At 42.7% G+C, this 275,243-nt stretch overlaps 2 protein-coding genes across 19 annotated transcripts in view; both read right to left on the bottom strand.

Moving 5' to 3' along the window:
• The window catches only part of ppip5k2 (diphosphoinositol pentakisphosphate kinase 2), an 87,217-nt gene extending 56,520 nt beyond the window's left edge, over positions 1–30,697 (bottom strand). For 10 of the 15 annotated variants that reach the window (XM_082956774.1, XM_082956783.1, XM_082956786.1 and 7 more), the window contains exons 1-9: positions 30,319–30,697; positions 26,691–27,282; positions 25,124–25,319; positions 20,913–21,003; positions 12,703–12,788; positions 8,062–8,216; positions 3,357–3,458; positions 2,466–2,627; positions 1,686–1,807 (exon numbers count right to left, since the gene is read on the bottom strand). In XM_082956774.1, coding sequence (XP_082812900.1) covers positions 1,686–1,807; positions 2,466–2,627; positions 3,357–3,458; positions 8,062–8,216; positions 12,703–12,788; positions 20,913–21,003; positions 25,124–25,319; positions 26,691–26,864 — 1,088 coding nt within the window. In that variant the 5' untranslated portion in view covers positions 26,865–27,282; positions 30,319–30,697. The remainder of the gene's footprint in view (positions 1–1,685; positions 1,808–2,465; positions 2,628–3,356; positions 3,459–8,061; positions 8,217–12,702; positions 12,789–20,912; positions 21,004–25,123; positions 25,320–26,690; positions 27,283–30,318) is intronic. The other 5 variants (XM_082956795.1, XM_082956796.1, XM_082956798.1 and 2 more) reach the window with 2 other exon arrangements.
• Positions 30,698–38,066: 7,369 nt separating this feature from the next.
• pam (peptidylglycine alpha-amidating monooxygenase) lies at positions 38,067–219,923 on the bottom strand. 4 transcript variants are annotated; one of them, XM_082956764.1, is made up of 27 exons: positions 219,808–219,923; positions 215,198–215,246; positions 188,665–189,372; positions 187,769–187,892; positions 183,290–183,347; positions 143,421–143,508; positions 134,908–134,999; positions 133,647–133,730; positions 130,571–130,619; positions 122,115–122,182; positions 120,122–120,202; positions 119,808–119,884; positions 107,642–107,745; positions 106,293–106,498; positions 105,520–105,582; positions 87,253–87,561; positions 84,362–84,491; positions 72,165–72,281; positions 71,893–71,965; positions 69,150–69,360; positions 67,028–67,231; positions 64,198–64,319; positions 61,338–61,434; positions 54,674–54,727; positions 53,211–53,495; positions 52,740–52,799; positions 38,067–39,832 (listed from the first exon to the last, which is right to left on the bottom strand). In XM_082956764.1, exons 3-27 carry the CDS (start codon positions 188,757–188,759, stop codon positions 39,645–39,647), a joined length of 3,039 nt encoding a protein of 1,012 aa, XP_082812890.1. In that variant the 5' UTR covers positions 188,760–189,372; positions 215,198–215,246; positions 219,808–219,923; the 3' UTR covers positions 38,067–39,644. The 4 variants fall into 4 exon arrangements, with proteins under 4 accessions (XP_082812890.1, XP_082812888.1, XP_014001104.2 ...); XM_082956762.1 differs by having other exon boundaries at positions 215,110–215,246; positions 219,808–219,888; XM_014145629.3 differs by lacking the exon at positions 219,808–219,923 and adding an exon at positions 219,544–219,567.
• Between the last annotated feature and the right edge of the window lie 55,320 nt (positions 219,924–275,243).

The raw sequence follows: 275,243 nt of genomic DNA, 5'->3' as shown, positions 1-275,243 counted from the left end.
TCCGGCTCTCACAGACCTGTTAGTTTTTCTTTAAGAAGCCCTCCTGTTCTCCACTCATTAACTGCACCTGTTTGAACTCGTTACCTGTCTAAAAGACACCTGTCCACACTCTCAATCAAACAGACTCCAACCTCTCCACAATGGCCAAGACCAGAGAGCTGTGTAAGGACATCAGGGATAAAATTGCAGAAGGCTGGGATGGGCTACAGGACAATAGGCAAGCAGCTTGGTGAGAAGGCAACAACTGTTGGCGCAATTATTAGAAAATGAAAGAAGTTCAAGATGACAGTCAATCACCCTCGGTCTGGGGCTCCATGCAAGATCTCACCTCGTGTGGCATCAATGATCATGAGGAAGGTGAGGGATCAGGCCAGAACTACACGCCAGGACCTGGTCAATGACCTGAAGAGAGCTGGGACCACAGTCTCAAAGAAAACCATTAGTAACACACTATGCCTTCATGGATTAAAATCCTGCAGCGCACGCAAGGTCCCCCTGCTCAAGCCAGCACATGTCCAGGCCCGTCTGAAGTTTGCCAATGACCATCTGGATGATCCAGAGGAGGAATGGGAAAAGGTCATGTGGTCTGATGAGACAAAAATAGAGCTTTTTGGTCTAAACTCCACTCACCATGTTTGGAGGAAGAAGAAGGATGAGTACAACCCCAAGAACACCATCCCAACCGTGAAGCATGGAGGTGGAAACATCATTATTTGGGGATGCTTTTCTGCAAAGGGGACAGGACGACTGCACCGTATTGAGGGGAGGATGGATGGGGCCATGTATCGCGAGATCTTGGCCAACAACCTCCTTCCCTCAGTAAGAGCATTGAAGATGGGTCGTGGCTGGGTCTTCCAGCATGACAACGACCCGAAACACACAGCCAGGGCAACTAAGGAGTGGCTCCGTAAGAAGCATCTCAAGATCCTGGAGTGGCCTAGCCAGTCTCCAGACCTGAACCCAATAGAAAATCTTTGGAGGGAGCTGAAAGTCCGTATTGCCCAGCGACAGCCCCGAAGCCTGAAGGATCTGGAGAAGGTCTGTATGGAGGAGTGGGCCAAAATCCCTGCTGCAGTGTGTGCAAACCTGGTCAAGAACTACAGGAAACGTATGATCTCTAATTGCAAACAAAGGTGTCTGTACCAAATAGTAAGTTCTGCTTTTCTGATGTATCAAATACTTTTGTCATGCAATAAAATGCAAATTAATTACTTAATAATCATACAATGTGATTTTCGTTTTAGATTCCGTCTCTCACAGTTGACGTGTATCTATGATAAAAATTACAGACCTCTACATGCTTTGTAAGTAGGAAAACCTGCAAAATCGGCAGTGTATCAAATACTTGTTCTCCCCACTGTATGTATGTATGCATGTATGTATGTGTGTATGTATATATACACACATACACACATACATACATACATACATACATACATACATACATACATATACACACACACTAATAAAAATGAACCAAAAAAAACCTTCAGTGTTTTTATAAGACAACAGACATCATATGAAGCGTCTTCCATCTAAAGTACTACATAACCTATTTCATTCATTTAGGAATACCCATAACTAATTATTTACCACATTCCAAAAAGATAATTTGCAAACTGTAAAATGATCAATTTTAGCAACAATAATTAGTCATTTTTTCTCTCCAAATTGTGGATTCTGACCCCAGTATTTTTGCACAGTCGTCATAATACTTCATGGAGTTCTTCACGAAGCTGAAGCCGTTGACGTCGCACACGTACGACTGGCCGTTGGCACGTAGCAAGTCGAAACCACAGACAGTTTGCTGTCAAGAAAAAGGAGAAGTGAAAATGAGAATCTGAGCATCCGAGATCTGACATTTAAACCTCACTATCTAAAGTTGCAAGCATGCCTTTACGGTTCACTGGTAAGGCAGATACGGGAATTGAAACCTATCGTCATTGAAAGCAGTTTATTGTACACAGTATCAAAAAATATTAAAATACATTATTTGATTAATCAGATGGAATGCACATTATTGGGCCATAATTGAAAACAGACGTAATGTCTTGATATACTTTGATATTTCTGATAATGTGTTACAATTTGGGCACTACGTTCTATTTAGTCTCTAGGGAACTTGGATACTTAGGGCACTTCTACTTTGTGTTTCCTAGCATTTAGGCCACTTGTCTCTCTTTAGACAACCCCCATCACCTTTGCTTGGTCGATTCCACAGGGCTGTCCAACTTAATCAAGTCAGACTAGGGATAATGAGTCAAGCCCCCTGGTTTTGTCCTAAATGGTACCTTATTCCTTACACAGTACACTACTTTGGATCAGAGGGTCAGGGCTCTGGTACAAAGTAGTGCACTATGTAGGGAATAGGGTGCCATTTGGGACATAGACGCAGTCTTGGCCGAGCTTAAGGTCATGGTTGCTAGCGTGTTGTTACCGGTTGCTAGCGTGTTGTCCCTGGTTACCTTGAACGCCAGACAGACCTTCCAGGCGATGAGCTTCTCGCGTGCGTTGAGGATGACAGGGTAGCGCACCTCCTTGCCCTCACTGTCCCGCTCCACCTTGCCGTCCAGGGCCGGGGACTTCCTGGCCTCCGCGTGGGCGTAGTCCGGCCCCACTGTGTACACCTAAGGACCAAACCCACCCCCCCACACACAGACACCGCCCCCCACACACACCCACAAAAGTATGGTTACCTATCCAGCGTTTAAAAAATGTATTTTTCTATTCCACTTCCATTGTTCTCTGAGAGTAGGGGCCCCGGTCAAAAGTAGTGCACTGAATAGGGTGCAGTTCGGGACACAGACTGACTGTGGTGCTCAAAGCAAAGACCATGGACATACACACTGAATCTAGTGGCCTCACTGTCCTCGCCTTTTTTCAGCTGTGTAACTAAAAGCTGGTGTCTGATCCTGCAAAGTAAATATAATGAGCATTTTTAGCTGCCCTATTTCAGCTGGTCCGAGATAGTAAATATAGCTTGTCCCAAGTGGTACCCTATGGGCCCTACGCCATTTGGAACATAGACATAATATGCAGTTTTAGCTAGATCCCTTTTCAGCTGAGCCCATGAGATAAGCAGGATGATATATATACTGCTGGGTTGGAGCTCTCCTATTTCGGCGGACTCCGCAGTCTAGATGTGCACAGTCATTCTCCTCTCATCATTTTTGAAACCGAGACAGTCTTCCGCGAGGCATAACACATAATCCTATTATGTTGTTATTTAAGGCAAATATTGACTCTAAATTCACCCCTGAGGATGCCATACTTTTTAGACAGTAGAATGGAAAACACTGAAGTAAACACGTTTAACACTTGTTTAACACAAATGGCTGTTGGCTAATGGGATGTACCTTCACATCAGTCCCATCCGTTGGCATGAACTCTTCATAAATGTAGGATCCAGTTTTTCGCACATTGCTCTCGGGCGAATAAACACTACTTCTGCTTCCAATCTAGAGGGAAGATCAGGTGGAGAGAAATAACATGGACAGCCATGAATGCTGTACCGTGGCTTGTACAGTCTTTAGCTAGCCTTTCATGGTGTTAGAGGCTCTAGCTAGCCTTTCATGGTGTTAGAGGCTCTAGCTAGCCTTGAAGGGTATTAGAGGCTCTAGCTAGCCTTGCAGGGTATTAGAGGCTCTAGCTAGCCTTGCAGGGTATTAGAGGCTCTAGCTAGCCTTGCAGGGTATTAGAGGCTCTAGCTAGCCTTGCAGGGTATTAGAGGCTCTAGCTAGCCTTGCAGGGTATTAGAGGCTCTAGCTAGCCTTGCAGGGTATTAGAGGCTCTAGAAGGCTCTAGCAAGCCTTTCATGGTATTAGAGGCTCTAGCTAGCCTTGCATGGTATTAGAGGCTCTAGCTAGTCTTGCATGGTATTAGAGGCTCTAGCTAGCCTTTCATGGTGTTAGGGGCTCTAGCTAGCCTTTCATGGTGTTAGGGGCTCTAGCTAGCCCTGCAGGGTATTAGGGGCTCTAGCTAGCCCTGCAGGGTATTAGGGGCTCTAGCTAGCCCTGCAGGGTATTAGGGGCTCTAGCTAGCCCTGCAGGGTATTAGAGGCTCTAGCTAGCCTTGCAGGGTATTAGAGGCTCTAGAAGGCTCTAGCAAGCCTTTCATGGTATTAGAGGCTCTAGCTAGCCTTGCATGGTATTAGAGGCTCTAGCTAGTCTTGCATGGTATTAGAGGCTCTAGCTAGCCTTTCATGGTGTTAGGGGCTCTAGCTAGCCTTTCATGGTGTTAGGGGCTCTAGCTAGCCCTGCAGGGTATTAGGGGCTCTAGCTAGCCCTGCAGGGTATTAGGGGCTCTAGCTAGCCCTGCAGGGTATTAGGGGCTCTAGCTAGCCCTGCAGGGTATTAGGGGCTCTAGCTAGCCCTGCAGGGTATTAGGGGCTCTAGCTAGCCCTGCAGGGTATTAGGGGCTCTAGCTAGCCCTGCAGGGTATTAGGGGCTCTAGCTAGCCCTGCAGGGTATTAGGGGCTCTAGCTAGCCCTGCAGGGTATTAGGGGCTCTAGCTAGCCCTGCAGGGTATTAGGGGCTCTAGCTAGCCTTGCATGGAATTAGGGGCTCTAGCTAGCCTTGCATGGAATTAGAGGCTCTAGCTAGCCTTGCATGGAATTAGAGGCTCTAGCTAGCCTTGCATGGAATTAGAGGCTCTAGCTAGCCTTGCATGGAATTAGAGGCTCTAGCTAGCCTTGCATGGAATTAGAGGCTCTAGCTAGCCTTGCATGGAATTAGAGGCTCTAGCTAGCCTTGCATGGAATTAGAGGCTCTAGCTAGCCTTGCATGGAATTAGAGGCTCTAGAATAATCTAGCTAGGCTTGCATGGAATTAGAGGCTCTAGAAGGCTCTAGCTAGCCTTGCAGGGTATCAGAGCCTCAAGCTAGCCTTGCATGGTATTAGAGGCTCTAGCTAGCCTTGCAGGGTATTATAGGCTCTAGAAGGCTCTAGCTAGCCTTGCAGGGTATTAGAGGCTATAGCTAGCCTTGCAGGGTATTAGGGGCTCTAGCTAGCCTTGCAGGGTATTAGGGGCTCTAGCTAGCCTTGCAGGGTATTAGAGGCTATAGCTAGCCTTGCAGGGTATTAGAGGCTATAGCTAGTCTTGCAGGGTATTAGAGGCTATAGCTATCCTTGCATGGTATTAGAGGCTATAGCTAGCCTTGCATGGAATTAGAGGCTCTAGAAGTCTCTAGCTAGCCTTGCATGGTATTAGAGGCTATAGCTATCCTTGCATGGTATTAGAGGCTATAGCTATCCTTGCATGGTATTAGAGGCTATAGCTAGCCTTGCATGGAATTAGAGGCTCTAGAAGGCTCTAGCTAGCCTTGCATGGTATTAGAGGCTATAGCTAGCCTTGCATGGTGTTAGAGGCTCTAGCTAGCCTTGCATGGTATTAGAGGCTATAGCTAGCCTTGCATGGTGTTAGAGGCTCTAGCTAGCCTTGCATGGTATTAGAGGCTATAGCTAGCCTTGCATGGTGTTAGAGGCTCTAGCTAGCCTTGCATGGTGTTAGAGGCTCTAGCTAGCCTTGCATGGTATTAGAGGCTCTAGCTAGCCTTGCATGGTATTAGAGGCTCTAGCTAGCCTTGCATGGTATTAGAGGCTCTAGCTAGCCTTGCATGGTATTAGAGGCTATAGCTAGCCTTGCATGGTATTAGAGGCTATAGCTAGTCTTGCATGGTATTAGAGGCTATAGCTAGCCTTGCATGGTATTAGAGGCTCTAGCTAGCCTTGCATGGTATTAGAGGCTCTAGCTAGCCTTGCATGGTATTAGAGGCTCTAGCTAGCCTTGCATGGTATTAGAGGCTCTAGCTAGCCTTGCATGGTATTAGAGGCTATAGCTAGCCTTGAAGGGTATTAGGGGCTCTAGCTAGCCTTGCAGGGTATTAGAGGCTATAGCTAGCCTTGCAGGGTATTAGAGGCTATAGCTATCCTTGCATGGTATTAGAGGCTATAGCTAGCCTTGCATGGAATTAGAGGCTCTAGAAGGCTCTAGCTAGCCTTGCATGGTATTAGAGGCTATAGCTAGCCTTGCATGGTATTAGAGGCTATAGCTATCCTTGCATGGTATTAGAGGCTATAGCTAGCCTTGCATGGAATTAGAGGCTCTAGAAGGCTCTAGCTAGCCTTGCATGGTGTTAGAGGCTCTAGCTAGCTTGCATGGTGTTAGAGGCTCTAGCTAGCCTTGCATGGTATTAGAGGCTATAGCTAGCCTTGCATGGTATTAGAGGCTCTAGCTAGCCTTGCATGGTATTAGAGGCTCTAGAAGGCTCTAGCTAGCCTTGCATGGTATTAGAGGCTATAGCTAGCCTTGCATGGTATTAGAGGCTATAGCTAGCCTTGCATGGTATTAGAGGCTCTAGCTAGCCTTGCATGGTATTAGAGGCTATAGCTAGCCTTGCATGGTATTAGAGGCTATAGCTAGCCTTGCATGGTATTAGAGGCTCTAGCTAGCCTTGCATGGTATTAGAGGCTCTAGCTAGCCTTGCATGGTATTAGAGGCTATAGCTAGCCTTGCATGGTATTAGAGGCTATAGCTAGCCTTGCATGGTATTAGAGGCTCTAGCTAGCCTTGCATGGTATTAGAGGCTATAGCTAGCCTTGCATGGTATTAGAGGCTCTAGCTAGCCTTGCATGGTATTAGAGGCTCTAGCTAGCCTTGCATGGTGTTAGAGGCTATAGCTAGCCTTGCATGGTATTAGAGGCTCTAGCTAGCCTTGCATGGTATTAGTAGCTTGTACAGGCTCTAACAGGTTCTAGCAGGCTCTAGTTAGTATTACATGCCATTAGGGGCTTGTTAACACTGCAGAGATGTTGCTAGAGCACTGAGTTATGGCTTTAGTTATGAATGTTGACAGCAAAGTGTGTGTATGTGTACTACATGACCAAAAGTATGTGGACACCTGCTCGTCGAACATCTCATTCCAAAATCATGGGCATTAATATGGAGTTGGTCCCCCTTTTGCTGCTATAATAGCCGCCACTCTTCTGGGAAGTCTTTCCACTAGATGTTGGAACATTGCTGTAGGGACTTGCTGTGGGAACTTGCTTCCATTCAGCCACAAGAGCATTAGTGAGGTTGAGCACTGATGTTGGGCAATTAAGCCTGGCTCGCAGTCAGCGTTCCAATTCATCTCGAAAGTGTTTGATAGGGTTAAGTTCTTCCACACTGATCTTGACAAACCATTTCTGTATGGACCTCGCCTTGGGCCTTCCTCAAACTGTTGCCACAAAGCTGGAAGCACAGAATCATCTAGAATGTCATTGTATGCTGTAGCATTAAGATTTCCCTTCACAGGAACTAAGGGCCTTAGCCCGAAAAACAGCCCCAGACCAAACTTTCCAGTTGGCTTTATGCATTGGGGCAGGTAGCGTTCTCCTGTTATCCGCCAAACGCAGATTCGTCCGTCAGACTGCCAGATGGTGAAGCGTGATTCATCACTCCAGAGAACGAGTTTTCACTGCTCCAGAGTACAATAGCAGTGAGGTTTACACCATTCCGCTTGGCATAGCGCATGGTGATCTTAGGCTTGTGTGCGTGCGGCTGCTTGGCCTTGGAAACCCATTTCATGAAGCTCCCGACGAACAGTTATTGTGCTGAAGTTGCTTCCAGAAGCAGTTTGGAACTCAGTAATGAGTGATGCAACAGAGGACAGACGATTTTACATTTATTTTTATTTTTCAGCACTCGGTCCTGTTCTGTAAGCTTGTGTGGCCCATCACTTTGCGACTGAGCCATTGTTGCTCCTTGACGTTTTCACTTCACAATAATAGCACTTACAGTTAACTGGGGCAGCTCTAGCAGGGCAGAAATTTGACAAACTGACTTGTTGGAAAGGTGGCATCTATGACTGTGCCACATTGAAAGTCACTGAGCTCTTCAGTAAGGCCATTTTTCTGCCAATGTTTGTCTATGGAGATTGCATGGCTGTGTGATCGATTTTATACACCTGTCAGCAACGGGTGTGGCTGAAATAGCTGAATCCACTAATTTGAAGAGGTGTCCACATACTTAGGGCCTATTAGTGTATGGATGGATGTCATGACCATTTGTGTGCATCCTAACCTTGCGGAAGAGCCTCTGACTGCCTCCTCCAGCCGAGGTGGGGTAATAGATGTAGACATTGTGGTCCTCGGCGCTCACAGGCTTCTCAACAAAGGGCTTCTGGAACACTTCACCGTTCACCTCCACGTGGTCCTCCCCCTCCACCAGGTTACACTCTGGACAGAGACGGCACATACAACTGGTTATCTATAGGATTAGCAGGCCTTGATCTTCATTCAGACCCCTTAGCAGCAACTCTTTACGTACAACAGTGGTCACTAACCCTGGTCAAAGAGATATATCCTGTGCAGCCATTTAATAGTCCAGCACCAAACCAACCAATTCTGTAGCCTGGTCCCAGATCTGTTTGTGCTGGTGTTAGTACAGTGTTTCTATGGTGTCTGCGTCACAGAAGAGTTGTTACCATAGCCTCTTTTACTGCTGCTCTTTAATTATTTGTTACTTTGATTTCTTATTCTTCTTTAGGTATTTTTATTTTTTAACGGCATTGTTGGTTTGAGGGCGCTTGTAAGTAAGCCTTTCACTGTAAGGTCAACACCTGTTGTATTCGGCGCATTTGTGACAAATAATATTTGATTAGATTTTTATCACCTGCCATTCAAATAACAATTGCATCATTGTCATCCACTCTCCGTTCAACTCACTTGATAAAATCCGTCTAAAAAAATGGAATTACAATAAAGAGTTGGCAAGAGAGTAGAAAGAGACTGCAATTCTGCACATCCGGTAAATATCTAAAACAATGGTTGATAACTCGACAAAGAGTATTTTAGACGGATTCTTTCACCCGATTTGAACGGAGAGTGGATGAATGATGCAATTGTTATTTGAATGGCAGGTGGTAAAACGGGCTATGGTAACGACTATTCTGTGATGCAGACACCGTAGTAACGGAGATAAGAAAGAAAGATGCAAAAGAGATAGAAAATGGACAAAAACAGAAGTGTTCTTGGATATCCTGACAGTTCAAAGGCCTCTTGCGGTGCGGCAGAATGAGAATTTCATACATTGATGCTTTTCTCCCTTTATAATCTGGCTTTATCCAACAGAAAGGGAAACTGTAATCTTCTTATGCCAAAGGCAGTGTTTCCTTTAGGATTTTAGTTTAGCAGCGGAGGCAAAGTAAGCGAGTGTATTTGGGGGGGGGGGGGCACCCCTGCGATATTTTTTGTGTAGAACTGAGGAGGTCACTTAAAAATGACATTCTGCTTTAAAATGAATGAAAATTCAATTATGTTGTCAACCATCTGAAATATAACGCTCCCTTTAAAAGCATTATAACCTGTTGCCTAACTGATGCAGCATAGCGGCTTTAAATAAATTGGCTAAAGCATAGGGTTGCCCATCTGCATGTACCTCACTGAAACCCCCCCCCAAAAAACAGCACAGTCACTAATCTAAACTGCTAAATTAAAATGGGGCCAGATGGTTTCTCACCCATTAACCTAATATCTAATTAACGCCTCCATGGCAGTGACTATGTATGAGTAAAGTACCGGTGACCCCACTGGCTAGGACACAACCTGACTTTAGGAGGGAAGTTCTCTCCGTTTGCACAGAGGCTTATCTGTTCGATTCCACAGCAGCCGTCACTCACAGCCACTTTACTGCTGCGTGTCTGAAAAGACCTGCTCCAACGGGAAAAACTAAGTGGACGTGGCAGACTGATATTACATTTACGAATTGGTTGAGATTATGCTAAGGGTTCATTTTAGGCTAATAGACCTATTAACAGGATGCTGGTCTGAAAAGTCCCCTTAGTGTTCTGACACGATGGGCGGGGTGTTTAAGTTCACTTGACTAATGCCCATTGGCCGTTCTAAATAGGCCTTCTCAACATCCTCTGGTAAATAAATGTAATTCTACACAGTTTATTTCAATAAATATGAACGTAGAGATGAAACAACATGGAATTCTAGTAGAGATTCCATTTCAGAAAAAGAAACACCATAGTGTATCCCATTTATCACAATGGAGCCAGAGGTCAAAGCAGACAGCTGTCATGTCAACAGATGGCCTCCTTAAATTGGCCACCCATACTAGAGAACCAGTAGAGAAAAACAGGGAAAGAGAGGAGAGTGAGAAAGACAGAAGACAGAGGAGACAGAAGGACTAGTCTACAGTACATAATCCTGGAAAAGGGAGAGCAAGAGCGAGTGCGAGAGAGCGTGTGCGAGAGAGCGAGAGAGCGAGAGAGAGGGAACGTGGCAGAGAGAGATAGAAACACCAGTGTGAGTGGGTGTATAATCACTAAGCAGTGCAGAGCTGAGACAGGACTGAGACAGGAAGCAGGTCTCCCAGGCCTAGTGGTGCTCCAGTTTTACTCCTCAGAGCTGGGGGTGGACGGGAACGAGACAGCTGCTAACACACACACACACACACACACACACGGTTCACTGCCGCTACATTACACAGCTGTGCCTATAGGCCTATCTGAACGTTTTCATTTTAATGAACACAACCCTGTGTACCAGGACTGGATTAGACCTGGTGCCCATTCAAACATTGTGTGGTAGCCACTCAAACAACAATGAGGCATCCAATCTAGACAATGAGGCATCCTGAATGATCAATGGTCTGATCTAAATTCATCTCAGAGAAGTGTTGATGACGTACACTTGGGAAAGGCTAGCAGATAATATGTTAAGAGACGCGATTAGGGCACTTTGCCAAAAGATAAAGCCCTACCATCAAGGGAATGAGCAAAATGTATGCAGTAGCTGAATGGCCTTTATTTGCCAACAGCAACAGATGTGGTGTGAGCAGGTCTATCCAGCCGTAGCTCATATTCCTATTGGATTTGAACATGATGGCAGGGGTTCATTTCAGATGCCAAATGGCCGCATTGTCCTTTATGACAGGATTGTTTCCGCTAAAACAGTATTGTTTCCCCATCTGTTTCACAGTCATGGCTAGCTGCCATTTTAATAAGACTGAAATGTAAAACAGTTTTATCTCTGTAACCTTTCTACATGCCAGTAATCTTGATGTTTGTAACAATCTAAAGGACGAGAGGAATTTTAGCAGTCCTGATTGATTCCATTCCAGATACGACAGATTTGAAAATGTAAAAAATTTGTTTGTACATTGAGCTCTGTCAAAATCATGCCAGTAGACATGGAGAAAAAAAAGGGGGACATATTAGACTAGACAAATAACATCACTGGCTAGGTTTTCATGCAAATATTCTAAAATCTACATAAAGACAATATGCGCATTTCCCCACCAGAGGTGTTTCCACCAAACTGACTCGTTGAGGATAGAAATGAGTGCGTGATGAAAGTAGTGCAGAGAAAATGTACCTTTTCGCTTAAGTTTTCACGTACCGAATAAAAATCTAAAGGTCAATGTGTTTCCATCACATTTTCAACTGTACTGATAGTTTTGTCACAAAAAAAACTGTTGCGTTGAATAGCAAAGGTGCCTCCTCTGGTCTTGGCACTCCAGCCAACAGCTTGCCGATATAGTGCGGTGGGATGTGTTGGGTAGGCTAGTCTACATGAGATTATTATGGATAAGTGGTTATTTCATCAATATTTGCACATAAAAGGCATTTCCGCCACCATTTCTCACATAATTCAATTTACAGACACAAAAAGATCCAACCATGTTGAACAAACAATTTATCTGTTGTCATTAATACAATTGTACCGAAACATCCTGTTTCTATCACAGCTGTCATCATTTCCTTTCCACACGGTTGAACTTTACTTGCATAACAACTGTGGATGGAAACGTGGTTCGTGAGTAAATCTTTGAACACAATTTGTGGTTTGGATTATCATAAGAATAAACTACAACAACAAAAAACGATGGCACAGACCAAAGCAGCGCAACAGGAACCACGATGTGTTTACAGTCTAACACGAGGTGCTGGGCAGAAATCAAATGGAGAATAACAACGGCCTAAACACTGATCTGACACTGATTCATAATGTTATATTCCTATACTGAAACACTTTTTTGTGTCACCATCATTAAGGTATACAGAGGTGCATTTGAGAACATGCCCCATATTCTATGAATAAACTTAAAGGGACATTTACACTTCAAAGCATGCCTGATGTTTACAAACGTCAAACCTGTTCTTCTGTTGAGGTAAGTCCACATCCCAGGCCATCCCTTTTGTAGATCCAGCTATATGCCACAATACCAAGATGAATGGAAAAGAGAAGCACCATTTGATTTAAAGATTGGCTGTGCTCATCTTTTCCATTCATCTTGGGGTTGAAATGTTTACAAATTAGATAACATTAATTAATTTATTTGTATTTATTTAATTTAATTGAACCTTTATTTAACTATGAGCTGAAATGAAAGCAACTTCCGAAAATGAACATTCGGATTATGGTGATATTATGTCTGAACTGGCAAACAATGTAAAGTTTAGAGGTGTAATCTAACATGATAAGTACTCATCTTGACATTAGATTACTTTTGAAGTCTGAAAGCACATTATAGATTTTTTTCCCTAGCATTCAAAAAACTTAATTCAACCAATCAACTCATCATCAAGCCTCTGATTATTGGAATCAGTTGTGTTAGTGCTAGGGACAAACAAAGAAAAATGTGCACAACTTTGGGTTGCCAGGACCAGGATTGAGAAACACTGCTTTGACCTTTAAGGTACTGAGTACTAACCCTCTGGTCTTGCAGGGTCTCTGTTGAGAACGGCGTAACGTGGGAGCAGGATGCCCTGGTTCTTCAGGATCCGGTACACCTCCCTCCTGGAGGAAGAGAAATGCTAGATCAGCTGACTGAGCATCAACAACACAGGGATCGAACCACTCTTTTCATTAGCTGTGTGGAGTCAGTTAGCCTGCAGCAAGGCTTCACCTTTAAACAGCTGTGTGCCGTTTCAAGTCTTTTTGAATGTGACCACTTTCTTAAAGGGATATTTCAGGATTTTAGCCCTTTATCCACTTCCCCGGAGTTACATGAACTCATGGATTCCAATGTTCTGTCTCTGCATGTAGTTTTATAGAAGTTGCTAACTAGTGCTAGAGCAATCGCTAGCTAGCGTTAGCGCAATGACGAAGTCTATGGGTATCTGACTTCCAGTTATTGTGCTAACCCTAGTTAGCATTGGCTCGCAAAACTACCTCTAACTTCTTTGATACTGGACACAGACATAAAAATAGTATCCATGAGTTCATTTACTTTTTGGAAGTAGATTGGCAAAATCCCGAAGTATCCCTTTTCACCTTGCTTCTTGATTGAACTGGCCTTTCACTAGCCTGTACAATGGCATCTATTGACTTAGCATTTACACTATATCAAGTGGTGGGTGTCAAGTTTTGTTTCTTCATATCGGAAATATAAGATAGGTCCATTGTACAGCCAATCAGCAATAGGGTGCTTCCAAATCAGCACAGTATTACCTATATAGTGCACTACTTTTTACCATCGACACTCAGAAATGGGAGTCAACATCGGGAGTTGACGTGCAAAGAGTCGAGGAATCAATACATTTGGAGTCGATTCTCCACCACAACGCCGCCGTCGTTAACAGTTGGAACAATCCGAGAAAGGCAAGGGACAGAAGTGAATCCCTGTATGGCAATAATTTTAGAAGTTAAATGAGAAGGAAACTTTGCAGGGTGGAATTGAGGCTCAGTAATGGTGGTCCAGGTCACTAGTGCTAGTCCAGGTCACTAGTGCTAGTCCAGGTCACTAGTGCTAATACAGGTCACTAGTGCTAGTCCAGGTCACTAGTGCTAGTCCAGGTCACTAGTGCTAATACAGGTCACTAGTGCTAGTCCAGGTCACTAGTGCTAGTCCAGGTCAGTCGTGCTAGTCCAGGTCAGTCGTGCTAGTCCAGGTCAGTCGTGCTAGTCCAGGTCAGTCGTGCTAGTCCAGGTCACTAGTGCTAGTCCAGGTCACTAGTGCTAGTCCAGGTCAGTCGTGCTAGTCCAGGTCAGTCGTGCTAGTCCAGGTCAGTCGTGCTAGTCCAGGTCAGTCGTGCTAGTCCAGGTCAGTCGTGCTAGTCCAGGTCAGTCGTGCTAGTCCAGGTCACTCGTGCTAGTCCAGGTCACTAGTGCTAGTCCAGGTCAGTCGTGCTAGTCCAGGTCAGTCGTGCTAGTCCAGGTCAGTCGTGCTAGTCCAGGTCAGTCGTGCTAGTCCAGGTCAGTCGTGCTAGTCCAGGTCAGTCGTGCTAGTCCAGGTGCAATGCTTAACGTTCTGAAACCATTGTTGCTGCATTGTGAACCATATGGAATTTTATACTTTTTTTTAACGGAAAACTGATAAATTGCAGTTTAAAACGTTCAGAAAATGTTTCCATTTGTCACATCCCTAGTGCACAGCAGCCTAATGTTTCGATAAAACAAAACATTTCAAACAATAGCCTACATTTTTAGCTGGGTATGCGCTAATATGCATCTACTTGTATAGTGTGTTCGTCTCAATGCCTCAACATTTTTCTTTCTGAAACTCTTTAGGGACTATTGTGATTGTGAGTCCAAAGAGTACATTTGGAGTGAATCTGACTTAGTCCATGAGAAGGTTTATTTATGATTATTTTAAGCATTTCAGACAAAAAAGTTAATAGTTAATAATTTCCTTATTTTTTACAATATTAATGCCAAACTTAATATGGTTCATCATGTTAATGTCTTTGATGACTCTACTAGGGCTGCGGTGGACATTGAACTTTGTCAGCCGGTCATGCAGAAGACTGCCAGTCTCACGGTAATCGACCGTTAATTACGCCGCTACTGATGCATGTCTTTGGAACATCTACATCTAAAAATAAAAGCCTAATAAATCATTTTAATAAACCCCATTACAATAAACCTATTTTTTATTTTAGGCAGGTCTAAAGAAACATTATGATATGAAGAAAATGTATTTCAGAAGAGCAGAATATGAGTTGGCCTACTGCATGTTCATTTAGCAGACTAGATACTGTACGTTATCTGGCTATGCTCCATGCCATGGGCTGAAGAGGTATCATTTCATATTTTTAAATGTAAGGTTGTCTAACTATACAAATACATTTTGAGATCAACTGACACTAACCAAAGAGTTTATCAAATTGAACAACTCCTGTTTAATTAACGTTATCTGGCTATGCTCCATGCCATGGGCTGAAGAGGTATCATTTCATATTTTTAAATGTAAGGTTGTCTAACTATACAAATACATTTTGAGATCAACTGACACTAACCAAAGAGTTTATCAAATTGAACAACTCCTGTTTAATTAACGTTATCTGGCTATGCTCCATGCCATGGGCTGAAGAGGTATCATTTCATATTTTTAAATGTAAGGTTGTCTAACTATACAAATACATTTTGAGATCAACTGACACTAACCAAAGAGTTTATCAAATTGAACAACTCCTGTTTAATTTTTTTCCTGTTTAATTTGTTTAGCTGACAAAATAGGCTTATAAGGCTTATAAGTCTTATAAGTCCCAAAATAGGTTTATAAGTCCCATGCCCTTATTTTATATTAAGAATAATATTATTAAACTTACCTGAATAAAATGGAAAGGATATTTCTCCCATTCCAGAGCAAGTGCGCAAGCATATGAAGTGTTGATGTTGAGTGTAAAAGTGATCATTCGAAACAGGTCCTATATGCTAGATTTAGATTTATTTGGCAACTTTAGTTGTGAATGATACAAACCTTAAAATGTCTTAGAAATCAAACCATATATGGGCTGCATGATGCGACTATAGGCTATTGATGATTTGAGAAAAATCACAACAAAAAAATAATACTTGATCTCTGTTCCTTGCCTCAGGCTGCACAAACTGTTCTCTCATCAAGTGATCATATTTTCACCCATCACACTATTCTCAATTGAATCTCATCTTTACTAATATGTAAAATGAGTTTTGACTGAGAGTGGACCATTAGGAAATGGGCAGGAACAGGGGCAGGGGATAAAGACATGTCATCCATTGCAATACAATAGCAGATGGAGGCTACTTTTCAGCAGGTTCTTTTTTAGGGTGACCACATTTAAAAACACTCAAATGCGGGACAACAGGATGGTTTTGTGGGCCAGCGTAGCCTACATGCGGACCGGAATATGCATGTAGATCTTATTGCAACTGTTTTGTAAGAAAATTAGAGCAGATGGTGTTTACTATATAAATCAAATCAAATTTTCGAATCAAATTTTATTTCTCACATGCGCCGAATACAACAGGTGTAGGTCTTACAGTGAAATGCTTACATATAACCTTCCTGTATTTTGTTTCAATCAAAGCCCATTCTGCCTAGTAACCGACATTCGCACGCTGTTCCAATCAAAGCCCATTCTGCCTAGTAACCGACATTCGCACGCTGTTCCAATCAAAGCCCATTCTGCCTAGTAACCGACATTCGCACGCTGTTCCAATCAAAGCCCATTCTGCCTAGTAACCGACATTCGCATGCTGTTCCAATCAAAGCCCATTCTGCCTAGTAACCGACATTCGCATGCTGTTCCAATCAAAGCCCATTCTGCCTAGTAACCGACATTCGCACGCTGTTCCAATCAAAGCCCATTCTGCCTAGTAACCGACATTCGCACGCTGTTCCAATCAAAGCCCATTCTGCCTAGTAACCGACATTCGCATGCTGTTCCAATCAAAGCCCATTCTGCCTAGTAACCTGCATTCACACGCTGTTTCAATCAAAAGCTAATTCTGCCTAGTAACCTGCATTCACATGCTGTTTCAATCAAAAGCTCATTCTGCCTAGTAACTGACATTCGTGCGTGGAAATGAGGTGGTGTGTTTGGTGTATCAGTAACAATAAGGCACCTCGGGGGTTTGTGGTATATGGCCAATATACCACGGCTAAGAGCAGTTCTTACGTAAGACGCAACGCGGAGTGCCTGGATACAGCCCTTAGCCGTGGTATATTGGCCATATATCACAAACCCCCGAGGTGCCTTATTGCTATTATAAACTGGTTACAAACGTAATTAGAGCAGTAAAAATAAAATGTTGTCATACCTGTGGTATACAGTCTGATATACCATGGCTTTAGGCCAATCAGCATTCAGGGCTCGAACCACCCAGTTTATAATATATATATATATATATAAGAGCACTAATCATTGTAGTGCTCTAATTACGTTGGTAACCTGTTTTTAATAGCAATAAGGCACCTCGGGGGTTTGTGGTATATGGCCAATATATATATCTGTTATGAATTATTATCTTCCAAGACATTCATTCAATATTCCCAACAGTCTGGGACAGTTGTGGGATGCAATAGATCCCAAATGAATACAACCACTAACATCAAAAAAACTTTTTTAAACAGATCAGAACATTTAGCTTGAAATGTTAGAAACTATTAGGCTATTTCTTCACATTATAAGCACAGCAATGCACACGTGGTAGTAGGCTATAAGTGCTAATGTTCCATTAAGAGAAAAAAAAACATTATCAAAAGTGACCGCAAATGCAATTATGCATGTAATGCTTTTATTATAAAGGTGCATTTTTATGGTGAAAATGATCTTCCCCAAACTTGAAACTCCGCACTGCTTATATATGCCAGTTAGGCTCTACACCCCTTGTAAAACAGATTAATGCGCTTAATTTTATTTGGCAACTTTAGTTGTGATACAAACCTTATTAAAACATATAGGCCTATGGGCTAGGCTACATGAGGTGTGATACTAACCTTATTAAAACATATAGGCCTATGGGCTACTAACCTTATTAAAACATATAGGCCTATGGGCTAGGCTACATGAGGTGTGATACTAACCTTATTAAAACATATAGGCCTATGGGCTACTAACCTTATTAAAACATATAGGCCTATGGGCTACTAACCTTATTAAAACATATAGGCCTATGGGCTAGGTTACATGAGGTGTGATACTAACCTTATTAAAACATATAGGCCTATGGGCTAGGCTACATGAGGTGTGATACAAACCTTATTAAAACATATAGGCCTATGGGCTAGACTACATGAGGTGTGATACAAACCTTATTAAAACATATAGGACTATGGGCTAGGCTACATGAGGTGTGATACAAACCTTATTAAAACATATAGGACTATGGGCTACTAACCTTATTAAAACATATAGGCCTATGGGCTAGGCTACCTGAGGTGTGATACAAACCTTATTAAAACATATAGGACTATGGGCTAGGCTACCTGAGGTGTGATACAAACCTTATTAAAACATATAGGACTATGGGCTAGGCTACATGAGGTGTGATACTAACCTTATTAAAACATATAGGCCTATGGGCTAGGCTACATGAGGTGTGATACTAACCTTATTAAAACATATAGGACTATGGGCTAGACTACATGAGGTGTGATACAAACCTTATTAAAACATATAGGACTATGGGCTAGACTACATGAGGTGTGCAACTATGACTCAAACAAGTCGCAAAAAAAAAGGCATTGTTTCTTATGTTGGGCATCATTCACAAGATATAATTCACAAGTAATCAGACTATTCTTGATTTAAACTTGTATTTACATATACTAAACAATATATGTGTGACATTTGCTTAGATTTAGAATGGACAATTATCATGCACCTGTATCGAAACAGGGGCAGCAGGAACAAATATGTAATCTATGCATAAGTCACTGCATCCCAGCGCAAGAGATGTCACTGCAGTACCTGGTTCGAATCCAGGCTGCATCACATCCGGCCGTGATTGGGAGTCCCATAGGGCAGCGCACAATTGGCCCAGCGTTGTCCGGGTTTGGCCGGGGGTAGGCCGTCATTGTAAATACGAATTTGTTCTTAACTGACTTGCCTAGTTAAATAAAGGTTCAATTAAAAAAATAGCGAATGGACGACGCTTTTCCCCGTGGTTTATTTTCATGCCAGCCAGGTAGACTATACTCCTGTTGTAAATATAAGCAATGTGCTTAATATTAGGAAAGTTGAGAAATATAGTAGACCTAGTCTATAGAAAGCTGATGAGATCCTCTTTTTATTAGCGGCCATCACTCTTGTTTTCTCCTGCAATTTCATAGCCTAAAGAAATGTTGCGCAACATGAGCTCATGAAGTGTTTGATTCGATTTCCGATTACATTTGCATTGATGTCAGGGTGATTAGAGGGACAAGAGAGTGCTGAGTACCAGGCAGTTAGTAAGTTTGGTAGGCTACTAATGACCAGCATCAGCATCAGAGCTTGGAGAAGCCTAATTACCGTGACTAAACGGTCATGTGGAATTTCACTGCCTCCAATGACCCGTGACCGTCGGTGTGGCGGCAATACTAATCTTGGGCTCCCGAGTGGCGCAACGGTGTAAGGCCTGTTGATATGAATTACACGATATAGCTGATAGGTATGAATTAAACAATCTAGCCGATAGGTATGAATTACACAAAAAAATATACATTTATAGATTTTTGTTTTAATGCATTGTTTAATCTTTATTCAACCCGCCCGCCACTTACCCATCGTTCACACACACAAAATGTCATGACCCTAAACCCGCCCACCCCACGGATATAACCGTGGGTTCTGAGTCAACCTGCGCATCACTAGCATGTATGTATGCATCCCAAATGGCACCCTATTCCCTTAATAATAAACAACTTTTGACCAGAGCCCTATAGTAGTGCACTATATAGGGAATAGGGTGCCATTTGGAACAAACTCCATGAATGATAAAACTGTACCCACCCACAGAGACATTATGAATACAACTGTTTCACAACTCTTATCAGAGGGCAGCAGTGTACGCTAGTTTGCATGCTTCCTCAAATTAAAACTTGGGTTTGGTGATTGATCAAGCATGAGAAAATGAAAACACTAAACATACTCACTATAGACCACCCTCAAAAAGGGATTCATGTCCTTCACTCGTTTCTAAACATTAGCATTAGCAGTGAATGAAAGCAACCTCTAATGTTTCAACCATAATGTGAAGAATGAAAGCAACCTCCAATGTTTCCACCATAATGTGAAGAATGAAAGCAACCTCCAATGTTTCAACCATAATGTGAAGAATGAAAGCAACCTCTAATGTTTCCATTGCTGCAGTAAAAACACAGGCAGCAGCATGTCGGGAGATACTGTCCAACACGTGGCTTTCGACCAGAGTCCATAAAGGCTGTGGTCAAAAGTAATAAACCACCAGTGCTTTTATTGTATTATTTTTTTTATTTAACCTTTATTTAACTAGGCAAGTTAATTAAGAACAAATTCTTATTTTACAATGACGGACTACCCCGGCCAAACCCTCCCCTAAACCGGACGACGCTGGGCCAAATGTGTGCCCGCCCTATGAGACTCCTGATCACAGCCGGTTGTGATACAGCCCGGGATCGAACCAGGGTCTATAGTGACACCTATAACACTGAGATGCAGTGCTTTAGACCGCTGTGCCACTCGGGAACCCTTTTAAAAGCAAACATAATGTGAAGAATGGGCAACAGCATGTCAGGGTCTATTGTCTAGTGGATTATTGAACGATGCAAAAGTTTAGAAAAGAGTGAAGGACATTTTTGTGGATGGTCTATAGTGAGTATTTCTAGTGTTTCATTCAACATGATTGATTAATTAATGATCAATCACCCAACCCAAGTTTCATTTGAGGAAGCATACACTGCTACCCTCTGACAAGAGTTGTACACCTTTGCCTTTAGTGAAACAGTGGTATTCGTTTCATGACAAATGAAAACGCTAGATTCTCTTGATTGGGACATAGACCAAGACATCAAACATCGGCAGAAGGGAACATCATTCCCCCTTTGATTATAAACTTCAGCATTGCTCAGTTATCCACCAATGACTATTAGCAACCATAATGTGAAGAATGGGCAACAGCATGTCAGGACCTATTGTCCAACACATTCTTTTGACCAGATATGGTCATGATTCCCATAGCAACTGTCAATCACCTTACCTGTCTTGGATGTAGTACTGGAGATCCAGATCGTTGATTACAAACGGGTTTCTGAGTTTCTCATAGGCCACTGCTTTGTCCAATGGAAAACCTGAAAAAAAAGACCAATAAAAACAACATGTGTTTGTAGGAGAACAGAGGTGAAGTCAAGCTCATTCAAAAGACCTCTGTGCCAGGAGGACGGAGGAAAGCACATTTGCTAACGGCTAATTTCCTAAAACATTTGAAACCTTTTCACTTCATACAAAGGCATTTTCTTGTAAAGCCCTTGCTTTAAAGGCCTTACTAGCAGAGATTGCGTGAACTGAACAGGCATGTGTTGCTCTCTCTCTCTCTCTACAATGCATTGAGAGATAACATGTTTGCTTTACTGTTTAGCTCATATGACAAAATGACTAATGAGCGTCTAATATGGCATCATATTCCCTACACAGTGCACTACCAGGGCTCTGGTCTAAAGTAGTGCACTATGTAGAGAATAGGGTGCCATAGAGCTCTGGTCTAAAATAGTGCACTTTGTAGGGAATAGGGTGCATTTTGGGACAAAGCCTAAACCTCTTAGGTTACCAGCTAGAGTTATCCACCAATGACTAGGGGGACGAGTCTAAACAACAAGCTGAAATAAACCACCAGCCGTAAACAAACTTAACTACAGGCCGCTTGGCAGCTGACCAAATCACATCACAGCTTCTTGGGTGACATAGGTGTGGTGCGCCAGACAGACGACGTCTATGTAGTAAATAAATCGCTTGTCTGGAGAGAGGTCTGTTTACATACGGGCCCTGGTCCAAAGCATTGCAGGCTGGAAAGGGGGTTGGGGGGGGGGGGGTTTGATTGTTATTTATCAGGATGCTAATTTTGACGATATATTATATTGTTGACAATATCGCAATATAATTTTTGCGCTACTTTGCTGTACCTGCACCAACATCTCTGTATTTTTTTCTCGTTCATCTTCTTTTAAATAGGTAGCCAAGGTGTTTTCAGCACTTTTATTTCCAAGACTGATCAAAACTCGTTTTCTCATGGCACTCTTGTCCCCCAGCACCAGCAATATGTTTGGAACATCAAATCGCAATAATATCACAGTACCGAATCGCAATACAAAGATAGGCAATATATATTGTATCGCACACAAGTATCGTGATAATATCGTATCATGAGGTCCCTGGCAATTCCCAGCCCTAATTTGGGACGGAGCAATGGTTGGAGAAAAGCAGGGTGACACCCCCCCCCATTTAACTTTGGACGTGCAGACACAGGAAACAATGAGTACACATTGCATGTCAATTACAACACAAAGTCAGAAGCACCGGTGCTGTAACTCCTTAAAAGGGATAGTTCACCCAAATAAAATAAAAATATGTGTAGTTTCCATTACCCTGTTGTTATACCTTGTAAGCTGTCTAGTCTTTTGTTTACCTGGCCACTGTTTCCAAATGCAAACTTCTCAGCATTTGTGGCACATATCCAATGCAAGTCAATGTTATCAATATGAGTATTTTGCACTTCATGTCCAAATCATCTATAAGTAACTTTGAGCTACACAATCAGTGTAAGATACTTTAGGATGATTTGCACATGAAGCGTGAAAAAGGATAAGGAAAACAATATGTAATTGAGTAATTTGGGTAAAGTATCCCATAAAGGAAATAGTGTATGAGCTGAAGCACATGCCTCTTAAAAACACCCCCATGCCTCCTTCCAGTAACGGTTACTGTTGTTGCAAACTTCAAAACACTGGACCGTCTTGTGATGAATGAACAGCAGTGTCAACCTAAACAATGAGGGCTGTGTATGCGAGGGCGTGGGTAAGTGAGTATGTATGAGTTTGTTTATATGTGTGTGTGCGTGTGTTTAAATATGTGTTTATGTATGTGCATGTGTTCGGAGTGTGAAAGTTTCAACAAAGTTGGGATCGATAATGTTGAAAAAATCCCTGATAACTAGCCTTCCAATCTATTAGCCTAGATATCTCCTGATTACTAGCCTTCCAATCTATTAGCCTAGATATCTCCTGATAACTAGCCTTCCAATCTATTAGCCTAGATATCTCCTGATTACTAGCCTTCCAATCTATTAGCCTAGATATCTCCTGATAACTAGCCTTCCAATCTATTAACCTAGATATCTCCTGATTACTAGCCTTCCAATCTATTAGCCTAGATATCTCCTGATAACTAGCCTTCCAATCTATTAGCCTAGACATCTCCTGATAACTAGCCTTCCAATCTATTAGCCTAGATATCTCCTGATTACTAGCCTTCCAATCTATTAGCCTAGATATCTCCTGATTACTAGCCTTCCAATCTATTAGCCTAGATATCTCCTGATAACTAGCCTTCCAATCTATTAGCCTAGATATCTCCTGATTACTAGCCTTCCAATCTATTAACCTAGATATCTCCTGATAACTAGCCTTCCAATCTATTAGCCTAGATATCTCCTGATTACTAGCCTTCCAATCTATTAACCTAGATATCTCCTGATAACTAGCCTTCCAATCTATTAGCCTAGATATCTCCTGATAACTAGCCTTCCAATCTATTAGCCTAGATATCTCCTGATAACTAGCCTTCCAATCTATTAACCTAGATATCTCCTGATAACTAGCCTTCCAATCTATTAGCCTAGATATCTCCTGATAACTAGCCTTCCAATCTATTAGCCTAGATATCTCCTGATTACTAGCCTTCCAATCTATTAGCCTAGATATCTCCTGATTACTAGCCTTCCAATCTATTAGCCTAGATATCTTCTGATTACTAGCCTTCCAATCTATTAGCCTAGATATCTCCTGATTACTAGCCTTCCAATCTATTAGCCTAGATATCTCCTGATAACTAGCCTTCCAATCTATTAGCCTAGATATCTCCTGATAACTAGCCTTCCAATCTATTAGCCTAGATATCTCCTGATTACTAGCCTTCCAATCTATTAACCTAGATATCTCCTGATAACTAGCCTTCCAATCTATTAACCTAGATATCTCCTGATTACTAGCCTTCCAATCTATTAGCCTAGATATCTCCTGATAACTAGCCTTCCAATCTATTAGCCTAGACATCTCCTGATTACTAGCCTTCCAATCTATTAACCTAGATATCTCCTGATAACTAGCCTTCCAATCTATTAACCTAGATATCTCCTGATAACTAGCCTTCCAATCTATTAGCCTAGATATCTCCTGATTACTAGCCTTCCAATCTATTAACCTAGATATCTCCTGATAACTAGCCTTCCAATCTATTAACCTAGATATCTCCTGATTACTAGCCTTCCAATCTATTAGCCTAGATATCTCCTGATAACTAGCCTTCCAATCTATTAGCCTAGATATCTCCTGATTACTAGCCTTCCAATCTATTAACCTAGATATCTCCTGATTACTAGCCTTCCAATCTATTAGCCTAGATATCTCCTGATAACTAGCCTTCCAATCTATTAGCCTAGATATCTCCTGATTACTAGCCTTCCAATCTATTAGCCTAGATATCTCCTGATAACTAGCCTTCCAATCTATTAACCTAGATATCTCCTGATAACTAGCCTTCCAATCTATTAGCCTAGATATCTCCTGATAACTAGCCTTCCAATCTATTAGCCTAGATATCTCCTGATAACTAGCCTTCCAATCTATTAGCCTAGATATCTCCTGATAACTAGCCTTCCAATCTATTAGCCTAGATATCTCCTGATTACTAGCCTTCCAATCTATTAGCCTAGATATCTCCTGATAACTAGCCTTCCAATCTATTAGCCTAGATATCTCCTGATAACTAGCCTTCCAATCTATTAGCCTAGATATCTCCTGATTACTAGCCGGTTTGATGCCTTGTGATTGGACGACAATAACCTACACACGCCACTCTCGTGAAAAGCAAGAGCAGCATAAATTATAAAATGTTCTCTCTCTCCATGGGCAGCACGATGTAGACCATCTGCATTGTGAATTCACATGGAATTTTACTTACTGTTTTAATGGAAAACAGATTTTAAAAAATGGTCATTTAAACATTGTACACTTGCCACATCCCTACTGTGTTTGTTTGTTTATAAATTGTTTGTGTGTCCACACATGTCCATGGTAACCCAGCGTGTCCATGGTAACCCAGGGTGTACGTGTGTGTTTATTCATGTGTACGTGTGTTTATGCGCTTGTGTGTTTGTTGATACGCTCATGCGCACGTGCATGGTAACCCAGCGCTCACCTTTGGAGTGAAATGAGATGAGGCAGTCACAGAGTGGCCAGTTGTCCACAGGCTCGTTGAGGATGACCTCCTCCTCGATGGTCACCACCGTGATGTACTTGAACAGACAGAGGCGCTCCAGGATCTCCTTCATGGGCTTGGACTTGGACTTCTTGGACATGGCACAGATGCCCACAACGATCTGCCTCTCAGGAGGCTAGGGGAGAAAAGATGGGAGGAATAGGGGTTAAGGAGATGAGGACAGGATGCTATAGAGTATTGGAACACAGCCTATAACCTTGGTGCAATGCAATAGTCTCTCGTGTGCCTCCCTCGCTAAGGAGAGGAGATGGAGGAACAGGCACCAATGGGTGCATCTCAATAGTCTCTCGTGTGCCTCCCTCGCTAGGGAGAGGAGATGGAGGAACAGGCACCAATGGGTGCATCTCAATAGTCTCTCGTGTGCCTCCCTCGCTAGGGAGAGGAGATGGAGGAACAGGCACCAATGGGTGCATCTCAATAGTCTCTCGTGTGCCTCCCTCGCTAGGGAGAGGAGATGGAGGAACAGGCACCAATGGGTGCATCTCAATAGTCTCAAGTGCTTTCCTCGCCTTGTCTTCTTTTAGTAAGTTTCACTCGTGGGCAAAAACTGGACAGGTGAAAGCCAATTCCCAGGAGACAACCATTTGGTTTGAGATCATTACAGATTAGGGAGGGGAGAGGAACTTGATGCTATGAGACTCTCCCTAGACAGCTATCAGTCTGTCTACTTTAGGTCAGGTGGTAGACTTCCTAATGAGCCTCTTTCTAGACAACTGACTTTCCACTCTGGGTCATTTTCTAAAAACGATGTCATCATACCAGTATTTTACCGTGCATGACAATGGTACAACACACTTGTTATGTAAACCAACCATTGTATTTAGGATTGTTCAAGGTACATTACAGAAGAACATTTTTTGGGGGGAAATGTAAGCCGATCAATTCTTCATACAGTAGATGTAACGGCATCGACAGTTATATAACAACTGACAATATTCAGCAAAGCTGATTCAGAATAGAATGTTCAACCATCACAAGCGTTAGAATGGAAGGCAATTCATTTGGGTGTCTCTCGAGTTACATACCCAATTCATTACAAATGATATGCATGTTCAGAAAGATGCCTAATGCAAATATATGAGATCAACTCCAAATTTCCACTGCAACATCTCAGCCAAATCCTGATCAAATCCTATAACATGTACTGTGACATAAATCTCTCATTTCCATGATGTTGTACTATTAGATGCTCCAAAAACACAATGAAACAGTCTGTGTGAAGATTTGAACAGACTGAGGATTCCCTTTGTTGTGTGTGAACCCTTTGCTCAATTCAGAACCTGGAAAGTAACTTTATACGTGAGCATATTACACCTAAAAATGGACTTCGATCAAAAGCCATAGATTTACATTTAGTGCAGAATGAAGTGCCTCCACTGCAGTTGTGCCTATTAGGCTTTGTGTTATGACTTGGATGATCTTCTCTTTATAAAGATGGACACTTTATCTTCAGTCACTGACAATCTCTATGGGCAAATCAACTCACCGAATCATACATCTCGTCGTCCTCGTCCTCCTCCTCTTCTTCCACATTCTCGTAGAGGCAGTCGTAGCCCATGACCCGCCCGGGGTCCAGCAGTTCCTCGCCCTCATTGTCGTCGCAGCCTACGAAGAAGCGAGGGTGTTCCCCGCCGTCTGGAGCATCACCTCCTTTAGACATGGCTGGGCCGTGTTGTGGCTGGGGACCCTGGAGCTGAAGCCTGTCCCTCAGACCTGTCTGTGGCTGGCCCTGTGCCTCCTGCTGCACTCCCTCCCCCAAATGCCACACCTCTCACTCACCTCACCTCCCAGCCCCCAAAGAACTAGGCTTTATCCCTCACCCTCTCTTCCCTACCTCAGGGCCTGCCTGTCTGGCACCCAAACCGGTCCACTAGACCCCCTGAGAAAGAGGTGGGGGTAGTTTAAAGAACTTGATGGGGAAGGAAATGTGTTTATCCCTGGTGCATGTCTACTTGTACTATCTGGGTGCTGGGTTACCGTACTCCGTTAGAGGGTCACAGCCAGTGAGCTGGTGCTATGCTCCCTCCGTCCTGTTCCTTACAGCCCAGCATGTTGTTTTTGTCCTCTAACTATCTTGCCTGAAACACACAAACATGTATGTGCTTTATTTGTCCACCACAAAATAAATGATCAAAGGCCCCAAATGTTTGGAGGCCAATAAGGATATTTGAACTTGTCCATCCTCCACATGAGTCATATTGTGAGCATTAATACAGCACACACACACACACACACACACACACACACACACACACACACAGTGGAAGACGGCAATGAAACATGACGCACACGGCTGTCCTCCCGGTTCCCGCTGATTAAGAAGCAGAGCGGACTATCAAACAGGGTCACGTCATTGCAGACAGTGAACGTGAAACACAGATTACAGGGAAGGTCAGATCGTTACGTGTGCTGTCCTAAGAACCTCCCTTTAACGGTGCAGGATGAGAGACACTTTGGAAGTTTTTCACTGGGTACTTATCGGCTATAGCCGGGTAATCCTCATGTCTGAGCGAGCAGAGAGGAAGGGAGGAATGCCACTGAAGTAAAAATAAAATGGAGGGCATTGTCTGACAGAATGGCACAAATGAATAGACCTAATTCAGTGAAGAGACATTGAGAGGGAGATGAGGGGGCAAGGGAAAAGGAGCTTGAATTAAATGACACTAGAGCTAGATCCATGTTAGATCCATGTTAGATCCATGTTAGATCCATGCTAGATCCATGCTAGATCCATGCTAGATCCATGCTAGATCCATGCTAGATCCAGGTTAGCAGCAGAATTGTCTGTATAATACATTATCATCCTAACTATTCCTGCCATAGGCCTTTTTTTTTTTTTTTTTTTATATTCCTCATGAAAAAAACTAATGGATTTCTGGAGTGAAATACACCTGGGGTCGTTGTAGCTCAACAAATGCCCACAAGAACTGAGCCAATTCACCCACCATAAATATTCCAGGCTGTTGACAGCTCTGGGAAAACGATGCCCTTTCAAGATCTGCTCTTTTGAAGAACTAAAGGGTAGCTAACTATGAACGGGTGCAACAGACACTGTGTGCGCGCTCATTTTACCCTGAATAATGTTTCCAATCTGTTTTACTCATTTCATATTTATACACTGTACTCTACTGTATTTTATTCAATGCCACTCAGACATTGCTCGTCCTAATATCCTTAATTCCATTTTTTTTTTTTTAGATGTGTGTATTGTTATGAATTGTTAGATATTACTGTACTGTTGGAGCTAGGACCACAAGCATTTCGCTACACACGCAATAACATCTACTAAATATATGTATGTGACCAATAACAATTGAATTGATTTGAATACAGCCCAATGCAGAGAAAAACAACATAGTGAATTGCATAGGTCTACAGCTGAACTGGGACACAAGTGAACCAGGATTAATGCGGCAGTGGCTAGCCACTCACCTGAAGTGAAAGGTTCCATGATGGATTTATAACAGGAGAGTATGGACACACTTTCCAAAGGTTGAACACTAGCCAAAAATAGCCTTGTTAAATAACAGTAATGTGTATTATGTTGTTCTAGCACTGTAACCATCAACCAATTATATATCTGTTTTTCTTTCGAATGTTTCCACATCGATATTAGGCCTAGCTGACATCCTGTTCACCTGACTAGGAAGTAGCCTACTCTCAGCTGTCATCTAGAAAGGACCTACATTTTATCAGTGACTTTCAACACAAATGAACACAGGCTAGAAAGCTCAAATAGAGCATTTTGCTGAAAATGTGCATTCAGCAGCATTCTCCTTCTTTTGCTTGACAGAGATAAGACCACACCGTTTCGCTGACATCAAATCAAAGTGTATTTGTCACATGCGCGGAACAGAACAGGTGTAGACCTTACAGTGAAATGCTTACTTACAAGCCCTTAACCAACAATGCAAGTTAAGGAAAAATAAGTGTTAAAGTATTTACTAAAATATTTGGGGAAAAGAGAAAAAAAAAGAGCAACAATAAAATAACAGTATCCCACTCAAATGCCAGTGACTACTTGACGTTGTTGTCGCTCCACCCACACCTCCCGCTAGTCTGTTCAATAAACAGACAAACCGGTCTGGACGACACTGGCTGTGTCCCAAATGGCACCGTATTCCCTATACAGTGCAATCGGGCTTTGGTCAGAAGTAGTGTATAGGGAGGGCTATTCGTGACACACTGTTATCTGCCTGGGCACACACACACACACCACCATGCAACCTTCCATCACCCTCAGACTGGACATCTGTCATGGGAACAAACTGTCAGTCACAGCACGACCAGGATGCTACAATCAGCCCAGGATAGTTAGATGATGCCCAATCCAAAACACGTGCAACCTTGAAATGCAAGGGAAGGTCTCCAGGTTGTAATGTAGCTACTGATTTATGTTTTTTTCCTTTCTGTGTGGACCACACACACACACACACATACATACATACATACATACATACATACATACATACATACATACATACATACATACATACATACATACATACATACATACATAGCCTTCTGATAGTGAACCAGTTCTCTGACTGTGTCCTAGAAACGCATTCTGATCAGGATTATTAGTCTGTGAATAATATGAGTAACATTGGGTCTGATACTTTCCATTAGTAAACTAGCTTCTACAACATGTAATGATGACAAGCTGACACAGACAGTGTAATAATATTAACGACGTTAAAAAAAAAATCAACATTCACTCGGGCAACGGGAAAGGACGTGTACAGTTCTAAATCACATCGGCGTTGGATGATATGCTTCTCCAAACCTTCTTATGGTTAGCTAACTAGCATTTTTTTCTTCTTCAGTTGAATGGGGAATTCAAAAAGCTTTTCATCAGATAAAATTATTGAATGACTCATCGGCCTTCCTCCATCCAGACAGGTGCAACATCACCTCGCTAACGTTAGCCTAGTCCATGGCTAACGGCGTTAGCTACCTAGCACAGTTAGCTTGTACTTCCTGACAAATGTCTAGCTTCGACTTGTTAACACTGGCCAGGCACGCGTGCCTCCCCTTCTTATGTTAGGCTTAGTGAACTTAATGTCAAATGTGTTGTTTTTTTTACTTAATGTAAAAAAAAAAATGTCTCTTACCTTATCTAATATGAAACGCCCTTAGTCGAGTCTGTATGCCTTCAAAGTAAGTTAGTCCTGCTTGGCTTCTGACAACACGGACAGCTTAGCTAGCTAGCCTGCCAACTACACAGTAGTACACCTTACTGAATGTGTGTGCATTGAAAAAAAGGTTGTTGCTAGTTTGTAGCCAACATTGTTCCGACACTGTTACTAGCAGGGATGCTGATTTAGCTACCTTATTCCAAGTGTGTTTTGCAGTTTTACTCTACCAATTATGCATGGTGATGTTCATTTTGCGCTATCACAGCTATCATTAAAAATCTCAACATACCAGGGGCGTATTCATTACTAGCGGACTAAACTCCACTCCATGGTGGCTAATTCATTACGGAAACCGTTTACCGTTTAAGAACCAAAAGTAAGCAAACAGAGCAAAACGAGAGTTTCTATTGGACTAATTCAGGTAGGTCCCGCCCCAAATTCGCTCAGTGTGCTTCCGGTTAAGAAACGTTTTGCAACAAAATTGTCGTAATGAATACACCCCAATAACCAAAAAACGTAATTTGTATGTCGTCACTAAGGGGCGGGAAAAGAGACATAATTCCTCCAAAGCCTCAAAAACACAAGTATGGGTAGAAGCAAACTTGAAAAACAAGAAGCAGAGTATACAGGATCTTCTTTGGTGAAAGTATTGATTCCACTGTCTAGGAAATGAAGATGCCATATACTGTCTAACGCTCAAATTTTTCACAATAGCCGGGCCATTGTGCCCTTGCCGTTGTGCCCTTGAGCAAGGCACCCCTAACTGTTCTACATGGCTGCGTTAGGCAGGCAGCCTAATTCTGATATTGTTTTTCACTAATTGGTATTTTGGCTAATCAGATCTGGTGTAGGTTGCCTGTCTAAACGCACCCTATGCCGGGAAGCCACACTGCTGCTGACCCTGAGCTTCCAAACCCCTCAGTGGTGTGTGTGTGTGTGTGTGTGTGTGTGTGTGTGTGTGTGTGTGTGTGTGTGTGTGTGTGTGTGTGTGTGTGTGTGTGTGTGTGTGTGTGTGTGTGTGTGTGTGTGTGTGTTTTGGGGGGGTTGGGTCAAAAAGGAAAATAATATTTCCACTTTCTGACAGATCATGGACAATAAAGGTTTCTTCTTCTTCTAACCCAAGGTTGGGCTCGATTCAGAATGGAATTGAGAATGCCTCAAAAATTCCAATTCAAGTCTTGCATTTGAATTTAATTTGAATTGAAATCGTGAAAAGGATACAGAATTGCAATTCGAATTTTAATTAAATTCAATGCCTTTTTCTATTCCACATTAGGTGTGGTCTATACAAATATACATCCTGTACATAAAACATCAAACATGTCATTATATATATGCATATAAAATATTGTTGAAATTGATTTAGAGGACAAACTCTTAAAATAAATGATCAAAGAAAACAAAACCTGTATGTGAATATTCTAAGTTATTATATTTAGTTAATATAAAAATAAAAATGTTGTTCAATATGGGGAAAATACTACATTTCCCAGAATGCAAAACCTGCTGTTGTGTACTTTAGCAGCGCTTCCCTTCCTCTTTTTTTTGCAGCCCTAGAGTCCTTTAAAATGTCTATCTGGTTTCTGAAAATGTCCTATCTGGTCTCTGATCATGTCCTACGGTTTCTGGTAATGTTTCTCTAGCAACAGTGACATTCATCAATGTTCAGGTAATTACCAGTACCCATTGAATTAGCGGGTAAAGAGTTTCAATTACTGTGGCTATGTTGATTTCCAACTTTGTCTGCGTTTACAACTGCAGCCCAATTCAGATGTTTTATTGTTGCACAAATTGGTCTTTTGACCAATCACATCAGATTTTGTTTAACATCAAACCTTTTTCAGAGATGTTCTGATTGGTCAAAAGACCAATTAGTGAAGAAAAAAATATCAGAATTCTTCTGCCTGTGTAAACACAGCCATTGTGCACTAGTTTGACTAGAGACCTATGGGTCCTAGACAGAAGCAGATCACCATAGGGAATAGGGTGCCAGACTGTCTTCTTGACCTTGTGCTTAGCTCTAGCTTAGCTCTAAGAGGGTCACATAACAGAGCGTAAGAGAGAAAAATATATACAGTTTGCCCTTGCTTTGGGATGGTCAATCATTAAACATAATGAATTCACAACTCGTTTTACAACACACTGTATAATCACAGATCATCGTAGTTTAGGAGAATAGCAAAAAAAGATCGAACTACAAATTCTATAATTTCTCCAGAACATATGACTGAGGTCAATGGTTGCATCTCAATGGTGACTTCCTCTACTCACCTCATTTTCTTCATATGTGCTGATCTGAATGCCTATCAGGTGATCAGAAAATACTTTCCTGCCTATCAGGTGATCAGAAAATACTTTCCTGCCTATCAGGAATATCCAATAACTTTCTGAAAATTCCCAGGTTTTCCTAAAACCCTGGTTGGCTCCAAGAATTGTCCAAATGACATTTCTGAAAAACAACCCTAAACTTTCACCTCTTCTGTTCACACTGAGTATACAAAACATTAAGAACACCTTCTCTTTCCATGACAGACTGACCAGGTGAATCCAGGTGAAAGCGATGATACCTTGATGTCACTTGTTAAATCCACTTCGATCAGCGTAGATGAAGGGAAGGAGACAGGTTAAAAAGTATTTTTAAGCCTTGAAACATGGATTGTGTATGTGTGCCATTCAGAGGGAAGTTAGAAACCAATATACACAGGCAGTTAGAAAAGCTAAGGCTAGCTTTTTCAAGCAGAAATTTGCTTCCTGCAACACAAATTCAAAAAAGTTCTGGGACATTGTAAAGTCCATGGAGAATAAGAACACTTCCTCCCAACTGCCCACTGCACTGAGGATAGGAAACTCTGTCACCACCGATAAACCCACTATAATTGAGAATTTCAATAAGCATTTTTCTACGGCTGGCCATGCTTTCCACCTGGCTACCCCTACTGCAGTCAACAGCACTGCACCCCCCACAGCTACTCGCCCAAGCCTTCCCCATTTCTCCTTCTCCCAAATCCATTCAGCTGATGTTCTGAAAGAGCTGCAAAATCTGGACCCCTACAAATCAGCCGGGCTAGACAATCTGGACCCTTTCTTTTTAAATTATCTGCCAAAATTGTTGCAACCCCTATTACTAGCCTGTTCAACCTCTCTTTCGTGTCGTCTGAGATTCCCATAGATTGGAAAGCAGCTGCTGTCATCCCCCTCTTCAAAGGAGGGGACACTCTTGACCCAAATTGCTATAGACCTATATCCATCCTACCCTGCCTTTCTAAGGTCTTCGAAAGCCAAGTCAACAAACAGATTACCGACCATTTCGAATCCCACCGCACCTTCTCCGCTATGCAATCTGGTTTCAGAGCTGGTCATGGGTGCACCTCAGCCACGCTCCAGGTCCTAAACGATATCGTAACCGCCATCGATAAGAAACAATACTGTGCTGCCGTTTTCATTGACCTGGCCAAAGCTTTCGACTCTGTCAATCACCACATCCTCATCAGCAGACTCAATAGCCTTGGTTTCTCTAATGATTGCATCGCCTGGTTCACCAACTACTTCTCTGATAGAGTTCAGTGTGTCAAATCGGAGGGCCTGTTGTCCGGAACTCTGGCAGTCTCTATGGGGGTGCCACAGGGTTCAATTCTTGGGCCAACTCTTTTCTCTGTATACATCAATGATGTCGCTCTTGCTGCTGGTGAGTCTCTGATCCACCTCCACGCAGACGACACCATTCTGTATACTTCTGGCCCTTCTTTGGACACTGTGTTAACTACCCTCAGACGAGCTTCAATGCCACACAACTCTCCTTCTGTGGCCTCTAACTGCTCCTAAATACAAGTAAAACTAAATGCATGCTCTTCAACCGATCGTTGCCTGCACCTGCCCGTCTGTCCTGCATCACTACTCTGGACGGTTCTGACTTAGAATATGTGGACAACTACAAATACCTAGGTGTCTGGTTAGACTGTAAACTCTCCTTCCAGACTCACATCAAACATCTCCAATCCAAAGTTAAATCAAGAATTGGCTTCCTATTTCGCAACAAAGCATCCTTCACTCATGCTGCCAAATATACCCTAGTAAAACTGATCATCCTACCGATCCTCGACTTCGGCGATGTCATTTACAAAATAGCCTCCAATACCCTACTCAACAAACTGGATGCAGTCTATCACAGTGCCATCCGTTTTGTCACCAAAGCCCCATATACTATCCACCACTGTGACCTGTACGCTCACGTTGGCTGGCCTTCGCTTCATAATCGTCGCCAAACCTACTGGCTCCAGGTCATCTACAAGTCTCTGCTAGGTAAAGTTCCCCCTTATCTCCGCTCACTGGTCACCATAGCAGCACCCACCTGTAGCACGTGCTCCAGCAGGTATATCTCTCTGGTCACCCCCAAAACCAATTCCTCCTTTGGCCGTCTCTCTTTCCAGTTCTCTGCTGCCAATGACTGGAACGAACTACAAAAATCTCTGAAAGTGGAAACACTTATCTCCCTCACTAGCTTTAAGCACCAGCTGTCAGAGCAGCTCACAGATCACTGCACCTGTACATAGCCCATCTATAATTTAGCCCAAACAACTACCTCTTCCCCTACTGTATTTATTTATTTATTTTATTTTGCTCCTTTGCACCCCATTATCTCTATTTCTACTTTGCACTTTCTTCTACTACAAATCTACCATTCCAGTGTTTTACTTGCTATATTGTATTTACTTTGCCACCATGGACTTTTTTGCCTTTACCTCCCTTATCTCACCTCATTTGCTCACATCGTACATAGACTTATTTTTCTACTGTATTATTGACTGTATATTTGTTTTACTCCATGTGTAACTCTGTGTTGTTGTATGTTGTCGAACTGCTTTGCTTTATCTTGGCCAGGTCATAATTGTAAATGAGAACTTGTTCTCAACTTGCCTACCTGGTTAAATAAAGATGAAATAAATAAAATAAATAAAAGAGGGTGAATAATACCATAGGTGTCCCTCCAACCAACCATATATTCTACAGCTCACCACTAGGTGTCCCTCCAACCAAACATATATTCTACAACTCACCACTAGGTGTCCCTCCAATCAAATATATATTCTATAGCTCACCAATAGGTGTCCCTCCAATCAAACATATATTCTACAGCTCACCACTAGGTGTCCCTCCAATCAAATATATATTCTATAGCTCACCAATAGGTGTCCCTCCAATCAAACATATATTCTACAACTCACCACTAGGTGTCCCTCCAATCAAATATATATTCTACAGCTCACCAATAGGTGTCCCTCCAACCAAACATATATTCTGCAGCTCACCACTAGGTGTCCCTCCAATCAAACATATATTCTACAGCTCACCACTAGGTGTCCTTTCAACCAAACATATATTCTACAACTCACCACTAGGTGTCCCTCCAACCAAATATATATTCTACAGCTCACCACTAGGTGTCCCTCCAACCAAACATATATTCTACAACTCACCACTAGGTGTCCCTCCAATCAAACATATATTCTACAGCTCACCACTAGGTGTCCTTTCAACCAAACATATATTCTACAACTCACCACTAGGTGTCCCTCCAACCAAATATATATTCTACAGCTCACCACTAGGTGTCCCTCCAACCAAACATATATTCTACAGCTCACCACTAGGTGTCCCTCCAATCAAACATATATTCTACAGCTCACCACTAGGTGTCCCTCCAATCAAACATATATTCTACAGCTCACCACTAGGTGTCCCTCCAATCAAACATATATTCTACAGCTCACCACTAGGTGTCCCTCCAATCAAACATATATTCTACAGCTCACCACTAGGTGTCCCTCCAACCAAACATATATTCTACAACTCACCACTAGGTGTCCCTCCAATCAAATATATATTCTATAGCTCACCAATAGGTGTCCCTCCAATCAAACATACATTCTATAGCTCACCACTAGGTGTCCCTCCAATCAAATATATATTCTATAGCTCACCAATAGGTGTCCCTCCAATCAAATATATATTCTATAGCTCACCAATAGGTGTCCCTCCAATCAAACATATATTCTACAACTCACCACTAGGTGTCCCTCCAATCAAATATATATTCTACAGCTCACCAATAGGTGTCCCTCCAACCAAACATATATTCTGCAGCTCACCACTAGGTGTCCCTCCAATCAAACATATATTCTACAGCTCACCACTAGGTGTCCTTTCAACCAAACATATATTCTACAACTCACCACTAGGTGTCCCTCCAACCAAATATATATTCTACAGCTCACCACTAGGTGTCCTTTCAACCAAACATATATTCTACAACTCACCACTAGGTGTCCCTCCAACCAAACATATATTCTATAGCTCACCACTAGGTGTCCCTCCAATCAAATATATATTCTATAGCTCACCAATAGGTGTCCCTCCAATCAAACATACATTCTATAGCTCACCACTAGGTGTCCCTCCAATCAAATATATATTCTATAGCTCACCAATAGGTGTCCCTCCAATCAAATATATATTCTATAGCTCACCAATAGGTGTCCCTCCAATCAAACATATATTCTACAACTCACCACTAGGTGTCCCTCCAATCACATATATATTCTACAGCTCACCAATAGGTGTCCCTCCAACCAAACATATATTCTGCAGCTCACCACTAGGTGTCCCTCCAATCAAACATATATTCTACAGCTCACCACTAGGTGTCCTTTCAACCAAACATATATTCTACAACTCACCACTAGGTGTCTCTCCAACCAAATATATATTCTACAGCTCACCACTAGCTGTCCCTCCAACCAAACATATATTCTACAGCTCACCACTAGGTGTCCCTCCAACCAAACATATATTCTACAGCTCACCACTAGGTGTCCCTCCAATCAAACATATATTCTACAGCTCACCACTAGGTGTCCTTTCAACCAAACATATATTCTACAACTCACCACTAGGTGTCCCTCCAACCAAACATATATTCTATAGCTCACCACTAGGTGTCCCTCCAACCAAACATATATTCTACAGCTCACCAATAGGTGTCCCTCCAACCAAACATATATTCTGCAGCTCACCACTAGGTGTCCCTCCAATCAAACATATATTCTACAGCTCACCACTAGGTGTCCTTTCAACCAAACATATATTCTACAGCTCACCACTAGGTGTCCCTCCAATCAAACATATATTCTACAGCTCACCAATAGGTGTCCCTCCAACCAAACATATATTCTACAGCTCACCACTAGGTGTCCTTTCAACCAACACACCGTAAAAGCCCAAACAATTACAACTCCAATCAATGTCAACCCAGTCTCAATTAATAAGTTTGATTATTGACATTATGATCAGAAATATTTAACCAAAAGGATAAGTTAAACTCAGCAAGCAATGCTTGTTTTCATAAAATATTAATGTCCAATAAGCTACTGTACAAGCAGTGGTGACATAGAAAACAACTTTGATGCAATTTTGTGCAATTACCTTTTTCTCTAGATCTACATACAATATGTTTCAAGAGAATCCAATACCTGTGCTATGAGCACCACGTGAGAATCTGATCACTTCTCTTTTACAGGGTACGTCGGGTTGCAAAATTCCAGTAACTTCACCAAAGTTCCCAGGTTGTCTAGAATCAGGAAGGAATAAGCAGGAAATCTGGAAAACTTCGGAAGTTACCGGAATGTTGGAACCCTTAATGTTGTTGCTCAGTGAATGACGTGAGAAGGTTATGCTTTGCAGACACTTTATTACACAAATAACATTGTTACTGAAAATAGTATTCTTGCAATAAAACCTCAGTATGTCACAATAAATATCAGACACAGCTTACATCTGATTGGAAAATTTCCTAAATACAGCTTTAGATACATGATAATAATAATATTTTTTATCCTTTCTCTTGAATGCGATACAATGAAACCTAAATACAGTTGACAGTAGCAGCAGCTCTTTCCATTATGTGGCACATTTGTAATAATATACACTACCGTTCAAAAGTTTGGGTTCATTTAGACATTTCCTTGAAAAGCACATTTTTTTGTCCATTAAAATAACATCAAACTGATCAGAAATACAGTGTAGACATTGTTAATGTTGTAAGTGACTATTGTAGCTGGAAACGGCTGATTTTCTATGGAATATCTACATAAGGCGTACAGAGGCCCATTATTAGCAACCATCACTCCTGTGTTCCAATGGCACGTTGTGTTAGCTAATCCAAGTTTATCATTTTAAAAGGCTAATTGATCATTAGAACAACCTTTTGCAATTGTTATCCTTTTGCAATTGTTAGCCAATTGGACAGTTTGCGCTGTTCTATGAAGGGAGTAGTACACAGCGTTGTAGGATATCTTCAGTTTCTTAGCAATTTCTCGCATGGAATAGCCTTCAATTCTCAGAACAAGAATAGACTGACTAGTTTCAGAAAAAAGGTCTTTGTTTCTGGCCATTTTAAGCCTGTAAACAAACCCACACATGCTGATGCTCCAGATACTCAACTAGTCTAAAAGGCCAGTTTTATTGCTTCTTTAATCAGGACAACAGTTTTCAGCTGTGCTAACATAATTGCAAAAGGGTTTTCTCATGATCAATTAGCCTTTTAAAATTATAAACTTGGATTAGCTAACACAACGTGCCATTGGAACACAGGAGTGATGGTTGCTGATAATGGGCCTCTGTAGATATTCCATTAATAATCATCCGTTTCCAGCTACAATAGTCATTTACAACATTAACAATGTCTACACTGTATTTCTGATCAATTTGATGTGATTTTAATGGACACATTTTTTTCTCTTTTCTTTCAAAAACAAGGACCTTTCTAAGTGACCCCAAACTTTTGAACGGTAGTGTAGGTGCTGCAGAAAGGCAAAATACATAATTAAAAAGGCACAAATGTACAGATAAAAGTAATCAACCAAAGTTTCTGGACCAAAAAACCTGAAAACATAACATTAAAGCATCTGGTTGATTAAGTACTGTAAGTGGAAGAGATTTATGTAGATAATTAATTATAAAAATAAAACTACCCCTCGTTTTCCTCCTTCCCGTTAAAATGATATTCTAAAAAGCATCACTCCTCGACCTACCAGTGTTCTCTTACTTAAAATCTCTGGTCCCATTAACTCACAAAGCAAGAAAGTGGCACATCGTATCAAGAATGTTTTTTTTGCACAAATAAATAGGAACGATTGGCAGCCAACACAAACATAGATACACATACGATTATAGTACATCCTGACCACGGGAGCCAAGGGTCGGTTGGCATTTGGTGGGACGGCTTCGAGGTGGGGTGGTGGGGGGTCCTAAGAGGAGGAGGAGGGGCCGACAGGGGGAGGCGGGGCCGAGTACTCCTCGTTCTCCGAGTCAGTGTCGTTCTCGTCGTCTTTCTCCTGGTCACTACCCTCGGTGCTGAGACGGTCAAAGCCTTGCCGGGTGTAGCCCTTGTGAGTGGCAAAGAAGTTGCCCAGGTTCAGACCGCCCGCAGCTTTACCTGTGGGAGAAGGAAAACATCAAAGAGGGGAAAAGATTACAAAGATGTCCCATTTCAGAGAGTCTATTCCCATTTCAGTGAGTCTTTTCCCATTTCAGAGAGTCTTTTCCCATTTCAGAGAGTCTATTCCCATTTCAGAGAGTCTATTCCCATTTCAGTGAGTCTTTTCCCATTTCAGAGTCTATTCCCATTTCAGAGAGTCTATTCCCATTTCAGAGAGTCTATTCCCATTTCAGAGAGTCTTTTCCCATTTCAGTGAGTCTTTTCCCATTTCAGAGTCTATTCCCATTTCAGTGAGTCTTTCCCCATTTCAGAGAGATTCATCGTGTTTTAGGGGACGCTGCACTGCATAGACCCAGATTGAACCTACTTCTGGACCGAAAACCTGTGCTTTGGAGAAACTGAAAGCGTTTTTCTGACCTAAGACAAACCCACGTTGAACCTACTGGACTTAAAACTAGACTTAAAGGGGTGAGCTTGTTTAACTCCATTGTTTGTAAACAATGTAATTTGAAACCAACACTGTATAGCCTCACAACATGGTTAAAACTAAAATGTTGATAAAAATGAATGGTCAGTCCTTGCATCCATTGCTCTGTCTATGTATTTGACAGTGGTTACATTTTCTACAGACCCATTTGTTTCAACCAGTGACTAATTTGTTATTGTTTGAACTGAAAATTGCCCCTTTAAAAAAAGCATGTGCAATGGAGAATCGTCCACTGAAAGTGCTTTTTAGTCCAGGAATATGCTTGATCGAGATCTGAGCAGCTGCCTGTTAGAGATATCATAGATGTCTCCCATGTGCTATCTATTCTCTTTGTGGGACGGCACAGGGTACTGTTTCGCTTGACAAATTCCACATCAGATATAATCACAAAGGCTCAGCAGCATTCAAGAACCAACGTTGAAACAGAATCAGCATTATCACTGCTTAATAAGGGAGTTTGTATTTCATTCATCAACGTCACAGTAAAGTACCAAACAGAGATGTGTTGCATAATACCACCAGCTTGTCTGATCTAACAACATATCTTCCGTCGTCACAATAAGACCGGTATCAACACCTCAACAGCCCCTATTCATGACACCATCTGCCTGGGAGCAGCGGCTCCACCACGGTGACTTCTATCAAACCCCATCTTGAGTCTAGACACCTCTACATCATCATTTCTCCCCTTGCACTGTACTGTAGTCGGTGAATCATCTGTTTATCATTGGCTGAGTCACAAGTGGCACCCTATTCACAGCTCATAGGGCTCTGGTCAAAAGTGGTGTACTATATAGGGAACAGGCTGCCATTTGAGATGCACCCCATTATGTGAGGTGATTGGATGAAAGTCGTCCAGAGTCCATTGACGTCAATCTGAGAGAGTGACAGGTCATAAAGTATTATAAATTACATTTATTGGTCATATCTGTACCGTCTCGTCATGCCCTCTGGAGATTCCCTGATCAGGATCGTGTTGTATGCGCTGCATTTTTTATATCGGACGGCTGCCCGTTTGCACTTAGACAAAGAGACCTTAACCTTGACTATCTCTGTGCATAGCAGTTTTTCCATTCGGCTGGGTGTGTGTAATTCCAATTCACAAAAGGGCAGAGAATTTTCTGAAAGGACTGTTTGTGTGTCCACTGCTTAGGGGTAAGACCAAGGTTAAGGGTGGTGATGGGCTCTGCGAGAGGGAAGTTTTCGCCACCCTGGGACACACACGTAACCGCAGAGCAGCACCCCTGGAGCGGTTTAGTGGTTGTCAACCAATCCAAATCGATCTCACTTCTTGAACCGACCTGATGGATTTGATCCCAACTCTGCTCATTGGCCAACAGATGGTGTCAATCATTTCTACAGCACGTGACAAAGTCCTCCGACCAGCCATGCTGTGAGCTTGAAGCATCAAAGAAGACCAAGAGATGGCTCATTTCTCAACTAAGGGGAGGTGGCACTGCACAGACCTACATTGAACATCCTCCTGGACTAAAAACATGTTCAATGGCCTCCTGAGTGGCGCAGTGGTCTAAGGCACTGCATTGCAGAGACACCACTACAGCTGTAGTCCCAGGGTGTGTCACAGCCGGCCATGACTGGGACCCCCAAAGGGTGTTGCATGATTGGCCCAGCAAGGGGAGGGTTTGGCCTGGCGGGGCTTTCCTCATCGCGCTCTAGCAACTCCTTGTGGCGGGCCGAGCGCCTGCAAGCTGACTTCGGTTGTCCGTCAGACGGCGTTTCCTACGACACATTGGTTAGCAACACGCATGCCCCACCCACCTGTCTTTTTCAGACATCTATTTACTGTGCTTCAGCAAAATCACCTTGAATCTCACTAGATTGATTTCTTTCCTTTACTCCTGCGACTGTTTCATGCTCTTGTTTGTGCCTTTCCCATTAACGTTATGACTGCAGAAATGTTTCATGGTATCCAATTGGCTGTTACAGTCTTGTCCCATTGCTGCAACTCCCGTACAGACTCGGGAGCGGAAGGTTGAGAGCCGTGCGTCCTCCGAAACACAACCCAGCCAAGCCACACTGCTTCTTGACACAATGCCTGCTTAACCTGGAAGCCAGCCACACCAATGTGTGGGAGGAAACACCGTGCACCTGGTGACCGTGTCAGCGTGCACTGCGCCCCGGCCCGCCACAGGAATCGCTAGTGCGCGATGGGACAAGAACATCCCTGCCGGCCAAACTCTCCCCTAACCCGGATAACGCTGGGCCAATTGTGCGCCGCCCCATGGGTCTCCCAGTCGTGGCTGGCTGTGACAGAGCCTGGACTCAAACCAGAATCTCTAGTGGCACAGCCTTAGACCACTGCGCCACTCGGGAGGCCCAGGATACATTGTCTTATTTGTCTTATCGTTGAATCTGTAAGAACGCTAAAGCTTCATAAGGGATTTAACACACTGTCTCAACACATATACCACAAGAAACAAGAAACAGAAAGACTGGGATTAGCCAGGCATTTGATTTTTCAGAGAGAGCAGGTGAGTACAGGTAGGGTAGAGAGAGCAGGTAGGGTAGAGACAGCAGGTGAGTACAGGTAGGGTAGAGAGCAGGTGAGTACAGGTAGGGTGGAGAGCAGGTGAGTGCAGGTAGGGTAGAGAGAGCAGGTAGGGTAGAGAGAGCAGGTAGGGTAGAGAGAGCAGGTAGGGTGGAGAGAGCAGGTAGGGTAGAGAGAGCAGGTAGGGTAGAGAGAGCAGGTAGGGTGGAGAGAGCAGGTAGGGTAGAGAGAGCAGGTAGGGTAGAGAGAGCAGGTGAGTACAGGTAGGGTGGAGAGCAGGTGAGTGCAGGTAGGGTGGAGAGAGCAGGTAGGGTAGAGAGAGCAGGTAGGGTAGAGAGAGCAGGTAGGGTGGAGAGAGCAGGTAGGGTCGAGAGCAGGTAGGGTAGAGAGCAGGTAGGGTAGAGAGCAGGTGAGAGCAGGTAGGGTAGAGAGCAGGTAGGGTAGAGAGAGCAGGTAGGGTAGAGAGAGCAGGTAGGGTGGAGAGAGCAGGTAGGGTAGAGAGAGCAGGTAGGGTAGAGAGAGCAGGTGAGTACAGGTAGGGTGGAGAGCAGGTGAGTGCAGGTAGGGTGGAGAGAGCAGGTAGGGTAGAGAGAGCAGGTAGGGTAGAGAGAGCAGGTAGGGTGGAGAGAGCAGGTAGGGTCGAGAGCAGGTAGGGTAGAGAGCAGGTAGGGTAGAGAGCAGGTGAGAGCAGGTAGGGTAGAGAGCAGGTAGGGTGGAGAGAGCAGGTGAGAGCAGGTAGGGTAGAGAGAGCATAGAGAGAGCAGGTAGGGTAGAGAGAGCAGGTAGGGTGGAGAGAGCAGGTAGGGTGGAGAGAGCAGGTAGCATAGAGAGAGCAGGTAGGGTAGAGAGCAGGTGAGGGCAGGTAGGGTAGAGAGAGCAGGTAGGGTGGAGAGAGCAGGTAAGATAGAGAGCAGGTAGGGTAGAGAGAGCAGGTAGAATAGAGAGAGCAGGTAGGGTGGAGAGAGCAGGTGAGAGCAGGTAGGGTAGAGAGAGCAGGTAGGGTAGAGAGAGCAGGTAGGGTAGAGAGAGCAGGTAGGGTGGAGAGAGCAGGTAGGGTAGAGAGAGCAGGTAGGGTAGAGAGCAGGTAGCATAGAGAAAGCAGGTAGGGTGGAGTGAACAGGTGAGAGCAGGTAGGGTGGAGAAAGCAAGTAGGGTTGAGAGCAGGTGACAGCAGGTAGAGTAGAGAGAGCAGGTAGGGTAGAGAGAGCAGGTGAGAGCAGGTAGGGTGGAGAGAGCAGGTAGGGTTGAGAGAGCAGGTAGGGTAGAGAGAGAGAGCAGGTAGGATAGAGAGAGAGCATGTAGGGTGGAGAGAGCAGGTAGGGTAGAGAGAGCAGGTAGGGTAGAGAGAGTAGGTAGGGTAGAGAGCAGGTAGGGTACTAGAGCAGGTAGAGTGAGAGCAGGTAGGGTGGAGAGAGCAGGTAGGGTTGAGAGAGCAGGTAGGGTTGAGAGAGCAGGTAGGGTGGAGAGAGAGCAGGTAGCATAGAGAGTGCAGGTAGGGTTGAGAGAGCAGGTGAGAGCAGGTAGGGTGGAGAAAGCAAGTAGGGTGGAGAGAGTAGGTGAGAGCAGGTAGGGTGGAGAAAGCAGGTAGGGTTGAGAGAGCAGGTAGGGCAGAGAGAGAGCAGGTAGCATAGAGAGTGCAGGTAGGGTTGAGAGAGCAGGTGAGAGCAGGTAGGGTGGAGAAAGCAAGTAGGGTGGAGAGAGTAGGTGAGAGCAGGTAGGGTGGAGAAAGCAGGTAGGGTAGAGAGCAGGTAGGGTTGAGAGAGCAGGTAGGGTGGAGAGAGAGCAGGTGAGAGCAGGTAGGGTGGAGAGAGCAGGTAGGGTAGAGAGCAGGTAGGGTAGAGAGAGCAGGTGAGAGCAGGTAGGGTGGAGAGAGCAGGTAGGGTAGAGAGCAGGTAGGGTAGAGAGAGCAGGTGTTGTGGTTGCAGCCCTGTTTCACCCCTTTATGTTCATGTATTCATATATGCAAATACAGATGGCATATTTATGCAAATGAGGCACATATCATTTCTGAAATATATTTTTAAATACCTGATACAATCATAAAAAGTTCAATGTTGCAATAAACTGACTACCTGAATTCCCACTAATCCCTGAACTCCATTATTTGTCAATGTCAGAAAAATATGTTATGTTCTATAATTAAGCCAATATCTGATAGATAATAGAAATTTAAAAAATGTGGAGTTCAGGGATTAGTGGGATTGTCCAACTGTTGCATTTATTGGAATTGTTTTGAAAACATTTGAATAATTTTGATGACCGTTGCTACATTGGTACAGTTTACTTCCGGGTTAAGCGAGTAGCGTATTAAGAAACAGTATGGCTTGGCGGGTCATGTTTCAGAGAACGCATGTCTCGACCTTCGCCTCTCCCGAACCTGTTTAGGAGTTGCAGCGATGAAACAAGGTTTTAACTACCTATTGGATATCACAAAATTGGGGAGAAAATGGGATAAACATTAACTGCACTATTTGACGTACGTAAGGCCATGAGAAAATGACCTTAGGAAGGAATGCAGCAGGGCAGAGTATCTCTGTATGTCTGTCCATCTATTTAGTCCATCTTTTATGAGAGGAGTTTGACTCTTAACCCATATCAACGTGACCTCAGGACTACTATAATAGGAGTTGCTACCTTGACATGTAAAAGGGGCAATTGTGGGTTGAGACAGAAGGACACCAAGGTATGTAATTACCAAATCTGTTATCAGACTGAGTGTCTGACTAGATTTCATTTAGACACTGAACGGATCAACGCTAGTTCCTTGCTAATCCTGACACAGTAAAGGGCTTGACTGATGTTTTACTTGTCCGAAAGATCAAATCAATTGCTCAAAAATACAAAATGGTTGGTAACACCATGGGCCAAAAAGGTGTGTTTTAGGGACCACACGCTGGTTGGCGTCTGACTGATGACATTTTTGGTTTGCAAATTACTGCCGGAAGTCTGTTCAGAGGTGCTAAGTACTCTCTGCCCGCAAACGCTACCGGTGTGTCTGTGCCATAAGACATAAAAAAAGTGATTTACCCAACTGGCTTCAGTTGCATTACTCAGGGTTCTTATACATTTTGACAGATGGAATGTCATGACTTCTCCGTGACTAGTTAACCAAATCCCATGTTTCTACGTTCAGGTTTCAGGGAAGATCTATTGACAGCATGGGAGCTATTTATCAATTAGGCTACTCGAAGATGATTTTCTTTACGTTGTCAGAATTACATGGACAATATTGAATTGAGGGGAATCCCAGCATTCTAATCGTGTCAAATGTATATCTCAACTCCAAATATTGAGCACTTGAGAGACTGTTTTACAACCGAAATAAGTAGCATTGGTTTATTAACGCACCCGTTCATCAACTGCGTGTCGGCCATTTGCGGTTATTCACAAGTGCCGGTGGTAAGTTTTTTTAGGACATAGGACATGACAATTACATTAATACATGCTAGCTAAATAGTTAACTAGCGAGGTAACTAGCCAGACTACACTATATGTTTTGAATATCTAGTTGGTCTGTTGTCTATGATTATTTTATAGGCTACCAGTTGCTGCAATGTCTCTCTCTCTCTCTCTCTCTCTCTCTCTCCTCGGGCAACTGCCCGCTTGCTCTGGCACACACGCAGGTGATGCACTCAGCATGACTTTTAATTAATGACTGTACAAATCCTGTTTGCTGACCAAAATGTAGCTATAACTGGGCAAATAACTCACTAACTCACTAATGAATATCAAGACGTGCAGAGGTGGATACACGCTGCCCTGCACCTTGATCTCAAAAGCGCATCTCGCAACCGCAGGTGATTGAAAGACAGCTCGTGCCTGTCAATGCAATACAATAATTCTACTCCGATGCCCTCTGCAGAGATTGGGAGAACAGTGTGCAACACATCACATCCGGAGGACACTTTGATCCAATTCTGATCTGAGTAATTGATCCAATTCTGATCTGACTAATTGATCCAATTCTGATCTGACTAATTGTTTGATAGTGTTTTTTTTTCTCCATTCGGACAACTTAAATCTAACAAAAAACGAAGTTTTAAATGATAAGTAGGCATTGGTCTGAAGTTGAGGTCGACCGATTAATCGACATGGCTGATTAATTAGGGCAGATTTCAAGTTTTCATAACAATCGGTAATCGGCATTTTTGGACGCCGATTATGGCCGATTACATTGCATTCCACAAGGAAACTGTGTGGCAGGCTGACCACCTGTTACACGAGTGCAGCAAAGAGCCAAGGAACGTTGCTAGCTTGCATTAAACTTATCTTATAAAAAACAATCAATCTTAACATAATCACTAGTTAACTACACATGGTTGATGATATTACTAGGTTAACTAGCTTGTCCTGTGTTGCATATAATCAATGCGGTGCCTGTTAATTTATCATCGAATCACAGCCTACTTCGCCAAACGGGTGATGATTTAACAAAGGCGCATTCACGAAAAAAGCACAATCGTTGCACGAATATACCTAACCATAAACATCTTTTGCCTTTCTTAAGCAGAGTCAGGGTATATGCAACAGTTTGTGCCGCCTGGCTCGCTGTGAACAAATTTGCCAGAATTCTACATAATTATTCCATAACATTGAAGGTTGTGCAATTTAACAGCAATATTTAGACTTAGGGTTGCCACCCGTTCGATAAAATATGGAACAGTTCTGTATTTCACTGAAAGAATAAACATTTTGTTTTCGAAATGATAGGTCATGAATATGGTCAAATCCGGAAACTAAGGCTCGTATTTCTATGTGTTTATTATATTATAATTAAATCTATGATTTGATATTTGATAGAGCAGTCTGACTGAGCAGTGGTAGGCAGCAGCAGGCTCGTAAGCATTCATTCAAACTTTACTGCGTTTGCCAGCAGCTCTTAGCAATGCTTGATTCACAGCGTTGTTTATGACTTCACACCTATCAACTCCTGAGATTAGGTCTGGCAATATTAAAGTGCCTATTAGAACATCCAATAGTCAAGGATATATGAAATACAAATGGTATAGAGAGAAATAGTCGACGCGTCATTATTCCTATAATAACTGCAACCTAATATTTCTTTACTGGGAATATTGAACCATCATCTTTCATATGTTCTGAGCAAGGAACTTAAACGTTAGCTTTTTTACATGGCACATACTGCACTTTCACTTTCTTCTCCAACACTGTGTTTTTGCATTATTTAAACCTAATTGAGCATGTCTCATTATTTATTTGAGACCAAATAGATTTTATTTATGTATTATATTAAGTTAAAATAAAAGTGTTCATTGTTCATTCAGTATTGTTGTAATTGTCATTATTTCATATATATCATCCGATTAATCGTATCGGCCTTTTTTGGTCCTCCAATAATCGTTATCGAAAAATCATAATCGGTCGACCTCTAGTCTGAAGCTTTAAAAGAAAGGAAATTCACATGAGCACCACAATGCCTACTCCACAGTAGCTATGTTGGTCTATTGTACTTCAAACAATGTGTAGGCAGGTTGCTTAGGATTCAAACCTTCTCACACAGCCTCATTCATACTCTTAGAGGTTGTTCTCCCACAATGTGATTTATACCACATACAAGTTAACGTATTATATTCTTCACACACCACACTAATCCCATTGAACTAGCCTTTAAAGCTTTCATGTTATTATATGAAAACAAGCTTTGCTTTTATATAAATAAATATATTTCATGAAATCTTTTTTTTGGCAAGTAGGTGCCCGACATAACACCAGGTAGGTGGTGGTGTGTTATAGAGCTTTATAGAGCCTGTGTGCATTCCTGACTTCTGGAACTGTTAGCTTGTGTAATATTGACATAAGCTCTGAAACACTTGTTTTGAAAACATGGTCCTATTTTCTAAATCGCTGTGCTGATCAATGGGCAGTTCATTACCTCTGTCCAATGAATATGTAGCTTAAAGTGTGTGTATTTGTATTTATTTTAGCAATAAAGATGGTGCCGTTACAACAATACACATTTACAATAGGCCTATATCTAAAAATACATACAGCCTTTTGACATATACAATACCAGTGAAATGTTTTAACACACCTACTCATTCAAAGGTTTTTCCTTATTTTTCCTATTTTCTACATTGTAGAATAATAGTGAAGACATCAAAACTATGAAATAACACATATGGAATCATGTAGTAACCAAAAAAGTGTTAAATCAAAATATATTTTAGATTTTTCAAATAGCCAGCCTTTGCCTTGATGGAAGCTTTTCACACTCTTGGCATTCTCTCAACCAGCTTCACCTGGAATGCTTTCCCAACAGTCTTGAAGGAGTTCCCACATATGCTGAGCGCTTGTTGGCTGCTTTTCCTTCACTCTGCGGTCGGACTCATCTCAAACCATCTCAATTTGGTTGAGGTCAGGGGATTGTGGAGGCCAGGTCATCTGATGCAGCACTCCATCACTCTCCTTCTTGGTCAAATAGCCCTTACACAGTCTGGAGGTGTGTTGGGTCAATGTCATGTTGAAAAACAAATGGTAGTCCCACTAAGCCCAAACCAGATGGGATGGCGTATCGCTGCAGAATGTTGTGGTAGCCATGCTCGTTAAGTGTGCCTGGAATTCAAAATAAATCACAGACAGTGTCACCAGCAACACACCCCCACCTCATCCTCCATGCTTTACGGTGGGAAATACACATGCAGAGATCATCCGTTCACCCACACCGCGTCTCACAAAGACACGACTCCAGACCAAAGGATAGATTTTCACCGGTCTAACGTCCATTGCTCGTGTTTCTTGGCCCAAGCAAGTCTCTTCTTCTTATTGGTGTCCTTCAGTAGTGGTTTCTTTGCAGGAATCCGACCATGAAGGCTTGATTCACACAGTCTCCTCTGAACAGTTTATGTTGAGATGTGTCTGTTACTTGAACTCTGTGAAGCATTTATTTGGGCTGCAATTTCTGAGGCTGGTAACTCTAATGAACTTATCCTCTGCAGCAGAGGTAACTCAGGGTCTTCCTTTCCTGTGGCGGTCCTCATGAGAGCCAGTTTCTACACCTTCTACACCTGCATTGCTTGCAGTTTGGGGTTTTAGGCTGGGTTTCTGTACAGCACTTTGTGACATCAGCTGATGTAAGAAGGGAAACTTTAAAAGTTCTTGAAATGTTCCGTATTGACTGACCTTCATGTCTTAAAGTAATGATGGACTGTCATTTCTCTTTGCTTATTTGAGTTGTTCTTGCCATAATACGGACGTGGTCTTTTACCAAATTGGGCCATCTTCTGTATATACCCCCCCCCCCCCCACCTTGTCACAACACAACTGATTGGCTCAAACGCATTAAGGAAAGAAATTCCACAAATGAACATTTAATAAGGCACACCTGTTAATTGAAATGCATTCCAGTTGACTACCTTATGAAGCTGGTTGAGAGAATGCCAAGTGTGCAAAGCTGTCATCAAGGCAAAGGGTGGCTATTTGAAGAATGTCAAATATAAAATATATTTTGATTTGTTTAACACTTTTTTGGTTACTACATGATTCCATGTGTGTTATTTCATAGTTTTGATGTCTTCACTACTATTCTTCAAAGTAGAAAACAGTAAAAAATAAAGAAAAACCTTTGAATGTTCTAAAACTTTTGACCGGTAGTGTATATATTTTTTAAATTCCGGTAATGAAAATCATACTGTCGGTATGTCTAAATACCGCAGTATACAGTATATACGGTATACCGCCCAAGCCTAGCACTGGACAGATATTCTCCTTTATTCCTTTCATTTCATACAGCTTGCACCTATTAAATCACACTACCAACTGATAGCCTAATAGAGATCCCCTCACATAGGTAGCATCCCAATTCATAACTCCATAACCGTAGTCGAAGTCAAACCAATTCATAACTCCATAACCGTAGTCAAACCAATTCATAACTCCATAACCGTAGTCGAAGTCAAACCAATTCATAACTCCATAACCGTAGTCGAAGTCAAACCAAACAAAAGCACAAGTGGAACATCCTACGAGGAATGACATGTCAAGTCATTAGCTACTACCGCATGGTGGGAGACCACTGCCGCATGGTGGCTACCGCATGGTGGGAGACTACTACCGCATGGTGGGAGACCACTACCGCATGGTGGGAGACCACTACCGCATGGTGGCTACCGCATGGTGGGAGACCACTACCGCATGGTGGGAGACCACTACCGCATGGTGGCTACCGCATGGTGGGAGACCACTACCGCATGGTGGGAGACCACTACCGCATGGTGGGAGACCTCTACTGCATGGTGGGAGACCTCTACCGCATGGTGGGAGACCACTACCGCATGGTGGCTACCCAATGGTGGGAGACGACTACCGCATGGTGGGAGACCACTACCGCATGGTGGGAGACCTCTACCGCATGGTGGGAGACCTCTACTGCATGGTGGGAGACCACTACCGCATGGTGGGAGACCTCTACTGCATGGTGGGAGACCACTACTGCATGGTGGCTACCGCATGGTGGAAGACCACTACCGCATGGTGGGAGACCACTACCGCATGGTGGCTACCCAATGGTGGGAGACGACTACCGCATGGTGGGAGACCACTACCGCATGGTGGGAGACCTCTACCGCATGGTGGGAGACCTCTACCGCATGGTGGGAGACCTCTACCGCATGGTGGGAGACCACTACCGCATGGTGGGAGACCTCTACCGCATGGTGGGAGACCTCTACTGCATGGTGGGAGACCTCTACTGCATGGTGGCTACCGCATGATGGGAGACCACTACCGCATGGTGGCTACCGCATGGTGGGAGACCACTACCGCATGGTGGCTACCGCATGGTGGGAGACCACTACCGCATGGTGGGAGACCACTACCGCATGGTGGGAGACCACTACTGCATGGTGGGAGACCACTACCGCATGGTGGGAGACCACTACTGCATGGTGGGAGACCACTACTGCATGGTGGGAGACCTCTACTGCATGGTGGAAGACCACTACTGCATGGTGGAAGACCACTACTGCATGGTGGGAGACCACTACTGCATGGTGGAAGACCACTACTGCATGGTGGGAGACCACTACTGCATGGTGGCTACCGCATGGTGGAAGACCACTACCGCATGGTGGGAGACCACTACCGCATGGTGGGAGACCACTACCGCATGGTGGGAGACCACTACCGCATGGTGGGAGACTACTATCGCATGGTGGCTACCGCATGGTGGGAGGCCACTACTGCATGGTGGGAGGCCACTACCGCATGGTGGGAGACCACTACCGCATGGTGGGAGACCACTACCGCATGGTGGGAGACCACTACCGCATGGTGGGAGACCACTACCGCATGGTGGCTACCGCATGGTGGGAGACTACTACCGCATGGTGGCTACCGCATGGTGGGAGGCCACTACTGCATGGTGGGAGGCCACTACCGCATGGTGGGAGACCACTACCGCATGGTGGGAGGCCACTACCGCATGGTGGCTACCGCATGGTGGGAGGCCACTACTGCATGGTGGGAGACCACTACCGCATGGTGGGAGGCCACTACCGCATGGTGGGAGACTACTACCGCATGGTGGCTACCGCATGGTGGGAGGCCACTACTGCATGGTGGGAGGCCACTACCGCATGGTGGGAGACCACTACCGCATGGTGGGAGACCACTACCGCATGGTGGGAGACCACTACCGCATGGTGGGAGGCCACTACCGCATGGTGGGAGACTACTATCGCATGGTGGGAGACCACTACCGCATGGTGGGAGGCCACTACCGCATGGTGGGAGACCACTACCGCATGGTGGCTACCGCATGGTGGGAGGCCACTACTGCATGGTGGGAGGCCACTACCGCATGGTGGGAGACCACTACCGCATGGCGGGAGACCTTGAGTTTTTAATTTCACCACAGGATACACCAATAAGAGTATCTCACAGACACATACCTCTGAGTTTTCCCAAGATTCCTCCGGACGAGGTCTGTTCCAGTTTTACCTCGCACCCATCTGAAACAACAGTGAAAGATACACTGAACATCATCAATACAAGATGGTGGGTTGAGGCATTCATAAATTGTACACACAGTTTTCGCCTGTTTTTGTATCCAATTAGAGCATTTCACAGGATTTGAAATTCTCAGTTTTTGTTGTGTCTGTTCTGTTTGTTACTGTTCAATGTTGTGTGCGAAAAAAATCAATAAAAATGTTCATCATAAAAAAAAACATTTAGAAATTATGTTTCATCCCACTGGCAACACTGCAGCCATAGATATAGAATCCATAGAATGGGCCTCCCCATTCAAATCAATGACGGCATAACGAGTTTACCAGTCAAATTGCCAGGCTTAGAGATTCCAAGCCCTTACTATACATTCCATTTGCAAAGCTGCAGCCATATTGCTTCAAATCCCCTCCTACCTCCATACATCCTGTTCTTCCTGTAGCGGATCAAGACCCCTATGGAGATGACCAGCACTAAGGGTATGAGCAGCAGGGTGGTGATAACCGCCGGAGAAACGCCCTGAGCACTCTGTTTGGCTAGAGTCTTCTCCTTATCGTCCTCTTGTTGTTGCGGTTTTTGGGGCTGTTCCTGGACAGGCTCTGCAGTCTTCTGTTGAGTCGCTACAGGAATCTGCACCTTGGCCACCGCTACCTCTACCCTGTGCTGGGGCTTCAGGCGGGTTTGGATTATCGTCTCTGTTTCTAAGAGAGAAGGGGGTTTGAATGGAAGTGGTGAGTGAGTGTGTCCATTCACAGGTGAACAAAAAGGTAGTTACAGAAAATTACAAAGATGACTTTCTATAGACTATTTTAATAAAACCACAATCCTTCTGTAAAAGCAAACAGTAAATCGCTAACAAAAGCGTAAACACAAAACATGTTCACATGCATATTGCTCCTGGTTTGTATTACATACCTGTAGTGCTCATGGAATGACATTAGGATAAGTTATATTTGTAAATCAAGAGATGTATTTCATTCATTGTAATTACTGGAAATTGTACAGAGTGTGGCTTTAAAGGGGCAATTTGCTTATCAAACAATAACAAAGCGGTCACCCAGCCACAGAAATTCAACCATTCTGAAATGTATAGACAGAGCTATGGATGTAATGACTTAACATCCATGAAAAATGATAGTTTTAAACAACTTTAGAGACTATACAGTGTTTGTTTACATTTACATTGTTTAAAAAACAATGAAGTAAAGAAAAGTGTATATTTGGGGTTCTGATGAGGAACGACGGTTGAACTAATCTCATGAGGCAGTCATGTTATTCTTCAAGAATCAATGGGTGCATGTTATTAATAAGTCAAACACATTTTAAATTACTGCCTTCTGAGTGGGAGAAATGCAGATTTTGTATATCTTTCCGTTCGACAACTTCAATATAATAGATTTTTGACACATACTCCTAACGCCAAGCACTTACTGCGCTCATTTTAACCACAGAACCTCAAAATGATGGGAAATACATTCCCGAAATGCTCAAGCTTCTGAAAGAGAGGTTTATAGCCTGTATATCAAGTTTCAAACATACAATAGGTCTACACGCTGCTTCATTTCCTCAAACAAAATTAGGCATTGCAATCTTTCAGTAGAAAAGAGCAGAAGTCTCAGGAGAATATCAGCCTTTAGCTCTGCAATCAATCTGTAATAGGTAATCAGACTAGAGCGGCTGTTCATAAAATGTACAGTAAAGACAATTTGACTTCAAGCCACGCAAATCACTATTGTGAACCAAATATCCACTCATTTACACTGTAAAACATTTAAAGTCAATCAAAAATCCCTACAGTTTAAGTAAAGCGAATGTGGACCTCAAACAAACAAGTAAAACTTTCAGCTCGCAATAAGATTGAAGAGAAAGAGTAGCCTACCTTCGATTTCTTGTACTTCAATTCCACCTTTCTTAACAGAGCGATGTTCAGCTTCTAGAGAGGGTGAGAGAGACAGTGGTGTCAAGGACTGATGTGACTGAGTGATTCATTCACTGGAATCATGACTCAGTTGCTATTAAATAATGAATAAATCCAGACGGATTGTACAGTTGTGCTCACTCATGTTCTCTATGGTGTATTTAGCGGTTTCATAACAATGATTGAATGTCCATCTCATAAAGGCTCACATTGCACCAATGATGTCGATTACATACGATTATGAACACTCTGCCTCTATACAGTCCAATGTGCTGACCTTTTCAACAAACTCAATTTTTTGCTGATGCAAAATCAACTGCTTCTCATTAGCAATGTGTGAAGTGCAATGCTTTCAATTTGATTGCAATTGCTTTCACTTGGGTTCTTATCATTTGCATTTAAATGTACAAAACTCTAATTGTTCTATGCATTCTGTGTTGTTAACAGATAACTGAATCAGTGAGTCACCTACACTTGAACGGGGATTAAACCATTCAAGGGGATTAACTGTGCATTCGCTCGGTTTGAATTGGCGTGCCAAAGGCATTTTTTGAAGGACATCAGGAAATTCATAGTCCCTTTACATCAGAAACATTACATAAGGCGGCGGTGCAGTGGCCTAGAGCGTAAGTCAATAATTTTGCAGTTCGCCACTGATTCGCCACATGCTGTAGAATGTCCTTTCAAGAACATACAAAAACATGGCTCTGTGAGGTTACAGCCAACATTACAGAATTCATACATTTTTTATAAAAAAATGTTCTCTGGAGCAATGTGTGAAAGAGGGATCCATTTTGACATGATGTTCATTTTACCTTTATTTAAGCAGGGAGACCACAGTCTCTTTTGCAGATGAGGCCTGCATACAGTACACGTCAAATAACAATGCCATTATACATACAGTATCTATATACACATCAATTACACCATACATATCGATATACACATCAATTACACTATACACATCTATATAGACATCAATTACACATCTATATAGACATCAATTACACATCTATATAGACATCAATTACACTATTCATATCTATATACACATCAACAACACTATACACATCTATATGGACATCAATTACACATCTATATAGACATCAATTACACTATACATATATCAATTACACTATACATATATCAATTACACTATACACATCTATATGGACATCAATTACACTATACATATATCAATTACACTATACACATCTATATGGACATCAATTACACATCTATATAGACATCAATTACACTATTCATATCTATATACACATCAATTACACTATACATATATCAATTGCACTATACATATCTATATCCACATCAATTACACTATACATATATCAATTACACTATACATATATCAATTACACTATACATATCTATATCCACATCAATTACACTATACATATATCAATTGCACTATACATATCTATATCCACATCAATTACACTATACATATATCAATTACACTATACATATCTCAATTACACTATACATATCTATATCCACATCAATTACACTATACATATATCAATTACACTATACATATCTATATCCACATCAATTACACTATACATATATCAATTACACTATACATATCTTTATCCAAATCAATTACACTATAAATATATCAATTACACTATACATATCTATATCCACATCAATTACACTATACATATATCAATTACACTATACATATCTTTATCCAAATCAATTACACTATAAATATATCAATTACACTATACATATCAATTACACTATACATATCTTTATCCAAATCAATTACACTATACATATCTACAGTTAAAGTCAGAAGATTACATACACCTTAGCCAAATACATTTAAACTCAGTTTTTCACAATTCCTGACATTTAATCCTAGTAAAAATTCCCTGTCTTAGTTCAGTTAGGATCACCACTTTATTTCAAGAATGTGAAATGTCAGAATAATAGTTGAGAGAATGATTTATTTCAGGTTTTATTTCTTTCATCACATTCCCAGTGGGTCAGAAGTTTACATACACTCAATTAGTATTTGGTAGCATTGCCTTTACATTTTTTTACTTGGGTCAAACATTTCGGGTAGCCTTCCACAAGCTTCCCACAATACGTTTGGTGAATTTTGGCCCATTCCTCCTGACAGAGCTGATGTAAATGAGTCAGGTTTGTAGGCCTCCTTGCTCGCACACACTTTTTCAGTTCTGCCCACAAATTTTCTATGGGATTGAGGTCAGGGCTTTGTGATGGCCACTCCAATACCTTGACTTTGTGGTCCTTAAGCCATTATGCCACAACTTTGGAAGTATGCTTGGGGTCATTGTCCATTTGGAAGACCCATTTGCGACCAAGCTTTAACTTCCTGACTGATGTCTTGAGATGTCGCTTCAATATATCCACGTAATTTTCCTACCTCATGATGCCATCTATTTTGTGAAGTGCACCAGTCCCTCCTGCAGCAAAGCACCCCCACAACATGATGCTGCCACCCCTATGCTTCACGGTTGGGATGGTGTTCTTCGGCTTGCAAGCCTCCCCCCTTTTCCTCCAAACATAACGATGGTCATTATGACCAAACAGTTCTATTTTTGTTTCATCAGACCAGAGGACATTTCTCCAAAAAGTACGATCTTTGTCCCCATGTGCAGTTGCAAACCGTAGTCCGGCTTTTTTATGGCGGTTTTGGAGCAGTGGCCTCTTCCTTGCTGAGCGGCCTTTCAGGTTATGTCGATATAGGACTCGTTTTACTGTGGATTTAGATACTTTTGTACCTGTTTCCTCCAGCATCTTCACAAGGTCCTATGCTGTTGTTCTGGGATTGATTTGCACTTTTTGCAACAAAGTACGTTCATCTCTAGGAGACAGAACGTGTCTCCTTCCTGAGCGGTATGACGGCTGCGTGGTGCCATGGTGTTTATACTTGCGTACTATTGTTTGTAAAGATGAACGTGGTACCTTCAGGCGTTTGGAAATTGCTCCCAAGGATGAACCAGACTTATGGAGGTCTACAATTCTTTTCTGAGGTCTTGGCTGATTTCTTATGATTTTCCCAAGACGTCAAGCAAAGAGGCACTGAGTTTGAAGGTAGGCCTTTTAATACATCCACAGGTACACCTCCAATTGACTCAAATGATGTCAATTAGCCTATCAGAAGCTTCTAAAGCCATGACATAATTTTCTGGAATTTTCCAAGCTGTTTAAAGACAGTCAACTTAGTGTATATAAACTTCTGACCCACTGGAATTGTGATACAGTGAACTATAAGTGAAATAATCTGTCTGTAAACAATTGTTGGAAAAATTACTTGTGTCATACACAAAGTAGATGTCCTAAACGACTTGCCAAAACTATAGTTTGTTAACAAGAAATTTGTGGAATGGTTGAAAAATGAGTTTTAATGACTCCAACCTAAGTGTATGTAAACTTCCGACTTCAACTGTATATACACATCAATTACACTATACATAGTATATCTAAACTCAGCAAAAAAACACTGTTAACTGTGTTTATTTTCAGCAAACTTAACATGTGTAAATATTTGTATGAACATAACAAGATTCAACAACTGAGACATAAACTGAACAAGTTCCACAGACATGTGACTAACAGAAATTGAATAATGTGTCCCTGAACAAAGGGGGGTCAAAATCAAAAGTAACAGTCAGTATCTGGTGTGGCCACCAGCTGCATTAAGTACTGCAGTGCATCTCCTCCTCATGGACTGCACCAGATTTGCCAGTTCTTGCTGTGAGATGTTACGCCGCTCTTCCACCAAGGCACCTGCAAGTTCCTGGACATTTCTGGGGGGAATAGACATCACCCTCCAATCCAACAGGTCCCAGACGTGCTCAATGGGATTGAGATCCGGGCTCTTCGCTGGCCATGGCAGAAAACAGACATTCCTGTCTTACAGGAAATCACGCACAGAACGAGGAGCATGGCTGGTGGCATTGTCAAATGCTGGAGGGTCATGTCAGGATGAGCCTGCAGGAAGGGTAACACATGAGGGAGGAGGATGTCTTCCCTGTAACATGTTGAGATTGCCTGCAATGACAACAAGCTCAGTCCGATGATGCTGTGACATACCGCCCAAGACCATGACGGACCCTCCACCTCCAAATCGATCCCACTCCAGAGTACAGGCTTCGGTGTAACGCTCATTCCTTCGACGATAAACGCAAATTCGACCATCACCCCTGGTGAGACAAAACCACGACTCGTCAGTGAAGAGCACTTTTTGCCAGTCCTGTCTTGTCCAGCGACGGTGGGTTTGTGCCCATAAGCGACGTTGTTGCCGGTGATGTCTGGTGAGGACCTGCCTTACACCAGGCCTACAAGCCCTCAGTCCAGCCTCTCTCAGCCTATTGCAGACAGTCGCAGCACTGATGGAGGGATTGTGCATTCCTGGTGTAACTCGGGCAGTTGTTGTTGCCATCCTCTACCTGTCCCGCAGGTGTGATGTTCGGGTGTACCGATCCTATGCAGGTGTTGTAACACGTGGTCTGCCACTGTGAGGACAATCAGCTGTCCGTCCTGTCTCCCTGTAGCGCTGTCTTAGGCATCTCACAGTACGGACATTGCAATTTATTGCCCTGGCCACATCTGCAGTCCTCATGCCTCCTTGCAGCATGCCTAAGGCACGTTCACACAGATGAGCAGGGACCCTGGGCGTCTTTCTTTTGGTGTTTCAGAGTCAGTAGAAAGACCTCTTTAGTGTCCTAAGTTTTCATAACTGTGACCTTAATTGCCTACCGTCTGTAAGCTGTTAGTGTCTTAACGACCGTTCCACAGGTGCATGTTCATTAATTGTTTATGGTTCATTGAACAAGCATGGGAAACAGTGTTTAAACCATTTACAATGAAGATCTGTGAAGTTGTTTGGATTTTTACGAATGATCTTTGAAAGACAGGGTCCTGAAAAAGAGTTTATATCCACAGTATACATAGCATATCAATATCCACATCAATTACACTACACATATCTATATACACATCAATTCACTATACATAGCATATCTATATCCACATCAATTCACTATACATATCTATATCCACATCAATTACAGTATACATATCCATATACACATCAATTACACTGTACATAATATCAATATCAATATCCACATCAATTACACTATACATATCTATAAACACATCAATTACACTGTACATAGCAAATTTATGTCCACATCAATTACACCATGAAATTACACCAAACACAAAACGCAATCAAACAAATTACAACTATTTCTGAACTGTATTGATACAAAGGAATAATATAAAAAATATTTCAAATTTTGTCAATAGAAATTGTATGGTTTATCAATTGATGTGGTAACACTACACTGGGTATACAAAATATTAAGAACACCTGCTCTTTCCATGACACACTGACCAGATGGAAGCCATGATTCCTCATTGATGTCACTTGTTAGTGCTGAGCAATTAACCGACATTAATTGACTGAAGTCGGTTCAATTATTCAAATTCCATTTCCTTCTTTTTTTCCCTGTGAACTCGATGCTCAGTTTCTGTAGAGATCAATCATATCAAACCTGAACTGTGTGATGTAGTAGGGAGTTGTAGTTTCCAACAGGCTAATATTCTACATAGTTTCGCAAGACAACCTAGTAATATCATCAACTATGTGTAGTTAACTAGTGATTATGTGAAGATTGATTGTTTTTTATAAGATAAGTTTAATGCTAGCTAGCAACTTACCTTGGCTCCTTGCTGCACTCGCATAACAGGTAGTCAGCCTGCCACGCAGTCTCCTTGTGGAATGCAATGTAATCGGCATCCAAAAATGCAGATTACCGATTGTTAAGAAAACTTGAAATCGGACCTAATTAATTGGCCATAACAATTAATCGGTCGACCTCTGGTACAAATATTATGAAAATATGAAAAATCTGGTATTTATTTTCCCAATTCAACAAAAGTGGGGCAATAGGGCTTAAAATGACTGAAATGTTTTCTAAATATAGTAACAATGAAATTATAAACAACTTGCTATAAGATTTCACATTTCTTTTAACTGCTAAATAAATACGATCATACTTAGTGACTACAATATTGGCACATAAAATCATTTTATCCTAAACGTTCCATTGAGCGGCGAAGAGACACCATTCAAGTGTTTGTTTAAATTCTAGGAAATTATTTAGCATTTCTTGATGTTGAGACCTCTAAAACCTGGCTGAGAATATCACAGTGAGATGAAACCACAGTGCCTGGACTTGTTAGACTGTCACCGTTCAAATGCCGTCACCCAGGCTTGGCTGGATTGGCCAGAAAATGTGACACGTCATTCCCTATGCAAATGTGGGGTCTGAAACCTGACACTTCAAGTCAGCTCCGCTGGGAGAGTGGAAACAGAGAACAGACAGATGGGGCTTTCTGGCATTATAAGGCACGGACCCTACGGCATTCACACATTTTTGCTTTGGACACCAAAATGTCATTCGGAACCGGTCCAGAACCATATGGGGGACTTAACATCTAAGAGGTTTAATTTCATAGTCGAAAGGTTAATCTAATTGAACTTTGTTAATGAGACATCCTGGATAATCTGGAATAGAAGTATCAAATGAAAATACTTTGGTTAAAGTTGGCTTACTGTCAGAGGAGAACTTTAGCACAGAGTCTGTGGCTGCATCTCCTACAAACACACGCCCATCTTTGGTTACAACAATGTCATGGGGCATTCCGAACTCCTGAAACAGAGGGAAGACAAACTGTACTTAGTATAGCCATTCAAAAACAACCATCTTCAAATTATTCCCTACTTCACATTAATACAGTCAGATTATGCAAGACTTAATACTCATTATGTCTTCAGTCTATGAGATGAAACTTAAAGTAATCAAAATGTAAACATATTGTTTTTTATTTATTTATTTAACAAGACAAGTCAGTTAAGAACAAATTCTTATTTACAATGACGGCCTACTCCGGCTAAACCCTAACCTGGACGACGCTGGGCCAATTGTGCGCCGCCCTCTGGGACTCCCAATCACAGCCGGTTGTGATACAGCCTGGTATCGAACCAGGGTCTGTAGTGACGCCTCTAACACTGAGATGTAGCGCCTTAGACCGCTGCGCCACTCGGGAGCCCTTCAAGTCGTATGCATAGATTCACTGATAAAGTAACAGTCAGATCTAAATCGAGATAAATCAACGTTTCCAATTAATAAACCAATAGGTCTACCTGTCCTCGTAGTTTACAATCCAAGATAGACGACAAAGACAAACCCCACTCAACTTGGCACACAGAAACCAACCCCAAGCGATACGGCAGGCAGATCTTTATTTTATTGAACTACTCAACTTGGCACACAGAAACCAACCCCAAGCGATACGGCAGGCAGATCTTTATTTTATTGAACTACTCAACTTGGCACACAGAAACCAACCCCAAGCGATACGGCAGGCAGATCTTTATTTTATTGAACTACTCAACTTGGCACACAGAAACCAACCCCAAGCGATACGGCAGGCAGATCTTTATTTTATTGAACTACTCAACTTGGCACACAGAAACCAACCCCAAGCGATACGGCAGGCAGATCTTTATTTTATTGAACTACTCAACTTGGCACACAGAAACCAACCCCAAGCGATACGGCAGGCAGATCTTTATATTATTGAACTACTCAACTTGGCACACAGAAACCAACCCCAAGCGATACGGCAGGCAGATCTTTATTTTATTGAACTACTCAACTTGGCACACAGAAACCAACCCCAAGCGATACGGCAGGCAGATCTTTATTTTATTGAACTACTCAACTTGGCACACAGAAACCAACCCCAAGCGATACGGCAGGCAGATCTTTATTTTATTGCCGTTTTAATGAAATTCCCTGCTGGCATCTGATTAGCTCAGAGGCACTAAATCAGGTAGTCATGCATCAGGGCTGGCCAGACAGGGATAGGAAGAATGATTAACTCTCCTGGAAGAAGATGACACTATCACTTTAAGTGGCTCAAGTAGTCAGAGACGAGGGTGTAGATCTATCTCACAATCAGTGGAGCCATTGTCAGACCATAGCTTTTAAAAGGAAAGTTCACCCGATTCACACATTTACATTGGTTTACTTACCCTGTAAGCAGTTAATGGACAAAACCAAAGCACGGATTGCTGTCTAACCATATCCATACACTGCTTACAGGAAACCAATATGTCATGTTGCAATTTGGATGGACAATGCCTTTAAGTCTGATCCCAACTATCACGTGTAAACATTCTGCCAGTGACTCTAATGTTTGTTGGCAGAATCTCATTTGAGTTCCAGCAACAACAAAAAACTGCTGTTGATACCTAGTCAGTTGTACAACTGAATGCCTTCAACTGAAATGTGTCTTCTGCATTTAACCCAACCCCTCTGAATCAGAGGTGCAGGGGGCTGCCATAATCGACATCCACGTCTTCGGCACCCGGGGATCAGTGGGTTAACTGCCTTGCTTGGGGGCAGAACGACAGATTTTTACCTTGTCAGCTCAGGGATTCAATCCAGCAACTTTTCGGTTACTGGCCCAATGCTCTAACCACTAGGCTACCTGCTGCCCTACTGTATTAGACACATCACGTACCGTCAATGAAGATCAATAACTATTTTCTTTGCTTGCTCTACGGCTCAATAGGCAGGTAAGATTTCAGATAATTCCAATCTTCGACTGGTGTGTGAAGTGCCTGATAGTGATTGAGGTAACAGGAATAGTAATTAAGGTGATTGCTCGGTACAGAGCTCCCTCTGTGGTTTGTGTCCGGAGGGCCTCCTCAGTCAAGCAGGTTATCCCCATCAACATAAGGCCATAACTGTCCTTGTTGATCCAAGAATATGGTGTACAAAACCAAAAGTAAAAGACGCAAATGACGTATAAAAACGGAAAGCATAGAAAAAAGCACGCATAGAACATATCTACCGCTTCTTAGACTTGCTTTCAATGAGAATGACAGATCTATAACTTACATTTCTATGTGGATTTGGTCGGGTCACCCACAAAAATGACATATTGCAGCTTTTAGCTTTATTGCATTTGCCAAGGGTCGTTATCCTGAAGGTAGTGAAGATGTACTGTACTAGTGGCTATAACAAGCCTGTATAGAGTGCTCGTTCGATACCCACGGGGGACCAGTACGAAAAAGTCTGAAAATGAATGCACTCACTACTGTTAGTCACTCTGGATAAGAGCGTTTTCTAAATGACTGAGATGTAAATGTACACTGAAATACACTAGCTATTTAGCAGCTACTCTACAAGCAACTAAATGTCTAGCAGCTTTGTTATGAAAAGCCAAAAGGGCCAAAATGGGGACATCATTAGACCAGAGAGACCACTCTTTATTTATTTACTTATTAATGGTACATGCTGATTGAATCAGAAGGATGTTCAATACTGTTATTTATTGCTGCTCTGGTTTGCAGAAAAATGGTTGTGTTTGCAGCAGAGCCCTCCCTCCCATCCGTAACCAACCTGTGCGTTTTCTGGGCTGAAGTCATCCAGGATCTCCTTGGTTGAATAATTAATCACAAAGCCTTTGAGAGGGGCAGAGCGCCCGTACGCAGATTCCCCATTCACCGCGTAGATCAGACCACCTGGATACACATACATTTGCATAAGGCGCACACACACACACACACACACACACACACACACACACACACACACACACACACACACACACACACACACACACACACACACACACACCACACACACACACACACACACACACACGGGTTAAGGGAACAGGCACATAAATATGGATTTTCCCCTTTGAAGACTTGCATGCACATTAGGCAGGGCGACGCAACATGAAAGTCGGCATCACAAAAACATTTGTTTCAAAGTGAAATGGTGCAATTAGCTGGCTCTAGGAAAGACCTTACAGTGTGCAGATGAAATGAAGTGGGTTTATTATGGGGATGTGGATGTATCATTTCTCTAAGATGCTGGTGTCTAATTTTCCTCGAATAAAACACACTGGCAACCGATATAAAAGTGTGATGTATGGTTTAAATAATTTTACACCTGAATTATTCCCAGAAAATAAATCCCTGCGAATATGACATAGCCATAACCATAGAGATATAACACAGATTTGGTGTTCTATTCTTTACCCATAACCAAAGCGCAGGAATGGGCAACTTTGATGGGGGTCAAAAAATATATATATATTTTCTTTTTTTATTCTACACATTTTGCCACGGAGTGTAGAGAAAACGTTTCAGTTTAAATGCAAGTTAGCTGCAATTCTACACATTTTGCCATGGGACAGAAAGAAGATTTAGCAATTTTATAACTCATTTCATGCAATTTTAATAATTTTGCCATAGGGTGAAGAGAAATGTTTGCAGTTTTTTTTATATGATATCTGAGTGAGACTGACTAACAAAATCAATGGGGGACCCCCGGCCAGTAATTTGACCGTGATAACAAGTTTAGATAGCTGCCTGCTAAACTAACTTAGCAATCTAAAAATGTTAGCTGACAAGGGCTAATTGAGTGACTGTCAGTGACTGACATAAGAGGAAAACTGCTGATGCACAACCTCATTTTAAAAGTGCACCTTGTGTTTTCCTACTATTCTAACTCTCAACGGGAAGTTAAAACCCCAAATGAGTTCCACCCCCAAAATAAATAAACAAATAAATATATTTTTCTACTGTTTATTTTTGTGGGAATTGATCCAACGGCCTTCAAAAGGTGGGGCGCAAGTTGCCCAACCCTGCCATAGAGATATGAGAAACAGATTTAGTGTTCTATTCTCTAACCATAACCATAGAGATAATAGGTGTTCTATTCTCTACCCATAACCATAGAGATAATAGGTGTTCTATTCTCTAACCATAGAGATAATAGGTGTTCTATTCTCTAACCATAGAGATAATAGGTGTTCTATTCTCTACCCATAACCATAGAGATAATAGGTGTTCTATTCTCTAACCATAACCATAGAGATAATAGGTGTTCTATTCTCTACCCATAACCATAGAGATAATAGGTGTTCTATTCTCTAACCATAACCATAGAGATAATAGGTGTTCTATTCTCTACCCATAACCATAGAGATACTAGGTGTTCTATTCTCTAACCATAGAGATACTAGGTGTTCTATTCTCTAACCATAGAGATAATAGGTGTTCTATTCTCTACCCATAACCATAGAGATAATAGGTGTTCTATTCTCTACCCATAACCATAGAGATAATAGGTGTTCTATTCTCTACCCATAACCATAGAGATAATAGGTGTTCTATTCTCTACCCATAACCATAGAGATAATAGGTGTTCTATTCTCTAACCATAACCATAGAGATAATAGGTGTTCTATTCTCTAACCATAGAGATAACAGGTGTTCTATTCTCTACCCATAACCATAGAGATAATAGGCGTTCTATTCTCTACCCATAACCATAGAGATAATAGGCGTTCTATTCTCTACCCATAACCATAGAGATAATAGGTGTTCTATTCTCTAACCATAACCATAGAGATAATAGGTGTTCTATTCTCTAACCATAACCATAGAGATAATAGGTGTTCTATTCTCTAACCATAACCAGAGATAATAGGTGTTATATTCTCTAACCATAACCATAGAGATAATAGGTGTTCTATTCTCTACCCATAGAGATAATAGGTGTTCTATTCTCTACCCATAACCAGAGATAATAGGTGTTCTATTCTCTACCCATAGAGATAATAGGTGTTCTATTCTCTACCCATAACCATAGAGATAATAGGTGTTCTATTCTCTAACCATAACCAGAGATAATAGGTGTTCTATTCTCTAACCATAACCATAGAGATAATAGGTGTTCTATTCTCTAACCATAACCATAGAGATAATAGGTGTTCTATTCTCTACCCATAACCAGAGATAATAGGTGTTCTATTCTCTACCCATAGAGATAATAGGTGTTCTATTCTCTACCCATAACCAGAGATAATAGGTGTTCTATTCTCTACCCATAGAGATAATAGGTGTTCTATTCTCTACCCATAACCAGAGATAATAGGTGTTCTATTCTCTACCCATAGAGATAACAGGTGTTCTATTCTCTACCCATAACCATAGAGATAATAGGTGTTCTATTCTCTAACCATAACCAGAGATAATAGGTGTTCTATTCTCTAACCATTACCATAGAGATAATAGGTGTTCTATTCTCTAACCATAACCATAGAGATACTAGGTGTTCTATTCTCTAACCATAGAGATAATAGGTGTTCTATTCTCAAACCATAAGCAGAGATAATAGGTGTTATATTCTTTTTCTTAAACCACACCAGACTCACCATGCACAGGTGCGTAGGAGATGGCAAACACTTCCCCTCCAAACTCCTGCTTCTTGATCTCCTTGACGAATTCCCCGGATTCAGCGACAAAGCACTGGATGCGACCATTCTCCCTGTCAGCCACACACAGCTCCCGCCTGTCAGGCAGAAACACTAGGCTGTGTGGGATTCGGAACTGGACCCTTCTCCTTCTGTCTGATGAGCCTGAGAGGGAAGAACAGGGTCATGTTCATTCGGGCACAGCGTAACAAAATGTTTGAAAATGGTGTGTATCCCAGTTTGGGACTTTTTTCTTGAGTTTCATGCCTAGTGAATATGACCCAGAACAACTCAAAGACAACTGTGAATCAAACGGTCTTTGAGCACGGCCCAGGGAGTGAATCACTTAGATTCACTTTGTCTGAGAACATTGTGGCCCAGACATTTCGTGGTGTTACCATGGAGATAGAGGACTCCAGATAGATATAACCTGTTTTATAACCAGCTGCTCATGCTGTCACAGACACAAAGATGAGTCCTCTCTCTCTACGCTGGTGTTACCTCCTTAGAGCATGGTGAATGTTCTTGGGACCAACAAGATGTGCAAAACAATGTTCCTAACCACGGAATCCGTGACCCAGCAGAACCCCCCCACCATCATGTCAAAGTTAAAACATGGAGTTGGACTACCTTGATAATACTCAGCTCAAATTATTATTGTGTCTTAATATATTCACTATACCCAGTTTCTATTGGCACAATTGTTATTGAATATTTGAAAGGAGAATTGGGAGAATAAGATGGGAGTGTGTGTGGATAGAAGTGTATTTGATATTTCACCAGGTAATCCAGATACTGTAAATAATCTGTGTTCCCACTAGTTAGAAGTGTATTTGATATTTCACCAGGTAATCCAGATACTGTAAATAATCTGTGTTCCCACTAGTTAGAAGTGTATTTGATATTTCACTAGGTAATCCAGATACTGTAAATAATCTGTGTTCCCACTAGTTAGAAGTGTATTTGATATTTCACTAGGTAATCCAGATACTGTAAATAATCTGTGTTCCCACTAGTTAGAAGTGTATTTGATATTTCACCAGGTAATCCAGATACTGTAAATAATCTGTGTTCCCACTAGTTAGAAGTGTATTTGATATTTCACTAGGTAATCCAGATACTGTAAATAATCTGTGTTCCCACTAGTTAGAAGTGTATTTGATATTTCACCAGGTAATCCAGATACTGTAAATAATCTGTGTTCCCACTAGTAAGAAGTGTATTTGATATTTCACCAGGTAATCCAGATACTGTAAATAATCTGTGTTCCCACTAGTTAGAAGTGTATTTGATATTTCACCAGGTAATCCAGATACTGTAAATAATCTGTGTTCCCACTAGTTAGAAGTGTATTTGATATTTCACTAGGTAATCCAGATACTGTAAATAATCTGTGTTCCCACTAGTTAGAAGTGTATTTGATATTTCACTAGGTAATCCAGATACTGTAAATAATCTGTGTTCCCACTAGTTAGAAGTGTATTTGATATTTCACCAGGTAATCCAGATACTGTAAATAATCTGTGTTCCCACTAGTTAGAAGTGTATTTGATATTTCACTAGGTAATCCAGATACTGTAAATAACCTGTGTTCCCACTAGTTAGAAGTGTGTAGAGGTCTTCAGCCACTGCATGTCCTCTAAGGCCTATTGAATGATTTACCGTAAAAGCACCGCTGTGATGTACTGCACCATGGGGTAATGAAGAGGAGTGCACAGCAGCCACATCAGCAGAATATATTGGCACGCTATTACAGGTAAATCACTATAGATTCAAACACATTTTGTCAAGTTGAGCCTGACATGGCCTTCGCTTCAAACAAACTGCCAATAAATCTTTCATTGTGTGTGTGTTCATGTTTGTCTGAATGTGTGTGTGTGTGTGTGTGTGTGTGTGTGTGTGTGTGTGTGTGTGTGTGTGTGTTCATGTTTGTCTGAATGTGTGTGTTTGTGGTGAGTGTGTGTGTGTGTGTTTGTGGTGAGTGTGTGTGTGTGTGTTTGTGGTGAGTGTGTGTGTGTGTGTGTGTGTGTGTGTGTGTGTGGTGTGTGCAAACATGGGCACGTCTGGAGCATGTACTACAAACCTGCTCCCCAGTGTGACAGGTATTTTCCCTCGGGTGAGAACTTAAGTATCCTGGCATTGCAGTATCCGTCTGACACGTACACGTTCCCGGTCACGGGGTCCACTGCCACGTCGGTGGGCTTGCAGAAGTGCTCTTTGTCACTTCCTGGTTCAAAGGCCTCTCCCAGCACAACCAGGGGTTTGTCCCGGCCATCGCTGCTGAGTTTGAACACCTAGGTGAGGGGGACAGAGTATGTTGTACACTACGAAAGTCAAAGGCTATGTCCCAAATGGCACCCTATTTCTATAGGGCACTGGTCAAAAGTAGTGCACTAGGGAACAGGGTGCCATTTCGGTAGGGAAGTACGGGAGTTAGGTCATGTTCTCAGGAAAAACTCCTGGCCTTACGATCACTAAAGCCAAATGGAACAACAGTACAACTCACTGGTTTTTCTCTAGTGAGTCTTGGTACATGACAAATGAGCCCCTTTCATACCATATGGTAGCATATGCCGACTCAGACACATTGCATATGCCGACTCAATCAGACATTTCATATGGCCAGTAAGGATGTGAACACTATGGTTCTCACCTGATGAAGGCCAGTGAGGATGTGAACACTATGGTTCTCACCTGATGAAGGCCAGTGAGGATGTGAACACTATGGTTCTGACCTGATGAAGGCCAGTGAGGATGTGAACACTATGGTTCTCACCTGATGAAGGCCAGTGAGGATGTGAACACTATGGTTCTCACCTGATGAAGGCCAGTGAGGATGTGAACACTATGGTTCTCACCTGATGAAGGCCAGTGAGGTTGTGAACACTATGTTTCTCACCTGATGAAGGCCAGTGAGGATGTGAACACTATGGTTCTCACCTGATGAAGGCCAGTGAGGATGTGAACACTATGGTTCTGACCTGATGAAGGCCAGTGAGGATGTGAACACTATGGTTCTCACCTGATGAAGGCCAGTGAGGATGTGAACACTATGGTTCTGACCTGATGAAGGCCAGTGAGGATGTGAACACTATGGTTCTCACCTGATGAAGGCCAGTAAGGATGTGAACACTATGGTTCTCACCTGATGAAGGCCAGTGAGGTTGTGAACACTATGTTTCTGACCTGATGAAGGCCAGTGAGGATGTGAACACTATGGTTCTCACCTGATGAAGGCCAGTGACGTTGTGAACACTATGGTTCTCACCTGATTAAGGCCAGTAAGGATGTGAACACTATGGTTCTGACCTGATGAAGGCCAGTGAGGATGTGAACACTATGGTTCTCACCTGATGAAGGCCAGTGAGGATGTGAACACTATGGTTCTCACCTGATGAAGGCCAGTGACGTTGTGAACACTATGGTTCTCACCTGATGAAGGCCAGTGAGGATGTGAACACTATGGTTCTCACCTGATGAAGGCCAGTGAGGATGTGAACACTATGTTTCTCACCTGATGAAGGCCAGTGAGGATGTGAACACTATGGTTCTCACCTGATGAAGGCCAGTGAGGATGTGAACACTATGGTTCTCACCTGATGAAGGCCAGTGAGGTTGTGAACACTATGGTTCTCACCTGATGAAGGCCAGTGACGTTGTGAACACTATGGTTCTCACCTGATGAAGGCCAGTGAGGATGTGAACACTATGGTTCTCACCTGATGAAGGCCAGTGAGGATGTGAACACTATGGTTCTCACCTGATGAAGGCCAGTGAGGTTGTGAACACTATGGTTCTCACCTGATGAAGGCCAGTGAGGATGTGAACACTATGGTTCTCACCTGATGAAGGCCAGTGAGGATGTGAACACTATGGTTCTCACCTGATGAAGGCCAGTGAGGATGTGAACACTATGGTTCTCACCTGATGAAGGCCAGTGAGGATGTGAACACTATGTTTCTCACCTGATGAAGGCCAGTGAGGATGTGAACACTATGGTTCTGACCTGATGAAGGCCAGTGAGGTTGTGAACACTATGGTTCTCACCTGATGAAGGCCAGTGAGGATGTGAACACTATGGTTCTCACCTGATGAAGGCCAGTGACGTTGTGAACACTATGGTTCTCACCTGATGAAGGCCAGTGAGGTTGTGAACACTATGTTTCTCACCTGATGAAGGCCAGTGAGGATGTGAACACTATGGTTCTCACCTGATGAAGGCCAGTGAGGATGTGAACACTATGGTTCTCACCTGATGAAGGCCAGTGAGGTTGTGAACACTATGGTTCTGACCTGATGAAGGCCAGTGAGGATGTGAACACTATGGTTCTCACCTGATGAAGGCCAGTGAGGTTGTGAACACTATGGTTCTCACCTGATGAAGGCCAGTGAGGATGTGAACACTATGTTTCTCACCTGATGAAGGCCAGTGAGGATGTGAACACTATGGTTCTCACCTGATGAAGGCCAGTGAGGATGTGAACACTATGGTTCTCACCTGATGAAGGCCAGTGAGGATGTGAACACTATGGTTCTCACCTGATGAAGGCCAGTGAGGATGTGAACACTATGTTTCTCACCTGATGAAGGCCAGTGAGGATGTGAACACTATGGTTCTGACCTGATGAAGGCCAGTGAGGTTGTGAACACTATGGTTCTCACCTGATGAAGGCCAGTGAGGATGTGAACACTATGGTTCTCACCTGATGAAGGCCAGTGAGGATGTGAACACTATGGTTCTCACCTGATGAAGGCCAGTGAGGATGTGAACACTATGTTTCTCACCTGATGAAGGCCAGTGAGGATGTGAACACTATGGTTCTCACCTGATGAAGCGCCACGTCTGTGACCCAGTAGTTATTGTCCTTGTCCGTGGTGATTCCGTGAGGCAAGTAAAACCTGCCGAGCACACGAAGAAAACACTCCTTAAATGCTTTGAATGAAGACAACAACATCACGTCCTAGGAGTCTACTTAGTGCACTACATAGGGAATAAGGGTGCCATTTTGGACAAAGCCTGTGTGTTCATTACGTAAGACCTCTTATGTCTCAAAACGCCTAATTGCCCTCGTTTGCACAGCGGTGGTAACGCTCTTACATATTTCTGCCGGAGGCCTTGAGTACGCTGCCTTTGACAGGATCCACCACGAGAATGGTGGACTGTTGAATGGGACCCAGGGACTGCTGCTGGTATTTGCCGCTGTTGTCGAAGGAGCTGCAACGGAAGGAGAATGACTTGTGTTAAAATACAGAGAAAACATATAAAATTGTCCCTATTACCTACTGTATCATGAACTACTTTGACCAGAGCCCTTGGTCAAAAGTAGTGTACTATATAGGGAATAGGGTGCCATTTGGGATGCAAACACTCAAATCAATGCATAACAACCCAAATGTGATGACTCGGCAAGTCATATTTGTTTTGTTTGTTTGAAGGGGAACGCTATTACTTAATCAGCAGGTTTCCATCAAAGGGGGAGGCGCCATGGACACAAAAGTGACAAAATCGTACAAATGATTCACTCAAACAATCCCAAATACTTCAACAAATACCTTGAACTCTTCCTGAGTCCCTGCTATAATCAGTCCCTTCTGGAATTCACAGAAAAATAACAGAGGACCCCAACTTTTATTCTTGGTTTCCGATCCCTCACTTTTATCCTCGAACTCCCTGTGGACTCCTCGATGGAAAAACAATGCCTTATACCTAACAAACTCAGTAATGTCCCTATAGTGAAGTAAGCACAAAATATATAATAAATCACGCCTCTATCTAGTCTATGAAACAAAACTGCATTCGTCAATGAACACCACCAGGGACCCGTTTGTTCACATCCCTGAACTTTTGACCTTTTGATGAATTACGCATCAGCTACAAGAGCCTAACGAGTTTAAGGTAGGACAGCAGTAAATAAGGAACTGTAGCTGGGGTGTATACTGATGACTGATATAGAGAGGGACTATCCGTTCTCACCTAATGACCTAGCTAATTCATTTTCCCCTCTCATCTGGCTCCACAGTCTTAAGAAGAGTGCTGAGGCAAGGGCAGTTAGCGGAATTAGCTTTTGCCTGTTAGCGCATGGTGGCTCACGGTCGGCGGATCATAAAATGTATATGTTATTTCACAGGGAGAGTCTTGGCCAGTTAAAGGGATATTTTTCTTCTAAAACATATTTTAGTATGTCATGACAATTTTTGATTTGTACGGAAAGTTACAACTTAACTGCTGACAAGCACATTTTTCTGGAACCATATCAACAGTGGACTAATGAACAAAACACTAAAATAAGTTATTTTTTGGTAAAATATTTTAAAGCTGCAATGTGTAACTTTTTGGGCGACAAGACCAAATTCACATAGAAATGTAGTTATAGATCTGTCATTCTCATTGAAAGAAAGTCTAAGAAGCAGTAAGATATGTTCTATGTGCACTCTCTCTATGCTTCCCATTCTTAAGTTTTGTAGACCAGTTTAAAATAAGCTAAAAATACAATATTTTTGGTTATTGAAAATATATTTCAGAGCGGTTTAGATGGTACAATGATTCTTGCTTGTTTTGTCACAAACTGAAATGAGGAGAACTATTAGAATTTTAGCAACCAGGAAATGGCGGAGCGATATCTGCATATTCTACCTTTAATATTGCACATTCCTGTAATTGATATGGGCCACATCACTGGAGCTGGACATATGCACTGGGATAACTAATTAGGCCCTTCAAATTGGCTCTGTTATGGTCATGGCCAGCACTAGGAAGAGGGAAGCTCAGAAGCCAGGTTATGATTAGGCTAATTAAGACTGAGTGGTGCAGCGGTCTAAGGCACTGCATCTCAGTGCTAGAAGCGTCACTACAGACTCTGGTTCGATTCCAGGCTGTATCACAACCCGGCCGTGATTGGGAGTCCCATAGGGCGGTGCTCAGTTGACCCATTGTCGTCTGGGTTTGGCCGGGGTAGGCCGTCATTGGACATAAGAATTTCTTCTTAACTGACTTGCCTAGTTAAATAAAGGTTAAAATATTATTAGGATAATTGAGTCATGTGTATTTAGAAATACATGGCATGGTTTGGTCGTTAAAAAAACATGTTTTCCCATTGTGAATCTTTTTCACTACGCTTTTTACAACGATACATTTAAAAACATTGACAAAAATGTCTATTATGCTCTCGTTTACTTTAAAAACATGTTGCTTAAGGTGAGTGAAACAAGTCCATACTTACACTCACCATTCATCACAAACTGATTTCATAAAAGTGGACTAAGCTACCAACTGTTATAAATTCATTATTGTCATCAATTCAAGGCCTAGTAAATTGCTGATATTAAGATAAATGCCTAATAAGCTATTTCTATACACAATTATAATCTGCAAATGACTGTCTAATATGTGATCCCTATACTACACTAGCTAGGTTTCCATCCAATTGGCAACCAATTTTCATGCGAATATTATAAAATCCACATTTTCGCTCCAGAGATGTGTTTCCATCAAATTGACATGTTGCAGATAAAGTACTGTGCGTGATGATGTAGTCCACATAAAATACCTTTTGTGGTTAAATTCACATGTACCGAATAAAAAATACAAGTTAAATGGGTTTCCATGGCATTTTCAACTCTACTGATGGTTTTCTCACAATAAATATTGCGTTATATAGCGAGTGTGCAAACTCTGATATTAGCACGTGCTGTGCGCTGTTCGCTACAGCGCACGTATATCCTACACGATGAGATTATTATTATGAACAAAAGTCAAATGGCTTCCAAGAATCGATTGTCAAGTCACCAGAAAAAGACCCTTGATATTTATTGGAAAGGAGCATCAAGTTCATCACGGTGCACTTTCACCACCCTGTGATGTTTATCATCATGTATTTAATCTGTAGCCTAATAAACTGCATGGTTTCCTGATGAGTCGTAGCGGGAGGACCACACAACATCGTGTGACTCCCAAGTTTATTTCCATATGATGGTTGTTGTGCATAAAAGTGCTTCCACCAACATTTCTCGCATAATTAATTTTACCGACACAAAAAGATCCCACCTTGTCTAGTTTATTTTTATTTTGTCGACATTTAATGTTTTATCCGACATGTACTTTACTGACATAAAAAGGTTGGATGGAAATCTGGTTACTGTTACCAAAAGTTACAATCATGAATTCAGAAACCAATTTTTTTTAACCGATGGCGTCTTCACTCTTTCATCACTTTGCCCAGATAGCCTGCCTATTTATGCTAATCAGAGACCTGGGAGAGGTTTGCATATTCCTGGCTTAGTGACAGGTTACAACCCTGAACACTGGAGGAACACAGTGCCCCAATTACTGACTCCAGTCTACAGACTGTATCCCTATTGCTCCATCTGAACAAAACAAACAGTTTGAAACATAAAGACAGAAGGAACCTTGGGCTCAGCCTGCCATACATCAAGAGACACAGGCTGTATCCCAAATTGCACTTTATTCCCGACATAGTGTGCCCTGGTCAAAAGTAGTGCACTAAATAGGGAATAGGGTTCCATTTAGGACAAACCCACACAGCCTTAAAGGGATGCACCACTATCTACATAAAAGTCTTATCTGATTTGGAGGAAAGTGAGACTGGATCATTTGAGAGAAGGGACTTCACAAACTGAAGATCTATTTGCAATTATCCATTACCTCAGCCTCGCTAAACTGGTTTGTGCCTGTGCCTGGAGCGAATCTCAGAAGTCAGTTTGTTTGCAGTTTGTTTGCACGGTGGACAGACCAGGGAAAATATCCCAACACTCCTAAATTACTTGTCCCCCTTGTATTCCATTCACCACTGATCTGAATGGATGTGGGTAAGTAGACATAGGTGATAGGCCTAAATTATCTCCAGTCCAAAAGTCCATTTAAGAGTATTTGGACATCGCTGACAGTCTGATAAAGTAAAAAATGTCTGAGTAGTTGTATGGAGCACTTCACAATAGACTGTGATGAGAAGAAATGGTGTCATTGTCTGAATATTAATCTCCAATAGACCGAGATGAGAGGAAATGGTGTCATTGTCTGAATATTAAGCACCAATAGACCGAGATGAGAGGAAATGGTGTCATTGTCTGAATATTAAGCACCAATAGACTGAGATGAGAGGAAATGGTGTCATTGTCTGAATATTAATCTCCAATAGACTGAAATATTCATGACACCAGGAACATCGATTTCCAGCTTTCTAAACATTAGACTTGGAAGTGTTGTAATGCAAGACAATGCAAATGTTTGCCCTCTGATTTTTTCCAGCAGCGGTGACAAAGTGTGCGTGGCCCAGGTTTCCGTTATGAAAATGTGGCATTGGACATTTGACCGGCAGCATTTTCATTTACCGGATATTTGAGAAGTGTACCGGTAAGCTGATTAGGGCATCCACCCACGGTGATCAGAATGACAGAAATCACATTAAGATTATAGTAATTAGTCTTAAAGAACACGCAAATCGAGGAGGCAATGACGTGTGTCCTTACCACGCACTTTGAAGGCATTAAAATGACGCCGTGTTCACGTGTTTGTCAGAACTGGGAAACTCAGAAATGTTCGACTCGCTAATAGGTTGTAGATAAACACGTGCCGCGTTCAAACCAGTTAGCAAGATGGATATTTCCGTAGTTTTCCTAGTTCCGACTAGCACGTGAATGCGGCGTAACTGTCCACATTAACTTTTTCTCAGCCAACAAGACAAGTAATGAACAGCAAAATCACTAGCTTATGCATAGGCAGAGCGTGAGTTCCAAGTTTGGGGGAGAACATTTTCAACATAAAAATGCACCTTTATAATAAAGCATTCCATTCATCATTGCATTTGCAGACTTACGCAAAAAAAAGTCAGACTGCAGTATGCTGCAAATACTGCATCCCAAATATGATTTATTTTTTACTGCAGTAATTTTGCAGTGTAACTGCAATTACTGCATCGAAAACACCACAGTCGACTGAAGTTTCTGCACTTTAACAGCAGTTTCAAAACTGCAGTCTTTTTTGTAAGGGTAACATGATGAGTAGACTGGATAGTCTGGATAGTCATAATTTAGGATAATAATATATCTCAATCACTGTTCGCAAAATAGACCGTTCAATGATTGACTGAGAGCATATATCAGATACGTGTCGTCTTTCTTTGCACTGGGAAAAACATATTTAAAGCAATTCTACTACACTTTATATGACTGGAGACATTAGCAGAATCTTTTTTAATATGACAAATTACAGGGTAGCCTACACTGCTGAAACTGACAAATAATCAATAAAAAAAAATGTTTGTCCATTTAATAGGCCTACAAGAAGGGAAGACACTAAATGAATATGACGTCCATTGTCCAAAAACAAACTTTTAAGTGGCACTGAGCCAACGCTGATAAAGACTGAATATGCGCAGTGAGCACTCACCAGGGACATGGCCGATGCTCTCCGCTGGTTCCAACAAGATAGGCTTTGTTCGCTCAATTAAGTTGATAATTTTGATTACTAAATGACAGATTAGAGTCTTTTCATTGTCTTCGTTTTACAGCATTAGCCATTTTCTTCTCAAACTATGTTTTCCTGCGATTGTACTTTTGAAATAGTGCGATATGCATGGCTGGGCCTTTTCACTGAGAGTAGCAACTCAACAATCATCTACAGTTGAAGTCGGAAGTTTACATACACCTTAGCCAAATACACTTAAACTCAGTTTGACAATTCCTGACATTTAATCCCAGTAAAAAAATTCCCTGTCTTAGTTCAGTTAGGATCAACACTTTATTTTAAGAATGTGAAATGTCAGAATAATAGTAGAGAGAATGATTTATTTCAGCTTTTATTTCTTTCATCACATTCCCAGTGGGTCAGAAGTTAACATACACTCAATTAGTACTTGGTAGCATTGCCTTTAAATTGTTTAACTTGGGTCAAACGTTTCGGGTAGCCTTCCACAAGCTTCCCACAATAAGTTGGATGAATTTTGGCCCCTTCCTCCTGACAAAGCTGGTGTAACTGAGTCAGGTTTGTAGGCCTCCTTGCTCGCACACACGCCTTTTCAGTTCTGCCCGCAAATTTTCTATAAGTTTGAAGCCAGGGCTTTGTAATGGCCACTCCAATACCTTGACTTTGTTGTCCTTAAGCCATTTTGCCACAACTTTGGAAGTATGCTTGGGGTCATTGTCCATTTGGAAGACCCATTTGCGAACAAGCTTTAACTTCCTGACTGATGTCTTGAGATGTTGCTTCAATATATCCACATAATTTTCCTCCCTCATGATGCCATCTATTTTGTGAAGTGCACCAGTCCCTCCTGCAGCAAAGCACCCCACAACATGATACTGCCACCCCCGTGCTTCACGGTTGGGATGGTGTTCTTCGGCTTGCAAGCCTCCCCTTTTTTCCTCCAAACATAACGATGGTCATTATGGCCAAACAGGACATTTCTCCAAAAAGTACGATCTTTGTCCCCATGTGCAGTTGCGAACCGTAGTCTGGCTTTTTTATGGCGGTTTTGGAGCAGTGGCTTCTTCCTTGCTGAGCGGCCTTTCAGGTTATGTCGATATAGGACTCGTTTTACTGTGGATTTAGATACTTTTGTACCTGTTTCCTCCAGCATCTTCACAAGGTCCTTGGCTGTTGTTCTGGGATTGATTTGCACTTTTCGCACCAAAGTACGATCATCTCTAGGAGACAGAAGGCGTCTCATTCCTGAGCGGTATGACGGCTGGTGGTCCCATGGTGTTTATACTTGCGTACTATTGTTTGTACAGATGAACGTGGTACCTTCAGACGTTTGGAAATTGTTCCCAAGGATGAACCAGACTTGTGGAGATCTACCATTTTTTTCTGAGGTCTTAGCTGATTTCTTTTGATTTTCCCATGATGTCAAGCAAAGAGGCACTGAGTTTGAAGGTAGGCCTTGAAATACATCCACAGGCACACCCCAATTGACTCAAATGATGTCAATTAGCCTATCAGAAGCTTCTAAAGCCATGACATAATTTTCTGGAATTTTCCAAGCTGTTTAAAGGCACAGTCAACTTAGTGTATGTAAACTTCTGACCCACTGGAAATGTGATACAGTGAATTATTTGTGTCATGCACAAAGTAGATGTCCTCACCGACTTGCCAAAACTATAGTTTGTTAACAAGAAAGTTGTGGAGTGGTTGAAAAACAAGTTTTAATGACTCCAACCTCAGTGTATGTAAACTTCCGACTTCAACTGTATTTGGTATTTGCAACACACGCTGAACAAATTGCGCACGCTGCCTTTCGCTCAGACTGTAGGCAATGCAATTTTTTAAGGTTTGGTTATGCTAATGATCCTCTGGCCAAATCATGCATTAGTTGGCTATTTTGAATGATTTTATGTAGAGCCAGAAGTTGGCTAATTAAGCTATATAATTTACTTAGGGAAAGCTTCCCTTGGACTTAATCGACACGCCGCCGATAAGCCCGTCAATCTACTAACCCCCATAGTATAAAAGTTGACCTATTCTATTGGTCAGCTTGTCAAGAAAGAACTAGCCTAAACAGATTGGGATCTATCGTCCCACAACTGTCCCAAACTCATACAACCAGTAGGCCTTAGCTACATCATTTTTTTTTTTTTTATGTTGATAAACCATTATTTCTTAACATTATTAGTGTAGCAATGCACACATGACAGTAGGCTACGAGCGAATGTCCATTTGGCTCCAGCTAAAAGGCTCTGTATGCTGTATGATAAATAAGATACATGACACGGGCTAATTTAATTCCACGGAATTATGCAAATTAACCCATAGACAGATAAGCATTGACTGGTCAAATATATTTACATCAACTGGTATTTACGTCACCGAATACCTATTTTTTACTTAAAAATCGCACTGTTGGTTAGGGCCTGTAAGTAAGCATTTCACTGTAAGGTCTACTAGACCTGCTGTATTCGGCGCACGTGACCAATAAACTTTGAATTGATTTCATTTGGAATAGGCTAAAAAGCATTATTTAGCAATGGGATTTTTTTTTCTTCTCCTGGACAATTGGCCAGTGCCAATTTTATTTAACGGAAACCCTGACGTGGGCAATGGCACGATTTTAGAGGCCCTTCTCTTGGCAGCAGAGACAACATTTTTCTGTTTTAACCTGTTGTGGATATGGGGCAGTATTTTCACGGCCGGATGAAAAAAACGTACCCGATTTAATCTGGTTACTACTCTTGCCCAGAAACTAGAATATGCATATTATTAGTAGATTTGGATAGAAAACACTGAAGTTTCTAAAACTGTTTGAATGGTGTCTGTGAGTATAACAGAACTCATATGGCAGGCAAAAACCTGAGAAAAGTCCAAGCAGGAAGTGGCCTGTCTGAGAATTTGTAGTTCTTCTTTTGGTTCTCTATCGAAACTACAGTATCTGTGGGGTTACGTAGCACTTTCTAAGGCTTCCATTGGCTCTCTAAAGCCTTCAGAAAGCGGATTGAGGCGTCTCCTGTCTCTGGGCAGAGTATAGTAGCTCAGTTTGTCAGTGGTCTGCCTGGTGACAAAGAGATTGGATATGCGCAGTCCCGCGACCATGCTGTTTTTTCTTTTCCTCTTTGAATGAATACACTATTGTCCGTTTGGAATATTATCACTATTTTACGAGAAAAATACCATAAAAATAGATTTTAAACAGCGTTTGACATGCTTCTAAGTACGGTAAAGGTACATTTTGATTTTTTTTGTCTCGAAATGCGCTCGTGCGTTACCCTTTGGATAGTGACCTGAACACACAAACAAAATGGAGGTATTTGGACATAACTATGGATTATTTGGAACAAAAACAACATTTCTTGTGGAAGTAGCAGTCCTGGGAGTGCATTCTGACGAAGATCAGCAAAGGTAATACAATTTTTCTAATAGTAATTCTGAGTTTAGTGAGCCCCGAACTTGGCGGGTGTCAAAATAGCTAGCCGTGATGGCGGAGCTATGTACTCAGAATATTGCAAAATGTGCTTTCGCCGAAAAGCTATTTTAAAATCTGACATAGCGATTGCATAAAGGAGTTCTGTATCTATAATTCTTAAAATAATTGTTATGTATTTTGTCAATGTTTATGATGAGTAATTTAGTAAATTCCCCCGAAGTTTTGGGTGGGAATGCATTTTCTGAACATCACATGCCAATGTAACAAGCTGTTTTTGGATATAAATATGAACTTGATTGAACAAAACATGCATGTATTGTATAACATAATGTCCTAGGAGTGTCATCTGATGAAGATCATCAAAGGTTAGTGCTTCATTTAGCGGTGTTTTGGGTTTTTGTGACATATATGCTTGCTTGGAAAATGGCTGTGTGATTGTTTTTGGCTATGTACTCTCCTAACATAATCTAATGTTTTGCTTTCGCTGTAAAGCCTTTTTGAAATCGGACAATGTGGTTAGATTAACGAGAGTCTTGTCTTTAAAATGGTGTAAAATAGTCGTATGTTTGAAAAATTGAAATTATTGCATTTTTGAGGTTTTTGTATTTCGCGCCACGCTCTATCTACCATTGGATATTGGCGAGGCGTTCCGCTAGCGGAACGTCTGTCCTCAACAGGTTTTAAATAAAGAAGACAGTGGTCCTCTCTCAGATAAACATTACAGTAGGGAAACAGTATAACAGTACAAGTCGTGGCCAAAAGTTTTGACAATGACACAAATATTATTTTTCACAAAGTCTGCTGCCTCAGTCTGTATGGTGGCAATTTGCATATACTCCAGAATGTTATGAAGAGTGATCAGAGGAATCGCAATTAATTGCAAAGTCCCTCTTTGCCATGCAAATAAACTGAATCCCCAAAAAACATTTCCACTGCATTTCAGACCTGCCACAAAAGGACCAGCTGACATCATGTCAGTGATTCTCTCGTTAACACAGGTGTGAGTGTTGACGAGGACAAGGCTGGATGGAGATCACTCTGTCATGTTGATTGAGTTCGAATAACAGACTGGAAGCTTCAAAAGGAGGGTGGTGCTCGGAATCATTGTTCTTCCTCTGTCAACCATGGTTATCTGCAAGGAAACACGTGCCGTCATCATTGCTTTGCACAAAAAGGGCTTCACAGGCAAGGATATTGCTGCCAGTAAGATTGCACCTAAATCAACCATTTATCATCAACAACTTCAAGGAGAGCGGTTCAATTGTTGTGAAGAAGGCTTCAGGGCGCCCAAGAAAGTCCAGCAAGAGCCAGGACCGTCTCCTAAAGTTGATTCAGCTGCGGGATCGGGGCACCCACCAGTACAGAGCTTGCTCAGGAATGACAGCAGGAGGGTGAGTGCATCTGCACACACAGTGAGGCAAAGACTTTTGGAGGATGGCCTGGTGTCAAGAAGAGCAGCAAAGAAGCCACTTCTCTTCAGGAATAACATCAGGGACAGACTGATATTCTGCAAAAGGTACAGGGATTGGACTGCTGAGGACTGTGGTAAAGTCGTTTTCTCTGGTGAATCCCCTTTCCGATTGTTTGGGGCATCCGGAAAAAAGCTTGTCCGGAGAATACAAGAAGAGCGCTACCATCAGTCCTGTGTCATGCCAACAGTAAAGCATCCTGAGACCATTCATGTGTGGGGTTGCTTCTCAGCCAACGGAGTGGGCTCACTCACAATTTGCCTAAGAACACAGCCATGAATAAAGAATGGTACCAACACATCCTCCGAGAGCAACTTCTCCCAACCATCCAGGAACAGTTTGGTGACGAACAATGCCTTTTCCAGCATGATGGAGCACCTTGACATAAGGCAAAAGTGATAACTAAGTGGCTCGGGGAACAAAACATCCATATTTTGGGTCCATGGCCAGGAAACTCCCCAGACCTTAATCCCATTGAGAACTTGTGGTCAATCCTCAAGAGCGTGTGGACAAACAAAAACCCACAGATTCTGACAAACTCCAAGCATTGATTATGCAAGAATGGGCTGCCATCAGTCAGGATGTGGCCCAGAAGTTAATTGACAGTATGCCATGGCGGATTGCAGAGGTCTTGAAAAAGAAGGGTCAACACTGCAAATATTGACTCTTTGCATCAACTTCATGTAATTGTCAATGACAGCCTTTGACACTTATGAAATGCTTGTAATTATACTTCAGTATTCCATAGTAACATCTGACAAAGATATCTAAAGACACTGAAGCAGCCAATTTGTGGAAATTAATGTGTCATTCTCAAAATTTTTGGCCACGACTGTACAGTGAGGGAAAAAAGTATTTGATCCCCTGCTGATTTTGTACGTTTGCCCACTGACAAAGAAAGGATCAGTCTATAATTTTAATGGTAGGTTTATTTGAACAGTGAGAGACAGAATAACAACAAAAAAATCCATAAAAATGCATGTCAAAAATGTTATAAATTGATTTGCATTTTAATGAGGGAAATAAGTATTTGACCCCCTCTCAATCAGAAAGATTTCTGTCTCTCAGGTGTCTTTTATACAGGTAACAAGCTGAGATTAGGAGCACACTCTTAAAGGGAGTGCTCCTAATCTCAGCTTGATACCTGTATAAAAAGACACCTGTCCACAGAAGCAATCAATCAATCAGATTCCAAACTCTCCACCATGGCCAAGACCAAAGAGCTCTCCAAGGATGCCAGGGACAAGATTGTAGACATACACAAGGCTGGAATGGGCTACAAGACCATCGCCAAGCAGATTGGTGAGAAGGTGACAACAGTTGGTTCGATTATTCGCAAATGGAAGAAACACAAAAGAACTGTCAATCTCCCTCGGCCTGGGGCTTCATGCAAGATTTCACCTCGTGGAGTTGCAATGATCATGAGAACGATGAGGAATCAGCCCAGAACTACACGGGAGGATCTTGTCAATGATCTCAAGGCAGCTAGGACCATAGTCACCAAGAAAACAATTGGTAACACACTACGCCGTGAAGGACTGAAATCCTGCAGCGCCCGCAAGGTCCCCCTGCTCAAGAAAGCCCGTCTGAAGTTTGCCAATGAACATCTGAATGATTCAGAGGACAACTGGGTGCAAGTGTTGTGGTCAGATGAGACCAAAATGGAGCTCTTTGGCATCAACTCAACAAGGGTTTTGCCACCAAGTACTAAGTTATGTTTTGCAGAGGGGTCAAATACTTATTTCCCTCAATAAAATGCAAATCATTTTATAACATTTTTGACATGCGTTTTTATGGATTTTTTTGTTGTTATTCTGCCTCTCGCTGTTCAAATAAACCTACCATTAAAATTATAGACTGATCATTTCTTTGTCAGTGGGCAAACGTACAAAATCAGCAGCGGATCAAATACTTTTTTCCCTCACTATATATGTAACATCATCATAGCTACTTACTTGACCCCCCATTGGTGGTCTCCCCTGTGGAAGATGACCAGGTTGTCGTCTGAGTCCAGGGCCAAACCGGACACCTGACCCAGCTGGAGTGGGCTCTCTGGCCAGTCCGTCACCTCTTCCAGATGGTACTCTACACACACACACACACACACACACACACACACACACACACACACACACACACACACACACACACACACACACACACACACACACACACACACACACACACACACACACACACACAGAGAGAGAGAGAGAGGAACGCCAGAAACCTGTGGTCAGCTTAACAATGCCATAGGGTCATTTCAAAGGAGGGAAAAATGACATCTGGCAAGTCATTCGCTAGCATGGGGTAATGTAAACCAAAGAGATTCCTAGCCGCCCTGGTGCAATGATCTCCTTTCTCACGTCCTCACCCACTGTTTCCTAATCTAGATAATCTGCTAATAGTTTGGATTAATCTAAAGTGGAATGATTTGACACACACTGTACATTGCCAGGTCTCCCTTGTAAAATAAGTATTCTGACTTCAAATGAGACTTCCTAAATAAATATAGGTTAAATAAAAAATTAAAAAACATCTGCATTCAGCAAGACACCATTTTTGGAATTGCTTGAGAGGACAGTGGAGGATGACCGCTGAGCTCAAATAAAAGTTTGCTGTGAGTCTAATGGAAGTGTATGTAAACACATTTCTGGCTAATATTGACGCATTAGCCTGAAAAATCTATTCACATTTAGTTGCTTGAGTGGATTTTCCTGCTCGTGCTCTTCTCTCGTTGATATGGTAACTAGGTCAAAGACCATTCACTGTAGACAATTACTAGACATAAGTAAACACATAATGAGACAAAGCTTATGTTAAGCATGACTTATGGCCCTCGACCAAAAACATTTTCGAAATTGCTAGCATTGGATAAAAATTAACTGCAACAGTTTAGCTAATGAAATTAAACCACATTGAGGTTTTCATTATAGGGCTAATAAGACAGAGCAGAGTGCAATAACATGTAATGATGCATGTAATCATATTAATCTACAGAATAATGAAGCGTGAGCATGTCGCACACAACCACAAACATACTCTGCAAACTTCTGATAAATAAAAACATAACAACTTCAACAGCTGCAAGAGAGACATTGTGAACTGTAGGTTGGAACGACATTTGGCTAGAAGGCATTACTGTACTGTAAATGGGGTCAAAAGGTCAAACGTCCAGTTGAACGTAAACACCAGCACTGGCTAAGCAATTAGGTGTAGTGAACATCTCAGGACACTTCTTCGCCTTATTAAAACGGTTTGATGATTGAAAAGAACCTATCATGACGCGGGGATGGCATTGTCAATCAAAAATCAATGAGTGGATTTGGTATGTGCTTAAAACGTGGTTGAAAAGTCGCTAGGCCAAAGCCTTAAAAGGGTTTCACATTCACAACAATAAAAAAGTTTACTTCAATTCGATTCATGACAAGTAATGAATGATTATGTAAAGTGCTTATGCCGGGCTTACGTAATGAATATGAAGACATCATATAGAACATAAGCCCTTTTCAAATATCCTACTGGTATTTCCCGGAAGTCCTCTTTCACAGAAAAACACAGATTTACATCGGCAAATACCACACGACCCAGTCGATGTTCAATATGCCAACATTCACTGCCTGCAACTCCATTCCACGCTGGCTGGCTGACTTCCCTAGGCAGTTTCTGCACTCAAAGGTACGACTGGGGCACCAACCCTCAGACAAACAGCTGAAAGCCTCTCTGCTGTATGAATAATTCACGGTATGATGTGGAGAGGAATGGCAATTAGTTGGTTAAAGTCTGGCCGGGGGACAAGGCACTCCAACCGGTCTTCTCTCCACCGCGCCCAGAAACAGGAGCAGATGCATGAAATCAAATTAATTTACACCAGTTTGTGTTGGTAATTGGATTTTCCACACCGGATTGATAGAGCCGGGACAGGCGGGCCGATAGGACGTATCCCTGATGTCGTTTGAGATTTGACATGGAAACTGGAATTGAGCAAGTCACAACAAGAGCTCCGTACCGCTAACAGCTGGTTGGTACAAAAGACAAAAAAAAACAACTCAATTGGTATTGAGTAAGGGAACCTACTCAAGTGAAACGTTCAATTAGATTTTTTTTGCAGCTGTCAGCAAGCTTTGTTTTAACAACAAAGAGAGGGGCGTTACAAAGGGGAAAGAAACACACCAGGAAGTCCTAAACTAGTCTTATTTCAACTCCTTTAAGCTTTGTGTTAATCTTGATGAATTTCTTAAAAATTGTATGTGGCGGAGCGCCCTTAAAGTACTGTATGTATTTTTTTTTAAATGGTCTAATAATTTCAATCAATCAAATCACCTCTGAGAATTGAGCCAAAATTGGGCATGCTAAACACTGGTCTGGAATCAGCCTTTGCTGCATGTCTCTTAATCTGAACCAGTTCGTTCAGAGCCTAAAGTTACCCCTGGACCAGCTACACTTCCAGTCTCATTTACATTTACATTTTAGTCATTTAGCAGACGCCCTTATCCAGAGCGACTTACAGTAGTGAATGCATACATTTCACACATTTTTTCCATACTGGTTCCCTGTGGGAATCGAACCCACAACCCTGGCGTTGCAAACACCATGCTCTACCAACTGAGCCACACGGGACACTCATCAGCATGTAGGCTATAGCGCCAACACTGGGTGATTATGCGGACCCTCACAATACCTGATTAATGAGCGCAATGAAATAGGAGGACATGGGAATAAAAATAAATGTAAAAAAAATAAAATAAAAAAAATCACATAAAAGGGCATGCCTTGGAATTGAAACATGCCAAAGCAAAAAGACGTCTTCCAAACACGGTTGATGTCACCTCCCCGGAAAACCCACCTTCTTCTTCATCATCATCGTCAATCTCGACCAGGGTGTTAGCTGGCATTAGCTTGCTCCCGGGAGGCCTGGCCGTAGCCTCTAACTGGTGAAACTTGTGCACTCTGTCCCTCACCAGTATAGCATCCTCTCTGTCCAGGAAGCCTAGCCTGGGACTGGGCCAGCCCAGGTCCTTCTTTTGAATTATGCTATCAATCTGAGCCACCAGTTTCGCCTGGGCACTCTGCGCCTCGCCGGGCGTATACTTATGCACGTGGACTACGTCCTCGCTCTCGCCTAGGAGTTTGGACAGAAGGGAATAGAAGTCACCTGCACACAGACAGACAGACAGATAGGCAGACAAAAGGAGGGAAAAAGAAAGGGAAGGGAAAGAAAGAAAAGGGGAAACATGGGAAGTGTGAATACAGGTGCGGAGAGGAAGGAGGAGAAGTGTAAGTGCATTCCATTGTAGATAGTGTTGCTGCGCAGCTGGAACAAGGTGTTAGCAGGAAACACAGACAAAGGTAGGTGTGATATAGCATGCAGTCGGACCGTTAGTTAAAAGGATAGCTGGCAAAATTCAAAATGCTAAATTCACAAATCTTAACGGAAATATCCACCAAAAACCACTCATTCCTTTAATTTACAGTGTTAAATAACACTAATATGTGAGAACAATATTTTTTGTGAACAAATGTTTAATTTTGGTGTAATAATATGGTTGGTAACAACATGGAAAATCGTTGTGTAAATCTTTTGCAGCTCAAGTCAACTATGTAATGCTCTCCCTACGCGCTGGCTGGCTAGCTAGCTAGCAAACATAGCTACACACAATAACACCAACGATAAAATCAGCATATAAAGTAGCTAGTTAGTGCAGTTTGTTTAGGTGATTTTACAGCTATCAATTTAGGAGTCCCCAATCTCACCATGTTCAACCTGAAGATGCCTCACAGAGTGGAGTCTAACATTCGCAACGGCAGACATACTTTTGAGGAGATGGAAAACGTTGCCCATGCCACCTCAATGGGCCGCACGGTGCATTCTGGGTGATTCTGGGACAAGTAGCGTGTGTACGGGAGTCTATTGGGCGCTAGCTCAAAAACCCAACATTAGCACAAATTTCGTCACCAAGAAGTACAACATTACAAATCTTTACAGAGATGTGAGATAATTAACTTGCTGTCTGTAACATCGTCTACCTTTGGAATTGTGACATTACATACTTTCAAGGAAAATAGGCACGTTTATCAACATACTTTGAGAAGGGAATGCTTGACCAATAGCTTAGCAACTGCGTGACGCAGCATGACAACGGGAACGAGATTGGTCGACAGCCTGCTAGGTGGGGCATTATACGCTCCTTCTTTCATTTGATTCCAATCTCCTTTCTATAATATCTCTGACAATGGCACCTTGCAATGCACCCTGGACTAAACATACAGACAGATAGGAAGAATGTGCTAGACCCTCCATTAAATGACAAAGTTCTCAGGTAGGAATATCGCTAAAAATATGAGAAGACATCCTCCCGAGTTATGACATCAGCCAGTATTGAAATCTGACATGTAAGATAGACGTTTTCACAATGTTAAAGTTGTTTTCCTATTAACTTCCAATGTAGTGAGAGAGACTTTATCACAGTGCTACGTCATACCAGCCGAATTGCTGCCCGCTTGAATGCCAATAACTCAGGTACATTTACATTTACGTCATTTAGCAGACGCTCTTATCCAGAGCGACACTGAAGCAGCCAACTTTGTGGAAAATCAGCAGCGGATCAAATACTTTTTTCCTCACTGGTACACGTGAAAACATGAAATGACCCAGGGAATCGATAGAACATCACTCAGCGATGCATAAAAACAATATAACATTGAAAATGGGTGAACCTTTCCTTTAACTTACAGCATTTTGACCAGTAGGGGGTTGTAACATTTTTGGTACTATCCTTTTCTGCGGCTAAATGTGCAGTACATAAAAATGCACAGTACATAAAATGTTACAACCCCTCCTCATATTATGTTATTGTACTACAAATAAATATATTGTGCTACAAATAAATCTCAAAAAGACTAACAGACACAATACAGAACACTATGGTTATGATATCTTCTTAGGTATGCCTACGTTAAACTACCATCTAGGCTAGGCCTAAATCCTTCACCAAGCTAGCCAACGGGTGGCAGGAAGTGTTCTGACTGGATCACTGTGTGTGTGCGATCATTCATTGCATTAACAGCTGCGATGGGAAGTGAGTGTCTCAGACCACTATGCATTCTGGAAAGCCACCCTACATCTACGGTGGCGTATAATCAATTTCTCAGCATAAAAAGGTCACATCTGAAAGCAAGAACAGCAATCACATCCCATAAAGACAATGGCACTGAACTCTGACATACTGCATAGCTGCACAAACACACACACACTGCATTTCAAAGAAGAGGCTTCTGCCCATTTTTAATAGGTTCATATTAAAGGTTAGGTAGCATAAATGTAACCAGATGTAACAAACATTTGTATTAGTATATGCATCAAAAGTCCCAAGACCTCACTTTTCTTTTTTTCGAGTTATGACATAAAGCTAATCATAATTCAGAAGAATGACAAAGAAATGTCGGAAAATGTTTTCCGGGGATTGGTGTAATATGGAAGACCCAGCAAGCCAGCCTATCCACTATAATGCAAACTCCAACAGAAATAACTTGAAATGTATAACTTCAAATTAAACCAAATCGTTTGCACTCATGACTACTGGTTTTAATTAAAATGTTCAGCAAATACTTTTGAATTGTTAGAAATCAACTTGAAAGGTTGCTAGCCAACTAACCTGCTAACGTTAGCCCTGTTAGCCTGCTAACTTTAGCCCCACCAGGCTACTAATGTTACGTTAGCAGTGCATGAGTCAACACCTAGCTTACAGCTTCATTTATCAAAGAATGTTAGCTATATGCAGTTATCTTAGCCAGCAGCTAGCTAGCCAGCCAGCTAAAGTTTGCTATTTAGCTATTAGCCTAGCCAACCACTACGGTTATGGTTGGCAAACTAAAGCTCAACTACTGGAGACCAGCTAGAACACAACTAACACAACACAACCAAAACATAAGCGCAGATTAAAAGCAAAGAGAGAGCAGAAACTTACAGATTGAAGGCTGGGGCCCATCTGATGGTAAAACGTTTAAAAGAGTGCAGGCTGAGTTAGCAACCAAAGCGAGGGGGAAGCAGGCGCTTCACTGGGCCAGCGGTTTGCTGATGTCAACGTTTTGAACAGAGTGCCCCATGGTGGCGGTCGGGTTATGGTATGGGCAGGCATAAGCTACGGACAACGAACACAACTGCATGTTATCGATGGCAATTTGAATGTACAGAGATACCGTACACGAGATCCTGAGACCCATTGTCGTGCCATTCATCCGCCGCCATCATCTCATGTTTCAGAATGATAATGCACGGCCGCGTGTCGCAAGGATCTGTACACAATTCCTGGAAGCTGAAAATGTCCCAGTTCTTCCATGGACTTCAAACTCACCAGACATGTCACTCATTGAGAAATTGTTGCATGTTGTGTTTATATTTTTGTTCAGCGTACATGCAGCGTACATGCTAGCATGACTAGTGGCTAACATTAGCCAACTTGAACTAGCCACCGAGCTAGCATACGAACTCGGTAGCACAGAGTAGATCCTCCATATGATGTTGAGAAATAGCGCATTGTGGGTCGTTTAGAAGATATCCAGAAATAAGGTAATTAATAAATATGTAATAACACAAAAACATTAACTATGTTTGTACTTATAGGTAACCAAATCGTAACTACAACTAAGTCTTTGACCACACTGTTGTTATAATGTTGAGTAAAAACTCATGTTTCCTACCCTTTAAACTAGTTTGGTGCTGAATGCTACAGTGTTGTATCATCAGGAAAAAAATTATCACGGTTATCCGTTCTCTTGATCAGTCATCCCTTGTGTGTTTAAGAGAGCTTCCTTCAAAAAGTGTAGCTCAATTCCAACAATAATCTCTCATAAACACCTTTTATCTGTCTTTATCGGTTCAGGGAGTCCTCTTTAACGTACAGAGGCACACACATACAGTAGTTGAGCTCCACCCACTGTGATATATGAACTGTAGCAGCTCCTTATTTATTGAGCCCATTCATCAGAGGCAGGATCGGCAAACACACACAGACAACACCAGAAGCCCTGAATGACAGCCAGTGGATTTGTGTCCTAATAACAGCAAAGGAAAATATAGCAAGCCATTTATCAAACTGTCCCGATCTGGAGAGGCCCAGATAATAAGAGGATCAGATTCTCAGGGAGGGAGGGAGGGAGGGAGGGAGGGGGAAAGGGAGAGAGAGGAGGGGGAAAGGGAGAGAGAGAGAAAAAGAGAGAGAGGGAAAGAAGGGGGGGAGAGAGAGAGGGAAGGCGGGGGAGAGAGAGAGGGAAGGAGGGGGAGCGAGTGAGAGAGGGGGAGGGAGACAGAAATAGATGGAGAGAGGGAGGGAGAGAGACATAGATAGGTAGAGAGAGGGAAGGAGAGAGGGGGGGAGGGGAGAACGAGGTACATGGAGGGAGGGAGGGAGGGAGGGAGGGAGGGAGGGAGGGAGGGAGGGAGGGAGGGAGGGAGGGAGGGAGGGAGGGAGGGAGGGAGGGAGGGAGGGAGGGAGGGAGGGAGGGAAAGAACAAAATGACAGTGATTGAATGTGTGAATATATGGGTGTTTGTATGAGAGGAGAGAGAGAGAGAGGGGGGGAGAGAGAGGTGGAGAGAGACAGAGCGAGACTAACCAGGTTTACATCCAATATTTTTACGCGATTAAAACAGCTAATTTGTTGGTAAACTTTTCAAAAGTCGACAAAAGAAAAGTCAGGGCTCTGTACAGGCCAGTCAAGTTCTTCCACATCTCGACAAACCATTTCTGTATGGATGGGGGCATTTTCATGCTGAAACAGGAGAGAGGCTTCCCCAAACTGTTGCCATCATCTAGAATGTCATTGATGCTGTAGCGTTAAGATTTCCCTTCACTGAAACTAAGGGTCCTAGCCCAAACCATGAAAAACAATCCCAGACCTTTATTCCTTATCCACTTAACTTTACAGCTGGCACTATATGCATTGGGGCAGGTAGCGTTCTCCTGACATCCGCCAAACCCAGATTTGTCCGTCGGACTGCCAGATGGTGCAGCAGGATTCATCACTCCAGAGAATGCATTTCCATTGCTCCAGAGTCCAATGGCGGCAAGCTTAACACCACTCCAGCCGACGCTTGGCATGGCGATCGTAGGCTTGTGTGCGGCTGCTCGGCCATGGAAACCCATTTCTTGAAGCTCCCAATGAACAGTTATTGTGCTGACGTTGCTTCCAGAGGCAGTTTGGAACTCAGTAGTGACGGTTGCAACTGAAGACAGACAATTTTTACACTCTACACGCTTCAGCGGTTCCCTTCTGTTAGCTTGTGTGGCCTACCACTACGCAGCTGAGCCGTTGTTGCTCCTAACGTTTCCACTTCACAATAACAGCACTTACAGTTGACTGGCAGAAATTTTACAAACTGCCTTGTTGGAAAAGTGGCATCCTATGACGTTGCCACATTGACATTCACTGAGCTCTTCGGTACGGACAATTATACTGCCAATGTTGGTGTATGGAGAATGCATGGCTGTGTGCTCAATTTTTTACACCTGTCTGCAACGGGTGTGGCTGAAATAGCCGAATGAACTAATTTGAAGGGGTGACCACATACTTTTGAAGTGTTATCTGTGACCAACAGATGCATATCTGTATTCCCAGCAGTGGAGGTTCCTCAGAGGAGGAAGGAGACGACCATCCTCCTTAGTGAATTTCATAAAAATAGTAAAACATTAAAAAAAGTTATCCTTTTTAGCTAAAACTACACTAAATATAACCACGTCCCCAAATAACTGATTAAAACACACTTTTTGCAATGGTCTACAGTAGTCCCAACAGCACTCTGTAGGGTAGCACCACGGTGTAGCTGGAGGACAGCTAGCTCCCATCCTCCTCTGGGTACATTGACTTCCGATACAAAACCTAGGAGTCTCATGGTTCTCACACCCTTCCATAAACTGACACAGTAATTATGACAACTTCCAGAGGACGTCCTCCAACCTATCAGAGCTCTTACAGCATGTACTGACATGTTGTCCACCAAACAAAACACTGTGCTCAAAAAGAGGGATGCTATGTTAGCTAGCTGGCTATGACTATCCAACACAACACTGGAACTCTTGCAAGTCAAGGTAAGCTTTTGGTTTTATTAATTTATTGCCACTGGGGCCCGCCTGTGTAAGTGACAAACTGCTTAGTGACTGTACACTAACGTTACTGCATGATTGTAGCGGGTTTACTAACACGTTAGTTCTATTAGCTAATATGGTGACAACGATGTAGGCTGTGTGTTGCGGTTTTGTGAAGTCCACAAGAGAAGGGAGAATGTGAGAGGAGGAAAGCGTATAGATGCGAGAAGGCGGCAGGTAGCCTAGTGGTTAGAGCGTTGGGCCAGTAACCGAAAGGTTGCAAGAAGCGACAAGGTAAAAATCTGTCGTTCTGCCCCCGAACAATGCAGTTAACCCACTGTTCCTAGGCTGTCATTGAAAATAAGAATTTGTTCTTAACTGACTTGCCAAAGGTAAAAAAAATATATATAATAATTTTAAAATACAATGTGGCTGCTGTGAAAGTGAACTGTGTTTACGAATAATCAGGGGTGTATTCATTCCGCCGATTCTGTTTGAAAACGTTTTCTTAAACGGAAGCAAACGAAACAAAAACGGGGATTTGCAACTGTTGGACTAATGATTAAATCCTAGATAATGATTAAATCAGCTAGATGCAGGCAAGAGTGTACAAGGCGGTATTGAATATGGCACTGTCTGTCCATGTGTCACGGTCTGTCACCTAAATATTTTCTCTCGACCTGTGTGCACCTACATTGTAAACTTTCATTCATAGGCTAGTTTGTAGCAACCTCATGATGGGTATTGGGAAAATTTGAGTATCATGTAATAGCCTAAAACTATCGCTGTTACATTGAGCTGGGTGAATAGAATATGAATGACAGTCATCCAATATGCTGTAATAGAAATAAGGCCATGCTCATAAAAAACAAAATCGTCCTCCCTCATCTTAAACGGCACTGACCGCCACTGATTCCCAGTCATGTGAAATCAATAGATTAGGGCCTAATGAATTTATTTAAATTGACTGATTTCCTTATACTGATTATACTGATTTCGTCTTCCTTTGGCAGCCTCTCCTTACAGTTCTCTGCTGCCAATGACTGGAACGAACTGCAAAAAACTCTGAAGCTGGAGACTCTTACCTCCCTCACTAGCTTTAAGCACCATCTGTCTGTCACGTCCTGACCAGTAGAGGGTGTAGTTGGGTCAGGACGTGGCAGAAGAGAAGTGTGTGTTTTTGATTGTTTCGTTGATTTTGGCCGTGTGACTTCCAATCAGGCACAGCTGTAGAGGGTTGTGGCTGATTGGGAGTAACACATAAGTTGCCTACGTTTCCTTTGTGTTTCGTGGGTAATTGTTCTTGTCATAGTGGTTGCACCTGACAGGACTGTGTTGGCTGTCAGTTTTTCTTGTTTTGTGTAGTTGTAAAGTGATCGTTCAATTAAATATGACGAACCCTAACTCCGCCGCATTTTGGTCCATTCCTGAAGACAGCCGTTACAGAATTACCTACCAAACCAGGACCAAGCGACGGAGGAGGAAGGAGCAGCAGGAGTACAGCGTGATGGGAACAAATCCTGGACGGAGAGGGACCATGGACTCAGGCTGGGGATTATCGCCTCCCGCAGTGGGAGATTGAAGCGGCGAGAGCGGAGAGGCGCTATTACGAGGAGAGAGAGCGCAACGAGCACGAGAGGCAGCCCCAATAATTTTTTTGGGGGGGGCACACGGGACAGTCGGCGGAGCCGAGGTCGGAACCAGAGCCAGTCGGGTTGACATTGGAGGTGAGCGAGGGGTACGAGGCAGAGACTGTGAAGGAGTTAATGGGGAAATTAAAGGAGAGAGAGATGAGAGAGCTGCTAGTGTGGTGCATAAAGTACGGCATTCGCCCTAATGAGCGTGTCGTGGGAATGATGTCACCTGAGGCAGCTCTCCATACTCGTCCTGAGGTGCGTGCTGGTTGTCTGGTAAAGACTGTGCCTGCGCCCAGAAACAGGCCTCCTGCATGTCTTCCCAGCCCTGCACGTCCTGTACCTACACCCAGAACCAGGCCTCCTGCATGTCTTCCCATCCTGGTCAAGCCCATGCCTCCTCCACGGACCAGTCCTCCAGTGGGTCTCCCTATCCTGGTCAAGCCCGTGCCTCCTCCACGGACCAGTCCTCCAGTGGGTCTCCCTATCCTGGTCAAGGCTGTGCTTCCTCCAAGGACCAGTCCTCCAGTGGATCTCTCCACCCTGGTCTCTCCTGTGCCACCTCCTCAAACCAGGCCTCCAGCGGGTCTTCCCAGACTGGTGAGTCCAGGGCCTGCGCCCAGAGCCAGGCCTCCTTCATATCTCCCCAGCCTGGTAAATCCTGAGCCGGATCTGCCAGAGTGGCCCGTCGTGCCGGATCTGCCAGAGTGGCCCGTCGTGCCGGAGCTGCCAGAGTGGCCCGACTGCCCGGAGCTGCCGGAGTGCCTCGCCTGTCCTCCGGCCCAGCCCGAGTGGCCCGCCTGTCCTCCGGCCCAGCCCGAGTGGCCCGTCTGTCCTCTGGCCCAGCCCGAGTGGCCCATCTGCCCGGATCTGCCAGGGTGCCTCGCCTGTCCTCCGGCCCAGCCCGAGTGGCCCGCCTGTCCTCCGGCCCAGCCCGAGTGGCCCGCCTGTCCTCCGGCCCAGCCCGAGTGGCCCGCCTGTCCTCCGGCCCAGCCCGAGTGGTCCGTCTGCCAGGGTCAGCCCGAGTGGCCCGTCTGCCCGGCGCAGCTATCGGCGCCACCAAAGTGGACGACGCCGAAGGTGGAGCGAGGTTTACGTCCCGCACCTGAGCCACCTCCAGGATAGGTGGGTTGGGGGAGGGAGGGTGTAGCACAGTGCCGTCGTTGACGGCAGCCACCCTCCCTTCCCTCCCTTTTTGTTTAGGGGATTTTTTTTGTTTGTTGTCGTTCTGTTTTTTTTTCTGTGTGTTGTGTAGGTGCATTTCGGGGTATGCACCTTTGAGGGGGGGGGGGGGGGGGTACTGTCACGTCCTGACCAGTAGAGGGTGTAGTTGGGTCAGGACGTGGCAGAAGAGAGGGTTGTTTTTGATTGTTTCGTTTATTTTGGCCGTGTGACTTCCAATCAGGCACAGCTGTAGAGGGTTGTGGCTGATTGGGAGTAACACATAAGTTGCCTACGTTTCCTTTGTGTTTCGTGGGTAATTGTTCTTGTCATTGTGGTTGCACCTGACAGGACTGTGTTGGCTGTCAGTTTTTCTTGTTTTGTGTAGTTGTAAAGTGATCGTTCAATTAAATTTGACGAACCCTAACTCCGCCGCATTTTGGTCCATTCCTGAAGACAGCCATTACACTGTCAGAGCAGCTCACAGATCACTGCACCTGAAGCTGGAGACTTTTCTGCCCATTTAAGGTACTCCAAAGTCTTGTTCCATTGTGTTTTATGTAATTTATCTTGGTTTGGTAATATCATTTATTCTTATTTTTGTTAAGTTTAGTCACAACATTTCTCAATTCATAGTACAGTATGTCAATCAATCAGCTGAGCATCCTGACTTATTTGCCACCTCTTATGGCATCATTTCATTGAACCACACAATTGTTCAATTCACCATCAATCCAGAGGGCTCTAAGAGTTCTCACAGTTAATTTCTTAACAATTGGCATTAATACTTGTACAAATATTTCCAGTGCTGCATCTGGATTCACTTCCTCATACACATCAGACCAACATACATGTATTTACATCTTCAACAAAAGAGTCCTGAGAAAACATTTTGTATGATCTCTTAAATTATTTTAGGCCCAACCTTTGGCACTTTGTCTTTCCTTGTCATTGCCAAAGGTTATGGTCACGACAACTAATGGAAACTGATATTACTTTGGAGCAAAGCTCTACAGCATTATTAAAGATATTACCAATACAAGTGGATGTCACAGATCCAACACTATTGGTATGCACTCTAGTTGTTTGAGTGATAACCTGGGTCATATTACAGGCATTAGTCACAGTTAGAAGGTTCCTCTCGAGAGAACAGCTAGTTAGTTGCTAACCAGTCAATGTTCAGGTCACTCAGAAAATAGACCTCTCTGTTAACATCACATACACTATCAAGCATTGCACACATATTATCCAAGTACTGACTGTTAGCACTTAGCGGCCTATATCAACACCCCAAAATAAGAGGCTTTAGATGAGGCAGGTGAACTTGCAACCAAACCATGTCATCAACATTTGACATGAGATCATCTCTAAGCTTTAAGGGAATATGGTTCTGAACATATACCGCAATACCTTCCCCATAGGCATTCCTGTCTTTTCTGTAGATGTTATGACCTTGTATTGCTATATCAAAGGAATTATCTAAGTGAGTTTCAGAGATGGCCAGTATATGAATGTTATCCAATGTTAGTAAGTTATTGATTTTATAAACCTTATTTCTAAGGCTACATACAGCATATTAATATGGGCTATTCTTAGCCCTTTCCTGGGTAGCTTATCGACATCATATATAAAAAATCGAATAAAACATTATTTAGCAAATAGTCAGCCAATCAGGCTCTTGTAAGTGTCAGTTTGTGTATATGTGATGTTGGGTTGAAGCTACTGATCCGGAAGTTTGGCTCTCTCAGTCCTCCTAGGCTTGTGGGTGGGAGGGTGGACAATGAGCTTGTCGTAGCAGATGTAAGCAATGTTCTCACGCTCTCTGGCAGCTTTCATAGCTGGGATAAGCTATTTCCACCTCTGGCGCACAGCTTCAGAGAAGTCCTCGTTGAGGAAGATGTTGGTCCCTCTCAAGTTCTTGGCTCTTTCCAGAACAGTCATCTTGTCCTTGAACCTAAGAGAACTTGACCTCTATCGGCCTGGGTCTGTCACTTGGGCTCGTCACAGGTTTTCCAGACCTGTGGGCGTGGCTCCACCTCAATCTTTCTATGATCCATCTGCAGCTTTTTTTTGATCATTTTTAACTTTCTTCTCAGACTCCGAACAGGTCTCTTGTGGAGACTTTGGTATGCCATCCACAACAATGTTATTCCTCCTGGATTGTCCCTCTAGAAAGTCTGTTTAATGATTTATAGACAGTGCTGATGTCATGTCTCGTGGACTTAGTGCTTTGTTATCTTGCTGCTTTTTCATGACATCCACCTCTCCTTGTAAGAACTGCAAACTGTTCTGAAGGACTTGGACCACTCTGGTCAGACATCCACCTCTCCCTGGGAGAACTGCAAACTGTTCTGAAGGACTTGGACCACTCTGGTCAGACATCCACCTCTCCCTGGAAGAACTGCAAACTGTTCTGAAGGCCTTGGACCACTCTGGTCAGACATCCACCTCTCCCTGGAAGAACTGCAAACTGTTCTGAAGGCCTTGGACCACTCTGGTCAGACATCCACCTCTCCCTGGGAGAACTGCAAACTGTTCTGAAGGCCTTGGACCACTCTGGTCAGACATCCACCTCTCCCTGGAAGAACTGCAAACTGTTCTGAAGGCCTTGGATCTCTCTGGTCAGACATCCACCTCTCCCTGGGAGAACTGCAAACTGTTCTGAAGGCCTTGGATCTCTCTGGTCAGACATCCACCTCTCCCTGGGAGAACTGCAAACTGTTCTGAAGGCCTTGGATCTCTCTGGTCAGATAGTACATTATTTTGTCAGTTGAGTCCACCAGTATTTGGACAAAGCGCTTGAATCTATGTTCCTGTAACAATTGCTTGTAGACATCTTGTTGTTGATTTTAACTTTGGGCGGCATGATGGTAGCAACCTAGGCTAACGCTGGTACTCCGAGCAATTCCAGCCGGCACAGCTCACAGGGCTGATGGAAACCACAATAAACAGCAGGGATTTAAATAGCTACAAGCCCAGGACAATCCGTGGTCCCAGCCACAAGGGCTAACCCCGTCATGGGCTGTGTTCAAACTATCCCAGACAGACAGACAGTAGCAGTACCAGCAACATTTTAACACTACATACCGCAACATTTTTTGTGACAAAACCATCAGTATCGTTGAAAATGCAATGGGAACCCATTTAACTTGTATTTTTTGGTTCGGCACACTGGAATTTAACCGTAGAGTTATTTTAACGTGCACTACATCATCACACACAGCTTTTTATCCGCAACAAGTCAATTTGATGGAAATGCATCTCTGGTGGGAAAATGCGCATCTCTGGTGGGAAAATGTGCATACATTATTTATGCCGATTTTAGAATATTTGCATGAAAATCTGTTGCCAATTGGATGGAGACCTAGATAGTGATGGAAACCTAGCTACTGATATGAAGAAATGAAAAAACAACATCCTCATTAAGGAAGCTTGATAAGGGGGAGGACAGCCCTATTTTATCCAGTAGTTTTGGCATATCGTGTTGATACCACGGCTTTTCTCTATTGCAGCGTTTGTTTGTCTGAGTCTGACATATTTGTACTTATACTCAAGGATCCCAACTAAGACGCAGGGATACCAATTGCTCGCTTCGCATCTTAAAACAAATCTACCGTCAAACAGTATTTCAAGGGCACTCTAGATAAAGCTTCCTCCCATTCCTCCGGTCTTGAGTTTATCTAACAGAGAGAAAAGTGAGTGCCACGGCACAACGCATCATCAGCCAGCAAACTCAATAAAAAACAGCTGGGGAGCAGAGGAGGTGGGTCATGCGTTGTCGTGGGTTTCGTTTTGGTAGCCATGGCAACCCGGTTAACCTATTTGTCATGGTGGAAATAAGCAAATGGAAGGGGGAGTGATTACCCACATGGCTCTGGAAGGGAGAGTGATTACCCACACGGCTCTGGAAGGGAGAGTGATTACCCACACGGCTCTGGAAGGGAGAGTGATTACCCACACGGCTCTGGAAGGGAGAGTGATTACCCACACGGCTCTGGAAGGGAGAGTGATTACCCACATGGCTACGGAAGGGAGAGTGATTAAACACACGGCTACGGAAGGGGGAGTGATTACCCACACGGCTCTGGAAGGGGGAGTGATTACCCACACGGCTCTGGAAGGGGGAGTGATTACCCACACGGCTCTGGAAGGGAGAGTGATTACCCACACGGCTCTGGAAGGGAGAGTGATTACCCACACGGCTCTGGAAGGGAGAGTGATTACCCACACGGCTCTGGAAGGGGGAGTGATTACCCACACGGCTCTGGAAGGGGGAGTGATTACCCATACGGCTACGGAAGGGGGAGTGATTACCCACACGGCTACGGAAGGGGGAGTGATTACCCACACGGCTCTGGAAGGGGGAGTGATTACCCACACGGCTCTGGAAGGGAGAGTGATTACCCACACGGCTCTGGAAGGGAGAGTGATTACCCACACGGCTCTGGAAGGGAGAGTGATTACCCACATGGCTCTGGAAGGGGGAGTGATTACCCACATGGCTACGGAATGGGGAGTGATTACCCACACGGCTCTGGAAGGGGAAGTGATTACCCACATGGCTATGTAGAACTACATTATTATTATTTGGCAGGTCAGGAGTTCCCATCAACTGGTACAGAAATGTAAAATCTGTGACGTCATGACTGTGTAGCATACTGTGTAACATGCTGTGATGTCATGACTGTGTAGAATCCTGTGATGTCATGACTGTGTAGCATCCTGTGATGTCATGACTATGTAGCACACTGTGTAGCATCCTGTGATGTCATGACTGTAACATACTGTGTAGCATAATGTGATGTCATGACTGTGTAACATACTGTGTAGCATCCTGTGATGTCATGACTGTGTAACATACTGTGTAGCATAATGTGATGTCATAACTGTGTAGCATGCCATCATCCCATGACAGCTAATAACAGATCTTTGCTTCTGTCACTTCCAAAAAGGATTCCAGATAAAAATACAGCACACTTTTTGAAAACGATTCCCATAACTTGATCCCCCCCTAATATCAACAAGGAACAAAGTAGATTAGGGTGACAGATTTATGGACTTCCCAGAGCCAAATAGATTAGTCTGTTTGCACACAGTCTGTTCAAACAGTACAACTTTCCCCCACATACGGAACAGAGCAGAGCTCGGCAATTATACCCTACTGTAGCTATAGTCACATTTCTATACCGTTTATGTAAAAATACTTTGAATATTGCATATAGCACCTCTTTGTACTGGCAAGGTCATATCTGAGCCACTGGCATCGGCTCTGTATTCATTAATATATTCCACAGTTAGTAGATGACTCTTGCCTGGGCTGTTGTTTCAATGGCTAGTGATGTTAGCATCACATAGAGAGGTGTGAGGGGTAGTTGTTGGGAAAAACAGCTTGCACAACAACTAGGCTTCCATTTTCTTTTTTTCTTTTTTCTGTCAGTTTCCCCTTAGAAATTTGTGATAAAACAACAGAGTAAGACAACGAGACTTCATTTTAAGTATCTACGAGTCTTAGAAAAACTCTATATAAATCCAAAAGTACATTACTTCCGTTAGGGCCTCTAGGATCTCAAATGGCATTCCAGCATATCCAGGATGTCTTAGATATCCTGGCTACGTTTGTAACCCAAGTATTCTCTCATCAGGAATGCTGAATGTACTAGTACACAGTATCAACTCATGTTTCAGAGCTGGCTTGGCTAATAGCTGCTCTGCTCTCTCTCTCGCGCGCTCTTCAACCGGGGCGCGTAGCGTGACCTTGTGACCTTGTGTACAGCATGATGTCATTATGGGCCCGCTCTTGGGCAGGAAACGATGCGTTCTGCTGGAGAGGAAGAAAGAAAGGAGCCATGTTGTCGCTAATGGAGACTGGAATCTCCCAGGACGGTGCCGAAGCAATCTGGCATCTTAAATACCAGACAAGCTGGCGATTGGCCACAACACAGCGCTCGGCGCTCGTTCAGTCACAACTCATTTAATAAGAGTATCAAAGCAAGGCAAGCCGGTTGCCGGTCCCCACCCCGCCAAGGAACTGGTAAAGCCGACACATGAGCCCCTTAATGATAATGGGACTGTCTGCCAGTCAACCGATGCCAATTTACAACACGTTGCTCTGTGGTTTGATTGTCTGCTCTGCTCGCTTGGTCCCATGATAGATCGTTAGCTCTGATGACGCTCGACAGCTGAACAAAGTGCCAGATCTGACCATTTCAATAACAACATCATAACACATTATCAATATAGCCAAACAAAATATAGCTTTATCAATTGTTAGAACCCTGTCATTTTATAGCCTGGCGTGATTATTGGAGATATCACTTGACAAAACACTGTCACTTCCGATCCTCACACTTGTCTATATGACTACTGGCGTACTTTGCCCTGACTGAAGCCTAAATGTTATCTAACTGTTCAAAGATTATCCTCTATTGTTTTAAAATTAGCACATTTTAATTCATGGTCTGAAAAACAAAACTGTTCAGAACCCCTGAATGTTAAACAGAATTCCTGCTGGGCTCACGGTGCCCCGAGGGAGTTCCTGTAGTAGTCCTTGCTTCGGTAGATTGAAGGACAAGCACCTCTGTGTGACTCCACAACATTACACTTTCTTGCTTGCTTTGCTTGTCTGGATATGCTGATTCGTGAATATGCAATGTGTTCTGTATCCTGTTCTAGCCCCCACATCGTGAAATGAAATCTCAGCAGGGAATGCCAGGATAAAAGAGTCCAGCATCATGAGACGTTCTCCGCCTCCGATCAACACATGCGCATAGGAATGCTTCCAAAATGGTACTCCCTGTTCACTGCACTATATAGGGAATAGGGTGCCATTTTGGGATGCAATCATCAAATAGCAGCCCAGGTGTAAGATCAAAGCAAATCGCTTGGGTGCCCTCCCATCTCCCCTCCCCTCTCCTCCCCTCCCCCTCCTCATCTCCCCAGTCTTCTCCCCTCCCATCTTCTCATCTCCCCTCCCCTCTTCTCATCTCCCCTCCCACCTCTTCTAATCTCATCTCACCTCTTCTCCCCTCCCATCTTCTCATCTCCCCGCCCATCTTCTCATCTCCCCTCCCCTCTTCTCATCTCCCCTGCCATCTTATCTCCCCTGCCTACCTCACTCCATTTTCTCATCTCCTCATCTCCCATCCCTCCCATCTTCTCATCTCCCCTCCCCTCTTCTCATCTCCCCTCACTCCATTTTCTCCTCTCCCCTCCCTCCCTCCCCCCTCCCTCCATCTTCTCATCTCCCAATCATCTCCCCTCCCCTCATCTCCACTCCCCTCATCTCCGCTCCCCTTTCCTCCTCATCCAGGCTGCATCACACCCGGCCATGATTGGGAGTCCCATAGGGAGGCGCACAATTGGCCCAGCGTCGCCCGGGTTTGGCCGGGCGAATAAAGGTTACATTTCTTTTTTTTTTTTTATAATCTCCCCTCTTCTTATCTCCCCTCCTCCTCATCTTCCTTCCCCTTCATCCACCTACTCTACAGACAGGTTATGACATGTATTGGCTTCTTTACTCCAGCTGTTCCTCACCTTTCTCTCTCAGAAAGATTAACAACGACACGTGTGAACGCGCAAACCAAACACCGTGATCAAAATGGCCACCTCGAACACAAACTAGATTTATGCAAATCTGCTGTGTTTAAATATTCCCCTGTGTTGTTGCCTTAGGAGCCGGGAGAGAGGAGATAGAACAATGGATTCAAAGGGAGTGAGCAAGCCACCGCTTCTAATAGCCTTGAACAAGGTGTGAGATGAGCTTAGCATTTCCATGGCAACGGGGGGCTTGGATGAGCCAATCCCCTGTCGTCGGGTACAGTGCGCTCATAGCTACCTTCAACATTCTCACACCTACTGGCACACAAAGACACAGTGGTTAGGGAGAGAACAAGAGAACTCTGACTCATCTCCTAGATCTACAGTACGGCAAAGAGCTAATGCTTTTGGAATGATAATGCCCTGGAACCAGACTTATTATACAGCACGATCTCTGAGATCTTAACCATTTTTTGCTTTCCCCGACTGATTCTTTTGCACAGCCACCCGCCTCACATTGTCACACGGGTTTCTTCGCAGTAACAATTCCTCATGTCATTTCATTGGTATCCTTTCCCTCATCATCATCATCATCACTCTACCGCAGAAGGATTAGGACTTTCAGAGACATATTAGGATCGAATTAAGTCTTTCTTTCATTACAAACAGAAATTGAAAGGATCACTGCCACTACCTCACTTAAAACCAAGGTGCATGAATTGATGAGCAAACCGAGGTAGAGAGGAGATTAATTAACACTTGGAGGACAAATGGAATAAAATAAAATAAATCTTCTTTATTGCAAAAAAGTAGAACCAAGGCGTTTTGGCTTTTGGCCTTAAGGTTTTTTACAGAAATAAGAAGGAATGAGGCTTTGAAACATTTCAAAATGTTCTCAGGGAACAATCACAAAGAATATGCAAATAAAAACATGTGATTGGTTAAAACAGTTGTTGAAAGTTGCACTGACCAATGGAATATGAAAACACTAAAATAACATGAAATTATATAATTTTGATGTTGGTTCTACTTTTTGCAGTACAAACTGAGAGAAAATACAGCATATATGGTTGTTGTGCTGTAGAAAACAGTGGTATTGCTGTAGAAAACGGTGGTATTGCTGTAGAAAACGGCGGTGTTGCTGTAGAAAACCGTGGTATTGCTGTAGAAAATGGCGGTATTGCTGTAGAAAACGGTGGTATTGCTGTAGAAATGGCGGTATTTCTGTAGAAAACAGTGGTATTGCTGAATAAAACAGTGGTATTACTGTAGAAAACAGTGGTATTGCTGTAGAAAACAGTGGTATTGCTGTAGAAAGCGGCGTTATTGCTGTAGAAAGCGGTGGTATTGCTATAGAAAAGGTGGTATTGCTATAGAAAACTATGGTATTGCTGAATAAAACGATGGTATTGCTGTAGAAAACGGGGGTATTGCTGTAGAGAACTATGGTATTGCTGTAGAAAACTAAGGTATTGCTGTAGAAACCGTCCTAGAAAAGAGTGCTTTGCTATGTGTCAGCTCTAAGAGAGGTCATCTAGAAAACACTGGCCCAAATGGAACACTATTCCCTTTATAGTGCACTACTTTTCACTACAGCCCTGGTCAAAAGTAGTGCACTATAATGGGAATAGGGTTCCATTTGGGATGCACACAGTCTCATTATGCAGTAAATGATTTCTTATTCTCCATGCTAACTCACCCTGATCCAGAACTTCCTCCTCCTCGCGCTTGGGCTGCAGCAGCGCCATGTCATCTTGATGCTCTTTGAGGGAAGAAGCACAGTTAAGTCTCCTCTCAAAATGCAACCAGAGCCACAATGGAGAGATCTTTTATAAGTACAACCTGGTTTCTGCTAAATCTGTTCAATGGTCGTTTCGAGTCATAATATTTTACCCAAACAAGTGGCAGGGCTGCATTTTTTGCTGAAAAACAAATCCCAGACTGTAGCTTTAAAGACTCATTGAAAGGACAGAGTCTGGCCCAAACAAACTAAGATATCTCAGTTTATATACAATTCTATTGGAATTTATATCTCAGTTTATACACAATAGTGTTGGGATTTATATCTCAGTTTATACACAATACTGTTGGGATTTATATCTCAGTTTATATACAGTACTATTGGATTTATATCTCAGTTTATATACAATACTATTGGATTTATATCTCAGTTTATATACAACACTATTGGATTTATATCTCAGTTTATATACAATACTATTGGATTTATATCTCAGTTTATATACAATACTATTGGATTTATATCTCAGTTTATATACATCACTATTGGATTTATATCTCAGTTTATATACAATACTATTGGGATTTATATCTCAGTTTATATACAATACTATTGGATTTATATCTCAGTTTATATACTGATAAAATAGCCAACGTTTCCACCAGTAAAATCAACATTTAACCTGTTAGTAGCCATATTCCTGTATTTGACGAGATATAAGGTTTGACTACCTGGGGTAGCTGGGGCTCCAGCAGAGTGCATCATGTGGTGCATCATCATGTCTGGAGGAACCGTGATGGGCACGTTGGCCTCGGGCGGAATGTTCTGGAACAGCTCCTTGGAGCCGTCCTCCATGCACTCCTGGAAGGGTGCTGCGTGTCTGCTCTCCATGTAGTACATCATGTAGAAGTTGCACATCTCGTCATCAGAGGTACCTCTGTGGAAGAAGGGCGTGTCAACGAGACAAAATGGCGGCGGAGTCAAGAGCCATTCCCCCCCCCCCCCCAGTACATAAAATAGTACATATCATAGAGTGGGGGAATGTTTGTTGTTGTGTTGCGCCTCGTCAACAATCACCAAGGCTCAGAGGTTGACTGAGGTTGACTGAAGTCAACGTGGAGAGGGGAACACACACTGAAAACAAAACACACCTGTTGATTCAATCCCCCATAAGGTCACAACCACTCTGCATGGAAGCTCTCCAGCCTGGCATAAATTTCTTTTAATTTCTCATTTTAATTAGTGAGCTAAAACAATTAGCTTTACAAGGCGCCTCTCTTCTTTAGTTTTTTTCCCTCTTGGAAGCCATTTTAATCATGTCTCTGTCCAAGGAGGGGGAGGGGGAAGCACGGGGGCGAGAGGCTTCCTGAGAGATACGTCAATGCACACTCCGCCACTGCTGCCGTCGCACACTCCCGCCCTCTCTCCCTCGCCATGGCAACAGTAATGACGCAGCAGACATGCAACCGCACACAGACAGTCAACACACACACACACTCACACATAAGAGGGATCACTCAAACAGGAAATCATGAAAAATGCAGGTTCCCAGGAGACATGTGGGAACAGGCAGTCTCTCTGTGCTTGACGCTTCTTCCCTCCTCAGAGCACACATGCTCCCCCAGCCCCTGACAAACGTATATGGTACATCAGGCAGCCAGCGACCAGGGAGAGGAGACGGAGGAGAAGATATAGGAGTAGAGGAGAGGGGATAGATAGATAGATAGATAAAGGATAGAGCACTGGCTCAGTGGGAAGCAGGCAGAAAGTCCCAGCTGCCTGTCACACAGTCCAGTGATGTATAGCTCAGAACCCAACACCATGCAAACACGACGGTGGCAGATTCAAGGAAAAGGCTCTGAGGCGGGCAAACAAGGCCACTCAGGCAGCTCGCTCCCATGCAGCCTACACAGTACCGTGATACTCCTCTAACAACAAACCATTTACTCTACAGGGGGGGGGATAAGAAAAATGGGTGTCGTTAAATTACTTAAGAGCTACAGCGTCTGAGTGGGAGGTACTTTAATTACTGGTAAGAGAAACGTTGATAAAAAGTCAAGAGGAGCGCAAGGGAACTCACCCGATATATGTTTTGGTGGTCCGTCCTTCCCCGGTGAAGACACATCGAGCAGCAAGTGTGTCTCCGTACTTCACGTTGATTCCCTTGGTGGCAGGATAGAATGCCTATGGTGTATAAATATGGGTTAGACAACAAATCAACAGGACGCTGCAAACCTAATTTCTTTAACAGTGTTGTGATTACCAGGTGTATCCCTAAAAGCATTGGAGTCACTGTGACATGAAGAGAAATGACAGAAAAGCTCTGGTTATATGTGACTGATCGGCTCGATCTTATGTAGCAACATTTGAAATTGTTATTTTTACATTGGATAAAAGTAGAGACTCAAGAGCTAGAAAATTGTATATCATACACTGCAGTTGAGCAACAACAAGAAAGTAATTCTACTTTGAAAGTAAATAAACTTGTAACCCCACTTTTAAGAAAATGGTTTTGGTACACCAACTGGAGAGCTCTTCTTTGTCTACACCCATTCAGCAAAAGTTCACACCCTCTTAAGCCTTAGCCCCACCCATCTCTTTAAGGATTCACATGTGAGGCCATGTGCTAAACAGAGTGAGTAGTGCAGTAAACAACCAAAGATTTCAAGACTAAAGTCTGGTTTATACTACGTCTATTGACATGTCTGTAGACAGTTGTCTCACTGACATCATGAACATTTTATTGTCATCCGACATCAAAATTGTCGTTGTCGTTATGAAAAAGTCTTAAATACAAAAATGACAGGCTGCATGACATCTGCAGCCTGGTGGTCAAAAAAATAGCATAACTGGTGTATTTAACACCAATAAGCCCATCCTTTTTAAAATGTATTTAGTATATGTCAATCTAACAAACCAGGCAACTAAAAGCAACTTTCTAAACCATGTTTTGGTTTGTTTCTAGCTTGTTAGCTAGTTAATGTTAAGTTAGCTGGCTAGCCAGTTCAAATAATGACCACATCATATAGCTGACTAATGTCTTCAGCTAATTTGCATTCATTATTATTGGAAAATAAACTCACAACAAGAGAATTCTTTACAAGTTAATGGCGAGCTAATTACAGAAAACAGCTTACGTTTGTGAGTGTGATGAAATAAAAGCAGGGCATTCTACCTGAGAATGTTAGAACTTGGACACGGTCTCGTTGGCCAAATGTTATATCCTAAGTTATATACAGTTGAAGTCGGGAAGGTTACATACACCTTAGCCAAATACATTTAAACTCAGTTTTTCACAATTCCTGACATTTAATCCTAGTAAATTCCCTGTCTTAGGTAAGTTAGGATCCCCACTTTATTTTAAGAATGTGAAATGTCAGAATAATAGTAGAGGGAATGATTTATTTCAGCTTTTATTTCTTTCATCACATTTCCAGTGGGTCAGAAATGTACATACACTCAATTAGTATTTGGTAGCATTGCCTTTAAATTGTTTAACTTGGGTCAAACGTTTTGGGTAGCCTTCCACAAGCTTCCCACAATAAGTTGGATGAATTTTGGCCCATTCCTCCTGACAAAGCTGGTGTAACTGAGTCAGGTTTGTTTGTAGGCCTCCTTGCTCGCACACGCCTTTTCAGTTCTGCCCGCAAATTTTCTATACGTTTGAGGTCAGGGCTTTGTAATGGCCACTCCAATACCTTGACTTTGTTGTCCTTAAGCCATTTTGCCACAACTTGTGAAGTATGCTTGGGGTCATTGTCCATCTGGAAGACCCATTTGCAACCAAGCTTTACCTTCCTGACTGATGTCTTGAGATGTTGCTTCAATATATCCACCTAATTTTCCTCCCTCGTGATGCCATCTATTTTGTGAAGTGCACCAGTCGCTCCTGCAGCAAAGCACCCCCACAACATGATGCTGCCACCCCCGTGCTTCACGGATGGGATGGTGTTCTTCGGATTGCAAGCCTCCCCCTTTTTCCACCAAACACAATGATGGTCATTATGACCAAACAGTTCTATTTTTGTTTCATCAGACCAGAGGACATTTCTCCAAAAAGTACGATCTTTGTCCCCATGTGCAGTTGCAAACCGTAGTCTGGCTTTTTTATGGTGGTTTTGAAGCAGTGGCTTCTTCCTTGCTGAGTGGCCTTTCAGGTTATGTCGATAGAGGACTCGTTTTAGTGTGGATATATAAACTTTTGTGCCTGTTTCCTCCAGCATCTTCACAAGGCCTTGGCTGTTGTTCTGGGATTGATTTGCACTTTTCGCACCAGATTACGTTCATCTCTAGGAGACAGAAGGCGTCTCCTTCCTGAGCGGTATGACGGCTGCATGGTCCCATGGTGTTTATACTTGTGTACTATTGTTTGTACAGATGAACGTGGTACCTTCAGACGTTTAGAAATTGCTCCCAAGGATGGACCAGACTTGTGAAGGTCTACAATTTCTTTCTGAGGTCTTGGCTGATTTCTTTGGATTTTCCCATGATGTCAAGCAAAGAGGCACTGAGTTTGAAGGTAGGCCTTGAAACACATCCACAGGCACACCTCCAATTGACTCAAATCATGTCAATTAGCCTATCAGACGCTTCTAAAGCCATGACATAATTTTCTGGAATTTCCCAAGTTGTTTAAAGGCACAGTCAACTTAGTGTATGTAAACTTCTGACCCACTGGAATTGTGATACAGTGAATAATAAGTGAAATAATCTGTCTGTAAACAATTGCTGGAAAAATTACTTGTGTCATGCACAAAGTAGACGTCCTAACCGACTTGCCAAAACTATAGTTTGTTAACAAGAAATTTGTGGAGTGGTTGAAAAACTGAGTTTTAATGACTCCAACCTGAGTGTATGTAAACTTCCGACTTCAACTGTACCAGTCACCAAGAGGTTTTCTTTATGTTTACAATGTTCTACATTGTAGAATAATAGTGAAGACAACAAAACTGTGAAATAACACAAATGGAATCATGTAGTAACCAAAAAAGTGTCAAACAAATCAAAATAAATGTTATATTTGAGATTCTTCAAAGTAGCCACCCTTTGCCTTGATGACAGCTTTGCACACTCTTGGCATTCTCTTTACCAGCTACATGATGTAGTCACCTGGAATGCATTTCAATTAACAGGTGTGCCTTGATAAAAGTTTATTTGTGGAATTTCTTTCCTTCTTAATGCGTTTGAGCCAATCAGTTGTGTTGTGACAAGGTAGGGGTGGTATACAGAAGATGGTCTTTTACCAGATAGGGTTAAGTCCATATTATGGCAAGAACAGCTCAAATAAGAAAAGAAAAGAGAATGTCCATCATGACTTTAAGACATGAATACAGACAATTTAAGTCACAAATAGTGCAGTCTCAAACACCATCAAGCTCTATGATGAAACTGGTTCTCATAAGAACCGCCACAGGAAAGGAAGACCCAGAGTTACCTCTGCTGCAGAGGATAAGTTCATTAGAGTTAACTGCACCTCAGATTGCAGCCCAAATAAATGCTTCACAGAGTTCAAGTTATAGACACATCTCGACATCAGCTGTTCAGAGGAGACTGTGTGAATCCGGCCTTCATGGTCAAATTGCTGCAAAGAAACCACTACTAAAGGACACCAATAATAATAAGAGAGTTGCTTGGGCCAAGAAACACGAGCAATGGACATTAGACCGGTGGAAATCTGTCCTTTGGTCTGATGAGTCCAAATTTTAGATTTTTGGTTCCAACCACTGTGTCTTTGTGAGACGCAGAGTAGATGAACGGATGATCTATGCATGTGTGGTTCCCACCGTGAAGCATGGAGGTGGTGGTGTGATGGTGCTTTGCTGGTGACACTGTCAGTGATATATTTCAAATTCAAGGCACACTTAACCAGCATGGCAACCACAGCATTCTGCTGTGATACACCATCCCATCTGGTTTGCGCTTAGTGGGACAAAAATGTGTTTTTCAACAGGACAAGGACCCAACACACCTCCAGGCTGTGTAAGGGCTATTTTACCAAGAAGGAGAGTGATGGAGAGCTGCATCAGATGACCTGGCCTCCACAATCACCCGACCTCAACCCAATTGAGATGGTTTGGGATGAGTTGGACCACAACGTAAAGGAAAAGCAGCCAACAAGTACTCAGCATATGTAGGTACTCCTTCAAGAGTGTTGGAAAAGCATTCCTCATGAAGCTGGTTGAGAGAATGCCAAGAGTGTGCAAAGCTGTCATCAAGGCAAAGGGTGATTACATTGAAGAATCTAAAATATAAACTATATTTTGATTTGTTTAACACTTTTTTGGTTAGTACATGATTCCATATTTGTTATTTAATAGTTGATGTCTTCACAATTATTCTACAATGTAGAAAATAGTAAAAAATTAAGAAAAACCGTTGAACGTTTGACTGGTACTGTACAAACCACCCTACTAAAATAGTTACATAAAATCATAATATGAGGTACTTCTCCAGTTACAGGGATACAACATGAACCAATGGAGCCAGAGATATACTGATACATCTCCAAAGCTATAAATACTTCGGGGTTAAGCAATGTGCTGCATGCATCCTGTTTGGAAAATAACAGTGGGAGTGCTGCTTGAAACACAAGTCTATTCAAGGATTTAAACAATATCAAATTGAAGCCGGAGTTTAGAAAGCCAACTTAACACGAACAACAAAACCCACCATTATTCAGAACGAATATACTCACAGCTTCAGAGACATGGGAGTCATTAAGAGTGACTATTACACGGCAACCATGTTCAGCCATGGTTATCTAAATGTGCTCTTTGCTTATCTCCCCCCCCTGCATTCCACTGGAGGAACACACTAGAATACTAGCTCCCTAATAACCTACTGACAGCTTGGTGTGTGACATGTAAACTGCACTCCATTAGTCTCCCAAATATCTTATAATCCCTACACAACAAGGTTACAGGTCTCCAGTTGGGTTACCACTATTGGCCAAGCTGCAACGTCAAAATAGGCTCATAAAAAGGTATGAAAACAAAACAGTGCTTTTTCAAAATCTTAATTTAAGGTCAGGGTTAGGATAATATTAGCAGAGGGGTTAAGCTTAGAGTTATGTTTAAAATCTGATTTTAAGAAGAGAACTTTTAGAACTAGGCGGGGCTTCCGACTTTTCAATTTGACCAGATAGTAGCAACCCTCCAGATGACTGGACAGCTCTACTGGGTGAGGAGAGGAACGGCAGCCAATCGGACACGCACTTGGCCATGCTTTTGTCGGTTTCTTCGTGTCCTTCCTTAAGTGGCATTTTGAAAGTCTCGACCCTCTGTGACAGCTTCGTGTCAGGAGCTGTGAGATGTGACAGTGAGATAAAAGCACTTGGACTAAAGGGCACTGAGAGCATGTAGGGGGGGCGGAGAGCATGGTCATTAGGATGCATAAGCCTGACATGGAGGATAAGACTGGAGCAGGGACACTGTCACTGTTAGAGTGGGGAGGCCAGCTCCGGGGCATAGATGTGGAAAATAGCTATTTTTAGTCTGAGTCCCAAATGGCCCACCCTATTTCCTATAACGTGCACTACTTAGTGCACCATGTAGGGAATACGGTGCCATTTGGGACTCATTCTTAATCTCACCCCCCCTTTATCTCCAATTTTCTGTATCCTTTTCCATGAGTCGCTCCTCAATAACAGGGTAGGGTAGATTGGACTAGATGGTCACTTCTCAATAGCAGAGTGGGGTAGATTGGACTAGATGGTCTCTCCTCAATAACAGAGTGGGGTAGATTGGACTAGATGGTCACTTCTCAATAACAGGGTGGGGTAGATTGGACTAGATCAGATATTCCCTAACACAATACCGTCGGGGATACTGCAAATAAATATATGGTTGACATTTTTTTTAAATTATAATACATATTTTTTTTAATTTTGTACTTTTTTTTTCTCTTCACATTTTCAAACTGTCCATTTATATTTTCCAACGAGGCTATACATTTGGGTGAGTTTTTCTCCTCGCCTGAGTAGCCTCGTTTCACTGGCAAAAATACAATTCTTGTGTTCAGCGAAATAACAACGCAATGTCAAATACAGGTAGCCTAGTCAAATAATTAACATCCAATCACATTAACCGTTACTCTCTCGTGGGAATTCCACTAACGGTCTGTATGTAGCCAAACGTAGCTGCTGTTCATGTTGGTATCTGTACTGATGGCGCAAAAGCCATGACATGGAGACATAGTGGAGTGGTAACACGCGTGCAAGCAGTTGCTCCCGACGCCACTTGGGTCCACTGCAGCATCCACCGAGAGGCTCTTGCTGCCAAAATAATGCCTGACAGCTTGAAAGATGTTTTGGACACTACAGTGAAAATGGTTTAACTTGTTAAAGCAAGGCCCCTGAACTCTCGTGTATTTTCTGCACTATGCAATGATATGGGCAGCGACCATGTAACGCTTTTACAACATACAGAACATACAGCTGGTTATCATTGAGAGACAAGCTTAAAGTTTTCTTCACTGACCATCATTTTTACTTGTCTGACCGCTTGCATGATGACGAGTTTCTCACACAACTGTCCTATCTGGGTGATGTTTTTTTCTTGCCTGAATGATCTGAATCTAGGATTACAGGGACTCAGCAACTATATTTAATGTGTGGGACAAAATTGAGGCTATGGTTAAGAAGTTGGAGCTCTTCTCTGTCTGCATTAACAACGACAACACACAGGTCTTTCCATCATTGTATGATTTTTTTATGTGCAAATGAACTCAAACTTACGGACGATGTCAAATGTGATATAGTGAAACACCTGAGTGAGTTGGGATGCGCAATTACGCAGGTACTTTCCCGAAACGGATGACACAAACAACTGGATTCATTATCTCTTTCATGCCCTGCCTCCAGTCCACTTACCAATATCTGAACAAGAGAGCCTCATGGAAATTGCAACAAGCGGTTCTGTGAAAATGTAATTGAATCAGAAGCCACCGCCAGATTTCTGGATAGGGCTGCGCTCAGAGTATCCTGCCTTGGCAAATCGCGCTGTTAAGACACTGATGCCCTTTGCAACCACGTACCTACGTGAGAGTGGATTCTCGGCCCTCACTAGCATGAAAACTAAATACAGGCACAGACTGTGTGTGGAAAATGATTTAAGACTGAGACTCTCTCCAATAGAACCCAACATTACAGAGTTATGTGCATCCTTTCAAGCGCATCCTTCTCATTAACCTGTGGTGAGTTATTCACAATTTTCGATGAACAAATAAAGTTTTATATGTAAGATGTCTAAATAAAGAGCAAAATTACTGATTACTGTTATATTATTATTTGTGCCCTGGTCCTATAAGAGCTCTTTGTCACTTCCCACGAGCCGGGTTGTGACAAAAACTCACACTCATTCTTATGTTTAATAAATGTGTTGTATAGTGTGTGTGTGTGGCAGGCTTACAATTATGGCAAAAAAACAACATTTGAGAGTGTTCTGACCCTGGTGCTAGAGGGGGTACGCAGCTGGAGGTTGAATGTTTGAAGGGGTACGGGGACTAGAAGTTTAGGAACCACTGGACTAGATGATAGGTCCTCAATAATAGGGTATGGTAGATTGGACAAGATGGATATAAATAGATGGGGAATGTAAATTGTGTCATACTCAGTGAGGGTCAAACTAATGAAGGGTAAAATGGGATATTGCGATTGTAGTTAGTATGGGCATAGATTAAAAATGCCCAATTATCAAAAAATAAGTGGAGAATAGAAAGCCTGTCAAAATACAGGTCACTGAGAGAAAACAAATTGTTTTATTGTTAAACATGTACCTACACAATATTTTTTACATAATTCCTACACAACCATCCATAAAGTCATTATCAGTGTGGCTACACAGCCATCCATAAAGTAATTATCGGTGTGGTTACACAACCATCCATATAGTCATTATCGGTGTGGCTACACAACCATCCATAAAGTCATTATCAGTGTGGCTACACAACCTTCCATAAAGTCATTATCAGTATGGCTACACAACCATCCATAAAGTCATTATCGGTGTGGCTACACAACCTTCCATAAAGTCATTATCAGTGTGGCTACACAACCATCCATAAAGTCATTATCGGTGTGGCTACACAACATCCATAAAGTCATTATCAGTGTGGCTACACAACCATCCATAAAGTCATTATCAGTATGGCTACACAACCATCCATAAAGTCATTATCGGTGTGGCTACACAACCATCCATAAAGTCATTATCAGTATGGCTACACAACCATCCATAAAGTCATTATCAGTGTGGCTACACAACCATCCATAAAGTCATTATCAATATGGCTACACAACCTTCCATAAAGTCATTATCAGTGTGGCTACACAACCATCCATAAAGTCATTATCAGTGTGGCTACACAACCATCCATAAAGTCATTATCAATATGGCTACACAACCTTCCATAAAGTCATTATCAGTGTGGCTACACAACCATCCATAAAGTCATTATCAGTGTGGCTACACAACCATCCATAAAGTCATTATCAGTGTGGCTACACAACCATCCATAAAGTCATTATCAGTGTGGCTACACAACCATCCATAAAGTCATTATCAGTGTGGCTACACAACCATCCATAAAGCCATTATCAGTGTGGCTACACAACCATCCATAAAGCCATTATCAGTGTGGCTACACAACCATCCATAAAGTCATTATCAGTGTGGCTACACAACCAACATTGCAGGCAGCATCCCAAGACCTTCAAAGGGATGCGCTCAACTAATCGGAGGGATATATCGATACATTGCGGTAACGCCTAAACCCCCCAAATCCAGGCGGATTCCTTAGCATTGTCAAGTGGGCTGGAGCGTCTTCGGCTCATGAAGTGTTGGAGTGACAGCGCGGGCAGCACGGGACAAAAGCCCTCTTTGTGTTTCTAATCTGTCTAATGTTCTGACGTGCTAAAGGCAGCGCTGAGCTGTCCCAGCCCCCTGCGAGGCAGTCTGGAACAGCCTGAGCACACACACACACACATCCGTGCACGCACGCGCACACACATCTGTGCACGCACGCGCACGCGCACACACACACACATGCACAGAGAGGAAGGGAAGGATGGAGAAAGGAAGGAAGGAAGGAGGGAGAGGAAGGGAAGGAGGGAGAGAAGGTTAGGATGGGGAGAGGAAGGGAAGGATGGAGAGAAGAAGGAAGGATGGAGAGAGGAAGGAAGGAAGGATGGACAGAGGAAGGGAAGGAGGAAGAAAGGAAGGGAAGGAGGGAGAGAGGAAGGGAAGGAGGTAGAAAGGAAGGGAAGAATGGAGAAAGAAAGGAGGGAGAGAGGACGGAGGGAGAGGACAGAGGGAGAGAGGACGGGACGGAGGGAGAGAGGACGGGAAGGAGGGAGAGAGGACGGGAAGGAGGGAGAGAGGACGGAGGGATAGAGGACGGGAAGGAGGGAGAGAGGACGGAGGGAGAGAGGACGGGAAGGAGGGAGAGAGGACGGGAAGGAGGGAGAGAGGAAGGGAAGGAGGTAGAAAGGAAGGGAAGAATGGAGAAAGAAAGGAGGGAGAGAGGACGGAGGGAGAGGACAGAGGGAGAGAGGACGGGACGGAGGGAGAGAGGACGGGAAGGAGGGAGAGAGGACGGGAAGGAGGGAGAGAGGACGGAGGGATAGAGGACGGGAAGGAGGGAGAGAGGAAGGGAAGGAGGTAGAAAGGAAGGGAAGAATGGAGAAAGAAAGGAGGGAGAGAGGACGGAGGGAGAGAGGACGGGAAGGAGGGAGAGAGGACGGAGGGAGAGAGGACGGGAAGGAGGGAGAGAGGAAGGGAAGGAGGTAGAAAGGAAGGGAAGAATGGAGAAAGAAAGGAGGGAGAGAGGACGGAGGGAGAGGACAGAGGGAGAGAGGACGGGACGGAGGGAGAGAGGACGGGAAGGAGGGAGAGAGGACGGGAAGGAGGGAGAGAGGACGGAGGGATAGAGGATGGGAAGGAGTTAGAGAGGACGGGAAGGAGGGAGAGAGGACGGAGGGAGAGAGGACGGGAAGGAGGGAGAGAGGACGGGAAGGAGGGAGAGAGGACGGAGGGATAGAGGACGGGAAGGAGGGAGAGAGGACGGGAAGGAGGGAGAGAGGACGGAGGGAGAGAGGACGGGAAGGAGGGAGAGAGGACGGGAAGGAGGGAGAGAGGACGGGAATGAGGGAGAGAGGACGGGAATGAGGGAGAGAGGACGGGGAGGAGGGAGAGAGGACGGAGAGAGGACGGGAAGGAGGGAGAGAGGACGGGAAGGAGGGAGAGAGGACGGGAAGGAGGGAGAGAGGACGGGGAGGAGGGAGAGAGGACGGAGAGAGGACGGGAAGGAGGGAGAGAGGACGGGGAGGAGGGAGAGAGGACGGAGAGAGGACGGGAAGGAGGGAGAGAGGACGGGAAGGAGGGAGAGAGGACGGGAAGGAGGGAGAGAGGACGGGAAGGAGGGAGAGAGGACGGGAAGGAGGGAGAGAGGATGGAGGGAGAGAGGACGGGAAGGAGGGAGAGAGGATGGAGGGAGAGAGGACAGAGGGAGAGATCAGAGGGAGAGATCAGAGGGAGAGATCAGAGGGAGAGAGGACAGAGGGAGAGAGGACGAAAGAAGGGAGAGAGGAAGGGAAGGAGGCAGTGAGGAAGGGAAGGAGGGAGAGAGGACGGGAAGGAGGGAGAGAGGACAGAAGAAGGGAGAGAGGACGGAAGAAGGGAGAGAGGACGGAAGAAGGGAGAGAGGAAGGGAAGAAGGGAGAGAGGACAGAAGAAGGGAGAGAGGAAGGGAAGAAGGGAGAGAGGACAGAAGAAGGGAGAGAGGACGGAAGAAGGGAGAGAGGAAGGGAAGAAGGGAGAGAGGAAGGGAAGAAGGGAGAGAGGAAGGGAAGAAGGGAGAGAGGAAGGGAAGAAGGGAGAGAGGAAGGGAAGGAGGCAGTGAGGAAGGGAAGGAGGCAGTGAGGAAGAGAAGAAGGGAGAGAGGAAGGGAAGGAGGCAGTGAGGAAGGGAAGAAGGGAGAGAGGAAGGGAAGGAGGCAGTGAGGAAGGGAAGAAGGGAGAGAGGAAGGGAAGGAGGCAGTGAGGAAGGGAAGTGACTGCACACAATAGCCCACTGTTAATTAGCACAGACTGAAGCTATGAGTAGAGAAGACCGACTGAGCAGCCTGCTAATCAAGAACTAGAGTTAGTTAGGCCTACACTTTTTTAAGTACAGGGTGAATTTCAATTCAAGTCAGGATAGTCCACACACACCCACCCACCCACACCCACAGCAACCATCATCACCAGTTTTGTCAGTTTTCCAAGTGACTTTCTTGCTTACCCGTAGCTAACAAGTCACCAGCAGCCTTCTAGTTAGCTACCCTTTGCCTGCTTAAGAAACACAAGCTGCTTTTACGAAATGAAAAACAATAGCAGCATTGAGTTTAATAGTAAAACAACAGTCTAGCTATGTTTTCCTCTCTTGAGTAGGGTATAGAAAAGTTGGCTGTCTTTTAGGGCTGTCCCCGAATTAAAAAAGATCTTGGTCGACCAAGAGTCGTCTGTTCTTTCAATCAATTGGTCGAAAATATAAAAACATGTATTATTCCATATATTAATACACACTGTTTGAATAAAATTAACTATATGTAGGCTACTGCGCTTGTCTGACGCTTTAAGCACTGTGATTAAAAAACGAAGCCACACAAATTACTAAAGAGTGAGCCAGAGATCAATATAGCCTAACCAGAAGAAGATTTTTTTTTATATCTAAATGAAAATGATACAAATCTAAAAGTAACTTCTATTGCCTACATAAAGCCAACAAATAAAAACATTGCAGCCTGCGGGTAGAAAATTGACTGCAATTGTATGTTGCATGTTGCCATGACTAATGCTGTGTTCTTTTGCCCAAACATAATAACAAATTCAATACTGCTAAATTCATTGTTTTGATCATTTTCAATTCTCCCTGACTGTCTACATTTTATTTTGGAGTTTAGAAGTTCTCAAAGAATATAATATAAAAATGATAGAGCTACATTAACTTTCTACATATCTGGTTTAAGTTTAGACAAAGCGTTTTTCCAGCTTTTTTTTTTTACACTGTTTGGACCACAATGACAGAAAAATCCCTGCAATAATATCTGATGCACTCGTTCACTACTCCCCAAGTCTTAAAGCATTGGATTGGTGAAGGCATTGGCTAGTGGCAGTTTCCACCATATTTCTCTGAAATCAGTGAAGGGACATGAACAAGTGCACACTTTTGGAGGGGTCAGAGATAACTGTGACATGGCCAGACACCTACCTGTGGTAACTGAGGAGTCTGTCGTCCAATCAGAGTCCACTTCCCGTCTCGAATCCTGTAACCACTGACAACTTGTCCTGGGATAGGAGACGGCAAAACCAATTAGGAATCAATTCAGATTACTTCAGTAGAAAACAAATGACCTAAACAAAATCGGTATGCTACTGTATGCGTCATAGAATCAGTGTTTTCGCGATATATGCAGGTAAAAATGCTTGATTTTGATGCAGCAATTCTGGCATTTGCATGACAATTTGCTAATAAATTAGTCAGATTTCTCATAAAATAAGAAACATATGAAATCTGCTGCTTACCAAGCTTGTGTGTGTGGGTTCTGAAGGCAAACGGGTATATGGGATATGAGTTATAAGTGCAAGCCACGTCTGCGTTTGTAACTGTGGAAGGAATCAAAAACACACAGATTAATAGGCCAGATGACTAATCTGAAATGCTCTATTCAACAACTGCATCAGCATACAGAAAATACACATTCACTATATATACAAAAGTATGTGGACACCCCTTTAAATTAGTGGATGTGGCTATTTCAACCACACCCGTTCCTGACAGGTGTATAAAATCGAGCACACCGCCATGCAATCTCCATAGACAAACATTGGCAGTAAAATGGCCTTACTGAAGAGATCAGTGACTTTCAACCTGGCACCGTCATTGGATGCCAACAAGTCAGTTTGTCAAATTACTGCCGTGCTAGAGCTGACCCCGGTCAACTGTAAGTGCTGGTATTGTGAAGTGGAAACGTCTAGGAGCAACAACGGCTCAGCCGTGAAGTGGTAGGCCACACAAGCTCACAGAACGAGACCGTCTTGAAGTGGGTAGCGTGTAAAAATCGTCTGTCCTCAGTTGCAACACTTACTATCTAGTTCCAAACTGCCTCTGGAAGCAACGTGAACAAAAAAACTGTTTGTCGAGTGCTTCATGAAATGGGTTTCCATGCCCGAGCAGCCGCACACAAGCCTAAGATCACCATGCGCAATGCCAAGCGTCGGCTGGAGTGGTGTAAAGCTCCCCGTCATTGGACTCTGGAGCAGTGGAAACTCGTTCTCTGGAGTGATGAATCACGCTTCACCATCTGGCAGTCCAATGGACAAATCTGGGTTTGGCAATGCCAGGAGAAAGCTAACTGCCCCAATGCATAGTGCCAACTGCAAAGTTTGGTGGAGGAGGAATAATGGTCTGATGAGAAGGGAAATCTTAACGCTACAGCATACAATGCCATTCTAAACGATTATGTGGCAACAGTTTGGGGAAGGCCCTTTCCTGTTTCAGCATGACCCATACCCCAGTGCACAAAGCGAGGTCCATACAAAATTGGTTTGTCGAGATCAGTGTGGAAGAACTTGACTGGACTGCACAGAGCCCTGATCTCAACCTCATCGAACACCTTTGGGATGAATTGGAATGCCGACTGCGAGCCAGGCCTAATTGCCCAATATCAGCGCTAGAACTCACTAATGCTCGTGGCTGAATGGAAGTAAGCCCCCGATGCATTGTCCTATCATCTAGTGGAAAGCCTTCCCAGAAGAGTGGAGGTAATTTGTACATATAGGTAGGGGTAAAGTGACTAAAGATAATTGATAGTGCGTAGCAGCAGTGTAAAAACAAATGGGGGGGAGGGGAGGAATTCGATGTAAATAGTCTGTATAGCCATTTGATTAAATGTTCAGCAGTCTAAAGGCTTGGGGGTAGAAGCTGTTAAAGGAGCCTTTTGGTCCTATATTTGGCACTCCGGTATCTAATGCAATGAGAAAACATTAGCGAAACATCCATTTAACGTCCATTTACAAAACAGGAAAAGGGAAAAGTAAACCAGGAAAAGGGAAAAACACATCAGCATCACTTCGACTACATGACACGCTGGTATTTTTCCTGAACTGCTGCTGATGTCTTGCGGATACATGTGATACCGACAACAACAAAAAATAGCTCCCAAGCTTTAGAAGCCATTACCACATAGAAACGAAAAGAGCTATTGTTACTAGCTCCTGCACTAACGACAACACAAATACCCAGACGGGGGGGGGGGGGGGGGGCTAGCTATCTCAAAGTGATAAATTCCCTCATTCCCATGTCCCAATGACTTGTAATTACAAAATAAATTTTTCCGGTGGAAGAAGTCAACAGCAGAAATTGAATGTATGTCCTGACAACGTAATGGGGAGAGGGATTGGACAAGCATTGTGCTGCACACAGTGAGTGGAGTGCCTCTGTGAACTCACACAGACACACAGACACACAGACAGATACACAGAGACAGATACCCAACCAGACACACACACAACATACCTTTATTTCCTGGAGGGATGACGGTGGTCACAGACATCATCAGATACATGCCAGCAATGAAGGGCTGTCTGTGGAAAGAGAATAGACAAAGAGGCTAAGTCAAACACTGATCTGGAGTCAACGGGTGGTGAGATGATTTTACAATGACTCTATACAGGGTGGATAGTTTGTTAGTGGACACTGATCTGAAGTCAGTTTTATACTGACATTAAACAGGGTGGATAGTACCAGGTTAGGTTGGACGTGTGGTGCCAGGATAACAACCTCTCCCTCAATTTGATTAAGACAAAGAAGATGATTGTGGACTACAGGAAAAGGAGGACTGAACACGTCCCCATTCTCATCGATGTGAGTGTAGTGGAGCAGGTTGAGAGCTTCAAGTTCCTTGGTGTCCACATCACCAACAAATTATCATGGTCCAAACACACCAAGACAGTCATGAAGAGGGCACGACAAAACCTATTCTCCCCCAGGAGAATGAAAAGATTTGGCATGGGTCCTCAGATCCTCAAAAATGTCTACAGCTGCACCATAGAGAGCATCCTGAATGGTTGCATCACTGCCTGGTATGGCAACTGCTCGTCCGCAAGGCACAGAGAGTAGTGCGTACAGCCCAGTACATCACTGGGGCCAAGCTTCCTGCCATCCAGGACCTCTATACCAGGCGGTGTCAGAGGAAGGCCCTAAAAATTGTCAAAAGACTCCATCCACCCAAGTCAAAGACTGTTCTCTCTGCTACCGCACGGCAAGCGGTACCAGAACACCAAGTTAATCAAATGGCTGCCCAGACTATCTTCACTATCCCCCCACCCCCCTTTATGCTGCTGCTACCTACATGTACATATTACCTCGACTAACCAGTGCCCCCGCACATTGACTCTGTACCGGTACCCCCTGTATATAGTCTCACTATTGTTATTTTACAGCTGCTCTTTAATTATTTTATTTTTGACTTATCTATTTTTGACTTAACACTTCTTCTTAAAACTGCATTGTTGCTTAAGGGCTTGTAAGTCAGTATTTCACTGTAAGGTCTACACTTGTTGTATTCAGCTCATGTGACAAATAACATTCGATTTGAAAAGACTTATACTTTCTTTATACTTGGATCTGATCAACAAATGGATAATGTTAATCACAGATTCAACCAAATCATTTTTTGATTGTTAATCAAAGGGTTTAAATAAGCACATTTCTGCTGTACTCAACCTTTTTATCTAAGTAAAGCACATGTTGGATAAAAAATGTCATGACAGGCCAGATACACACAGCACATTTGTCGATAAACTTCCAAATGTTGACAAAACAAAATACTCTAGAGAAGGTGGGATCTTTTTGTGTCTTTAAAATTAATAATGCGAGAAATGGCAGTGGAAACGTCTTTATACGCAAATATTGATATAATAACAATCATATCGAAGTAAAGTCAAGCGATGGTATGTTGTGTGGTCCTCTCACTAGGACTCATCAGGAAAGCATACAGTTTATTAGGCTACAGATGAAATACATGATGATGAACTTAACAGGGTGGTGAAAGTGCACCGTGATGAGCTTGATGCTCCTTTCCAATAAATATCAAGGGTCTTTTTCTGGTGACATGATGATCGATGCTTGGCTGTCGTTTGACAATTAAAAATGATCTCCCTCTTATCCATAATCATCTCATAATGAATGCTATACCCACACTGTATCTGCGAGGTTTTGGCTGGAGAAACCAAAGTGGGTACATTCGCTATATGATGCAACACTTATAGTGGAAAAAAGAGTTGAAAATGCAATGGATTCCCATTTAACTTGTATTGATGGATTCCCATTTAACTTGTATTGATGGAAACCCATTTAACTTGTATTGATGGATTCCCATTTAACTTGTATTGATGGAAACCCATTTAACTTGTATTGATGGATTCCCATTTAACTTGTATTGATGGATTCCCATTTAACTTGTATTGATGGATTCCCATTTAACTTGTATTGATGGATTCCCATTTAACTTGCATTGATGGAAACCCATTTAACTTGCATTGACAGATTCCCATTTAACTTGCATTGACAGATTCCCATTTAACTTGCATTGATGGATTCCCATTTAACTTGTATTGATGGATTCCCATTTAACTTGTATTGATGGAAACCCATTTAACTTGTATTGATGGATTCCCATTTAACTTGTATTGATGGATTCCCATTTAACTTGTATTGATGGATTCCCATTTAACTTGCATTGACAGATTCCCATTTAACTTGCATTGATGGATTCCCATTTAACTTGTATTGATGGAAACCCATTTAACTTGTATTGATGGATTCCCATTTAACTTGCATTGATGGATTCCCATTTAACTTGTATTGATGGAAACCCATTTAACTTGTATTGATGGATTCCCATTTAACTTGCATTGATGGAAACCCATTTAACCTATATTTTTTTATTCGGTACATGGGAATTTAAACGCAAAAGTTATTATGTGCACTACGTCATCACGCACAGCCTTTTATCGGCAACAAGTACATTTGATGGAAACATCTCTGGAGGGAAATATTGCTTTCACGCAGATCTTAGAATGAAAATCTGTCACCAATTGGATGGAAACCTATCTTATGAGCCAGAATGGCAACGGACTGCTATAATTTGTTATGCCCAAGACACCATAGATAGACATTACTCCCTCTAGTTTGAGCCAGAATGGAGACAGACTGCTACAGACAATAAATGTGCCCATCCAGTAGTATGGCAGTGGAGTGAAACTGGAGTATGGAGACAAAGGAGGAAGCGGACCGGAGCCGGCACCTTTATCCATCAGCCACCTCTTATTCCATCACTCAGAGGAAACAGTGGAACGGTACAATACGTTTAACGTAGATCACTCAGAGGAACGGTACAATACTTTTAACTTTGGTCAATGACCCATTTCAATAATGTAATTTCTCTCTGACAGCACAGGGTACAGAAACTATTTATAAATTAAAAAACAAAAACTACGATTTAAGTGAGAATAGGCGTTGGTCTGAAGCTGAAAAAGAAAGGAAATTCACATGAGCACCACAATGTCTATTCCACCCATGCACTACCAAGGTTTTCCAGCACACAGCTTTAACCTACTACAGTAGCTATGTTGGTATTGTACTTCAGACTATGTGTAGGCAGGTTGCTTAGGATTTAAACCTTCTCAAACAGCTTAATTAATACTATTAGAGGATGTGGTTCCACAATGATGTGATTTGTACCACATACAAGTTCTTCTTAGGGATCGGCGTCCCGTCTACGGGACAGTTGTAAATCATGCAGCGCCTTGTGTCACCATCACAGATTTTAGAGAAACAACAAATGTCGGTAAATATAAGTGTCTTATATCGGCTGAAAGCTTAAATTCTTGTTAATATAACTGCACTGTCCAATTTACAGTAGCTATTACTGCAAGAAAATGCCATGCTATTGTTTGAGGAGAGCGCCTAACAACAAAACACTTTTTCACCACGATAGGTTTGATAAATTCACCTCTGAAGGTGAAATGTGTACTTACATTCTGAAATCTTGCTCTGATTTATAATCCAAAGGGTCCCAGAGATAACATGAAGTGTCGTTTTGTTAGATAATATCCTTTTTCATATCCTAAAAAGGTCCATATAGCATGCACGATCGATTTTGTATTTCCACTCATTCAATTTGCAAAGAAAGGAATCTTTGAAAATCTAACCCTAAACGTTGTTTCAACCAGTCAAATCACGTTCGTATGTATTCCTCAGAGATCCAAGAACGTAACGAGACTTCACTATATCATTAGGCGTGTAGTATATCCTATAGGACACCATATTTGGTCAGAGAGCGACTCCTTCATGGCACGCCGATGACGCGGGCGGTCTTCACTTGAATGACTCTAACTTTGTCAAATAAGCACCAATTGGGGTCAAACAAAGCTAGCTAGATAGCCAATGAGCTGCGCTTTACGGGAGCATCAGGAAACCATGTATCTGTCGTAAAATGTAGCTACTAACCTTGTATGCCTTTTCCTTTTGGACAAAAATTATAAGAATATTAAGAGTTATGAAAACTGGTTGTTTTGCAAATGTTGAACTTATGATGTGTCTACTAATACTGGAAAAGCTAAATCAAAAAGTATACAGATTTGACGATATTCCTGCAGAAAAATGTAATATGATTGCAAATGTCTCCTTCACGATTTGCCCAAATGTACCTGGGTGACTTTACACTAAATGTCATGTAGTTCGCGCATACTTCAAGTTATCCATCTGAAACTTTTCACATTCACTACTGCCATCTTGTGGACACCATTGAAATTACAACCAGAGTGATGGCTGGAACAGGGACCTTTCTGTTGCATTTCAAAGATGGTGGTTGAATAAAACGGCAGTTTTTTTCTTTGTATTTTCTTCGACCAGATCTAGTGTTATATTCTCCTACATTCAAGTCACATTTCCACAAACTTCAAAGCGTTTCCTTTCAAATGGTACCAAGAATATGCATATCCTTGCTTCAGGGCCTCAGCTACAGGCAGTTAGATTAGGGTATGACATTTAGACAAAAATTGAAAAAAAGGGGGCTATCCCTAAGAAGTTTTTTAAAGTATTGGATTCCTCACACACCACAGTAAGACATTATCTCATTCTGCTACCTTTTCATGTTTGCTTTGAGCGCAAGCTTTGCTTTCACACACTTACAAGACCATTAGGCTTGATTGAGCTGTTTTGTCTTGTAGTAATGTGGTCCATGCCTGTATTTCACTGTACCTTTATTTTAGAAAAACACGTCATTGATATGGCATTTTAGCTAAACATGTTATTTGATAACAATGAAGGCCTGATTCACGCAGTCTCCTCTGAACAGTTGATGTTGAGATGTGTCTGTAACTTGAACTCTGTGAAGCAATTATTTGGGCTGCAATTTCTGAGGTACTGTTAACTCTAATGAACTGCAGCAGAGGTAACTCTGCAGCAGAGGTAACTCTGGCTCTTCCAGAGCGTGGCGGTCCTCAAGAGAGACAGTTTCATCATAGCTCTTGATGGTTTTTGCGACTGTTCCGCATTGACTGACCTTCATGTCTTAAAGTAATGATGGACATTTGTTTCTCTTTGCTTATTTGAGCTGTTCTTGCTAAAATATGGACTTGGTCTTTTACCAAATAGGGCTATCTTCTGTATACCACCCCTACCTTGTCACAACACAATTGATTGTCTAAAACGCATTAAGGAAATTCCACAAATTAACATTTAACAAGGCACCCCTGTTAATTGAAATGCATTCAACGTGACTACCTCATGAAGCTGGTTGAGAGAATGCCAAAAGTATGCAAAGCTGTCACCAAGGCAAAGGGTGGCTATTTGAAGAATCTCAAATATAAAATATATTTGATAAGTTTAACACTTTTTGGGTTACTACATGATTCCATATGTGTTAGTTTTGATGTCTTCACTATTATTCTACAACCCTGGAATGAGTAGGTGTGTCTAAACTTTTGACTGGTACTGTATATATACACCATATATCATTTTAATAGCAGGACAGTGTAAAGTTCATTATCCCTCTGAAGAGTATGAATTAGGCTGTTTGAGAAGGTTTGAATCCTAAGCAACCTGCTTACACATAGTTTGTAGTACAATACTTACTGTAGTATGTCAAAGCCGTGTGTTGGAAAACCTTGGTAGTGCACGGTTGGAATAGGCGTTGTGGTGCTCACGTGAATTTCCTTTCATTTTCTGCTTCAGACCAATGCCTATTCTCACTTAATGTTTTATCTAGTCCAAATATGGCTGTTCCACGGGCGCCGAAGACATGGATGTCGATTATGGCAGCCCCCCGCACCTCTCTGATTCAGAGGGGTTGGGTTAAATGCGGAAGACAAATTTCAGTTGAATGCATTCAGTTGTTCAACTGACTAGGTATCCCCCTTTCCCTTTCAACTATTTGTATCAGTTTGAATCACTTTCAAATGGGGGACTTTTATTTGAAGGCGAAATGCAAATTCCACTATTGTGGCTAATCTTTATTGTAGCTTCACACAGGTGTGCACGGCAGAGTTGAAAAATATCCAACAAATGGCAGAGTTGTTAGTTTGGCACTGTTGATCAGCACACATGATTAAAAAATGTAATGAAGACAGGAGAAGGAGCATACTGGAATGTATTATGGATGTTAAACTGGTGAGTTTTTCTTATGCTAGCAAGCATGCACTTGCACACTGCAGTCAGTGCACAATAGAGCAGAGTTAACTTCATTAGGGTAGGTGGCACTATTTTCACCTCCGGATGAAAAGCGTGCCCAAAGTAAACTGCCTGCTACTCAGGCCCAGAAGCTAGGATATGCATATAATTGGTAGAGATTTGGATAGAAAACACTCTAAAGTTTCCAAAACTGTTAAAATAATGTCTGTGAGTATAACAGAACTGATATGGCAGGCGAAAACCTGAGAAATCCAACCAGGAAGTGGGATTTTTTCAATTTTTGTAGTTTTCTATTGAATGCCATTACAGTATCCATTGACTTAGGACTCAAATTGCACTTCCTATGCCTTCCACTAGATGTCAACAGTCTTTAGAAATTGTTTCAGGCTTGTATTCTGAAAAACATCGATTACAAACATCGTTTGACATGTTTCTACGAACTTTACTGATACTTTTCGGATTTTTCGTCTGTCTGTTGTGACTGCCCTTGAGGATGTGGATTACTGAACAAAACGCGCAAACAAAACAGACGTTTTTGGATAGAAAGACGGACTTTATCGAACAAAACGAACATTTCTTAAATAAATGGGAGTCTTCTGAGTGCAACCATACGAAGATCATCAAAGGTAAGTGATTCATTTTATCACTATTTCTGACCTGTGTAACTCCTCTACTTGGCTGGTAACTGTTTGTAATGATTTGTCTGCTGGGCGCTGTTCTCAGATAATCGCATGGTATGCTTTCACCGTGAAGCCTTTTTGAAATCTGACAAAGTGGTTAGATTAACAAGAGGTTAATCCTTAAACCGATGTATAACACTTGTATGTTTTATAAATTTTTATAATGAGTGTTTTTGAATTTGGCGCTCTGCAATTTCACTGGATGTTGGCCCACACCCCCTAGAGAGGTTAACGTCAGATAGCAAAACAAATTCTCAGCAGTTTGAGTTGTGTCCTGTCTGACAGTGAAATGTGGCTAGCTCTTACAGTTGCCTGGACTATGGAGTAGCTAGCTAGATAGTGCTGCAAAAGCCCATTGCATGCATAATAAGTTAGCAGCATGACAATTTGTCCAAAGTTTGGGGTTGGTTTTGAGCATATATACGTTAGCTTGCTAGCTATGTTTTGTGGAAAGGACTGACATTTGGACATGAACTAGCTATCATTAGCTAGCTTCAGCTGTTTTTGTCTGGCTCTAACTAGCTAGCTCGCTAATGGCTGAAGTTATTTGTGTAACAAATAAACAAAAATAGCTAGCTACCTTTCTTTGCCTGTTTGTTAGCTAGCTAGTTAGCTAGCTAGCTTTCAGCTGACTGGTGTTAGCTAGCTAGCTACAGAGGCTAGCTGCTGGATGTTGTACAATCAAGCGAACATTAGCTAAGTAACGTTAGCTAGCTAGCTACCTAGCTAATCAAAATTGTCAGAAATGTTGGTTCTTAATGGTCAGAAATGAGCATGTGAGATCGATAAATTATAAATGTAATAAACTGTTGCACCTACAAATTTCGTCAAGTCCAATGGTCACTTTATGGACACTATAGTCTCGTTTTAATCCGACATCTAGAATTTGAGCTAGGTAGGCGCAAGAAATACTCTTAAAACTAAATTGTTAACGACCCTGTTAAAAAATCTTGTATGTGGTTCTCGGTAACGGACGGACAGTTCATGACCTCCAATCAAGTTGATTTTCTCATTTTCAACTAGATTTGCGTCATATTGGCTTAGATATGATGGTAGGGAGATTTTAGTTTAACACTGAGCTTCAACCAATGCCTGTAATAAATGCTAGTCTTTTTTTCTTCATAAATAGCATACTTTTTTATTTGTATTTATCCACCGTTTCATCCGTTGTTCTAATTCAGATAAGGGGGCCAATACAAAGTGCTGGGTTGGACATCATTCCACTCACATCACACTTATGATGCTGCCCACAGTTTATAAGTATTGTAGGTAAATAGGTCATACCAGGGATCCCAAAATGGGGCCCTATTCCCTATGCAGTGCACTATATTTGACAAGAGCCTTATCGGCCATGTTAAAAAGTAGTGCAATATAAAGGGAATATGGTGCCATTTGGGACACAGCCCAATACATGTACAATGTTCTCTCCGTTCAACTGAACGAATCACCCAAATTGGGTTGTTTGTCTGTCCCAACCCAATCCAACTAGCCTGCGAAGCTGCAGACATATACGATGGTTATAAATTACAGTAAATGATTACATAGTATTTCCTGTAAATATGGAAATGTAATACAGGTAATTGATATAATACTTACGGTTTGGAAGTCATTCGTAAGGTAAGTCCTGAGCAATCTCTATGATGGTCTGAAACAAAAAACGTGCAATTAGCCGACAACAAATTAACGAATGAAACAGAATGCTGTTTTGATGAAGCCCAGTCCGATTCATTCTCTACTGCAGGTGTTCCTTTACGTCTGTAAAGCACCATACAATTACAGCACTATTATGGCTCCCTATTCTCTTCACGGTGCACTACTTTGGACCAGGACCCATAGGGTTCTGGTTGAAAGTAGTGCACCATTTAGGGAATAGGCTGCCATTTATGACACAGATTGAGTCGTCGTTGTCGTCCCCCCTCCCACCCAATAGGCTAGCCATGTCTACACAGGGGGGTTTAAGCAAACACCGGACAAGCCCATTGAAGTAAGCTAGCGCCGTGGCGGCTAGCTGTAGCACCAGAGCTCCTGCCCCTGTGGCTACACAGCAATACCATAGGGTTTATTTCTGGAGCTGCCTATTAACATATAATAATCCTGAGAAGCTGGTCTGCATTCTAATACCTGTGGGCAGGCACACAACACACACATCTGTACTCCCCAGAGAGCACTCATTTGCATAGTTAATTGTTTAATTCCAGCATTCATGTCCAGCATTTTAATCAACTTCTTCATTTCCTGCACTAATGTGTTATCATTTACACACTGTGTCACACTTATTTTGTCTAGGTGTGCCTCCATTTACAAAAATAAAATAAAAAAAACTTTCCTTGACTGAATAATTATTCTCCTCTTTGACTGTGACTACACAGCAGGTATTACAGTTCTCAGTTCTGCACTCCCAAAGTTGTTGACTGTTTTTGTGCTTGCCAGTCAGCTGTTAGCAGCCAATGGCTAGCCGTCTCTTACTGGCGATAAAAATGAATGATTGCCAACACTTGTTTGAGTCAGTTATGAATTATTTAATGTAACAAATCAAACATTAAACCTTCATGGTAACCTCCTAAACAATTAATTTAGACCCGGCATTTATTTCAAACAGGCGTTTATTTGCTGAAATGTGTGCAGTTGCCTAGCTACTAAAAGGAACAGGCTATTTGAGACTCAGCGTTTAGTTGAAGTTTTACGCTAACAACATTATCCTCAAACTGTTTTTTTATTTAATTTTTTTTATTTATTTAACCTTTATTTAACTAGGTAAGTCAGTTAAGAACAAATTCTTATTTTCAATGACAACCTAGGAACACTGCCTTGTTCAGGGGCAGAACAACAGCTTACCTTATCAGCTCGGGGATTCGATCCAGCAATCTTTCGGTAATTACGGTAATTAACTACACCATTATCCTCAAACGTCTGTTTTACGGTAATTAACTACACCATTATCCTCAAATGTCTGTTTTACGGTAATTAACTACACCATTATCCTCAAATGTCTGTTTTACGGTAATTAACTACACCATTATCCTCAAATGTCTGTTTTACGGTAATTAACTACACCATTATCCTCAAACGTCTGTTTTATGGTAATTAACTACACCATTATCCTCAAATGTCTGTTTTACGGTAATTAACTACACCATTATCCTCAAATGTCTGTTTTACGGTAATTAACTACACCATTATCCTCAAACGTCTGTTGAGCGTCTCTTTGTTTTCTAGGTAACTGTACAGGCGGTCTTCCACCAAACCAACTATTGTTTGTGATTTGGGTCATAGACATGCAACATTTGCATGCTGCCTCAAGGCAGCCCGGTAATGTCAGGCAGCCCAGTCATTCCAGGCAGTCCAATCATTCCAGGCAGTCCAATCATTCCAGGCAGCCCAGTCATTTCAGGCAGCCCAGTCATGTCAGGCAGCCCAGTCATGTCAGGCAGCCCAGTAATGTCAGGCAGCCCAGTCATGTCAGGCAGCCCAGTCATGTCAGGCAGCCCAGTCATTTCAGGCAGCCCAGTCATTTCAGGCAGCCCAGTCATGTCAGGCAGCCCAGTCATTTCAGGCAGCCCAGTCATTTCAGGCAGCCCAGTCATGTCAGGCAGCCCAGTCATTTCAGGCAGCCCAGTCATTTCAGGCAGCCCAGTCATGTCAGGCAGCCCAGTCATTTCAGGCAGCCCAGTCATGTCAGGCAGCCCAGTCATGTCAGGCAGCCCAGTCATTTCAGGCAGCCCAGTCATTTCAGGCAGCCCAGTCAATCCAGGCAGCCCAGTCATTTCAGGCAGCCCAGTCAATCCAGGCAGCCCAGTCATTTCAGGCAGCCCAGTCATGTCAGGCAGCCCAGTAATTTCAGGCAGTCCAGTAATTTCAGGCAGTCCAGTAATTTCAGGCAGCCCAGTTATTTCCCTAAGAAAAGCCCCTTTATTGTGTGCCTGTCCTGACTGGGGAGAAGAGACATCCACTCCAATGTAGTATTCTAATGCCAATACACTCCCCTATTGGGCCCTGGTCAAAATGACTGCACTACATAGGGAATAGGGGGCCCTTTGGGAAGCAGGCTCCCTCAATGCACAATCAATGGCCACTTAGTGAAAGAACTCTCTCTCAGCTGCCACTGGGGGCGAAGCTATCACAACGAACGTGGAACAACACAAAGGTTTGCTGTTGAGTCTTTAGGGAGCTCATTGTGGGGGAAGAGAACAATAACTGTTTTGAGTCCCTAATTAAAATAATCTGGTCGTGAAAGCCTGAATAAAACAAAACTGGAAACGCTTGGTGATAAACACGTATTAACTATGAGAGTAATGAAGTGTACAATAATTACCAGGTACTGTATTTGAATACAAAGCAGGCACAATATTACAGTCCAGGTGAATTCATCACCTGTTTTAATACAGGGGTCACCCAATCTGGTTCTGCAGGGCTACAGGGGTCACAGACTTTTGTTTCAACCCAGCCCTAAAACAGATGAATTGATTGGCTGAATGGGGTGTGTTAATGCTGGACTGGATCAGACCCCTGTATGTCATGTAGCTCCAGGACCAGGGTTGGTGACCACTGTTATTCCTGCTTTTCCCCTCATGATTCCAGGAATATTCCAACTGGGATTTCTAGAAAACCTGTGAATTCTGGGAGAATTACAGGGAATTTTGCAACCCTAGTCTTATCACCAATCACCACTCACCTCTAAAAGCGTGGACATCCCCATAGTGGATTTGCAGCACAAAGTAAGTGATTCTGGATTTCCCTCCAACTTTAAAACCGACATCTGGGAGAGAAAAAACAAAGAAAAAAAGACAGGCACCAGTAATTAAGGTCTCTGTGAGGGCTGCAAGGCTGAGATGCATTGATAAGGAAAGAACTCATTGGAGAGCAATTACAATAACGCAGGCTAAAGCCGCAGGATTACCAATCATGGATCTACTTTCTCCAGAGCTCACTGGGATAGAGTCTGATCTCTCCTCTCTCCAGAGAGCACTGGGGTAGAGACTGATCTCTCCTCTCTCCAGAGAGCACTGGGGTAGAGACTGATCTCTCCTCTCTCCAGAGAGCACTGGGGTAGAGTCTGATCTCTCCAGAGAGCACTGGGATAGAGTCTGATCTCTACTCTCTCCAGAGCTCACTGGGATAGAGTCTGATCTCTCCTCTCTCCAGAGAGCACTGGGGTAGAGTCTGATCTCTACTCTCTCCAGAGCTCACTGGGGTAGAGACTGATCTCTCCTCTCTCCAGAGAGCACTGGGGTAGAGACTGATCTCTCCTCTCTCCAGAGAGCACTGGGGTAGAGTCTGATCTCTCCAGAGAGCACTGGGATAGAGTCTGATCTCTACTCTCTCCAGAGCTCACTGGGATAGAGTCTGATCTCTCCTCTCTCCAGAGAGCACTGGGGTAGAGTCTGATCTCTCCTCTCTCCAGAGAGCACTGGGGTAGAGTCTGATCTCTCCTCTCTCCAGAGAGCACTGGGGTAGAGTCTGATCTCTCCTCTCTCCAGAGAGCACTGGGGTAGAGTCTGATCTCTCCTCTCTCCAGAGAGCACTGGGGTAGAGTCTGATCTCTCCTCTCTCCAGAGAGCACTGGGGTAGAGTCTGATCTCTCCTCTCTCCAGAGAGCACTGGAGTAGAGTCTGATCTCTCCTCTCTCCAGAGAGCACTGGGGTAGAGTCTGATCTCTCCTCTCTCCAGAGAACACTGGGATAGAGTCTGATCTCTCCAGAGAGCACTGGGGTAGAGTCTGATCTCTCCTCTCTCCAGAGAGCACTGGGGTAGAGTCTGATCTCTCCTCTCTCCAGTGAGAGAGAGATGGAGAAGAGAGAAAGATGGAGGGAGAGAAAGATGGAAGGCACAAAGAGAGAGAAAGATGAAGCAGAAAGAGAGCGATTGGGAGGAGAGAGAGAAAGATGAAATGGAGAGAGAGATTAAAGGAAAAAAGAAAGAGAGAGACTGTGTACCTGGGGGTAGCCTGGTTGGTGGGGCATTTCGGGCCCAGGCGTACATGATGGAGGCTTCGTCCTCACAGGTCCCCTTGACACTCCCACAGTCCCTGAAATAACCAAACAACAGCACTGGGTCAATACAGCCCCTCCCGTCTCTGGTCTCAACTAGGTCCAGAGTTGGATGGACTCTCAGTGGGTACAATATTGATGAGTCACACACACACACACACACACACACACACACACACACACACACACACACACACACACACACACACACACACACACACACACACACACACACACACACACACACACACACACACAGCGTCTTTGCTATGGTTTGCGGAGGCAAGTGCAGAGTTTTGCGCTTGCAGTTTTTTTCCCCCAAAGGAATAAAAAAATAAAATGTAGAGAATAAATAAAACCTACAATTTTAAAGAAGACTGGCCCAGCTTCCACATGACATTCTGAGAACCATATGTTTCTTAGAGCTTGGTAAGAGTGTGGTTGTCCTATTGTTATTTAGCATAAAACTTTCCCACAACTTTCTGGAACCGGTGCAGGATAGTTGCTTGGCTTTGAAACATTTTCAGCACATTTGAAAGAACTTCATAAAAATAACAAATAAACGTTATTTTCTTGTTTCCTAAAAGTTCAAACATGGTTAAATTGAATTAACATTTTGGTAATGTTTAAAGAAGATTATCCAAACGGTTTGACATTGGGAATGTTCTCAAATAGTTCAGAGAACGTTAAGAAACAATGTTCTTCTGTAGGAATTTCAGCATAACATTTCCTACAGGTTTCCTCATAGTTCTATTTAAATACATGTTCTTTAATTGTTCAGAACTTTAAGAAACAACGCTCTTCTGTGGGAATTTCAGTACTTCCACAGAACATTTCACCCAAGTTCCCATGTGGTTCTATTTAATGTCATACATTTACTACATTCTGGGAACGTTCAATTTTTTGGGGTGATTTTAGTAACTTTCAGAGAATGTTATTTAAAAACAAATACATTCTGTTCTCAGTGTCTACAAAACTCTCTATCAGGTGTGTTGGCCGCGCCTCTATCTGGCCACACCTGATCTTAATGAGTGCTTGTTTCCTTTGAAATGGGGTCTGTTTAAATAGACTAATATGAACAGCTTTGTTTGCATAAAAAAAACATGGCACGCTAGCTCCATCCAGGTGGCGCAGCGGACTAATTCCAGGGATAGAGAACAGAAGATCCTACAGTCGAATCTCACAGGTGCCGTGTCACAATAACAAAAAACTGTTTGCATGATTTATGCCCAAGCAAATTAATTTCCATGTGTCACACTGTATCTGTGTTGGGAGTTCCAAAATGTAACCCAAAATAAGCTAGCAGTGTTATTAGAAGTCTTGTTGAAACATTCCTGAATGTTTTATGGAAGTTGTAAAAAAAAGAATCTAAACAACCATTACATTTTGAGCACAGTGATAACAAAAAGTTCAATAATAACAATAAGAAAACTTTCACAACATTTAGAGAATGTTCTCAGAATGTTATTTAATTACCTTAAAATATTCTAGAATTTCCATTCTCAGTGTGTTAATAAAACCTTCCAGGAAAACGTTCAAGAAACCAGAGTAAAACGTTCTAAGAACATCCCTGCAACCTAAAAATAAAAGTTCCCAGTACAGGCAAAATGTTGTTCTCAGATGTTTAAAAACATTCTGTTTTATCAGTCAAGTTCTCACAACTTCCAAGGATCCAAATATGCTAGCTGGGGGGGGGTTTGTATTAAATAGTTTTGCTTAGTTATTTTTCAATCCATCCCGGGGAAAAAATTACCAAACTTTGTGCAAAATGCTTCGTAAATCTGACACACACAATGTAAAATTGTAAAAAGATGGACAAACGCACAAACATCCATTTAAGAGGCAGGCTTTCATTTGCGGTATCCACACCACTTCCATCCATCTACACCACAACAGAACTATCATATCCTAGAACACCATCCATCTACACAACAACAGAACTATCATATCCTAGAACACCATCCATCTACACCACAACAGAACTATCATGTCCTAGAACACCATCCATCTACACCACAACAGAACTATCATATCCTAGAACACCATCCATCTACACCACAACAGAACTATCATATCCTAGAACACCATCCATCTACACCACAACAGAACTATCATATCCTAGAACACCATCCATCTACACCACAACAGAACTATCATATCCTAGAACACCATCCATCTACACAACAACAGAACTATCATATCCTAGAACACCATCCATCTACACCACAACAGAACTATCATATCCTAGAACACCATCCATCTGCACCACAACAGAACTATCATATCCTAGAACACCATCCATCTACACCACAACAGAACTATCATATCCTAGAACACCATCCATCTACACAACAACAGAACTATCATATCCTAGAACACCATCCATCTACACCACAACAGAACTATCATATCCTAGAACACCATCCATCTACACCACAACAGAACTATCATATCCTAGAACACCATCCATCTACACAACAGAACTATCATATCCTAGAACACCATCCATCTACACCACAACAGAACTATCATATCCTAGAACACCATCCATCTACACAACAGAACTATCATATCCTAGAACACCATCCATCTACACCACAACAGAACTATCATATCCTAGAACACCATCCATCTACACCACAACAGAACTATCATATCCTAGAACACCATCCATCTACACCACAACAGAACTATCATATCCTAGAACACCATCCATCTACACAACAGCACTATCATATCCTAGAACACCATCCATCTACACAACAGAACTATCATATCCTAGAACACCATCCATCTACACAACAGAACTATCATATCCTAGAACCCAGAAGGTAATAGTGTGCCCCTGACTTGATATGGAGACCGGCAGTTATGGTTAAAGGCCAGTAACGCCTTACATTGTTTCTCCTGATAGCTAGTGTCTAGAACATATTCCCATCATTTGTTCCAAATGAATACACCACACTCAAAGATTAGGAGCAAGCAGCAGCAGTAGCAGACGCTTCCATTAAGAGCCTCATGCCTCCCAGATTCCATTTCATGCCTTTGTGCGTTCCGGGAAACACCATTAAAAGCATATTGTCTTCACTTTTGACACAATAATGACTAGCCTTACTACTTTTCACCCTATTCTTCCTGTTACAGAGAGCTCACAGCTTGAACGGTGTGGCAGTGTGTACTCATCATTGATGTTGTCCCCCCTGTACGTCTCGAGTGTGTTGCAGAGGAGAGCCGGTGCAACTAGGGCTAGGTGACAAGAGTGGGTTAAAAACAGAGCTTTCCTTTTTCAGGAGAGTTTTTTTTTTTTAGCTCAATGTGGAATTGTGTGGATGTACTAGCAGTGTGCTAAGCAAGTGTTCTGATTGGATAGACACATTGTGTTCGTCCCAAATGGCACCCAGCCTCTTTATAGTGCACTAGGTAGCGACTAGGGTGCCATTTGGAACGAACACTCTTGGTATGGCCTATTTTCGTGCCCCCCCACTGATCCTCCAGAGCTTCCTTGTGATTTCAGAAGCAGCTTCACAGGCAGTTTCAGAATATATCTCAACAACCGCTTTTCACTCGAGGAATGCCGAATGTGCTTTCAGAGTGGGGAGGAATTTGAAAATCACCCCCGCAGGATAGCTGAAGAAGAGATGAATTTCTTTCATGAAAAACAGGATAACTGAATGGATGAAAGGAATTAAAGCCCGAATGGCAATTGTGACGGTCATTTGGAATTTGATAGTCAACACAATGGTGCTCTTTAAAAACCAGGTTTGATTAGAAAATGGCCTCATTTCTTTGTGTATTTATGCTGTGTGACTCTAGAGGTGTATTCTTATTTGACCCTCCCAGACACAGGAAGCCAGTAGATGCTGAGCCGTGTTTCACTTGAACGTTGCGGTAGCGTAATGTGGTCTTCGTCTTCCTCATCACATATACTGAAGAGTTCATTCTGAGGGGAGGAAAGATAAACAACCCCTCCCGACGAGCGACCTGCAGCACCCACCCCCCTCACACACCACCCTCACACACCCCCCTCACCCACCCCCCTCACACACCCCCCTCACCCACCCCCCTCACCCACCCCCCTCACACACCACCCTCACACACCCCCCTCACCCACCCCCCTCACACACCACCCTCACACGCCCTGTACAGGGCTCCCATGATCTCTGTTGTCGGGGTGACAGCAGTTGCTATGGTAACAGGCACGTTTATCAGTGAGCGTCTGAAGAGGTCTCTTCTTCCTCTTCCCTCTGTTTCTTCTCTCTTGTGCGTCTCTCTCTTCTGCCTCTCTCCCTCTCTCTTCTGCCTCTCTCTTCTGCCTCTCTCTTCTGCCTCTCTCTTCTGCCTCTCTCTCTCTTTCTGCCTCTCTCTCTCTCTTCTGCCACTCTCTCTCTCTTCTGCCACTCTCTCTCTCTTCTGCCACTCTGGCTCTCTCTTCTGCCACTCTGGCTCTCTCTTCTGCCACTCTGGCTCTCTCTTCTGCCTCTCTCTCTCTCTTCTGCCTCTCTCTCTCTCTTCTGCCACTCTCTCTCTCTTCTGCCACTCTGGCTCTCTCTTCTGCCACTCTGGCTCTCTCTTCTGCCTCTCTCTCTCTCTTCTGCCTCTCTCTCTCTCTTCTGCCTCTCTCTCTCTCTCTCTTCTGCCTCTCTCTCTCTCTTCTGCCTCTCTCTCTCTCTCTTCTGCCTCTCCTGCCTCTCTCTCTCCTGCCTCTCCTGCCTCTCTCTCTCCTGCCTCGCTCTCTCTCTTCTGCCACTCTGGCTCTCTCTCCGGTTCTCTCTCTGCCTCTGCCTCTCCCTCTCTGCCTCTCTCCCTCTCCCTCCCTCTACCCCTCTCTCTCTCTGCCTCTCTCTCTCTCTCCTGCCCCTCTCTCTCCTGCCCCTCTCTCTCTGATTGTTTAAGTGTAGCAGGGCAGTAATACCCAACACTGATTGTTTAAGTGTAGTAGGGCAGTAATACCCAACACTGATTGTTTAAGTGTAGTAGGGCAGTAATACCCAACACTGATTGTTTAAGTGTAGTAGGGCAGTAATACCCAACACTGATTGTTTAAGTGTAGTAGGGCAGTAATACCCAACACTGATTGTTTAAGTGTAGTAGGGCAGTAATACCCAACACTGATTGTTTAAGTGTAGTAGGGCAGTAATACCCAACACTGATTGTTTAAGTGTAGTAGGGCAGTAATACCCAACACTGATTGTTTAAGTGTAGTAGGGCAGTAATACCCAACACTGATTGTTTAAGTGTAGCAGGGCAGTAATACCCAACACTGATTGTTTAAGTGTAGTAGGGCAGTAATACCCAACACTGATTGTTTAAGTGTAGTAGGGCAGTAATACCCAACACTGATTGTTTAAGTGTAGTAGGGCAGTAATACCCAACACTGATTGTTTAAGTGTAGCAGGGCAGTAATACCCAACACTGATTATTTAAGTGTAGCAGGGCAGTAATACCCAACACTGATTGTTTAAGTGTAGCAGGGCAGTAATACCCAACACTGATTATTTAAGTGTAGTAGGGCAGTAATACCCAACACTGATTGTTTAAGTGTAGTAGGGCAGTAATACCCAACACTGATTATTTAAGTGTAGTAGGGCAGTAATACCCAACACTGATTGTTTAAGTGTAGTAGGGCAGTAATACCCAACACTGATTGTTTAAGTGTAGTAGGGCAGTAATACCCAACACTGATTGTTTAAGTGTAGTAGGGCAGTAATACCCAACACTGATTGTTTAAGTGTAGCAGGGCAGTAATACCCAACACTGATTCTTTGATTCTGCCTCTCTTTCTTTCTCTCTTCTGCCTCTCTCTTCTGCCTCTCTCTCTCTCTCTTCTGCCTCTCTCTCTCTCTCTCTCTCTCTCTCTCTCCTGCCTCTCTCTCTCGCTCTCTCCTGCCTCTCTCTCTCTTCTGCCACTCTGGCTCTCTCTTCTGCCACTCTGGCTCTCTTCTGCCTCTCTCTCTCTCTCTCTCTCTCCTGCCTCTCTCTCTCGCTCTTCTGCCACTCTGGCTCTCTCTCCGGTTCTCTCTCTGCCTCTGCCTCTCCCTCTCTGCCTCTCTCTCTCCTGCCCCTCTTTCTCCTGCCCCTCTCTCTCCTGCCCCTCTCTCTCCTGCCCCTCTCTCTCCTGCCACTCTCTCTCCTACCACTCTCTCTCCTGCCCCTCTCTCTCCTGCCCCTCTCTCTCTGCAATGATTAGAGTGGTCCAGCTGATTCTTTAAGTGTAGCAGGGCAGTAATACCCAACACTGATTATTTAAGTGTAGTAGAGCAGTAATACCCAACACTGATTATTTAAGTGTAGCAGGGCAGTAATACCCAACACTGATTGTTTAAGTGTAGTAGGGCAGTAATACCCAACACTAATTGTTTAAGTGTAGTAGGGCAGTAATACCCAACACTGATTGTTTAAGTGTAGTAGGGCAGTAATACCCAACACTGATTATTTAAGTGTAGCAGGGCAGTAATACCCAACACTGATTATTTAAGTGTAGTAGGGCAGTAATACCCAACACTGATTATTTAAGTGTAGTAGGGCAGTAATACCCAACACTGATTGTTTAAGTGTAGTAGGGCAGTAATACCCAACACTGATTATTTAAGTGTAGTAGGGCAGTAATACCCAACACTGATTATTTAAGTGTAGTAGGGCAGTAATACCCAACACTGATTGTTTAACCTGTTGGGGATAGGGGGCAGTATTTGCACGGCCGGATAAAAAACGTACCCGATTTAATCTGGTTACTACTCCTGCTCAGTAACTAGAATATGCATATAATTGTTTGCTTTGGATAGAAAACACCCTAAAGTTTCTAAAACTGTTTGAATGGTGTCTGTGAGTATAACAGAACTCATTTGGCAGGCCAAAACCTGAGAAGATTCCAAACAGGAAGCGCTCTCTCTGACTATTTCTTGGCCTTCTTGATCATCTCTATCCAAAACAGGGGATCTCTGGCATAACGTGACATTTTCTAACGCTCCCATAGGCTCTCAGAAGGCACCAGAACGTTGAATGGTGACTTTGCAGGCCATGGCTGAAAAACAGTACCGCATTTGGTAAGTGGTCGATCTGAGAACAATGAGACTGTGGCGCGTGCACGAGCCGACACCATGTTTTTATTTGTTCGTCTTTGAACGAAAACAGGGTTTCCCGGTCGGAATATTATCGCTTTTTTACGAGAAAAATCACATAAAAATTGATTGTAAACAGCATTTGACATGCTTCGAAGTACAGTAACGGAATATTTTGACATTTTTTGTCACGAAACGCGTCGGGCGCGTCACCCTTCTTTACCCTTCGGATAGTGTCTTGAACGCACGAACAAAACGCCGCTATTTGGATATAACTATGGATTATTTGGAACCAAACCAACATTTGTTATTGAAGTAGAAGTCCTGGGAGTGCATTCTGACGAAGAACAGCAAAGGTAATCCAATTTTTCTAATAGTAAATCTGAGTTTGGTGAGTACCACACTTGGTGGGTGTCAAAATAGCTAGCCCGTGATGGCCGGGCTATCTACTCAGAATATTGCAAAATGTGCTTTCACCGAAAAGCTATTTTAAAATCGGACACCGTGATTGCATAAAGGAGTTCTGTATCTATAATTCTTAAAATAATTATGTTTTTTGCGAACGTTTATCGTGAGTAATTTAGTAAATTCACCGGAAGTGTTCGGTGGGAATGCTAGTCACATGCTAGTCACATGCTAATATAAAAAGCTGGTTTTTGATATAAATATGAACTTGATTGAACAAAACATGCATGTATTGTATAACATAATGTCCTAGGAGTGTCATCTGATGAAGTTCATCAAAGGTTAGTGCTGCATTTAGCTGTGGTTTGGGTTTATGTGACATTATATGCTAGCTTGAAAAATGGGAGTCTGATTATTTCTGGCTGGGTACTCTGCTGACATAATCTAATGTTTTGCTTTCGTTGTAAAGCCTTTTTGAAATCGGACAGTGTGGTTAGATTAACGAGAGTCTTGTCTTTAAAATGGTGTAAAATAGTCATATGTTTGAGAAATTGAAGTAATAGCATTTCTAAGGTATTTGAATATCGCGCCACGGGATTCCACTGGCTGTTGAGTAGGTGGGACGCAAGCGTCCCACTGGCCCAGAGAGGTTAAGTGTAGTAGTGCAGTAATACTCAACACTGATTATTTAAGTGTAGTAGGGCAGTAATACCCAACACTGATTCTTTGTACCCTAAGTGTTGAGGGGTTGGTTTTTATCAAGTCAAGTGCTTGTATTCAGGCTCATAGGGCTGAGAAAGTGAAGTCTCTTTGTACATTTGTTCTTCGTTGTGCTACAATGGACAGATCAACAAGTCTTTACTAATACACAACTGTTGTGTATTCTACAGACTGTCTGTTTGGTCAACCAGGTAAAGTACTGTAGAAATGCATAAGGATATTCTAGCTACATTGTGAATCAAACCATGTACTGTGTTGTGGTGTGCTTTGACTTACCAGTAGTTGGTGGTGGAGACTGGTGTCCGGCAGCCATACAGGAGCATGTGATGGGCTGTTTCCATACTGGCATGAGGCTCAAAGTCCACTGAGGGGAAAGAAGAAAACAATTACAGGGTTAAAGCCCTTGGCAAAGCACTTGTCTCCGCAGGGTTTGTTTTAGGAGGAAAATTCCACTTGTCAAAGACAATTTATGCTAGTCTCTTCTGATTCTTCGAGAATAATGAGGTTGTTTAGACGCCTTCAAGTCCAGGATGTTGACTAGATCTTGTTTTTGGATGAAACAACCAGGTCTTCAGAATAAATAAAAAAACAGACTTAAAAACCCAGCAGCGCTGCAGTTCCTGACACAAACCGGTGCATCTGGCACCTACTACCATACCCTGTTCAAAGGCACTTAAATCTTTTGTCTTGCCCATTCACCCTCTGAATGGAACACATACACAATCCATGTCTCAGGTGTCTCAAGGCTTAAAAATCCTTCTTTAACCTGTCTCCTCCCCTTCATCTACACTGATTGAAGTGGATTTAATAACAAGTGACATCAATAAGGGAGCATCACTTTCACCTTGATTCTCCTGGTCAGTGTATGTATTCCTAATGTTTTGTACACTCAGTGTATACAATGCATTCGTTAAGTATTCAGACCCCTTGACTTTTTCCACATTTTGTTACGTTACAGCCTTATTCTAAAATGTATTAAATTGTTTTTTTCCCCCCTCATCAATCTACACACAGTACCCCATAATCAAAAAGCAAAAACAGGTTTTTTGACATTTTTAGAAATTAAATATCACATTTACTTAAGTATTCAGACCCTTCACTCAGTACTTTGTTGAAGCACCTTTGGCAGGGATTACAGCATCGAGCCTTCTTGGGTGTGACGTTACAAGATTGGCACACCTGTATTTGGGGAGTTTCTCCCATTCTTCATTGCAAATGATCTCAAACTCGGTCAGGTTGAATGGGGAGTGTTGCTGCACAGCTGTTTTCAGGTCTCTCCAGAGATTCGGTTCAAATCCGGGCTCTGGCTGGGCCACTCCTGCGTTGTCTTGGCCGAAGCCACTCCTGTGTTGTCTTGGCTGTGTACTTCGGGTTGTTGTCCTGTTGGAAGGTGAATCTTTGCCTCAGTCTGAGGTCCTGAGCGATCTGGATCAGGTTTTCTTCCAAGGATCTCTCTGTACTTTGTGCCGTTCATCTTTGCCTCGATCCTGACTAGTCTCCCAGTCCCTGCCGCTGAATAACATCCCCACACCATGCTTCACTGTAGGGATGGTAGCAGGTTTCCTCCAGAAGTGATGCTTGGCATTCAGGCCGAAGTGTTCAATCTTGGTTTCATCAGAGCAGAGAATCTTTAGGTGCCTTTTGGCAAACTCGAAGCAGGCTGTCATGTACCTTTTACTGAGGAGTGGCTTCTGTCTGCCCACTCTACCATAAAGGCCTGATTGGTGGTGTGCTGCAGAGATGGTTGTCCTTCTGGAAGGTTCTCCCATCTCCACAGAGGAACTCTGGAGCTTAGTCAGAGTGATCATTGGTGATCTCCCTGACCAAGGTCCTTCTCCTCCGAGTGGTTTGGTGGTTCCAAACTTCTTCCATTTTAGAATGATGGAGGCCACTGTGTTCTTGGGGACCTTCAATGCTGCAGACATTTTTTGGTAACCTTCTTGGTTTTTTCTCTGACATTCACTGTCAACGTTGGGACCTTATATAGACAGGTGTGTGCCTTTCCAAATAATGTACAATCAATTAAATTTACCACAGGTGAACTCCGATCAAGTTGTAGAAACATCTCTAGTATGATCAACGGAAACAGGATGCACTTGAGCTCAATTTTGATTCTCATAGCAAAGGGTCTGAATACTTTTGTAAATAAGGTATGTTTATTTTTAATTCATTTGCAAAAAAAATCTAATAAACCTGTTTTCGCTTTGTCATTATGGGGTATTGTGTAGATTGATGAGGAAAAACAATAATTAAATCATTTTTAGAACAAGGCTGTAACATAACAAAATGTGGAAAAGGTCAAGGGGTCTGAATACTTTCCAAAGGCACTGTATGGTCAGTGTATATTTATGGCTTACATATATAGCCAGTGTATATATTGTCAGTTTATACACTCAGTGGCCAATTTATTAGGTACACCCATCTAGTACCATGTCAGACAGCCCTTTGTCATCAGAACAGCCTAAATTCTTCGAGGCATGGAAACATTGCAAGAGATCTAACGTGTGTGCCAGGAAAACATTCCTCACACCATTACACCACCAGCCTGTAGCGTTGACACCAGGCAGAATGGGGCCATGGACTCATGCTGTTTTCAGCAAATCCTGACTCTGTTATCAGCATAACGCAACAGGAACCAGGATTCGTCAGACCAGGCAAATCTTTTAGCTAATCGGACTGTAACCCGGTGTGGTCGTCCACTCCAATAGCCCATCCTTGACGAGGACGGACGAGTTGAGCGTTCTGAGATGCCGTTCTGCACACCACTATTGTACTTGCACCGTTATTTGCCTGTTAGCTTCCACAATTCTTTCCATTCTCCTTCAAACTCTCATCAACGAACTGTTTTCGCCCACAGGACTGCCACTGACTGGATGTTTTCTGTTTGTTGCATCATCATCGGTAAACCCTAGACACTGCCATGCGTGAAAAGCCCAGGAGGCCAGCTGTTTCTGAGATACTAGAACCGGCACGCCTGGCACCGATGATCATACCACGCTCAGTCGCTTAGGTCACTCGTTTAGCCCATTTTAATGTTCATTTTAAAAAGTAACTGAATGCCTCGATGCCTGTCTGCCTGCTTTATATAGCAAGCCACGGCCACCTGACTCACTGTCTGTAGGAGCGAACAATTTCCGTGAACGGGGTGGTGTTTGGCCATGTATATATAGTACATGAATATGTGAAAACCTAAAAACAAGCTCAAACAACACAACTGAAAAACAAATTATTGAAAGAGTTCACAGCTCATATTAAATTGGGGAGTAAATTGAGTAGCGTAGGCTACTGTTTATACTCAGAGCATATATTGAAACATTAAAGGTGACACCCTTCACTTTTTCTTCTTCATTAGGGAAGCCAGGCACTGCAGGCTTGGCAACGGTAGATGCCGGCGAGAGCTTCAGCTCTGACAGAAAGTCAATGCTCTCTCCACATGAAAGTGATGAAAACCCCCAGGACGGGCTACTTGGCGCGGCCCAGTATAATCTCGGGACCTGAATAATGAATGGGGCTTTTCTGACAGCAGGCCGAGCGTGGGGGGGTGCTTCTTTTCTCCTTCATGAATTTTCATAACAGCACCATATGTCAGATTGAGTGTACTGTGTATGCAAGGAGAGCAGCAGCAACAGTTTGACAGGTTTTCCTTGAATTCCTGTTTTTTAAGATAATATTTGTTCTTTCTCTATCCTAGCAACGCTATTTGTATGAGTAACAAGTAAATGTCTACATTGAGGTCTTTTTTTTTTTTTACTGAAATGAAAGGTGGCCTTTCTTAGCCTTTTAGCTGTATTGTTCGTTTAGTCTAAAAGAGGTTTAGGCCTATTCACTCCAGTAACAAATCACATTTTTGGATCACGGTGGTCTGTATTTCTCTGTTGTGAGTTTGGAGGTGAGAGCAGCTTCTGCTCAGCGGGCTGCCCGCCTTCTATAGCCGCTCTCGCCCTGCCCCAGGATCCCTGTGTCCACGAAGACGACACCCCATAATTAGGTAATAAATGCCTTCGCATTAATCATGGCTAAACAGATGTGCTTTACAGGAGGACTGGCGGCTCATGAGAAACGAGAGAGAGAGAGAGAGAGAGAGAGAGAGAGAGAGAGAGAGAGAGAGAGAGAGAGAGAGAGAGAGAGAGAGAGAGAGAGAGAGAGAGAGAGAGAGAGAGAGAGAGAGAGGAGAGAGAGAGAGAGAGAGAGAGAGAGAGAGAGAGAGAGAGAGAGAGAGAGAGAGAGAGACGGAGACATCATTTCCTCTCTAAAGCCCTGGTCTTGCAACAGACAGGCAACAGCCCTGTAGGCATGGGGCTCGTCCTGGCTCAACCCTATGGCAAGCAATACTGGCTTTATCCGCCTCAGTGGGCTAAATTAACACAGGGTTAATCTCTTCCACAGGCCCTATTTACTCATTCTCAGTTATTTTTGGAGGGATGTAGATAGTCATATCTGTATGCTTCAGCAAAATGTTCTGGTTGTGGTTGGATTTACATAACGGTTGGAGATAAGAATCAAGAAAGTTTGGTTTGGGATAATAAGGCTTGGGCTGTTTAATTCCGCGAGGCCATGTCATAACCCATGTCGTAACCCGTGGCGTCGAGTTTGTTGTCATAATGAGATTATGCCGATTCAGGCATGTTCTGGTTACAGTACGCAACACAGTGTCGAGAAACTTTAAAACATGTCACAGACATTGTGGCTTTGTCTACGGTGTCCTCATAATGTAAGGTTGTGTTTAGTAACTTCAAAACACATTATGGTTGCAGGTGTCCTCATAATAGTGTTTCTAACAACACTGGCTGAAGATATGGTGCAAGATGTTGTTTGACTCGCTCCGAAAATAAATACAACGCTGCCGTCCGCATTATCCAAAATAATCCTTTGTAGGTAATTTAGAGAAATTGATCATTACGCCAGGGACTTCCTATATCCATCGACTCTCTCTGTAGTGTCTTTCCCCACTGAGAATTCATGCTAATTACTAAAGATACATGTGTAAGTAAATCACAAGGACTCTTTTTTAAATATTATACCGTTTATCTGCTAGATAATGACTACTTCTCTTCTAGTCTTTTTAAGAAACATTTGTGTGTTGAAAATGCCTCACCACTTGTATAATCTATTTTAATCAGACGTACATACCTCACCAGACAAAACCCTATGGGTTCCTTCATGGTGCCCAAACCATAAACAGATTTTCACTTAGTTATCTATAGAGTCATGGTGGAATGATCTGCTACCAGAGGTTACTCAGTTATCTATAGTGTCATGGTGGAATGATCTGCTACCAGAAGTTCCTCAGTTATCTATAGAGTCATGGTGGAATGATCTGCTACCAGAAGTTCCTCAGTTATCTATAGAGTCATGGTGGAATGATCTGCTACCAGAAGTTCCTCAGTTATCTATAGAGTCATGGTGGAATGATCTGCTACCAGAAGTTACTCAGTTATCTATAGAGTCATGTCATGGTGGAATGATCTGCTACCAGAGGTTACTCAGTTATCTATAGAGTCATGTCATGGTGGAATGATCTACTACCAGAGGTTACTCAGTTATCTATAGAGTCATGGTGGAATGATCTGCTACCAGAAGTTACTCAGTTATCTATAGAGTCATGTCATGGTGGAATGATCTGCTACCAGAGGTTACTCAGTTATCTATAGAGTCATGTCATGGTGGAATGATCTACTACCAGAGGTTACTCAGTTATCTATAGAGTCATGGTGGAATGATCTGCTACCAGAGGTTACTCAGTTATCTATAGAGTCATGGTGGAATGATCTGCTACCAGAAGTTCCTCAGTTATCTATAGAGTCATGGTGGAATGATCTGCTACCAGAAGTTCCTCAGTTATCTATAGAGTCATTGTGGAATGATCTGCTACCAGAGGTTACTCAGTTATCTATAGAGTCATGGTGGAATGATCTGCTACCAGAAGTTACTCAGTTATCTATAGAGTCATGTCATGGTGGAATGATCTGCTACCAGAGGTTACTCAGTTATCTATAGAGTCATGTCATGGTGGAATGATCTACTACCAGAGGTTACTCAGTTATCTATAGAGTCATGGTGGAATGCTCTGTTACCAGAGGTTACTCAGTTATCTATAGAGTCATGGTGGAATGATCTGCTACCAGAGGTTACTCAGTTATCTATAGAGTCATGGTGGAATGATCTGCTACCAGAGGTTCCTCAGTTATCTATACAGTCATGGTGGAATGATCTGCTACCAGATGTTACTCAGTTATCTATAGAGTCATGGTGGAATGCTCTGTTACCAGAGGTTACTCAGTTATCTATAGAGTCATGGTGGAATGATCTGCTACCAGAGGTTACTCAGTTATCTATAGAGTCATGGTGGAATGATCTGCTACCAGAGGTTCCTCAGTTATCTATAGAGTCATGTCATGGTGGAATGATCTGCTACCAGAGGTTACTCAGTTATCTATAGAGTCATGGTGGAATGCTCTGCTACCAGAGGTTACTCAGTTATCTATAGAGTCATGGTGGAATGATCTGCTACCAGAGGTTCCTCAGTTATCTATAGAGTCATGGTGGAATGATCTGTTACCAGAGGTTCCTCAGTTATCTATAGAGTCATGGTGGAATGCTCTGCTACCAGAGGTTACTCAGTTATCTATAGAGTCATGGTGGAATGATCTGCTACCAGAGGTTACTCAGTTATCTATAGAGTCATGGTGGAATGCTCTGCTACCAGAGGTTACTCAGTTATCTATAGAGTCATGGTGGAATGCTCTGCTACCAGAGGTTACTCAGTTATCTATAGAGTCATGGTGGAATGATCTGTTACCAGAGGTTACTCAGTTATCTATAGAGTCATGTCATTGTGGAATGATCTGCTACCAGAGGTTACTCAGTTATCTATAGAGTCATGGTGGAATGATCTGTTACCAGAGGTTCCTCAGTTATCTATAGAGTCATGGTGGAATGATCTGCTACCAGAAGTTCCTCAGTTATCTATAGAGTCAAGGTGGAATGCTCTGCTACCAGAGGTTACTCAGTTATCTATAGAGTCATGGTGGAATGATCTGCTACCAGAGGTTCCTCAGTTATCTATAGAGTCAAGGTGGAATGCTCTGCTACCAGAGGTTACTCAGTTATCTATAGAGTCATGGTGGAATGATCTGCTACCAGAGGTTCCTCAGTTATCTATAGAGTCAAGGTGGAATGCTCTGCTACCAGAGGTTACTCAGTTATCTATAGAGTCATGGTGGAATGATCTGCTACCAGAGGTTCCTCAGTTATCTATAGAGTCAAGGTGGAATGCTCTGCTACCAGAGGTTACTCAGTTATCTATAGAGTCATGGTGGAATGATCTGCTACCAGAGGTTCCTCAGTTATCTATAGAGTCATGGTGGAATGCTCTACTACCAGAGGTTACTCAGTTATCTATAGTCATGGTGGAATGATCTGCTACCAGAGGTTACTCAGTTATCTATAGAGTCATGTCATGGTGGAATGATCTGCTACCAGAGGTTACTCAGTTATCTATAGAGTCATGTCATGGTGGAATGCTCTGCTACCAGAGGTTACTCAGTTATCTATAGAGTCATGTCATGGTTGAATGATCTGCTACCAGAGGTTACTCAGTTATCTATAGTCATGGTGGAATGATCTGCTACCAGAGGTTCCTCAGTTATCTATAGAGTCATGTCATGGTGGAATGATCTGCTACCAGAGGTTACTCAGTTATCTATAGAGTCATGTCATGGTGGAATGATCTGCTACCAGAGGTTCCTCAGTTATCTATAGAGTCATGTCATGGTGGAATGATCTGCTACCAGAGGTTACTCAGTTATCTATAGAGTCATGGTGGAATGCTCTGCTACCAGAGGTTACTCAGTTATCTATAGAGTCATGGTGGAATGATCTGCTACCAGAGGTTACTCAGTTATCTATAGAGTCATGGTGGAATGATCTGTTACCAGAGGTTACTCAGTTATCTATAGAGTCATGGTGGAATGATCTGTTACCAGAGGTTACTCAGTTATCTATAGAGTCATGTCATGGTGGAATGATCTGCTACCAGAGGTTACTCAGTTATCTATAGAGTCATGGTGGAATGATCTGCTACCAGAGGTTACTCAGTTATCTATAGAGTCATGGTGGAATGATCTGTTACCAAAGGTTCCTCAGTTATCTATAGAGTCATGGTGGAATGCTCTGCTACCAGAGGTTACTCAGTTATCTATAGAGTCATGGTGGAATGATCTGCTACCAGAGGTTCCTCAGTTATCTATAGAGTCATGGTGGAATGATCTGTTACCAGAGGTTACTCAGTTATCTATAGAGTCATGCTGGAATGCTCTGCTACCAGAGGTTACTCAGTTATCTATAGAGTCATGTCATGGTGGAATGATCTGCTACCAGAGGTTACTCAGTTATCTATAGAGTCATGTCATGGTGGAATGCTCTGCTACCAGAGGTTACTCAGATATCTATAGAGTCATGTCATGGTGGAATGATCTGCTACCAGAGGTTACTCAGTTATCTATAGAGTCATGGTGGAATGATCTGCTACCAGAGGTTACTCAGTTATCTATAGAGTCATGGTGGAATGATCTGCTACCAGAGGTTACTCAGTTATCTATAGAGTCATGGTGGAATGATCTGCTACCAGAGGTTCCTCAGTTATCTATAGAGTCATGGTGGAATGATCTGTTACCAGAGGTTACTCAGTTATCTATAGAGTCATGCTGGAATGCTCTGCTACCAGAGGTTACTCAGTTATCTATAGAGTCATGTCATGGTGGAATGATCTGCTACCAGAGGTTACTCAGTTATCTATAGAGTCATGTCATGGTGGAATGCTCTGCTACCAGAGGTTACTCAGATATCTATAGAGTCATGTCATGGTGGAATGATCTGCTACCAGAGGTTACTCAGTTATCTATAGAGTCATGGTGGAATGATCTGCTACCAGAGGTTACTCAGTTATCTATAGAGTCATGGTGGAATGATCTGCTACCAGAGGTTACTCAGTTATCTATAGAGTCATGGTGGAATGATCTGCTACCAGAAGTTACTCAGTTATCTATAGAGTCATGTCATTGTGGAATTATCTGCTACCAGAGGTTACTCAGTTATCTATAGAGTCATGGTGGAATGATTTGCTACCAGAGGTTCCTCAGTTATCTATAGAGTCATGTCATGGTGGAATGATCTGCTACCAGAGGTTCCTCAGTTATCTATAGAGTCATGGTGGAATGCTCTACTACCAGAGGTTACTCGGTTATCTATAGAGTCATGGTGGAATGATCTGCTACCAGAGGTTACTCAGTTATCTATAGAGTCATGTCATGGTGGAATGCTCTGCTACCAGAGGTTACTCAGTTATCTATAGAGTCATGTCATGGTGGAATGCTCTGTTACCAGAGGTTCCTCAGTTATCTATAGAGTCATGTCATGGTGGAATGATCTGCTACCAGAGGTTACTCAGTTATCTATAGAGTCATGTCATGGTGGAATGATCTGCTACCAGAGGTTACTCAGTTATCTATAGAGTCATGTCATGGTGGAATGACCTGCTACCAGAGGTTACTCAGTTATCTATAGAGTCATGTCATGGTGGAATGATCTGCTTCCAGAGGTTACTCAGTTATCTATAGAGTCATGTCATGTTGGAATGATCTGCTACCAGAGGTTCCTCAGTTATCTATAGAGTCATGGTGGAATGATCTGCTACCAGAGGTTACTCAGTTATCTATAGAGTCATGTCATGGTGGAATGATCTACTACCAGAGGTTACTCAGTTATCTATAGAGTCATGGTGGAATGCTCTGTTACCAGAGGTTACTCAGTTATCTATAGAGTCATGGTGGAATGATCTGCTACCAGAGGTTCCTCAGTTATCTATAGAGTCATGGTGGAATGCTCTACTACCAGAGGTTAGTCAGTTATCTATAGAGTCATGTCATGGTGGAATGATCTGCTACCAGAGGTTACTCAGTTATCTATAGAGTCATGTCATGGTGGAATGATCTGCTACCAGAGGTTACTCAGTTATCTATAGAGTCATGTCATGGTGGAATGCTCTGCTACCAGAGGTTACTCAGTTATCTATAGAGTCATGTCATGGTTGAATGATCTGCTACCAGATGTTACTCAGTTATCTATAGAGTCATGGTGGAATGATCTGCTACCAGAGGTTACTCAGTTATCTATAGAGTCATGGTGGAATGATCTGCTACCAGATGTTACTCAGTTATCTATAGAGTCATGGTGGAATGATCTGCTACCAGAGGTTACTCAGTTATCTATAGAGTCATGGTGGAATGATCTGCTACCAGATGTTACTCAGTTATCTATAGAGTTATGGTGGAATGATCTGCTACCAGAGGTTACTCAGTTATCTATAGAGTCATGGTGGAATGATCTGCTACCAGAGGTTCCTCAGTTATCTATAGAGTCATGCTGGAATGCTCTGCTACCAGAGGTTCCTCAGTTATCTATAGAGTCATGTCATGGTGGAATAATCTGCTACCAGAGGTTACTCAGTTATCTATAGAGTCATGTCATGGTGGAATGCTCTGCTACCAGAGGTTACTCAGTTATCTATAGAGTCATGTCATGGTGGAATGATCTGCTACCAGAGGTTACTCAGTTATCTATAGAGTCATGGTGGAATGATGTGCTACCAGAGGTTACTCAGTTATCTATAGAGTCATGGTGGAATGATCTGCTACCAGAAGTTACTCAGTTATCTATAGAGTCATGTCATTGTGGAATGATCTGCTACCAGAGGTTACTCAGTTATCTATAGAGTCATGGTGGAATGATTTGCTACCAGAGGTTCCTCAGTTATCTATAGAGTCATGTCATGGTGGAATGATCTGCTACCAGAGGTTCCTCAGTTATCTATAGAGTCATGGTGGAATGCTCTACTACCAGAGGTTACTCGGTTATCTATAGAGTCATGGTGGAATGATCTGCTACCAGAGGTTACTCAGTTATCTATAGAGTCATGTCATGGTGGAATGATCTGCTACCAGAGGTTACTCAGTTATCTATAGAGTCATGTCATGGTGGAATGACCTGCTACCAGAGGTTATTCAGTTATCTATAGAGTCATGTCATGGTGGAATGCTCTGCTACCAGAGGTTACTCAGTTATCTATAGAGTCATGTCATGGTGGAATGATCTGCTTCCAGAGGTTACTCAGTTATCTATAGAGTCATGTCATGGTGGAATGATCAGCTACCAGAGGTTACTCAGTTATCTATAGAGTCATGTCATGGTTGAATGCTCTGCTACCAGAGGTTCCTCAGTTATCTATAGAGTCATGGTGGAATGCTCTGCTACCAGAGGTTACTCAGTTATCTATAGAGTCATGGTGGAATGATCTGCTACCAGAGGTTCCTCAGTTATCTATAGAGTCATGGTGGAATGATCTGCTACCAGAGGTTCCTCAGTTATCTATAGAGTCATGGTGGAATGATCTGCTACCAGAAGTTACTCAGTTATCTATAGAGTCATGGTGGAATGATCTGCTACCAGAGGTTCCTCAGTTATCTATAGAGTCATGGTGGAATGATCTGCTACCAGAGGTTCCTCAGTTATCTATAGAGTCATGTCATGGTGGAATGATCTACTACCAGAGATTACTCAGTTATCTATAGAGTCATGGTGGAATGCTCTGTTACCAGAGGTTCCTCAGTTATCTATAGAGTCATGGTGGAATGATCTGCTACCAGAGGTTCCTCAGTTATCTATAGAGTCATGGTGGAATGCTCTACTACCAGAGGTTACTCAGTTATCTATAGTCATGGTGGAATGATCTGCTACCAGAGGTTACTCAGTTATCTATAGAGTCATGTCATGGTGGAATGATCTGCTACCAGAGGTTACTCAGTTATCTATAGAGTCATGTCATGGTGGAATGCTCTGCTACCAGAGGTTACTCAGTTATCTATAGAGTCATGTCATGGTTGAATGATCTGCTACCAGAGGATACTCAGTTATCTATAGTCATGGTGGAATGATCTGCTACCAGAGGTTACTCAGTTATCTATAGAGTCATGTCATGGTGGAATGATCTGCTACCAGATGTTACTCAGTTATCTATAGAGTTATGGTGGAATGATCTGCTACCAGAGGTTACTCAGTTATCTATAGAGTCATGGTGGAATGATCTGCTACCAGAGGTTACTCAGTTATCTATAGAGTCATGGTGGAATGCTCTGTTACCAGAGGTTACTCAGTTATCTATAGAGTCATGGTGGAATGATCTGTTACCAGAGGTTCCTCAGTTATCTATAGAGTCATGGTGGAATGATCTACTACCAGAGGTTACTCAGTTATCTATAGAGTCATGGTGGAATGCTCTACTACCAGAGGTTACTCGGTTATCTATAGAGTCATGGTGGAATGATCTGCTACCAGAGGTTACTCAGTTATCTATAGAGTCATGTCATGGTGGAATGATCTGCTACCAGAGGTTACTCAGTTATCTATAGAGTCATGTCATGGTGGAATGACCTGCTACCAGAGGTTACTCAGTTATCTATAGAGTCATGTCATGGTGGAATGACCTGCTACCAGAGGTTACTCAGTTATCTATAGAGTCATGTCATGGTGGAATGATCTGCTACCAGAGGTTACTCAGTTATCTATAGAGTCATGTCATGGTGGAATGATCTGCTTCCAGAGGTTACTCAGTTATCTATAGAGTCATGTCATGGTGGAATGATCTGCTACCAGAGTTTACTCAGTTATCTATAGAGTCATGGTGGAATGATCTGTTACCAGAGGTTCCTCAGTTATCTATAGAGTCATGGTGGAATGATCTGCTACCAGAGGTTACTCAGTTATCTATAGAGTCATGGTGGAATGCTCTGCTACCAGAGGTTCCTCAGTTATCTATAGAGTCATGGTGGAATGATCTGTTACCAGAGGTTACTCAGTTATCTATAGAGTCATGGTGGAATGATCTGCTACCAGAGGTTACTCAGTTATCTATAGAGTCATGGTGGAATGATCTGCTACCAGAGGTTCCTCAGTTATCTATAGAGTCATGGTGGAATGATCTGCTACCAGAGGTTACTCAGTTATCTATAGAGTCATGGTGGAATGCTCTGCTACCAGAGGTTCCTCAGTTATCTATAGAGTCATGTCATGGTGGAATGATCTGCTACCAGAGGTTACTCAGTTATCTATAGAGTCATGTCATGGTGGAATGATCTGCTACCAGAGGTTACTCAGTTATCTATAGAGTCATGGTGGAATGATCTGTTACCAGAGGTTCCTCAGTTATCTATAGAGTCATGGTGGAATGCTCTACTACCAGAGGTTACTCAGTTATCTATAGTCATGGTGGAATGATCTGCTACCAGAGGTTACTCAGTTATCTATAGAGTCATGTCATGGTGGAATGATCTGCTACCAGAGGTTACTCAGTTATCTATAGAGTCATGTCATGGTGGAATGCTCTGCTACCAGAGGTTACTCAGTTATCTATAGAGTCATGTCATGGTTGAATGATCTGCTACCAGAGGTTACTCAGTTATCTATAGAGTCATGGTGGAATGATCTGCTACCAGAGGTTACTCAGTTATCTATAGAGTCATGGTGGAATGCTCTGCTACCAGAGGTTCCTCAGTTATCTATAGAGTCATGGTGGAATGATCTGCTACCAGAGGTTACTCAGTTATCTATAGAGTCATGGTGGAATGATCTGCTACGAGAAGAAACTCAGTTATCTATAGAGTCATGACATGGTGGAATGATCTCCTACCAGAGGTTACTCAGTTATCTATAGAGTCATGGTGGAATGCTCTGCTACCAGAGGTTACTCAGTTATCTATAGAGTCATGGTGGAATGATCTGTTACCAGAGGTTCCTCAGTTATCTATAGAGTCATGGTGGAATGATCTGCTACCAGAGGTTACTCAGTTATCTATAGAGTCATGGTGGAATGATCTGCTACGAGAAGAAACTCAGTTATCTATAGAGTCATGTCATGGTGGAATGATCTCCTACCAGAGGTTACTCAGTTATCTATAGAGTCATGCTGGAATGCTCTGCTACCAGAGGTTCCTCAGTTATCTATAGAGTCATGTCATGGTGGAATGATCTGCTACCAGAGGTTACTCAGTTATCTATAGAGTCATGTCATGGTGGAATGCTCTGCTACCAGAGGTTACTCAGTTATCTATAGAGTCATGTCATGGTGGAATGATCTGCTACCAGAGGTTACTCAGTTATCTATAGAGTCATGGTGGAATGATGTGCTACCAGAGGTTACTCAGTTATCTATAGAGTCATGGTGGAATGATGTGCTACCAGAGGTTACTCAGTTATCTATAGAGTCATGGTGGAATGCTCTACTACCAGAGGTTACTCGGTTATCTATAGAGTCATGGTGGAATGATCTGCTACCAGAGGTTACTCAGTTATCTATAGAGTCATGTCATGGTGGAATGATCTGCTACCAGAGGTTACTCAGTTATCTATAGAGTCATGTCATGGTGGAATGATCTGCTACCAGATGTTACTCAGTTATCTATAGAGTTATGGTGGAATGATCTGCTTCCAGAGGTTACTCAGTTATCTATAGAGTCATGGTGGAATGATCTGCTACCAGAGGTTACTCAGTTATCTATAGAGTCATGGTGGAATGATCTGCTACCAGAGGGTACTCAGTTATCTATAGAGTCATGTCATGGTGGAATGATCTGCTACCAGAGGTTCCTCAGTTATCTATAGAGTCATGGTGGAATGCTCTGCTACCAGAGGTTACTCAGTTATCTATAGAGTCATGGTGGAATGATCTGCTACCAGAGGTTCCTCAGTTATCTATAGAGTCATGTCATGGTGGAATGATCTACTACCAGAGGTTACTCAGTTATCTATAGAGTCATGGTGGAATGCTCTGTTACCAGAGGTTACTCAGTTATCTATAGAGTCATGGTGGAATGATCTGCTACCAGAGGTTCCTCAGTTATCTATAGAGTCATGGTGGAATGCTCTACTACCAGAGGTTACTCAGTTATCTATAGTCATGGTGGAATGATCTGCTACCAGAGGTTACTCAGTTATCTATAGAGTCATGTCATGGTGGAATGATCTGCTACCAGAGGTTACTCAGTTATCTATAGAGTCATGTCATGGTGGAATGCTCTGCTACCAGAGGTTACTCAGTTATCTATAGAGTCATGTCATGGTTGAATGATCTGCTACCAGAGGTTACTCAGTTATCTATAGAGTCATGGTGGAATGATCTGCTACCAGAGGTTACTCAGTTATCTATAGAGTCATGGTGGAATGATCTGCTACCAGATGTTACTCAGTTATCTATAGAGTTATGGTGGAATGATCTGCTACCAGAGGTTACTCAGTTATCTATAGAGTCATGGTGGAATGATCTGCTACCAGAGGTTACTCAGTTATCTATAGAGTCATGGTGGAATGATCTGCTACCAGAGGTTACTCAGTTATCTATAGAGTCATGTCATGGTGGAATGATCTGCTACCAGAGGTTACTCAGTTATCTATAGAGTCATGTCATGGTGGAATGATCTGCTACCAGAGGTTACTCAGTAATCTATAGAGTCATGTCATGGTGGAATGATCTGCTACCAGAGGTTACTCAGTTATCTATAGAGTCATGTCATGGTGGAATGCTCTGCTACCAGAGGTTACTCAGTTATCTATAGAGTCATGTCATGGTTGAATGATCTGCTACCAGAGGTTACTCAGTTATCTATAGAGTCATGGTGGAATGATCTGCTACCAGAGGTTACTCAGTTATCTATAGAGTCATGGTGGAATGATCTGCTACCAGATGTTACTCAGTTATCTATAGAGTCATGGTGGAATGATCTGCTACCAGAGGTTACTCAGTTATCTATAGAGTCATGGTGGAATGATCTGCTACCAGATGTTACTCAGTTATCTATAGAGTTATGGTGGAATGATCTGCTACCAGAGGTTACTCAGTTATCTATAGAGTCATGGTGGAATGATCTGCTACCAGAGGTTACTCAGGTATCTATAGAGTCATGGTGGAATGATCTGTTACCAGAGGTTCCTCAGTTATCTATAGAGTCATGTCATGGTGGAATGATCTACTACCAGAGGTTACTCAGTTATCTATAGAGTCATGGTGGAATGCTCTGTTACCAGAGGTTCCTCAGTTATCTATAGAGTCATGGTGGAATGATCTGCTACCAGAGGTTCCTCAGTTATCTATAGAGTCATGGTGGAATGCTCTACTACCAGAGGTTACTCAGTTATCTATAGTCATGGTGGAATGATCTGCTACCAGAGGTTACTCAGTTATCTATAGAGTCATGTCATGGTGGAATGATCTGCTACCAGAGGTTACTCAGTTATCTATAGAGTCATGTCATGGTGGAATGCTCTGCTACCAGAGGTTACTCAGTTATCTATAGAGTCATGTCATGGTTGAATGATCTGCTACCAGAGGATACTCAGTTATCTATAGTCATGGTGGAATGATCTGCTACCAGAGGTTACTCAGTTATCTATAGAGTCATGTCATGGTGGAATGATCTGCTACCAGATGTTACTCAGTTATCTATAGAGTCATGGTGGAATGATCTGCTACCAGAGGTTACTCAGTTATCTATAGAGTTATGGTGGAATGATCTGCTACCAGAGGTTACTCAGTTATCTATAGAGTCATGGTGGAATGATCTGCTACCAGAGGTTACTCAGTTATCTATAGAGTCATGGTGGAATGCTCTGTTACCAGAGGTTACTCAGTTATCTATAGAGTCATGGTGGAATGATCTGTTACCAGAGGTTCCTCAGTTATCTATAGAGTCATGGTGGAATGCTCTGCTACCAGAGGTTACTCAGTTATCTATAGAGTCATGGTGGAATGATCTACTACCAGAGGTTACTCAGTTATCTATAGAGTCATGGTGGAATGCTCTACTACCAGAGGTTACTCAGTTATCTATAGAGTCATGTCATGGTGGAATGATCTGCTACCAGAGGTTACTCAGTTATCTATAGAGTCATGTCATGGTGGAATGATCTGCTACCAGAGGTTACTCAGTTATCTATAGAGTCATGTCATGGTGGAATGCTCTGCTACCAGAGGTTACTCAGTTATCTATAGAGTCATGTCATGGTGGCATGATCTGCTACCAGAGGTTCCTCAGTTATCTATAGAGTCATGTCATTGTGGAATGATCTGCTACCAGAGGTTACTCAGTTATCTATAGAGTCATGGTGGAATGATCTGTTACCAGAGGTTCCTCAGTTATCTATAGAGTCATGGTGGAATGATCTGTTACCAGAGGTTACTCAGTTATCTATAGAGTCATGGTGGAATGATCTGCTACCAGAGGTTACTCAGTTATCTATAGAGTCATGGTGGAATGATCTGCTACCAGAGGTTCCTCAGTTATCTATAGACTCATGGTGGAATGATCTGCTACCAGAGGTTACTCAGTTATCTATAGAGTCATGGTGGAATGCTCTGCTACCAGAGGTTCCTCAGTTATCTATAGAGTCATGTCATGGTGGAATGATCTGCTACCAGAGGTTACTCAGTTATCTATAGAGTCATGTCATGGTGGAATGATCTGCTACCAGAGGTTACTCAGTTATCTATAGAGTCATGGTGGAATGATCTGTTACCAGAGGTTCCTCAGTTATCTATAGAGTCATGGTGGAATGCTCTACTACCAGAGGTTACTCAGTTATCTATAGTCATGGTGGAATGATCTGCTACCAGAGGTTACTCAGTTATCTATAGAGTCATGTCATGGTGGAATGATCTGCTACCAGAGGTTACTCAGTTATCTATAGAGTCATGTCATGGTGGAATGCTCTGCTACCAGAGGTTACTCAGTTATCTATAGAGTCATGTCATGGTTGAATGATCTGCTACCAGAGGTTACTCAGTTATCTATAGAGTCATGGTGGAATGATCTGCTACCAGAGGTTACGCAGTTATCTATAGAGTCATGGTGGAATGCTCTGCTACCAGAGGTTCCTCAGTTATCTATAGAGTCATGGTGGAATGATCTGCTACCAGAGGTTACTCAGTTATCTATAGAGTCATGGTGGAATGATCTGCTACGAGAAGAAACTCAGTTATCTATAGAGTCATGTCATGGTGGAATGATCTCCTACCAGAGGTTACTCAGTTATCTATAGAGTCATGGTGGAATGCTCTGCTACCAGAGGTTACTCAGTTATCTATAGAGTCATGGTGGAATGATCTGTTACCAGAGGTTCCTCAGTTATCTATAGAGTCATGGTGGAATGATCTGCTACCAGAGGTTACTCAGTTATCTATAGAGTCATGGTGGAATGATCTGCTACGAGAAGAAACTCAGTTATCTATAGAGTCATGTCATGGTGGAATGATCTCCTACCAGAGGTTACTCAGTTATCTATAGAGTCATGCTGGAATGCTCTGCTACCAGAGGTTCCTCAGTTATCTATAGAGTCATGTCATGGTGGAATGATCTGCTACCAGAGGTTACTCAGTTATCTATAGAGTCATGTCATGGTGGAATGCTCTGCTACCAGAGGTTACTCAGTTATCTATAGAGTCATGTCATGGTGGAATGATCTGCTACCAGAGGTTACTCAGTTATCTATAGAGTCATGGTGGAATGATGTGCTACCAGAGGTTACTCAGTTATCTATAGAGTCATGGTGGAATGATGTGCTACCAGAGGTTACTCAGTTATCTATAGAGTCATGGTGGAATGCTCTACTACCAGAGGTTACTCGGTTATCTATAGAGTCATGGTGGAATGATCTGCTACCAGAGGTTACTCAGTTATCTATAGAGTCATGGTGGAATGATCTGCTACCAGAGGGTACTCAGTTATCTATAGAGTCATGTCATGGTGGAATGATCTGCTACCAGAGGTTCCTCAGTTATCTATAGAGTCATGGTGGAATGCTCTGCTACCAGAGGTTACTCAGTTATCTATAGAGTCATGGTGGAATGATCTGCTACCAGAGGTTCCTCAGTTATCTATAGAGTCATGTCATGGTGGAATGATCTACTACCAGAGGTTACTCAGTTATCTATAGAGTCATGGTGGAATGCTCTGTTACCAGAGGTTACTCAGTTATCTATAGAGTCATGGTGGAATGATCTGCTACCAGAGGTTCCTCAGTTATCTATAGAGTCATGGTGGAATGCTCTACTACCAGAGGTTACTCAGTTATCTATAGTCATGGTGGAATGATCTGCTACCAGAGGTTACTCAGTTATCTATAGAGTCATGTCATGGTGGAATGATCTGCTACCAGAGGTTACTCAGTTATCTATAGAGTCATGTCATGGTGGAATGCTCTGCTACCAGAGGTTACTCAGTTATCTATAGAGTCATGTCATGGTTGAATGATCTGCTACCAGAGGTTACTCAGTTATCTATAGTCATGGTGGAATGATCTGCTACCAGAGGTTACTCAGTTATCTATAGAGTCATGTCATGGTGGAATGATCTGCTACCAGATGTTACTCAGTTATCTATAGAGTTATGGTGGAATGATCTGCTACCAGAGGTTACTCAGTTATCTATAGAGTCATGGTGGAATGATCTGCTACCAGAGGTTACTCAGTTATCTATAGAGTCATGGTGGAATGATCTGCTACCAGAGGTTACTCAGTTATCTATAGAGTCATGTCATGGTGGAATGATCTGCTACCAGAGGTTACTCAGTTATCTATAGAGTCATGTCATGGTGGAATGATCTGCTACCAGAGGTTACTCAGTAATCTATAGAGTCATGTCATGGTGGAATGATCTGCTACCAGAGGTTACTCAGTTATCTATAGAGTCATGTCATGGTGGAATGCTCTGCTACCAGAGGTTACTCAGTTATCTATAGAGTCATGTCATGGTTGAATGATCTGCTACCAGAGGTTACTCAGTTATCTATAGAGTCATGGTGGAATGCTCTACTACCAGAGGTTACTCGGTTATCTATAGAGTCATGGTGGAATGATCTGCTACCAGAGGTTACTCAGTTATCTATAGAGTCATGTCATGGTGGAATGACCTGCTACCAGAGGTTACTCAGTTATCTATAGAGTCATGTCATGGTGGAATGCTCTGCTACGAGAGGTTACTCAGTTATCTATAGAGTCATGTCATGGTGGAATGATCTGCTTCCAGAGGTTACTCAGTTATCTATAGAGTCATGGTGGAATGATCTGTTACCAGAGGTTACTCAGTTATCTATAGAGTCATGGTGGAATGATCTGCTACCAGAGGTTACTCAGTTATCTATAGAGTCATGGTGGAATGCTCTGCTACCAGAGGTTCCTCAGTTATCTATAGAGTCATGGTGGAATGATCTGTTACCAGAGGTTACTCAGTTATCTATAGAGTCATGGTGGAATGATCTGCTACCAGAGGTTACTCAGTTATCTATAGAGTCATGGTGGAATGATCTGCTACCAGAGGTTCCTCAGTTATCTATAGACTCATGGTGGAATGATCTGCTACCAGAGGTTACTCAGTTATCTATAGAGTCATGGTGGAATGCTCTGCTACCAGAGGTTCCTCAGTTATCTATAGAGTCATGTCATGGTGGAATGATCTGCTACCAGAGGTTACTCAGTTATCTATAGAGTCATGTCATGGTGGAATGATCTGCTACCAGAGGTTACTCAGTTATCTATAGAGTCATGGTGGAATGATCTGTTACCAGAGGTTCCTCAGTTATCTATAGAGTCATGGTGGAATGCTCTACTACCAGAGGTTACTCAGTTATCTATAGTCATGGTGGAATGATCTGCTACCAGAGGTTACTCAGTTATCTATAGAGTCATGTCATGGTGGAATGATCTGCTACCAGAGGTTACTCAGTTATCTATAGAGTCATGTCATGGTGGAATGCTCTGCTACCAGAGGTTACTCAGTTATCTATAGAGTCATGTCATGGTTGAATGATCTGCTACCAGAGGTTACTCAGTTATCTATAGAGTCATGGTGGAATGATCTGCTACCAGAGGTTACTCAGTTATCTATAGAGTCATGGTGGAATGCTCTGCTACCAGAGGTTCCTCAGTTATCTATAGAGTCATGGTGGAATGATCTGCTACCAGAGGTTACTCAGTTATCTATAGAGTCATGGTGGAATGATCTGCTACGAGAAGAAACTCAGTTATCTATAGAGTCATGTCATGGTGGAATGATCTCCTACCAGAGGTTACTCAGTTATCTATAGAGTCATGGTGGAATGCTCTGCTACCAGAGGTTACTCAGTTATCTATAGAGTCATGGTGGAATGATCTGTTACCAGAGGTTCCTCAGTTATCTATAGAGTCATGGTGGAATGATCTGCTACCAGAGGTTACTCAGTTATCTATAGAGTCATGGTGGAATGATCTGCTACGAGAAGAAACTCAGTTATCTATAGAGTCATGTCATGGTGGAATGATCTCCTACCAGAGGTTACTCAGTTATCTATAGAGTCATGCTGGAATGCTCTGCTACCAGAGGTTCCTCAGTTATCTATAGAGTCATGTCATGGTGGAATGATCTGCTACCAGAGGTTACTCAGTTATCTATAGAGTCATGTCATGGTGGAATGCTCTGCTACCAGAGGTTACTCAGTTATCTATAGAGTCATGTCATGGTGGAATGCTCTACTACCAGAGGTTACTCAGTTATCTATAGAGTCATGGTGGAATGATCTGCTACCAGAGGTTACTCAGTTATCTATAGAGTCATGGTGGAATGATGTGCTACCAGAGGTTACTCAGTTATCTATAGAGTCATGGTGGAATGATGTGCTACCAGAGGTTACTCAGTTATCTATAGAGTCATGGTGGAATGCTCTACTACCAGAGGTTACTCGGTTATCTATAGAGTCATGGTGGAATGATCTGCTACCAGAGGTTACTCAGTTATCTATGGAGTCATGGTGGAATGATCTGCTACCAGAGGTTACTCAGTTATCTATAGAGTCATGTCATGGTTGAATGATCTGCTACCAGAGGTTACTCAGTTATCTATAGTCATGGTGGAATGATCTGCTACCAGAGGTTACTCAGTTATCTATAGAGTCATGTCATGGTGGAATGATCTGCTACCAGATGTTACTCAGTTATCTATAGAGTTATGGTGGAATGATCTGCTACCAGAGGTTACTCAGTTATCTATAGAGTCATGGTGGAATGATCTGCTACCAGAGGTTACTCAGTTATCTATAGAGTCATGGTGGAATGATCTGCTACCAGAGGTTACTCAGTTATCTATAGAGTCATGTCATGGTGGAATGATCTGCTACCAGAGGTTACTCAGTTATCTATAGAGTCATGTCATGGTGGAATGATCTGCTACCAGAGGTTACTCAGTAATCTATAGAGTCATGTCATGGTGGAATGATCTGCTACCAGAGGTTACTCAGTTATCTATAGAGTCATGTCATGGTGGAATGCTCTGCTACCAGAGGTTACTCAGTTATCTATAGAGTCATGTCATGGTTGAATGATCTGCTACCAGAGGTTACTCAGTTATCTATAGAGTCATGGTGGAATGCTCTACTACCAGAGGTTACTCGGTTATCTATAGAGTCATGGTGGAATGATCTGCTACCAGAGGTTACTCAGTTATCTATAGAGTCATGTCATGGTGGAATGATCTGCTTCCAGAGGTTACTCAGTTATCTATAGAGTCATGGTGGAATGATCTGTTACCAGAGGTTACTCAGTTATCTATAGAGTCATGGTGGAATGATCTGCTACCAGAGGTTACTCAGTTATCTATAGAGTCATGGTGGAATGCTCTGCTACCAGAGGTTCCTCAGTTATCTATAGAGTCATGGTGGAATGATCTGTTACCAGAGGTTACTCAGTTATCTATAGAGTCATGGTGGAATGATCTGCTACCAGAGGTTACTCAGTTATCTATAGAGTCATGGTGGAATGATCTGCTACCAGAGGTTCCTCAGTTATCTATAGACTCATGGTGGAATGATCTGCTACCAGAGGTTACTCAGTTATCTATAGAGTCATGGTGGAATGCTCTGCTACCAGAGGTTCCTCAGTTATCTATAGAGTCATGTCATGGTGGAATGATCTGCTACCAGAGGTTACTCAGTTATCTATAGAGTCATGTCATGGTGGAATGATCTGCTACCAGAGGTTACTCAGTTATCTATAGAGTCATGGTGGAATGATCTGTTACCAGAGGTTCCTCAGTTATCTATAGAGTCATGGTGGAATGCTCTACTACCAGAGGTTACTCAGTTATCTATAGTCATGGTGGAATGATCTGCTACCAGAGGTTACTCAGTTATCTATAGAGTCATGTCATGGTGGAATGATCTGCTACCAGAGGTTACTCAGTTATCTATAGAGTCATGTCATGGTGGAATGCTCTGCTACCAGAGGTTACTCAGTTATCTATAGAGTTATGTCATGGTTGAATGATCTGCTACCAGAGGTTACTCAGTTATCTATAGAGTCATGGTGGAATGATCTGCTACCAGAGGTTACTCAGTTATCTATAGAGTCATGGTGGAATGCTCTGCTACCAGAGGTTCCTCAGTTATCTATAGAGTCATGGTGGAATGATCTGCTACCAGAGGTTACTCAGTTATCTATAGAGTCATGGTGGAATGATCTGCTACGAGAAGAAACTCAGTTATCTATAGAGTCATGTCATGGTGGAATGATCTCCTACCAGAGGTTACTCAGTTATCTATAGAGTCATGGTGGAATGCTCTGCTACCAGAGGTTACTCAGTTATCTATAGAGTCATGGTGGAATGATCTGTTACCAGAGGTTCCTCAGTTATCTATAGAGTCATGGTGGAATGATCTGCTACCAGAGGTTACTCAGTTATCTATAGAGTCATGGTGGAATGATCTGCTACGAGAAGAAACTCAGTTATCTATAGAGTCATGTCATGGTGGAATGATCTCCTACCAGAGGTTACTCAGTTATCTATAGAGTCATGCTGGAATGCTCTGCTACCAGAGGTTCCTCAGTTATCTATAGAGTCATGTCATGGTGGAATGATCTGCTACCAGAGGTTACTCAGTTATCTATAGAGTCATGTCATGGTGGAATGCTCTGCTACCAGAGGTTACTCAGTTATCTATAGAGTCATGTCATGGTGGAATGCTCTACTACCAGAGGTTACTCAGTTATCTATAGAGTCATGGTGGAATGATCTGCTACCAGAAGTTACTCAGTTATCTATAGAGTCATGGTGGAATGATGTGCTACCAGAGGTTACTCAGTTATCTATAGAGTCATGGTGGAATGATGTGCTACCAGAGGTTACTCAGTTATCTATAGAGTCATGGTGGAATGCTCTACTACCAGAGGTTACTCGGTTATCTATAGAGTCATGGTGGAATGATCTGCTACCAGAGGTTACTCAGTTATCTATGGAGTCATGGTGGAATGATCTGCTACCAGAGGTTACTCAGTTATCTATAGAGTCATGTCATGGTGGAATGATCTGCTACCAGAGGTTCCTCAGTTATCTATAGAGTCATGGTGGAATGCTCTGCTACCAGAGGTTACTCAGTTATCTATAGAGTCATGGTGGAATGATCTGCTACCAGAGGTTCCTCAGTTATCTATAGAGTCATGTCATGGTGGAATGATCTACTACCAGAGGTTACTCAGTTATCTATAGAGTCATGGTGGAATGCTCTGTTACCAGAGGTTACTCAGTTATCTATAGAGTCATGGTGGAATGATCTGCTACCAGAGGTTCCTCAGTTATCTATAGAGTCATGGTGGAATGCTCTACTACCAGAGGTTACTCAGTTATCTATAGTCATGGTGGAATGATCTGCTACCAGAGGTTACTCAGTTATCTATAGAGTCATGTCATGGTGGAATGATCTGCTACCAGAGGTTACTCAGTTATCTATAGAGTCATGTCATGGTGGAATGCTCTGCTACCAGAGGTTACTCAGTTATCTATAGAGTCATGTCATGGTTGAATGATCTGCTACCAGAGGTTACTCAGTTATCTATAGTCATGGTGGAATGATCTGCTACCAGAGGTTACTCAGTTATCTATAGAGTCATGGTGGAATGATCTGCTACCAGAGGTTACTCAGTTATCTATAGAGTCATGGTGGAATGATCTGCTACCAGAGGTTACTCAGTTATCTATAGAGTCATGTCATGGTGGAATGATCTGCTACCAGAGGTTACTCAGTTATCTATAGAGTCATGTCATGGTGGAATGATCTGCTACCAGAGGTTACTCAGTAATCTATAGAGTCATGTCATGGTGGAATGATCTGCTACCAGAGGTTACTCAGTTATCTATAGAGTCATGTCATGGTGGAATGCTCTGCTACCAGAGGTTACTCAGTTATCTATAGAGTCATGTCATGGTTGAATGATCTGCTACCAGAGGTTACTCAGTTATCTATAGAGTCATGGTGGAATGATCTGCTACCAGAGGTTACTCAGTTATCTATAGAGTCATGGTGGAATGATCTGCTACCAGATGTTACTCAGTTATCTATAGAGTCATGGTGGAATGATCTGCTACCAGAGGTTACTCAGTTATCTATAGAGTCATGGTGGAATGATCTGCTACCAGATGTTACTCAGTTATCTATAGAGTTATGGTGGAATGATCTGCTACCAGAGGTTACTCAGTTATCTATAGAGTCATGGTGGAATGATCTGCTACCAGAGGTTACTCAGGTATCTATAGAGTCATGGTGGAATGATCTGTTACCAGAGGTTCCTCAGTTATCTATAGAGTCATGTCATGGTGGAATGATCTACTACCAGAGGTTACTCAGTTATCTATAGAGTCATGGTGGAATGCTCTGCTACCAGAGGTTACTCAGTTATCTATAGAGTCATGGTGGAATGATCTGCTACCAGAGGTTCCTCAGTTATCTATAGAGTCATGGTGGAATGATCTGCTACGAGAAGTTACTCAGTTATCTATAGAGTCATGTCATGGTGGAATGATCTGCTACCAGAGGTTACGCAGTTATCTATAGAGTCATGGTGGAATGCTCTGCTACCAGAGGTTCCTCAGTTATCTATAGAGTCATGGTGGAATGATCTGCTACCAGAGGTTACTCAGTTATCTATAGAGTCATGGTGGAATGATCTGCTACGAGAAGAAACTCAGTTATCTATAGAGTCATGTCATGGTGGAATGATCTCCTACCAGAGGTTACTCAGTTATCTATAGAGTCATGGTGGAATGCTCTGCTACCAGAGGTTACTCAGTTATCTATAGAGTCATGGTGGAATGATCTGTTACCAGAGGTTCCTCAGTTATCTATAGAGTCATGGTGGAATGATCTGCTACCAGAGGTTACTCAGTTATCTATAGAGTCATGGTGGAATGATCTGCTACGAGAAGAAACTCAGTTATCTATAGAGTCATGTCATGGTGGAATGATCTCCTACCAGAGGTTACTCAGTTATCTATAGAGTCATGCTGGAATGCTCTGCTACCAGAGGTTCCTCAGTTATCTATAGAGTCATGTCATGGTGGAATGATCTGCTACCAGAGGTTACTCAGTTATCTATAGAGTCATGTCATGGTGGAATGCTCTGCTACCAGAGGTTACTCAGTTATCTATAGAGTCATGTCATGGTGGAATGATCTGCTACCAGAGGTTACTCAGTTATCTATAGAGTCATGGTGGAATGATCTGCTACCAGAGGTTACTCAGTTATCTATAGAGTCATGGTGGAATGATGTGCTACCAGAGGTTACTCAGTTATCTATAGAGTCATGGTGGAATGCTCTACTACCAGAGGTTACTCGGTTATCTATAGAGTCATGGTGGAATGATCTGCTACCAGAGGTTACTCAGTTATCTATAGAGTCATGGTGGAATGATCTGCTACCAGAGGTTACTCAGTTATCTATAGAGTCATGTCATGGTGGAATGATCTGCTACCAGAGGTTCCTCAGTTATCTATAGAGTCATGGTGGAATGCTCTGCTACCAGAGGTTACTCAGTTATCTATAGAGTCATGGTGGAATGATCTGCTACCAGAGGTTCCTCAGTTATCTATAGAGTCATGTCATGGTGGAATGATCTACTACCAGAGGTTACTCAGTTATCTATAGAGTCATGGTGGAATGCTCTGTTACCAGAGGTTACTCAGTTATCTATAGAGTCATGGTGGAATGATCTGCTACCAGAGGTTCCTCAGTTATCTATAGAGTCATGGTGGAATGCTCTACTACCAGAGGTTACTCAGTTATCTATAGTCATGGTGGAATGATCTGCTACCAGAGGTTACTCAGTTATCTATAGAGTCATGTCATGGTGGAATGCTCTGCTACCAGAGGTTACTCAGTTATCTATAGAGTCATGTCATGGTTGAATGATCTGCTACCAGAGGTTACTCAGTTATCTATAGTCATGGTGGAATGATCTGCTACCAGAGGTTACTCAGTTATCTATAGAGTCATGTCATGGTGGAATGATCTGCTACCAGATGTTACTCAGTTATCTATAGAGTTATGGTGGAATGATCTGCTACCAGAGGTTACTCAGTTATCTATAGAGTCATGGTGGAATGATCTGCTACCAGAGGTTACTCAGTTATCTATAGAGTCATGGTGGAATGATCTGCTACCAGAGGTTACTCAGTTATCTATAGAGTCATGTCATGGTGGAATGATCTGCTACCAGAGGTTACTCAGTTATCTATAGAGTCATGTCATGGTGGAATGATCTGCTACCAGAGGTTACTCAGTAATCTATAGAGTCATGTCATGGTGGAATGATCTGCTACCAGAGGTTACTCAGTTATCTATAGAGTCATGTCATGGTGGAATGCTCTGCTACCAGAGGTTACTCAGTTATCTATAGAGTCATGTCATGGTTGAATGATCTGCTACCAGAGGTTACTCAGTTATCTATAGAGTCATGGTGGAATGCTCTACTACCAGAGGTTACTCGGTTATCTATAGAGTCATGGTGGAATGATCTGCTACCAGAGGTTACTCAGTTATCTATAGAGTCATGTCATGGTGGAATGACCTGCTACCAGAGGTTACTCAGTTATCTATAGAGTCATGTCATGGTGGAATGCTCTGCTACCAGAGGTTACTCAGTTATCTATAGAGTCATGTCATGGTGGAATGATCTGCTTCCAGAGGTTACTCAGTTATCTATAGAGTCATGGTGGAATGATCTGTTACCAGAGGTTACTCAGTTATCTATAGAGTCATGGTGGAATGATCTGCTACCAGAGGTTACTCAGTTATCTATAGAGTCATGGTGGAATGCTCTGCTACCAGAGGTTCCTCAGTTATCTATAGAGTCATGGTGGAATGATCTGTTACCAGAGGTTACTCAGTTATCTATAGAGTCATGGTGGAATGATCTGCTACCAGAGGTTACTCAGTTATCTATAGAGTCATGGTGGAATGATCTGCTACCAGAGGTTCCTCAGTTATCTATAGACTCATGGTGGAATGATCTGCTACCAGAGGTTACTCAGTTATCTATAGAGTCATGGTGGAATGCTCTGCTACCAGAGGTTCCTCAGTTATCTATAGAGTCATGTCATGGTGGAATGATCTGCTACCAGAGGTTACTCAGTTATCTATAGAGTCATGTCATGGTGGAATGATCTGCTACCAGAGGTTACTCAGTTATCTATAGAGTCATGGTGGAATGATCTGTTACCAGAGGTTCCTCAGTTATCTATAGAGTCATGGTGGAATGCTCTACTACCAGAGGTTACTCAGTTATCTATAGTCATGGTGGAATGATCTGCTACCAGAGGTTACTCAGTTATCTATAGAGTCATGTCATGGTGGAATGATCTGCTACCAGAGGTTACTCAGTTATCTATAGAGTCATGTCATGGTGGAATGCTCTGCTACCAGAGGTTACTCAGTTATCTATAGAGTCATGTCATGGTTGAATGATCTGCTACCAGAGGTTACTCAGTTATCTATAGAGTCATGGTGGAATGATCTGCTACCAGAGGTTACTCAGTTATCTATAGAGTCATGGTGGAATGCTCTGCTACCAGAGGTTCCTCAGTTATCTATAGAGTCATGGTGGAATGATCTGCTACCAGAGGTTACTCAGTTATCTATAGAGTCATGGTGGAATGATCTGCTACGAGAAGAAACTCAGTTATCTATAGAGTCATGTCATGGTGGAATGATCTCCTACCAGAGGTTACTCAGTTATCTATAGAGTCATGGTGGAATGCTCTGCTACCAGAGGTTACTCAGTTATCTATAGAGTCATGGTGGAATGATCTGTTACCAGAGGTTCCTCAGTTATCTATAGAGTCATGGTGGAATGATCTGCTACCAGAGGTTACTCAGTTATCTATAGAGTCATGGTGGAATGATCTGCTACGAGAAGAAACTCAGTTATCTATAGAGTCATGTCATGGTGGAATGATCTCCTACCAGAGGTTACTCAGTTATCTATAGAGTCATGCTGGAATGCTCTGCTACCAGAGGTTCCTCAGTTATCTATAGAGTCATGTCATGGTGGAATGATCTGCTACCAGAGGTTACTCAGTTATCTATAGAGTCATGTCATGGTGGAATGCTCTGCTACCAGAGGTTACTCAGTTATCTATAGAGTCATGTCATGGTGGAATGCTCTACTACCAGAGGTTACTCAGTTATCTATAGAGTCATGGTGGAATGATCTGCTACCAGAGGTTACTCAGTTATCTATAGAGTCATGGTGGAATGATGTGCTACCAGAGGTTACTCAGTTATCTATAGAGTCATGGTGGAATGATGTGCTACCAGAGGTTACTCAGTTATCTATAGAGTCATGGTGGAATGCTCTACTACCAGAGGTTACTCGGTTATCTATAGAGTCATGGTGGAATGATCTGCTACCAGAGGTTACTCAGTTATCTATGGAGTCATGGTGGAATGATCTGCTACCAGAGGTTACTCAGTTATCTATAGAGTCATGTCATGGTTGAATGATCTGCTACCAGAGGTTACTCAGTTATCTATAGTCATGGTGGAATGATCTGCTACCAGAGGTTACTCAGTTATCTATAGAGTCATGTCATGGTGGAATGATCTGCTACCAGATGTTACTCAGTTATCTATAGAGTTATGGTGGAATGATCTGCTACCAGAGGTTACTCAGTTATCTATAGAGTCATGGTGGAATGATCTGCTACCAGAGGTTACTCAGTTATCTATAGAGTCATGGTGGAATGATCTGCTACCAGAGGTTACTCAGTTATCTATAGAGTCATGTCATGGTGGAATGATCTGCTACCAGAGGTTACTCAGTTATCTATAGAGTCATGTCATGGTGGAATGATCTGCTACCAGAGGTTACTCAGTAATCTATAGAGTCATGTCATGGTGGAATGATCTGCTACCAGAGGTTACTCAGTTATCTATAGAGTCATGTCATGGTGGAATGCTCTGCTACCAGAGGTTACTCAGTTATCTATAGAGTCATGTCATGGTTGAATGATCTGCTACCAGAGGTTACTCAGTTATCTATAGAGTCATGGTGGAATGCTCTACTACCAGAGGTTACTCGGTTATCTATAGAGTCATGGTGGAATGATCTGCTACCAGAGGTTACTCAGTTATCTATAGAGTCATGTCATGGTGGAATGACCTGCTACCAGAGGTTACTCAGTTATCTATAGAGTCATGTCATGGTGGAATGCTCTGCTACCAGAGGTTACTCAGTTATCTATAGAGTCATGTCATGGTGGAATGATCTGCTTCCAGAGGTTACTCAGTTATCTATAGAGTCATGGTGGAATGATCTGTTACCAGAGGTTACTCAGTTATCTATAGAGTCATGGTGGAATGATCTGCTACCAGAGGTTACTCAGTTATCTATAGAGTCATGGTGGAATGCTCTGCTACCAGAGGTTCCTCAGTTATCTATAGAGTCATGGTGGAATGATCTGTTACCAGAGGTTACTCAGTTATCTATAGAGTCATGGTGGAATGATCTGCTACCAGAGGTTACTCAGTTATCTATAGAGTCATGGTGGAATGATCTGCTACCAGAGGTTCCTCAGTTATCTATAGACTCATGGTGGAATGATCTGCTACCAGAGGTTACTCAGTTATCTATAGAGTCATGGTGGAATGCTCTGCTACCAGAGGTTCCTCAGTTATCTATAGAGTCATGTCATGGTGGAATGATCTGCTACCAGAGGTTACTCAGTTATCTATAGAGTCATGTCATGGTGGAATGCTCTGCTACCAGAGGTTACTCAGTTATCTATAGAGTCATGTCATGGTTGAATGATCTGCTACCAGAGGTTACTCAGTTATCTATAGAGTCATGGTGGAATGATCTGCTACCAGAGGTTACTCAGTTATCTATAGAGTCATGGTGGAATGCTCTGCTACCAGAGGTTCCTCAGTTATCTATAGAGTCATGGTGGAATGATCTGCTACCAGAGGTTACTCAGTTATCTATAGAGTCATGGTGGAATGATCTGCTACGAGAAGAAACTCAGTTATCTATAGAGTCATGTCATGGTGGAATGATCTCCTACCAGAGGTTACTCAGTTATCTATAGAGTCATGGTGGAATGCTCTGCTACCAGAGGTTACTCAGTTATCTATAGAGTCATGGTGGAATGATCTGTTACCAGAGGTTCCTCAGTTATCTATAGAGTCATGGTGGAATGATCTGCTACCAGAGGTTACTCAGTTATCTATAGAGTCATGGTGGAATGATCTGCTACGAGAAGAAACTCAGTTATCTATAGAGTCATGTCATGGTGGAATGATCTCCTACCAGAGGTTACTCAGTTATCTATAGAGTCATGCTGGAATGCTCTGCTACCAGAGGTTCCTCAGTTATCTATAGAGTCATGTCATGGTGGAATGATCTGCTACCAGAGGTTACTCAGTTATCTATAGAGTCATGTCATGGTGGAATGCTCTGCTACCAGAGGTTACTCAGTTATCTATAGAGTCATGTCATGGTGGAATGCTCTACTACCAGAGGTTACTCAGTTATCTATAGAGTCATGGTGGAATGATCTGCTACCAGAGGTTACTCAGTTATCTATAGAGTCATGGTGGAATGATGTGCTACCAGAGGTTACTCAGTTATCTATAGAGTCATGGTGGAATGATGTGCTACCAGAGGTTACTCAGTTATCTATAGAGTCATGGTGGAATGCTCTACTACCAGAGGTTACTCGGTTATCTATAGAGTCATGGTGGAATGATCTGCTACCAGAGGTTACTCAGTTATCTATGGAGTCATGGTGGAATGATCTGCTACCAGAGGTTACTCAGTTATCTATAGAGTCATGTCATGGTGGAATGATCTGCTACCAGAGGTTCCTCAGTTATCTATAGAGTCATGGTGGAATGCTCTGCTACCAGAGGTTACTCAGTTATCTATAGAGTCATGGTGGAATGATCTGCTACCAGAGGTTCCTCAGTTATCTATAGAGTCATGTCATGGTGGAATGATCTACTACCAGAGGTTACTCAGTTATCTATAGAGTCATGGTGGAATGCTCTGTTACCAGAGGTTACTCAGTTATCTATAGAGTCATGGTGGAATGATCTGCTACCAGAGGTTCCTCAGTTATCTATAGAGTCATGGTGGAATGCTCTACTACCAGAGGTTACTCAGTTATCTATAGTCATGGTGGAATGATCTGCTACCAGAGGTTACTCAGTTATCTATAGAGTCATGTCATGGTGGAATGATCTGCTACCAGAGGTTACTCAGTTATCTATAGAGTCATGTCATGGTGGAATGCTCTGCTACCAGAGGTTACTCAGTTATCTATAGAGTCATGTCATGGTTGAATGATCTGCTACCAGAGGTTACTCAGTTATCTATAGTCATGTTGGAATGATCTGCTACCAGAGGTTACTCAGTTATCTATAGAGTCATGGTGGAATGATCTGCTACCAGAGGTTACTCAGTTATCTATAGAGTCATGGTGGAATGATCTGCTACCAGAGGTTACTCAGTTATCTATAGAGTCATGTCATGGTGGAATGATCTGCTACCAGAGGTTACTCAGTTATCTATAGAGTCATGTCATGGTGGAATGATCTGCTACCAGAGGTTACTCAGTAATCTATAGAGTCATGTCATGGTGGAATGATCTGCTACCAGAGGTTACTCAGTTATCTATAGAGTCATGTCATGGTGGAATGCTCTGCTACCAGAGGTTACTCAGTTATCTATAGAGTCATGTCATGGTTGAATGATCTGCTACCAGAGGTTACTCAGTTATCTATAGAGTCATGGTGGAATGATCTGCTACCAGAGGTTACTCAGTTATCTATAGAGTCATGGTGGAATGATCTGCTACCAGATGTTACTCAGTTATCTATAGAGTCATGGTGGAATGATCTGCTACCAGAGGTTACTCAGTTATCTATAGAGTCATGGTGGAATGATCTGCTACCAGATGTTACTCAGTTATCTATAGAGTTATGGTGGAATGATCTGCTACCAGAGGTTACTCAGTTATCTATAGAGTCATGGTGGAATGATCTGCTACCAGAGGTTACTCAGGTATCTATAGAGTCATGGTGGAATGATCTGTTACCAGAGGTTCCTCAGTTATCTATAGAGTCATGTCATGGTGGAATGATCTACTACCAGAGGTTACTCAGTTATCTATAGAGTCATGGTGGAATGCTCTGCTACCAGAGGTTACTCAGTTATCTATAGAGTCATGGTGGAATGATCTGCTACCAGAGGTTCCTCAGTTATCTATAGAGTCATGGTGGAATGATCTGCTACGAGAAGTTACTCAGTTATCTATAGAGTCATGTCATGGTGGAATGATCTGCTACCAGAGGTTACTCAGTTATCTATAGAGTCATGCTGGAATGCTCTGCTACCAGAGGTTCCTCAGTTATCTATAGAGTCATGTCATGGTGGAATGATCTGCTACCAGAGGTTACTCAGTTATCTATAGAGTCATGTCATGGTGGAATGCTCTGCTACCAGAGTTTACTCAGTTATCTATAGAGTCATGTCATGGTGGAATGATCTGCTACCAGAGGTTACTCAGTTATCTATAGAGTCATGGTGGAATGATCTGCTACCAGAGGTTACTCAGTTATCTATAGAGTCATGGTGGAATGATCTGCTACCAGAGGTTACTCAGTTATCTATAGAGTCATGGTGGAATGATCTGCTACCAGAGGTTACTCAGTTATCTATAGAGTCATGTCATTGTGGAATGATCTGCTACCAGAGGTTACTCAGTTATCTATAGAGTCATGGTGGAATGATTTGCTACCAGAGGTTCCTCAGTTATCTATAGAGTCATGGTGGAATGATCTGCTACCAGAGGTTCCTCAGTTATCTATAGAGTCATGGTGGAATGCTCTACTACCAGAGGTTACTCGGTTATCTATAGAGTCATGGTGGAATGATCTGCTACCAGAGGTTACTCAGTTATCTATAGAGTCATGTCATGGTGGAATGATCTGCTACCAGAGGTTACTCAGTTATCTATAGAGTCATGTCATGGTGGAATGACCTGCTACCAGAGGTTACTCAGTTATCTATAGAGTCATGTCATGGTGGAATGATCTGCTACCAGAGGTTACTCAGTTATCTATAGAGTCATGTCATGGTGGAATGATCTGCTACCAGAGGTTACTCAGTTATCTATAGAGTCATGGTGGAATGATCTGTTACCAGAGGTTACTCAGTTATCTATAGAGTCATGTCATGGTGGAATGCTCTGCTACCAGAGGTTACTCAGTTATCTATAGAGTCATGGTGGAATGCTCTGCTACCAGAGGTTACTCAGTTATCTATAGAGTCATGGTGGAATGATCTGCTACCAGAGGTTCCTCAGTTATCTATAGAGTCATGTCATGGTGGAATGATCTGCTACCAGAGGTTACTCAGTTATCTATAGAGTCATGTCATGGTTGAATGATCTGCTACCAGAGGTTACTCAGTTATCTATAGAGTCATGGTGGAATGATCTGCTACCAGAGGTTACTCAGTTATCTATAGAGTCATGGTGGAATGATCTGCTACCAGATGTTACTCAGTTATCTATAGAGTCATGGTGGAATGATCTGCTACCAGAGGTTACTCAGTTATCTATAGAGTCATGGTGGAATGATCTGCTACCAGATGTTACTCAGTTATCTATAGAGTTATGGTGGAATGCTCTGCTACTAGAGGTTACTCAGTTATCTATAGAGTCATGGTGGAATGCTCTGCTACCAGAGGTTACTCAGTTATCTATAGAGTCATGGTGGAATGATTTGCTACCAGAGGTTACTCAGTTATCTATAGAGTCATGGTGGAATGCTCTGCTACCAGAAGTTCCTCAGTTATCTATAGAGTCATGGTGGAATGCTCTTCTACCAGAGGTTACTCAGTTATCTATAGAGTCATGGTGGAATGATCTGCTACCAGAGGTTCCTCAGTTATCTATAGAGTCATGGTGGAATGATCTGCTACCAGAGGTTACTCAGTTATCTATAGAGTCATGGTGGAATGATCTGCTATCAGAGGTTACTCAGTTATCTATAGAGTCATGTCATGCTGGAATGATCTGCTACCAGAGGTTACTCAGTTATCTATAGAGTCATGTCATGGTGGAATGATCTGCTACCAGAGGTTCCTCAGTTATCTATAGAGTCATGGTGGAATGATCTGCTACCAGAGGTTACTCAGTTATGTATAGAGTCATGTCATGGTGGAATGCTCTACTACCAGAGGTTCCTCAGTTATCTATAGAGTCATGGTGGAATGCTCTGCTACCAGAGGTTACTCAGTTATCTATAGAGTCATGTCATGGTGGAATGCTCTGCTACCAGAGGTTACTCAGTTATCTATAGTCATGGTGGAATGATCTGCTACCAGAGGTTACTCAGTTATCTATAGTCATGGTGGAATGATCTGCCACCCCTGGGTGAGTTTGATTTAGAACCTGTTTAAATCTTTATCATGGTTGGTGTCATGATGGATTTGTCCAAAATGTTTGACATAAAACATGACTTTTCTGTCCTTCCATTGAGAGCAGTATAAGTTGTCTTTATATCATATTTTAAGCATTAGTCAGTTAAATTAGACATTGAACTTTAACCGTGTAAGAATCCTGGATCTAGCTGCCGGACAGCTTTTTTGTGTAGATATATCAGAAATGCAGTGTAAATACGCAACATTTCCTGTCTCCTTATGTTACATAGGGGAAACGGTTTTCATGGGCACACAAACTGAATGCTTCCAACCGAAAGAGTCACCTTAAATTGATAATTAAAACCCAAATCAATACTGTCATTAACGTGGATCTTCAATAATTATGCATAATACTTGATGCGCATTTAGTGTCCAGCTGATTGGTTACGACGTGATATTTTCACACATCATCTGATCCAAAGTGCCGGAAAAAAAGGAATTTCCAGAATATTTCGGTGTCTCATTCGTTACGCTGGTGTAGACAGTTGCATTGGATCTAACATCCTTAGCCAATTGATGTTGATCAAATACATTTTATTTGTCACATACACATGGTTAGCAGATGTTAATGCGAGTGTAGCGAAATGCTTGTGCTTCTGGTCCCGACAGAGCAGTAATATCTAACAAGTAATCTAACAGTTTCCCAACAACTACCTAATAAACACAAATCTAAATGGGTGAATGAGAATATTTACATATAAATATATGGATGAGCGATGGCCGAGCGGCACAGGCAAAGTGCAGTAGATTATATAAAATACAGTATATACCTATGATATGAGTAATGTAAGATATGTACACATTATTAAAGCGGCATTATTTAAAGTGGCATTGTTTAAAGTGACTAGTGATCCATTTGTCCAGTGATTGTCCAGTGATTGGGTCTCAATGTAAGCAGCGGCCTCTCTGAGTTAGTGATTTCTGTTTAGCAGTCAGATGGCCTTGAGATATAAGCTGTTTTTCAGTCTCTCGGTCCCAGCTTTGATGCACCTGTACTGGACCTCGCATTCAGGATGATAGAGGTGTGAACAGGCAGTGGCTCGGGTGGTTATTGTCTTTGATTATCTTTTTTGGCTTCCTGTGACATCAGGTGCTTTGGTGTCCTGGAGGACAGGTAGTTTGCCGCCGGTGATGCGTTGTGCAGACTGCACCACCCTCTGGAGAGCCTTGCAGTTGAGGGCGATGCAGTTGCCGTACCAGGCGGTGATACAGCCCGACATGATGCTCTCAATTGTGCATCTGTAAAAGTTTGTGAGGGTTTTAGGTGACAAGCCAAATTTCTTCAGCCTCCTGAGGTTGCGCCTTCTTCACCACACTGTCTGTGTGGATGGACCATTTCAGTTTGTCAGTGATGTGTATGCCGAGGAACTTAAAACTTTCCACCTTCTCCACTGCTGTCCCTTTGATGTGGATAGGGGGCTGCTCCCTCTGCTGTTTCCTGAAGTCCACAATCATCTCCTTTGTTTTGTTGACGTTGAGTGAGAGGTTGTTTTCCTGACATCACACTTCGAGTGCCCTCACCTCCTCCCTGTAGGCTGTCTCGTCGTTGTTGGTAATCAAGCCCACTACTGTTGTGTCGTCTGCAAACTTGATGATTGAGTTGGAGGCGTGCAGGGCCACACAGTCATGGGTGAACAGGGAGTACAGGAGGGGGCTGAGCACGCACCCTTGTGGGGCCCCAGTGTTGAGGGTCAGCGAGGTGGAGATGATGTTTCCTACCTTCACCACCTGGGGGCGGCCCGTCAGAAAGTCCAGGACCCAATTGCACACGGCGGGGTTGAGACCCAGGGCCTCAAGCTTAATGATAACCTTGGAGGGTACTATGGTGTTGCATGCTGAGCTGTAGTCAATGAACATTCTTACATAGGTATTCCTCTTGTCCAGATGGGATAGGGCAGTGTGATGGCGATTGCATCGTCTGTGGACCTGTTGGGGCGGTATACAAACTGAAGTGGGTCTAGGGTGTCCGGTAAGGTGGAGGTGATATGATCCTTGACTAGTCTCTCAAAGCCCTTCATGATGACAGAAGTGAGTGCTACGGAGCGGTAGTCATTTAGTTCAGTTATCTTTGCCTTCTTGGGTACAGGAACCATGGTGGACATCTTGAAGCATGTGGGGACAGCACACTGGGATAGGGAGTGATTGAATATGTCCGTAAACACACCAGATAGCTGGTCTACACATGCTCTGAGGACGCGGCTATCTGGCCTAGACGGCACTGTATTATCCTCAAAGCGCACAAAGAAGGTGTTTAGTTTGTCTGGAAGCGTGACGTCGGTGTTCGTGACGTGGCTGGTTTTCTTTTTGTAGTCTGTGATTTCCTGTAGACCCTGCCACATACGCCTCGGGTCTGAGCCATTGAATTGTGACCCCACTTTGTCCCTGTACCAGCATTTCGCTTGTTTGATTGCCTTGCGGAGGGAATAACTACACTGTTTATATTCAGCCATATTCCCAGTCACCTTTCCATGGTTAATTGCGGTGGTTCACGCTTTCAGTTTTACACGAATGTCGCCATCATCCACCGTTTCTGGTTAGGGTAGGTTTTAATAGTCACAGTGGGTACATCTCCTACAATGCACTTCCTTATAAATTCACTCTCCGAGTCAGCGTATTGCGTCGTGGTCGGATTTTGCCGAACGGAGGGCGGGGGTGGGCTTTGTATGCATCGCAGAACATCATCTGTTGTTGTCTGCTTGATTTACAGCAGGGTCTCGTTAGATTTAAGAGAAAGCATCAAGGTAATAAATTCATGTTTTCATATGTTTTTGTGCCTGGGATTGGACACAGTCTACTGTGTGCAATTGTATAAGATAGACTACAGAACAACACCCAACGCTCTTCTATTAATTATTCTGGATATAATTAACACGATATGATCTGGTAATTAAATAACATGACAAATATATTTAGTTTTTTCATGTTAGACCTGCAGTTTCTGAAGTAGCCTATTTGAACTTGAATTTGGAGCTCCGAAATTAAAGTACTGGAATAGGCCTAACTTGAAAATCAGACATTTCCTCAATTGGGTGTTTGAAAAGTTTTTGTAATTATTGTAGCCAATTTATAAGTTCTCCTGCTCCCTTATAATGATCTGTGAATTAATTTCTTATCCGTTTTTTTTGTGAGAGATGTGGCCACTTTCATTTGTTTCCCGCCGCTTCAATTGAAGGGTGTTGCGCTACTCTGTTGGGGTAAAAATCATGTGTGGTTATTATGATGACAAAACATGAATGTTGGCTTCAACTTGGCTTTCCATACAAATACATCTATTTAAAAAAAAAAAAGGAACCCGTTTTTTTTTTTATCACTTTCTCATTATAAAACCAGCGATAGTGAGATTAATGATACCGCTATTCATGGCTATATTATGTGTGCCAGCTATAGAAAAATCATTATGCATCCAATCTATTTAGTCAGGAAACGTCCTAATTATTCTCACAATGTAATAATCATTTGAATATCAATGTATTGGCAAGGCTTAAAACATTCATTTTTCTTTATACTTTTTGCGAGTGTGTGTGTGTGTGTGTGTGTGTGTGTGTGTGTGTGTGTGTGTGTGTGTGTGTGTCCGTGCATGCTCCGGTCAAATATGATTTAACAGGATTGAAGACAGAGAGTTCTCTTTATTGTTACATGCCAGTGATGGGAGTGGAATGTGGTTGGCTGAGAATCTGGGATGGGAAGTAATCTTGTTGGGAAACCTAAGCTGGTCAAACAGTGTCTGCAGGGCTAACTCCCGCCTTCCCATAAACCCAGGCTCATAGACAACACACTGGGATAGGCCAGCGGGATTAAGGGTCACTGTGGCGTTACGGGATTTCATTCACCCTGCCACTTGGTCAAAGACAAAATAAATTGGTGCTTATGAGAGGACGGTTGCCCATAACAACAGGAAGGGGGGGGGGGGGTATATATCATAGAAAAGTGGTTCTTGCCAGTGGGTCGAAAAATGGGGGACGAAAAGTAAATATCCTAGGAAATATATGCTAGAGAGTTTGAGAATGGATTTTGGGTGAGCTCCTTAAATCGTATCGCTGGTTTGATTCCCGAGACCTAGACTGAGGAACATTGGAATTTGCAAACAACATATTTCACTGCACCTATCCGGTGTGTGACAATACAATATAAATATATATATATTATTATTTTTTTTTTTTTTTTTACTATATTTCATTTGCTTTTGACATTTAACAAATCACTTACATTGGACCAAAACTGTGTAACCAGATTCCTTTAAGATTTGGGTAAAGAATACTCACCGATATAGGCATCCCTGGTTGTCGGTACTGGAACGGCCACGCACAAATAGGTGTCAGACTGAAACGACACAGGACACAGTGTGAGAACAAATGCTTCACTTAGTTACAGAGCAAAAAAGATCCATAAAGTTAGGGTTAAAAAAACATGTTAAATCATTTTAAAATGAATACTGTTTAAAATAACTAAAGTGTTTAAAATGAACAGTGTTTAAAATGAATAGTGTTTAAAATGAATAGTGTTTAAAATGAATAGTGGTACAAATAAATAGTGTTCAATTAAATAAAGTGTTGAAATATAAAGTCTTACAAGTAAATAAAATTGTAAATGTATTATTCTGCTTGTTTATAATCCATCAATAACAACCAATATTGTTTGTATCGGTCTCCCGAGTGGCGTAGCAGTCTAAGGCACTGGGTCTCAGTGCTAGAGGCGTCACTACAGACCCTGGTTCGATTCCAGGCTGTATCACAACCGGCCCGTGATTGGGAGTCCAATAGGGCGGCGCACAATTGGCACAGAGTCATCCGGGTTAGCGTTTGGCCGGGGTAGGCCGTCATTGTAAATAAGAATATGTTCATATATATAGATATATATATATATATATATACATATATACACACACACACACACACACACACAGCTTCTAATCAAGATTCAAGATCCTAAACATTGTTTCACCATGACAGATTCTCTAAAATTCAAAGAGAGTCCTCAGATATTAGGCGGATTATCGAGTGCAGATACTGAAGCAAAAGTGAAGTCCTCGCTCGATTGAAGTCGGGCAGTTTAATATACGAGTGAACATGACTCTTAAATCACCCTGACGCCGACCTCGCGTAAAACGGGGAGAACTATATTTCCTGCGGGGAGTGAAGACAATAGCACTTCATCAAGACAAAAGACATGACACAGAGCTCTGTGTCCAACCCTGGAGCGTCTCTCTCTCTCCTGAAGAGTGACCTCTTCATCTGAGGCCGAGTTAAAACACGTCTACAGTGACTGAAGATAACTCTCCTCTCATTTGTATCATCTTTCTCTTTATTCCTCAGGTCTCCAGCAGCCTAGCCTACATGTACTGTAACGTTCGTTGTCGTTGCTTAAACAACAACTAGTGGGCGTTGAATGGAGGAGAGAGGAAGAAAATGGCAGCCGTAGTTCCCTGGGAACAGGTCGTTTAAGTGACATATTTGTAATAAACATGACAGGAAGTCATTTCCAGGGAAATGGTGCAATTGCTTAGTTATAGCTGATGGCTTTCGGCTGTCATTTATCATTCTATTGGGCTTCTATTGGGCTTCTATTCTCCTGCTGCAGCAACACGGTCAAATGATTAAATCAATTCCAGGGGACTGAATTCCCTTCTCTCTCTCTCTCTCTCGCTGTGATGGCTGTATCTAACTCAGAGTTATTGTAAAAGGTCAGCGTGCATGTTTCTTTCTTGGCACAGCTGGCTTTCTTTCAAAATGGTGTCTCATCAGTTGAGAATTCTCCAGACAAATTCTGGCAGAATGACAACTTGGGGCCTCCCAAGTGGTGCAGTGGTCTAAGGCACTGCATCACAGTGTTAGCTGTGCCACTAGAGATTCTGGGTTCGAGTCCAGGCTCGGTCGCAGCCGGCCGCGACCGGGAGACCCATGGGGCGGCGCACAATTGGCCCAGCGTCGTCCGGGTTAGGGGAGGTTTGGCCGGCAGGGATGTTCTTGTCCCATTGTGCACTAGCGATTCCTGTGGAGGGCCGGGCACAGTACACGCTGACATGGTCGGCAGGTTTACGGTGTTTCCTCCGACACATTGGTGTGGCTGGCTTCCAGGTTAAGTGGGCATTGTGTCAAGAAGCAGTGCGGCTTGGTAGGGTTGTGTTTCGGAGGACGCACAGCTCTCGACCTTCGCCTCTCCCGAGTCCGTACGGGAGTCTCAGCGATGAGACAAGACAGTAACTGCCAATTGGATACCATGAAATCGGGGAGAAAAAGGCGTTAAAAAAATATATATAATAAATAAATAAATAAAAGAATGCCAACTTGATGTGGGCCTATTAGAACAAAATAGAACCGATTTTCGAAGACCAGATTCATGATAAAAAACCATAGCCAAATATTTCAATTTGATTACTGGTCGATCTCAAATTCCCATTTCACACTAATGAACCAAGCCAAACCATGCTGTACTGGGCTGGTCTCGTTACACATCCACCATAGTTGCTGCAATAAGAGAATGAAACCATCTGAACCAACACAGTACAGCTCAGATCCACACAACATTGTGAAAAGGGTACAGATAAGATGTTGACAAAAGAAGCTTCAGAGAAAGTGAACAAACACTGGCTCAATGCTATCTGATGAACAGCCAGTGAACTGGCTCAATGCTATCTGATGAACAGCCAGTGAACTGGCTCAATGCTATCTGATGAACAGCCAGTGAACTGGCTCAATGCTATCTGATGAACAGCCAGTGAACTGGCTCAATGCTATCTGATGAACAATCAGTGAACTGGCTCAATGCTATCTGATGAACAGCCAGTGAACTGGCTCAATGCTATCTGATGAACAGCCAGTGAACTGGCTCAATGCTATCTGATGAACAGCCAGTGAACTGGCTCAATGCTATCTGATGAAAGGAAAGGGGGGGAAATGGGTTGTCCAACTGAATGTATTCAACTGAAATGTGTCTTCTGCATTTAACCCAACCCCTCTGAATCAGAGGTGCTGGGGGCTGCCTTAATCGACATCCACGTCTTCGGCGCCCGGGGAACAGTGGGTTAACTGCCTTGCTCAGGGGCAGAACAACAGATTTTTACCTTGCCAGCACTGGGATTCGATCCAGCACCGGTTACCGGCCCAATGCTCTAACCACTAGGCTACCTGCCGAAGAACCAGTGAACTGGCTCAAACTGGCTCAATGCCATCTGATGAACAACCAGTGAACTGGCTCAATACCATCTGATGAACAGCCAGTGAACTGGCTCAATGCTATCTGATGGGCCAGAGAAAGGGCACCTCCTTATAGATCAGGGGTAGGCAAAATACAACACGCGGGTCTGATCTGGCCTGCAAACCCATTCAAACCGGGACCCGAGAGGTTTCCCTAAAAAATTACACACTATATTATATATTTATTTATTTTGGGGGGGATTATTTTGGGGAAAAAACAACACTCCAGTCACTCTTGAACATTTAAAACTATATAAAAACATATCCAAAAATGATAATGGACCTTTTTCTGGCCTGCAAGTTGATTTTCACAAACGCATAGGTCCCAAAAAAATCTGTGCAGCCTTCCGTTGAATTTCAAAATTCCAATGTGGCCCTTGAGCCAAAAAGTTTGCCCACCCCTGCGATTGATCAATAGTACAACAGTACGAGCTGACCACTAAGTTAAGAGAGTTTAAGGTTTGTCTTCTCTGAGATGTTCTACAAGCCAGTAATCCCCCTTCAGCATTCACAGTTATCAGCCAACACTTGCCATGGATGAATCATTGGCGGATGACTCACACAGACCTGCACTGAGAATAATAATAGCTCACCCTCCCCTCCTTCCCTCAACTCTCACATACACAACCAAAACAGTCCCAAGAAGACGCAAAGCCCGGAGCCCGATGACAACAGTTCCGCCATCATGTAAAAAACTGAACTCTAACTGTTTCTCACTAGCCTAAACACAGGCTTGGCTTTTGGAGAAAAGAGAGAGAGCGCGAGAGAGAGCTCGAGAGAGAGCGCGACAGAGAGCTCGACAGAGAGCGCGACAGAGAGCGCGACAGAGAGCGCGACAGAGAGCGCGACAGAGAGCGCGACAGAGAGCGCGACAGAGAGCGAGCGAAAGGGGGGGGGGGGGGGTAGTGATAAACCAGAGATCTTCCCCTCTGTGGTTTTCTCTGCACATTGCAGCAGCAGGGAAAAGACCGGAGGCTGAGGAGCCAATTAGCTCTTGTCTGCAACAGAGAGTCAACTTTAATGACTGCATTACTGTAGGATCAATACGGGCCAAACAAACACGGCAGGAGGACTGGCCCCTGACACAACCCCATGAGGAAATCATGTAGAGCAACACGCTGAGAGGGTTAGAAACATTGTACGGCCATCATCAACATACCTTCCTGATATGAACCAAGCAAAGCGGCACGTTTTTCTGCACGTAGGAAGGAGATGTCTGTCAAGTCTATGAATATTAATATATTAGTCATTGTCTAACCTTTATTCGCCGATCGAAGTCTCGATAAAATCTCTTTGACATTAGAGACCTAAATGCTAGTCAGACTAATTTTGCATCATGGAGAATGATCACTGATTTTCAGAAATGGTTGAATAGCCTAACAGGCTATGTAGACTAGTGTAGATAGTGTTCTTTGAAAACATATGTAAATAAACGTAAAACTGAACCATCAAACCATTGAGCGGGGGAAAAAACTAAATCTGACAGACACTGGGTTGGTTTGAGTTTTCCACAGGGTTGTTTTGACTGTCAGAAACATGGGGACTCACCACCGTGGGGGATACCCCCGGCATGCGGACATCCAGGGAAAAGTTGCCTGATTTGGACAGGACCATGGGTTGTCTCGTCCTGGTTGTGCAGTCGTTAGGCTCCGAAGAGGCACTTTCCTGATACCTGTCCGATGGGGACAACAGTGAGAGAAGAGGTTGTTAGTGGAAAGCGACAAAACAACCTGGGAGAAAACGATTGCTAATGAGAGAAGCTAACAGCCTGATGAGTTGAGGAACTCCTATGACGAGATTGGAAGTTTGGAAGATAATGAGCGTACTTCACATACAAACACCTAAGACTCAAGAGGGAAACGGAGAGAACACCTCCAGAAAAGTAGGTTAAATGAAGATACAATTGTTTATAGAATTACTTATAGGCCAATCTGCAATTGACTGATACTAATCTACCCAAAAGGCTATTTGTGTGGTCACCATGTCTTTTGATGCTTTAGCCACCTCCTGCGTCATTTGTTTGTTCATCATGTAGCCATTCAAACATGGGACAAACACATCCGACTTCCAGTACCTTGTACCTACAGCAGGCTAATTTCCTACTGCAAACATGTTTTAAATGCTATATAATTGTATAATAAACAACAACAAAAAATGTAAGTGCATGAAATCATCATCGATCAAAAAAAGACTAACTTACAAAACATTGATTTAGAACTGCATTAAACTTATCAAATCTATTTATTTCATAAGTACACTGAGCTATTTCAACTTAATAAAAAAACATATAATACATCAACTCTAGGAGAACACAATCAAAGAACAGTCGAGATCTCCAAACGACATCTGTTCGCACCCCTCACATGACCCCACTAAATCTGCCTTTCCCTTTCAATTGCATTTCAAAACCCCTCCAAATAAATCAGCACTGTCCATCCCCTTACCTTTTAAACCTGTGCAGGGGGTTTGTGGCACCGTCCAGGCTATGGCTTTGACAGATGAGCGTCAGCACCACCACGCCACAAACAAGGACTCCCATCTCTGACTCTAGCCTCTTGTCAAGCGCTCCCTATTCCTGCTTCTAGCCTGCCGGGTTAACTGTAGAAGACTGGGCGCTGAGCAGAGCGTCACAGTGCTGTGTCTGGGATCAGCTGTGGAGCCTCACTGACGCTGAGCGAGAGAGAGGAAGTAACCAAACAAACAGTAGCAGGTCCTGGATCAGGGTTAAGACAGATGGAAGAGCCAGATGGAAGGGTTGTTCCTGTTGGCAGTTCACACGCTGGGGACTGAAGGAGTAGGAGGAGGTTGTGTCTGTGGTTGTGCGTACCGCTCCTCTTCTCCAGGCTCCAGGCCACTAGGGCTAGGTGTTCCTTTGTATTTTCTCTGCCTTTCCGAGTGAACTGAGCACTCCCTCCCCCTTTCCTCTCTACTCCTCTTCTCTTCGGTCTTCTCGTCTGGCACAAGTGGCTGTAACGCGGCACCTTTCCACTCTCCTCTTAGCACCCAAAGTTATCCAGTGAGAGAAGAGGCGAGTAAATGTGAAGAGCGGCTGATGTTCAGAGGTGACAGAGAGATGAGATGAAAGGAAGAGTAGATCAGAGTAGATGGAGGGAAGAGGCGAGGAGAGCGCAGCGTCGGTCTCCAGTCACAACCTGTAAAAATAGAAGCAGACGTGCTCAACAAGAGGGGGGGTGACTAGATGACTAACATGCCACTGACTGTGCCTGTCTGCCTGCTAGCGCAAACCGCTACCCCCCCCCCCCCCCCCCCGCAAGCTAATGCTCCAGCGGGTTCTTTAATATACTCCCATTATCATAAGAGGCAACACGGAAATGCTAGTTGTTAGCGTTAGTGCCCATCCCTTAAGATGACTGAGAAGCTAAGGGGGTTTGAGTTGGGGGGGGGGGGGGGGGGGGGGTAACGGTTGGTTGGGAATCACATGCCATCTCTCCTTGCCTTTAAAATTTCATTAAATATAGATGACAGTGTACACACTCTGCAGTGCTGTTACTGTGCTGAATCCGCGGATGGTTGCCGCTTCTATTTACTCTATTCTGTGTGCTTGTCCGGGATGTGAAAGCGGAGGGATAGAGGGGAGAGAAGGAGAAGCCGCAGTAATCCAATCAGATTTCCCCGGGGGATTCACACCCTTATTAAGGAGATCCAGTTGGTCACCAGCAGGAGCAGACAGCTAGTATAGAAAACACTGTCAAAGAGACCTAAACCATACCTTACAATACAATACCATACCTTACTATACAATACCATACCTTACAATACCTTATTATACAATACCATACCTTACTATAGCATACCATACCTTACTATACCATACCATAATATACCATACCTTACTATACAATACCATACCTTACAATACAATACCTTACTATACAATACCATACCTTACCTTACCATACCATACCATACCATACTATACCATACCATACCTTACTATACAATACCATACTATACAATACCATACCTTACTATACCATACCATACCTTACTATACCTTACAATACCATACCTTACTATACCATACCATACCTTACAATACAATACCTTACTATACAATACCATACCTTACCTTACTATACCATACCATACCATACAATACCATACTATACAATACCATACCTTACTATACCTTACAATACAATACCTTACTATACAATACCATACCTTACTATACCATACCTTACTATACCATACCATACCATACAATACTATACAATACCATACCTTACAATACCATACCTTACTATACAATACCATACCTTACCATACAATACCATACCTTACTATACAATACCATACCTTACTATACAATACCATACCTTACTATACCATACCTTACTATACCATACCATACCATACAATACCATACTATACCATACCTTACTATACTATACTATACTATACCATACCATACAATACAATACCATACCTTACTATACAATACCATACCATACCTTACCTTACTATACAATACCATACCTTACCTTACTATACCATACCATACCTTACTATACCATACCATACCTTACTATACCATACTATACAATACCATACCTTACCTTACTATACAATAACATACCATACCTTACTATACCATACCATACTATACAATACCATACCTTACCATACCATACAATACCATACCATACAATACCATACCATACAATACCATACTATACAATACCATACCTTACCATACCATACAATACCATACTATACAATACTATACAATACCATACCATACAATACCATACTATACCATACTATACAATACCATACCTTACCTTACTATACCATAACATACCATACCTTACTATACCATACCATACCATACAATACCATACTATACAATACCATACCTTACCATACCATACAATACCATACTATACAATACCATACCATACCATACCATACAATACCATACTATACCATACCATACCTTACCTTACTATACCATACCATACAATACCATACAATACCATACCTTACTATACAATACCATACCTTACTATACAATACCTTACTATACCATACCTTACTATACAATACCATACCTTACTATACAATACCATACCTTACCTTACTATACCATAGCATACAATACCATACCATACAATACCATACCTTACTATACAATACCATACCTTACTATACCATACCTTACTATACCATACCTTACTATACAATACCATACCTTACTATACCATACCATACCTTACTATACCATACAATACCTTACTATACCATACCATACCATACCATACTATACAATACCATACCTTACTATACAATACCATACCTTAACTTACTATACCATACCATACCTTACAATACAATACTATACCATACTATACCATACCATACCTTACTATACCATACCTTACTATACAATACCATACCTTACTATACCATACCTTACTATACAATACCATACTATACAATACAATACCATACTATACAATACCATACCATACCATACCATACCTTACTATACCTTACTATACAATACCATACCTTACTATACCATACCATACCTTACTATACAATACCATACCTTACTATACCATACCTTACTATACTATACAATACCATACTATACAATACCATACCTTACTATACTATACCATACCTTACTATACAATACCATACCTTAATATACAATACCATACCTTACAATACAATACCATACCTTACTATACAATACCATACCATACTATACAATACCATACCTTACTATACCATACCATACCATACCTTACTATACCATACCATACCTTACTATACCATACCATACCTTACTATACAATACCATACCTTACTATACCATACCATACCTTACTATACCATACCATACCTTACTATACAATACCATACCTTACTATACCTTACTATACAATACCATACCTTACTATACAATACCATACCTTACTATACCTTACTATACAATACCATACCTTACTATACAATACCATACCTTACATGTCTATACTATACCGTGGTAGACTATACCTTACTATACTACACCGTACTATACTATGCCGTACTATACTATACCGTGCTATACACGACCGTGCTATACTATACCTTGCTATACCATACTATGCCTGTCTATACTATACCTGTCTATACCTTGCTATACCATACTATATTATAACTGTCCATACACGACCGTGCTATACTATACCTTACTATACCGTACTGTGCCTGTCTATACTATACCTGTCTATACCGTGCTATACTACACCGTGCTATACTATACCATACTATACAATCCATGTCTATACTATCCCTGTCTATACTATACCATACCTTACTATACATGTCTATACTATACTATACTTAACGAAACTATACCTTTCTATACTATCCGTCTATACTATACCATACCTTACTATACATGTCTATACTATACCTTTCTATACTATCCCTGTCTACACTATACCGGTCTATACTATCCCGGTCTATACTATACCTTACCATACATTACTATATATGTCTAAACTATACCTTACTATACCTTACCTTGCTATACCTTTCTATACTATAACTGTCTATACTATACCTGTCTATACTATACCTGTCTATACTGTGCTACATCTTACTACACCACACCTTGCTATACAAAACCTTGCTACACTATACCTTATTATATCTAACTACACCTTACTGTACTACACCTTACTGTACTATACCTTGCTATACTATACCTTAGTACACATTGCTATATTATACCTTACTATACATTGCTATACTATACCTTGCTACACTATACCATACCCGTCTGTATTATGCTACATCTTAAATCGTACAATACAATTCCTTGCTATAATAACATTGCTATACCTTACTAAACCTTATTATATCTTACTATACTATACCTGACTATACAATACCTTATTATACTATCCCTGTCAATAGTATACCTTACTATACCTGTCTTTACGATACCTGTCTATACCTGCTATACTATATCTTACTATACCTTACTATACCACACCTTATTATATCTTACTATACCTTACTGTCTATACTGTCTATACTATACCACACCTTACTATACATGTCTATACTATACCTGTCTATACTATACCTGTCTATACTATACCACACCTTACTATACATGTCTATACTATACCTGTCTATACTATACCTGTCTATACTATACTACTATACTTACTGTACTTGTCTATTCTATACCTGTCCATACTATACTTTACTACGCCTTACTGTACTATACCTGCCTATACCTCATTATACTATACCTTACTACACTAAACCTGACTATTCCTCATCATACTATACTAAACCTTACTATATTAAACTAAACCTTACCTGTCTATACTATGCTACATCTTACTATACCACACCTTGCTATACTAAACCTTACCATAGCTTATAGCTTACTATACCTTACTGCACTATACCTGTCTACACCGTTCAGGTATAGTATAGTACAGTAAGGAATAGTATAGTAGTATAGCATGATATATTATAGACATGTTTATTATAGACATGTAAAGTATTGACAGGTATAGTATAGACAAGTATAGTACGGTATAGCACAGTAAGTAGTAGTATAGTATAGACAGGTATATTATAGACAGTAAGGTCTTCTGTGCTATACTGTGATATACCGTACTATACTTGTCTATACTAAACCTGTCTATACTTTACATGTCTATAATATACATGTCTATACTATACCATGCTATACCTTACTGTACTATACATGTCTATACTATACTTTACTATACCTCATTATACTACACATTATTATACTATACTAAACCTTACTATACTTGAATATACTATATGTTAATATACTATACATGCCTATACTATACCTTAATATAGCTTACTATATTATACCTGTCCATACTATACCTTACTATACCTTAATATACCCCATTATACTATACCTTACTATATTATACTAAACCTTACTATACAAAACCTTACAATATTATACTAAACCTTACTATATTATACTATATCGTAATATACTATACCTTACTATATATGTCCATACTATACCTTGCTATATTATACTAAACCTTACTATATTATACTATGTCTTAATATACTATATAGGCTTATACTATACCTTACTATATTATACCTTACTATACCTTACTAACCTATACCTTACCAACCTATAACTTACTGTACTATACATTATTACACCTTACTACACCTTGCCTTACTGTACTATACCTCACTATATCTGTCCATACTATTCCTGTCCATACATTACTATACCTTGCTATACTATACCTTAATATACCTCATTATACTATACCTTACTTTATTATACCTTACTATACCATACCTTCCACTACCTTGCTATACCTGTCTATACTATACCTTACTATACCTTAATATACCCCATTATACTATACCTTACTATATTATACTAAACCTTACTATACAAAACCTTACAATATTATACTAAACCTTACTAAATTATACTATATCGTAATATACTATACCTTACTATATATGTCCATACTATACCTTGCTATACCTCATTATACTATATGTTACTATATTATACTATACCATACTATATTATACTATGCCGTAATATATTATACTTTACTATACCCGTCTATACCTTACTAAACCTTGTTATACCTTACCTTACTGTACTATACCTGTCCATACTATACCTTACTAAACCTCATTATACTTTAACTTACCTTACTTTACCTGTCTATACTATACCTTACTATAACTTACAATACTATAACGTACTGTATTATACCTTACTATGTCTATACTATACCTGTCAAAACTATTCCCGTCTATACTATACCTGTCTATACCTTCCTATACCTTACTACCTTATTATATTATACTATACCTTACTAAACTATACCTTAATATACTATACCTGTCCATACTATACCTGTCTATACTATACCTCATTATACGATACCTTACTATATTATACCAAACCTTACTATATTATATCTTAATATACCTTACCTTACTATACCTTGCTACATTATACCTTACTATATTATACCAAACCTTACTATATTATACTATATCTTAATATACCTTACTATATTATACCTTACTATACCTTGCTACATTATACCTTACTATATTATACTACACTAGACCTTACTGCACTAGACCTGTCTATAATATACTTGTCTATACCTCATTATACTATACCTTATTAAACTATACCATATTATACTATACCTTACTAAACTATACCTTAATATACTATACCTGTCCATACTATACCTGTCTATACTATACCTGTCTATACTATACCTGTCTATACTATACCTTACCTTACTATACCTTGCTACATTATACCTTACTATATTATACCAAACCTTACTATTTTATACTATATCTTAATATACCTTAATATATTATACCTTACTATACCTTGCTACATTATACCTTACTATATTATACTATACCTTACTACACTAGACCTGTCTATAATATACCTGTCTATACTATACCTTAGTATACCTCATTATACTATACCTTATTAAACTATAACTTATTATACTATACCTTACTATATTATACTAAACCTTACTATATTATACTAAACCTTACTATATTATACTAAACCTTACAATACTTCACCATACCTGTCTATACCATGCTACATCTTACTATACTACACCTTGCTATACTAAACCTAACCATACTATACCTTATATCTTACTATACCTTACTGCACCATACCTGTCTACACCTTTCTATATTATACCTTACAATACTATACATGTCTATACTATACCTTTCTATAATATACCTGTATAGACTATACCATACTATACCTTACTGTACTATACCTTACTATACTATAACTGTCTATACTATACCTGTCTACACTATACCTCATTATACTAAACCTTACTATATTTTACTATACCATAATATACTATATGTTAATATACTATACATGTCTATATTATACCTCACTATACCTGTCTATACCTTACCATATTATACTAAACCTTACTATATTAGACTATGTCTTAATATACATTATGTTAATATACTATACCGGTCTATACTAAACCTTACTATATTGTACTATACCTTACAATACCTATACCTTACTAACCTATAACTTACTGTACCTTACTATATCTGTCCATACTATACCTTACATTACTACACTATACCCTACTAACCTATAACTTACTGTACTATACCTTACCTTACTATACTATACCTTAATATACTATACCTGTCTATACTATACCTTACTATAATACACCTTACTCTACCTTACTATACCTTGCTATACTGTACCTTACTATACCTGCCTATACTATACCTTACTATACTATACCTAACTATAACTTAGTATATTATACTAAACCTTACTATATTAAACTATATCTTAATATACATGTCTATACTATACCTTAATATACCTCATTATACTATACCTTACAATATTATACTAAATGACGGCCTACCCTGGCCAAACCCGGACGACGCTGGGCCAATTGTGCACCGCCCTATGGGACTCCCAATCACAGCCGAATGTGATACAGCCTGGATTCGAACCAGGGACTGTAGTGGCACCTCTTGCACTGAGATACAGTGCCTTAGACGAGCAGCGGTCAATTGACTGATAAAACATCTATTAGGCCCTAATCTATGGATTTTACATGACTGGGAATACAGATATGCATATGTTGGTCACAGATATCTTTAAAAAAATTAGGGGTGTGGGATCAGAAAACCAGTCAGTATTGTGGCCTGTGGAATGTTTTCCCACTCTCCTTCAATGGCTGTGCGAAGTTGCTCGATATTGGTGGGAACTGGAACACGGTGTCATACACGTCGATCCAAAGCATCCAAAACATGCTCAATGGGTCACATGTCTGGTAAGTACGCAGTCCATGGAAGAACTGGAACAATTTCAGCTTTCATGAATTGTGTACAGATCCTTGTGACATGGGCCGTGCATTATCATGCTGCAACATGAGGTGACATCAGCAAACTGCTCGCCCATACGATGCCATTCAAGCTGTCTGCCATCTGCCCAGTACAGTTTAAACAATAGTTTACTATACTACAACTTCCTATACTACATCTTACTATATGACATAACGTCTTACTATATGACACTACGTCTTACTATACTATATCTTACTATAATATAATGTCTGGTGAGTATGCAGTCCATGGAAGAACTGGGACATTCTCATCTTCTAGGAACTGTGTACAGATCCTTGGGGCCGTGCATTATCATGCTGAAACTTGAGGTGATGACGGCAGATGAATAGCACGACAATGGGCCTCAGGATCTCATCCCGGTATCTCTGTGTATTCAAATCGCCATTGATAAAATGCAATTGTGTTCGTTGTCCGTAGCTTATGCCTGCCCATACCATAACCCCACCGCCACCATGTGGCACTCTGTTCACAACGTTGACATCAGCAAACTGCTCGCCCACACGACGCCATACAAGCTGTCTGCCATCTGCCCGGTACAGATGAAAGCGGGATTCATCTATGAAGAGCACACTTCTCCATGTGCCAGTGGCCATCGAAGTCAGTTATGACGCCGAACTGTAGTCAGATTAAGAACCTGGGCTGGTGTGGTTACACATGGTCTGCGTTTGTGAAGCCGGTTGGACGTACTACCAAATTCTCTAAAACACTGTTGGAGGCGGCTTATGGTTGAGAAATTAACATTAAATTCTCTGGCAACAACTCGTGAACATTCCTGCAGACAGCATGCCAATTGCACGCTCCCACAAAACTTGGCATTGTGTAGCACCTGTGGCATTGTGACAAAACTGCATGTTTTAGAGTGGTCTTTTATTGCCCCCAGCACAAGGTGCATCTGTGTAATCATGCTGTTTAATCAGCTTCTTGATAGGCCACACCTGTCAGGTGGATGGATTATCTTGGCTAAGGATAAATGCTCACTAACAGGGATGTAAACAAATAAGCTTTTTGTGAGAACATTTCGGCGATATTTTAATTCAGCTCATGAAACATGGGACGAACACTTTACATGTGTTTACATACCTTACTATATTTTATTATACCATATCTTACTATAATATATCTTACTAAACTATATACACTACCTTTCAAAAGTTTGGGGTCACTTAGAAAATTCCTTCTATACCTGCTTCTATAAACCAATGAGGAGATGGGAGAGCCAGGACTTGCAGCGCGATCTGCGTCAGAAAAAGGAATGACTTCTATTTTAGCCCTTGGCAACGCAGACGCTCGTTGACGCGCGCGAGCAGTGTGGGTGCAATAATTGAATAATATAGATTCCTACATTTATTTTGCAACACTCGCGCACACGACGCGAGCGGTGTAGTCAGGGTATAAGGCTTAAGAGGGTGTGAACTATGGTGAATGGGTGTAGACAAAGGAGAGCTCTCCAGTAGGTGTACCAAAATATTCGAGGGGCATTTTCTCAAAAGTGGGGTTACAAGTTTATCAACTTTCAAAGCAGAATTACTTTCCCATTGCTCTTCAACTGCAGTGTATGATATACCACTTTCTAGCTCTGAGTCTCTACTTTTATCCAATGTAAAAACCACAATATCAAATGCTGCTACATAGGATGAACGTCAATATGATCATCATAACACTTCCTGTGTATAGTTCTATATCGTCGCTCAATTCTTTATTGAACATTATTACATAACGAATTAACTGAGTAGAATGGACACAGCAGTCTACTTTAGCATTTCTGTATTGGTCTCATTATTTACAATGGAATATACAGTACCTTCAGAAAGTATTCACACCCCTTGACTTTTTCCACATTTTGTTGTGTTACAGGCTGAATTTAAAATGATTAAATGGAAAGTTTGTGTCACTGGCCTACACACAATACCCCATAACGTCAAAGTGGAATTATATTTTTAGAATTGTTTACCTTTTAATTAAAATGTCTTGAGTCAATAAGTATTCAACCCCTTTGTAATGGCAAGCTTTAAAAAAAATGATTTGCTTAACAAATCACGTAAATTGTATAGACTAACTCTGTGTGCAATAATAGTGTTTAACATGATTTTAGAATGACTATCTCATCTCTGTACCCCACACATACAATTATCTGTAAGGTCCCTCAGTTGAGCCTTGAAATTCAAACACAGATTCAACCACAAAGACCAGGGAGGTTTTCCAATGCCTCGCATGGAAGGGTACCTATGGTAGATGGGAAATTAAAAAAAGCAGACATTGAATATCCCTTTGAGCATGGTGAAGTTATTAATTACACTTTGGATGGTGTATCAAAACACCCAGTCACTACAAAGATACAGGCATCCTTCCTAACTCATTTACCAGAGAGGAAGGAAACGGCTCAGGGATTTCACCATGAGGCCAATTGTGATTTTAAAACAGTTACAGAGTTTAATGGCTGTAATAGAAAACTGAGGATGGATCAACAACATTGTAGTTACTCCACAATACTAACCTAAATGACAGAGTGAAAAGAAGAAAGCCTGTACAGAATAAAAAATATTCCAAAACATATAGCCTGTTTGCAATAAGGCACTAAAGTAAAACTGCTAAAAGAGTGTCAAAGAAATTCACTTTATGTCCTGAATACAAAGCATCACTGAGTACCACTTTTCACATCTTCAAGCATGGTGGTGGCTCCATCATGTGATGGATATGCTTGTCAACGGCAAGGGCTGGGGAGTTTTTGGGATAAAAATAAACAGAATAGATCTAAGCACAAGCAAAATCCTACAGGAAAACCTGGCTCAGTCTGCTTTCCAACAGACACAGGAGTTTCTTACCAAGACATGGAATTTTCCTGAGTGGCCTAGTTACAGTTTTGACTGAAATCGTCTTGGAAATCTATGGCAAGACTTGCAAACGGCTGTCTAGCAATGATCAACAACCAACTTGACAGAGCTTGAAACATTTTTAAAAGAATAATGTGCAAATCCAGGTGTGCAAAGCTCTTAGAGACTTACCCAGAAAGACTCACAGCTGTAATCGCTGCCAAAGGTGATTCTAACATGTATTGACTCAGGGGTGTGAGATATTTCTTCATTTCATTTTCAATATATTTATTTAGTTATTTATTTATTTTAACATGTTTTCACTTTGTCATTATGGGGTATTGTTTGTAGATGGGTGAGAAAGGCTGTAACATAACAAAATGTGGAATAAGTCAGTGGGTATGAATACTTTCTGAAGGCACTGGAGACTATTCACATACAGTCAAGTTAAATGATATGGTTTTCAGTAACTGCATTTTTAGGTGAGTTGATTGTATTGAACTGCAAGCTATTGTCCCTCAAAACACAATTGTGAAAATCATACCATACTTCCAAATTCTGATCAACCTCTTTACACAAAGCACTGGGCGACTTAAACCGCAGCAAAACCAAACCATAAACAATCTTGTATTAACCCAGTGTTCTCCCCAAAGAATGTAAAGATGTGCTGGGCCACCTTGTGGACTGGCTACGCAACCACGAAAAAATGTTAAATAAAAAAAGGAATAATAATTTTTTACTTTGTTTGTATTTATATAGGGTCATTTTTTGCTCTAGATTGCAGGAAATTGCATTTACCATGTTAAACAAAAGCTCAAATCTCTGAGTTCTCCGGGCCTCATCACTATACTGGGGAGAACTCTGTAACCACAACTGACAGCCTATGTGAACTGTGGAATGGTGTATTGAAGGCACTGCTTGAATGGTACAGCGAAGAATCATGTCATTGTATTTAATATTTTCTGATTTAAAAAGCCCAGTGCGGTCAAAAAACAGATTTTCCTGTGTTTTATATGAATTTCCACGCTATAAGACTAGAACAATACTGTGAAATGGTGAAAATGATGATACTGCCTTTATAGCGTAAGATCTACTTGGAAAGACTAGCCTGATAACAACCTGACGACAAACAGTCCTAGCCTGATAATGACCTGACTATGGTCCTAGCCTGATAATGACCTGACTATGGTCCTAGCCTGATAATGACCTGACTATGGTCCTAGCCTGATAATGACCTGACTATGGTCCCAGCCTGATAATGACCTGACTATGGTCCTAGCCTGATAATGACCTGACTATGGTCCCAGCCTGATAATGACCTGACTATGGTCCCAGCCTGATAATGACCTGACTATGGTCCTAGCCTGATAATGACCTGACTATGGTCCTAGCCTGATAATGACCTGACTATGGTCCTAGCCTGATAATGACCTGACTATGGTCCTAGCCTGATAACGACCTGACTATGGTCCTAGCCTGATAATGACCTGACTATGGTCCTAGCCTGATAATGACCTGACTATGGTCCTAGCCTGATAATGACCTGACTATGGTCCTAGCCTGATAATGACCTGACTATGGTCCCAGCCTGATAATGACCTGACTATGGTCCTAGCCTGATAATGACCTGACTATGGTCCCAGCCTGATAATGACCTGACTATGGTCCCAGCCTGATAATGACCTGACTATGGTCCTAGCCTGATAATGACCTGACTATGGTCCTAGCCTGATAATGACCTGACTATGGTCCTAGCCTGATAATGACCTGACTATGGTCCTAGCCTGATAATGACCTGACTATGGTCCCAGCCTGATAACGACCTGACTATGGTCCTAGCCTGATAACGACCTGACTATGGTCCTAGCCTGATAATGACCTGACTATGGTCCTAGCCTGATAATGACCTGACTATGGTCCTAGCCTGATAATGACCTGACTATGGTCCTAGCCTGATAATGACCTGACTATGGTCCTAGCCTGATAATGACCTGACTATGGTCCCAGCCTGATAATGACCTGACTATGGTCCTAGCCTGATAATGACCTGACTATGGTCCTAGCCTGATAACGACCTGACTATGGTCCTAGCCTGATAATGACCTGACTATGGTCCTAGCCTGATAATGACCTGACTATGGTCCTAGCCTGATAATGACCTGACTATGGTCCCAGCCTGATAATGACCTGACTATGGTCCTAGCCTGATAATGACCTGACTATGGTCCCAGCCTGATAATGACCTGACTATGGTCCTAGCCTGATAATGACCTGACTATGGTCCTAGCCTGATAATGACCTGACTATGGTCCTAGCCTGATAATGACCTGACTATGGTCCTAGCCTGATAATGACCTGACTATGGTCCTAGCCTGATAATGACCTGACTATGGTCCCAGCCTGATAATGACCTGACTATGGTCCTAGCCTGATAATGACCTGACTATGGTCCTAGCCTGATAATGACCTGACTATGGTCCTAGCCTGATAATGACCTGACTATGGTCCTAGCCTGATAATGACCTGACTATGGTCCCAGCCTGATAATGACCTGACTATGGTCCCAGCCTGATAATGACCTGACTATGGTCCTAGCCTGATAATGACCTGACTATGGTCCTAGCCTGATAACGACCTGACTATGGTCCTAGCCTGATAATGACCTGACTATGGTCCTAGCCTGATAATGACCTGACTATGGTCCTAGCCTGATAATGACCTGACTATGGTCCCAGCCTGATAATGACCTGACTATGGTCCTAGCCTGATAATGACCTGACTATGGTCCCAGCCTGATAATGACCTGACTATGGTCCTAGCCTGATAATGACCTGACTATGGTCCTAGCCTGATAATGACCTGACTATGGTCCTAGCCTGATAATGACCTGACTATGGTCCTAGCCTGATAATGACCTGACTATGGTCCTAGCCTGATAATGACCTGACTATGGTCCCAGCCTGATAATGACCTGACTATGGTCCTAGCCTGATAATGACCTGACTATGGTCCTAGCCTGATAATGACCTGACTATGGTCCTAGCCTGATAATGACCTGACTATGGTCCTAGCCTGATAATGACCTGACTATGGTCCCAGCCTGATAATGACCTGACTATGGTCCTAGCCTGATAATGACCTGACTATGGTCCTAGCCTGATAATGACCTGACTATGGTCCTAGCCTGATAATGACCTGACTATGGTCCCAGCCTGATAATGACCTGACTATGGTCCCAGCCTGATAATGACCTGACTATGGTCCTAGCCTGATAACGACCTGACTATGGTCCCAGCCTGATAATGACCTGACTATGGTCCTAGCCTGATAATGACCTGACTATGGTCCTAGCCTGATAATGACCTGACTATGGTCCTAGCCTGATAATGACCTGACTATGGTCCTAGCCTGATAACGACCTGACTATGGTCCTAGCCTGATAATGACCTGACTATGGTCCTAGCCTGATAATGACCTGACTATGGTCCCAGCCTGATAATGACCTGACTATGGTCCTAGCCTGATAATGACCTGACTATGGTCCTAGCCTGATAATGACCTGACTATGGTCCCAGCCTGATAACGACCTGACTATGGTCCTAGCCTGATAATGACCTGACTATGGTCCTAGCCTGATAATGACCTGACTATGGTCCTAGCCTGATAACGACCTGACTATGGTCCTAGCCTGATAATGACCTGACTATGGTCCTAGCCTGATAATGACCTGGCTATGGTCCCAGCCTGATAATGACCTGACTATGGTCCTAGCCTGATAATGACCTGACTATGGTCCTAGCCTGATAATGACCTGACTATGGTCCCAGCCTGATAACGACCTGACTATGGTCCTAGCCTGATAATGACCTGACTATGGTCCCAGCCTGATAATGACCTGACTATGGTCCTAGCCTGATAATGACCTGACTATGGTCCTAGCCTGATAATGACCTGACTATGGTCCTAGCCTGATAATGACCTGACTATGGTCCTAGCCTGATAATGACCTGACTATGGTCCTAGCCTGATAATGACCTGACTATGGTCCTAGCCTGATAACGACCTGACTATGGTCCTAGCCTGATAATGACCTGACTATGGTCCTAGCCTGATAATGACCTGACTATGGTCCTAGCCTGATAATGACCTGACTATGGTCCTAGCCTGATAATGACCTGACTATGGTCCTAGCCTGATAACGACCTGACTATGGTCCTAGCCTGATAATGACCTGACTATGGTCCTAGCCTGATAATGACCTGACTATGGTCCTAGCCTGATAATGACCTGACTATGGTCCTAGCCTGATAACGACCTGACTATGGTCCTAGCCTGATAATGACCTGACTATGGTCCTAGCCTGATAACGACCTGACTATGGTCCCAGCCTGATAACGACCTGACTATGGTCCCAGCCTGATAATGACCTGACTATGGTCCTAGCCTGATAACGACCTGACTATGGTCCCAGCCTGATAACGACCTGACTATGGTCCCAGCCTGATAACGACCTGACTATGGTCCCAGCCTGATAACGACCTGACTATGGTCCCAGCCTGATAACGACCTGACTATGGTCCCAGCCTGATAACGACCTGACTATGGTCCCAGCCTGATAACGACCTGATGACCTACGGTCCTAGCCTGATAACCTGAAAGACTATGGTCCAAGCCTGATAACAACCTGGAAGACTACGGTCCCAGCCTGAAAGACTACAGTCCTAGGCTGATAACAGCCTGAAAGACTAGGGACCTAGCCTGATAACAGCCTGAAAGACTAGGGACCTAGCCTGATAACAGCCTGAAAGACTAGGGACCTAGCCTGATAACAGCCTGAAAGACTACAGTCCTAGCCTGATAACAGCCTGAAAGACTACGGTCCTAGTCTGATAATGACCTGAAAGACTACAGTCCTAGGCTGATAACAGCCTGAAAGACTACAGTCCTAGCCTGATAACAGCCTGAAAGACTACAGTCCTAGCCTGAAAACAGCCTGAAAGACTACGGTCCTAGCCAGAAAACAGCCTGTCTATGGTCCTATCCTGATAAACCTGAAAGATTACAATTCTAGCCTGATAACAACCTGAAAGACTATGGTCCTAGCCTGATACCAGCCTGTCTATGGTCCTAGCCTGATAAACCTGAAAGATTACGATTCTAGCCTGATAACAACCTGAAAGACTACGGTCCTAGCCTGATAACAGCCTGAAAGACTACGGTCCTAGCCTGATAACAGCCTGAAAGACTATGGTCCTAGCCTGATAACAACCTGAAAGACTACGGTCCTAGCCTGATAACAGCCTGAAAGACTACGGTCCTAGCCTGATAACAGCCTGAAAGACTACAGTCCTAGGCTGATAACAGCCTGAAAGACTACAGTCCTAGCCTGATAACAGCCTGAAAGACTACAGTCCTAGCCTGATAACAGCCTGAAAGACTACGGTTCTAGCCTGATAACAGCCTGAAAGACTACGGTCCTAGCCTGATAACAGATTGGAAGACTACGGCCCTAGCCTGATAACAGCCTGGAAGACTACGGTCCTAGCCTGATAACAGCCTGAAAGACTACGGTCCTAGCCTGATAACAGATTGGAAGACTACGGCCCTAGCCTGATAACAGCCTGGAAGACTACGGTCCTAGCCTGATAACAGCCTGAAAGACTACGGTCCTAGCCTGATAACAGCCTGGAAGACTACGGTCCTAGCCTGAAAGACTACGGTCCTGGCCTGATAACAACCCAAACGACTATGGACCTAGCCTGATAACAACCTGAAAGACTACGGTCCTAGCCTGATAACAACCTCAAAGACCAAGGTTCGAGCCTGATAACAGCCTGAAAGACTATGGTCCTAGCCTGATAACAACCTGAAAGACTACGGTCCTAGCCTGATAACAACCTGAAAGACTAGGGTCCTAGCCTGATAGAATACAGTCCTATCCTGATAACAGCCTGAAAGACTACTGTCCCAGCCTGATAACGACCTGACTATGGTCCTAGCCTGATAACAACCTGAAAGACCACGGTCCTAGCCTGAAAACAACCTGAAAGTCTACTGTCCTGGCCTGATAACAACCTGAAAGACTACGGTCCTAGCCTGATAACAACCTGAAAGACTACGGCCCTAGCCTGATAACAACCTCGAAGACTATGGTCCTATTCTGATAACAGCCGGAAAGACTACGGTCCTAGCCTGAAAGACTATGGTCCTAGACTGATAACAACCTGAAAAACTACGGTCCTAGTCTGATAACGGTCTGAAAGACTACAGTCCTAGCCTGATAACCTCAAAGATAACGGTCCTAGCCTGATAACAGCCTGAAAGACTATGGTCCTAGTCTGATTAAAAACCTGAAAGACTACTGTCCTAGCCTGATAACAGCCTGAAAGACTACGGTCCTAGCCTGATAACAGCCTGAAAGACTACGGTCCTAGCCTGATAACAACCTGAAAGACTACGGTCCTAGTCTGATAACAGCCTGAAAGACTACGGTCCTAGTCTGATAACAGCCTGAAAGACTACTGTCCTAGCCTGATAACAACCTGACTACGGTCCTAGCCTGATAACAACCTGACTACGGTCCTAGCCTGATAACAACCTCGAAGACTATGGTCCTAGACTGATAACAACCTGAAAAACTACGGTCCTAGTCTGATAACAGCCTGAAAGACTACTGTCCTAGTCTGATAACAGCCGGAAAGACTACAGTCCTAGCCTGATAACAGCCTGAAAGACTATGGTCCTAGTCTGATAACAGCCGGAAAGACTACAGTCCTAGCCTGATAACAGCCTGAAAGACTATGGTCCTAGCCTGATAACAACCTGAAAGACTACAGTCCTAGCCTGATAACAGCCTGAAAGACTATGGTCCTAGCCTGATAACAACCTGAAAGACTACAGTCCTAGCCTGATAACAGCCTGAAAGACTATGGTCCTAGCCTGATAACAACCTGAAAGACTACAGTCCTAGTCTGATAACAACCTGAAAGACTAGGGTCCTAGCCTGATAGAATACAGTCCTATCCTGATAACAGCCTGAAAGACTACTGTCCCAGCCTGATAACGACCTGACTATGGTCCTAGCCTGATAACAACCTGAAAGACTACGGGCTAAGCCTGATAACGACCTGATGACCTACGGTGCTAGCCTGATAACAACCTGAAAGACTATGGCCCTAGCCTGATAACAACCTGAAAGACTATGGTCCTATTCTGATAACAGCCGGAAAGACTACGGTCCTAGCCTGAAAGACTATGGTCCTAGACTGATAACAACCTGAAAAACTACGGTCCTAGTCTGATAACGGTCTGAAAGACTATGGTCCCAGCCTGATAACGACTTGACTACAGTCCTAGCCTGATAACCTCAAAGATAACGGTCCTAGCCTGATAACAGCCTGAAAGACTATGGTCCTAGTCTGATAAAAACCTGAAAGACTACTGTCCTAGCCTGATAACAGCCTGAAAGACTACGGTCCTAGCCTGATAACAGCCTGAAAGACTATGGTCCTAGCCTGATAACAGCCTGAAAGACTACGGTCCTAGCCTGAAAGACTAAGGTCCTAGCCTGATAACAACCTGAAAGACTACGGTCTAAGCCTGATAACAACCTGACTACGGTCCTAGCCTGATAACAGCCTGAAAGACTACGGTCCTAGCCTGATAACAACCTCGAAGACTATGGTCCTATTCTGATAACAGCCGGAAAGACTACGGTCCTAGCCTGAAAGACTATGGTCCTAGACTGATAACAACCTGAAAAACTACGGTCCTAGTCTGATAACGGTCTGAAAGACTATGGTCCCAGCCTGATAACGACTTGACTACAGTCCTAGCCTGATAACCTCAAAGATAACGGTCCTAGCCTGATAACAGCCTGAAAGACTATGGTCCTAGTCTGATAAAAACCTGAAAGACTACTGTCCTAGCCTGATAACAGCCTGAAAGACTACGGTCCTAGCCTGATAACAGCCTGAAAGACTATGGTCCTAGCCTGATAACAGCCTGAAAGACTACGGTCCTAGCCTGAAAGACTAAGGTCCTAGCCTGATAACAACCTGAAAGACTACGGTCCTAGCCGGATAACAACCTGACTACGGTCCTAGCCTGATAACAACCTCGAAGACTATGGTCCTATTCTGATAACAGCCGGAAAGACTACGGTCCTAGCCTGAAAGACTATGGTCCTAGACTGATAACAACCTGAAAAACTACGGTCCTAGTCTGATAACGGTCTGAAAGACTATGGTCCCAGCCTGCTAACGACTTGACTACAGTCCTAGCCTGATAACAACCTCAAAGATAACGGTCCTAGCCTGATAACAGCCTGAAAGACTACGGTCCTAGCCTGATAACAACCTGAAAGACTACTGTCCTAGCCTGATAACAGCCTGAAAGACTACGGTCCTAGCCTGAAAGACTAAGGTCCTAGCCTGATAACAACCTGAAAGACTACGGTCCTAGCCTGATAACAACCTGACTACGGTCCTAGCCTGAAAGACTATGGTCCTAGACTGATAACAACCTGAAAAACTACGGTCCTAGTCTGATAACAGCCGGAAAGACTACAGTCCTAGCCTGATAACAGCCTGAAAGACTATGGTCCTAGTCTGATAACAGCCGGAAAGACTACAGTCCTAGCCTGATAACAGCCTGAAAGACTATGGTCCTAGCCTGATAACAACCTGAAAGACTACAGTCCTAGTCTGATAACAACCTGAAAGACTACGGTCCTAGCCTGATAACAGCCTGGAAGACTACGGTCCTAGCCTGATAACAGCCTGAAAGACTACGGTCCTAGCCTGATAACAGATTGGAAGACTACGGCCCTAGCCTGATAACAGCCTGGAAGACTACGGTCCTAGCCTGATAACAGCCTGAAAGACTACGGTCCTAGCCTGATAACAGCCTGGAAGACTACGGTCCTAGCCTGAAAGACTACGGTCCTGGCCTGATAACAACCCAAACGACTATGGACCTAGCCTGATAACAACCTGAAAGACTACGGTCCTAGCCTGATAACAACCTCAAAGACCAAGGTTCGAGCCTGATAACAGCCTGAAAGACTATGGTCCTAGCCTGATAACAACCTGAAAGACTACAGTCCTAGTCTGATAACAACCTGAAAGACTAGGGTCCTAGCCTGATAGAATACAGTCCTATCCTGATAACAGCCTGAAAGACTACTGTCCCAGCCTGATAACGACCTGACTATGGTCCTAGCCTGATAACAACCTGAAAGACTACGGGCTAAGCCTGATAACGACCTGATGACCTACGGTGCTAGCCTGATAACAACCTGAAAGACCACGGTCCTAGCCTGATGATAACCTGAAAGTCTACTGTCCTGGCCTGATAACAGCCTGAAAGACTACGGTCCTAGCCTGATAACAACCTCGAAGACTACGGTCTAAGCCTGATAACAACCTCGAAGACTATGGTCCTATTCTGATAACAGCCGGAAAGACTACGGTCCTAGCCTGAAAGACTATGGTCCTAGACTGATAACAACCTGAAAAACTACGGTCCTAGTCTGATAACGGTCTGAAAGACTATGGTCCCAGCCTGATAACGACTTGACTACAGTCCTAGCCTGATAACCTCAAAGATAACGGTCCTAGCCTGATAACAGCCTGAAAGACTATGGTCCTAGTCTGATAAAAACCTGAAAGACTACTGTCCTAGCCTGATAACAGCCTGAAAGACTACGGTCCTAGCCTGATAACAACCTGAAAGACTACGTCCTAGCCTGATAACAACCTGAAAGACTACGGTCCTAGCCTGATAACAGCCTGAAAGACAACAGTCCTAGCCTGATAACAGCCTCGAAGACTATGGTCCTAGTCTGATAACAACCTGACTACGGTCCTAGCCTGATAACAACCTCGAAGACTATGGTCCTAGCTTGATAACAACCTCAAAGATAACGGTCCTAGCCTGATAACAACCTGAAAGACTACGGTCCTAGCCTGATAACAACCTGAAAGACTACGGTCCTAGCCTGATAACAGCCTGAAAGACTACAGTCCTAGCCTGATAACAGCCTGAAAGACTACAGTCCTAGCCTGATAACAGCCTGAAAGACTATGGTCCTATCCTGATAATAACCTGAAACACTACGGTCCTAGCCTGATAGAATACAGTCCTAGCCTGATAACAGCCTGAAAGACTACGGTCCTAGGCTGATAACAACCTGAAAGACTAGGGACCTAGCCTGATAACAGCCTGAAAGACTACGGTCTAAGCCTGATAACAACCTGAAAGACTACGGCCCTAGCCTGATAACAACCTCGAAGACTATGGTCCTATTCTGATAACAGCCGGAAAGACTACGGTCCTAGCCTGAAAGACTATGGTCCTAGACTGATAACAACCTGAAAAACTACGGTCCTAGTCTGATAACGGTCTGAAAGACTATGGTCCCAGCCTGCTAACGACTTGACTACAGTCCTAGCCTGATAACAACCTCAAAGATAACGGTCCTAGCCTGATAACAGCCTGAAAGACTATGGTCCTAGTCTGATAAAAACCTGAAAGACTACTGTCCTAGCCTGATAACAGCCTGAAAGACTACGGTCCTAGCCTGATAACAACCTGAAAGACTATGGTCCTAGCCTGATAACAGCCTGAAAGACTAAGGTCCTAGCCTGATAACAACCTGAAAGACTACGGTCCTAGCCTGATAACAGCCTGTCTATGGTCCTATCCTGATAAACCTGAAAGATTACAATTCTAGCCTGATAACAACCTGAAAGACTATGGTCCTAGCCTGATAACAGCCTGAAAGACTATGGTCCTATCCTGATAATAACCTGAAACACTACGGTCCTAGCCTGATAGAATACAGTCCTAGCCTGATAACAACCTGAAAGACTATGGTCCTAGCCTGATAACAACCTGAAAGACTACGGTCCTAGCCTGATAACAACCTGAAAGACTACGGTCCTAGCCTGATAACAACCTGAAAGACTACGGCCCTAGCCTGATAACAACCTCGAAGACTATGGTCCTATTCTGATAACAGCCGGAAAGACTACGGTCCTAGTCTGATAACGGTCTGAAAGACTATGGTCCCAGCCTGATAACGACTTGACTACAGTCCTAGCCTGATAACAACCTCAAAGATAACGGTCCTAGCCTGATAACAGCCTGAAAGACTATGGTCCTAGTCTGATAAAAACCTGAAAGACTACTGTCCTAGCCTGATAACAGCCTGAAAGACAACAGTCCTAGCCTGATAACAGCCTCGAAGACTATGGTCCTAGTCTGATAACAACCTGACTACGGTCCTAGCCTGATAACAACCTCGAAGACTATGGTCCTAGCTTGATAACAACCTCAAAGATAACGGTCCTAGCCTGATAACAACCTGAAAGACTACGGTCCTAGCCTGATAACAACCTGAAAGACTACGGTCCTAGCCTGATAACAACCTGAAAGACTACGGTCCTAGCTTGATAACAACCTCAAAGATAACGGTCCTAGCCTGATAACAACCTGAAAGACTACTGTCCTAGCCTGATAACAGCCTGAAAGACTACAGTCCTAGCCTGATAACAGCCTGAAAGACTACTGTCCTAGCCTGATAACAGCCTGAAAGACTACTGTCCTAGCCTGATAACAGCCTGAAAGACTACGGTCCTAGTCTGATAACAACCTGAAAGACTACGGTCTAAGCCTGATAATGACCTGATGACCTACGGTCTAAGCCTGATAACAACCTCAATGACTATGGTCCTAGCTTGATAACAACCTCAAAGATAACGGTCCTAGCCTGATAACAACCTGAAAGACTATGGTCCTAGCCTGATAACAACCTGAAAGACTACTGTCCTAGCCTGATAACAACCTGATAGACTACTGTCCTAGTCTGATAACAGATTGGAAGACTACGGTCCTAGTCTGATAACAACCTGACTACGGTCCTAGCCTGATAACAACCTCGAAGACTACGGTCCTAGCTTGATAACAACCTCAAAGATAACGGTCCTAGCCTGATAACAACCTCAAAGATAACGGTCCTAGTCTGATAACGACCTGAAAGACTACGGTCCTAGCCTGATAACAACTTCAAAGACTTTGGTCCTAGCCTGATAACAACTTCAAAGACTTTGGTCCTAGCCTGATAACGACCTCAATACGGCCCTAGCCTGATAACAACCTCAAAGATAACGGTCCTAGCCTGATAACAACCTCAAAGATAACGGTCCTAGCCTGATAACAGATTGGAAGACTATGGTCCTAGTCTGATAACAACTTCAAAGACTTTGGTCCTAGCCTGATAACGACCTCAATACGGTCCTAGCCTGATAACAACTTCAAAGACTTTGGTCCTAGCCTGATAACGACCTCAATACGGTCCTAGCCTGACAACAACCTGAAAGACTACGGTCCTAGTCTGATAACAGATTGGAAGACTACGGTCCTAGCCTGATAACAGCCTGAAAGACTACGGTCCTAGCCTGATAACAACCTGAAAGACTACGGCCCTAGTCTGATAACGACCTGAAAGACTACGGTCCTAGCCTGATAACAACTTCAAAGACTTTGGTCCTAGCCTGATAACGACCTCAATACGGTCCTAGCCTGACAACAACCCGACTACGGTCTAAGCCTGATAACAACCTGAAAGACTACGGTCTAAGCCTGATAACAGCCTGAAAGACTACGGTCTAAGCCTGATAACAACCTGAAAGACTACGGTCTAAGCCTGATAACAGCCTGAAAAACCACGGTCTAAGCCTGTGCACCAGCCTAGGGTGAAAAACTGGGTCAAATGAACATGGCACTGGCCATATTCCACAGGAACACCAGAGTAGCTCTGATACAATGCGTCAAGCCCGCTGGAGAGGGACAGAACGCGCAATCGAGAGGGATTGAGAGCCGTTGTTGCTTCGCCAGGCATCTCTACCTGTCAATACATGACCTAACAGATTGATAGTCAGTATTCAGTGTTCATAAAAGTATGCCTTATTTACTTTGAAGAACTACTAAAATAGTGATTTTGTCAGACAGCATAGTTGGGTGCTCTATAGCCAGCTACTAGCCCATTAGGATGACTAGTTGGAGAGCACAGAGATAGATGGCTGGCTGCTACTGCCTGATCAGAGATGAGATGATGACTTGGAATTAAATAAAAAGAAAGTCATTCAATATATAAAAAGTAATATACACAACAAATGAAATATTTTCTTTAAAGTAATGTGAATAAATGATGGTTAGCAATTGATAAGCAATAGACCTAACAGACACACAGCTAGCATCATGGGGTTTTTTATTAATTGTTTTGTGTGTTGTTTAAGTTTGGCACAATTATCGTATAATAATAGAGTAACCAACAATAATGGACAATAACCGTGAACTAAAAAAAAATGTGTCATAATTGTTTTAAAATATTTATTTTAGGAGAATGGGAGATTCAACTTTATATTCAAGAAGATAATAAAAAAAAATCAGTTTTACAAGCAGAACGGCACAGAAGCTTCATTTCCTAAAGTTATGACAATAAACGTGGCTATTTGCATGACAATTAATCATAACCCCAAATTCTATAATCGTCACAGTCCTAGTGTTGTTACAGCAGTCAATTCCATAATGTACTTATTGTAAAAAATATATATAAGAAAACCGTGACTATTTTTCTAAAAAACTAAGCCGAAACCAAACCAACCTCAAAAAACACTAAACATTTGTCAAGGTGTTGGAATGAACGACGGCTCTGCTCTTCCTCCTTTGCAGTCTGGGCCGGCAGACTGAAATACACAGCGGCCACAGATGGCTTTGGAGATAGGTGTGAAAGTCTGACTGAGGACATGGCTGAGTAGAAAGACCAGAACAAAAATGGGAATGCTAAAGGATATTGGATTATAGAATTGCAGAATATTTTGGTCTATCCTAAAAAAAATAAGGCTAACAAGTCTGTAAATTCGATGTGAGACAGAATTGGTTGATGTGTAAAGTGTTAGTGAGTAGCTTAAATACAAAAACTGTTAGATGAAATCGCATTCACTGGCATCATTTCATTAATAATAATTTGTGCATTCAGCCATAAGTACATTTTTCAACAAAACCTGTTTGGTCTTTGGACACATCATTGCATCTTGGGAATAACCTGGATACCAAGTAAACAATAGCAGGATCATTTTGATATGGCAACATTTTGCCAACAGCAGGCTGTCTTTGTTATTGCAGTAGGCCTAAGTAAACAAGGCAACAACCAAGCAATCTCTCATAATATCTCCTCAATATAAAATGGAGTGCAGAGCATCTATGAGTCATAGCCAGGCATGACTTGCTATAAACAGTCATTTACCGATGGCGAAACAGGAAAAGTATAGATTAACTCAGGGTTTTTTTCCTTCACATTAACTAGCCTAAACAAACCTTATTCTATGGTGGACCTAGGCTCTATGTTATAAAGTAGCATAGTCTAAAATAAATGAATTAGGTCTACAGTCGCCTATTCTTTGTAAGCTCTGTCTCCAGTAACCTAGTATCAAAAGGGGTTTTCCACTGGCAAAACTGTTATGAAAAAGGAATGAAAACATTTATAGCTGATCATCATTTTCCTCACACTTTTAAATGAATAGGCTATTTCCAAAAGCATGCTTCTAATTAAAAAACCTTTTCTCCATCAATTCACCGTCACATCAGGACAATGGAAAAACCCACAGAGCCATTCAGGGAGGGAATCGCAACATCATTTTCTATTGATCCGCTCTCTCTCGCTCTCTCCCCCCTCCCTTTCTCTATCTCACTCATAGACCCCTGGAAACTGCAAACATCAATCAGCCACTCCATTGAGTCTGCCCGGCCACTACGTTGAATGGACTTACTAGTTCTGCTCCACAAACCAGCGTAAATAACAAACGTGCACAATCAATACACCTGCTGCCCGAGTAACTGAAACTCCCCAGTCCCTAGCCTATTTCAGTCACATTTAGGCTAACCTAACAATATGAAACACATGCATTTTTTTCTACTAAGTTGCCTGTCTGGTTGGACTAGAAGTAGGCCTATCCCCCTGGTTCAATGTCACATTCCAGTAGCTCGAAACAGCAACAAAGAGTATGGCTCTATGACAAAAAGCTATCAAAGAAGTCTTACTGTGCCGAGAAGCATCTGGAGTTCTCCCAGCGCGGCGCTAACCCTCAGGGATGTATCTTTGCTCCAGTTATAGTGATAAGCTGCTTACCTGGTTGTCACTTTGGCTTGAGGAGCTGCTGTAGGATGGTTACAAAGGCCTGAGAGAGAGAGAGAGAGAGAGAGAGAGAGAGAGAAACACAGAGAGTTCTGATTTTCAATTGCCTAGTGTGATTCACCAGTGGGAGAGCGAGTCAGAGCAAGAGAGATTGAGAAGGAGGGGGTGAGAGTCAAAGGAGGAGAGAGACTGGGAGGGGGATGCTCAGAATTACCTCAGCATGCCCACTGACATCATCGCTCAAAGACTGGCTACAGAGGAAACTATGGTAACCGTTTCCATGCGCTGACACAGTCAAGCCCTTTTAATTGTCAGAGCAACCATGGAGCTTGAGCCACCAGAGCCATGCCTTGACTTCCTAGATATACCCTATAACAAGATCTGTGCCATAGGCATTAGGCAATAATACAGGCTAGATGGTTTTGGAAGAGTTGGAAATTATTAACGGGTTATAGCCTAGAATTGTTTTTCACATCACGTTCAAATGGGTTCTTCATAATGTCAGTGTCAACTTTTTATTTTAATTAAATGGTCAAATCCTAATATGATAGCAGATTCACGACAGAGAGAGAGAGAGAGAGAGAGAGAGAGATAGAGGGCAGCAGGGCGATTAACATTATAATGAATCCTCACGAAAGCTCAGTCTAATTTGAAATGGAGGCGTCCATTGTGGCAAATCTCTGTTGGATTTGCTATTCAATGCATTTCCTAACAGTGACACTGGTGTGGGTTGAGGAATTGTGAAGCTTTTGCAGAGAATACTGTATTGACTGTCCTGATGAATATAACGGATAAATGCACATAATGAAGATGACGCTTAATAAACATTTGTGTTCAACTGCACACGTGTTCAATGTTGGTTTTAAGGCCAACATACAATTTTATTACATTTTTTATTTAACTAGGTAAGTCAGTAGAAGCCATGGTTTCCATTAAAGGCAACATAACAAGTAGCCTATTTTACTCGATTGTCCAAAATAATCAATCAGGCAGATGGACAATAGACACTGTATATTATTCTACCACAGATAAAGATATTTAGATTTCAAATCGGCTGAGCTGTATAGAGACATCAATTCCATCCTTCATTTGATTAGCAAGAAGAATATTATTCTAAGGAGAAACTTTGTTTTGTTATTTGTCAATAATATAAACCATTATCCAAGCCACACACATTAAAAACAGGACATATCAACCTCTACAGAAAATTGGATAACGCTTTATACATAAGTTCTTATACCTGTGTAGTAACTTTGTATATTGGTAGCAAGTCGTTTTTTGACACATTTTAGTAGTAGAAGCCTAATTGCATTTTAATTGCATAGTAATGGTGTTGCGCGGTTATTGCACAAGATTAATAAAGACAGTTCTTTATCCTCGTGTAGTAATGAAAACTACAACTCCCTTTTTTTATGCAATTAGACAACAAAGCAATTACTAAAACACTATATTAATGTTCAGTCCATAGACTAAATGTTCAGTCCATAGGCTAATGTTCATGCCCCTGCTGTTTTTGTCTTAAAGCGACAATCAGCAGTAGAAACAATAAAACGGCCTCCCCAACCCTGTTTGGGTAAAAAGCTGAGGGATGGGGCTGGAGAAATTGAATCACTCTCAAATGTATAGACAGAGCTATGGATGCAAGGCTTGGCCATACATGATATCAACATTATAGTTTTAATCATGTTTAGAGGCTGTTTGTTAACATTTTCATTATTTACAAGCTTATATTTTGGGTTCTGATGGGGTATAACAGCTGAACTAAACTCACGGAGACACTTATAAATTATATTCTTCAAGAATCAATGGGTACATATCATTAATTTATAAATCCCAAAATGGATGTAGCAACTACAAAATACCCCTTTAAGTTCCAAAAGTTCAGTAAAACACAGAAGAGGGAACCAAGGCAAGTTACAAGGGCTATAAAGCTGAAGCATCTGTTAGTACGAGGTAATTGAGGTAATATGTACACTACCGTTCAAAAGTTTGGGGTCACTAAGAAATGTCCTTGTTTCCCATGAAAACATACATGAAATTAGTTGAAAAAATGAAGAGGAAATACAGTCAAGACGTTGACAAGGTTATAAATAATGATTTTTAATTGAAACAATAATTGTGTCCTTCAAACTTTGCTTTTGCCAAAGAATCCTCCATTTGCAGAAATTATAGTCTTGTAGACCTTTGGCATTTTATTTCAATTTGTTGAGGTAATCTAAAGAGATTTCACACCATGCTTCCTGAAGCACCTCCAACAAATTGGATTGGCTTGATGGGCACTTCTTACGTACCAAACGGTCAAGCTGCTCCCACAACAGCTCAATAGGGTTGAGATCCGGTTACTGTGCTGGCCACTCCATTATAGACAGAATACCAGCTGACTGCTTCTTCCCTAAATAGTTCGGAGCTGTGCTTTGGGTCATTGTCCTGTTGTAGGAGGAAATTGGCTCCAATTAAGCACCGTCCACAAGGTATGGCATGGCATTGAAAAATGGAGTGATAGCCTTCCTTCTTCAAGATCCCTTTATACCCTGTACAAATATCCCACTTTACCACCACCAAAGCACCCCAGACCATCACATTGCCTCCACCATGCTTGACAGATGGCGTCAAGCACTCCTCCAGCATCTTTTCATTTTTGTCTGCGTCTCACAAATGTTCTTCTTTGTGATCCGAACACCTCAAACTTAGATTTGTCTGTCCATAACACTTTTTTCCAACCTTCCTCTGTCCAGTGTGTGTGTTATTTTGCCCATCTTAATCTTTTATATTTGTTGGCCAGTCTGAGATACGGCTTTTTCTTTGTAACTCTGCCTAGAGGGCGGCAGGTAGCCTAGTGGTTTGAGTGTTGGGACTTGTAACCGAAAGGTTGCTAGATTGAATCCCCGAGCTGACAAGTTAGAAATCTGTCGTTCTGCTCCTGAACAAGGCAGCTAACCCACTGTTCCTAGGCTGTCATTGTAAATAAGAATTTGTTCTTAACTGACTTGCCTAGTTAAATAAAGGCTAAATAAAAAAATAGAAGGCCAGCACCCGGAGTCGCCTCTTCACTGTTGATGTTGGGACTGGTGTTTTGCGGGTGCAATTTATGAAGATGCCAGTTAATAAGGACTTGTGAGGCGTCTGTTTCTCAAACTAGACACTCTAATGTACTTGTCCTCTTGCTCAGTTGTGCACCAGGGCCTCCCACTCCTCTTTCTATTCTGGTTAGAGCCAGTTTTCACTGTTCTGTGAAGGGAGTAGTACACAGCGTTGTACCAGATCTTCAGTTTCTTCGCAATTTCTCGCATAGAATAGCCTTAATTTCTCAGAACATGAATAGATTGATGAGTTTCAGAAGAATGTTCTTTGTTTATGGCCATTTTGAGCCTGTAATCAAACCCACAAATACTGATGCTCCAGATACTCAACTAGTCTAAAGAAGGCCAGTTTTATTGCTTCTTTAATCAGGACAACAGTTTTCAGCTGTGCTAACATAATTGCAGAAGGGTTTTCTAATGATAAACTTGGATTAGCTAACACAACGTGCCATTGGAACACAGGAGTGATGGTTGCTGATAATGGGCCTCTGTACGCCTATGTAGATATTCCATAAAAAAATCAGCCGTTTCCAGCTGCAATATTCATTTACAACATTAACAATGTCTACACTGTATTTCTGATCAATTTTGTGTTATTTTAATGGACAAAAAAAATTGCTTTTCTTTTAAAAAACAAGGACATTTCTAAGCGACCCCAAACTTTTGAACGGTAGTGTACATGTAGGTAGTTATTAAAGTGACTATGCATAGATAATAACAGAGAGTAGCAGCCGCGTAAACAAGGTGTTCAGAGTCAGACAAATAAAACATGGGTACGTACATAAGCACTTTATAGTACAATAATATACTCTCGCATCCTTGTGTGAGTGTCTTCAATGCAGACCTTCTTGAGACACAGTCTAGTATTTTATTATTCAAAATGTGCAAGCAAGAAGATAACGTGCTAACTCACTCACTCACTCACACACACACACACACACACACACACACACACACACACAGACTGACTGACTGACTGACGGACCTCATCAATGCCCAACCACCAGCAACAGATGACACCCTGCTAGTCTGAAACACTAACCCAAGGCAAGGCCAATATTCAAACTAGATAGATAGATAGAGAAGCCATTGCGTATTGAACTTAATCTAGCTAACGTTAGCTAATAACAGGTTGCTAGCTAATTTACTAGAGAGTTTGTGCTAGCCAAATTACTTAACATGCAAAAACACAAGAAGTGTAGTTAGCTAGCTAGATAAGACAGATGCCTAGAATATTTACTTTACATTTTAAAATGTCACCTTGATGATGGTTGACTTCGGCTAGCTGTACCTTCAAGCCAAGTAACTTTAGCTAGCTAACGTTAGCTAGGTATCTAGCTAATCATAACGTGTAAACTTTTTCTGACAATCTTTGACGACGTGAGTGAGAACATGTCGAAACTCAACTTTTGTATCTACTTTTGTATCTATCAAAGACGTGTTTTTTCCACATCTGACACACATTCCATAGTTAAATATTAATCTGTCATTACATAGTAAACAATATTTGAAATTACATTTTACCTGTACACATCACATTCTAGTCCCCCGCTAAACAACGTTCAGTCTGTCACGTATTTCCACGACCACACCAGCAGTATGGAGTAGACCAAAGCAATCGATGTAAATAGATCGATGTGAAGTAACTGTACAATTGTATGCAAGATGATACAATCACAGCTGTGCCTCGCAATATGACCCTTGTAACGTTTTACAGCAATTTATTTCCATAATCAACTTGTCAGTTTTTTCCCCCCAGATGTCTCTTGTTTTTTTTGTTCTCCCAAAATTGATTAGTAGGCCTAGCCTATCATCAAACCAAAGTCACTGGTAACTAACTAACTGTTGCTTCTTCTGTCTGTGATTGAACAGTATATACATTTTTAAACATGATTTGAAACCTAAGTCTACTTCACAATTCCAACAGCAGAGTTTTCTAAATGATTTCAAAATGGATCAGTATAGTGGATTTCAAGTTCTGCTTCTTTCAGTAACAGGTCCCTCATATTTGACATAAACCCCACTTTCACCCGCTCTTCAAAAGCCTTGTGTGTTTTGAAGCATATCCCAGTGGATTTTCTATGAAAATGCTGTTGTCAGGATTGTCTGGGAGAGTTGTGCTCAGAGAGACCGTGTCTTAGCAATAGAAACAGTGTCCACTGAGTGACAGTAGAGGGGATAAACAGAGGACTAAAGAGACTGTGTGCGGACAAAGGTCTGCAGGATGACAGGCCTTCAGTTGGACCTTATTCACCTGTGTGCTTTCCATTTGCAAGTAGAAGTGAAATCTCATGGGATATTGTATGAAACTTGGGGGATGGGGTAGGTTTTGTATGAAACTTGGGGGGGGGTGGGGTAGGTTTTGTATGAAACTTGGGGGGTGGGGTAGGTTTTGTATGAAACTTGGGGGGGTGGGGTAGGTTTTGTATGAAACTTGGGGGGTGGGGTAGGTTTTGTATGAAACTTGAGGGGGGTGGGGTAGGTTTTGTATGAAACTTGGGGGGTGGGGTAGGTTTTGTATGAAACTTGAGGGGGGTGGGGTAGGTTTTATATGAAACTTGGGGGGTGGGGTAGGTTTTGTATGAAACTTGAGGGGGGTGGGGTAGGTTTTGTATGAAACTTGGGGGGTGGGGTAGGTTTTGTATGAAACTTGGGGGGGTGGGGTAGGTTTTGTATGAAACTTGGGGGGTGGGGTAGGTTTTGTATGAAACTTGAGGGGGGTGGGGTAGGTTTTGTATGAAACTTGGGGGGTGGGGTAGGTTTTGTATGAAACTTGAGGGGGGTGGGGTAGGTTTTATATGAAACTTGGGGGGTGGGGTAGGTTTTGTATGAAACTTGAGGGGGGTGGGGTAGGTTTTGTATGAAACTTGGGGGGTGGGGTAGGTTTTGTATGAATCTTGGGGGATGGGGTAGGTTTTGTATGAAACTTGGGGGGGTGGGGTAGGTTTTGTATGAAACTTGGGGGGGTGGGGTAGGTTTTGTATGAAACTTGGGGGGGTGGGGTAGGTTTTGTATGAAACTTGGGGGGTGGGGTAGGTTTTGTATGAAACTTGGGGGGTGGGGTAGGTTTTGTATGAAACTTGGGGGGTGGGGTAGGTTTTGTATGAATCTTGGGGGATGGGGTAGGTTTTGTATGAATCTTGGTGGGTGGGGTAGGTTTTATATGAAACTTGGGGGGTGGGGTAGGTTTTGTATGAAACTTGGGGGGTGGGGTAGGTTTTATATGAAACTTGGGGGGTGGGGTAGGTTTTGTATGAAACTTGGGGGGTGGGGTAGGTTTTGTATGAAACTTGGGGGGTGGGGTAGGTTTTGTATGAAACTTGGGGGGTGGGGTAGGTTTTGTATGAAACTTGGGGGGTGGGGTAGGTTTTGTATGAAACTTGGGGGGTGGGGTAGGTTTTGTATGAAACTTGGGGGGTGGGGTAGGTTTTGTATGAAACTTGATTGGACATTGAATACTTTTATACTATTGATGCTCTACTTAAGATTAAAAAACAACTACTTGGGTTAAAAACCAACAAATACAGTAAGGGGAAAACTGAGACTTTATCACGATGTAATAGTTTTATTATAATTTATCCATAACCAGAATATACTTTTATGTCAGAAAGAAAAAAAGTCACATATTGTATCGCTCCGATGCAATGCATTTATTAATGAATTGACTAAAGTTTCGACAGCCAGCTGTATTCATTACAATTTTTTGGTCAGAAATTCTGATCACGATTTACGACAACAGTACAAGGAGGACATCAATGGTCTTTGTTCCTCTTTGACTGACACCGGACATTCTTGACAGTCTAAGGAGAGGAAACCAGAAATTATTATCAAAAGTTAAGCTTCAATCCAAAGAGAATGCTTCTGTTAATACCCATGTATACCATTATAGTGATGCTAATGTAATTATTATTTGTAGTTCAGAAATGTCCTCGACTGACAGTGCTCTTTCAACAACATACCTGTAGAGGTCTCTTGAGGGTGATCGTCAGAAGACATAAGGTCCCCAGCAGGCAGGCCCCCAGCAGGCAATTCCAAGAAGTCTTCCACCCACTGTCTTACACCCGGACCAGAGGTTCCTGGGCCAGAGGTTCCTGGGCCAGAGGTTCCCGGGCCAGAGGTTCCCGGGCCAGAGGTTCCCGGACCAGAGGTTCCCGGGCCAGAGGTTCCCGGACCAGAGGTTCCCGGACCAGAGGTTCCCGGGCCAGAGGTTCCTGGGCCATAGGTTCCTGGGCCAGAGGTCTTTCATGAAGTTTATTTGTTCCATTTGCTTCCAGGGCCTCCCTGGTTCTCTCGTGGTGTTGGTGCCTTATTGCGATAGTCAGTCTTTTGACAAAATAACCCAGCATAGGGATGATGTCCACCTGGATGGTCAGTTTCCTGAACCAAAGGTGGGAGCAGTTCCTGCTTGGGTCCTGAGCCAATCTTCCATCTGGGGGCTGAATGATGGCCTCTCTGGTTCTCACCTGGTTGGTGTTGTTCATCCCACACTACCAGTAAGGCCTGGTCTCTTGCTAGGCCACACTAGGTGTTAGGACTGGTTCCTGGGTCACACTGGGTGTAGGGACTGGTTCCTGGGCCATACTGGTTGTAGGGACTGGTTCCTGCTGGGTCACACTGGGTGTAGGGACTGGTTCCTGGGCCACACTGGGTGTAGGGACTGGTTCCTGGGCCATACTGTGTGTAGGGACAGGTTCTTGGGCCATACTAGGTTTTAGGACTAGTTCCTGGGCCACACAGGGGTTTGGACAGGTTCCTGGGCTGGAGTGATATGTTTCCTGGCCCTCTCTTGTTCTCTGGTGGTGTGGTGGTTTAGTAGTGGTCTTGGCTGTAGTCTTTGAAAGCTCAAGGACAAAATTGCCCAGGTCAGTAAAGAAGCCCCCCCTGCAGGGATGGGTTGCTGGCCCATTGTTTGGACACCATGGGGTGTCCTGGACAGCCTCGAGATCTGGAGGCTTGAACTTGATGACCACCAACAGGACAATAAAGCAACAAAAAAACTTAAATAGTCTGGAAATGACGTAAGAAGCAATGAGAAAAAAACAATAACCACACTCTGGAGAGTTCAGTTGTGAGTCTTGTTTACTGCAAGACCTGTTTGTTGTAATGTGATGTTACACGTACCTGTAGAGTTTAAGTGAAGACTGTCTCTGTGACATCATAAACAGATCATGGATCAATGCAATTACCTGTAGCCTTTATTTTATTTGTATACCATTTTGGCTACAAGACATCGTCACAAACTAGTTTTACAGAATATGGAGCCATAATTCCCACAAAGAGAAAGCATATTGGGCTTCAGTGGCAAGGAACACAAGTTCACAAAACTGTGTGCAATGCTCACCCACCAATGACTTTTGTATGACACTTTATAGGGTAGTGTATGAAACTTTTATGCAATTGATGTACGCGTGCATTCGTGCAGGTGAACAAGAGATGGCCTCAACCTCAACACCATTATGAGTAGTTATGGGGCTGTATTCACAAAGCGTCTCAGAGTTGGAGTGCTGATTTATGATCAGGTTCCCCTTGTCCATGTAATCTTACCAGTATTCATTATGTGTAAAGGCAAAACTGATCCTAGGTCAGCACTTCTGAGACACTTGATACATACGACCCCTGATGAATAATGATTGCGATCAGTGCCCTGAAAATATTGATCCCTAGTCAAATTGACCAAGATCCCCTACAGTAGACAACTGTATACCATGGAGTTATTGAACTACCACTCCACTGGTTCTGACTGGGGCAGTTCTCTAATCATTTATTCTACTTTTATAACGCTATACATTACATGAAGAATTTCCAAGCGCTTTAAAGCAACATCAACAAAAAACTATTTAGAAAAACAACGTCATTTATGAGATTTTAGAGGGCCAAGTCATCTTAAATCTACCAATCTTTGTTCCTATAGCTTGACACGAATGCATAAAACTGCTATGATATCCAAATGGCTATGCAGATGCAGTTTACATCTGTCAAAATTCTGTTCTGCATCCCAAATGGCACCCTATTCCCTATATAGAGCACTACTTTTGACCAAAGCCCATTTGGGATGCAGCCTATTCCTTGTGATTTGGATGTTTCTCCATCCTCTCTGTGCTATGCAGCTGGTCCTATGACGACACACACTGGATATCACTTTATCAAAACAGAGAAGACAAGGCAATCATATCTTAATGAGACTCAATTGGGCAGGATGCTACCAAACCTCCCAGCAATAATACTTCCTGCTACAGGGAAATCATGTGAGTGAGAGAGAATTGAGACTTTGCCAGTTGTGATATACCACAGTGCTAATGCACACACACACACACACACACACACACACACACACACACACACACACACACACACACACACACACACGCACATACACACACATGTGCACGCACGCACGCACACACACACACACACACACACACAGGTGCAACACATAGATAGAGAGAGGGAGGGAGACAAAAGAGAAGATATAGCAAATCATAAATACTTCATATTCTTGGAAATTATTGAGTTTCCAATAAACAGTGTGATACAATATTATATTGGAGAAAATAAATATTGGAGATGAATCATCAGTATCTCTGTCTCTGGGGGAGACAAGATCTTTTTGGACATAGGAAGTGGAAAAATAAACTCTAGCTTCATATTTCTCCCCAGTCACCCATCATCTAAGTAAATTATTAACAGAATCTAGTCAACCCTTGCCACGCTGTGAGCAAAGACATCGCCCTTCTTTTGCGCTACAGACACCGCTGCCAACTCACATCCCAACCTTCAGCCTACTGTTGTTCATGAATTACGCCATTGTAAACAATTGCGTAAATAGACGGAAAAAGCGTTAACATGAGCAAATACGACAGCGCAATACTATTTTATAGTAGTTCATCAAATCTCCCTGACAACCCAGTAACGTGCTTGTCTGATACTGAAACAAGAGAGGAGTGCCATCTTGTGGTGGATTGATCATAACATTCACACACACACACACACACACACACACACACACACACACACACACACACACACACACACACACACACACACACACACACACACACACACACACACACACACACACACACACACACACACAGTAATGTGATAGCAAACAGAATGACCATCTTGAAACAACTTGCATTCATCTATTATACACTTATATATGTTTACAGCTATATAAGAGTACTATATAATATACTTACAGTATCAGTCAAAAGTTTGGATACACCTACTCATGCAACGGTTTTTCTTTATTTTGGCTATTTTCTACATTGTAGAATAATAGTGAAGACATCAAAACTATGAAAGAACACATATGGAATCATGGAGTAACCAAAAAAGTGTTAAACAAATCAAAATATATTTTATATTTGAGATTCTTCAAAGTAACCACCCTTTGCCTTGATGATCGCTTTGCTACCTATTGGGCTACCTAGTGGTGCAGCGGTCTAGCTAGAGGTATCACTACAGACCCAGGTTCGATCCCGGGCTGTATCACAACCGGCCATTATCGGGAGTCCCATAGGGCGGCGCACAATTGGCCCAGCGTCGTCTGGGTTAAGGGAGGGTTTGGCCTTGGGGGATTTACAAGTAGGGCGTCATTGTAAATAAGCATTTATTCTTAACTGACTTGCCTAGTTAAATAAAGCTTAAAAAATAAAACATTTTAAAACCAGCTTCACCTGAAATGCTTTTCCAACAGTCTTGAAGGAGTTGCCACATACGCTGAGTACTTGTTGGCTGCTTTTCCTTCACTCTGCTGTCCAACTCATCCCAAACTATGTCAGTTGGGTTGAGATTGGGTGATAGTGGAGGCCAGGTCATCTGATGCAGCACGCCATCACTCTCCTTCTTGGTCAAATAGCACTTACACAGCCTGGAGGTGTGTTGGGTCACTGTCCTGTTGAAAAACAAATGATAGTCCCACTAAGCGCAAACCAGATGGGATGGCATATCGCTGCAGAATGCTGTGGTAGCCATGCTGATGAAGTGTGCCTTGAAATCTAAATCAATCACAGACAGTGTCACCAGCAAAGCACTCCCACACCATAACACCTCCTCCTCCATGCTTAACGATGGGAACCACACCTACTCTGCATCTCACAAAGACACGGCGGTTGGAACCAAAAATCTCAAATTTGGACTCATCATGTCCATTGCTCGTTTCTTGGCCCAAGCTAGTCTCTTCTTCTTATTGGTGTCCTTTAGTAGTGGTTTCTTTGCAGTAATTCAACCATGAAGGACTGATTCACACAGTCTCCTCTGAACAGTTTATGTTGAGATGTGTCTGTTACTTGAACTCTGTGAAGCATTTATTTGGGCTGCAATTTGAGGTGCAGTTAATTCTAATTAACTTATCCTCTGCAGCAGTGGTATCTCTGGGACTTCCCTTCCTGTGGCGGTCATGAGAGCCAGTTTCATCATATCGCTTGATGGTTTTTGCGACTGCACTTGAAGAAACTTTCAGTTCTTGAAATTTTCCAGATTGACTGACCTTTATGTCTTAAAGTAATGATGTCATTTCTCTTTGCTTATTTGAGCTGTTCTTGCCATAATATGGACTTGGTCTTTTACCAAATAAGGCTAACTTCTGTCTATCGCCCCTACCTTGTCACAAAGAAATTCCACAAATTAACTTTTAACAAGGCCCACCTATTAATTGAAACGCATTCCAGGTGACTACTTCATTGTTGAGAGAATGCCAAGAGTGTGCAAAGCTATCATCAAGGCAAAGGGTGGCTACTTAGAAGAATCTCAAATATAAAATATATTTTGATTTGTTTAACACTTTTTTGGTTATGTCTTCACTATTATTCTACAATGTAGAAAATAGTAAAAATAAAGAAAAACCCTTGAATTAGTAGGTGTCTCCAAACTTTTGATGTCAAGGTTGGCTCAAGGAAGCAGGAGAGGCAGAGTCAAGCGCAGGAGACAGAAAATCCGTGAACACACTTTAATGGGCATCCACAATGTCTGAACACAGTAGGGCAGGGCGCATACAAACAAATGCTCCAAAAAACACCCCGCTGAACCACTAAACAGTGACGCAGCCCACAAAACCTCTGCGGCAAACAAAACACAGGCAGAGGGAAAACAACATTCCTCAAACGACATCAGTCCTGACATAGACAATCACGCACAAAACACAAACCTATCTAGCTCAACTAAATACCCCCCCCACTAACAACTAAAACAAAACAGGTGTGTGCCTAACCTAGACCTAACCAACAGAAAGTGAAACAGAGGATCGATGGCAGCTAGTAGGCCGGCGACGACGACCGCCGAGCGCCGCCCGGGCGAGGAGGGGCGCCACCATCCGTCGGTGTCGTCACATTTGACTGGTACTGTATATATGTTTACAGCTATATAAGAGTACTATATAATATACTACTTATATATGTTTACAGCTGTATAATACACTTATATATGTTTACAGCTATTTAAGAGTACTATATAATATACTTATATATATTTACAGCTATATAAGAGTACTATATAATATGCTACTTATATATGTTTACAGCTAACAAAGTACTTTAAATGTAATACTAAAGATACAAAAAGTGTGTATCCTAAAGCATGATAGTTTCAAATCATCCAAATGGACTGGATGCTACTGATTACATACTCTTAAGCAACTTTTACACAAATCAAATCACAATTCTTTTAAAGTGCATTCATTCAATGTCTCAACACACTTTACAAATTAAAATAATAAAAACACAAACGACAGAGAAACAAAGCAACAGACTTACAGACACTGACAGAAAAACATGAAGTGAAACAAAAGGACAACAGATGATAAGATGGGTGGGGGGGCAAGACAGTACAGCAGGGGCAAGATAGTAGGGGGGGGAAATACAGTACAAGGGGGGCAAGACGGTACGGGAGGGGCAAGACAGCACAGGGGGGCAAGACAGTACAGGGAGGGAAAGACAGTACGGGGGGGAAGACAGTACGGGGGGCAAGACAGTACGGAGGGGCAGACAGTACAGGGTGGGCAAGACAGTACAGGGAGGGAAAGACAGTAGGGTGGGCAAGACAGTAGGGGGGGCAAGACAGTACGGGGGGCAAGACAGTACGGGGGGCAAGACAGTACGGGGGGCAAGACAGAACAGGAGGGCAAGACATTACAGGGGGGGCAAGACAGTACAGGGGGAAAGACAGTACAGGTGGGGGCAAGAGAGTATGGGGGGGCAAGACAGTACGGGGGGAAGACAGTACGGGGGGGAAAGACAGTAGGGGGGGCGAGAGAGTACGGGGGGCAAGACAGTACAGGGGGAAGACAGTACGGGGGGGAAAGACAGTAGGGGGGCGAGAGAGTACGGTGAGCTAAAGAGAGTACGGGGGCAAGACAGTACACAGGGGGGCAAGACAGTACAGGGGGAAAGACAGTACATGGGGGACAAAACAGTACAGGGTGGGCAAGACAGTAGGGGGGGCAAGACGGTACAGGGGGGCAAGACGGTACAGGGTTTCAAGACAGTACGGGGGGGCAAGACATTACGGGGGGGCAAGACATTACAGGGTGGCAAGACAGTACAGGGTGGGCAGGACAGTACAGGGTGGCAAGACAGTACAGGGTGGGCAAGAGAGTACAGGGGGGCAAGACAGTACAGGGTGGGCAAGACAGTACAGGGGGGCAAGACAGTACAGGGTGGGCAAGACAGTAGGGGGGGCAAGACGGTACAGGGGGGCAAGACAGTACGGGGGGCAAGACATTACAGGGGGGGCAAGACAGAACAGGGAGGCAAGACATTACAGGGGGGGCAAGACAGAACAGGGAGGCAAGACATTACAGGGGGGGCAAGACAGTACGGGGGAGCAAGACAGTACAGGGGGGAACACAGTACTGGGTGGGGACAAGACAGTACGGGGGGGGCAAGACAGTATGGGGGGAACACAGTACAGGGGGGGCAAGACAGTACGGGGGGCAAGATGGTACGGGGGGGGCAAGACAGTACGGGGGTAAGACAGTACAGGGTGGGGGCAAGACAGTACGGGGGGGCAAGATGGTACGGGGGGGCAAGACAGTACGGGGGGCAAGACAGTACGGGGGGCAAGACAGTACAGGGGGGGCAAGACAGTACAGGGGGGGCAAGACAGTACAGGGGGGGCAAGACAGTACAGGGCCAATACCAATAAAGCAACTCAGACAAGATTTATGTTCTGCAAATTGCTTCAAAATGCAGATCCAGGAACAGCTTTACTGTAAGCCAACCATTGTGATGTAAAATAACAACAACTGACCTCAGATCAGTGTTCAGCAGCAGTTCATGAAAGATGGGAAGACATAACAGTAGTCTTACCACCACTGGCTTTGACTGCCTTCACTTAGTGTTGAGGATTGTTTTCATAATTTGCATCCAAAATGGCACCCTATTCCCTATATAGTGCACTACTACGAATAGGGCTCTACTACGAATAGGGCTCAGGCACTATATATACTTAGTGGAATAGGGTGCCATTTGGGACACACATAATCACATTTTTTCCCCCATTTTAGCACTTCCTTCACATTGACATCACATTAGAGAACTTGTGGACAGTTCCAGTTCTGTAAATTCAGTTTACCAGCAGCAGTGTCAGCTCATTTATTAGCCCAGTAGCCATTCTTACGATGAAAGTGAAAAAAATGTAGTTTTTTTTTCTTACAATTGAATACAAATGACTTCTGTTTGCCTTTTCATAACTGGGTAATACGAATCCTTTGAAGTTCATATTTTAAAGTAAGGGCCTTTAAGGCCCTTGACTGACGAAATGGAGCACTGCATCGAATAGGCTTTAACAAATAAAATACTCTTTAGAATAGAGTTGAACAAATCTGACAAGTCCAATTTTCAATTGGGATTATGGACTATCTCTGTTTACTATTAAAAGCAAAGGTATCTTATTAAAAACTTTATACGTTTTTGGGGGTAAATCTCAATCCATCTGCTGCATCAAAGCTTTTACTCTCAGAACAGCATCAGGATGAGGTTAGCAACCACACCACAGTGCTACGTCTGGGTATTGTTGCCAACTTAGCGACTCTGTCGCTATATTTAGCGAGTATTTAGACCCCTCTAGCGACACATTTTCAAAAAAATCGACTAGCGACAAATCTAGCGACTTTTTCTGGTGTTATTGGAGACTTTGAGACTGACGTGAAAGCACGTATTGTTCTTACTCTTCTCAACGAGCAGCAGGTGCTGCCGTGGGCCCCACCCCAGTCCCAAAGCACTCACAGGCGGCCCAGTCCTCGCACAGCAGTCCCTCCCAGCTGCAGTCAGAGCAGGAGATGTTCACCCCTCCACGTCCAGACTGCAAATGAATCGCGCATGCAGGAAGCCGCCGCTGGCTGATCCCGCCCTGGCTTACATTCAGGGCGGGATGTAAATGTAAAATGTTCTTTGCTTAAAATAAATCACTGCACAAAAATAAATCACTGCATTTGACTCACACAGCCTCAGTCACTTACTCACCGTGTCCACTGTGTGTGTGCCTCTCTGTGACATAAGCTAAACATCTAGCTGGCTAGCTCATCATGTCTCAGTCTAAACTGTACACTCAAAAATATAGCTGATTTCTACGCCAAACTTAGTGATGTAAAAAAACACATGACAACTCAAAAACATACTCAAAAGGCAAAGCCTTATAACAGTTCCACCCAAAACAAGCTGCCATTTGTGGTTAAAAAAATTGACTGTGCAAAAAAGGCTAAGGTCATTAGCTATCGCTGAACACTGTTTGTTCCATGCTGGCATGTGATCACATTGGAGAAGCATGTAGAGCTGCTTTCTCAGACTCCACTGCTGCTACCCACTTCAAAATGCACAGGACAAAGTGCACAGAAATGATTAATGGTGTTCTAGCACCATACTTTCTGGAAAAGTTGGTCACAGATGTGGGTGACCAGCGTTTCAGCCTCCTCCTCGATGAGTCCACGGATGTAAGTGTTTCTAAGTACCTGGGGGTTGTGATAAGGTACTTTAGTGACACCAAGCAGACAATTGTATCAACATTTCTGGGGCATGTTGAGTTGGAGAGAGGAGATGCCAAATCTATAGCCCGTGCTGTTGTGGCTTTCCTCGAGAAGTGTTGTCTTAAAAAAGAGAAACTCCTGGGGATAGGGACTGACAATGCCTCTGTTATGACGGGGATTAACAATGGGGTCCATAAAGTGCTGAAGGAGGAGTATGGCCTAAAATATCTGTTCTTATTCGCTGTGTGTGCCACTCTCTGCAGCTTGCTCATTTATAGCTCTAAACATATTTAGGGTGTTTTTTACTCACATTTTGTCTCTCCCACGGCGTTATTCCTCTCTCCTACAGCGTCCATCACAATTACATGCACATGGCCAATTATGCAAATTAGGCGATGACGTCATTTAGCAACTTCTAGCGACATTTAGGACAGCCAATAGCTACTTTCCTTACTGAGGAGTTGGCAACACTGCAGAGAATCTAATAATGTATGCCTTCCTAGCCCCCATTACCAAACAATGGCACAGCCTGTTGCTGCTGGCTGCCTCGAGCATGCATTATTAGTGTTCAGACTCATAGGTTCGGCCTGGTGATAAACATCTTTTGTAACCTCGGCTATCAATCAAAATACAATTTGACCCAAGCAACACCACTGAATGGTGGAACCTCAGTGGTCAAATAAATGTCAGCACAGTCCAAACTAATAACTATTGAATTGGGCCTGTCATGCCAAATCATGTCCCCTGGCCTAAAAGTGTCCTGCTCTGCGTCACAATGACATTCGATAAACCATTAGCGTATGTTGCTATATCAACGGTGGGATGACCTAATGATTCGAATTTTGGAGATCATTACAGCCTAAATGACGTTCTTTTCATCATCGCGATGCAAACAAGGCTGATTTCCGCGACAATTTCACTGTTAGGTGCAACAAGTTTTGTTTAGCTAATAAAATGAAACATTACTTCGATCTACAGTACTTTTGGGTACCTTGTTAACATTACAACATGAAATCCATGTCTTAAACGCTGCTACATTTTGGAAATGGCAAAGAAAACTACTTGACACATTAAAGTTGCTTATCTTACAGATCCCAAAGTCAGCTAATTTCCACTCCATTCATATCCAAATCCCTTTGATTCATACACAGGCATGTCTGGCTGTCATGTTTTTATTTGAACCTGCCCTTCCCTTATCTACACTGAAATAATAGAATTTCACTAATCCTCTATTATGATTAATGTTGTTCTATCTCACACAGCTCATTACCCTTATGGTTGAATATATATGTATCTCTTGTAAGTCCTAGGATACAGCAATGAATAATGTGGAACAAATAAATACCATCAAAGGATACCTTACAACTTACAATGAACACCTTGTGAAACAGCTGTGAAAACCCAACTGGTGATATTTAAGATTTTAATACATTCATTTTGATTGTTTTTGGTACAGTTGTGTCATTAATTTAATTTCATAGATTTTTGTTGTATACTCACATGGCAATTGTTATATACTCACATGGCAATCATAGAATTCTGGTGTGTGGAATATAGAGGAGGTGGTTGCTGTGTGGGTGGGAGGTTCTGCCTGTCAATTGTTCTCAACAGGAAGCAAGTCTCTGGAAGGGGGACTTGAAGAGCGAGACTGCAAATTCCAGGCACTGCTGCTCTCTTTACAGTGCTAGTGTTTTTAGTTAATCTGTGTATCTCACGTATTATGTGCCCAGTATGATAGAGCAAGAAAACTTTCTTAGCAGATAATGACAACATTACAATAACAGTAGCTGATGTAATGGAAAGTTGGAGGGTGGTTGGAAATGGAGGACATCAGGTGGATCCACGTCTGGGTGTTGGGCAGAACCCCTAGGTCCTGGAGAACAGGATCAGAGTTAAATGGAACAGGGTAGGAGGAAGAGACGTTACACTTAACTGGGAGAAAATTTGATTGATTAGTGCAGTGTTATAAATGGGAGATATGTACTTTTCAACACTTTATGAAGGTATAGCCTACCTCTCCGACTCAGAGCACAGAGAATCAGACTGATCCGAACTCACTGGTTCTGGTGGATGGGATAACTCCTGAGGGCCTCAGACAGTCGATGCTCCTAAAGTCAATTGGAGAGGTACATTTTTATAAACTCAGCATAACTACCATTTCTTGCTTTCTCAAATGTCAACCAAATGCTTGACATACACTACCGGTCAAATGTTTTAGAACACCTACTCATTCAAGGGGTTTTCTTTATTTGTACTATTTTCTACATTGTAGAATAATAGTGAAGACATCAAAACTATGAAATAACACATATGGAATAATGTAGCACCCAAAACAGTGTCAAACAAATCAAAATATATTTTATATTTGTGATTCTTCAAAGTAGCCACCCTTTGCCTTGATGACAGCTTTGCACACTCTTGGCATTCTCTCAACCAGCTTCACCTGGAATGCTTTTCCAACAGTCCTGAAGGAGTTCCCACATATGCTGAGCACTTGTTTGCTGCCGTTCCTTCACTTTGTGGTCCGACTCATTCCAAACCATCTCAATTGGTTTGAGGTCAGGTGATTGTATAGGCCAGGTCATCTGATGCAGCACTCCATCACTCTCCTTCTTGGTCAAATAGCCCAAACACAGCCTGGAGGTGTGTTGGGTCATTGTCCTGTTGAAAAAACAGATGGGATGGCGTATTGCTGCAGAATTCTGTGGTAGCCATGCTGGTTAAGTGTGCCTTGAATTCTAAATCAATCACAGACAGTGTCACCAGCAAAGCACCCCCACACCATAAGACCTCATCCTCCATGCTTTACGGTGGGAAATACACATGCAGAGATCATCCGTTCACCCACACTGTCTCACAAAGAGTCCAATTTGGACTCCAGACCAAAGGACAGATTTCCACTGGTCTAATGTTCATTGCTCGTGTTTCTTGGCCAAAGCAAGTCTATTCTTCTTATTGGTGTCTTTTAGTAGTGATTTCTTTTCGACCACGAAGGCCTGATTCATGCAGTCTCCTCTGAAAAGTTGATGTTGAGATGTGTCTGTTACTTAAACTCTGCGAAGCATTTATTTGGGCTGCAATTTCTGAGGCTGGTAACTCCAATGAACTTATCCTCTGCAGCAGAGGAAACTCAGGGTCTTCCATTTCTGTGGCGGTCCTCATGAGAGTCAGTTTCATCATAGCGCTTGATGGTTTTTGCGACTGCACTTCAAGAAACTTTCAAAGTTCTTGACATTTTCCGTATTGACTGACCATCATGTCTTAAAGTAATGATGGACTGTCGTTTCTCTTTGCTTATTTGAGCTGTTCTTGCCATATTATGGACTTGGTCTTTTACCAAATATGGCTATTTTCTGTATACCCCGCTAAATAAAATAAAATTGTATTAGTCACATGTGCCGAATACAACAGGTGTTCAAAGTGAAATGCTTACTCACGAGCCCCTAACCAACAGTGCAGTGTCAAAAAAATATGGATAAGAATAAGAGATAAAAGTAACAAGTAATTAAAGAGCTGTAGTAAAAAATAACAATATATTCATGGGGTGCCGGTAGTCAATGTGCGGGGGCACCGGTTTGTTGAGGTAGTATGTACATGTATGTAGAGTTATTAAAGTGACTATGCATAGATGACAACAGAGAGTGGCAGTGGTGTGGAGGGGGGGGGGGGGAATCTACAGTTGAAGTCAGAAGTTTACATACACCTTAGCCAAATACATTTAAACGCAGTTTTTCACAATTCCTGATATTTAATCCTAGTAAAAATTCCCTGTCTTAGGTCAGTTAGGATCAACAATTTATTTTAAGAATGTGAAATGTCAGAATAATAGTAGAGAGCATGATTTATTTCAGCTTTTATTTCTTTCATCACATTCCCAATGGGTCAGAAGTTAACATACACTCAATTAGTATTTGGTAGCATTGCCTTTAAATTGTTTAACTTGGGTCAAACGTTTTGGGTAGCCTTCCACAAGCTTCCCACAATAAGTTGGATGAATTTTGGCCCATTCCACATGACAGAGCTGGTGTAACTGAGTCAGGTTTGTGGGCCTCCTTGCTCGCACACGCCTTTTCAGTTCTGCTCACAAATGTACTTTATCATTGAGGTCAGGGCTTTGTGATGGCCACTCCTATACCTTGACTTTGTTGTCCTTAAGCCATTTTGCCACAACTTTGGAAGTAAGCTTGGGGTTATTGTACATTTGGAAGACCCATTTGCAACCAAGCTTTAACTTCCTGACTGATGTCTTGAGATGTTGCTTCAATATATCCACATAATTTTCCTACCTCATGATGCCATCTATTTTGTGAAGTGTACCAGTCCCTCCTGCAGCAAAGCACCCCACAACATGATGCTGCCACCCCCGTGCTTCACGGTTGGGATGGTGTTCTTCGGCTTGCAAGCCTCCCCCTTTTTCCTCCAAACACAACGATGGTCATTATGGCCAAACAGTTCTATTTTTGTTTCATCAGACCAGAGGACATTTCTCCAAAAAGTACGACCTTTGTCTTCATGTGCAGTTGCAAACCCAAGTCTGGATTTTTTATGGCGATTTTGGAGTAGTGGCGTCTTCCTTGCTTGAGTGGCCTTCAGGTTATGTCGATATAGGACTCATTTTACTATGGATATAGATAGTTTTGTACCTGTTTCCTCCAGCATCTTCACAAGGTCCTTTGCTGTTGTTCTGGGATTGATTTGCACTTTTCGCACCAAAGTACGTTCATCTCTAGGAGACAGAACACCTCCTTCTTGAGCGGTATGACGGCTGTGTGGTCCCATGGTGTTTATACTCGCGTACTATTGTTTGTACAGATGAACATGGTACCTTCAGGCTTTTGGAAATTGCTCCCAAGGATGAACCAGACTTGTGGAGGTCTATAATTCTTTTCTGAGGTCTTGGCTGATTTCTTTTGATTTTCCCATGATGTCAAGCAAAGAGGCACTGAGTTTGAAGGTAGGCCTTGAAATACATCCACAGGTACACCTCCAATTGACTCAAATTATGTCAATTAGCCTATCAGAAGCTTGCAAAGACATGACATCATTTTCTAGAATTTTCCAAGCTGTTTAAAGGCTCAGTCAACTTAGTGTATGTATACTTCTGACCCACTGGAATTGTGACACAGTGAATTATAAGTGAAATAATCTGTCTGTAAACAATTGTTGTAAAAATTACTTGTGTCATGCACAAAGTAGATGTCCTAACCAACTTGCCAAAAATGTAGTTTGTTAACAAGAAATTTGTGGAGTGGCTCTAAAACGAGTTTTACTGACTCCAACCTAAGTGTATGTAAACTTCAGACTTCAACTGTAAATAGTCTGAGTAGCCATTTGACGAGATGTTCAGGAGTCTTATGGCTTGCGGGCAGAAGCTGTTTAGAAGCCTCTTGGACCTAGACTTGGCGCTCCGGTACCGCTTGCCGTGCGGTAGCAGAGAGAACAGTCTATGACTAGGGTGGCTGGAGCCTTTGACAATTTTTAGGGCCTTCCTCTGACACCGCCTGGTATAGAGGTGCTGGATGGCAGGAAGCTTAGTCCCAGTGATGTACTGGGCCGTTCGCACTACCCTCTGTAGTGCCTTGAGGTCGGAGGCCGAGCAGTTGCCATACCAGGTAGTGATGCAACCAGTCAGGATGCTCTCGATGGTGCAGCTGCAGAACCTTTTGAGGATCTGAGGACCCATGCCAAATCTTTTCAGTCTCCTGAGGGGAATAGGTTTTGTCATGCCCGCTTCACGACTGTCTTGGTATGCTTAGACCATGTTAGTTTGTTGGTGATGTGGACACCAAGGAACTTGAAGCTCTCAACCTGCTCCACTGCAGCCTCATTGTTGAGAATGGGGGTGTGCTCGGTCCTCTTTTTCCTGTAGTACACAATCATCTCCTTTGTTTTAATCACGTTGAGGGAGAGGTTGTTGTCCTGACATCACACGGCCATGTCTCTGACCTTCTCCCTATTGGCTGTCTCGTTGTTGTCGGTGATCAGGCCTAGCATTGTTGTATCATCCACAAATTGAATGATGATGTTGGAGTCGTGCCTGGCCGTGCAGTCATGAGTTTTTCAGGGAGTATAGGAAGGGGCTGAGCACACCCCTGAGGGGCCCCTGTGTTGAGGATCAGCGTGGCAGATGTGTTGTTACATACCCTTACCACCTGGGGGCAGCCTGTCAGGAAGTCCAGGATCCAGTTGCAGAGGGAGGTGTTTAGTCTCAGGGTCCTTAGCTTAGTGATGAGCTTTGAGGGTACTATGGTGTTGAATGCTGAGCTGTAGTCAATGAATAGCATTCTCACATAGCTGTTCCTTTTGTCCAGGTGGGAAAGGGCAGTGTGGAGATTGCATCATCTGTGGATGTGTTGGGGCAGTATGCAAATTAGGTGGATCTAGGGTTTCTGGGATGATGGTGTTGATGAGACATGATGAGCCATGACCATCCATTCAAAGCACTTCATGGCTACAGACGTGAGTGCTATGGGTCGGTAGTCATTTAGGCAGGTTACCTTAGTGTTCTTAGGAACAGGCACTATGGTGGTCTGCTTAAAACATGTTGGTATTACAGACTCGGACAGGGAGAGGTTGAAAATGTCATTGAAGACACTTGCAAGTTGGTCAGCGCATGCTCGCAGTACACGTCCTGGCAATCCGTCTGGCCCTGCGGCCTTGTGAATGTTGACCTGTCTAAAGGTCTTACTCACATCGGCTGCGGACAGTGTGATCACACAGTCTTCCGGTACAGCTGGTGCTCTCATGCATACTTCAGTGTAAATTTGCCTTGAAGCAAGCATAGAAGTAGTTTAGCTCATCTGGTAGGCTCGTGTCACTGGGCAGTTCTTGGCTTTGCTTCCCTTTGTAGTCTGTAATGGTTTGCAAGCCCTGCCACATCCGACGAGTATCAGAGCCAGTGTAGTACGACTCGTTCTTTGTCCTGTATTGATGCTTTGCCTGTTTGATGGTTCGTCAGAGGGCATAGCGGGATTTCCCACTCCTTGAAAGCGGCAGCTCTAGCCTTTAGCTCAGTGCAGATGCTGCCTGTAATCCATGGCTTCTGGTTGGGGTATGTACGTACAGTCACTGTGGGGACGACGTCATCGATGCACTTATTGATGATGCCGATGTAGTGTACTCCTCAATGCCATTGGAGGAATCCCGCAACATATTCCAGTCTGTGCTAGCAAAACAGTCCTGTAGCTTAGCATCTGCTTCATCTGACCACTTTTTTATTGATCTAGTCACTGGTGTTTCCTGCTTTAATTTTTGCTTGTAAGCAGGAATCAGGAGGATGGAATTATGGTCAGATATGCCAAATGGAGGGTGAGGGAGTGTCACGCTCTGACCTAGGTGAGATGTGTTTTTCTTGTTTAGTTAGGTCAGGGTGTGATAGGTGGGTGGGCATTCTATGTTTTCGTTTTCTATGTTTTGGCCCGGTATGGTTTCCAATCGTATGCAGCTGTCTATCGTTGTCTCTGATTGGAAGCCATACTTAAGCAGCCTGTTTTTCATGTGTTGTTGAGGGTAGTTGTTTTCCGTTTTGTCAAGTGTACCTGGCGGAACTGTTGGCTGTCGTTTTGTTGTTTTTGGTTAAGTGTTTCATTAAAGAAAAGTATGAGCACTCTACACGCTGCGCCTTGGTCCCCTTTATACGACCCTTGTTACAGAACTACCCACCATGATTGGATCAAGCGGCGTGCCCAGGCAGAAATGGACACTTGGTCACATAAGGAGTGGACGGTGAGGAGAAACTGGACTTGGGCCCAGGTAATCGAGCGATATCGGAGCCTACCTGGGAAGAACGAGAGGCAGCCCCAAATAAAAAAAATTGGGGGGCACACGGGTAGTTTGGCTGGGCCAGGGGTGAGGCCTGAGTCAACTCCCCGTGCTTATTGTGGTGAGCATGTGCCTGCCTCCCACGCTCTCACTCCAGTGTGCCTCCGTAGCCCAGTACGTCCTGTGCATGCTCATTGCGCTCTCCCTCCAGTGCGCCTCCATAATCCAGTACGTCCTGTGCCTGTTCTTCGCACTCTCCCTCCAGTTCGCATCCATAGCCCAGTACGGCCGGTGCCTGCTTTGAGCACTCGGTCCTCAGTGCGTCTCCCCAGTCCGGTGAGACCGGTTCCAGCTCCACGTACAAAGCCTCCAGTGATAATCGATGGTCCGACGCCTGTAGAGATGATCCATGGCACTAAGCCTCTAGTGATGATCCATGGCCCGGAGCCTGTAGGGATAAACCATGGCACGAAGCCTGTAGGAATAATCCATGGCCCGGCACCAGTAGAGATAATCCATGGTAAGAAGCCTCCAGTGATGATCCATGGCGTGGAACCTGTAGAGATGATCCATGGCATGGAGCCAGCAGCAACGGTCACTAGTCCGGAACCTATTATGACGCCTCCCAGTCTGGAGCCTCCAGCGACGCTCTTCAGTCCGGAGCCTCCGGCGATGACCCACGGTCTGGTTCCTCCGGACACACAGAAGCAGGGGGATCAGTGGGCGGGGGGGGGGGTTCTACGCCCGAAACCAGAGCCGCCCCCAAATATGGATGCCCACCCGGACCCTCCCCAATAGGTTCAGGTTTGCGGCCGGGAGTCCGCACCTTTGGGGGGGGTACTGTCACGCTCTGACCTAGGAGAGCTGTGTTTTTCATGTTTAGTTAGGTCAGGGTGTGATAGGTGGGTGGGCATTCTATGTTTTCATTTTCTATGTTTTGGCCAGGTATGGTTTCCAATCGTATGCAGCTGTTTATCGTTGTCTCTGATTGGAAGCCATACTTAGGAAGCCTGTTTTTCATGTGTTGTTGAGGGTAGTTGTTTTCCGTTTTGTCAAGTGTACCTGGCGGAACTGTTGGCTGTCGTTTTGTTGTTTTTGGTTAAGTGTTTCATTAAAGAAAAGTATGAGCACTCTACACGCCGCGCCGTGGTCCCCTTTATACGACCCTTGTTACAGGGAGAGCTTTGTATGCGTCTCTGTGTGTGGAGTATAGGTGGTCCAGAGTTCTTTTCCCTCTGGTTGCACATTTAACATGCTGATAGAAATTTGTTAAAACTGATTTAAGTTTCCCTGCATTAAAGTCCCCGTCGACTAGGAGCGCCGCCTCTGGGTGAGCGTGTTCTTGTTTGCTTATGGCGGAATACAGCTCATTCAATGCGATCTTAGTGCCAACCTCTGACTGAGGTGATATGTAAAAACAGCTACGAAGAATACAGATGAGAACTCTCTCGGTAGGTAGTGTGGTCTACACCTTATCGTGTTATGATAACCTCAGGCGAGCAATAGCTCGAGACTCCTTAGATATAATGCACCAGCTGTTATTTACAAAAATTGTCTTACCAAACGCCGCTGTTCTATCCTGCCGGTATATCATAACAAACCAGCTGTATGTTGATATTGTCATCGTTCAGTCACGACTCCGTGAAGCATAAGATGTTCGTTTTTAATGTCCCGTTGGTAGTTTAATCTTCTCCGTAACTTGTCGATTTTATTGTCCAAAGATTGCACGTTTGCTAGCAGAATTGAGGAAAGTGGGCGTTTATTCGATCACCTCTGAATTCTCAGAAGGCAGCCCACTCTACCGCCTCTCTTTCTCCGCCTCCTCTTCACGCAGATCACGGTACCTTGTCACAACACAACTGATTGGCTCAAAAGCATTAAGGAGGAAATAAATTCCACAAATTAACTTTTAAGAAGACACACCTGTTAATTGAAATGCATTCCAGGTGACTACCTCATGAAGATGGTTGAGAGAATGCCAAGACTGTGGAAAGCTGTCATCAAGGCAAAGGGTGTCTATTTGAAGAATCTCAAATATAAAATAGATTTTGATTGGTTCAACACTTTTTTGGTTACTACATGATTCCATATGTGTTATTTCATAGTTTTGATGTCTTCACTAATATTATACAATGTAAAAAATAGTCAAAATAAAGAAAAACCCTTGAATGAGTAGGTGTTCTAAAACTTTTGACCGGTAGTGTACTTTGTCTATTGGGCTTCGCTGAAGTGTAGGGCATATGTGCTTTCAGTGGTCGACCATCCAACTGCTTCAACTGGAGAAGATTGTTGGCTTTGTTAGTTTCTGAACAAACTGGGTAAAAACTCAAACTGACAACTAGAAAAATCTCAAACCCTGCCTGTTACTGTAACCTTTGAGGGCATGGAATGTATGTGCGAGAGAGTACTACAGTAAGACAGACATTGTGGTGGGCCCCTCTGCCTTGAGGTTTCTTCTCACTTCATCTGTTGATTTCACTTTAAGACGCATTCCTCATTCCTCCCTAGTTCTTCAGCCAGCCTGCCTTATCAGAGACTAACAATTTCCTTTCACCTATCTTCTCAGAAACATGGAACAGAATATGAAGCTTCTACTCTCAGTAACTTTCCATATTCCTAGTTCCCATCTACCCTTCATTGACCCCAACACATACATTCCTTATACATGTCAAGTAATTAATGTGTTCTAGTATGGTAACATGAATCAGTACATTTCAAACTAGAGTCTAACAGTCCCTCCTTTTTGAATAGTACAACCATACTGTTGTACTATTATATCAACTTTGAAATTACTTATAAATGAACAGAAAATAAAACATGATTAATATTCTCAATTGATTTGTATGTTTACACTTCCGAGACTTATGGCCTCTGACTATGTCATCTTCTTCCATGGCTTATGGCCCTGGACCCATATGTATAATCACACAATACACACTATAACGGCACAAGGCGAGATCCAAATGCAGACACAGGAGGCAGATGTTTTTTTAATCCAAAGGGGTAGGCAAGAGAATGGTCGTGGACAGGCACAAAGGTCAAAACCAGATCAGAGTCCAGGAGGTACAGAGTGGCAGACAGGCTCGTGGTCAAGGCAGGCAGAATGGTCAGGCAGGCGGGTACAAAGTCCAGAAACCAGCAAGGGTCAAAACCGGTAGGACTAGAAAAAGGAGAATGCAAAAAGCAGGAGAATGGGAAAAAAACGCTGGTTGACTTGGAAACACACAAGACGACCTGGCACAGAGAGACACGAAACACAGGGATAAATACACTGGGGAAAATAAGCGACACCTGAAGGGGGTGGAGACAATCACAAGGACAGGTGAAACAGATCAGGGCGTGACAGGACCCCCCCTACCTGGGAGCATACCTGGCTGACCGGGGTGTCAGCAGTGGAAATCGGCGATGAGGGCCGGGTCCAAGATGTCTTTAGCAGGAACCCAGCACCTCTCCTCAGGGCCATAACCCTCCCAGTCAACCAGGTACTGGAAACCCCTGCCCCGTGATCAAACCTTCAGGAGGCATCTCACTGCATACACTGGCTGGCCACCGATAGCCCGGGGGGAGGGATGGGCCTGGAGAAAGAAGACAAAGGACAGTGAGACAGGCTTAATCCTAGACACATGGAAGGTAGGGTGAATACGGAGGGTGCAGGGTAACACAAGACAGACAGCAGTGGAATTCAGGACTCTGGAGATGGGAAAAGGACCAATGAACCGGGGAGACAGCTTGCGGGACTCTACCCGAAAGGGGCAGATCCCGAGTTGAAAACCATACCCTCTGCCCAATGCGGTAGCGGGAAGCTGGGGTCCGGCAACGGTTCGCTTGTCGACGATACCTGGAGTTGGTCTTGAGAATAGCCGCCCTGGCTCTTCTTCAGGTACGTCGACAGCGGCAGACAGACATTTGGGCCGAGGGTACGCTGACCTCCTGCTCTTGTTCAGGTAAGAGTGGAGGCTGATACCCCATGGAGCACTCGAAAGGGGAGAATCCCGTGGAGAACTGGGAAGAGTTTTCCAGGCATACTCCACCCAGACCCGTTGATGGCTCCAGGTAGTGGGGTTAGTTGAGACCAGGCACCTTAAGGTGGTCTCCAGGTCTTGGTTGGCTCGCTCCGACTGACCGTTAGTTTGGGGATGGAATCCAGATGACAGACTGGCCGATGACCCAATAAGGGTGCAGAATGCCTTCCAGAACTGAGACGAGAACTGAGGACCCCGATCAGAGACCATGTCTACCGGGAGTCCATGCACCCGGAAGACATGCTGCACCATAAGCTGGGCCGTCTCCTTGGCAGAAGGTAGTTTGGGGAGAGGGACGAAATGGGCGGCCTTGGAGAACCGGTCGACTACCGTAAGAATGACAGTGTTGCCATCAGATAGCGGGAGCCCAGTGACAAAGTCCAGAGATATGAGACCAGGGACGATGAGGAACCGGTAGTGGCTGCAGGAGGCCAGAAGGAGCTTGCCGTGGAGTCTTGTTTTGAGCACACACAGTGCATGCGGTGACGAAGGCAGAGACGTCAGGGACCATTGTGGGCCACCAGAAATGTTGTCGAAGGAAGGCCAGTGTACGACGTGACCCTGGATGACAGGTCAGCCTGGAGGAATGAGCCCATTCCAGGACCCGGGACCAGACTGGGTTAGGGACAAACAGCCGGTTAGCCGGGCCCCCTTCAGGTCCAGGTTGGGAGCGTTGCAACTTGTGAACCAGGTTCTCAATACCCCAATCCACAGTGGCAGCAAGGCATGAGGTAGGGAGAATGGTTTCGGAGGTCGAGGGTGTGGCAGAGGACCTGTATAGGCGGGTGAGAGCACCAGGTTTCACATTTTTAAACCCAGGATAGTAGGAAATGGTAAAGTTGAATCTGGTAAACACGTGGCCCCACCGGGCCTGCCTTGAGTTGAGGTACTTGGCTGAACGGAGATATTCCACGTTTTTATGGTCGTTCCAGACCATGAATGGCTGTTCTGCTCCTTCCAGCCAGCGCCTCCACTCCTCCAACGCCATCTTCACCGCCAGGAGTTCTCGGTTGCCAACATCGTTGTTCCTCTCAGCAGGATTGAGACGATGGGACAGGAAGGCACAGGGATAAAGCTTCTGGTCCTGGGCAGATCGCTGGGACATGATGGCCCCCACTCCAACATCCGAAGCATCCACTTCCACCACACATTGACGTGAGGGGTCCGGATGGATGAGGATGGGGGCTGTTGTGAACTGATGCTTCAGGTCCACAAAGGCTTTGTCGACAGCTGGAGACCATTTGAACGGTACCTTGGGGGAGGTGAGTGCCGAGAGGGGGACCGCCAGGGTGCTGTAATCCCGAATGAAACGGCGGTAGAAGTTTGCAAACCCAAGAAACCTTCGCAACTGCACCCTGGACGTTGGTTGAGGCCAACCCACCACTGCTTTCACTTTTCCAGGATCCATCTGAACGTTGCTTTCAGCAATGACATATCCCAGAATGGTGATAGAAGAGCGGTGGAACTCACACTTCTCGGCTTTCACGAACAATTGGTTCTCCAGGAGGCGCTGAACGACCTGTCTGACATGGGGTACATGTTCTTGGACAGATCGGGAAAAAAACAGGATGTCGTCCTGGTTTACGAACACAAACCGGTTTAGCATTTGGGACGTAAAAAATGATTTAGTTTATGGATGGTATTCAGTCATAGATCTGAAGGGAATGGATCATCATTACTTTCTTTTATTCTCCCCTCTGAAAAGAAAAATCAGACAATTCAATAACATCAACAACACATAAGTATTAACACATAACTGACAGTGTGTTGTCAGAAAGTAACCACACTTCTCAACGGTGTGAGAAGGTAAGAGGCAAGGTTTTTTTTCTGGATTATTTAGCAAAAACTATAACATTTCCGAGACATTTCTCTCAAATAAAATGTTGGGAATCGTTTTTATAACATTTTAATACCCCACTGAACAGTCACTTCTGATGTCTGACTTGGGTTGTGTTACTTACTGGGCTGTTGCATCTCATTGCATGTGCTCTTATATCCCCATGACAACCATAGGCCTACTCAAGCCCCTTGATTTGAAATGAATGTTATTATTCATTTCACCCCATCATTCCCATTCAGAACTGTTCATGTATAATTTATCAAAGAGACTATTAATGTATACAGTTTAATGGTGTGTAGATCAGTATGCAATGAAAAACACTTACTCTGAAGCGTTACTTATTTGAAAATGCACAGAAAATTCTCTTTGATTTAATTAAATAGAGACATCAACATTGAAGTACAAATGTTTTTATATAATAATATTTGTTGGTATTACACTATATGGGTAAGTTCTGACTTGATATTCACATCAAACAGTCAGTTATTCAATATTATTTGCTTTGGTTATCAAATTATCTATTTTTAATATTCATCCTTTATTTAACCAAGTCAAATTGAAATGTACATCTCTTTTCATGATGCCTTCTAATACCTTCCCTTCAAAGTACATTTTCCTGTCTAGGGTTACTGCAGTGTAAAGATTAAACTGTAGTACAATATCTTTGTTGTGCAACAAAACCCATCAGGCCTTGCCACCATAGAAAAGGAATAGCGCCATTCATTTCAGTAAGATATACACATGGAAAGGAATTGGCTCTGAAGGAGGAACGACATTTCTCTCTTCCTCATTTTTCCGTCCACCATCCTGTCCCCTGCGCCTTCTCTTCCACAAGGCTGTGTGTTTCTTACCCATCATGCATGTATGGATGGTTCTTTCCCAGGCATAGGGAGCTCTCTGTTTTCACTGCCTTCTGCCAGTCATGTGATCCTGGGAGAGAGAGGGTCAATTCCTCACAGGCTGCAGTGGTGATCGATTGTGGACCTCCAAGAGTTCATTACTGACTAGCCTACATGTTTGCTCTCTGCTCTCTCTACAAAGCCTTGGTAGAGACAAGCACGCACACACTATATTGAAACATGGTCCTCATGTAACCGATGTGAAATGGCTAGCTAGCTGGCGGGGTGCGCGTTAATAGCATTTCAATCGGTGACGTCACTCGCTCTGAGACCTTGAAGTAGTTGTTCTGCGGCTTTTGTGGAGCGATGGATAACGATGCTTCGTGGGAGGCAGTTGTTGATGTATGCAGAGGGTCCCTGGTTCGAGCCCAAGTAGGGGCGAGGAGAGGGACGGAAGCTATACTGTTACACTCAGATCCTCAAAAGGTTCTACATCTGCACCATCGAGAGCATCCTGACTGAATGCATCACTGCCTGGTATGGCAACTGCTCGGCCTCCGACCGCAAGGCACTACAGAGGGTATTGCGTATGGCCCAGTACATCACTGGGGCCAAGCACCTCTATACCAGGTGGTGTCAGAGGAAGGCCCTAAAAATTGTCAAAGACTCCAGCCACCCTAGTCATAGACTGTTCTCTCTACTACCGCATGGCAAGCGGTACCGGATCGCCAAGTCTAGGTCCAAGAGGCTTCTAAACAGCTTCTACCCCCAAGTCATAAGACTCCTGAACATCTAATCAAATGGCTAACCCCCCCCACTCTTATACGCCGCTGCCACTCTCTGTTATTATCCATGCATAATGCATAGTCACTTTAGTAACTCTATTTTACTGCTGTTCTTTAATTACTTGTTCCTTTTATTTCTTATTCTTATTTGTATTTTTTAAACTGCATTGATGGTTAGGGGCTTGTAAGTAAGCATTTCACTGTAACATCTACACCTGTTGTATTCGGTGCATATGACTAATAACATTTTATTTTTATTTGATTTGATAGAAACCCAGAAGCCTACAGTATAGAGTCAGTGTGAAAAGTCAGTAACTTCGCAGCTTATTGTGTGCAACAGGGAGTGGCAATTGAATGCAAGCTTCACAAAAACAAATAAAATTGTTAAAACATTTCTAGCCTATCTATGGGTAACAGGGTTGAAGTGTTATGCTCGTCCTGCTCAGTTTTCCCCCACAAAACATGGCCAGAAAGAGTAGAACCAGCTCACCTGGTTTTACGCTATGATTTGAGTATTAGATGTTCAATGTTTCTTTCAAAACCCACAGTAGGATAATACATTTCTTAGCAAAGTATGTGATAGTCAAAAGTTTGAACACACCTACTCATTCAAGGGTTTTTCTTTATTTGTACTATTTTCTACTATGAAATAACACATATGGAATCATGTAGTAAAACAGTGTTAAACAAATCAAAATATATTTTATATTTGAGATTCTTCAAAGTAGCCACCCTTTGCCTTGATGTCACGGTTGTCGTCTGGAATGGAGGACCAAAACGCAGCAGGAATGTGGATGCTCATCTTGATATTTATTTGAACCAAGAAAACACCAAAAATACCAAAAGAAGAACGAACGATTAACTAAACAGTCTTGTAAGGCTCACACACGCAAAACAAGAAACAATCTCCCACAAACACTAAACCAAACACATACCCATATATAGGACTCTCAATCAGAGGCAACGAGAAAGCACCTGCCTCCAATTGAGACTCCAACCCCCCATTAACCTAAACATAGATAAACAACCAACTAGACTAAACATAGAAATACATAGACACGGAACAGTGCCCAAAAACCCCAGAATACATAAATCAAATACCCTTCTCCAAAAACACCACCCCGAACCACATAAAACAAATACCCTCTGCCACGTCCTGACCAAACTACAATAACAAATAACCCTTATACTGGTCAGGACGTGACACTTGATGACAGCATTTGCACACTCTTGGCATTCTCTCAACCAGCTTCACCTGGAATGCTTTTCCAACAGTCTTGAAGGAGTTGCCACATATGCTGAGCACTTGTTGCCTGCTTTTCCTTCACTCCACGGTCCAACTTATCCCAAACCATCTCAAGTGGGTTGAGATTGGGTGATAGTGGAGGCCAGGTCATCTGATGCAGCCCTCCGTCACTCTACTTCTTGGTAAAATAGCCCTGACACAGCCTGGAGGTGTGTTGGGTCATTGTCCTGTTGAAAAACAAATGTTAGTCCCACTAAGCGCAAACCAGATTGGATGGAGTATCGCTGCAGAATGCTGTGGTAGCCATGCTGGTTAAGTGTGCCTTGAATTCTAAATACATCACTGACAGTGTCACCAGCAAAGCACCCCCACACCATCACACCTCCTCCTCCATGCTTCACGGTGGGAACCACACATGCGGAGATCATTTGTTCGCCTACACTGTACCTCAGAAAGACACGGTGGTTGGAACCAAAAGATCTCAAATTTGGACTCATCAGACCAAAGGACAGATTTCCACCGGTCTAATGTCCATTGCTCGTGTTTTTTGGCCAAAGCAAGTCTCTTCTTCTTATTGGTGTCCTTTAGTAATGGTTTCTTTGCAGCAATTTGACCATGAAGGCCTGATTCACACAGTCTCCTCTGAACAGTTGTTGAGATGTGTCTGTTACTTGAACTCTGTGTGCATTTATTTGGGCTGCAATTTCTGAGGTTGGTAACTCAAATGATTGTGTCCACTGCAGCAGAGGAAACTCTCATAAATGTATCCTCTGCAGCAGAGGAAACTCTTTTCATAGAAAGATCCATTAATAATAAGGAAATGGTTGAATATGTGTCCACCTTATAATGCCAACTTAGATACCTTGGAATAGAATTAGCCTTCCTGTTGTGTTAGTGAATTAGCCTTCCCGTTGTGTTAGTGAATTAGCCTTCCCGTTGTGTTAGTGAATTAGCCTTCCCATTGTGTTAGTGAATTAGCCTTCCCGTTGTGTCAGTGAATTAGCCTTCCCGTTGTGTTAGTGAATTAGCCTTCCAGTTGTGTTAGTGAATTAGCCTTCCTGTTGTGTTAGTGAATTAGCCTTCCCGTTGTGTTAGTGAATTAGCCTTCCTGTTGTGTTAGTGAATTAGCCTTCCCGTTGTGTTAGTGAATTAGCCTTCCCGTTGTGTTAGTGAATAAGCCTTCCCGTTGTGTTAGTGAATTAGCCTTCCCGTTGTGTTAGTGAATTAGCCTTCCCGTTGTGTTAGTGAATTAGCCTTCCTGTTGTGATAGTGAATTAGCCTTCCAGTTGTGGTAGTGAATTAGCCTTCCTGTTGTGATAGTGAATTAGCCTTCCTGTTGTGATAGTGAATTAGCCTTCCTGTTGTGATAGTGAATTAGCCTTCCCGTTGTGTTAGTGAATTAGCCTTCCCGTTGTGGTAGTGAATTAGCCTTCCCGTTGTGGTAGTGAATTAGCCTTCCAGTTGTGGTAGTGAATTAGCCTTCCCGTTGTGGTAGTGAATTAGCCTTCCCGTTGTGATAGTGAATTAGCCTTCCTGTTGTGATAGTGAATTAGCCTTCCCGTTGTGTCAGTGAATTAGCCTTCCTGTTGTGTTAGTGAATTAGCCTTCCCGTTGTGGTAGTGAATTAGCCTTCCCGTTGTGATAGTGAATTAGCCTTCCTGTTGTGATAGTGAATTAGCCTTCCTGTTGTGTTAGTGAATTAGCCTTTCCGTTGTGTTAGTGAATTAGCCTTCCTGTTGTGGTAGTGAATTAGCCTTCCCGTTGTGTTAGTGAATTAGCCTTCCAGTTGTGGTAGTGAATTAGCCTTCCCGTTGTGTTAGTGAATTAGCCTTCCTGTTGTGATAGTGAATTAGCCTTCCTGTTGTGTTAGTGAATTAGCCTTTCCGTTGTGGTAGTGAATTAGCCTTCCTGTTGTGTTAGTGAATTAGCCTTCCTGTTGTGGTAGTGAATTAGCCTTCCCGTTGTGGTAGTGAATTAGCCTTCCCGTTGTGATAGTGAATTAGCCTTCCCGTTGTGTTAGTGAATTAGCCTTCCAGTTGTGGTAGTGAATTAGCCTTCCCGTTGTGTTAGTGAATTAGCCTTCCCGTTGTGGTAGTGAATTAGCCTTCCCGTTGTGGTAGTGAATTAGCCTTCCAGTTGTGGTAGTGAATTAGCCTTCCCGTTGTGGTAGTGAATTAGCCTTCCTGTTGTGATAGGGAATTAGCCTTCCTGTTGTGATAGTGAATTAGCCTTCCTGTTGTGATAGTGAATTAGCCTTCCAGTTGTGATAGTGAATTAGCCTTCCTGTTGTGGTAGTGAATTAGCCTTCCTGTTGTGGTAGTGAATTAGCCTTCCCGTTGTGTTAGTGAATTAGCCTTCCCGTTGTGGTAGTGAATTAGCCTTCCTGTTGTGATAGTGAATTAGCCTTCCTGTTGTGATAGTGAATTAGCCTTCCTGTTGTGATAGTGAATTAGCCTTCCAGTTGTGATAGTGAATTAGCCTTCCTGTTGTGTTAGTGAATTAGCCTTCCCGTTGTGTTAGTGAATTAGCCTTCCCGTTGTGGTAGTGAATTAGCCTTCCCGTTGTGGTAGTGAATTAGCCTTCCAGTTGTGGTAGTGAATTAGCCTTCCCGTTGTGGTAGTGAATTAGCCTTCCCGTTGTGATAGTGAATTAGCCTTCCTGTTGTGATAGTGAATTAGCCTTCCTGTTGTGATAGTGAATTAGCCTTCCAGTTGTGATAGTGAATTAGCCTTCCTGTTGTGGTAGTGAATTAGCCTTCCCGTTGTGTTAGTGAATTAGACTTCCCGTTGTGGTAGTGAATTAGCCTTCCCGTTGTGATAGTGAATTAGCCTTCCTGTTGTGATAGTGAATTAGCCTTCCAGTTGTGATAGTGAATTAGCCTTCCTGTTGTGTTAGTGAATTAGCCTTCCTGTTGTGATAGTGAATTAGCCTTCCTGTTGTGTTAGTGAATTAGCCTTTCCGTTGTGTTAGTGAATTAGCCTTCCTGTTGTGGTAGTGAATTAGCCTTCCCGTTGTGTTAGTGAATTAGCCTTCCAGTTGTGGTAGTGAATTAGCCTTCCCGTTGTGTTAGTGAATTAGCCTTCCTGTTGTGATAGTGAATTAGCCTTCCTGTTGTGTTAGTGAATTAGCCTTTCCGTTGTGGTAGTGAATTAGCCTTCCTGTTGTGTTAGTGAATTAGCCTTCCTGTTGTGGTAGTGAATTAGCCTTCCCGTTGTGGTAGTGAATTAGCCTTCCCGTTGTGATAGTGAATTAGCCTTCCCGTTGTGTTAGTGAATTAGCCTTCCAGTTGTGGTAGTGAATTAGCCTTCCCGTTGTGTTAGTGAATTAGCCTTCCCGTTGTGGTAGTGAATTAGCCTTCCCGTTGTGGTAGTGAATTAGCCTTCCTGTTGTGATAGTGAATTAGCCTTCCTGTTGTGATAGTGAATTAGCCTTCCCGTTGTGATAGTGAATTAGCCTTCCTGTTGTGGTAGTGAATTAGCCTTCCTGTTGTGTTAGTGAATTAGCCTTCCTGTTGTGATGGTGAATTAGCCTTCCAGTTGTGATAGTGAATTAGCCTTCCTGTTGTGTTAGTGAATTAGCCTTCCCGTTGTGTTAGTGAATTAGCCTTCCCGTTGTGGTAGTGAATTAGCCTTCCCGTTGTGGTAGTGAATTAGCCTTCCAGTTGTGGTAGTGAATTAGCCTTACCGTTGTGGTAGTGAATTAGCCTTCCTGTTGTGATAGTGAATTAGCCTTCCTGTTGTGATAGTGAATTAGCCTTCCAGTTGTGATAGTGAATTAGCCTTCCTGTTGTGGTAGTGAATTAGCCTTCCCGTTGTGTTAGTGAATTAGCCTTCCCGTTGTGGTAGTGAATTAGCCTTCCTGTTGTGATAGTGAATTAGCCTTCCTGTTGTGATAGTGAATTAGCCTTCCAGTTGTGGTAGTGAATTAGCCTTCCTGTTGTGTTAGTGAATTAGCCTTCCTGTTGTGATGGTGAATTAGCCTTCCAGTTGTGATAGTGAATTAGCCTTCCCGTTGTGTTAGTGAATTAGCCTTCCCGTTGTGGTAGTGAATTAGCCTTCCCGTTGTGGTAGTGAATTAGCCTTCCTGTTGTGTTAGTGAATTAGCCTTCCTGTTGTGATAGTGAATTAGCCTTCCTGTTGTGTTAGTGAATTAGCCTTTCCGTTGTGTTAGTGAATTAGCCTTCCTGTTGTGATAGTGAATTAGCCTTCCTGTTGTGGTAGTGAATTAGCCTTCCCGTTGTGTTAGTGAATTAGCCTTCCCGTTGTGGTAGTGAATTAGCCTTCCTGTTGTGATAGTGAATTAGCCTTCCCGTTGTGGTAGTGAATTAGCCTTCCAGTTGTGTTAGTGAATTAGCCTTCCCGTTGTGGTAGTGAATTAGCCTTCCTGTTGTGTTAGTGAATTAGCCTTCCTGTTGTGGTAGTGAATTAGCCTTCCCGTTGTGGTAGTGAATTAGCCTTCCCGTTGTGATAGTGAATTAGCCTTCCCGTTGTGTTAGTGAATTAGCCTTCCAGTTGTGGTAGTGAATTAGCCTTCCCGTTGTGTTAGTGAATTAGCCTTCCCGTTGTGGTAGTGAATTAGCCTTCCCGTTGTGGTAGTGAATTAGCCTTCCAGTTGTGGTAGTGAATTAGCCTTCCCGTTGTGTTAGTGAATTAGCCTTCCTGTTGTGATAGTGAATTAGCCTTCCAGTTGTGGTAGTGAATTAGCCTTCCTGTTGTGATAGTGAATTAGCCTTCCTGTTGTGATAGTGAATTAGCCTTCCTGTTGTGATAGTGAATTAGCCTTCCCGTTGTGTTAGTGAATTAGCCTTCCCGTTGTGGTAGTGAATTAGCCTTCCCGTTGTGGTAGTGAATTAGCCTTCCAGTTGTGGTAGTGAATTAGCCTTCCCGTTGTGGTAGTGAATTAGCCTTCCCGTTGTGATAGTGAATTAGCCTTCCTGTTGTGATAGTGAATTAGCCTTCCCGTTGTGTCAGTGAATTAGCCTTCCTGTTGTGTTAGTGAATTAGCCTTCCCGTTGTGGTAGTGAATTAGCCTTCCCGTTGTGATAGTGAATTAGCCTTCCTGTTGTGATAGTGAATTAGCCTTCCTGTTGTGTTAGTGAATTAGCCTTTCCGTTGTGTTAGTGAATTAGCCTTCCTGTTGTGGTAGTGAATTAGCCTTCCCGTTGTGTTAGTGAATTAGCCTTCCAGTTGTGGTAGTGAATTAGCCTTCCCGTTGTGTTAGTGAATTAGCCTTCCTGTTGTGATAGTGAATTAGCCTTCCTGTTGTGTTAGTGAATTAGCCTTTCCGTTGTGGTAGTGAATTAGCCTTCCTGTTGTGTTAGTGAATTAGCCTTCCTGTTGTGGTAGTGAATTAGCCTTCCCGTTGTGGTAGTGAATTAGCCTTCCCGTTGTGATAGTGAATTAGCCTTCCCGTTGTGTTAGTGAATTAGCCTTCCAGTTGTGGTAGTGAATTAGCCTTCCCGTTGTGTTAGTGAATTAGCCTTCCCGTTGTGGTAGTGAATTAGCCTTCCCGTTGTGGTAGTGAATTAGCCTTCCAGTTGTGGTAGTGAATTAGCCTTCCCGTTGTGGTAGTGAATTAGCCTTCCTGTTGTGATAGGGAATTAGCCTTCCTGTTGTGATAGTGAATTAGCCTTCCTGTTGTGATAGTGAATTAGCCTTCCAGTTGTGATAGTGAATTAGCCTTCCTGTTGTGGTAGTGAATTAGCCTTCCTGTTGTGGTAGTGAATTAGCCTTCCCGTTGTGTTAGTGAATTAGCCTTCCCGTTGTGGTAGTGAATTAGCCTTCCTGTTGTGATAGTGAATTAGCCTTCCTGTTGTGATAGTGAATTAGCCTTCCTGTTGTGATAGTGAATTAGCCTTCCAGTTGTGATAGTGAATTAGCCTTCCTGTTGTGTTAGTGAATTAGCCTTCCCGTTGTGTTAGTGAATTAGCCTTCCCGTTGTGGTAGTGAATTAGCCTTCCCGTTGTGGTAGTGAATTAGCCTTCCAGTTGTGGTAGTGAATTAGCCTTCCCGTTGTGGTAGTGAATTAGCCTTCCCGTTGTGATAGTGAATTAGCCTTCCTGTTGTGATAGTGAATTAGCCTTCCTGTTGTGATAGTGAATTAGCCTTCCAGTTGTGATAGTGAATTAGCCTTCCTGTTGTGGTAGTGAATTAGCCTTCCCGTTGTGTTAGTGAATTAGACTTCCCGTTGTGGTAGTGAATTAGCCTTCCCGTTGTGATAGTGAATTAGCCTTCCTGTTGTGATAGTGAATTAGCCTTCCAGTTGTGATAGTGAATTAGCCTTCCTGTTGTGTTAGTGAATTAGCCTTCCTGTTGTGATAGTGAATTAGCCTTCCTGTTGTGTTAGTGAATTAGCCTTTCCGTTGTGTTAGTGAATTAGCCTTCCTGTTGTGGTAGTGAATTAGCCTTCCCGTTGTGTTAGTGAATTAGCCTTCCAGTTGTGGTAGTGAATTAGCCTTCCCGTTGTGTTAGTGAATTAGCCTTCCTGTTGTGATAGTGAATTAGCCTTCCTGTTGTGTTAGTGAATTAGCCTTTCCGTTGTGGTAGTGAATTAGCCTTCCTGTTGTGTTAGTGAATTAGCCTTCCTGTTGTGGTAGTGAATTAGCCTTCCCGTTGTGGTAGTGAATTAGCCTTCCCGTTGTGATAGTGAATTAGCCTTCCCGTTGTGTTAGTGAATTAGCCTTCCAGTTGTGGTAGTGAATTAGCCTTCCCGTTGTGTTAGTGAATTAGCCTTCCCGTTGTGGTAGTGAATTAGCCTTCCCGTTGTGGTAGTGAATTAGCCTTCCTGTTGTGATAGTGAATTAGCCTTCCTGTTGTGATAGTGAATTAGCCTTCCCGTTGTGATAGTGAATTAGCCTTCCTGTTGTGGTAGTGAATTAGCCTTCCTGTTGTGTTAGTGAATTAGCCTTCCTGTTGTGATGGTGAATTAGCCTTCCAGTTGTGATAGTGAATTAGCCTTCCTGTTGTGTTAGTGAATTAGCCTTCCCGTTGTGTTAGTGAATTAGCCTTCCCGTTGTGGTAGTGAATTAGCCTTCCCGTTGTGGTAGTGAATTAGCCTTCCAGTTGTGGTAGTGAATTAGCCTTACCGTTGTGGTAGTGAATTAGCCTTCCTGTTGTGATAGTGAATTAGCCTTCCTGTTGTGATAGTGAATTAGCCTTCCAGTTGTGATAGTGAATTAGCCTTCCTGTTGTGGTAGTGAATTAGCCTTCCCGTTGTGTTAGTGAATTAGCCTTCCCGTTGTGGTAGTGAATTAGCCTTCCTGTTGTGATAGTGAATTAGCCTTCCTGTTGTGATAGTGAATTAGCCTTCCAGTTGTGGTAGTGAATTAGCCTTCCTGTTGTGTTAGTGAATTAGCCTTCCTGTTGTGATGGTGAATTAGCCTTCCAGTTGTGATAGTGAATTAGCCTTCCTGTTGTGTTAGTGAATTAGCCTTCCCGTTGTGTTAGTGAATTAGCCTTCCCGTTGTGGTAGTGAATTAGCCTTCCCGTTGTGGTAGTGAATTAGCCTTCCTGTTGTGTTAGTGAATTAGCCTTCCTGTTGTGATAGTGAATTAGCCTTCCTGTTGTGTTAGTGAATTAGCCTTTCCGTTGTGTTAGTGAATTAGCCTTCCTGTTGTGATAGTGAATTAGCCTTCCTGTTGTGGTAGTGAATTAGCCTTCCCGTTGTGTTAGTGAATTAGCCTTCCCGTTGTGGTAGTGAATTAGCCTTCCTGTTGTGATAGTGAATTAGCCTTCCCGTTGTGGTAGTGAATTAGCCTTCCAGTTGTGTTAGTGAATTAGCCTTCCCGTTGTGGTAGTGAATTAGCCTTCCTGTTGTGTTAGTGAATTAGCCTTCCTGTTGTGGTAGTGAATTAGCCTTCCCGTTGTGGTAGTGAATTAGCCTTCCCGTTGTGATAGTGAATTAGCCTTCCCGTTGTGTTAGTGAATTAGCCTTCCAGTTGTGGTAGTGAATTAGCCTTCCCGTTGTGTTAGTGAATTAGCCTTCCCGTTGTGGTAGTGAATTAGCCTTCCCGTTGTGGTAGTGAATTAGCCTTCCAGTTGTGGTAGTGAATTAGCCTTCCCGTTGTGGTAGTGAATTAGCCTTCCTGTTGTGATAGGGAATTAGCCTTCCTGTTGTGATAGTGAATTAGCCTTCCTGTTGTGATAGTGAATTAGCCTTCCAGTTGTGATAGTGAATTAGCCTTCCTGTTGTGGTAGTGAATTAGCCTTCCTGTTGTGGTAGTGAATTAGCCTTCCCGTTGTGTTAGTGAATTAGCCTTCCCGTTGTGGTAGTGAATTAGCCTTCCTGTTGTGATAGTGAATTAGCCTTCCTGTTGTGATAGTGAATTAGCCTTCCTGTTGTGATAGTGAATTAGCCTTCCAGTTGTGATAGTGAATTAGCCTTCCTGTTGTGTTAGTGAATTAGCCTTCCCGTTGTGTTAGTGAATTAGCCTTCCCGTTGTGGTAGTGAATTAGCCTTCCCGTTGTGGTAGTGAATTAGCCTTCCAGTTGTGGTAGTGAATTAGCCTTCCCGTTGTGGTAGTGAATTAGCCTTCCCGTTGTGATAGTGAATTAGCCTTCCTGTTGTGATAGTGAATTAGCCTTCCAGTTGTGATAGTGAATTAGCCTTCCTGTTGTGTTAGTGAATTAGCCTTCCTGTTGTGATAGTGAATTAGCCTTCCTGTTGTGTTAGTGAATTAGCCTTTCCGTTGTGTTAGTGAATTAGCCTTCCTGTTGTGGTAGTGAATTAGCCTTCCCGTTGTGTTAGTGAATTAGCCTTCCAGTTGTGGTAGTGAATTAGCCTTCCCGTTGTGTTAGTGAATTAGCCTTCCTGTTGTGATAGTGAATTAGCCTTCCTGTTGTGTTAGTGAATTAGCCTTTCCGTTGTGGTAGTGAATTAGCCTTCCTGTTGTGTTAGTGAATTAGCCTTCCTGTTGTGGTAGTGAATTAGCCTTCCCGTTGTGGTAGTGAATTAGCCTTCCCGTTGTGATAGTGAATTAGCCTTCCCGTTGTGTTAGTGAATTAGCCTTCCAGTTGTGGTAGTGAATTAGCCTTCCCGTTGTGTTAGTGAATTAGCCTTCCCGTTGTGGTAGTGAATTAGCCTTCCCGTTGTGGTAGTGAATTAGCCTTCCTGTTGTGATAGTGAATTAGCCTTCCTGTTGTGATAGTGAATTAGCCTTCCCGTTGTGATAGTGAATTAGCCTTCCTGTTGTGGTAGTGAATTAGCCTTCCTGTTGTGTTAGTGAATTAGCCTTCCTGTTGTGATGGTGAATTAGCCTTCCAGTTGTGATAGTGAATTAGCCTTCCTGTTGTGTTAGTGAATTAGCCTTCCCGTTGTGTTAGTGAATTAGCCTTCCCGTTGTGGTAGTGAATTAGCCTTCCCGTTGTGGTAGTGAATTAGCCTTCCAGTTGTGGTAGTGAATTAGCCTTACCGTTGTGGTAGTGAATTAGCCTTCCTGTTGTGATAGTGAATTAGCCTTCCTGTTGTGATAGTGAATTAGCCTTCCAGTTGTGATAGTGAATTAGCCTTCCTGTTGTGGTAGTGAATTAGCCTTCCCGTTGTGTTAGTGAATTAGCCTTCCCGTTGTGGTAGTGAATTAGCCTTCCTGTTGTGATAGTGAATTAGCCTTCCTGTTGTGATAGTGAATTAGCCTTCCAGTTGTGGTAGTGAATTAGCCTTCCTGTTGTGTTAGTGAATTAGCCTTCCTGTTGTGATGGTGAATTAGCCTTCCAGTTGTGATAGTGAATTAGCCTTCCTGTTGTGTTAGTGAATTAGCCTTCCCGTTGTGTTAGTGAATTAGCCTTCCCGTTGTGGTAGTGAATTAGCCTTCCCGTTGTGGTAGTGAATTAGCCTTCCTGTTGTGTTAGTGAATTAGCCTTCCTGTTGTGATAGTGAATTAGCCTTCCTGTTGTGTTAGTGAATTAGCCTTTCCGTTGTGTTAGTGAATTAGCCTTCCTGTTGTGATAGTGAATTAGCCTTCCTGTTGTGGTAGTGAATTAGCCTTCCCGTTGTGTTAGTGAATTAGCCTTCCCGTTGTGGTAGTGAATTAGCCTTCCTGTTGTGATAGTGAATTAGCCTTCCCGTTGTGGTAGTGAATTAGCCTTCCAGTTGTGTTAGTGAATTAGCCTTCCCGTTGTGTTAGTGAATTAGCCTTCCAGTTGTGATAGTGAATTAGCCTTCCTGTTGTGGTAGTGAATTAGCCTTCCAGTTGTGGTAGTGAATTAGCCTTCCCGTTGTGTTAGTGAATTAGCCTTCCCGTTGTGGTAGTGAATTAGCCTTCCTGTTGTGATAGTGAATTAGCCTTCCTGTTGTGATAGTGAATTAGCCTTCCAGTTGTGATAGTGAATTAGCCTTCCTGTTGTGTTAGTGAATTAGCCTTCCTGTTGTGATAGTGAATTAGCCTTCCTGTTGTGTTAGTGAATTAGCCTTTCCGTTGTGTTAGTGAATTAGCCTTCCTGTTGTGGTAGTGAATTAGCCTTCCAGTTGTGGTAGTGAATTAGCCTTCCCGTTGTGGTAGTGAAGGGGGAAAATGTAGCAGTGAGGTATCAGAAGAACAGCCCTGGTTATGGAGCGATTTCAGTGCCAACAGAAACTGTATTTGAATTCAATATTTTAGAATTTGTATTTAGATATTGAATTTGAATTGAATATTTTAGAATTTGTAATCATTGAATTCATCAATTGAACTTGTATTTCATGATTTGAAACTGAATTGAATGTATGGTAAATATTGCATTCATTGTCTGTGTATGAACTTCATTGTCAAGTTCACCACAGTTTCATATATTCAACTTCTAAGATGTTTTCGATTTATTTTCAAATGTAGTTCTCTAAATTCAGATTCAAAACCAGAGACAACATCCTGGTACTTTGTAAGGACGGAATGGTAAAAAAGAACAGATAGAATCAGATCTTCTTTGTGTTAAACAGGTTTCTGAAGCCAATGTGGCTATATATTGAATATATTTTCTTGTATGAATTAGGCTATAGCATTATAACAGTTTGGGATATAAGCTATTAATACCCCATTCCTGAAAGCTTCAGTTCCCCTCTATGGACACATTAGAAGGGAGTGTGACAAAAACAGCGATATGCCCCCAATTACAATGTAGTTGAATAGCCCTGTCATAGCCCTTCTAAGGATAGATTTCCCACTCGCTAGTGAATCTTGCTCTTGTGACTGACTTGGTGCGAACCGGGTCTCCTGCATGTCACAAGACTGTGTATTGCCCACTTAGCTAAAGCCCATAGGGATGAGTACAGGAAGCGAACAAGTCTCCAGCAAGGTTACTCATCAGAAGAGCGTGGACCTCGGTTACATTTCACCCCCCCCCCCCCCCCCCCCCCCTTAACCTCATACTCAGAGATCACTGCACCAGTATAACTGACTGGGTTCAAACTCAGGCCTACTGCACAACAACAACCCTTTCTGTGGCAAACAGAAGCAGAAGGATCTGTGCAGCCCATTTAATGAGAGTGCAACCGCTGGGGTCCCTGGGGCGTGAATGGGGAGTGAATGGGGGGTCCCTGGGGGGTGAATGGGGGGTGAATGGGGAGTGAATGGAGGGTCCCTGGGGGGTGAATGGGGGGTCCCTGGGGGGTGAATGGGTGATGAATGGGGAGTGAATGCAGCAGATGGGTGCTATGAAACTCACTCATCAGCCTGAAGTGCCGCCCATTTTCAATTGAAGAAGGCCTTTTTCAATAGTGCGGTGGGTTGGAACACTTCAGGAGGGAGGTCACGTGGGTTTGAGAGGCAGAGATCCTGAGTTCGAGCCTCGATATGAGCTGAATCAGGGGAAAGTGATACTCTCTAAGCAAGCAGCGTGTCGTCCTTTACATTAACTTCCCTGTGGGCTTTAGTTAAATGGGCTGACAGTCTTGTGACATGCAGGAGACCCGGTTCAAAACGCAGCCACAAGAGTAAGGCTAATGTCACGCCTACGCCTGCTCCCGCTCCCCCTCCCTGGCACTTGAGGGCGCCCGGCTACCCGTCTTTACACGCACCTGTCACCATCATTATGCGCAGCAGCACTCATTCAACTCACCTGGACTCCTTCACGTGGTTGATTGCCCCCTGTATATCTGTCTGTTCCTTAGGGGTGTTCCCTGTGTCCGCATTAATTGTTGTTATGTGTTCCTGTCCAGACGCTGTTCCTGTTCTGTTTCATGTCCGTCAGTTATTAAACCTTCACTCCCTGTACCTGCTTCGATCCTTTCAGCTAAATAAGGAGTTGAAAAGCTATTCTTAGAAGGGCTATGACAGGGCTATTCTATATATTGTTAAGTGGGTGAAATTACAGATTTTATCACACTCCCTTCTGCGCTTCCTGTGAGCATCACAGACGGGAACAGAAGTCACGACCATGTTCCAGAGATCCTTCACCTTCAGGAATGGGGTCATAATAATAGTAATTATAACAACAATAATAATAACAATAATAATAATAATTTGGTGGGTGCTTATGTAATAGCTTATAGCCCAAATTGTTCAAATGCTAGAGAAAATAAATTCTAGACGCCATTCTAGAAACTTCCAGAAACCTGTTTAACACCGAGTTTGTTCTGCGTTCTCTTCTATCATTCATTGCTGGCAAAGTTCCAGGATGTTGTCTCTGATTTTGAATCAGAATTTAGAGAACCTAATTTGGATACATCTGAGAGGTTAAATACATGAAACTTTGATCAACTTGAAATTATAGTTAAAAAATGATACACAGGGAATAAATGCAATATTTAACATATTGAAACTGAATATATAAATATTGAATTTAAATATAAATACAAATTGAATTTTAAAACTGAATGCAATATTCATTCAATTAAGTTTCAAATCATGAAATACAAGTTCAATGTATGAATTTAAATTCAATGTCTACAGTAAATACAAATGCAGAAGATGTTTGCACTGTGTTTGCAATATGGTAGTCGCTCTAATCACCTACTCTGAAGCTTTGCTGTGCCCAGATATTTGACTGTTTAAAATACACTTTTGTGCTAGAGTTTCTGTCACTGACAACCACCCTGAGGGGTTATAAGATTGGTGGAATCATTTTGAAAGTTGCATAACCACACAGGCTTATAAAATTAAAAAAAAGTTATGGAAGCATTTGTGGAAAAACCTACATGGGAAATCGCTCCACACCTGGTCTTCTAGCAGAGAGACTGAGAACTTTCACATGTGTAAACATTTAGAAGCTCTGGAGCTATCATCCGCTTTTAATTATTCCTCAGAATGGTCTGCGGCACAACAGCAGGGGCAGCAGCCAATCAGATTCCAGAACGGCAAAGGAGCGTGAGAGACATTTGACATGAGTATTTCAATCAGATGAAAATATAGGTCCAGCCTGGTCAGCCTAGGGTAACTAGGGAAATAATTGGCAATCTCACCATTGGAGAGGAGGGACACATCAGGGTCTAGATAGGAGACTACTTTGATTGCAGGCTGGGAGATATCAGGCTGTTGTCATCAATCAATCCAGCGTTATTGAAATGCAGCAGCGGGAAGAGATTCTAGTTTCCATGTTTATTAACAGCTGTCATGGATGGATGGGCCCGATGACAAACAATTGAAAAGTGAAATGAGGCTGAATGAATGTTGAATGTATATGTGCATTGCTTGTTGATCAGAAAGCCAGGTTTTTCTGTTATCCATGTCTGGGTTTCAGTTATTGACTTTCAGTTATTGATATAAAGGCTTTACGAATGCTTTATGAAAGCTATGTATCACCACTCTAAAATAAAGTGTTTTCGAAAGGATTTTAGCAAGACACACCAGTAATATGTGACCAAAGAAATGAACAAATACTGATGTATGTGATTGGCGGATGTTTTTTCTGCCAAATCATTTTGGCACTTTATCAAAAGTAGAATATTGTACGAACGGAGAAGATTTCAGTTGGATGAAAATAATCTAATAATTTTGCTTTACTTGAATGAATATGATAGCAGTAGTAATATTTTCTCTGTGTAAAATCAAAACAGAAGTGAAAAATGCCATAATGTCACCAATAACCAGCACTGATATAGTGCTGTACTGTCCTGCATGTGTGTAAGTAAGCATAACTTATCATTGTGATTTTCTTGGATATTTTCTTGGATAGTTATCTAAGTGCCAACCAACCACTGAATATAATGACACTCTGACAGTGAGAATTCAGTAGGGAAATCTGTCATGGAGAGATTTACAGAGATTAAGGGCTTTAAATCGAACCCCTCAAGCGCTGTGTTGACTTGACAACAAAGATGATAGCTGTCATCAGTACCAAAAATTGCTTGTTGTTACAGTTTTGTTCTTCAAATGAAGCTGTCAGTGACAGAGAGAGAGAGAGACACCTCTGAAGTCCTGATCTGCCGCTTTCTGAAAGACACAGAAGTCAGCAGCTGGGGGTTAATATCTTAGATTTCCAAGAACATGGCACCGTTTTTTTTTCTGGAAGTTCACGATTTTTCTTACCGAATGCATCCAGTGTTATGGATGAGGACTAATGAAACATTCAAAGGTGGAAGTCTTGGGCAGAGCTGGCAGAGAATATATTTAAGATGAATGGATCACTGCTTCTCCTCCCCTAGGGAGACAAAGCGTTGCGTTGGTATATTAGTGAACCAGAAGCCAGCCCACAGCCATGTGGTGTATATTAAATTATGGTCTACGCCCCAAAAGGCACCATATTACCTTATATAGTGCACTACTACTTACAAGGCTCTGGTCAAAAGTAGTGCACTAGGGAATAGGGAACCATTTGAGACATAACCATGCTTTTGTAATATGGAATCGATAAAAACGGGACAGAGAACGGAGAGAATCTAGGTGCCCAATTGACTTTACCTGTTACTTACATGACTGTATGGCTCAGTTGGTAGAGCATGGCGTTTGCATAGCCAGGGTTGTGGGTTAGAGTCCCGGGGCCACCCATATACGTAAAATCTATGCACACATGATTGTAAGTCATATATACCATAATTTCCGGACTATTAAGCACACCTGAATATAAGCCGCACCCACTGAATTAAAAAAAAAATACTATTTTGAACATAAATAAGCCGCACATGTCTATAAGCCGCAGGTGCCTACTGGTACATTGAAACAAATGAACTTTACACAGGCTTTAACAAAACACGGCTTGTAACAAAAATAAATAGGCTTTAACGAAACACGGCTTGTAACAAAAAATACAAAATTAGTAGTAAGCTTTAGTTGTCTTTTTGCACTGAGTCGATTCCTCACGCTGCTGTTTCCAACGTCTTATCATCGATTCATTAAGACCAAGCTCCCGTGCAGCAGCTCTATTTCCTTTTCCAACAGCCAGATCAATCGCCTTCAACTTGAAAGCTGCATCATATGCATTTCTCCATGTCTTTGCCATGATGAGGGTGACAAAATGACTACCGTAATCAGAATGATGGGAAGTTTGAGAGCGCTCGATTTAATCTAAACAGTAAACAAAAAAGTTGTTTGACCTTAACCCGTTCAGCAATTTCATTGGTCTAATGAAAGCTTCATGCCGCCAAAAAACTGAGCACGTCACAGAATGTGTTTTTTTTTTGAAAAAAAATGTGAAAGCGGGAAAAATCCATATATTAGCCGCGTCATTGTTTAAGCCGCGAGGTTCAAAGCCTGGTAAAAAAGTTGCGGCTTATAGTCCGGAATTTACGGTAATAATATATTATTATACATATATTTACAAAGCATGGTGAGAATATACTAGACTCTTTGCTGAGCAGGTCAAGAAGGTGTTGTTGATTTTCATATTTCAAAAGGAGACCACCATTGTGTGTCTTTTCTGATACTACTCTAACGTACGTTGGGCAGCCTAGTGCAATGCATATATTGTAACAGAATAAATCTACAACTTTACAATACAGTATCAATAGACTATACATTTGGCTATTCTATAAAACAGGGAGAGGGATAAGGTACTTATGGTAGTTGGACATTTTCTAGAGGGGATTACACAAGTCAAGGACACTGTGCTACTGTCAAGTGAGTTATGGGTAAGAGAAACACTTCTAACAGAGAATGACAGCTCACTTCACTGTTCCCCAAAAAAACGAGATGGGAGCCTGAAGAAGAACGGAACAACTTCCCCCTGATGTGCAATGGTGGGATGAGGGCTCCAATCAGGGGGATGAAGAGCAGCCTAACCTGTGGGGTTGGAGGGGGTGCTACGACAGACAGCTGTGTCACAAATGGCATCCTATTCCCTACACAGACCACTATTGGTCAAAAGTAGTGCACTATATAGGGAATAGGGTGTCATTAGGGACTGCTTCACAGTGTCTTGCATCCGATACTGTACTGTGTATATACAGCTGCTGTTACCATACCAACTGATGTCAACAAACATGACGTGCAAAGTGGTGTTGCATCAGCAGAGAAGTGGGAGTCTTCGCCAGACCCTAGAGGTCCAGAGAAACAGAGATGTTGAACTGAGCCTTGTACTCACTGGTAACAGGTGCAAAAACAGAACCGCTGAGCTGGTTCTAGTGAGAGACAGCAGGACTCTTCTGGAAGAGGGACACATTTATTTGTGTTTTATTCGGTAACCCCATGATGATATTCAATATTTGTTCTTCACATATTTTCTAGACTAGGGAACAGGTGCATTAGTACAAATTAAATGTCATTTAGCTTTATTTCACCATTTTGAAAATGGTAAAAAAGAAAACTTGTGTTTTCCCAACACAGCAGCAATGTTGAACTTCCGGTCTGTTGACTAAGATAAACGCTGGTCTATCCAATCCCCCCCCAAAAAACGAAAGTAGAGGCACGATCCAGATGGTGGATGGTGGTTGTAATACCTGTTTACAATCACATTGACAAAGATACCCTCAATTTCTCAATTCTGTCTGGAAAAATACAACTATTCATCTTAAGGAAACATAGACATTACATTTACATTACCATTTTGAAAAAAAAAGATATACTATTTTACATGCAGTCCATGCTGTGTCCCATAAGGCTCTGAACAAACATAAAGCACTAGGGAACAAGGTGCCATTTTGGACACACAGACTGAAGTTGTCCTCCCCATTCTCCTCTAGTGTTGGCATGTGACGGACAGAGTGTCAGAGGAGTGATGAGTGGGGATTGAGTGGCCGGGAGTGACTCAAACCCTTGATTGATTACAGTCAGAGAGGGCGAATTCTGGACAAAGAGCTAAGAGTGAGGTAGAGGAAAAACCATAAGCTGAACCTTAAGGTTGTCTGTCAGGCATAAACACTGTAGTTCTCCAGTTCTGAAATGAAACAGTGTTTACATGGAACTTTTGTAAATGGATGTTGATTAAACATGCCACGGGTTTGAGTGTGCATTACAAATTACACCCTATTCCCCGTATACCGGAACTGTTTTGGATCAGGGCTCGTAGAGCCAAAAGTAGTGCACTAAACAGGGACTAGGGCGATACGTGATACATGACTATAACACTGTAATAACAACATTGTATCACATGTTGTTCATGTTCATTTAGTAATCGCTTTGTAATACAGTTCAGTGGTTTTACACAAGTGGATGGTGGAGCAGTCCTTGCACCATTAGCTTTAACAACCACATCCTCTCAACTCCATAGCAAATACTAAACACACCACAACATGGTAATACAATGTTAATAGAGCAAAGTGTACATAAAAAAAAAAACAAATGAGGAGAATAAATCACATTAGATAAACAGTGTGTCAGAAAAAAACATTGCCTAGAGCAACCCACTGTCAGAGTCCACATAATGAAGCATTTTAGGGTGTGCATTGAAACCGGAGGAGATAAAATGCGCTGCATCGTAATTACTTGGGTTACATAAACTCTGGGGGCGAGAATTGCAAGATACACAATCGTGCTCAGCTGGTTAAGAATTCAGGAAATGTGTGCCCTTTGACTGCCTTATGCTGTTGTTGTTTATCTATCTAGTCAGGGTAAATACAGTGTGTGGTTGTATAGGGTGAATTTAAAACTGTATTGGACTGGATCTTTGAGTGTGTCTCTCTTTGTCCTGACCTGTTCTTCTGTTTCACCCTCTCGTTTGGTCACTTAACTGGAATGGGGTCGATGAGGGCCTAATTAACTATACTGTACGTTTGCATTTGCACAAAGTAAAAGTTTGCACTAGTGATTTTGAGTAAGGAAATCATTATCAGATGTAGTATAAACATTACGGGTTTATAAAGCCATTGATTATAACTTTACATTACGGGTTTATAAAGCCATTGATTATAACTTTACATTACGGGTTTATAAAGCCATTGATTATAACTTTACATTACGGGTTTATAAAGCCATTGATTAGAACTTTACATTACGGGTTTATAAAGCCATTGATTAGAACTTTACATTACGGGTTTATAAAGCCATTGATTAGAACTTTACATTACGGGTTTATAAAGCCATTGATTATAACTTTACATTACGGGTTTATAAAGCCATTGATTATAACTTTACATTACGGGTTTATAAAGCCATTGATTAGAACTTTACATTACGGGTTTATAAAGCCATTGATTATAACTTTACATTACGGGTTTATAAAGCCATTGATTAGAACTTTACATTACGGGTTTATAAAGCCATTGATTATAACTTTACATTACGGGTTTATAAAGCCATTGATTAGAACTTGACATTATGGGTTTGATTAGAACTTTACATTACGGGTTTGATTAGAACTTTACATTACGGGTTTATAAAGCCATTGATTAGAACTTTACATTACGGGTTTATAAAGCCATTGATTAGAACTTTACATTACGGGTTTGATTAGAACTTTACATTACGGGTTTATAAAGCCATTGATTAGAACTTTACATTACGGGTTTATAAAGCCATTGATTAGAACTTGACATTATGGGTTTGATTAGAACTTTACATTACGGGTTTGATTAGAACTTTACATTACGGGTTTATAAAGCCATTGATTAGAACTTTACATTACGGGTTTATAAAGCCATTGATTAGAACTTTACATTACGGGTTTGATTAGAACTTTACATTACGGGTTTATAAAGCCATTGATTAGAACTTTACATTACGGGTTTATAAAGCCAATTTATTTATAGCTTTCATTCCTCCTTGAAAAGAACAGGTGCAGCCTTTAGTAAATGAGGACCAAAGTGTAGTGTGAGTACATCAATAACTAATCAAGATAGGAGCCAGAATGCTCTTTTTGTTTTTACTTCCTGAACAAAGCCCTATAGGATGATCATACTGTAGTTCTGCTCTGGTGAATCACACCTGACCTGCACCAGTATGATAACCACTGGGACAACTCAAGATGCGACAAAGGACAACCCTGTGACAGAGAGATTTTTTTTTTTTACTGTTTTTTTACAGAACACAAGTGACAGCAACATGCTGAATTGTGAGAACAATTTACATTGGAATAATAAAAATTGGGCAATTCTAACTCAAACACAATAAAGAACAGATGAAGCCAAGGAAAGATTAAAATAGAACAATAATATTCAAGATCAACAGCAGGCCAACCATGGCTGGGATGGCACTGCAAAGGAAACATTCAGTTTCAGTCTGGGTATAGTGTACAGTCGTGGCCAAAAGTTTTGAGAATGACACAAATATTAATTTTCACAAAGTCTGATGCCTCAGTTTGTATGATGGCAATTTGCATATGCTCCAGAATGTTATGAAGAGTGATCAGATGAATTGCAATTAATTGCAAAGTCCCTCTTTGCCATGCAAATGAACTGAATCCCCCAAAAACATTTCCACTGCATTTCAGCCCTGCCACAAAAGGACCAGCTGACATCATGTCAGTGATTCTCTCGGTAACACAGGTGTGAGTGTTGACGAAGACAAGGCTGGAGATCACTCTGTCATGCTGATTGAGTTCGAAAAACACTGGAAGCCTCAAAAGGGGGGTGGAACTCTGACCTGTTCACCGGACGTGCTACCTGTCCCAGACCTGCTGTTTTCAACTCTCTAGAGACAGCAGGAGCGGTAGAGATACTCTCAAAGATCGGCTATGAAAAAGCCAACTGACACTTACTCTTGAGTTGCTGACTTGTTGCACCCTCGACAACTACTATGATTATTATTATTTGACCATGCTGGTCATTTATGAACATTTGAACATCTTGGCCATGTGCTGTTATAATCTGCACCCGGCACAGCCAGAGGAGGACTGGCCACCCCTCATAGCCTGGTTCCTCTCTAGGTTTCTTCCTAGGTTTTGGCCTTTCTAGGGAGTTTTTCCTAGCCACCGTGCTTCTACACCTGCATTGCTTGCTGTTTGGGGTTTTAGGCTGGGTTTCTGTACAGCATTTTGAGATATCAGCTGATGTAAGAAGGGCTATATAAATACATTTGATTTGATTTGATTTGGTGCTTGGAATCATTGGTCTTCCTTTGTCAAACATGGTTATCTGCAATGAAACACGTGCCTTCATCATTGCTTTGCACAAAAAGGGCTTCACAGCTGAGGATATTGCTGCCAGTAATATCCTCATATCCTCATATTACTGCATCTAAATCAACCATTTATCGGATCATCAACAACTTCAAGGAGAGCAGTTCAATTGTTGTGAAGAAGGCTTCAGGGTGCCCAAGAAAGTCCAGCAAGCGCCAGTACCGTCTCCTAAAGTTGATTCAGCTGCGGGATCGGGGCACCACCAGTACAGAGCTTGCTCAGGAATGGCAGCAGGCAGGTGTGAGTGCATCTGCACGCACAGTGAGGCGAAGACTTTTGGAGGATGGCCTGGTGTCAAGAAGGGCAGCAAAGAAGCCACTTTTCTCCAGGAAAAACATCAGGGACAGACTGATATTCTGCAAAAGGTACAGGGATTGGACTGCTGAGGACTGGGGTAAAGTCATTTTCTCTGATGAATCCCCTTTCCGATTGTTTGGGGCATCCGGAAAAAAGCTTGTCCGGAGAATACAAGGTGGGCGCTACCATCAGTCCTGTGTCATGCCAACAGTAAAGCATCCTGAGACCATTCATGTGTGGGGTTGCTTCTCAGCCAAGGGAGTGGGCTCACTCACAATTTTGCCTAAGAACACAGAATAAAGAATGGTACCAACACATCCTCCGAGAGAAACTTCTCCCAACCATCCAGGCAAAAGTGATAACTAAGTGGCTCGGGGAACAAAACATCGATATTTTGGGTCCATGGCCAGGAAACTCCCCAGACCTTAATCCCATTGAGAACTTGTGGTCAATCCTCAAGAGGCGGGAGGACAAACAAAAACCCACAAATTCTGACAAACTCCAAGCATTGATTATGCAAGAATGGGTCAGTCAGGATGTGGCCCAGAAGTTAATTGACAGCATGCCAGGGCGGATTGCAGAGGTCTTGAAAAAGAAGGGTCAACACTGCAAATATTGACTCTTTGCATCAACTTCATGTAATTGTCAATAAAAGCCTTTGACACTTATGAAATGCTTGTAATTATACTTCAGTATTCCATAGTAACATCTGACAAAAATATCTAAAGACACTGAGGCAGCAGACTTTGTGAAAATGTATATTTATGTCATTCTCAAAACTTTTGGCCACGACTGTACATGCATGTTTCCCAAACTCGGTCCTGTGCCACCCCGGTTCACTTTTAGGTTTTTGCCCGAGCACTACACAGCTGATTCAAATAACCAACTCATCATCAAACTTGGAGTATTTTAAGCAAAATCCTAAAACCTGCACCCAGGGGGAACCCCGGGACTGAGTTTGGGAAACTCTGGTGTAGACTATGTGGTGGAAATTCTACCTTTAACTAATAATGAGGAGAGGCAAAGTCAACAATCAATCTAGGTATTACTTTTATTAAAAACGTATTATAATAAGGAGGCTGGTCGCACCACCCACAAGTGAATGGATTGAAAGCACCCCGCACAAAGAGTACGGAAGCCTTATATAGTTAAGCTATCTTATGCAAGCTTCTGCAAAACACGTGATCTTATGTATGTGTATGTGTGTACAGAAGGAGAGACGAAACTGGGTTAGAGGGTACAGGGGTCTGTATTGAATACATCATTTAAACATTCACAGTATAGGTTGGAAAAAGTATGTGAAACCTGAGGCTAATGACTTTTCCAAAAGCAAATTGGAGTCAGCTAACCTGGAGTCCAATCAATGAGACGAGATTGGAAATGTTGGTTAGAGCTGCCCTGTCCCCTAAAAAACACACAAATTTGAGTTTGTTATTCGCAAGAAGGATTGCCTCATGTGAACCATGCCTCGAACAAAAGAGATCTCAGAAGACCTAAGATTAAGAAATGTTGACTTACATAAAGCTGGAAAGGGTTACAAACGTATCTTTAAAAGCCTTGATGTTCATCAGTCCACAGTAAGACAAATTGTCTATAAATGGAGAAAGTTCAGCACTGTTGCTACTCTCCCTAGGAGTGGCCGTCCTGCAAAGTTGACTGCAAGAGCACAGCGCAGAATGCTCAATGAGGTTAAGAAGATTCCTAGATTGTCAGCTAAAGACTTACAGAAATCTCTGGAACATACTAACATCTCTGTCGACGAGTCTACGATACGTAAAACACTAAACAAGAATGGTGTACATGGGAGGACACCCCGGAAGAAGCCACTGCTGTCAAAAGAAACATTGCTGCATGTCTGAAGTTCGCAAAAGAGCACCTGGATGTGCCACAGCGCTTCTTGCAAAATATTCTGTGGACAGATTAAACTAAAGTTGAGTTGTTTGGAAGGAACACAACACTATGTATGGAGAAAAAAGGCACAGCACACCAACGTCAAAACCTCATCCCAACTTACAAGTATGGTGGAGGGAGCATCATGGTTTGGGGCTGCTTTGCTGCCTCAGGGCCTGGACAGCTTGCTATCATCGACGGAAAAATTAATTCCCAAGTTTATGAAGACATTTCGATTTGAAATGCTCTGGCATGACCTCGAGAGCGGTTCACACCAGACATCTCAAGAATATTGCTGAACTGAAACAGTTTTGTAAAGATGAATGGTCCAAAATTCCTCCTGACCGTTGTGCAGGTCTGATCCGCAACTACAGAAAACATTTGGTTGAGGTTATTGCTGCCAAAGGAGGGTCAACCAGTTATTAAATCCAAGGGTTCACATACTTTTTCCACCCTACACTGTGAATGTTTACACGGTGTGTTCAATAAAGACATGAACATGTGTAATTGTTTGTGTGTTATTAGTTTAAGCAGACTGTTTGTCTATTGATGTTTGTCTAAATTTTATGACCAATTTATGCAGAAATCCAGGTAATTCCAAAGGGTTCACTTATTTTTTTCTTGCCACTGTATGTCCTATCCCTACACAACCTTTCGACCAGAAACAGGCTCCAAACAGAACAACAGCTCAATCACTGGTGTGCAGAATATAACACCAGTTAAGCTAAGAGGAAGCAGTTAGTTTCTGTCAACTCTTGGCTGAGCGCCCAAACATCATGGGGTCATTCTACACACACAGAGAACAATTAGAACAGGCCTCTTATTAATACACACACACTTTTCTATCTTATATGAGTTAGTTTCTTTAACAATCTCAAGCCCAATGCCTAGGCTTAAAAGAAGGATATTTTAGTACAAAAGTATTAAGTAAGGTTTAACAGAAAATGCCCTCACAACTCTTAGAAAAAAGGGTCCAAAAGGTTCTTCAGCTGAACACTTTTTGGTTCCAGATTTAACCCTTTTTCGTTCCAGGTAGAACCCTTTTTCCATGTAGAATTCTCTGTGAAAAGGGTTCTACATGGAACCCAAAAGGGTTCTTCCTGGAACCAAAAAAGGGTTCTCTAAAGAGTTATCCTAATGGGGACAGCGAAGAACCCTTTTAAGTTTTTTTGTAAGAGTGTACCAGTTGATCATTGAGGAGCAGTCTGGTGTAAACTAACAGATGATTGTTGGAGTGTGTCTGGTGTAAACTAACAGACAATCGTTGAGGAGTGGGTCTGGTGTAAACTAACAGATGATCGTTGAGGAGTGGGTCTAGTGTAAAATAACAGATGATCGTTGAGGAGTGGGTCTAGTGTAAAATAACAGACGATCGTTGGAGTGGGTCTGGTGTAAACTAACAGATGATCGTTGGAGCGGGTCTGGTGTAAACTAACAGACGATCGTTGGAGTGGGTCTGGTGTAAACTAACAGACGATCATTGGAGCGGGTCTGGTGTAAACTAACAGATGATCGTTGGAGCGGGTCTAGTGTAAACTAACAGACAATCGTTGGAGTGGGTCTGGTGTAAACTAACAGACGATCGTTGGAGTGGGTCTGGTGTAAACTAACAGACGATCATTGGAGTGGGTCTAGTGTAAACTAACAGACGATCGTTGGAGCGGGTCTAGTGTAAACTAACAGACAATCGTTGAGGAGTGGGTCTAGTGTAAACTAACAGACGATCGTTGGAGTGGGTCTAGTGTAAACTAACAGACAATCGTTGAGGAGTGGGTCTGGTGTAAACTAACAGACGATCGTTGGAGTGGGTCTAGTGTAAACTAACAGACGATCGTTGGAGCGGGTCTAGTGTAAACTAACAGACGATCGTTGGAGTGGGTCTGGTGTAAACTAACAGACAATCATTGGAGTGGGTCTAGTGTAAACTAACAGACAATCGTTGAGGAGTGGGTCTGGTGTAAACTAACAGACAATCGTTGAGGAGTGTGTCTGGTGTAAACTAACAGACAATCGTTGAGGAGTGGGTCTGGTGTAAACTAACAGACGATCGTTGAGGAGTGTGTCTGGTGTAAACTAACAGACAATCGTTGAGGAGTGTGTCTGGTGTAAACTAACAGACGATCGTTGAGGAGTGTGTCTGGTGTAAACTAACAGACGATCGTTGAGGAGTGTGTCTGGTGTAAACTAACAGACAATCGTTGAGGAGTGGGTCTGGTGTAAACTAACAGACGATCGTTGAGGAGTGGGTCTGGTGTAAACTAACAGACGATCGTTGGAGTGTGTCTGGTGTAAACTAACAGACGATCGTTGAGGAGTGTGTCTGGTGTAAACTAACAGACGATCGTTGGAGCGGGTCTAGTGTAAAATAACAGATGATCGTTGGAGCGGGTCTGGTGTAAACTAACAGTGGGAGCATATAGCGGTATGGATCAGATTCTATAAGAGATCTTGCAAAGGATCTTGAGAGACATTACCTACGTGTGTGTAGTGATAGTAGGTCCAGTTTGGTGCATCTGGGTAGGAGGTGTAGTCTGTGCCAATGAGGATACATACTGCTCTTCTCTGGACTCTCTTGGCTAAGCCAGTATGCCACACTGGGGCAGCATATTCCACTGCTGGTCAGATGTAGGTGGTGAATACCGTTACCAGGTCCTCCTTGGGGATGTGGAAGTGTTTAAGGCATCGCTGGATGAACAGACGTCGGCTGGCCTTTTCATAGATGTGCTCCATCTGTGTTGTCCACCTTAGATTACCATGGATGAAGATTTCTAGGATCTACCTTCTGGAGTTCTGTGTTGTTAATTGAAAAGGGTGGTAGTTTGGGTGGTGACTTGATGGAGTGCACATGGAACACTTTGCACTTCAAAGGGTGCAGAACCATGTGTCTCCCCACTGACCATGTCTCTAGGTCAGACAGCTTTTCTTGAATGGTGGAAGGTGATGTTAGTGTTCTGGTTTCTAATAAATTAAGGTAATCCACAAACGTCCATTCCTTGACTGCTGTTTGCCTGGCTGGACTGTTGATGTATGCAATAAAGATTAGCGGACCAAGCAGAGTTCCTTGAGGTATGCCACAAGATACACTATACTGACACTGTCAGACAGCACACCATGATAGATCAGCAGACCAAGCAGAGTTCCTTGAGTTAGGCCACAATGTAAACTGACACAGCATGATTCCTCACCACCTGGGGTCTATTAAAGAGGAAGTTGCCTATCCATCTGGCGAGCGATGGTCGAAGCCCAAGGTCTAACATCCTGATGAGGGCGAGGTTGTGACAGACATGGTCAAAGGCTTTACTCAAGTCAGTGGTCACCAGGGAGCAGATGGAACCATTCTTATCCCGCGACTTGAAGAGCTCGTTAGTTACCTAGATCTGCCAGACAGTGTGTTGTTGATCGGCCTAGTAGACATCCCTACTGCTGGGTGTTAATCTGGGGTAGGATATCAGTCAGAGTGCATCCAGTGATCAAGCTCTAAGCTACTTTGCTCAGTTAGTGAGATTGGCCATATTTCACTGATAGAGGGTAGCTTAATTTCTTGTTAAGAAATAGCACACCAACAACATCTGCTGTCACGCCTGCTCCCGCTCTCCCTCTCCTGCGCTCGAGGGCGCCAGACTGCCTATCATTACGCACACCTATCCCCTTCGTTACGTGCACCTGCGCTTCATTGGACCCACCTGAACTCTAGCATTATTTGATTGCCTCCCCTTTATCTGTCTGTTTCCACTGTTTGTTCCCTGTGTCTGCATTGATGTTGTTACTTTGTCCCCTGTCCAGACGCTGTTCCTGTCCTGTTTCATGTCCGTTATTTATTAAATGTTCTCCCTGTACCTGCTTCCCTTCCAATAGCACACCGCAACAGCTGCTTCCTTTCCAGCTGCTTACCTTCCAATAGCACACCGCAACAGCTGCTTCCCTTCCGATAGCACACCGCAACAGCTGCTTCCCTTCCAGCTGCTTCCCTTCCAATAGCACACCACAACAGCTGCTTCCCTTCCAATAGCACACCGCAACAGCTGCTTCCCTTCCGATAGCACAACACAACAGCTGCTTCCCTTCCAGCTGCTTCCCTTCCAATAGCACACCACAACAGCTGCTTCCCTTCCAGCTGCTTCCCTTCCAATAGCACACCACAACAGCTGCTTCCCTTCCTGCTGCTTCCCTTCCAATAGCACACCACAACTGCTGCTTCCCTTCCAATAGCACACCGCAACAGTTGCTTCCCTTCCAGCTGCTTCCCTTCCAATAGCACACCGCAACAGCTGCTTCCCTTCCAGCTGCTTCCCTTCCAATAGCACACCGCAACAAATGCTTCCCTTCCGATAGCACAACACAACAGCTGCTTCCCTTCCAGCTGCTTCCCTTCCAATAGCACACCGCAACAGTTGCTTCCCTTCCAGCTGCTTCCCTTCCAATAGCACACCACAACAGTTGCTTCCCTTCCAGCTGCTTCCCTTCCGATAGCACACCACAACAAATGCTTCCCTTCCAGCTGCTTCCCTTCCAATAGCACAACACAACAAATGCTTCCCTTCCAGCTGCTTCCCTTCCAGATGCTTCCCTTCCAATAGCACACCGCAACAAATGCTTCCCTTCCGATAGCACAACACAACAGCTGCTTCCCTTTCAGCTGCTTCCCTTCCAATAGCGCACCACAACTGCTGCTTCCCTTCCAGCTTCTTCCCTTCCGAAAGCACACCACAACAAATGCTTCCCTTCCGATAACACAACACAACAGCTGCTTCCCTTCCAGCTGCTTCCCTTCCAATAGCACACCACCACTGCTGCTTCCCTTCCAGCTTCTTCCCTTCCGACAGCACACCACAACTGCTGCTTCCCTTCCAGCTTCTTCCCTTCCGAAAGCACATCACAACAAATGCTTCCCTTCCGATAGCACAACACAATAGCTGCTTCCCTTGA

This window comes from Salmo salar, chromosome 01 (assembly GCF_965601325.2).
Source record: "Salmo salar chromosome 01, fSalSal1, whole genome shotgun sequence".
NCBI classification, from domain to species: domain Eukaryota; kingdom Metazoa; phylum Chordata; class Actinopteri; order Salmoniformes; family Salmonidae; genus Salmo; species Salmo salar.
This window is presented reverse-complemented; position numbering and strand designations above follow the sequence as displayed.

What these genes read in the sequence shown, in the direction of transcription:
- pam (XM_082956764.1), bottom strand. Translation starts at nt 188,759, where the DNA reads ATGGGAGTCCTTGTTTGTGGCGTGGTGGTGCTGACGCTCATCTGTCAA. An exon ending in CAGACGTGGCGCTTCATCAG is followed by an intron (nt 69,361 to 71,892) that starts GTGAGAACCATA and finishes CCCCTCACCTAG; the next exon opens with GTGTTCAAACTCAGCAGCGA. An exon ending in CTCCTACGCACCTGTGCATG is followed by an intron (nt 64,320 to 67,027) that starts GTGAGTCTGGTG and finishes ATGTGTATCCAG; the next exon opens with GTGGTCTGATCTACGCGGTG.